At 39.9% G+C, this 255,206-nt stretch overlaps 1 protein-coding gene across 2 annotated transcripts; it reads right to left on the bottom strand.

The window, feature by feature from the left end:
- Positions 1-11,795: 11,795 nt before the first annotated feature.
- Positions 11,796-142,343, bottom strand: MDFIC2 (MyoD family inhibitor domain containing 2). 2 transcript variants are annotated; one of them, XM_036266113.1, is made up of 6 exons: positions 142,256-142,343; positions 113,874-113,887; positions 93,257-93,272; positions 35,481-35,489; positions 19,441-19,662; positions 11,796-12,055 (listed from the first exon to the last, which is right to left on the bottom strand). In XM_036266113.1, the coding sequence occupies exons 1-6, from the start codon at positions 142,341-142,343 to the stop codon at positions 11,796-11,798; spliced, it is 609 nt and encodes a 202-aa protein (XP_036122006.1). The 2 variants fall into 2 exon arrangements, with proteins under 2 accessions (XP_036122006.1, XP_036122007.1); XM_036266114.1 differs by lacking the exons at positions 35,481-35,489; positions 93,257-93,272; positions 113,874-113,887.
- Positions 142,344-255,206: the final 112,863 nt, after the last annotated feature.

Genomic DNA, 255,206 nt, shown 5'->3' with positions numbered 1-255,206 from the left:
AATATAGGAGCACCTAAATATAATTTTAAAATGTTGGTGGACTTTAAGGGAGAGATCAACAGCAATACAGTCACAATAGGGGAACTTAACACCCTACTGTCATCAATGGATAGATTTTTCAGAGGGAAAAAAATCAACAAACAGTGACCATAAATGACAAACACATAACAGTTCATCCCAAAACTGTAGAATGCACATTCTTCTCAAGAACACATGGAAAATTCTGAAAGACAGATCACAGGTTAGGACACAAAATAAGTCTAAACAAATTCAAGAAGATTGAAATCATATCAAGCATCTTCTTGGATCACAATGGCATGAAACTAGAAATCAATCATGATAAAAAAAGCTCAAAATTATTCAAACACATGGAGGCAAAATAGCATGCTATTAAACAATAAATGGGTTATCAATGAGATCAAGGAAAAAAAATTACCTGGAAAAAATAAAAATGAACATGAAACAACCCACAATCTATGGGACACAGCAAAAGCAGTCCTGAGAAGAAAGTTCATAGCACTACAGGCCTACCTCAAAAATCAAGAAAAATCTCTAGTAAACAATCTAATCCTACACCTAAAAGAATTGGAAAAAGTATAGCAGGAAAAGCCCAGGGTAGAAGTAAATGACAATAGAGCCAATACCAACTAATGAAATCAAAGCAGTAATCAAAAAACTGCCAGCAAACAAAAGTCCTGGACAAGCTGGCTTCACAGGTGAATTTTACCAAACATTCAAAGAACTTACATCTATCCCCTGCAGACTGTTCAAAAAAATTTAAGAGGAGGCAAAATTCTAACCTCTTTTTATGATGCTAACTTTATCCTAATACCAAAACCAGATAAAGACACAACAAAGAAAGAAAATTATAGGTCAATATCCCCAATGAACATAGATGCTAAAATCCTCAACTGAATATTAGCAAATCTGATCCAGCAATACATTAAAAATAATCATTCACCATAATCAAGTGGGATTCATTCCAGGAATGCAATGTTGGTACAATATTTGCAAAGCAATAAATGTGATATATCACATAAACAAAATGAAAGATAAAAATCACATGATCATATCAATAGATACAGAAAAATAAATACAGCATTCTATAAAATCCAGCACACATTTCTGATAAAAAGTCTCAGCAAAGTGGGAATAGAGGGATTATACCTTAACATAAAAAAGGCCATATATGAAAAACGTACAGTCAACATCATATTCAATAGACAAAAACTAGAAGCCTTTTCCTAAGATCAGGAACAAGACAAGAATGTTTGCTTTCACCACTCTTATTTAACACAGTGCTGGAAGTTCTAACCATAGTGATCAGATAAGGAGAAGAAATAAAAAGCATCCAAATTGGAAACGAGTAAGTAAAACTGTCATTATTTGCAGATGACATGCTATTGTATATAGAAAACCCCAAAGACTCCATCAAAAATTCATAAAATTAGCTAGAATTCAGAAAAGTGGCTGGATACAAAATCAATATCTAGAATTTTCTTTTTTTATCCTCACCTGAGGACATTTTATTGATATTTTGTTCAGATAGAGTGGGAAGGAGAGAGAGAGAGAGAGAGAGAGAGAGAAACATCGACGTGAAAGGGACACATAGAGTGGTTGCCACCCACACGACCCAACCAGGGCCAGGGACAAACTGCAACCGAGGTACGTGCCCTTAGTGGGAACCGAACCTGGATCTCTCCTGACCGCAGGCCAACGCTCCAACTGCTGAGCCAAACCGGCCAGGGCAATATATCCAGAAACTGATGGCATTTTTTTTTTTAATCCTCACCCAAGGATATTTTTCCATTTTTTGTACAGATAGAGAGGGAGGGAGAGAGAGGAAGGGAGAGAGAGAGAGAAACATCGACGTGGAGGGACACATCGAGTGGCTGCCACCCACACGACCAACCAGGGCCGGGGACAAACTGCAACCGAAGTCCGTGCCCTTAGCGGGAACCGAACCCGGGTCTCTCCGGACCGCAGGCCGACGCTCTAACCACTGAGCCAAACCGGCCAGGGCTGATGGCATTTTTATACACCAATACTGACCTGTCAGAAAAAGAATCTAAGGAGACAATCCCATTTACTATTGCAACAACAACAAAAATAAGGTACCTAGGGATAAATTTAACCACAGTGGTAAAAGATCTGTACTCAGAGAACTATAGGACATTGAAGAAAGAAATTAAGGAAGATACAAATAAGTGGAAGCATATACTATATTCATGGATTAGAAGAAATATCATCATTAAAATGTCCATACTACCCAAAGCAATATATAGAGTCAACACAATTCCTATTAAAATACCAATAACATATTTCACAGATATAAAAAAAAATACAAAAGTTCATATGGAATAAAAAAAGACCTCGAATAGTTACAGCAATCTTGAAAAAGAAGAACAAAGTTGGAAGTATCACAATACCAGATACTAAACTATACTAAACTATACTATAAGGCCATTGTAATAAAAACAACCTGGTATGGGCACATAAACCAATGGAACAGAACAGAGAGCCCAGAAATGAACCCACACCTATATGGTCAATTAATATTTGACAAAGGAGACAAGAGCATACAATGGAGTAAAGACAGTCTCTTCAATAAATGATGTTGGAAAAATTGGACAGCTACATGCCAAAGAAAGAAACTAGACCACCAACTTACACCTACACAAGAATATACTCTAAATGGATAAAAGACTTAAATGTAAGTCACGAAACCATTAAGATCCTAGAAGAAAATTGGCAGTAAAATCTCAGACATCCTTCACAGCAATGTTTTTGCTAATATGTTTCCAAGGGCAAGGGAAACTCAGAAAAAGATAAAAATTGGGGTCATGCAGGAGGCGGCCAGTCAATGTTCTCTCTCTCATTGATGCTTCTCTCTCTCTCTCCCTCTCCTTTCCTCTCTCTCTCTAATATCAATAAAGAAAAAAAAATTAAAAAAGAAAGCATCAGCAAAATGAAGAGAACCCACTGTATGGAAGAACATATTCTCCAATGATACATATGATAAGGGGCTAATTCCCAAAATATATAAGATGTTACGGAGGGACTTCAAGAGTATTATGCTAAGAAAAATAAGCCAATCAGAGAAAGACAAATACCACATGATCTCACTTATTTGTGGAATATAATGAACAAGGTGGGCTGATGAATAAAATAGACCCAGAGACATAGAAAGGAGTATGGTTCAGACTGATAAACCTCAGAGGAGGGGGACAGGAGGGATGGATGAGATGAACCAAAGAACTTATACGCATGTGTGCATAACCAATGGCCATAAACAACAATGCTGGGTGGGGGGGTGACTGGGGGGGGGGGAGAGAAACATCTGTAACAAAAATAAATTAATAAAAATTGAAAAAAAAAAGAACTTATAAAAACACCAAAACAAACCCCAAACAATCCAATTTAAAAAAATAGACAAAGGACCTGAATAGACACTTCTTCAAAGAGGACATAAAGATTGCCAACAGATAGGAAAAATGCTCAAGGTCACTTGTCATCAAAGAGATGCAAATTAAAACAATAATGAGGTATCACCTCACACCTGTCAGAATGTTTAGTATCAATAAATTAACAAACAACAAGTGTTGGCGAGGGTGTGGAGAAAAGGGGACTCTAGTATACTGCTGGTGGGAATGCAGACTGGTGCAGCCACTATGGAAAACAGTATGGAGTTTCCCCAAAAAATTAAAAATAGAACTGCTGTTTGACCTAGAGATTCCACTTCTGGGATTATATCCTAAGAAGCCTGAAACATCAATCAGAAAGAATATATGCACCCCTGTGTTCATAGCAGCACTGTTTACAACAGTCAGGGCCTGGAAACAGCCTAAGTGCCCATAAACAGATGAGTGGATACAGAAGCCATGCTACATTTACACAGTGGAATACTACACAGCTGTAAAAAAAGAAGGAACTCTTACCTTTTGTGACAGCATAGATGGACTTGGAAAGTATGTTAAGTGAAATAAGCCAGTCAGAGAAAAATACCACATGATCTCACTAATATGTGGAATCGAATGGACAAAACAAACTGACAAACCAAATGGAACCAGAAGCATGGATGCATAGAACGGACTGGCTGTTGCCCAAGGGGAGGGTGGTGGGGGTGACTAGATAAAGAAGGTGAAGGAATTCGCATACCCTATGAACATGGACAATAGGTGGGTAAAGTCTGAGGGTGGGGAAGTCGGGGTTGGTAAAGGTGTTCAAAGGAGGGGGAAAGGAAGGATACTTGCAATAATGTCAACATTAAAATTTTTAGTAAAAAGAAAAGGAGATATGGGAATTAGAGGTGCTCATTTTCTGGAAGAGTAACCAAGGAATGATGAAAAGGCAGGTGTATAGATAAGTCTCAGAAACAGGTAGATGGAGTACTGCAGAAATAAAGCATGGACATCTCTCATGAGTTGTGGAAACAAATGCGCTGGGCAGTTATAGCCATTATAATTACACCTGCAATTTAACGAGTGTAGAGAATGTACTAAACCTATTAATGGCTTTGCTGAATTATCTTTTATTCCTCATAATAGGGTAGGTGTTATTAACCACATTTTATTGATGAGGAATCTGAGACTCAGAGGAATGTAGTTAGTTACTAACTCAATGCATTTAGCTAGTAAGTCATGGAGGCGGGATTTGAACTTATGTCTGTCTTTAGACCTCAACCTTCTTATCTACTATCACATGGCAAACATAAAGCCTGTTCATGGGATATACTTGCATTATAACAGAGCAGGAGTCTCCTAATTGCCCAAACACCTCAAAGACTAGCAGGGAGGGTGTTTGTGACTATGAACCTTTGGAATGCTCCCCGAATTCAGAGTGCTTCGGTAACATTCTGCCCCCACCACAGAGAAGTGTAAGCCCTCTAAGACAGCTTTGAACAAAGGATACCCTTGTTCTGCACCTTCCTCAGCCTCAAGGAGGAATCTTGAGTTACTAAGAATTGGTGTTTGCACAGATCAAACCAGAAAGATTGACAGGTATCCCTGTATAAATGGTATTAGTTATAAAATGTCTGCTCACTTGGGGTTTCCGAGAGCACCCTGTTTATGACATCGCCGTCTCCCTCATGCAGAAAGCCTCCACAAGAGCAGGGAGAAGTAAATCTCAGGCAGGACCAATAATATATCCACTGGGTTCTAAGCCAATGTAAATGTGCGGCAAGTTCATCAGATGAGTTTTCACTGATTATTCCTACAGGACCAATCCAGCTATTGAGAAGTCAGTTTCCATTATTCTTCTCCAAGCAGCCGAACTTGCCAGGAGCCTGGAATACGATTTAGGCTATAGTCAGATGGGATTTGCACTTCGTCCAGCTCTGCAAGTTCACTCCTTGGCTATTATTTTTCACTCTGTTGTAAATAGCAAGAGGCAGATGAAAAGGTAAAAAATATGTTGGTTGGAAGAGACTTATTCTCGCCTACCTAGGGTAATCAAGGAGAGACATCGGCGCCAGATTTGGTAAGTAATAATTCACATTTGACTTTAATACACTGTGATAAACTTTGAGGAATATATCTTTTAAAGCATAAATTCTTTACCTCTGATTTAAAGTTTGGGGGATTGGTCCTGCTCTGTAGGCAGGTTAGATTTAGCATCTCTGGAAATTCCAGAGCAATTTTAAACTACTCTTTCTGATCACTTGCTGCAGCTCCAGCTTTCAAAGAGAATGATATGTTTTGGGAATGAATTGTGATGGACTTGTATGAAAATTTATATGACCAAGAATTGGATTTGTTCCCCTGGAATATTATAGATTATGTTTTATGTTGGAATTACATCAGTGTGCAGAGCAGCAGGAGGCTGGCTTAATGTAGCTAAAACTATACTTTGACTTTCCACTTGGAATAGAACTCCCCTCTCCTCAACCTGTCTCTTCCCTAATGAAAATAATGGCTTCATGACTCACATATGTGATAGACAGAGGGAATATTGGAATCTTAAATAGAAAGAGTTTGAGAAAGGACAAATAGTCCTTTTCTACTTTCTTTCCCATCCATCTCTTCCCTTCTGTTCTCCCTGCCACCATCCTACCCGGGCCTCCACCACGCATGCCTCACTTCCACTGTTCCCTTGTGGGTCTGTGGTCTTAATGTGTCCTGGACTCTGCTGTGTGGCTAGTCTGGCTCCCACGCCACTTTAATCATGTAATCTCCTGCTGTTCCTCAGGGGCTTCTCATCTGCTCCTAAATACATTGCTAACTGGCATTCAAGGCCCTTTCTAGACATCGCTCTTGCCCCCTTTCCCCCCCCATAACCACCCATTTCACAACCACCGCCTTAGTCCACGCTTCTACTGGGTCTGACCCGGAATCTGGCAGTGACCTACTAACTGGTCACCTGATTGCTCTCATTTTGCTTTCATTTAATCTAGTGTTTCCAAGTAGATTATGCAAGTACCATTGATGGCAGGCGGTATGATTTTGGATGCTGCACAGACACTTTTATTCTCAAAGTTATTCCTAATACATTGCTAACATGTTATTGTAAAACTGTTACTAGTAGATCCAAACTATGAATTTATGCTTAGAATGTGAGTCATCAAAAAAAGTGAGCTAAAGGATAACTTCATGAGTCCGTAGGTGTGTTGAGGCCCTTCACTCTCTGAGAACCCCATGTTCGCTCACCTCCCTGGGCCGCTGCACCGTCACCCGGACGAGGTGGCCCACAGCCGTGCCCCCTGGCAGCCGTTGGATCGCAGCAGCGGTGCGGCGATGGCCCGGTCCGCCTCGGGCCCCTGCCCCGACTTGTGCTGAAAGCTACGCAGCCGTGAATTGAAGCAATGACGCAGCTTTCTGAAGAGCCCAATTAAACATGAGGAGTAGCTTAGCTACTGGGGGCAACTTGTTCGATATCTGATTTAATTTTTTTTTTTTTTTTAATTTACGGGAACTTGGTATTGAGCGAGGGCCCGCAGGCACAAAGTGCTGAGAAAGGACGCAGAGGGGATGTCAGAGTGCCGAGCCAGTGGGAGCTCTGCACCCCGAACTCCGCCGCGGCTCTGCGGCTTCCCTGAGCACATCTGAGGGGCAATGAACCGTAGAGAGGTGGCCGTGACCTTGGTTTCCGCATAGCTTTCGAGATAAAAGGTCTAAGTATCAGAGTGCATTTGCTGGACTACAGCGTTGTTGACTGACTGAAACAATCGTGCCCCCAGACCTCCTGTGGGATGCTGATTGGGCTGGCGGGTGCCCTGTGCAGAGTGGGTGCTGGGCGCACCTCTCCAGAAGGGTCTTTCTGGCCAAAACGGATTTAGAAAACGTGGTTTAGATCTCAAGGCTTAAGTGAGAATCGTTGCTTCCTATGCCTCCAATCAAGACAGCCGGTGGCGGAGGCGCCCCTCAGTGGCCAGCAGAGGTGTGAAGCGAGAAGGGGGCGTGGCCAGCGCGGCTGGAGGCCGCAGGCCCTGTGCGAACCCGGGCAGAAGGGAAGACGAGTGCCCTGCTTTGGAGCTGGTCTTCCAGCAAGCCTGCCCTATCCCACCTGTGAAATGTGGCGCAGTGAATGTCTGGCCTCTGGCCAGAGGGGTAGACAGCTCCTCTGTCTCAGAGCCAGGGAGGGAACTGAGCATCCTCACTTCCGTAGATCCCTTGCAAAATGTGGAGGCTTTAAACCAGAGCTGCTGGATTTAATAAACAGAAATATAGGACACGCAGCTAAACTTGAATTTCAGATAGGTCAGGAATCATTTTTATAATAATGTCACATGTAATATTTGGGACATGATTATACTAAAATATTATTTGTTGCTTATTTAAAATTCAAAAATAACAAATGAACTGGGCATTCTGTATTTTATCTGGAAACCCTATTTCCAGCAGTTTTTTAAGATGAGTTTCGTGATAGTTCATTGAGACTCATAGAATGGGTTTTGCAGTCTTGGCCTTACCACACCATGGGCTGGCTGCTTCCTGGATGCAGAGGTTATCCCTGTGTTGAGAGATAGTTTGTTGCATTCCTGGCTTCCACTCACTGCATGCCCAAAGCACCTGTCCTCTCTCTACTGTGACAACCAAATATGTTTTAGGACATGTCCCCAGGGTAAGGCAAAATCCCCTCTCATTGGCAAGCACGGCTTTAGAGGTAGTGGCAAAAGCAGGACTGTGAAGCCTGTCGTGATGGTAGACCAGAAGGTGGCCCTCTTATCCAAATGTAACACAGGTCCTGGGCCACCTGCTTTCCCACCTCTGCACCTTCTGGTTCCTTCCCGGTAATGTCAGGAGCTGTCTAGACCTATGTAGAGGAGCCCAATAACACAATTTTAATCCCATGTGGATTATAATCACTGGAGAGTCATTTCTCTTTTCACTTTGCCTTCCTAAAGAGCTCACATGAGGCAACTGTTCATATGTAACTCAGACATTTTCTGCAAAGAACACCCAACATACTATTCAACCAAGTACTTGCTTTCATCAGAGGTCATCCGTGTCAGTAACCTGGGTGAATTTAGCATGCAATGGGCAAAACTCCCCTGGTCAAACCACCTTACTAAAGTATACATGTTGTCCTTTTGCTCCATTTTGCAGAGGAGAAACTAGGAGGCACTGGATAATGAATTCTTTTCTTCTAGCATTGCACCTACACAGTTATCCTTGAAAAAATGCCAACACGCCTGTATGTGGTATTTCCTGTTTGAAAAGTTTCTCTGCCTCAATATGTTTCTGTACTCCCTTGGAGAAAACTAATGTGGCTTTTGCTTTATTAACCTTGATTGTCGGCATCGATAATTAGTTCTGTAGGCCGATCAGCTTATGTGGTGGGAACATTTTATTAGCAACTTAAATGTAACCAGTTTCTTCACTTCACTCCATATTTTGTAGGCTTTTAGAAAAGCAACGGTTTTATCAAAATCCATTGAGCAAAGCAAAGACAATGTACCTATCTGGTTATATTGCTGTGGGAAAAATCTCTGTTCTCAGTTCTCTATAAAGATTGTGTCTTCTCAAATCTCTCTTATCTAGTGTTCGTCCTTAAATAGGAACACTCTTTCCCTAAGAAACCCACCTTAAAGAATAGCATTATCTTTATTTGGAATCACAGGCCTTCATCATTGCGGAAGAACTCTGATCCTTCTCAGACTCTGATATTTTACTTAATCAATAACCACATTTCCTTTTCATCTGTCTGTCTTACCTCTGCAATCGCGTTTTCCCAGCCGCGTATATTTTATTGTGTAAGAATTCAATTGAAAGAGCCATTCATGTTTGCAAAACGGATGATGTTTTATTATTGGTTATAAAGAAAAGAAATTTCACACTTTGTATAACCAGCCCTTTCTATATAGCACGGTGAATTCTGAAACTGGGGAACAAGTTAACAGACCATGGAAAGAGGCCGCAGAAAGATCTGGTAGTAGTCTGACCACGCCATAAAATAAGACCTGGTGATTTTTATGTCTCTAATTGACAAGCGCTTAATTCACATTTGAAATGCATAAGCTCTGTACAATTTGAGGGTATGTAGGCTAGAAAGAATAAGGAGACGATGGTCAAAATATTTAACAACAATGTGGCATGACCTGATCGAAGTCTCCAAGGAACATATTATTGGGGCAGGATCCCAAAGGCCTCCTGCAGGTCCAAGTGTTCTGCTTCTAATGACTAGACTATGGGGTGCTTGCAGAGGGATCAGGGGGGCGGGGGGCATGGGGCAAGCACTAAGGAGGTTTAGGGTAGCAACTGTTTATGAGCCAGTCTGGTGGTATTTTACTATTGGAACAATTGGAACAGCTGGGCCACGGTGTGCAAGCTAGCTGAAAAGTGAGCATCGCGGGGCAGAGTGTGGAGCTGGAAAATCAGGCTCCCAGCCACGTTCCGGACACTGCCATGTACCCACTGCATGGTCTTGGCTGCGTTATTTCTTTGGATCTCTCTTTTCTCTTATGAAAAATGAGAATATCGGATAAGAATGACCTTAGGTTCCCTTCCTGTTCTAAGAATCTGCTCCTCCCCTGCAATGATTTGCAAGTTCTAAGCATAGAGTATAGAATTGTTTCTGAGCTTCTGAAAAGCAGAGAGAGCGGTGTCGGGGGAGTGCAAGGCAGACCCTGCCCCGTGCTCTGTGAAGCCATGCCAGTCCCCCAGGACGGGAGCAGTGCCAACCCCCTGACTGTGCCGTCAGAAGCAAGACCAGAGCAGCTAAGTCGCTTTGTGCAGGCAGCCTGAATGTATCTTTTAGAGATTAATAGTTTTCAGTGTTTGGAGGAATGTACCACAGAGTAGAAAATATATTACTTTACTACAGAAACCAAATAAATGTTGCTTTTGCTTGAAATTACCTAAGTCAAGCAAAAGCAGGTACTTTGAAATTTTTTGCTGTTTGCCTAGATTGCAAAAAGTTCCCTCAACTCTCTACTTCACCGTTTTGTTCTTTGCTTGGTAATTGGTATATATTGTGCTTTTTTATATTCAACGAGTGAGTTGCAGTATCTCCATGGGAACATATAAGCACACATTAATGAGCAATGTCATTGCCTACAGAAAGTAAGAAGAGTCCAACATAACTTCAACCTAGATGTGTTTTCCATCCAAATTGTTTGTTTTAATTTGGTTAAGTGGAAAATTAACTTCTAATTTATATAAAAGTTTTTTTAAATATTTTTATTGAGAGAGAGAGAGAAGCATCAATGTGAGAGGGAGACATCCCCTTTCTGCCTCCTACACGCTCCCTACAGGGGATCAAACCCACAACAGTTGCACGTGCCCTGACCAGGAATCAAACCAGCTACCTTTCGGTGCACAGGACGACACCCAACCAACTGAGCCACACTGACCAGGGCTAGATAAAATCTTTTTAAAAAATGTATAGGTATGAGGAAGTGCCCAACATAATTATTTATTCCTCTAATTGCAGAAGAACATACGGTGGCTCCTAAGGCACATGCTACGTCAGGAAAGCAGGGCTGAACAGGAACCCGAGCACGCATTCCGTGGCGTGAGGCCACCAGTGACGGTTCAGCAGAGTTGATTCTGTTTTAATATCCTGTGGCTTATTGTACCTGACACACAGAAACGAGGAAAGTGAAGAATTGATTATTGGGCTTGTTTTCTTGAAACTTGCCTGTAATTCCCATTTATGCTCGTTCGAGAAGGAAGACCCTTTCCACAACACACTGAGAATATGCACAACCTGTTACGACAATGTCATAGACATACAGTGACATGGTGCAGTTATAGTATTCCCTCAAAGTACATCATACTCAAAATTCACTGGAGATATCTTAAAGACATCTGTTGTAATTATAGGAACATGCTTTCTAATGTATTTAATTCCCTTTCCTACCTAAATTGTATATATAAGTGAATTTTAAGAGACTGTATAAATAAATTTTTAATTACAAAATGATGTTATACAATACATTATTAATAATAACCAACAATGCATAATGTTTATGCATGAGTCCATTAGAAAGACAAGCTAATATATGTCAATTATAAAGAATGCACTAATTTGTCCTGAATCTGTGAATGAAGTTGAATTCATGCGGCAAGCCAATGAGTGCAATAACATGGAGTGTACCTATGGAATTTAAGAAGTATTTAGGATTCGTTCATCACATGTGATTGAGATCTTATTTTTCAGCCAGCCATGCGGTTGTGAAATTTGGAATAAGACTACTGAGTGGACAATACTAGCTTTCCCAGACAGGTGCAGAATAAAATAGTCCATAGCATTCAAGAAATGTACACAGTCCTTCCATTCCAGCCCGGGGAAATGTCTTCCTGTGGTGGGAATTCCCTGTGCCGCCACGGCTCTGGGAACAGGGAAAGTTTGTGCTAGCGGTAACAGATTTCTGAAATCTCCATGGCCAGCTCCAGACACTCGCCAGTCTCGTGGCAGGATTCAAAAAGGCTGCAGTCCATGTCACAGTTGCAGTTGCAGTCATTCCGAGAGTGGCTTTCGTCCGAGGCGTGGCGGTACCTGTGAGAGGGGCAGCACAGGTTGGTACACACCGTTTCGCACGTACCAGGGAGCATCAGGAGACAATCCCAAAACTGGCAAAACAGACAGGTGAGGATAAGGGAGGCACACGCCTCTGTTTAAAGAAGAAGAAAGAAAATTAATAGTGCACACATGGCGGCGTCTGTGAAGGGCAGGCACGTGCGGTGTACGGGCTGCTTCACCACCCACTCTGTCCACACGAGGCGCCATGCACACAGGTCCTCCAAGCTCTCCCACCCGGCGCACCTCCTCCACTGAAGTAATGGCTTTATTAACTTCCTGAGCATCTCCTATCGATTCCACATAATCAGGTTATTTAAAGTGCTGTCACTTTCCTAAACTCCTTTATTTACTTGGCCTGCAGAGGCGCCGAAGCCACGCGGCTGCACACTTGCCACTGTAGAAAAAACAGCAGCCCCCGCCCCCGCCCCGCAGGAATTGTTCAGCAGTTAGAGTTGGGATCAAGGAAAGACCACAAGTTTCTGGATTCTCATACACGATTTTCTTATTTGTCTGATGTGGATTCCCATAAATTTGCCACACCCATATTCAAATGCAAGGGAAAAGCACATTTCAAAACCTAACATCTATAATTTTTAACTAATCACAGGTTTTTAATGGTGGTATTCTATTTTTAATCCTTGTCTCCTTTTTACTCCAGTTATATAAAGCGTTGGGTTTATATTCGTGTTAGAAGAATATGTTATTATATTCCAAAAAGGGCATAAATCTGATCAATCCTTTTTAAGAAAATTGGTTTAAAAATTTACTATGCAGACTTGTAAAAATCTGAAAAGTATCTCTAAAGCCTTGAAGGTAATTGGTAATTCTAGCCAAACAGCTGTGATGGGTTATAGATTATTATGTTTTTTGTTTTCATTAAGGGAATTAGTTAGAAGATGTAGCAGTTCTCTTGTTAAAATTATAACTTTTCTTTTTAGTGAAAAGCATCCCCAAAACATGTGAGGGTTTTGTAAAACATACTTCAGTGTGTGCCCGACATCCTCTTAATTAAAATCAGCATCCTGAAAATTGCTGACCGTGGAAAGTAACATGCTAGCATGAATCGGAGAAAGATCTCCCACTCCTGATGGCGCACCAAGCATTCAAGCCAGACTCGCACAGGGTTGGTTCCCAGGAAGAGCGCTCTGGGCGTGTCTCCCAGACCTGGGCTGACCACGCGCGGGCGGGGAGCTGCGAGCCCCTGCCCAGGCCACGCCTTCTTAGAGCCCATCGTTGAATTTTAATACATTTTCCAGAAAAGGTTTCATTTTGTTGTTCATATACTTGTTAATCATTAAGAGAGAAGGAAGAACATGGAAACTTCCTCTGAAAGGAACAAGTTTTAAAGAAAGCCATCACATGTCTTTGAAAAGCACTACAGAAGCTGCCTGAGTGTCTGAGTCGTGCCTGGGGATAAACAGGCCCCTTCCTTCCTGCCTCTGCCCTCTCCCGGCCCGGCCCCTCCGTTCTTCCCGGTGAAGCGCTGGTCAAGCGCCGCGGTGACGTCCATGCGGCTTCAGGTGCCACATGTTGTTGCAGGTGCTGCGGGCATTACTCAGTATTTGCGGTGCGCAGCAGTTTCCATGATACCTCTGTGGTGCGCATTCCCATCTGCCAGACTGGGGTATTTTTATTCACTGAGAGTCAGTTTCCAGCATGTGGCTAACTCACCCATATCTCATAGGTCACCACAAACCACCCACAAAAATTCAGGGGTTAGTCAGTACAGTACATAGACTATTTGCGTATGCATTTCTGAACAGGGCTTGTTGGCGGTCAAAGATCTGGGCATAAAACCTCCAGTTTCACCCATGCCAAGACTGCCTGTACAGCAGCCCCTGGCAAAGAACAGGTGCTCAGCAGAAAATATTCCCAGGCTGCAGGCTCAAGAGCCTTGTTCAGGGCATGACCATGTAAAAGGGACCACTAGGCCCTGTCCTCTGCAGAGGAGACACCCAAAGTTTGGTTTGAGGGAGAGCTGGACTGGGTGCAGGCTGACGTGTCAGGAGAGGAGCGAGTGTTTCCTATCAAAGGATGAAGGCTTGTTTGTGACATGGCCTTATAATTTCCTGAGGGCATGTAACCTGTCTGTTCCATCCCAGGTGCCAAGGTCTCTGCAGGCTGGCGGATGCTGGGGGTTTCTGCTTCCGATGTCTACCATAGATTTTATTTACGAAAAACAAACAAATAGTTTTGCCCAATTTTTTGGCCAAATTTTCATTTGTTTCCTCCCATCTTCTATTCTGCGCTTGGAACCAGAGCCCGTCTGTTCGGAGGCAGTCCTGTTCCCTTGGTACAGAGGCAGGGCCCTCCCCAAATCAGGGCAACATTAATGAATTGAAAACTAATCTTTCCCAGCACTCAAGTGTGTCCCACACTTTCCCTACAAGGCCTATTAAATAATTCTACACAAGCAGGCTAAACTGTTTTGCATACAGTCAATTTTTGGGGGGGGGGAACAAAAGTAACATGAGCAGTTCAGGGGAAATTTTACAACTGTTTGGAAACAACCAGACTTTCCTTTCTCCTGATGGATATATTTTATTTGCTACACTACTCATTGGGGCTTTAATGCTTAATAAGCATGATATTCAAAGTCATAGTCCACGATTATCACCCCTTCTCTCAGCCCATCCAAAGCAGGCTGCTGGGTCGCAGAGGCCTACTTCGCATCTCTTGTGCAGTCTCTTCAAAACATCTCACACTTACCAAGGCCAATCGGCACCACAGGTCGCCCTCTCTGCCAGGCCACAAACCAGTCCCTCCTCCGGGGTTTTCTGGTGCATGGCTCCTGAGCACACAAATGAATTCTCAAGAAACCTGGGACTTCTTTTAGCAACTTTCCTCTTCCTCATCAGATTCTCCCATCAGATTCTTTGCGGAGTCCTGCTGATTCTATCTCAAGTTTTTATTGGAAACCCACAGCCCCAACCCACATGCTCAGTTGTAGCTCCATCAGCTATCATCCCTCCCGGCAACAGCAAGAGCCTCCTGTCAAGGACGCTGCTTCCGCAAGAGCCCGCCGTAAATTCATCAGCTACTACGATATGTTGAGTCATAAGTTAGAACAACTCACTTTCTCTAAGTCCGAAATCCTCGCCTCGTCTGCAAGCCCCTGCGTGACCAGGGTCCCGCCTGTTCCCGTCTCCAGGCCTCCCCTGCTGGCTCGCGCACTTCAGCCCACGGGCTGGGTTCCAGTTCCTGGGATGCAGCTAGCAGGGCCTTTCTCACGCCCTGCCTCTGGCCCCTGTCGCACACTACCCCCTAACTCCCACTCCACCTTTAAGTCTTAGTTTAAAACACCTTCCCTGTAAATCACATCCTTGCTGAAACTCTCAAAGCACCCTGATTTATTTTTTTTTCTTCACAGCATCAACCACAGTGGTATTAAACGAATTGTTTGTTAATTAGTTTCTCCCCCCTTGCGTCCCATGGGGCAGTGGTGGGACGTGGGCAGGCGGGAGAGAGGCCGGCGCGCGGCTCCTCCGCTCTGCGCCGGGCACGGTCCTCCCCGCGGCCTGCTGGGTGCCGCGCGCCCCTCTGCGCTCTGTGACGGCGCGTCCCAGCGCTCTGTGTGGTACCGTAAGCTGCGGGTGGCCCCGAGGGACCCAGGGACAGGAGGCCAAGCTTTCTCGGTGCGAAGGCTGGGTCTTCGGGCCGCCTGGCGCTGCCTTTACCTGGCTTTCTCCTCTCCTAGCGCCACGCCCGCCCTGTCCTCACGTCCCTCCGTGGAACCACCTGGGGTCCTGGCGACGCTCATATCACCGCTGTTCGAGTCCGTCTCGCACCCCTGCTTCCTGCCTTTTCAAACCCGGATTAAAGACGTCTTAAGGAGAATCCAAGGCAGCAGACACACGGCCAATGCTGCTGTTTAGCTGTGAGAAAGGCGCCACGGCACCCTCTTAGGGTTGTGACATTTCCTTTTCCACCCCGAGGGGACCTTCTGAGCACCAGGGTTAGTGGTACCGGAGAGCGGGGGAAGAAGGCTGCCCACACAGTGCCACCCGCAGAGTTGGCACCGGCTAACTGGGGGGAGAGGCGGCCCCCTCACAAGAATCGTGTTTCACGAGAGTGGAAAGGGTCCCAATACAAGGAGTCTCCACCGTGGGCACGTCCTGCCCTCCCAGCTCTCAGCCTGGCACCGCGGACCAGAGGCACCTTTAGCTCCCAGCTGTGCCCCGGCAACTCCACAAAGCACCACTGCTGCTTTGAGGATCATTATCCAAAGTAGCAAGAATGTGCTTCTTCCAGGAGTGATTCCCAGTAAACAACCATCATCCGTCTTCTCCCCCAAAACAAAGTCAGAAAAAAGGCAAGAGAGCCAGGTTCAGATCCCGTGTTCTAACACATTAATAGTTAAGTGTGCTAGCAGAGAGAATGTGGCATGATAATGAGAATGTCAAATTCAACATGACACAATGTCTCTGAGTATTAAAGTTTTTGCACAAAAAGTATAAAAATTGGTTTTCACTCCTCCCAAATGAAATTAGTGTGTGTGTGTGTGTGTGTGTGTGTGTGTTTAATGTCTGTAATGTAGAATGTGAATAAATAAGTATGACTGAATACCTTTTTCTAGCTGGGGTATCATTCTTGATGTTATCAAGTTTAATAGCTACTTAAATATGTCAAGATCTATTTAAGTTCAGACAAGCACAACTAACATTCAAGTCAGTTCTTTAGAACTATAATGACTAGATTTGGGTGATACTTAGTAAATTTGTGCTTATGTTTTTTTCTGAGCAAATGAACTGAAATAATTATAAAATTGAAACATTTTATAAGGTGAGACTATTGCATTTAATTGTCTGAAATTTACTGTGGAGAAAATGTAATCATTTTATTCAGTAGTCCATGGTGTAATTAAGACTATTCTTTTAAGGTATCTTGTATTTATGATTTTCTCTTCCACCTGGATGAGACATCTCAAATTCAAAATTACACATCAATTAGGTGTATTCTCAGGATTCGTTGTGAGGAGCCTGTTTCTAACATGAGCCCTGCTTTGCTTATCCACAGGGACGCTTCTGCAGTCCAAACTAGAAAAGAGGCAGAGACACAGACAGTGGTCTGGACTTTTCCCATTTTATGTGGGAAAAGGGGCCACACAGGTTGAGCCATGATTTAATACCAAGTGATGCGCAGTGAGATCCTCCGAAACCCCATCAGAGCACACACCATGAACTGTGCTAATGGATGGAGCACATGGCACAATACCTGCATGTGTGAGCTGTTCCATCTTGTTTTAAGTGGGCGAGGTATATAAATAATAGATATTAGCAATTAAGCATCCATTCCTATGCACTCACTTATACATTTGAAAATAAATTAACCACAAACTACATGGAAGTGGATGCAATCTTCTTTTCCCTTCTGTTTCCCCGGCTGCTTCTGAAGGATATTTCTGTGTTTATCTCAGTATGACAATGACCCCAGCTCTCAATTTCTACATCCTTAAATTAATTACTAGGAAAAATTCTCTAAATGAAGTGAGTCTGACTTAACACTTGGTTTCCTTGATGTTTGTTCTTTAGGGGAATGGGAGTTTTTTTTTGTTTTGTTTTGTTTTTAAGCACTAGTTTTGTGGACTTTGTCTGGGTTTCTGACCTCGATGAAGGCGTTTTTGCCACGTGGACATTAGCTGTGATCAGCCTGAAACCAGAATGTCCTGGATCACACTGGCTCGAGCCCAGGCCATAAGAAAGCAACCTGGTCAACATCCTCACCATTCTCCTCTATCTTTTAAAGGAGGAGCAGTTGTTTTCCCGCACCAGGGGCCTGTGTGTCAGTTGCTGATTTAATGAAGCACCATCTGGCCCTTCCCTGCAATCATAGGTGTCGGGTACCGCATCGGCCTTCTTATCCTCCCTGACCCTGCTGGAACAGGTCGAGTGGTCTGGGGCTTCGCTGTGTCCCACAGTGTGAGTGTACACAATGGCAAGTTCTGATCTGGGACACACAACCAAGGCCTGTTCTAAGATCCTCGCATCCCTGACACTATCTGATAGAACACTCCGGCGTCACAGAGAACTCTCCTGTATTGCCTGTTTGCTTGTGTGGCACCAAACTCTAAAAAAGCCAGAAACTTGGGCATCACCTTGGATTCACAGGCATAACCTGGCAGTCTGCAGGCCCAGAGCTGTTGGGGGTGTTTGAAGCTTTGTAAAAGAACTCAAACTATTGTCAACACCTACAGTTTTGGAGATTTCACATAACACTCTAAATCTGGCAGCTTGGGGCCTATGTTTCCTCTGGCAACAACTCGTGGGAGCTGAGGGAGGCAGTGTCTCCCCTGGCCCCGGTCCTCACCCAGCCTCCCTTCCTTCCAGCCTCCTCTCACTCACACTACCTCCTGGTGACCATAGGCAGTTTGGTCTGTAGCTTCTGGTCTAAAGCATCCATGATATTTGTACAAGACACTGCATCTATGACACGTGTTAAAAATCTCTTCCCTTACTTTCTAAAACTATGATAACCATAACAGCAAAAACTCAATATATAGCATGTGACCGGTTCTATACTGGTTGCTTTATATATGTTATTTCAGCTGATCTTCAAAAGGCGCTATGGATGTCACTAGAGATTGAGATTCAGAGATGGTAAAAAAACAGTTTTTTACAGTTAATAAATTTCAGAGCCAGGAGTTAAACTGATGTGATTCCAAAGTTCCTCTTACACAGACTTTATTTAAACATCTTTCTTATTTTTAGAAAGTAAATATGCATTTAAATACAAACCAGAAACTATACCCTACTGCATGTTCTCTTCAGAAACTCCTTCTAGCTTTCATTAAACACAAATGTAAATATTGAACACTACCAAATTCTAAAATGGTTTATGTCTCCTGTAAAGGTCACTGCACAGTTATCCTGAGTAAAATGTATGTCTTGGTGCAGGGTCCACGACTTTGAACTTGACTGTGCTGATCATTTAGCTCCACATCAATTTGAAATTGGCTTTGCAAACGGCATGTGCCCTTTTGTCCCACAGAGAGCCAGTTTGGTGCATGTGTGCACCGACAATGCTTAGGAGGTGGCATTACCTACAGGGACCAACCCTTTTTCACAGCTTGCTGATATAAGCATCTTGATATTTTATACAGTCTACTGTATACTTTTCCAGCATTTCAATACCTTTCCACTCTGCCTTCTCCTCTCCACCTAAACAGCCCCAGATCTGAGAAAAGAAAGTTTGCCATTTCCCTACCACTTCACAACCCCACAGCAAGAATGACTGCAGCTCACCCCAGCTCTTCAAAGCTGTTTGCTCGGATCCCCAGCTCCGAGAGCAAACAATCTGCCAAGCACCGCGTAATTGCTAAGTGACCTTGACATGTGTCATTCATCAGGGCTTTCAAATCAAAGCCTTCCTGTTTAATATTCATAAAGCCTTTTCCCCCTAACAGCATATGTGATGATTTTACAGGGGTTGGGGGTTGGGGAGCTTTATTTAGAGATGGGTTGATTCTGAGAAACATACCATCAGTGTCTCTCTGATGAACTGAAGAATCGGTTTGGAGGTAAGAAAATTTCTTTTGACATTCTTCAAGGGAGGACAGCGATGTGGTGGATTCTGACAGGTTTTTCTCCATGGAAGTCTCCTTAGCTGGTCCATCTGTGGCATTGAATTCAGAGACTGAATTTATAACGATAGCATTAATGGGTCTCTCTTCTGCGTGTTTTTCATTTGTGAGTTGCATATCTAGATGAAAAAAGAAAAACACATACAAAAACCCACTGTAGTTGACTCAATCTAGTGATCTGCAGAAAAATCACATTCTAGACTTTTATAAGAATAAAGTGTTTTAAAAAAGAATTGGTAGTTACAAAATAGTCACAGGGATACGAAGTACAGAGTAGGGAACATAGTCAATAACATTGTAATAACTACCTATGTTGCCAAGTGGGTACTGGAGATATTGCGTGACCACTTTGCAAAGTACACGGTTGTTTGACCACTATGCTGTACACCCGAAACTTATATAAATTATATTCAATGTAAACTAGAACTGGAAAAATAAAAACAACAACAAAAAAGAATGAAGCATTTTTGAGCAGGACATTTTTAATAAAAGTACAAATAAAAATAAAGGAGTGCAATAATTATAAGAATTTATACACATTGCAAGTCTTAGCTATCAGTAATTTGTAACACTTTCTCCTACATATATATTTTTAATGATGGGTAGAAAGAACAAGGAATTCATTTATGTGGATCAACGAAAGCTTGCAGTGTGTCATCAGCTTCCTGTCATCACATCCATGGGCCTGAGAAGTAGGCGAAGGGTCTTCAGTGCTGAGCAGCGCTGCTCAGTGATAGCATGTGATCTCAGTTAAGTTGTTTTATTTCTTTGTTTCTGCAAACCCTGTAAGGATAGTGGTTATAAAGCAACAGTCTACAAGCTCGTTTCTACTTCTGCCCTCACACGCGCTGAGTTGTGACCCTTTCCTTTGCTGATTGTCAGGTCCCTGCTCAGGTGTAGTCTACATGGCTAGTTTGTGGGGTCCTTCTTGATATTTCCATGTAATCGCCTGGCACAGTCATTAGAGATGTTCGGAGAACCTTCAGCAAAGTCCTTGATTAAGATTGTGGTTTGCAGAGGCACAGAGAAGGCCGAGAAGGCCCAGGTGCTTCACGAGTTTAAACTCCCTTATTTGTTGCTCATTCCCATATACTGGGTGAGGGTCTGCAATGTAATAATCAGTGGTCTGGGAACTGGGGATACAGTGGTGACTAAGACAGGCTTTCACAAGCATCAGACAAGTTTGAAAAAACAACTGTCTAAGTTACAGTACTGAGGAGAGTATGAGAAAGAAGCGCATCCTGATGCCACATTATAGAGAGAACCAGACCGGGGAGTGGTGCACTTAATTTATTACTCATCTGTACTCATTGAACAGAAGACTCCTGAGATCAAGAAAGGAGTTAACATGATATTCTCCAACATGTGGCCAGGCTGACTCCTGGGGACATCTTGAGAGCTCGGCGAGCACTGGTCCCAGCGATTTGGGAGTATTTGAGGTGTAGTGAAGATGCATTCTGGAGAATCACATTTCCTTGGCTGGCCCAATGCCTGCTTGATTCAGTAATGCTCATTGAGTGACTGAAATAAATCACACAGTTGGCACTTGGGCTTGATTTTACCATGCTCACCAGCTCAGTGAAAGAAATACATGCTTGCCAAGTCCATGTTCATCGTTCTTTCAAAAGCTACTTCTTAGTTTGGGGCAGATGGAATTCACTACTTGGTCCTACCTCCCAGGGCTGTGATTCTCAAACTTGTCTTCAGAGTAAATCACCTGGGAGGCCCTTTAAAAATTTGGAATTTTTTTAAAGCTCAGGCAACCCCCTTCCACCCTCCCCACCCAACAGATTGGATCCCAGTCCCTGGAAGATTTTTGCAGCTCCCCAGGTGATTCCAGGATGCAGACAAGTTTGGGAACTGCTGCCACAGAGGCTCTCTGCCTTTGAGAGTGGGGAAAGGGGAAAGAACACCCATGGGTCCGCGTGAGTGATGCTCAGAAACCGTTATGAGCAAATTGCTCCCAAGGCTCCCGACCGGCACAGCAGCTCCCAGTGTGGTGCACACAATGGTCTGAGGCCATTTTCTGTTGTTTCTGAGCCTCCAAACAGCCTTGGCTTTCAACAATGTTTAATTTTTATTCCCTACCCCTTATGCTGCTGGCTTTATATCTTTTAGTTGCAGTTTGCTTCATCCTAAAAAGGATTGGCAGAAATAAGCGTCCAGAAAAACAACTATTGTTGATAGTAATTACTGTAATATTGAATAGATGGAATTAGCTCAACAGATTGGGAACCTCTTGGCTTCCTCTAGCCCAAGAAAGATTCACCAAATTAAAGATATAATAATGATGATGATAAAAATATATATTTTTTTACCTGGGTACCAAAGTGTCCAGTTACCAGCTAATATCACAAACAGCCATTTAAACTATGCCCTAGAGCACTTAGAGTAGTGTTGATATTTTGGGCCAGGTAACTGTTCATCATGGGGAGACTGTAGGAAGTTCAGCAGCATCGCTGTCCTCTTCCTACTAGATGCCAGTAGCACCCATCACCCTAGACTGTGACAAACAAAATGTCTCTAGATATTGCCAAATTTTCCCTATGGGGAAAATCCCCCAAGTTGAAAACCAAATCACTGCTTACACACACACACACACACACACACACACACAATTGCATGCGTTTACTCCAAGCTCTCTGTTATGATTGATGCAGGGGGGAGCAAAAGTAGGTTTACAGTTGTATATGAAACAGTTTATTCTTATATTGTTATTAATTATTGTATTATTTTCCATACTCACAACTGTAAACCTACTTTTGCTCCACCCTGTATACCTTCCTTAACAAAACCTCTAGGAGGTAGATACTGTCAGCCTCCCCGGACAGATGGGGAATGTATGAACTGGTGTCTTAAGGGATGAATGAGTGTGGCCAAGGCTTAGATGGTTTATAAGTTGCCCAAAGATTCTTCTTTATCAATGGTGGAACTGGGATTTGAACCCAGGTCTGGTGGATTCCAAAAGTTTTGCTCTGATTGGTTTGTGGCTTTTGTCTCTGCTTCCTAGCTGTAAAGGCTGCACATCAGCAAAACCCTCCTGACCCTCCTCCGATGATGTGTCACGGACCCGAATGAAGCCTTGAAGCCGGCCTCACCGCCCCGCCTCTCCGGGAGCAGCCTTAGCAAAGCCAGACCACTTCTCCATCCGGGGCCCTGCCCGGCAGGTGCGGGGCTTTCTGCGGCCGCGCAGCTCAGGAGCTGAGATCAGAAACGATAAGTATGGAGATTGCGGCAGCTCTTTACTTACAGAATTAATTAACAATCAGTTCAAATTATCACGTGTAGTCAGGCTGCATGGAATTCAAATTGCTTTCGCACAAAGTAATTCAGTAACAAAAAAAAGTTGGATAGAGGTTACTGAAATATAAGAACATGCAGAGAATACGATATATAGCCAAGTGGTACATGATTCTCTTTTTAATTTTGTGACAATTTTAAGTATAGCATTTGAATCTGAGTGTGCTACATTAAGCAACCATTTGGAGATACTGGGCTTGTACTGAGAGAATTTTGTGGAGAACTTAAACTGCCATTCATAAAGTTATTTTAATTCTATATCTCTGTTTATATTTTTATTTTTTTCACTCCCTAGTGGGAACTATCTGTTGCTCATTAGAAAATCATCCGACATGCACACGTTTCCGAACCCAGTCTGTTCAGCCCAGAATCCTGACATCTGAAGTGAGTCACAATTTCTGCGTGAATGTCACTGACATCTTCCGTCTTTTTTAGATGAAATGCTACAATAATTTCCCCAGATTTTGTTTTTTTATGATGTTATTTGACATTGTACCCAAAGTATTATAAAGTAGCATAAGCTAAAAGGAGAAACACATAAAAATGTGGTATCACATCTTCTGCAGAAAAAATTATTTTGGATTTAAACAAGGAACATGTGAAACTATATTTGGGATGTTATAGATCGACCTTGAAATTAACATAGGGAAATAATTTTTTTCAACTAAAAAAAACCAAATTTAGGACAAAAATTAGAAGCTCAACTGTACTTCTTAGAGAAAAGAAATGAAGTGTATCTTAAAAGTCAGTGAAGTAGAAAATTCATGTTTGGGCTAGAAGTAATTTCAGAACCAATGGGCATACACTAAAATATCAGAAAAGATAGACAGTTAATTAATTTTTTATTACCATTGAGCAAATGCTGTTAATTTAATTCAATTAACATTTATTGAGTAGGCACATGCAATAGATGAATCAATGTGACAGGAATGATTAATTTATTTACTTTAAGTTATTAAGGAAACATTTTAATGATTTTTAGTTTTTGCTCTCTAAATGTGACTTTTTAATTTTTGCATCCATGTGATCACTGAGTGTATATATCTACACACACACACACACACACACACACACACATTCAAATTCAGACTAAGTAGCATCTCTCTTCCCCAGCTCCTCTGATTCTGTTCTTGTTTGTCCTTCCCTTCCCCTCCCCTTCTCCTCTCTCTCTCTCTCTCTCTCTCTCTCTCTCTCTCTCTCTCAGTTTCATTCTTTGACTAACCTGCCTTGTCTCTGTTATTGATTGTTTTTTTCCCTCCAGCTCTTCAATATATTTATTTCTCAATACTTTGTCTCCTTAGTTTCTTCCTTTGTACCCTACCCTTGAAGATTGTTATTTGTCCACACTCACAACTTAACCATTTCTTTGTAAAGTAGCCGGAGTCTCTGTGCAGTCAGCCGGCTGGTAGCCAGGCCCCATTTGGGGAGCATAATCTGTGCTGGCCCGGTGCTCAGTGCTGAGAATCTGGACAGTAACAATAGGCGTGGTCCTCAGGCCCACAGTCAGGACAGGTTGCAGTCTCAAACTTATAACTGACTATTGCATATTTTATTTGACTTACTAGCCAAACCCTTACAGTGATTATATCTCACTCTACTAAGCCCCTCATGCTTTTTCCCAAACTAAGTAGCTTTCATTTCCTAACCTTAAAAATACTCTTTGATTTGCCTCATCCCTCTCCTGGTATTGTTACTGTCCAGGAATTTACAAATTCTTATTTATCCTTCCCACAAGTCCATCTCTGCTTTTTCATTCCCAAAACTACCATTCAGTTTTAATCAGCTGTGTTCTCAAATCAGCTATGTTCTCAAATCTGGACTGTGTCAGCAGCCACTGACAATCCTCCCCAAGACATCTTATGTACTGTAATCAAAATGATGTTTTCAGCAATATTCTCCTGGTTATATTACTCATTTTAAAAAGCAAAACAAAGCACACACACCATGCACACACAAAGAATGTTAATAGCTCATTATTACCTGAATATTTCCCCATTTTCTTATTCTTAATTAATCTATCCAAGTCTATTGCCTAATTGTCTATTGAAAAAGGTAAGCCCAGGCTGGTGTGGTGCAGTGGGTAGAAGTGTCCTGCCATGTACCAAAAGTTTTAGGGTTCGATCCCTGGTCGGGGAGTGTATGGGAAGCAACCAATTGATGTTTCTCTCTCTCTCTCTCCCTTCCTCCTTTCTTTTCCCTCTCTCTAAAATCAATGAACATATCCTCAGATGAGGATTAAAAAAAGAAGAAGAAGAAAAAGGTAACTTTTTATTATGTTTTTCTTCTGAATGGTAAACTCCTGAAGCCTAAATAGAAAGGATTAGATAAAATGTTTAAGGTTAGTATTTCAAATATATAGGCCATTTTTAGAGCTGAAATGATGGATTATATTTTCTCTTGGATTTCAATTATACTTTGATTTAGAGTTTAACACCGTAACTATCCATGGCTGACATCAGATTAAAGCATATAGGTGACATTTCAAGGAATATGTACCAAATCATTAACTGTAAGTATGGCTAGTAAAAGTAGTTAGGTGAAGGAACACTGTAAGAGGGGAAAAAAAAGGTGTTTTCTTTGTATGTAAAGTTTGTAAGGTTCACACAAATGTCAGAAATAATTTTTGTTGTTGTTATTGTTAAGATACATGGACTGTATTCTCCCCAGCTTGGTAGGTAGCAACACAATCCAAGAAATATAGGGAAGTAGTTGATATGCTGAGTATTACCGGAAAGAGCTGGAGTCACACTTCCTTCATGTGGAGAACACTACTATTCTTCTGTTGTTGTTGTTGTTAATCCTCACCTGAAAATATTTTCCCATTGATTTTTAGATAGAGTGGAAGGGAGGAAGGCGGAGAGAGAGAGAAACATCGTTGTGAGAGAGACACATCAATTGGTTGCCTCCCATATGACCCTGACCGGGGCTGGGGATCGAACCTGCAACCCAGGTAGGTGCCCTTGATTGGGAATGGAACCCCCTTCGGTCTGTGGGCTGAAAACCACTGAGAACCCGGCCAGGGTTAGAACACTACTATTCTTGTACTAAGTAAAACTGAGAAGGGGTCTAAAGACAGAAGGAAGGTAAGAGGGAAGCCTCCTTCAGTCCTGACACACCACACTCAGAGACTGTTTTTAAAAAAACACAAAAAGCCAACATTTTCTTTTTTTTCAAAGCTGAGTGGAATAATTTTCCCAAGCTCTGGGATGAGGTCTTCCTAAAATATTCTTACCTTTTTAGAACGAATAGAAATAACCTAATTCATGAGTGCCCCACTGCTATCGCCTGTTAGTTCAATCAAACAAAATCTGGGGTGCGTGAACTGTGTTTTGGGGGGGAGAAGAGGAAGCTCGTGTGTTGACCCCGTTTCTTCGGTTTCAACGCCAGCCCTGGCGTGAGGATGGCCTGCGGAGGCGGGCACCTTAAAGCAGCAGATGGTCACTGCGCGGACTGTCTTCTGTGCTACGGCCTCACAAACACTGGACGTGCTTATCAGGGGCCACGACAAGAGGGCATTTTAAGCCTTTTCAATCCGCCTTAAATCTCTCCTTTAAGAAAAGAGAGAGAAAGCAAAAGAATATTATTTCTCTGGAAACAGTAGCGTGCGTGTTCAAGGTGGAGAGGATCAAGCCGGGAGACAGAGCCCGGAGGCGGACACGGCCTCTCCCCGTGTCCTGACGCCAGCAAAGCTGCTTCAGGTTTGGGGGCCAGGCCCGTGTTTCCGGCCTAACCCTTCGGGATGAGTCCCTCAGCTGCCTGCTCCCCACCGCATTCCTCCTGCCGACAGACCTAGGCCCGGGAGGTACGGTTCTGGCTCCCTCCGAAGCTGTAACAGCCACTCCGTCCTAGGAGGTGGTTACATCTTTCTTGGACACGACAACAGTTGGCAATTATGAGTCTCCATTTCATTTTTATGCAGTTACCTTCACTTTAATGTTTGTGTAAAGTGTCTCAAGAAATAAAGATCATGTTATCTCAGAAAAAAAACTGGGTAGCTGTTTTTATAGCTTGATGCACTTGGATTAGTAATAGGTTTAGGGCTCTGAAAAAAATAAATGAAGCCCAGCAAGCTATCAACTCATGCATAATTGGTGTTACATACACAGTTGATTTTTTATCTGTCAGTGTTTAAATATAAATGTTACAAACTAAACTATAATTATTCAAAATTTTCTCTATTATGTTAAAACCATGACAATTTATTCATCCCTAGTATTTTAATGTCACTTAAAGTCTCGTGTAGTATCTCATTTGAAGCTCACAATAGTTTTGCAAAGTATTATTATAACTATTATATGAATGAGAAAGTAGATGGAAGGTCAGACATGTTAGTGGTTCGCCCAACATGACCTAGCGGGTAAGGGGCAGAGCCAGTACGTGAACTTAGGTTTAAAATTCACGACCATCAAACTTTACACTCACAAATTGCTTTGTGAAACCAGGCACTCTGATATGAGATCTTTTCTGAAGTAGACTCCTTTGTCCCTTTGACTTTCCTTACTGCAGGCCGATTGATCTTGCTGGTATTTGATTAGGAGGCACTTTACGTGTGTGCTCAAAACCGGAACTCCTACAGATTGCGTGTTCCAAGCTCACCCCTCAAGGTCCAGTGCAAGCGTGGTCTCCTAGGTGACGCCTCCTGCAATGCCCCCCACTCCAGCTGAAGTGAATGCTCTACTTTGGGAGCTCCCAGAGGCTGGTGACTTCCCCATGCGGGCCCACTCCAGTTCACCGTGCTGTGGTATTTGGGGCTGTATTTCTTTTCTCTTTCTGTTCCGAGCTCCTAGAGGAAATGCATGCTCCATTCATCTTTGGTTTCCCAGCACTCTGCACAGTGTCTGGCAGAAAGCAAGTGTTAAATAAATTTTAGGAGACTGAAACTGACTGACAGATTGAACGTGGGGTATCTTGGCTGTTAGCTGACAATCGACTCATCTTCCCTGGGACAGGTTTTCTGAGCACATCTCCCAGGGTCTTCCACCCTCGCTCTCAACACGCCAGTTGGTCCTGGTGAAAGTCTAAAAATTCCCTTTTGTGCTAAAATACATATTGATTTTTATTTTGATTTGAAAGTAACATTTGCATTTGTATCTGTAAAACTGTGAAGAATATAAAAAGACACAAAGAAAATAAAATCCCCTATAATTCTACCATTATTAACATATTATTGTATTTGTTTCACACACACACACAAAATATATATATACACATATATATGTATATATATAAACTGGAATATGTGTATGTATTATGCAAAATTAGGATATATGATATTATTTATACATATAATATATATCATATATAGTATATGATATATATGATATATGCAGTGCTTCCAAGATGTGTCACTCGCTCTTTTATGACTTTGGCATATATGCACTCATTAGCACTCCCAGCAACCCTGCGTGCTAGCTGCTACTTGAGTCATTTCAATTTTGTGGATAAGGACATGAGAGCTCAGGGATGTGAAGTAATATACCCAAGGTCACATAACTAGTAAACAGTGGAGCTGGGATTTTAACTGAAGCAGCCTGGCTCCAGGTTCATGCTCCTAATCATTATACCATAACACTGGTCTAGATAGACATTTAAAAAGAAAAGCAATATTGGGATTTCACTGAATATATTTTATGTTATTATTATATCATAAGCATTTCCTTACATCCTAAAGATTGTTAAAAAACGTACATGGATATCAGTTCAAATTCCACCTTCTCAGGAACTTCCTCTTACAGCACATCGAAAACACTGGTCTTCAGGGCAGATCGAGCCCCACAGAACACTTGGCAATGGCTGGAGACACTTTTATTGTCATGATGTGGGTGGTGCCGTGAAGGAGTAGAGGCCAGGATGCTGCTGAGCGTCCTACAGTGCACAGGAGTCCCTATCCATCGCCACCAAAATGAGGGTTTGGTCACATGTCAACAGTGCCAAGGCTGAGAAGTCCTTATATAAATCCCAAGCTCTCATCATCAGCCACTTCTATCACATCACTGTTTCTTTTTTTAAAATATGTTTTTATTGATTTTTTTTTTTTTTTTTTTTAGAGAAAGAAGTAGGGAGAGAGAGAGAAACATCAACGTGAGAGAGAAACATCAATAGACTGCCTCCTGCACGCCCCCTACTGGGGATCGAGCCCACAACCCAGGCATGTGCCCTGACCAGGAATCTAACTGGGACCTCTCAGTCCATGGGACAATGCTCAACCCACTGAGCCATATCGGCCAGACACATCACTGTTTCATTGTCTTCATACTTCTTTTCAGTATTCTGAAATGTTTTCGTCATGTGTTTGTTTACTTGATTATGGAGTATATGCCTCATCTAACCTTGACTAAAATAATCACCATTATGAAAGCTTTGTCTGTGTGAATTAAGTGCTAAAGAGTGTCTGGACATAGTAGGTACTAAATTAATAAGAAATCAGAGAATGAATAGAATTTCTTGCATGGTGTTAACATAAATTATTTAACAATTCTCCCATTCAATAAAAATGTAGATTGTTTCAAAATTTTGCTATTGTAAAGGCTTTTAAAGATTATTTTTATGAATCTTTGCATATATATATTTGCTTTTTAGGTTGAATTCATAGTGAAGAAGTTAGTGAATTAATGGCCAAATTTCTAAAGCTTTTAATATAATTCCAACTGCCTTCCAGGAAGATGGTGTTGTTTATATCTGAGTCAACAGTGATGGGGAGAAGTTGGTTGCTCTCTGGCCAATTCTAGATTTTACCAATAAAATAATTTATTTTTATCAATTTGAAAAGAGCTTTGATTCAAGTTTCCAATGTTCTGTATCTGAAAAGATAGTCTTTCACTATCATAGAGGTAGAAGGCTTGTTTACTGCCTTTCTCGGGAATTTCTGTTCCACAACTGGATTCATGGATAATTCTGCGATCTCCTGTATTATATAAAATAATGTTAAAGACACTTATTCTGTGTTTATAGCTAAATAAGGTCTTATAGAAAAACATTTATTGGATGATTGACGATTGGATGGAAGTTTTTGTCGCTGGGTTTGCCTTGGTATCATGAGGATGCTGACAGGATCTGGAGGCTCCCTGCCAACTTCTAGGCCTTGGTGAGTGCCATCCACAACATGCCTGTTTAAATGTAGGATGGGATATGATCTATACAGAGGTCCTGGAGATGCCAGACATGAAGACATACTCTAAGGAAGGGCAAGAGGTAACAGGAGGGAGTGTGTGAAGAAGCAAATCACATGACTATTCACAAGTCCTGCTTGCCCAGTGTGTGTGCTCAATGCATTATGGAACCTATCAAGGCCAAATTGGTGGTTTGAGATCTATTTTCCTGGTGTCCCACCTGGTGAGAGTTCAGCCCAATGGCCTTCAAAATGGCATACATACATATATGTAGGGGAGGTACAAGTCTATCTATCTATCTGTTTATCTATCTGATTATCTATCTATATATCTATCTATCTGTCATCTATCATTTATTTATGTCTGTGTTCATGAGTTCTTTCTCTTCTTTTTCTATTTTAGCTTAATCCCTCCACTGCCTAGCCCTCCCCCAAGAGTTGTCTGTCTGCTCTCTATCTATGAGTCTGTCTCTAATTTGCTTGTTAGTTCAGTTTGTTCATTAGGTTCCACATAAGTGAAATCATATGGTGCTTGTCTTTCTCTGACTGTCTTATTTCACTTAGCATAATGCTCTCCAGGTCGATACATGCTGTCTCAAAGAGTAAAATTTTCTTCTTTTTTTATGGCTGAGTAGTATTTCATTGTGTAAATATGCCACAGCTTTTTTATCCACGCATCTACTGATGGACACTTGGGCTGCTTCCAAGTCTTGGCTACTATAAATAACACTGCAATGAACATAGAGGTGCATTTATTTTTTCTAATTAGTGTTTTGAGTTTCTTCAGATAAATTCCCAGAAGTGGAATCACTGGGTCATATGGCAGTTCTATTTTTAATTTATTGAGGTAACTCCATGCTGCTCTCCACGGGGGCTGCAGCAGTCTGCATTCCACCGGCAGTGCACGAGGGCCCCTTTCCCCACATCCTCACTCATATTTGTTGTTTGGCTACATGTCTATTTAATGAACTTAGAGCACCTATTTATAGTTATTCTTTATCACTGTTAATACAGCTATTTTACACTTGTTATAATGTACCTAACAGTTCATACGGCAGCACAGGTGTATGTATGTGTGTATGCATGTGTGTATACAGTCATATAGATGCATAAGGTAGGCTTGCTATTTCCACGCCCCCGCCCCCTTTTTTTTTACTGATGAAAGTTTACAATAAAAACTTTGGGGACCACTGGTCTAAGTAATAGACTGAGGTCAGTCCCTTATGTCCCTCCCACCTGAAGGAAATTCAACTTTCTCACGCTCCTTTTTGGTTCCCAGGGTGTGGTTGCTGGAACATGTCCAGCCACAGCAGCTGCAGTAGTGGCCTGAGTAGACTTTTCCTCTGAATTTCTATAGTGGTAACGGGATTAACAGACTCTATTCTGGAAGCACTTGGGTGGCATAACACCTCCCAGCAGAACTATTCCTGACAAGGATGTGCAGATGGAAATGCATATTTATGTCACTTAAAGCCTACCAGAGACACAAGGATTTGAGCTATAACAATAAATAGAAAAAATTCTCCAGCATTTTTGGTAACCCATGCTCAAGTGCATTGACTGTGCTTGGAGAAAGACCTACAGTTCACTCTTTGTCCAAGCATAAAACATTCAGCATTCAAGCCTGTCAAGGTGGACTGTGCGGAATGTATTTTAGTGTTAAAACAAGCTAGCACAATGTTAGGCTACATCTTCAGGTGTTAAAATAACAGGATCATTCTATGAAGTGTTTGAGCCATTATAAGAAAATAAAGTCTCCTTTTAAAAAGAGTATTTGTTTGTTCCATATGTTAACAATGATAAGTTATATAACATTATTTTCAAAGCCAAGTAGTCGCTGTGGTCAAGGTTTCCATGTTTAAAATAGTCTTTATTGGAATCCTTGATACACTTTCTTCTACTTCCTTCTAAAATACCTCTGACAATGCAGACAAAGAACTATGTTCACAATCAGGACGCATGGGTTTGATAGTCCTGGACAGCCTTACACTCTGCATCAAGCACCAGAACTGGACAGAAGGACCCAATCAGCCGGCACGTGACAACAGCTCCGCTGTAAGGGACATGAGCAACCTGTTCCCTCTGTTTCTGGTTCAGAATCAGTATTTGTGTCAACCAGAAGGCTGGGCTCCAGCTCTTTTGGAGAGGGGTGCTCTTCGATCTGACCCGAGAGAGACAGTTTTGTCACTCTAACCAACAAGATATGACTGTTAAAAAAACAGAAGAAAATTGTCAAAAGTTGTTTGAGGTTTTAATTATGTTGCATGAGGAACTCTGAAGAAAAGAGGGTATACTAAGGAGTGACCCAGTGGAGGTGAACAGCCCACAGGCTGGACCCAAAGGGAGGCAGAGGCAGAGCGATTCTGAAGGAGTCAGAACTGTGGTTACAGCACTAAAATCTGCGTCGGGCAGTAAGACCCACCATGGGCATTGCGGAGAACCCCAGTCACAACAGGGAGAGCAGGTATCAGAAACATCCCCCTGGAAGTCCAGAACAGGGGATTCAAGTGATGGGGTGAAGACGATGCTCGACACAGAGGTCAGAGCACAGATCGCTCCCGAGAGCTGGAGTTACGTGAAGAAACGGAGACGTTTAAGCAGAAGTACGCTTTGTCGAAGGTAGCCCCGACGTACAGGCCCGGGGAGAATGTTCTCGAGGGTGAACCTCACTGTCTAAAGTTTAGTAAGCAGAGACCACAGTCTCGGAAAGTATTTAGAATTATAAGAATAAATATCCTTTCAAGCACCCAGACAAGCAAAACATAACGATGTGAGAAGGAAGGGTCCTGGGTTGGCCTCCGATTCTTCTCGAGCAAAAGTAAGTGCCAGAAAGTGGTTCAACGTTTTCAAAATTTTGAGGGAACAAGAATAGTCCTTGATAATTGTATCTTCCATCAAGTTCTCTGTGAGAAGGTACAATAACATATTGTTATCATACATTGTCAAAAGAAAATATATTACTCATAAAAATGTCCTTTCTTGAAAAAATATTTAAAGATATCTTTTCATTTATTGAAAAAGCAAAACAAAGTAGGAACTGAAGTTTTGACACGCTGTGCCAAGGAAGGAAGAGCTGTCCGGAGGCCGGGTGACTTCCGCTTGCGGACTGACTCCGGTTGGAGGTGGCAGCCGGAAGCCAGGAAGTGTGTGCACATGTCATGTGTCCTTTAAGGACAGCATCTGGGTGTCGGTACGAGGAAACTTTTTCATTATTAATATTTGTTCATTATGTCAATAACCTGGAAAATATGAATAATGAAGATTCTCTGATAAAACCTGCACTCACAAAAAAGCTTTTGGTTTTTCAAATGTTTGTAATGAGCATGAGTTTTCCAAATTTTATGAATCTTTCAGGTATTCTTCCATGAGCATTTCAATGCAAAGGGCCTTCAGAAAGCTAAGTAAAATATCTTTGTTCAAGGAAGAAATATTACTTTTCAAAATGACAAATTAAAACTAAAAATCTTTAACCCTAATGCCATAGAGCCCTCACGCGAGGACACGGATTAGAGAGCCAGACAATACAAATGTTGGTGGCAAAGGTGGTCAGGGTGCCTACATTGATAATTTTATTCTTTGCAAATTATTGTATTTCTTGTTTAATACAAGGATAATGAAGGCAAGTATATGTCTTTATTCTTTAACGATTCTCTAAACTATTTCCAGAAAGAAAGGAGGAAGAGAGACTACAGCATTTTAGAGAAGACCCTGGCGCCCAGAGGCCAGGGCGGGGGTGGGGTCACCAGGATGACAAGCAGTTGTGCAGAGCCTTAGCTCACACCCACCCACCCGTACACAGCGCATCTCCCAGCACTGCGCGTGCACTGCAAGGGCCGTGCCTTCTCCCGGGCGCACACACCGCATCCCCCAGCACTGCGCGTGCACTGCAAGGGCCGTGCCTTCTCCCGGGCGCACACACCGCATCTCCCAGCACTGTGCGTGCACTGCAAGGGCCCTGCCTTCTCCCGGGCGCACACACCGCATCTCCCAGCACTGTGCGTGCACTGCAAGGGCCCTGCCTTCTCCCGGGCGCACACACCGCATCTCCCAGCACTGCACGTGCACTGCAAGGGCCTTCTCCTGGCGTCCCCTCCTGTCTTACGTACTGGACTCCTAACCATCATTCAAGACCTGGCAGAAGCGATACTTCATTTTACAACAAATGTTCGCCATCTGCAAAGTACTGGGAATATGGAGATAAATGAAACCCACTCCCTGTGCTCATGGGCAAGTCAGCTTCTCTGAAGCCTCCCTGTCTGTGAAGGTCACTTCTGTGGGCCGCGGACATGCTGTTGTGGGCGTGTCTTTTCCACTCTGAGGAAAGGGCCGGTGTGATGGGATTCCCAGCCTCGGACAGTGCTTGGCATCAGGCTGACCGAACGCAGATACCGTCCAGCCCTCCCAGGGGTAGGTGAAGACACGTTTCGGGTCTGGTTCTCCAGCTCCTAGTCCTCAGCACTTTCTTCTCTATCACGTCGCATCCCAAACACACAGGTACCCAGCACTGCTGAAATGTTTTCAGGTACGTTTTCCATTACGAACTTCTCTGAGAACTAAATAGAATTATGTATGTCATTTTAGATGTGGAGGAAACCATAGATGTTAGTTTCATCTCCCACACACCAATTCCTCCATTCATTCATTTAGCACCTGCTAGAATAATAAAAATAATGACAGCTAACACGCTCTTCCCACTATGAGAATCTCCGGCTAAGTGCTTTCCAGGAATTCTCATGTAACCCTCACAGTGACCCAGCGAGGAAGTGTGATAAGCTCCGTTTTCCTCGTGGGAACGGCATCTGAGTGGAGCGGCTGTGCTCCGCTCGTGTTGCATTCCTAAACCAGTCAAGGTGGGAGTAAGAATTTGAATTTAGGCATTTGAAGGCTACCGTTCCTTCACTTCACCACTTTAATATATGCAAGAGATACAAAGCTGGGTGAGGTACAGCTGTGCCTTCGGGGATTTTATGTTCTATTGGAGGAGACAAACATGTCACCAGACTGCCCACAGGCATCCCCTCTGTGGATCTGTGACCTGATTTCTCCACTGGTGGAATTCTTAATGACTAATGGCTCAGAATTCCCCAGTAAGGTCAAGGTCAAATGAAGGGCAAGGAAGCCTGGCTGGAGTGGTTCAGTGGGTTGGGTTGAGCATTGTCCCATGTACCAAAGTGTTGCTGGTTTGATTCCTGGTCGGGGCACATGCCTAGGTTTCGAGTTTGATCCCTGGCATCGATGTTTCTCTCTCTCTCTCCCTTCTTCTCTCTAAGTATGTCTTTGGGTGAGGCAGGTGAGGATTAAAAAAGAAAAATGAAGGGACAGGAAGGACAATAAGATGAACCTTATATGATGGAGATAAGTCAGTTTGGCTCTTGCCCACTCTCTGGGACTCTGAGGCATGTGATTATGTCCAGCTTTCAATCATCGTTGAGGTGTTTTTTATTGTTTTTTTGTTTGTATTCACAGGGTATTGCTGAATTAAATGATGAGTGTTTGGTTCACATTCCATCAGTTGGGTAGTTTAGTCACCTGGTTCCCCTTTAAGAGACTCTGTCAATTGGGTTGTCATAGAAAAAGAACAATTGTGCTTGACTGAAATCCTGTGTCTAGTAGGGGAGTGCTCTGGCTGTATCCTGCTTAGTCAATAACCACAGCAATGTTCATATTACTACATTCACCCTTCATGATTTAGGTTTTACAAAGTGCTTTCATATCCCACACACTCTCCCTCCAAGCTTACGGACAGAGAGGTTCTACTGGTCTCTTTTCCTGGATATCTAAGGTCTTTGGTAAGAGAATAGTCAACAACATGGAGAGTCAGAGGTTTGGATAAAACTGAGTTGTTCTTGGCAACTGAAGAGGAAGGCTCATTGAAATTCTAGGTCCTCAGCTTATGGAAATAGTTTTATGTTGCCATGAAGAGAGGACTAGTCATTTTAGCTCATTGTTAAGAGCTCATTGGCATTTGTATTTTTAAAAATGTATTATATAAAACTATGCATTTTAAATCATTTTAAATAATTGATATTTATGGATTTGTTTGTGTCTATGTGCTTATAATTTAGTGCTTCAGATGGTAGGGTTTCAACAATGCACCTCTTCACTACAGGGACATCTGCTTTGGATTAATCTCAATGTAATTGAATGCCAAATACATTTGCGAAAGCTCAAAAGGTTGAAAACAGTGACAGAAACTCCAAAGGAATAATACTTACGATGGAATCACAGGGCCTCCTGGGTTATATGGACCTCCTTACCACTTAGCTAATGGAATATTTAGCCTGAAATGAGCCAGCCACACTCTTTTGAAGTTATCCCTTGGTGATACAAACAAGTATAAATACACCAGGTGATTCCAATTCAATAATGGTGGCAGACTAGAAAGAGTATTTTTCCTCTTTATAGGAGAGTTGCATAAGTCATCAGAATATACTGCTGATGTTATTTGTTTTTAAAAGATTTTTGTATTGATTTGAAGAGAGAGAAAGGGCAAAGGAGAGAGAGAAACATTGATTCTAGAGTGAAACACTGATCGGTTGCCTCCTGCATGCCCCTCACTGGGGACCGAGCCCAAAACCTAGCATGTGCCCTGTCCAGGAATCAAACTGGCATTCCTTTGGTGCATGGGGTGAACCCAGTCTACTGAGCCACACCAGTCAGGGCACTCCTGATGTTTTAAACGAAGTACACCTGCTATTATAAGGTCTCTCTGAGGTACAATGTTACAGGTGATCAGCTCGTTACATCCAACTGGTCCAGTTTATACATCATGTTGGCATGAACCCATGAAAAATTTGTTTTATAATACCTAGGATAGTGGTTCTCAAATGTTAGCATTCATCAGAATCACCTGGAGTGACTGTGAAAACCCAGATTGGTGTGTTATGGTCCCAGAGTTCCCGGTTCTGTAAGTCTGAGTAAAGGCAGGCTTCTAATTTCAAATGCATTGCAGTTGACCTTTGAACAACGAGGGGGTTAGGGATACCAACCCCCACGCTGTCAAAAACCCTATAGCGTAAGTCATCCATCTGCACCCACGGATTCTTATCTGGTGATTGAAAATATGTCCATTAATCAGAGTGATGGAAAACCGGCATATCTGAGGACCACACTTCCGCCATCTGCTTCAAATGATTCTCATCGTTCTATGCTGTCCTTTAGGTCTGACTATTTGTAGCAAGATGGTAACATGTGAAAACAACAGTTTGTTCAGAGTTTTTAATTCATTTTGCACCTATTGTAAGCCGCGAGGCCCCTGGAACTCAGAGGAGAAGCAGCTCTTCCCGGGCCACACAGCAGGACCGAAACGAGCGCACAGCGAGGGGCACTCCGAGCACTGTCCGCCAGGTACTGTGGGTGCACATATGCTTGAAATAAGTTTGAGTTTGAATTAGAAACGATTCCATCTTTTCCTTTCCAAGCAAAAGTGATTTTACTAGATTTCAAGCAAACTGGTGAGTGCCTCAAGTCAGAGAAGGCTGAAGTTCTCTCCCGCCAGAAAACGAGGAATGCACTGGCCATTTCCTGTCCTCAGAGCTGTCATGATGAGTCCTAAGGGCTGGCTCCCGGCGCCGGGGTGAGGTTCAGCCCCCCAACTTAAATCGGAGAAATTACCTTCCGCAGCATGCTCCCACCACGAGGAGCGCTCTGCCGCGGAACCCAACCCACAGCCAGGCTGCGGGCAACCAACTCAGTGCACACGCAGATGAGCCGGCTGTCCGGTTCCTCGTGCTGTTTTCCTCGCGGGGAGTTTCGGACCTACTCCTTGATCCCCTTCTACTGTGCCCTTGCCCTGACACCGCTCGTCGGCTGGCTTCCGTCTGGTGCTCCCCCATCTCTGGTTTCCTTCTTTGCTGTAACCTGATGCCATCTGCACTGGACATCCATCAGCGTGCACTGGCTGCAGGCTTTACGCAATTCCCCATGTGCCTCGGTCTTTATCACCACAGACGCTGCAGAAAACACCAGGTCAGTGTAAAATCAAATCCCCGGGCACCTCTTAATCACTGACAGACAGAGAGGCACTGACAGACAGAGAGGCACAACTGCGGAGGGGACTGCAAGACATAGCCCAGCGGTGTGGTCTCCCAGCGCGCAGCGGGCCTCGGCCTCCCGACTGCCGTGGGGTGAAGGGCCCCCGCCGGCCGCGTCGCCCCTCGCGCTTGTGCGGAACGGACGCCGGCTCGGGCTGGGGCTGCGCCACCGCCTGGCCACGTCCTGGTGCCCGTCTGGACGCCCTTTGGCTGGGCTCCTGCTGTTCCGTAAAAGTGGCCCTTTTATAAAGAAAAACGCGTAGTTTCCTTGTTGCAGCGCTCGATGGGTGTGTTCTCTGGCGATAGCACAGCCCCTGCTGAGGCTGCGTGGGCCTCGGCCCCGCTGTCCTCAGTGCCCACCTTCCCGCCGCGCGGCCCTGTCCAGGCCGCGGCAGTGTCGGGACAGCTCACCGTACCTGTGCTGACCTCCGCGCTCCCCCCGCGGTCCTGGGGCTTTTCAAGTCATTTCAAAGTTCACTCGGCAAATGCCATTCCCCTTCTGTTCTTCACTGAAACCTTGCAGTTGGTCATATCACTATATTTTTTAAAACTTTCCCTTACCCATCCAACAAAGAAAGGAGATGGATATGAATGTATGTTAAATGAAAGCATAATATTATGTCACCTTCTACTTTCACAAAGGGTGTTAAAATAGACTCATTAGTTTTGACTAAAGACAAGGTTTCCGAGGATTTTCGATGCTTGGCATGACAAGGTTGATATGTGCGATCGAGACAATGGAAGTTAAAAACTGTTTTGAAAATATATTTCTCTAATACGTCTTACATGTTGAGAAGTTACAGAATGAATCTATGGTAGATATTTTTCAATGTAAGAAGGGCTCCTCAAGGCAGGATGTCTCCCTGAAACACCTTTTGTGCTGTGAGGAGATAGCCAACAAAAGAATTGGGGGGGGGGGGGGAGGTTAATAAGAGAAAGTAATTTATAACACTGATATGTCAATATGTTTTTCAATAAACTTTTCCCCAGATTTTCTTGAGTCCTCATCAGGGAAAGAATTGTGATGACATGCCTTCCTCCCGCTTGGAATGTGGCACGAGGTGCTCATTTGCGGCTCTGCTGTTCTAGGCATCACCAGAATAGAAATGTCATGACTCAGTTAACAATGCTTTATTATTCACACTGAGCCTTTTTGTAGCGTTCTTTATCTCACAAACATTGTAAATCAGATATCTACCCCCCACTTTTTTGTTCATTTGCAAATTTGTATTATTCTAGTTTAAGAAAGCAAGGTGGTGGAGTCAGAGGAATGGCGCTACGCCCCTGCCTCAGAGCCTTCCTCCCGGGAAGCACCCAAGCCAGGAGCCTGCCTGCTTCCAGCATCTTCTTGCACATTTGTAAGAAAAGTGTGTTTTCATTTTGGATCAAAAGAGGTTTTGTGTTTTTTAAATCCACAAAGATGAAACAATGGGCTGAAAATATAGTTTAGGTGATAAGTGCTTTAGAGTCATGTCTTTTGAAAAGTACCATTTGTGTCTGCCTCAGTTTCTCCCACTTTATGTGGCTTTTACTGCAGTAATGCTGTATTTCAGTGCAAGACATATGGTGATCTTATTGTTGAAATAACTTTGCACTGAGTCCCATTTCGACAAAATGTTAGTGGAAAAGAGTGCTGGCCTCCTAGGACTTAAAAGTCATTGTATCAAATCTTTGTTCTATCATCAACTATCAAATTGTCTTTTGATTTGATGCTTACACTACTTAAAACAACTTAGAAAGAGTGTGAAACAACATATTATTTCTGAACTCATCTCTGCTTGGAAGAGTATATAGCAATCATGTGGATTCACCAACATTCATTTAAAAAGATTCCTCAGAAAACACCATACCATACCCCACCTAAGAGATGAATTTGAAGCAAGACAATAATTAATTTGCTCACTCCGTCAGGGAGCATGAACTCTGTGTACCCAGCAGTATGCTAACTACTGATAGATACACAATCATGAACAACACCTGCCCCTGCCTTCAGCGTTTACTCTTCAGTAGGGTGACAGGCACTCAGACAACTTGAATAGCATGTGATAAATTGATAATAGAGGTGATTCACACAGTTCTGTGGGTGCAAAATTCAGGAATTTCCAATTATGCTTGGTGTGATGCAGGAAGATGTCTAAGAAGAGATAAAACTTTCACAGGATCTCAGATAATTAATATTCAGTTGCCAGGTAGAAATTAAAAGCAAGAATATTCCAGGAAGAAGAAAAAAGTTTGTCAAATGTGAAAGGGAAAAGCAGCACTTAGCGGAGCACGGTAAGAGGTGTTGCGGCCCGGGAGAGCGTGTGCAGGGCCCGGGAGAGCGTGTGCAGGGCCCGGGAGAGCGTGTGCAGGGCCCGGGAGAGCGTGTGCAGGGCCCGGGAGAGCGTGTGCGGGGCCCAGGGGAGCGTGTGCGGGGCCAGGGAAATTATGGTGGGGAACCTGGAAGAGCACGGTGGGTGCGGGGCCCAGGAGAGCCCAGGGGGGCCAGGGAGAGTGTGGTGGGAGACCTGGGAGAGCGTGGTGGGGAGCCCGGGAGAGCGTGTTGGGAGACCCGGGAGAGCGTGGTGGGGGGCCCGGGAGAGCGTGGTGGGGGGCCCGGGAGAGCGTGGTGGGAAACCCGGGAGAGCGTGGTGGGGGGCCCGGGAGAGCGTGGTGGGAGACCTGGGAGAGCGTGGTGGGGGGCCCGGGAGAGCGTGGTGGGGGGCCCGGGAGAGCGTGGTGGGGGGCCCGGGAGAGCACGGTGGCGGGCCCGGGAGAGCACGGTGGGTGCAGGGCCAGGGAGAGCCCATGGGGGCCCAGGGAGAGCCCGGTGCGGGGCCAGGGAGAGCGCGTGGGGGGCCAGGGAGAGCCCGGTGCGGGGCCAGGGAGAGCGCGTGGGGGGGGCAGGGAGAGCCCGGTGCGGGGCTAGGGAAAGCCTGGTGCAGGTCCAGGGAGAGTGTGGTGAGGCCAGATGAGGCTTCGCCTTTCCCCCGGACTGCACCTGCAGCCACTGGAGCACTGGGTCTTCACAAGGAAACACCTGGCTTTTCTCCCTGGAACCAGGACCCACATCAGACATGCCATGCACATGCCCCACCCCAAACACTAAACGATATCCAAATTCCCTGAACTCCTATTTGAGACCCTGAAATAAAGGGTTAAAGTAGGGATAAACTAAGATCCTGCTTCTGTTATGGATTCCAATATGGAGGAGGGATTATAGGGAAAGTCGATGGATTCTAGTCATTCTTCTGCTCGCCTTCAGATTACCCTGCACACCCCTTGCAGCCTTCTGCTTACACGGTTTTGTTTTCCCCCAAGCCTGAGCTGCTATGTTATCACCTTCTCTGATTTGTCTATACTTTTTTTACTCCTTGTCCAAGAGATGAGAACTTTAAAAAATAAAGTGTGTGTGATTAAAAGGATTAAATGCTACAAAGAAGGAAGGCATACTTCAGGATGGGACACAAACCACTGAGCTTGGCAATTCGGTGACATTTTCTGAAACAGTTTCAATAGATGGGTAAGGCCAGGAGACAGATTCAAGTAGGATGAGTGGGAGGAAGCAGCAGTAAGAAAGTCAAGGTGAACTCACATATGCTAGACAGTGTTTTAGAAAACTAATGCAAACATAGCTAATCCAGATCCACATTTTACCCTGTGGACTAAACACTATGATTATCATCCACATTTATGAAAAATATGAGGAGACTGGGGCACAGAAAAGTGATGTAAGTAGTGACTTATAATGACAGATAATGAGTGGCAGCCTGGGATTGAAACCCAGGAAGTCTGGGTTCAGAAAAGAAGATGAGCGTGTAACCACCCTGAGCACTGCCTCTGATAACAGACGCACTAGGTGAAACACTGCGCTCCTGGCGCATGCAGTGCAATAGGTAGTACGAGAGCTCAGGTGCTGTAACAGTAATCTAGTGAGCGATATAAATTATATGCAAAGAGGAAGCTTGAATGATGTCAGTTTGGATTAGCCACCACTATTATTACAATAACATGTGCTAAATATCGCAATATTTTGAACTGGATAAGGTGCTAACAGTCTTGAACACCTCCAAGTTTTAGAAGTTCTGATATGAAGAAAGATATTTTTTCAGGAGTCAGTATCTACAATAATATCTAAAGTATTACAATAATGTAAAAATACTGAATAAAATATAACATATTATGTTGTGCTTTTCAGTGAATGAAAACGTCTTGACAAAAATATCTTTTCTCTAGTCAAAATTGAATTTGAAAGTAATCCATCTTCAGCATGAGTATTCTTTCCTGCCTCTCAGAAGAATCTGTTTGTCTTTTAACTGATGCGAGGCTGCCCCAAACATGCCATCACCATAGAGGCCAGAGGCGGCTGTCCGCAGTGCAGCCCAGCAGGGCGGGCAAGGGGTCCCCGGCATGCTTCCTCCAAGGTGCCCTTTTCCTCTCCCGATCCTGGTAAGTGAGCACACATAGCAACAGAAATGTTTCCAAAGTCAATTTACTGATGAAACAGTCAAGGTTGTTTACCTTTTTAAAGGACGGTGCTAAATGTTGAAAAATTAAAAGTTTTATACTTTTATCATGAAAAATATATATTCCTCCCATTAATTTTTTATGAATCACTTATTCTTTGATAGACAGCACTCAGCTTTCATTCTTATTTCGGTTTCCTTACTGGCTAAGACGTACACCCGCATGCGCCTGGGAGCCCTGACCTCATTCAGTGACGGTGCTGAGCGTCTGCTCTGTGGCAGGTGCTGTGTTAGGTCAGGAGAGACTCAGATCCAAGAAGGAAGTCAGGCTTTGAACAGTCCAGGAGCAGAGTCCAAAGAGGAGACACTGAGCATGTGATGTGACAGGTGCTGTGGCAGCTCGGGGGACAGCAGTGAGGGCACCAGTGTGGGCTCCACCGGCCTTCCCGGAGAAGACCAATCTGGAGCTGAATCGAAAGGAAGAGCAGAAAAGATGCACATTTTCTTTTGTGAAAAGTATGAAACTTTCCGTGAACGTTTTCAGTGATAGCACCCTGGTATGCATGCTAGAAGAGGAGCTGGAGGAGGAGGAGGAACGGTTAGGACGAGGAAGAAAAACCCAAAGACAGCCAAGGAAGGCGAGTGTGCAGAATTCAGTGGTCACCAGTGCCAGTGCATGTGACAGGAACATCCGACATTCGAACAGCTCCTATTGGCACATGGTGGTGTATCCACTGCTTCAAATTTGGCTACAGAAAATACCCTCAATTGCACTATCTTTAGCTCACAAAGATTTATGTTGGTGACAGAGACCGGCTGGGTACATGCTGAGCCAAGCTGACTTCTTTCGGGACCACACATCAGCTGCATCTCCCTCCTCATTGCGTGGCCCGAGGGATGTGGGCTGAAATGTGATGGGCCTCGCTTCTGGATTTGCCACCAAAAATATGCCACATGAGTCTCTTCATGCTGTTCTGTACTTAACCAGCAGCTTAAGCAGAGAATGCAGTAGAAAACTCGGAGGAACTCCCTGCGGGGCAGAGGCGCAGGATGAACGGAAGCCTCCCTGGCCGGGTAGCTTAATTGGCTAGAACATCATCCAGATCTACCAAGGTTACAGATCAAGGTCCCTGGTCAGGGCACATACAAGAATCAACCAATGAATGCCTAAGTAGTGGAACAACAAATCAATGTCTCTCTCAAATAAATAAATAAACAAACAAATAAATAAATAAATACAAACAAGCTGGATCCCTTAGTCACCAGTGGTGGAAAGCAATCCAGAAATATCTATGTGCGTTGAGCTTTGGGTGGCCAAGAATGAACTTCTAGTAAGTTCAGCAGCTACTGTTAATAGATACATTTCACATCTGAAATAACCAATTAATATGATCCAGTATTTATTATAGAAAAATAAGAATATTAATTTATCGAATTCTAGGATTTGTAAAAGTACAATATATTTATTATCTAAATCAATCCTATAAGAAATGCCATGAGGTAGACACTGGTACTGCCATCTCTACTAAAATGGTTAAAAAATTGGGGCTCAGAGAGTTGGAAACATTTACTCAAGATCACAGAATTAACAACAAGGTGGTCAGGATTTGAACTCATGCTGTTAGACATGAGTGCCATCTACTTAACTATAGATACTATAGCATATGTTGAACAACAAATATCTAATATTATTTCTTTCAAAAATGTAAATATAGCTTAACAACACCTGGTATATTTCCCTTTATTATGCAGAAGAATGTCGGAGACCCATTTTCCCCTCAGTATATTACAACAGAGATTTTTATCACCAGTATGTTCTTTCATAAAAATATGTATTTATTTGTGGGCTGGTATCAAACCCTTATTTTTTTACCACTAGAAAGAACTCAGCTGGTTCTCAAAACCTCTATCAACTCATTATTACCAATAGGTAAATAATAGATGACTCATATGTACACACACTTGTTTTTTAAACTCCAGCCAAATAGGTGTTTGAATAACAACAGAAATCTCTCTTGAAATTGGCTGATAAAAGCTGTCCTCTGAAAACAGCAAGCTGTAACTTATGAGTCAAGGATTCTAGTTGTCAGGTGGATACCTCCTCTAAGTGGTGTTTCATCTACGAAACAATGTATCCCATTCCTTCCTCCTCCTTGAAATTTGAAGGGAATGATGAACCTAAGGGCCAGTCTATTTAAATCTGAACACATTTCAAGCCCACCTTACCTGGCTTGTGTCTTCCTCCCAGGGGGGAGGAGGGGACTGAATAAACAAAGGTCTTTACTAAAATGGTGAACACCAATTCTAATAAAAGACTACAGCCTGGTCGCATTTCGCCACCTTTTCCTTCTCACGGGAGCCGGACTGACCCTTCCCGGGGCTGCAGGGCCAGAAGCACAGGGATGGGACACTGGAATGGCGTGTCTTGCCATTGCTGTGCATTCAGAAGAGATACCTTCCTACCATTCCTGACGAAACAGCCTCATTGTTAGTCGGTTGTAACACTGGGGCTTTAAGTAAGGGTATCATGCATGGAAAACAGTACTGCCTGACAGGCTTCAAATTGTCAAGTGAAAGGATTTCATTGAAGGAAACTCAGGACCAAACAGTGATTGGTGCACAGCAAGGCGACTGTTCCTTTAACTGCTCCTGCCCCTGCCTCACACACACCCAGAGGACCTCCTAGACCAGCAGCCTGCCTCTCTCTGGGGTCAAGCCCACAAGGCAGGCTCACACCCTTTCCCTCTGTATGAGTTCAGCTTTACCCCCAGCTCCCAGCACCCCCTGAGTGTAAGCTCTGGAAGGGAACCCTGAAGTGTATCACCACGATGCCCTTGAATACACAAGAGAACCAAACTCCCAAAGCGGGGCTCTGTGACTTGTTAGTGGTGCTGGATAATTAAATACCTTTTAATGGGCTCTGAGAACAGACTGTCGTTTGGATGCTGCTTCACTAACCCTAGCAGAGTCCTTTTCTAGTAAGTCGGGAGTTAAGGTTGATTTGCTTACCCAGTGAAACACACACTGACCAGAGAGACGGAGGTGGGGGTGGAGAAGAGAGGGGTTCCACTATTCTCCCTAGTGGCCATGACACTCCTTGGACCAGAAATCCCAAATATAAACTGTCGTCCTCCCGGGGGACTAAGCAGGCTGCTGTGTCATGTGTGTGCATGTGTGTGTGTCTCTTTACCTTCCAAAGGGATGCTGCCCCAAATAATAGTCCTGTTCTCTAGACAGCTAGTTAGCTCTATGAGATCCCAAAGCCTTACTGTCTGCTCCTCCCTCCCTGCTCCCCTGCCATTAATAAATAAGTTCAACTGGCCAAGGTCACTTTACTATTCTGACATAATGAACTGGGGAATGTGACTTCCAAGTTCCAAGCTGACACTGGCGGGCGATGCTTTCACCTAGCGGTGCCCCAAAGCATCCAGTCAGCACACTGGGAAGAATAAATATTGATCTGCTTTCTGAGGCTGTGCACCATGTGAAATGTTAATGCTTTTAAATGACACCGGACACACAAAGTAGCTATTAGTACCAGTATGATCAGAAGGTGTAAAGTCTCATAGAATACCTCCTCCTCGCCCTTCATCCTCGTGAGGAGAGCACGGGCTGCGTGTCCACGGTGTTCACACCCCACTCATGGGCTGGACTCAGTGATGATGTTCTAAGACAATGACATTGATTTTGCATAGAGATTGTATGCAACAATAATGTGAATACATATTGTTTTGTGGACTTCTAATAATGAATGTTTATTCCCTCATGGGGACCTCGCTTGTTATTGTTGGGTCAGAGATTTTCCGCTTGTCTCCCTGGCTGATTCATTCTCTTGTGCAGAGAGAAAGAAAAAAGCTGACATTTACAATAATAATTGGCTATAAATGTTTAGAACCCTAAAAGGGATGGGACCCTTTACTGGGAAAGTTTGGGTTTTCCCCAAGCCCTGGCATAGGAGATAGACATAGTTAAATTGCTCTACAAGGAAAAGCTGAAATGGTGGTTTGGGTGGTACTGGGCAAGCTTGAGAGAAGTTGGAGTGTAGGAAGAGGGCAGGAAGTGGGAGTGTAGCAAGAGGGCAGGAAGTGGGAGTGTAGCAAGAGGGCAGGAAGTGGGAGTGTAGCAAGAGGGCAGGGAGTGGGAGTGTAGCAAGAGGGCAGGAAGTGGGAGTGTAGCAAGAGGGCAGGAAGTGGGAGTGTAGCAAGAGGGCAGGAAGCTGGGTTGTGGCGGGGGTGTGGCCAATGAGAGTGGCCTACTAACACAGTTAACAATATGGCTATCTAATATATTTTTTAAAGTTTTATTTATTAATTTTCAGAGAGAGAAGAAGGGAAAAGAGAGAAAGATTGATTTGTTGTTCCACTTATTTATGCATTCATTGGTTGATTCTTTTATATGTCCTGACGGGGACTTGAACCCACAAACTTGGCATATCTGGACAGCGCTCTAACCAACTGAGCTACCCCACCAGAGCCACTAATATTTATGTTTAAATCACTTGCTGACTAGTGCCTGGATGGTAAAGTCCTTCTCCCTATTGTTGTTTGAGTTTTGTCAAAGTTTACACAAAGTTTTGTGTGTAAAAATGTATTACATTCAAAATCTATTATTGATGGTATTTTAAAAAAAGAGACTGAAGTCATATCCAATGGAGCCAGCTAAGGCCCCAGACAGATCTAAGTAAGATGTAGAAAAGTATTTGCAATGGATGACTTGGGATCAGGTACGAGACAACGGCTCTTCTCTCAGGGATCCTAGACACCTGAAGAGAGGGCTGGGTAACATATAAATTAGGCATTTGTTTATTTATTAAGTTACTTATTCGACAAATGTTTATTGAGTGTCCACTAATTTTACAAAGTCTTTACCATGGACTTTCATGGGATTGGAAATACAAAAGGTGGCAATACTGATACAACCCCTGCACATTGTACAGTGTGTGGTTGTAAGAAACGGAATGCACGCATATCTATTTTGCAGCATTTGGGGAATTTATAAGCATCCTTTGTGATCTTCCCACAGACTAGCTTTTCTATTTTCTCCCCCACTTCTTCCTTATTTCTTTTGTTGTACTCAAATTAATTTCTTTATTGACTCTTGGTTTTCACATTTTTCCCAAGTTGTTCTCACATGTAATGCCTCCCCATTTTCCCACCTAGTCAATCAAATATTGTCAACTTCTCTGCAAAGCTTGCCTGGGACATCCTCAGCCTAAAGAAACCTGAATATTTTCTTTTCATTTCACCATCCTGGAGCGCAGTCTGAGCACCACAGCATGTAAGAATTGCCGTGGAGGTATGTGGACCACTGGTGTGGATTCTGACATGCAGCCAGGGGGGTATGTGGACCACTGTCCAAAAGGGTACAAATAAAATTTTATTGGTCTAGTTTCCTATGATTGTATTTTATTGCAAAATGTCTCGGTTCCTGTACATTTTCTTTTATTTCCTGTTGGAGGAGAAGGGCTCTCCTTTTAAAGATGAACCTCTGCATCACGAGTGTGCATCCTGCCTGGCCGGTGTGGCTCAGTGGTTGAGCATCGACCCTGCACCAAGAGGTCGCCAGTTTGAATCCCAGTCAGGGCACATGCCCAGGTTGTGGGCCCTGTCCCCAGTGGGAAGCATGCAGGATGTGGCCAATTGATGTTCTCTCTCATTGATGTTTCTCTCTCTCCCTCTCCCTTCCTCTTTCCAAAATCAATAAAGAGAAAAACATTTTTAAAAAATCATTAAAAAAGAAAAAAAGAATTTGCATCCTTATTTCTTTCACCAGCCACAAGGGTGTCTAGCCACCACCATCCTTGCTCCCTGTACTTTCAGTCTTGCTCTATGACTCCTTCCTCCCTCCGCATGCGAGCTGAGGGGTACCATAGCGTAAAATTCTTGTGCGAATTTTTTCATCACCCAATCCTCAGAGGAGTCCGTAACACACACTATTTCATTATTTACCCATTCCTTCATCCTTCACAATGGCTTCTATCCCCACACACAAAAACTGATCTTTCAAAGCTACATAAGTACTACAAAAGAGGTGCTTAATACACATCTGTTGAGTGAATACACAAACGAATACACGGCTTTCTAATCACCAGATCGACGATCTTTCGTCAGTTTCCCACGTTCCTGAGACGTGGCTAGCGGGCCCATGACTGTCCCTGACTGCTCGGTGTTGAGTTCTGTTTTTTCCTGCTATTCTGATGTTTCTTTCCTGACCCCTGACAAGAGCTTCCAGGAGGCAGTGCGGAGATGACAGGGTCCCCGTGAGGCCCTGCCCCGTCACAGCGTGTGGCTCTGTTCTAAAGGTCGGTGTGACACTCAGATGCATGGGGAAGACAGTCAGTGCTCAGGCAGTGTTGCTGGCGCATGCGTTCCAGGGGATAGGAGCTCCCTCTGGGCAGCAACCCATGCTATTTCTTTCTGCTATTCTGTTCTGTCCTCAAAACCTACAAGGGTTGGCTCAGGGGTCTCAGAAAATATTCGTTTTGAAGGAAGGAAGGAAGGAAGGAAGGGAGGAAGGAAGGCAGGCATCTTTTTCCTTCTCTTGGTGGATGATCTCCCACAAGCCTCAGCCTCAGCTCTCCTGACTCTCTTTCTTGAGGACCTCATTTAAGCCCTGATGACCTATGACCTCATTTATTTCCTTAATGATCTCTTTTTATAAAAAACTTTTTTCTTTATTGATTTTTAGAGAGAGGGGAAGGGAGAAGGACAAAAAGATAGAAACATCAATTGGCTGCCTCTTGCATGCCCCCAACTGGGGGTCGGGCCCACAGCCTGGGTGTGTGTCCTGACCGGGAATCGAACTGGTGACCTCTTGGTGCAGGGTTGACGCTCAACCAGTGAGCCACACTGGCCGGGCCTCAGTGATCTTCTTCATGTACATGATCACCAAATCTTAACAGAAATCAGACTCAGCTCTCTGACCTACACATCCAGATTTGCCACCCTTGAGACACTGCTCAAAAGAATGTGTTTATGACATCTCTTTGGTACCTTAAACTCCCCATATTTAAAAAGAAATAGTCTTCTTTCCCTTTCTTAGTATTCATTTATATAAATATCCATTGTATATTCACTTTCATATACTTATATTATATATGTATATTTAGAATAACCTCTTGTGTGAAAAATTTATATATGTTTAATCCATACATTGGTTTATATACATGTACACATGCTTTATATGTGTGTGTGTGTGTGTGTGTGTGTGTGTGTGAGAGAGAAAGAGTGTGTGTTTATTTGTAATAACCTCTAAAGAGTTCTACCTGTCTATTTTTTTTATTGGTTTTAGGTTAATCCCACCTGAAAAGTATTATTCTTCCTAATGCGTAGCTCAAGGTACTAGCTGCCTGCCTCATTGAAAAGCAAAAATAGACCTGGCCAGGCTGACTCAGTGATGAGTGCACCTGCCCACAGATCAGAGCCATGGGTTTTACTCTGGTCAAGGGCAGGTACCTCACTTGCGGTTTGGTCCCCCGCCCTGGGGTTTTGCAGGAGGGGTCATGTAGGAGGCAAACAATCAATGTGTCTCTCACATGATGTCTCTCTCTCTCTCTCTCTCTCTCTCTTTCTCCCCCCCTCCCCCTCCCACTCTATCTGAAGATAAAATGGAAAAATATCCTTGGGTGAAGATTAAAAAGAGAAAGAAAGAGAAAAAAAATAACAACATTAATTTTTAAAAGATCACACCTCTTATCCTGCCAGTAATTTGACTGTTATTTTAATAGAAATCTTCCTTTTATGTAAATAGTCCTTATTTATTAAGAAAGCAACATGTGAATACATTGGTGAGAAAGGACAGCTCAGCCACACAGAAAACACAGAGTGTAGAATTAAGACCAGCCCACTCTGGGCGCCGTCTGCTCCAACTTAATCCTCATGCAGGTAATTTCTGGGGGCATTGGAGTAACTCGTTACCAGACCTCTTACCCATGTGCATGAACACTGTGCATGTTCCGTGTGACTTCATGCCATCCGTGTTCGTTAGCGTGAGCGGCTGTCCTTCTTCAGCCAGCTCTGGGGTGCTGGCGGAGATGCCAGTTTCTGGGGAAGAGCTGTGGGTGCCGCCTGGTACAGAAGCAGCACAGGGCACTGGGCAGACTTTTATTGATGATGCTCAGGAGCCACCTTGCTGTTTATTTCCCACCCCTCGCATGTGTATGATCTTTTAACTACAGGAGAAATATTTCTAACTTGCCTGTTTAGGCTGTTCTTCTGTTCCTTCCAGTGAAACTTCTACTCATCCATCAAAGCCCATCTCAAAAGCTGACTTGTATCTGCGTCCTCTGTGCCAAGTCCAGCTGACAGTGATTTTTCGCACCCCTTACTCTTCCTCTCTAATCCTCTGTGGACAAAGACAGAAGGTTTTGTATGCCACAGAGCTTGGCATAGGCTCCTACATATAGCAAACTGAATCCGCATATTGCATGGAGAAGTACACAATTCTTAACCTTTCTTTACCTAACACGCATGCAACCATTGGCGATAAGCGCCTTCAAGGTGAAAATGTATCCCAGCATGCCCTGGGTAAGGGGGTGTTGAGTGGCTGCCAGCCCGTGCTCTGGTAGCTGTGTTGTGGGCATGGACAAGGGCAGAGCTCTCCCTGGATCGTCCTGCACCAACAGCGCCGTCGTTGATATAGAGCGCAGCCACAAAGCGATAGGAGCATCTACAGGAGCTCCCAGAGCGCTTGGAGTTAAACCTAGAAATCCCCAAATCAGGGAAATTAAGCAGAATTATTTGTGCAGATATTTTCTCTTTCTTTCTTTCTTTCTTTCTTTCTTTCTTTCTTTCTTTCTTTCTTTCTTTCTTTCTTTCTTTCTTTCTTTCTTTCTTTCCTTCCTTCCTTCCTTCCTTCCTTCCTTCCTTCCTTCCTCTCTCTCTTTCTTTTTTGTTTTTCTAGGATCTTCTCCCCCCTTTTTATCAGGAAGAGAACCCCACTTTCCAGTGGAGGACCTCTTCTCTGCAGCTGAAGTGGGGTGCCCTCCCCAGCCCTGCTCCGTGCACAGAGACATGGTATCCTGCGTTGTCCATTCCCCACCCGGGCAGTGCTCAGTAGAAGGGTGATGAGAGCCAGGTGGTGGTCATCAGGTGTTCCCTAAGACTTGAGATTAGCATGCTGTACGAGAGTTCTCTCCTCCTCTGTGAGGTGGAAAGGAGGTATAGGCTATGACTGACAGAAGCCATCTGTCCTGCCATGTGTAAAAAGTCTGAGGACAACATCAAAACAGGACGCCAAACAGCCAAGTGGAGAAGGTAAGGGCGGGGCACTGAATGTATCATTTAGGTGCCTGGATTTACCCACTTCTAAAGCTTGTCTACCCTGGGCATCCTAGATATTGAATCAACAAATTCCCTTTACCTAAGTTAGTTGGGTTTCAATGATCTATAATGGAAGGGGACTCGTAGAATTATATAGGAGGTTTAATATATTTTAAATATTTCTTCTCATTGTGTGTACTCCCATCTCTTCTTAGAGAATGTATGCTGATGAAATTCTCTTAAAAAAAGGAAGAAAGAAAGAAAGATAGAGAGAAAGAAAGAAAGAAAGAAAGAAAGAAAGAAAGAAGAGAAAGAAAGCAGTTCTCTAAATGTAATTGCTTAGTCTCTGGTTTCTGACTCCCAGAATGTTCACAGAGTGGCAGTGTTTGAGCTTGTGATGTTCCGCCAACAACGGTCTACAAAAATGGCTCAAAGTTGGAGGCTGGATCTCAGGCTGAAATGACTGGTAAGCAATAGAAAGCTGAAATGTAATTTTTGCTGACCTGGTCTTTCTTCAATTCTATTTAATTAATATCAGAGAGAAAAAGAAAGAGAAACTTGCATATACTGAGTATCTAGTCAATTGAATCATTTAATGAAATTTATACCTGTCACAGAGATATGGTTATCCTGATGAAAATATTTTTAATAATCTGAGTGATTTCCAGAGATCCATTCTTGCTGAGCATCACCTAGCTGGTTAGGTATAGTAGATTCAAGATTAGAATTCAGTTGGGTCCAAATTCTAAACACTCCTTCTCCACCATCCATAATACTGTGTAATTGAGATGAATATTGACTTTGTGGTCTGTTCTCAACTCTCAATCAACTGTCTTGCCATTCATGGTTTGGTGATTATTGTTTTGGGGGGGAAAAAAAAGCAATTTATTTTATGGGAAGAAGTATATTGCTATTTAGAGACATGAGATTTGAATTTAGAGACATGAACTCTAGTCCAGTAATTTTCTCATGAAAGAGCTCTGCGATCTCCGAGTGAGGCTTTCAAGACCCCGGTTTCCCCTCCGTCAAATGAAAGGCATGAGGACCCATCATCTCTCAAGTCTGCTTCCCCACTCTTCTCTTGGTAAGTAGTGTGCTAGAACCCTCTCCTTCCCTTAGTAGAGTTTACAAGATGCAGTGATGACATATTCAACTTGGTAGATATAATAGCCAACAACAAGCCCACTGACTGGCAAATAGTAGATGATCAATAAATACTGAATGAAGTCTATTCAATTTGGTGTAGGGAATACTATATTTTCATTTTTTTGTTTGTTTCAACTAAATAAAAAACTAATCTTTGAAATTTCTGAAAATACCTCTAACTTTGCAGGTGAACATTAAAAATAGGTTGGTAATAGATTTGGGTACTACTATGTTCTATATTATTAGCATGAATTTTAAAGAAGACTTTTCTTTCATTGAAAGCTTAAGACAAGTAAAGAGTTAACTCAAATTTTAAAAATAGGAGATGTACTTTTAGAGTGTAAAATGGTCATTTTAGGTGGCCATTGTAATTCAGCTTCTAAGGCTGGATAACGGAGCCAGTCCGGTGACCCTTCTGTGTGAAGGAACCTTCCGTGATGGGCTTTCCCATGCCATCCGCCCGGGAGAGGAGCAGCAGCTAAGCCAGAAGCAGGCAGGAAAACAAAAAAGGAGTCTGTGGCCAAAGCAACAGAATTTCATTTTTAAAAATCTTTTCACTTGTGTTTGTGAAGGAGAAGTAAGAAACATAATTTTTTGTCTTTGTTTAGACATTGGACAATACAAATCACAAGAACATATATTTTTGACATACTATTTTTTTGGTGCTCTTTGGAATTTGGACCCTAATTAAAAAATATGTGTTTCCTAGCCCTTCTTCTGTGAAAATCCTTGGCAATATAAACAGATGCACTGGTTGGCTTTTAATTCTGACACCAGACTGTCTGAAATAATAGCTCTAAGAAAGTGTGAATTCTTTCGTTCCTCAAGCTTTAATTGTAAGTACTTAATCTGTTTCTCTTTCTATTGCTGACTCCCGTGCCGATCTGGCTAGACATGGTACACCTTAGAAGACCCTCATTCTGAAATGTTTATTGCCCTTGAAAAGACAGAAACAAGCTAAAATTTTGAGATATTTTCATATTTTATGGCACATTACTGTAATTTAACAATTAAAATATTAAGTGGTATTCTTAAAATTTTAGTAATATGGCCCTATAAGATGACAGAGTTGGGATCTTGATAAACAGTTTGAAAACACTGAGTATTTCTCATATAAGTTGATTCATTATTGAAAAAATGATCCAAGTTAATAGCTAACTAACTCATCTTGACCTTTCACAAAGATATTCTTCATTTTTTGTGTCCACCATTTTTTACACCTCATAACCATTTGCTGCCTCAGCGTTTTTTAAGGTGTGGAACTAACTTCTGTAATTAGATGAGGTACCACATATGGCACTAACCAAAAAAAGTTATCAGTTGCTGGAAGTAGAGATACTTTGGAAGAAGAGCCAGGTCTTAGTGTCCTGAATATTGTCATATTTCCACTCCTAAAATTTCACTAGGTAGAGATGTATTTTTTATTTTCTAAGGGGGAAAAAAATCAAACAAAGACAAATCATTGTGGAACTCATGATAAACATAATGAAGAAAGTTTCATGCTCTGCCTCTAATTGGTGTCTGAAATCTGTCCTGTATGTGCATTTACATGTTGAGAGACTTTCATCAATTATTTTGCAGCCTAACGCTAAAGGTGCTTATATCCCCTTTGTAAATGGAATGGAAAGAGTGACTATGGCTAAAATGTGATGGGCATTATAGTAGGAATTGTTAAGCCCTTTATTTTTATTATACCCATTTTACAGATGGAGAAACTGAAGTCTGATAACGTTACTTGCCTGAGCTCACTCAGTTTGTAAGTAGTGAAGATGGGCTTAGAACTAGGGTCTGCTTGATTCCAATAACCCTGTGCTCAAAAAACAAAACAAAAGGTAACATCTGTTCCGGGCTTTAAGTGGATTACCAAACCTTGTAGACAGCACCAAAAGAAAGATGTTCTCCCAGTTCAATGCTTGAGTAACAATTCCAATGCTGGAAAGACTTTCTGTCAGCGCCGACCACGTGGGTTGCTGCTGCTGACATTTTCACAAGAGTATTGGAAAGGCGACATGACGGATATGCATTCCCAGCAGTGGACGTGGAGCCTGAGGATTGGGCGTACCGATCATCTTCCCAACTCTCTCTCACATAACCATTTAATTAATCTCCCCTAAAATCAAGGTGTCCATGATTACATCTCTTCAGGAGTGGGGGGGGGGGGCACCTGGTGGCACACTCTTGAGCTTTTTGCAAAAAACACCACTACTATTTTTTCTCTTTTATTTTCTGATCAGTAGAAATGTGATTATGTGGAATTAGAAAATCTCAGTGGCCCTTGGGTTCCTTGACCATGCTATGGGACAATAGCTTGGACAGCAATGATAACTCTAAGTTGTTTCCTGTGTGGGGTTTTTTTTTTTTTTTTTTTTTTCATTTTTGGTCTCATTGCAATCCTTGCCAAAGCTCCTCTCCCCTGCTGCATTAGTAATGCAAAATGAAAGTCATTGTGCCCATTATATCTGTTAAATGGTTTCCATTTTAACTTGAGAAAAATGTATTGACGTTCATGTGTTTGGCATGGAAAATGTGTATATCTACGGAAGACAGCAACTTGTCTGTAGGAATTACAGTACATTATGTATAATGCTGATTTTAGCCATGCACGTACATTTTCTGGAATCTTATTGTGTCAGAGATTGGAAAGTTTACACAAGCATTGGTAATCTAATTTTTGTCTGGTGGGTGGCTGTGGAAATGTGGAGTATTTGAAAAAGCAGATGTCTTGGCTATCTGTGCCCGGGAGTGGTTTGGTGGCGGGGGTGTCTAGATTTTACAAATATTGCCCCAGGCCAAAACTAAATATTAATTTCCCAAGAGCAGAAAGATGTAGCAGTTATTGTGACACAGTTTTCAGCACATTTCTGGTTATTGTTTTTAGGAGTTCTAATTGTAAAGTTGCGGAATCGGTTTTATCTTTCAGCTCCCACTTCACGATAATCCTCCTCTAGACTACATTGTTTCCTAGGTCCTTTGTCTTCGGCAGACAGGAGTCTCCGGCTCATGAACATCTTGTTAAGGTCTGTTGAGGATTAGGGGCCGTGACACCATTTTTCTTGCTGAGTTTTTTATAGGGGATTTTTCAGTTCGTTTGTCTTGGAGGTCTTTGAATCGTCTTCTCTCAAGCACTGATTTTTCATTTTTCTTTGTTCTCCTCAAAGTTGGGGCCGTATTTTGCTCTCCTGCGCCTGGGGTGCAGGTTATTTCCAGGCAGGTGTGACCGCGGGCTGCCCGGCGCCCTGCTCGGCTCGGGGTGGCCGGAGCCCTCCCCGCTGCGCCGGCTGCTGCCACGCAGGCTTTGTTTCAGCCCCGAGGGTGTCAGTCGTCCTCCAAAGGGGGCTTCGGAACCTCGGCGCTGTTGGCATTCGGCTGGGTGAACCCTCGCCCAGGGAGGTGTGCTGCGCATTGTGGGGTGTGCACCCTGCCCTGTGCTCACAGATAGCAGGAGCCCCTCCCGCAGTGTCTCTAGTAGGTATTCCTGATGTCCCTGGGGGGGGGGGGGGGCGCCCATGGAGACTCGCTGATCAAAAGCAGGGCGAAAGGGAAGCATCCTGATGTAAAGGGATCTCCGTCAAAGGCGCTGGACGCCAGCACAGCAGCGACAATGCTGAGCGCACGTGTGTCTGGGAGGGTCCGGGGAGAACCCACCCCACACCCCTGGAGAAAACACCGGCATGATTGTCTATAGTTTTTTACACTGAGTAAAAGAGGAGGTAAGGGTCACCTTTTAACTGCTTTGCTTCGGATCTGCTAATTATCTGCTCACCCTGTGATGCCTTTTATCCCCTCTACACAATCCCACTCACGTAAGGAAGATTCTCATTCTTTTCCCATTTTCTATCTTAACTTACTTTCTGCCCTAACCCCCCTGCTCTTCTGTCCCCCGCTGCTTTTCGCTGGCTCAAATGGGAACGTGGTGCCCATTTACTTCTTTAATCCACTTTGCCACCTAATAGTACATTCTCTTCTGGGGCCGAATTTGAACAAGATGCTTTTCTCCTCTGGGACACACTCCAGCAAATAACGGGCGCTCCCGGTGATGAGCACCCTCGGCCCTGCTGCTCAGACACGCACACTTTCTCCTGTTTAACTTTGCAAAACGCCTCTTTAGGCGACTTACTCTATTATATTCAGTGGCAAAAACACAGGCCTATCAAAAAGGCATCTATTTGCTCCTGAAATAGCAATTAAGATAACAGGCAAATGAATGAAGTAATCAAATGTATCTGATGATAATAACAAGATTATTTTTATGTTTTTAAAGGCTGTGAAAGCGGTGGAGGTATGCTAGAAAATCTATTTGATCAATATATGGGATGTAAAAGCAGAGGAGACAAGCTTGACGGATGACTGAGTTGGAACTGACACCAACAGGCTGACAGCCAGCTGTAAGTCTTTAGGGCAAATGCAATTAACTTAGAATAATAGACTCAAATCTGATGGTTGGAAATGCACTTTCATTAACAATCACAGGCTGAGTCATTATGCTGTTATGGATAAAATGGTACTTATATTTTGTGCATGTGTGTGCATGCATATATAAATACATATACATATGTCTCTATAGATATATATCCATGCTTCACTCACATTCCTATGTGCTCTGCTTACAATTTGGGTGGAAAAGTTGATTTCTAGAATAATGTACTTTAAAAAGAAAATTCATTCATAAACTGTCTCCAGGACTATAAATTTTGAATATTCTCCCAAATTACGTATATAAAAATCATGTTACTTATCGGGGCTATTAGACATGAAGTCAGTGAGCCCCGGTCCCAGAACTTCACGCCCTTTGGGGATTTGGAATTGTGATCAGGGATTTACAGATTTCATTTTGAAGAGGAGAAGTCATTACTAGAAACCTAAGCTCATTTCCGCTCCTTTAATAGCTATTTTAAATCATTCATTTAGAAAATACATTAACTATTTAAGGTACTTGCAATGCATTTCTCTTGGCATTGTCTGCATTTTTTAAAGAGTCCCCCCCCCCTAAAATTATTTGAAGAGGAGATGAAAATTAGAAAGAAAAAAAAAGACTAAATGATGTTTTGGTGATATAAAATTACTTTTTGGATAGCATTTTCCTCTCTCATTGCCTAAGAGGGAATGACTTAAACTTTAACAAAATGTTAGAATATTAACAAACTCTTAAAATGCCATAAAGATGAAAGAAAGTGTGACCCTTGCACCATTGCACACTGGACTTTGAATATGATTAAGAAATGACATATGGTCAATGGCCTCTTCAAATAAATTTGTTAATAATTTAAATAGAAAACAGTTGTAATTCTGTCTACTTACTTAATATTGATGCCAACCTTAACTAGTAATTTGGTAATGAATGGAAAAAGGATTATAGTAAAAAGTAAGTAATTTCTACAAAATATTCAGAATATGGAGTCTTGTATAACACTGCAAAGCGCTTTACAGATATTTTTTTTCAAATGCAGAATGGAGCTCCCTGGTTATGTAATTGCTATTCTTCCAAAGGACATGATGAAGGTTGACAATTTAAAATGTACTCTCCCTGTCACCATGCAGTTTTTTAAAATGTCTGCTTATGGTGTTAAAAACAATCTGTGCAGAAGAGGCTGCCATCGCCGTTTAGGACACTGGCTCTGTGATTAGCGTAGGCATGTTAGATCGTCCCCTCTCTTCCCTGCTCTGCTCTTCTGATATGACAAGGAGCTGAGACTGACAACAGCCTACATTTTATAACAATAACTTGCATTGTTAAATATATATGTGTAGATAGACAGATAGAGAGTTCTTTTATTCCCAAAAGATATCAAAGTTCACTACACACCATGAAAAAAAACCCCACAAAAATATGCAGATGCTTCTGGGGTGAACCATGGCAACTACTTAAAAGCATAAAGTATTGACAGCTGCAAGATTCTGGAGCAGTTCATTGTCACTTTTAATTTTTGATATTTTTATGCCTTTAGAAAATTTGTTTTCTTCAGAAGGAAGAAAGGGAAAAGGTCACATTTTGTTACCTGTGCGATACACCAGGAGCAGTTTGGGAACGTAAGCTGGGAACACAGTTGTCTAAGTGTCCGTGCTTGAAAACTAATGCTGATGTCAACACAGGCCAAGCCTGCCCCTTGCCCGGCTCTGTGCCCTCCACTGCACCCATTAACCCGTAGCTAGAGCGCTTGGTGGGGAGTCCGCTATGGGACAAGCACCAATCCAAAGAGGGCTACCAGATTCAGCTAATAAAAACACAGACTGCTCAGTTAAAGCTGAATTTCAGACAAACAGGTAAGTTTCAGTATGAGTATGTCCCACGCAGTATGTGGAGCTACAAAATACCAAAAATGATGCATTAGTAACTGACATTTAAATTTAATGGGGCATCTGTGTTCAGTTGGGCAATCCTAATGACAAAAGCATGGTTTTGTGTACTGTTTAGAAAGTAGATTATAATTGGGATATAGAAAGTTTTTAAAGAAAAAAACATTAGAAATTTAATTTTTGTTATCCTTAAAACAATCTTTTTTCCTCCTCACAGAATAGTAATTCGTATTATATTTAAACACCACTGCTCAAAACTCATGATTATAGGTCCTTAACAGAATGTTCTTGCACAATATAAAGCTCAGGTCATATCATAATAATTGGCGGGTGTCTGTGTGTCTCCCTGACTACCCTTGAAGGACAGGGAATTGTTCAAAGCTTATTTTCCTGAGTGCCAGATTCGGTACCAAGCAGATAGTAGGAACTCAATTCATGTTGCTTGAATGAATTTGTTCTCTGACCATTGAATTTATTTTCTCTTTGTTTTTCTAACTTTTTGTCATTTCACTTATTTTTTAGACATAATGATAATGTTCCCTCTATAGATTCATTTCTATTTCAAGATATTCTTCAGCATGTATAGGGTGAAATTTCACACTATCTTAGCAACAAGGTATAGGCAGTATTCCTCTGGCTGTATTTCTAATAAGAATGGGACTAGATTAAGTCTGGATGGTTGAAGGTGGCTCTCCTCAAGATGGGGAGGAATTAGTAAAGTGTTTTTCTTTAAACCCACCAGGAAAGTTGTTATCGAAACATTTAAATTAAAATATTTAACTATACTCTTGAGCACCTCACATGTATTCTTTGTTTTGTCTGTTTATTTATTTATTTATTTATTTATTTATTTATTTATTTTTTATCCTCACCTGAGGACATTTTTTGATATTTTGTTCAGATAGAGTGGGGAGGGAGAGAGAGAGGGAGAGAGAAACATCGACGTGAAAGGGACACATCGAGTGGCTGCCACCCGCACGACCCAACCAGGGCCGGGGACAAACTGCAACCAAGATACGTGCCCTTAGCGGGAACCGAACCTGGGTCTCTCCAGACCGCAGGCTGATGCTCTAACCGCTGAGCCAAACCGGCCAGGGCTGTTTTGTCTCTTTAAAATTTATTTTCAATTACAGTTGACATTTAATATTATTTTACATTAGTTTCAGGTATACAGCATAGTGGTTAGACATTTATATACTTTACAAAGTGATATCCCCAGTAAGTCTACTACCCATCGGGCACCATACATGGTTATTACAGTCTCAATAACTATTTTCTGCATGCTGTACTTTTATCCCCATGATTATTTTATAACTACCAATTTGTACTTTTTAACTCTTTCACCTTATTCATGCATCTCCCCCAAACCCCTCCTATGGTAACAATCAGTTTGTTCTCTCTATCTATAAGTTTGTTTCTGTTTTGTTTGTTTATTTCTTTGATTGTTTAGATTCCACATATGAGTGAAATCACATGGTATTTGTCTTTCTCTGTCTGACTTATTTTACTCAACACAATGCCCTCTAGGCCCATCCATGTTGCTGCAAACTGTAAGAGTTCATTCTTTTTTTATGGACAAGTAATATTCCATTATGTGTGTGTGTGTATATATATATATACACCATATCTTTATTCAATGTCCATAGATGGGCACTTACATTGCTTCCATATCTCTGGCTATTGTAAATAATGCTGGTTTCATGTGTACTTGAAAAGAATGTATATTCTGATGTTTTAAGGTGACATATTCTAAAAATATCAGTTAAGTCTACCTGGTCTAGTCTTGGTTGGTGTGACTCAGTTGGTTGGAATGCTGTCTAATACACCAAAAAGGGGTGGGTTTAATTCCTGATCAGGGCACATATCCAGGTTGCAAGTTCAATACCAAGTCGGGGTACATGCAGGAGGCAACAGATAGAAGTTTCTCTCTTACATTGATGTTTCTCTCTCTCTCTTTCCCTTCTTCTCTATAAAATCAATATAAAATAAAATAAATAAAAATAAATCTATTGGATCTAATGTGTTATTTAACACCATTGTTTCCATGTTGATTTTCTGTTTGGAAGATCTATCCATTGATGACGATAGGGGATTAGAGTCCCCTACTGTGACTGTATCACTGTAAATCTCTCCCTTTATGTCTGTCAACATTTGCTTTACATATTTAGGTGCTCTTTTGTTTAGTGCATAAATGTTTACAAGAATTATATCCTCTTTTGTGGTTGATTCTTTTATCATTATGAAATATTTTTCACAGAACTAGAACAGATGTTTATAAAAGTTGTATGGAACCACAAAGGACCCCAAATTGCAACAGCAATCTTAAAGAAGAAGAACAAAGTTGGAGGAATCACCCTACCTGATATCAAACTATACTACCAGGCTATTGTAATCAAAATAGCCTGGTACTGACATAAGAACACACATATAGATTAATGGAAAAGAACAAAGATCTCAGAAATCAATCCATATCTATATGGTCAATTAATATTTGACAAAGGAGGAAAGAAGATATAATGGAGTAAAAACAGTCTCTTCAATAAATGGTGTTGAGAAAATTGAGCAGGTACATGCCAAAAAATGAAACTAGACCACCGACTTACATCATAAACAAGAATAAACTCAAAATGGATAAAAGACTTAAACATAAGTCATGAAACCATAAAAACCTGAAAGAAAACAAAAGCAGTAAAATCTTGAACATATCTCATAGCAACATTTTTTTCTGATGTATTTCCTTGGGCAAAGGTGACAAAAGAAAAAATTAACCAATGTGACTACATAAAACTAATGAGTTTTTGCACAGCAAAGGAAGCCATCAACAAAATGAAAAAACATTTCACTGAATGGGAGAATATATTCAGCAGTGATACATCTAATAAGGGGTTAATATCCAAAAATGAGCTGAATAGAAACTTCTTTAAAGAGGGTATACAGATGGCCAGTAGACATATGAAAGTATACTCAATGTCACTAATCATCAGAGATATTAAAATTAAAAGCACAATGAGATATCACCTCATGCGTGTTAGAATGGCTATCATCAATAAATCAACAAACACGTGTTGGTGAGAATGTAAAAAGAGGGAACCCTGGTGCAATGTTGGTAGGAATGCAGATTAATGCAGTCACTGTGGAAAACATTATGGAGTTACCTCAAAAAATCAAAAACAGAACTACATTATGACCCAGTGATTCCTCTTTTGGAAATTTATCTGAAGAAATCAGAAACCCTAATTCAAAAGAATATACGTACCCCTATGTTCATTGCAGAATTATTTACAATAGCCAAAATTTGGAGGCAGCCCAAGTAGCCTTCAGTAGATGAGTGGATAAAAAACTGTGGTACATTTACACAATGGAATATTATTCTGACATAAAAAGGAAAAAAAAACAATTTTACCCTTTGAGACACATGAATAGACCTGGAGAGCATTATACTACGTGAAATAAGCCAGCCAGAGAAAGACAGGTACCAGGTGATTTTACTCATATGTGGAATTTAATGGACAAACTGAACTAACAAGCAAATAGAGACAGACCTATAGATAGAGAGAAGGCAGACAGCTATGGGGGGTGGGGGTTGGGGGGGTGGAGGGATTGAGCAAAAAAGAAAAAAAAGCAAGAGAACTCATGGACAGGGACAACAGTGTAATGATTGTGGGTGGAGGGATGGGTGTTGGTGAAAGGCATAGAGGGAAAAAATGGTGATAAAAAAAATAGAATTAAAAAAAAGAGAGAGAGAGAGGGAAATGTTCTTCTTTGTATTTTATTATAGCCTTTGTTTTAAGCCAATTTTGTCTCATATAAGTATTGCTATCCCAGCTCTTTGTTTGTTCCCATTTGCATGAACTATCTTTTTTAGATGTTTTTACTTTCATTCTACTTTGGTCTTTGGATCTGAAGTGGGTCTCTTATACACAGCATATGCATGGGTCTTATCTGTTCAGCAACCCTGTTTTTTTTTTATTTTATTGGAGCATTTAATCTATTTATAAAGTGATTATTGAAGCAGTAATCAATAAACTGCCAGCAAACAAAAACTCTGGTCTGGATGGCTTCACTGGGGAGTATTACCAAATATTCAAAGAAGAGCTAACATCCATTCTCCTCAAACTATTCCAAAATTTTCAAGAGGAATGAAGACTTCCAAGCCCTTTTAATGATGCCAGCATAATCCTAATCTCAAAACCAGATAAAGACACTACAAAGAAAGAAAATTACAGGGCAATATCCCTGATGAACACAGACGCCAAAACTCTCAACAAAATATTAGTAAATCAGATCAAGCAATATATCAAAAAAATTATTCACCATGACCAAGTGAGATTCATCCCAGGGATGCAAATGTGGTATAATATTTACACATCAATAAATATGATACACCACATAAACAAAATGAAAGATAAAAATCATATGATCATAGAAATAGATGCAGAAAAAGCATTTGACAAAACCCAGCACCCATTTCTGATAAAAACTCTCAGCAAGATGGGAATAGAGGGATTGTAACTCAACATAATAAAGGCTATACATGACAAACCTATAGCCAACATGATACTCAATGGGTAAAAACTGAAAGCATTTCCCTTAAGAAAAGGAACAATACAGGGATGTCCACTTTTGCCACTATTATTCAACATACTGGAAGTCTTAGCCACAGCAATCAGACAAGAAGAAACAACAAAGAGGCATACAAATTGGAAAGGAGGAAGTGAAACAATCATTATTCACAGATGACATGATACTGCACACAGAAAACCATAAAGACTCCACCAAAATACTACTAGACTTAATAAATGAATTCAGCAAAGTAGCAGGATACAAAATTAACATCCAGAAATTGATGACATTTTTGTACAACAATAATAAACTCTCAGAAAGAAAAACTAAAAATATAACCTCATTTACCATAAAAATTCTAGAAGAAAATGTAGGCAGAAAAATTTCAGACATCACACATAACAGAATTTTCAATGATACATCAACTAGGGCAAGAGAAACAAAGGAAAAAAATAATAAATGGGGCTATATTGAACTAAAAATTTATACACAGCAAAAAACAAACAAACAAACAAAATAACCCAAAACAAAAAGCAGCATCAAAATGAAAAGGGGAGCCCTGGCTGGTCTGGCTCAGCGGTTGTAGCATTGGCCCATGGACCAGAGAGTCCTGGGTTCGGTTCCTGCTGGGGGCATGTATCTTGGTTGCAGTTTGTCCCCAGTCTGTGGGGGTGGCAGCCACTTGATGTGTCTCTCTCATGTTGATGTTTCTCTCTCTCTCCCTCCTGCTCTATCTGAAGAAAAATGCAAGAGTGTCCTCAGATGAGGATAAAAAAAAAATGAAAAGAGGACCCACTGTATGGGAAAACATATTGTCAATGATACATCAGATAAGGGGTTAATATCCAAAATATATAAAGTACTCATACAACTCAACAAAAGAAAGATGAATAATCCAATTAAAATGTGCACAGGACCTAAATAAATACTTCTCCAAAGAGGGCATATAAATGGCCAAGAGATATATGAAAAAATGTTCAGTGTCTCTAATCATCAGAGAGATGCAAATTAAAATGACTATGAGGTATCACCTCACACCTGCCAGAATGACTGCCATCAACAAATCATCAAACACGGGCTATCAAGGATGTGGAGAAAAAGGGACTCTATCTAGTACACTACTGGTGGGAATGCAGACTGGTGCTGCCACTGTGGAAAACAATATGGTGTTTCCTCAAAAAATTAAAAATGGAACTCCATTTGACCCAGTGATCCCACTTCTAGGAATATATCCCAAGAAGCCTCAATCACCAATCAACAGCCAGTGTCCATCAGAAGATGAGTGGATAAAAAAGCTGTGGTACATATACACAATGGAATACTATGCAACTCTAAGAAAGAAAGATCTCTTACTCTCTGAGATGACATGGAGGGATCTGGAAAATATTATGCTAAATAAAATAAGCTAGTCAGAGAAATACAAGTATCACATAATCTCACTTATTTGTGGCATATAATGAACAAAGTAAGTTGAGGAACAAAATAGATCCAGAGACATGGAAGTAGGGAACAGACTGATAAACCTCAGAGGGAAGGTGGGTTTGGCGGGTGAGAAGAGATAAACCAAAGAACTTAAATGCATATATGCATAACCAATGGACATAGACAACAGTACAGTGGAGGTAGGGAAGGGGCTGGAGTGGGGAGGAGGGTGTCAATAGGGAACAAAAACCAGGGACATCTGTAATACTTTCAACAATAAAGATAAATTTTTTAAAAATGAAGCAGTTATTTATAGGTATGTAGTTATTGTGATTTTAAAATTCATATTCCTGTTCTTTTTTCCTTCTTAAAAATGTTTCTTTAACATTCCTTGTAATGCTGGTTGGTGGTAATGAGCTCATTTAACTTTTTCTTGTCTGGAAAGCTCTTTATCTCTCTGTCATTTTAAACGATAGCCTTGTTGGGTAGAGTAGTCCTGGCTGTAGGTCCTTGCTTTTTATCATTTTGAGTATTTCATGCCAATCCCTTCTGGCCTGCAAAGCTTCTGCTGAGAAATCAGTTGACAGTCTTATGGGAGCTCCCTCATAAGTAATAACTGCCTTTCTTTTGCTGCTTTTAAGATTCTTTCTTTGTCTTTAAGTTTTGGCATTTTAATGATGATGTATCTAGGTGTACACCTCTTTGGTTTTATCTTGTTTGGGACTCTGTGCTTCCTGGACTTAAATTTCCTTTTTCCATTTCAGGAAGCTTTAGTTATTACTTTTTCAACTAGGTCTCAATCCCTTGCTCTTCCTCTTCTGGTTCTGGTACACCTATGATGCAGATGTTATTATGCTTGATATCATCCCAGAGATCCCTTACACTATCCTCATTTTTTTAAAAAATATTTTTCCTTTATTGATTTTAGAGACAAAGGAAGAGAGAGGGAGAGACAGCTAAAAACATCAATGAGAGAGAACATTGAATGGCTGCCTCCTGCATGCCCCCTCTGGGGATCGGGCCCACAACCTGGGTATGTGCCCTGACTGGGAATCGAACCAGCAATCCCTTAGTGCATGGGTCGACACCTAATCAGTGAGCCACATCGGCCGGGCAAACTATCCTCATTTTAAAAAATTCTTTTTTCTTTTTTCTGTTTTGATTCAGTATTTTCTGCTACCTTTTCTTCCAAATCACTGATTCGATCCTCTGCTTCATCTAATCTATTATTGACTCCTTCTAGTGTATTCTTCATTTTAGTTAATGTACTTTTCATTTCTGACTGATTCTTTGTTATGATTTCTGTCCTTTTTTATGCTTACTATATATTTATTGAAGTTCTCACTAAGTTTTTTGAGCATCCTTATGGCCAGTGTTTTGAACTCTGCATCTGATAGACCGCTTGCTTCTATTTAATTTTGTTCTTTTTCTATAGTTTTGTCCTGTTTTTCATTTGGAGATTTTCTTTGCCCCTCCCTTTGGCTGCCTCTCTGTGTTTATTTCTTTGTATTAGGTAGATTTTCTATGTCTGCCAGTCTTGGCAGGGTGAACTTACATAGCAAGTGACCCGTGGGGCCCAGTGGCACAGTCTCCCTGATTACCTGAGCGGGGTGCTCCAGGAGTGTCCCTTGATCTATGATGCTGTTGGCACATCCATGGGTGGGATTGACCCTCAGGCTGACTAGTAGTGAGGAGAGGCTGTGACCACATCCTATGAGCTGCTGTACAGGGCCTGACCCCACAAAGCTGGATTTTCCCCAGCAGGCTCTGGTGCCTGCTGAGACTACCTTTTGGGTGTGCCACTTGTAAAGCTAATTGAGTGTGCTCTGTTGTGGTCTGAAGCAGGTCACTGGGTGCATTAGTCTAGGTCTTCTTGGGAGGGGCTCCAGTGCAGGACTAGGTCATCAGCTAAGAATGACAGGCCCTGGTCTACCTGGTAGGAGGTACAAAGTGCTCCACAGTTGATGGCTGCCTATGCTGCGCCTGGAGGTTGTGGAAGTGGCCACACTGCGAACTGAGCCTGCCTAACACCAGTACTGGGTCTAGAACCATTCAGCAAAAAAGTACCCTGAGGCCTGCTGCTGGCAGACTCTAAGGTGGTACTAATAGGTGGGGCAAGTGGTATTCATCAGGTTAATGCAGGTTCAGATTTGGCCATGTGGGGCAGGGGTCAACATAGGAACAACAGCAACTGTCCTTCCGGCCCATGCCCTGGATCCCCACAACTCAGTTTCTCCTTGTATGTCTCTGGTCCCCACAACCCAGCTGCTGTTTTCCCACTGGAGCTCAGGGCAAGTGCCTGCAAGTGAGTGAATCCGTGTGGGCTCCTTAAGAGGATGGCTAGGTTCCAGCAGCCCTGTCTCACTCAGACGGGCAGAATCCTGCTGATTTTCACAGCCAGATGTGTGGGGCTCTTCTCCCCAGCATTGGTGCTCTGGGATAGGGGGTCCAGTGTGGGGCTGTTACCCGTGGCCACTCAGGAAGGAACATCTGCAGCTAAGAGATCCCTCCAGATTCTCAACCACCACACGTGGATCTGGGGCCAGCTCATTGCCAGTCTCTGCTGCTCCTACCAGTCTGACGATCTCTTCTGTAAATCATTAGTTATGGGACTACTGTTTAGCTAGTGTTCAGGGTATCCAGGTTGATTGTTCTAAAGTTAGTTGTAATTTTAATGTGGTCATGAAAGGAGGTTACCTACTCCACAATCTTGACCAGAACTCCCACAGGTATTCTTTACTATGTAATGTATGTTATCTATTATATGAATTAGTTAAGAACTTTTTTGGGAGGCTTTAAATATATAAAGTTTTTATCTTAGGTACTATACCAACTTTTGAATGATAGAACCAAACTGCAACTCCACTGTGTCAGAATTTTAATATATAACATTATATATCTCTTAAAACTCAGAATTTTATGGCCCTTTAATACCAAATTGTAAGTCTTTTTATCTCCATCATCATTACATTGGTTTTACTTCTATTGTATGCATTCTATGGGCATTTTCTAAGGAAATATAAAGTGAGATGGGTGTGAGGTGAGAGTAACAGGAAGCAGAGTAATATAGAAGCTTAAGGGATATTTAAGGCTACAAACCACAAAACAGGATTTTGGTAATCAAGAAAACAGAAATCAGAAGTATTCCAAGCACAAAAATAACATCAAATTATTTTTCTACTTAAGTATAAGTGTCTGTGGTAAAGATAGCTTACTCTTATTTTAGATTTTATTGGGCATTACCTTAACAAATAAAATAAAATTTTCAGTTAATATGATCAAAATAAAAGTCTAAACAAATCAATTTCATTCATCTTTTATTATTTGAATGATAGGAAGGAGAGTGGTAAAGGAAATGGGCTAACATTTATTGAGCACCTACTACATTCAGGTACTGTGCCAGTCACTGGGAATACTAAAACATACTCTGCGGTGCCAAGTCTCTGGCTCTCTGACTCCTGGTCTAATAAAAGAAACACACGAGAAAATAATTTATTGCAATGCATTGTAATTAGGTGCTGTGAAGACATAGTATATTGTACTGATATGGTCCTGTGTGAAATGTTATCAACCTTCAAAAGAGAGATTGTAGGAATGTCTTCACTGGGGAGATAATACTTTAGTTGAGTTCTGAAGGAGTTTCTCAACTGGGCAAAAAAATAATTGTATATAAATGGTATAAGAGAGGCCAAAGCGTTGAGTCATGAACAGCATTAGAAGCAGATTGATTTGACCTGAGTGTAGGGTTCAGCCTAAGAAGAATTCCAGGCAATGAGACTTTGGAAATAGAAAACGGAGGCTGCATGCATCACAGACAGGACAACTGAAGGCGAGAACCACCTGGCCAAGTTGAGAAGGAGAATGCTAGCAGCAGATTGGAGGCCAAGATCAGGTTAGCTGAGCAATGTTGGGCTCTTGCAATCAAGCAGGAGTTAATGAAGCCTTAAACAAGATATAAATTTATAATTGGAGATGGACAGGATGAGGCAGATTCAAGAGTTAATGAAGCACAGAGCTGCACCGCTAATGTGTGGGGGGCGGGACCAGCCTGGTGGGCGTACAGCAGGGCGGTGTTGAGTAGCCGCTACTGCAGTGTCTGCTCGCAGTGGCCTGAGACGCAGATGAAAGGAAATCAAGAAAAGGGAAGTGAATTAACTTTGCTGATGGTAAATCTACTTACAAGGAAATGGGCTGGGGAGCTTTACACACATTATTCCAGCTGACAACTTACCGCCATCTTTTCCTTAGGGAGTTTTATCCCATTTGGCTGAAGCGGAAACTCAGAGATGTTAAATGTAATGTAAGTTCACAGAGCTGGGAAATGATGGCATAATGGTCCCAGTGAAGTCTATCTGACCACAGAGTCCCTGATTTTTCTTCGGAATTGCGTAGCCTCCGGTCGGTGTCCCTCTGTGGGAGATCGGAGCGTGGACCAGGAGCCAGCTCCGCACCGGGAGCCCTTGAAGCAGTGTATCCAGGCCGCGAAATAGGTTTCAGTAGCCTTTTGCCTTTAGTATTTTCTAACCAGTTTGAGGGGACAGAAGCAGAATGTTAATTCATTCACTAGAGATTTATTTAATAGCCTCTTTCTCATTTTAGTCATAATTTGGAGCTGTCTCAGGATGGAGCTTGCCAGGGCGGCCAATGTGAAGGTGGGTGTCAGTGCAGTCCGGCCGCCTTGTGACCACCATGTCCCAGGAGGAAAAACATAGAAAAATAATAATTACATTTTATTTCCCCCTTCCATCTTTCTTTCTTCAAAAAAAAGATCATCCTTTTTCCTTCCTCCCTCCTGTCTGTCCGAGGACTCTGAATTTCTTCCTGATGTGCGTGCCTGCAGGTGGCCCCGCTGGGCACGGGGAGCCAGGGCACGTCTGGGTCACGGAGCCCGCGCCAGCATCCCACGGACCGTCCTTTGCGCCCCCCCACCCCCAGACGTCCATGCGATGCTGCGTGGCACGGACCATCCTCTGCGCCCCACCCCTGACGTCCATGTGATGCTGCGGGGCACGGACCATCCTCTGCGCCCCACCCCCGACGTCCATGTGATGCTGCGTGGCACGGACCATCCTCTGCGCCCCACCCCCGACGTCCATGTGATGCTGCGGGGCACGGACCATCCTCTGCGCCCCACCCCCGACGTCCATGTGATGCTGCGTGGCACGGACCATCCTCTGCGTCCTCCCCCCCCCCCGCCCTCGCCCCAGACGTCCGTGTGATGCTGCGTGGCATGGAGCCCATTCGGTCCTTGCTGGATTTATTTTGTTAAGATTAGAGTTGCTAAGATACGGTAGTTATTTCAAATTGTAACCGCTGATGCCAGTGGTCATAAAAGAAAAACTAAAATTCCTTTATTTGCTAACTCTAATAAAAAACATTCTTGAGGGGGCCGGGGAGATTTCTGGCAAAAAAAAGCGAGTAGTACACCGAGTGGCCTATGTTCTAGCACATAATTAGATCCACCGGTGCAGCCTCGCTGGGCTGTTCAGGTTGAAAATCAAGGCAGAGTTTCTGGCTTTGCGTTGTTTATTAAATGATTGTTTTTAAACAAAGGGTATGGTCAGGTTGTACAAATTTTATATCCTCTCTTCTACTCAGTGGTTTAAGCCAAGGGGATTTCTTTCTCAATCTGTTGCTCGTTATTTTTGTCTGTTTAATAAATACTTTGAAGAATTTGGAGTTTTAACACTTTCACACCACTTCTTGAGTTGTGCCTCTTGGTTCTTCCATCTCATGTAGCCAGAGCCATAAATCTCCCCCATTGTATTTATTAATTCTACCCTTAGTGCATCATTTATAAATTACTTATAACTTTATTGTTGTCAATGACATTTTTTAGGTAATTGAGAAGGGGTCACATTTTATGTTGCAGATTTTATTGTCAGTGACAAGAAAATAGTCTGTATTTTACTTCGTAATGAATCATTTCTTAAAACTCAGAATGTTTCCAAGCAAATTTTAATCAACTCCAGGACATTCCTTTGAGCTTGTAGGTAAATATTTTCAACCAATACTTAAAAGAAAAGCTATTAAACTATTTAGGCGGAAAAATAATCTCTGAGCAGCCAGTTTGGCAAAGGTTTGTTCTATGAATGTGTGTAATTTGAAATTACTGTATGTTTTTATTTCACAAAAATTTCCAGCTTCCCCAGCACACTTGAAATACTAGTATCCAGAGTTTCCACTGGCAACCCTTTGTTTGTCCTGGAAGAAGCTTTCAATTTGGGACCAAGAAAATATTGTGTTCCCTTTGGATTTATAGACATAAACATATGTATTTCTTCAGCACACTGTTCTCTTTAGTGGAAGCCAGGTTTAATGGGCAGTTTGTCAAATAATAAGAAAACTTCATCTAAACTATACAGCACATTTGGCTTAAAAATGATCTTTGATAAAATTTCATCTTTTTAAAGAAAAACGATAAAATGATGATATATACCAATGTGATTTGATTAAAAGTAATGTTTTGTGAAATCGCCATTTAAATACCTTTCCAGAGAGACTTAGAGAATATGCCGTACACTACTGAATTGTTCTCATTAAGCCAAACTGGCAATACCCAGTGGAGCCTTATTCCACAACAAGCCTGTGGTTAATTGTAATTCCATTAGAGAAATTGCAGAAAGGTGGTTTCTGCCCACATCTTTGGAGACAAAGTGACTCCTCCAGCTCTGTGGTTACTGCTGTCTCAAGCTTTTGAGATGCCAGTATTTGTAGTTTCAGTTCTAACATCCAAGTTCTTAGAGCCTCCTGTCCAGAGGGTGAAGAGCTCCACCCAGTCTTCACTCTTCATGGTCTATGTTGGTAGTTCATCTTTGCCATAACCAGGTGTCATCTGAATTGTTTTATCTGACCATGCTTACTGCGTCCTAAGTTCGCAGATAACAGATCTCAGTGGATATTCACCAGATTGATGTATTGATCTGAAACTCTTAAGTTCATAAATACCGTTTCACCTGCACGTCCTTGCTCTGGCTCAGGGTGGGTGAGTGTACATCCCTGCTTCTTTTTGGAGAGTTTAGTGATGTGACTTAACCAAGATAAAGACTATTAGGAGAACAATGTACTTTACAATATGGTCATCTGAATTTTGCATTCAGAATAATATGCCTAAACAGTTGCTGGTTCAAGACAGAGGAGAGACATGGAGGGCAGGCCTGGACGTACCCTGCACTTTTGAGCTAAGCCCTGCTGGACCCCCTAAATGACCCAAACTGCAGCTAACTCATAGATATGTAAGCAGGAAATAAATGCTCATTGTCACTTGCCACTGAAATTTAAGGTAATCTTTTATAAAATATTATTATGGCAATACAGTGTGCCCAGTTCTGGTGCCTTAACCTGTGTCTTCAGAACAACAGTCTGCACAGGTAATGAGGTGCTGACCCAAAGCACAGTGTCTCCTCTGTTTTTGATGAACTCTTTGAACCTGCAGCTTCAGTTCATATCAATTTAAAAGAGTCAATAAAGTTATGTTATGTGTAATTGATCAATGCCCTAACCTGTTACATGGTGAAATAGAACAAAATAGAAGGTTTTTGCAAACTTAAAATAAGTTTGAAATGGAGATACACTTGGTTTGGGTGGAATTCTTACCCTATGTATAATTTAGGCTTAAAATACATAGATTGTATGCTGTGATTTCCCCTTGGGGTATGGTGGAGTATACCAGCGACCAGAAACCTCTCACAGATGCTACTTCATTTGCATCAGTGTATGACCTTCTTTTAATGGGTGGTGGTGGGAGTCACGAGTCTTAACTGACAACATAAGCTTACAGTATAGTAACACCTGTCAAATGGACTATTGATCTAAGTGTTCCACTTAAGGTACGTTAGAAAGTAATACATTGGAAGCGTGATTCAAGGGTTACAATCTCAAAAGTAAAGCAAAGCCAGTCAGAGAACATAAATCAATGAAGTGGGCCAGGTAATAGGAATGAGGCATTCACTGTAAATTAGGGAACATGTGCCCCACTTACAGGAGGTAGCTATTTGGCTCCAACTGGTTTTGTGATTCAGTCACTGCATTACGTTTATTTACTTAAAAATATTTGAACACATACTACATAGTAGGAACTGTTCTAGTTTCTGTAGATACAACAGTAAGCAAAACAGACACATCTTCATGAAATTAATATTCTAGTTCATGAGACAGACCATAAAAACCTACAAGTATAATGAAAAGTGTTGTAGATTATAATGAGAAGAGCTAAGGAGGAAAAGAAATTCCCCCCAGAAAATCAAGATAACAGAAGACATTCAACAAGACCATGACCCATTTAGAGAAGTTTGAAATTCTTGCATCAATAACCCTAAGGGAAAAAATTCTGTTCCAGGAGATAAAAATATTTAACCATATTAAGACCATACCATCATATCTAAAATAAAACTAAACCAAATCTATAAGCTTTTTCTATTATGGTCATTGGTATAATATAGCTAGCTCAGTGGAATTTTTTAAAAGGGTTAACAAATACAAAGATAAGATTAATTATAAATCTGTATAGTTTGATTCAAATAACAGGTACTTAGTAGGCATATTATATTTTTAATATTCTTGTCTGAACATTAATTTTTTTGGTAATTGTACATAACAAAACCTAATTTCTATTATAAAATAAATGCTAAATAGTGATGATAAAACATTAGTGTCGATTTTATGACTTTAACAGCCATAAAGTCTGTACTTGAATTCTGTTGAATGTAATGGATATATTAAAGTCATTTTAAGACCACCTAAAATAATAATACTCTTTTAAGTTTAACCTGAAACATTCTAAAATTGCTTCTTTTTATTCAATTGTGCAATTACTGTCAATTATTGTTTTATATAAACTTTACATTACAAACAGATAAGAGTACAAACTGAGATAACATGATCCATCTTAGATACAAAGGATGTAAAAGCAAAAATGGACGTTTGTCATGCTTCACTTCCACTAAACATTAAAGATATTAATTTTTACTTGGAAGGCTTTGGAACAATAAATACAAGTCTATTTTCCAAAATGGAGAGTTGTCAGGGATAGTTGCACTTAGAAACCAAAAGTTTTTCCTTATGAAGTCAGGATTATCAAGAAGTTCAAAGGATCCCTAAAGCAACAGTGGTCTTGAGAAAGAACAGAGTTGAAGGAATCAAGCTATCTGACATCAAACTATACTACAAGGTCATAGTAATCAAAACAGCATGGTATTGGCATAAAAACAGACATATAGATCAATGGAACAGAGTAGAGAGCCCAGAAATAAATGAATGCCTTTATAGTCAATCAATAGTTGATGAAGGGGGCTAAAACATGCAATGGAGTAAAGACAGTTTCTTCAATAAATGATGTTGGGAGAATTGGACACATACATGCAAAAAAATAAATAAAATTAAACCACCTTCTTACACTATACACAAGAATACACTCAAAATAGATTAAAGACTTAAATGTAATATTCAAAACCATAAAATTCCTAGAACAAAACACAGGCAGTAAAATCTCAGACATTTCTTGTAGCAATATTTTTTTCTGATATATCTCCTTGTGCAAGAGAAACAAAAGAAAAAAATGCACAAATGGAACTACATCAAACTAAAGAGTTTTTGCACAGCAAAGGAAACTATCAGCAAAACGAAAAGACAACCCACTGAATGGGGGAACATGTTTGCAATGATACATCTGATAAGGGGTTAATATCCAACATTTATAAAGAACTTATAAAACTCAACACCAAAACAACCAAACAATACAATTAAAAAGTGGACCAAAGACCTAAATAGACACTTCTCCATAGAAGACATACAAATGACCAATAGACATATGAAAAAATGCTCAACATCACAAATCATCAGAGAGATGCAAATTAAAACCAATCACCTCACACCAGTCAGAATGGCTATCATTGATAAATCAACAAACAACCGGTGTTGGTGAGGCTGTGGAGAAAAGGGAACACTAGTACACTGTTGGTAGGGATGCAGACCGGTGCAATCACTGTGAAAAACAGTATGGAGTTTCCTCAAAAAATCAAAAATGGAACTGCCTTATGACCTTGCTTTTCCACTTCTGGGAGTTTATCTAAAGAAATGTGAAACACTAATTTGAAATAATATATACACTCCTATGTTCATTGCAGCATTATTTACAATAGCCATGATTTGGAAGCAGCTCATGTCCATCAGTAGAAGAGTGGATGAAAAAGCTGTGGTACATTTATAAATGGAATACTACTCTGCCATAAAAGGAAGATGGACCTGGAGAACATTATGCTAAGTGAAATAAGCCATTCACAGAAAGACAAGTCCCATAAAATTTCACTCCTGTGTGCAATTTAATGAACAAATTGAACTACCAAATAAAACAGAAACCAACTCTTAGATGGAGAGCAGGCAGGCAGCTCTGGTCAGGTGGGGTGGGGGTTGTGGGTGTGAAGGGATTGAGCAAAAAAGAAAAAAATAGAGAGAGAATTATTCATGGACATTAAAAAAAAGTAGTCCATTACTTAAGTTTATCAAGTGATAGAAAAAGTTAGTCTTTTTATTGAGATTATAAAGTGAAAATAACAAGTCCTATCATTACTCACACACTCTACCTCAATGTATGTGTCCAATAACCTCTCCAGAGTAGTTATGTTTTGGGTGGCTTCTTGTGTATTCTTCTATACCTGATTTATGCATAGATAGCATCCCCATTTTTATTTAAAAAGTGAGAGCTTATTATATGCAATGGTCTTTATTTTATTCCACTTTAACATCTCTCTTCAGTGCTTTTATAATAAATACCTTTATGCATTTGACCAGTAATAATGTGATGGGTTAAGAGAGTTTCCTGTAATTTTATAATAATTTTTGCAATGAGTGGGGGTCCAGCCGGAGGAAGAAAGAAAAGCAGGTGAAAGTTACAGACCAATTAAAAGTGCATTGTTCGCCCTGGCCAGTTTGGATCAGCGGTTGGAGGGTCGGCTTGTGGTCCAGAGAGACCTGGGTTCGGTTCCTGCTAAGGGCACGTACCTCGGGTGCGGTTTGTCCCTGGCCCTGGTTGGTCGTGCGGGTGGCAGCCACTCGATGTGTCCCTTCACTCTCTCTCTCTCCCTCCCACTCTATCTGATCAAAATATGAAAAAATGTCCTCAGGTGAGGATTAAAAAAAAAAGTGCATTGTTCACTTAATGAAAGCAGTAAACAAAGATCTTTAATAAGGCCAATCCTTTGGTATCAAGGACATTATTTTGGGATATTGTCCTTTGTTATTAAAACAAATGTAAAGGGAATTGAAAATACTAGTAAACTACAGGGTAAAAAGTAAATTTTACTAATAAATGATAAATTCTTTTTTAAGATAAGACTACTATGAAAAACATTTCATAATTTTATAGACATTGTGAGTACATACACAAATAAAAGGGCCACTACATATCTGGTTCATAAGAAGCAGACAAGCAAAGAGCATACTGGCTCTGTGGCTCAGGAGTGTATAAGCAGGCCTCTTCCTCCACTACGCCTTATACCCTCTGGACATTGGGAACTGGGGAGCAATGCACACCAATTGGTAGAAGCTTCTGTTACTTTGGACAATGCTTTAATTCCTTGGTTATGTGTGAATTGTGGATCCTGAACATTTTATGAATGGAATCAATTTACAGGTGTAATTATACCACCTACTCCTTTGTTTAAAAAAATAGTAATAATACTGAGAATTCATGGTTGTAGGTGATGGAATAGGAACCAACAAGGTAAAAAATAATTTTACCTATTAGTGTCCCTATGGTAAGAAACAAAACTCCTTAAGATGGATTCTTTTAAGAAAACAACACCATTTTCTTATATATGGAAAACAAAAAGATTTAAAAATCATCAATATTTTGAACAAAGTCATAATAATAATTATCCTCAGTTCATTTAGTCCCATATAATCAATTTTTGTTTATCCTGATTATTTGCCAGTATTTCCATCAATCCAGTTATTCACTGGAGTTCTATAAATCTTAATCTATTTCAAAATCTAACCTGCTGAGAAACTATAATTTAGAATAAGTCAGAGTCCTTTTCATGGATTTTTTAAAAAAGATGTAATGTATTTGCAAGTAATATTGAAGGTTCTATATTTTTCTCTCTACCCAATCCCTCCAGAATTTGGTAACTCTTAATGAGTGAATATTATTATTTTCATGAACCCAGTTAGAATCTGTTCTCTTTATAATAGGACACAGGAACCAGTTTCCAGTTGTGGTTTTACTAATCAAGACCTCGACTGGAATGTCTTGATCGGGAGAGACAGGCCTGGACTCCGGATGTCACCAGAAAGCTTTAAGGAATGAAGACTGACTTTGAGGTCAATGAGAGCCCCTTGGAGAAATGGCCTGGCACCTGGCTTATCCATGTGGTTCATGGCAGTCTTTCTAGGTAAGGAACAAAGGTTGCTTTCCTGGGAGATGGCAAAGAAAGAACCTCAAGACATTTGGGGGACCTTGAGAACTGGAGGTCGTCATGAAATCTGTGTTGATGCAGGCAAAGCCTGATGACAACTCTGTGGCTTGGCCTCTTTGTCCTGTGGGGCTAATCAAAGCCGAGTCTGGAGACTCCTTGTGAGGTTCTAGCAAAGCAGATTTAAAAGAGTCCATGTGATCAATTACAATTCTTCTGTTTATGCAAATAATCAGACCAAATTGAAACTGACTTAATGCAGTAAATAGTCTTGATTTGGCTCTTTGGTAAAAATGAGGGTGATTTTAGGGGGAGAAATTGTGTTTCAATACATTCTATAATACACAGTTATGAATATTGGACACTAGTTAAAGTTTTATTTTTCAAATTGGATTGGATCCTGAATTTTTCTAGTTTTCTTCCAAAATAATGTTTTATTTTTCTGCCATTCTTTGACTTGGATTTATTGAGAACTACTGATGCAGGGTAAACCATGCACAATTTACCTGAGCATCTGATGGCGCCACCAGACATATTTAAACTGCGGACAAAGTGGATCTTCTATATTGTCACTGCTTGCTTTCATTCCAGCAAAAGAAACTGTCTTACATCTAAAAATCTTCTCAACTGACAGGCTTGCATACTCAGAAATTAGTTTATCATTTGCTCTGGTCATTAACCTTTTCTTCATTTAATCTGTTATTAAATACCTGCATCCTTGTTTACACAATATTGGTCTCACTTTGGGAGCTCATCCACATTTCCATCTCCTGAAATAAGACTCAACAACTCTGCTGAACTGACTTATTTCCAGAGCTAAATAATTAAGTCAACAAAATAGGAAGCAATCCACCAACTTACTTCTGGAGTGATACAACAATTTCAAGGCCAGACGATGTTTCTTCAAAGATATCAGCCTATCCCTACTTTGAAAGAATCTGCTAACAGCCTCTCTGTTCCAGTCCTGGATCGCTCTCCCTTGTCTCCCGTAGATCAAGCAGAGAGAGACTCCCATACCGTATTTAGGACCACAGATATTGTCAGCAGAAAGCAGCTGCTGAAGACAGACCGTTCCTCCTTATCACCCCTAAAATATTTCAGGGACGGAAGTCTCTGAAGGGAAATGAGACAGGCCAATAAGCCAGAAATAGGGAAACTGAGACAGAGCTGAACAAACTGGCTGAACAATTTACAGCAGACACAGAAGGTCACCTCCCCAGAGACAGCATCTAAGCCTTAGTTGTATTTTAGCCCCAGGCCCAGAAAAGTGGCAAAACCCTGTGGGTGGGCAATGCCAGGACCAGTTGCAATGACTAATGAACCCCGCCCTTGTGCCCACCAATCTGTGGATACCACAGCCCTGAAAAGAAACACCTGGAAAAGCTGATGAATATTCTATTGAATGCCTCCACTAAGACCACCCCTAAAATCCCAGCCTTTAAAGCCCTCAAAACAAAGGTCTCATGTATGCTCTCCCTCCTGGGAGCATTACCACACATTTCCCTCCCCCGCTTTTTCTCCCATAGTAGTGCATCTTTCAAAACTCGAAGGGACCCCACAAGACTGGCAACCAGGGGAGCAATGGGCAGTGGCAACTCATCCCAGGGTTACCCGCAGACCTGTCTCCAAGGCCCCCTCTTCGCCAGTTCCGAGTGAGCTAAAGCAGCCCAAGCTCAGCTCCTTCCTTCTTTCCCATAGCACTTCCAGAGAGCCAGTGCAGCCCGCCTCGTCTCTCCTGCTGCTGCTTCTGTCCTAGGCCCTCCCTTGTTCTCTGTCCCAGCTTCAATAAGCAAACCCTCACAAATATCAACAACATGGATCCTTTTCATTCAGATAGAAATGTTAAAATCTTAATTATATTATGAGCTTTTTGTTGCTAGTAAAAATGAAGCCATTTTTCTGGGAATGTGTATCTATGTTATAGGTTCTCTGAATTCTAGAGAGAGAGAGAGAGAGAGAGAGAGAGAAACACACTTGTTATTTAAAAGACATAGTTTGGTCTTTTAACCAACCCTCATTGGGATGATCCATTATATGAACTAATCTCTAAGTTTTCTTTAAGATGCAATGCTGACTGTAAAGTATAACTAATACAACTTATGATCCCAATTCTAATTAAGAGAGGTATATTAACTCTTTGGGAGTCTCAGGACCCAACAGTTCAATTAATTGTTCTAAGTGTTGTATATTGAAACCCTAGAGACTTTAAAGGAAATAATATAATGTTGGAAAGCCTATTTTCTGTTCCAGCAGTAAAATAAATAATGCATTATATAGGAAAACATAGTCATGAGACATGTCCCTTTTTTTCTAGAATTATGAAGAGCATTGCTAAGGGTCAAACTATAATATTTGTCTTCTAGTTTATTCTGATTGTGAGAAACTCCACTATTAATAATTTCCTTGTAAGTTAAGAGCTTTCTAACCATGCTTAGCATACTAACACTGTAATTCAAAGTAGATAGGCTATTTCCCTTATGTTGGCAACTAGAAGCTTAAACAAACTTCTTTAGATGGGTGCCTGGGATTTTAGCAAATGATTTCAATTCCCTGGGGTAAGGATTAAAATTAATCTTCACTGTGATGCCTAAGAAAAGCCAGACTTTGTGAGCTAAGCAAATGCGAGGAGGGCAAGACCAACAGTGGGGAGATATCCAGTAGTTATTATAAATATTCAGAAATTTTATGGTGAAAATCAACATTTAGAGCACAGTTTATATAACAGGAAAGAGGATATTTGCACAGTGTATGAAATGGTCAAATCAGCACAACTTTTATAGAAAGTAATTTGATAATATATGTTATGAGTATTGTAGAGGACTTGGTTAACTATGCTTTTTTGTCTTCCCAGTACCATTCCTTAGTATTTGGAAAGGGCTTCTTTGGCAAACTCTTCCCAATTCCTTAATACCTGATATATCTGGTCACTCAAGGCAGTTCAAGGATAGACTTCTCCGGGAATTTCTTGGTGGAGCTAACAGGAAGTAATTTTTTCCTTTTAGATCATGACCTTTAAAAATTAGGCTTAAGAATGTCATTGGCCATCTTTCCTCTTGGAGACAAACTGTGGCAGGAGAGAATATGGCCAAGAATTTAAAAAAAAAAAAGATCATAGATAAGCAGAACTTTAAGGAGAGGAAGAGAACTGGAAAATAAATTTGAAGAAAATACCATTTATAATAGCACAAAAAACCATGAGATACTGAGGAATAAATTTAAATATGTGTAAGACTTGTGCACTAAAGTGTACAAAACACTGCTGAGATAAATTGAAGATGACCTAAATAGAGGATTGGAAGACTCAATACTGTTATAATGGCAGTGCTCTGCAAATGGACCTATGCAGTCAGTGCAATCCACAGCAAAGCACCAAGAGCAGGCATTTGTAGAAATGCCACAGACCTAAAAAGACCAAACAATTTTGAAACAGAACACAGTTGGAAAACTTTTACTATCTGACTTCAAGGTTTACAAGAAATTTATAGTAATCATGATAGTGTGGTATTGGTGTAAGGATAGATATGTAGATCAATGGAACACAATAAATACCCCAGTGATAAATGTGCATATATATGGTCAATTGATTTTTGACAAAAGTACCAGAGTAATTCAATGGGAAAGTGGATATTTGGTACTAGAACATCTAGATATTCAATGGGAAAATTAAATAAATTCCAACTTTCATCTAACATTATACAAAAAAATATTAACTTGAAATGGATCACATATCTACTGTAAATGCAAAAGTAACATGTCCTGGAATAAATCATAAGAGAAATTCTTTCAACTTGAATCTTAGGATAGGCAAAGATTTCTTTAGACATCAAAAGCACAAACTATAAAAAATTTAATAATTTAAGCTTATCAACCTTAAAAATGTTTGCTCTTTGAAAGATACCATTAAGAAAATAAAAAGGTAGATCATCTATAGAGAAAATATCTACAAGGGAATTTAATTAATTTTTTTTATCCTCACCTGAGGACATTTTTCCTTTTTTTTTTTGATTTGGATAGAGTGGGAGGGAGAGAGGAAGAGAAAGAGAGAGAGAAACATCAACATAAAAGGGACATATCGAGTGGCTGCCACCCGCACAACCCAACCAGGGCCAGGGACAAACTGCAACGGAGGTATGTGCCCTTAGCGGGAACTGAACCTGGGTCTCTCCGGACTGCGGGCCAAACTGCAGGGCACAAGGAAATTTAATTAAGAATACACACACACACACACACACACACACACACACACATAAACTCTGGATGCCACAATAAATAAGGGTAGATCAATCCCTAGACTGTCCAGGCACAAGAGCCAGTAAAGTATCATTTTTTAAGTTAGCACAATCTGAATTTCTATTAATTACAGATGGAGAGTGCTCATTGGCACAAGCTTTAAAAATATACATTTGCTCTAACCCAGCTCTCACATTACTAGAAATTTATGGAAAATTAGAAGAAACTATGCAGTCAAAGATTTATGTAAAAGAGAGTACATTGAAGCATGTTTAAATAATGAAAACTTTAATATTATGTAAGTAGTTATCAAAGGTAATGGAACCTTACAATAAATTGGTATTTATTCAATAAAATTTAAGACTGGAAGGAAACACACAAAAAATGCAAAGAGTGGGTGATGGTTATAGTTGATTTTTTTTTTCTTTAAACAATTTTTAGGCTTATTCTAACATTGAACCTGTTGTTTTATAATTAAAATTTAAATGCAAAATTGGGAACAACTAAAACGGTAAAGAAAGCTGCAAGAGAGATAACAGGGAAAGACCCTGAAGTTAGTGCTAACTAGATCCAGATAATGTACTTGTTGGGTGAATCCCCACATAAGAGTATCCAGCGGCCCCTAGTAGTCCTCAGTTTACATTCTAAGTGTCCAGGAGGGCAGACAAGGCCCTTTTTGACGTGGTGCTTCGTGCAGGTCTACAGCTCAGCTCGAGTCAGTTCCCCAGATGCACTCTGTTCGTGATCAGTGCTGGGAACCTGAAGGAGAGTTAGGGTTGGAACTCCACGTTGTCCTTCAAGAAAACCAAGTTATCAGTCTAAAGAAAGTAAGCAATTAAGTATTTCACTCAGGTCTGGGTAGTGTTGGAAGTGGTACAGAAGCCCTTGAAGGGAAGAGCTTTCTCAGGTACCCCTCAGCTAGTTATTTATATTTGCCTCTCCAGATTCCCTTTCTCCTCTTTTGAACCATGTCTGCACCATGACGTCAGACGCGTAAGGCCTGCATCAGGGAGCTCTATACCCGTTTCCTATGGCTGCCAATGCCACAGACTAGGTGGCAAAACATAACAAAAATCAACTGTCTTCTAGTTTGGGAGGCTGGAAGGCCAAAACCAAGGTGGTGGCAGGGCCACACTCCCTCAGGAACATGCAGGGGACTGCTTTCTTGCTTCTAGTGCCTCGCGACCTTTGGCATGCTTGGCTGGGGACTGCATGACACTAACATCTGCCCTCATCACCCCTTGTTCTCCCAGTGTGTCTCAGTGTTGTCACATGGCCCTGTTCCTATGAGGTGCCAGGAAGGTTGGATTTAGGGACCTACCCTACTCCTGTACAACGTCCTTTTAACAAATCATATCTGCATGCGCCTATCTTCAAATGAGGTCACACTCTGAGATGCGGGGAACAAAGACCTCAGCATACCTTTGAGGGCACACGAGTGAAGTCAGGTCCTTTGCCTTTCTCCCCCTTGTTATGTTAAAGCCATGGCGAGGAGTCCCTATCACAGTAGCAGGGGCCAGAGAGGACAGTTGGGTGTTCTGGTTAATCTCAGCCTTCTTCCTTTCAAGGTCGCTGGGCTGCATCCCTCATGGAAGGTTCCAGATGCCGTTAGTCCACCTCTCTGTGCAGCTGCCTCCCCGTTCAGCACCGGGGGTGCTCACAGCTCGCTCCTCCCCTCACTTCCTATGGCTGCTAGCTCTGACGAACATGTGCACTTGGTGTCCCGACCTCTGCCCCACACTTGAAAGTACTGCTTGTATGGACTCTCCTCCAGCTAGAGGACGTGTCGTCTCCTGTGGGAACCCTGCCTTGTGTACTCCCGTTTGGCAGTAAACCAAGTCCAGAGAGGCGAAGAGATTTTCTCAAGGTTAAAAAATGAATAGAACTCATGAACCCCAGATCTCTTGAAAATTTCTCAGAGGCACCAAACAAACCTTGCAGGAGTTACTCAAACAGTAAGGATATAAGCACTTTAGAGTTGCATTTAAAATGCATTTCAATTCATTCTTATAATGGCACAAAAATCAGATATCTATGAGCAGAAAATATGATATTTTAGTTCAGTTCTCTTTTGCAATGTTTGAAATTTACTCAAAACTTGGGTGGTCAAAACTTTGAATCATTCAGAAGAGTCAGTCCTAATTCTGAGAATCAAAACCATGATCACTGTGGCTCTCTCCCACCTGCTCTGCGGACTCTTCTCTGGTCATCACACTCTAACACCACACTTCGAACCCGTGCATGCGCCCCACGCAGGTCTGCGGCGCCTTCCCCCTCACTCTCCAGCAGCTGTGTCCTGTCAGGATCTCAGCAGTAACTTTCCTGGATGGTTGCGACGACATTTTTACTGGTTCATTCTCTACCTCCTGACTGTTTGTGTAGATTTGAATCCTATTCTTTGGTGGTGGACCCACCATCACCTCCAAGGTTTCGTGATTACTACACTCAAGCACCTGGAACGTATAGAGGCTGGAGAAGACAGTGATTAAAGGCATGGGCATTGGAGTCAGACAAATGTAAGTTTGAGCCCTGTGACTTTGGAAAGTATCTACCCTTTCAAAGGCATCATTTTCCTCCTGTGGACGACAGAAATAAGGCCACTTATGGTGCTGCCGTGATGATTAATGAGACGCTGCACCCAGCCCTCAGAACAGCCTTCGTGCGTAGAGGTCAGTAAACGCTGTTTACATAAAGTGGTATTAAATGAGCTTTCTTTACTTTTAACACTTTCTACTTTCAATGGAATCATCAAATAAAAATGAGAGAATAAGAGCTGTATCAGGAAATGAAGGGAGTGGATAATAGTTGTACCAGTAACTTTAGACTGAAAGTAAGTGCTGGGGTTTAGAGGAAAAAAAAAAAGTTTTTAAGATTCTTAAATTAATTTTTAGAAATAGAGAAAGAGAGAGAGAGAGAAACATCTATGTGAGAACAAGACATTGATTGGCTGCCTCCCTCATGGTCCCCAAACCTGGGCACGTGCCCTGAGCAGAATCAAACCAACAACCGTCCGGTGAATGGGACGACACCCACCAACCGAGCCACGTGGCAGGGGCTGGAGAAATGTTTAATTCTTAGATTCCTGGAAGTCAAAGCAAAATGGAAAATGATGCATTGTTAAGACATTATCTGATTAAATAAATTGTGAGGAGGTAAAAATATCTAAGTGGAAATCAAGTAGACATTTATATTTAGGTTATTGAAAAGCATAATGGACAATGACTTCAATAAAAGCTGTTTAAAAGATATAGGAACATGTTTAAGTCTCTCTGTAGAGAGGAGAAAACACCACCTTCAGTGAAAGCAAAGGAGTTTGCCATGGAAGATGACAAAAGGGACTGAAAGGCCTTGTCCTGTGTGCTTTATTTACTGTCAGAACAAAATAATTGCAAAGGCATCTGAGTAAGTTTCTATGTAAATATGCAGACATGTGCTGCCAGGTTAGCAACAAGAAGCCTTCGCCCTGCCGTTTCCCACACGGGCACAGCCCGGAACCTGATGGCTGTGCATGGCCTGTGTTCATCCTCTGTGGGTTACTGGAGATTCATGGATCTGTGACTTCATACTTTTATCAAATTTGGAAACTCTTTAGTCATTGCTTATTCCAATACGTTTTCTAGCTCCCGTTTCTCTCTTCTCCTTTGTAACTCTAATTGCACTTATGTAAGACTGCTTGATATTGTTCTACAGGTCAATGAGGCTATTTTCTTTTTCAATATTTTTTCTCTGGGCTTTGCTTTAGACAATTTCCGTTGCTATGTCTTCAAGTTCACTGCTCTTTTCATCTCCAGTGTCTAATCTGCTGTATTCCCACCATGAAAATTTTATTTTAGGTATTTTATTTTTCCTTTGATTTATGTTTATGTAATTCAGGTCTCTCTTAATTACATTTGTGTTTTTATTTACATTTTTGGACATATGGATCAAATTTATAATAATGTTTAGCACCCTTGACTGCAAATTGTATCATATTTGTCATTTATAATTCTGTTATTAACCAAGTGATTTTTCCCCTGTGTTTATACATTACATTTTTCTACTTCTTTGTATATCAAGTAATTTTTAGTTTATGACAGACATTGTAAATTTTATGTTTTTGAGTACTGTATACTTTTATATTTCTTTAAGTGTGTTAGATTTGTCCTACTGGTAATTATAAAATTGTGATCAGCATAATTCTTTTACTTTTATGCTCTTTTAGTGTAGGCCTATATTGATATTTATGTAGGGCTAATTTAGCCCTCCTTCTAAGTTGTGACCCTTCTGAGCTCTCTCTTGAATGTCCATGTAATTACAGAATTTTCTGCATTCTGGTTGGTGGGAGCTTAAGTAATTCTCAGCCTTAAATAATCTCTGGGAAATATTTGGCTTAAAAATCTCTGGTAGTTGTTGCTTCCAAGAGAGCTTGTCATGCTTAGCCTACAGGGGTTTAATCCTACACATACAGATGATATTCAGCCAAAGCCTCAAGAGATTTCCAGGCAAATTTCTCTAATATTTCTCTACAGAGCTTCCTTCCCTTAGGCTCTCTGCCCTGAAAATTCTGTTCCTTCTTGGCCTCCCAATCTCCAACCTCTATTTCCTCAACTCAGGGACATTGCCTGACTTCATTTGGGTTCCTCCTTCATATATCAGAGTTCAGAAATTACTTCTAGGCAGAAGGTCTGGGTGATGGTAGGATTCACCTCTTTTGTTTCCTTTCTCTCGAGATTCACAGCCCTGCAAGTCTTGTAATCCAATATCTAGAATAGTTATTTCCCGTATTCTTTTTCAGTTTTCTAGTTTTTAATGTGAGGTGGAAGGATGATTCAGATCCTATGCCCAGATGCCTGGCAATAGTAAGTTTACATTGAAGTATTGTTACTTTTCATATTCTATAATTATCTTGTCATAAACACAACTATTTTGCATTTTATCCTTTTTTTTTTTTGCAAAAAAACAAAACAAAAACATTACTTTGAAAATGATTAAATATAAATATTTAAAATATAGCATAGCACTGGCTGGTTTGGCTCAGCGGTTAGAGCGTCAGCCTGTGGTCCAGAGAGACCCGGGTTCCGTTCCTGCTAAGGGCGTGTAACTCAGTTGCATTTTGTCCCCAGCCCTGGTTGGGTTGTGCGGGTGGCAGCCACTCGATGTGTCCCTTTCACATCAATGTTTCTCTCTCTCTTTCTCTCCCACTCTCCCTCCCACTTTATCTGAACAAAAAATGTCCTCAGGTGAGAATAAATTAATAATAAAATATAGCATAGATTTTGCAATAAGGTCTTGGTATTACTTCATTTTATAAAATAATATACAGCTTGCCTCAGAAAAATGTCTCAAGATCACCTGAGCTCCCTGGACCTCTGAAAGGCCTTGGTATTGTCAGAGAAATACTAGTTGTCTCCTTAATTGAGCTTATTTTGGCAATTTTCCACAGTGCAGAACTTCATCATCTTTACATTCTTAAAATCTTCTTTTGTTTAACCTTTTAAGGGTGGATTTATTTTTCAGGCACCAACTCACAGCACCCAGGTTTATGAAGTAGACGCCTGAGAACTGAATACCACTTTGTTAATTTGCAGAACGGCCACAGGGATCACAGTGCCTGAGTCCATAGAGCAGGGCTCCCTCGCTGTAGGAGACACCACCTGAAGACTCATCGGTGAGCACAGACTTTAACAACGTGAGTTAGGTGAATCAAGTAGTTGCTAGCATCAGGCCATACATTCTGCCATTCACCTATGTAACAGATGTTTCCTGGGCACCGATAATGTGCCATGTGCTTGGTTAAAAACTCACTTGTTAAACGCAGTGCACAAGACAAATGCAGTCCCGTGCCATTAGAGTCCATGGGCAAACAGCAAGCAGGAGTAATAGCAGTGTGATGAATCTTGTGACAAAGAAAATAAAAGGAGCTGTGGAGCTCTTGGGGGCTGTGTATTGAGGGATAAGGTAAAGTGGGCTAGGATTCAGGTAAGGCTCTCTGGGAAAGTCATATTTAAGTTGAGATACACAGGATTAATAAAAATTTCCATATGCGAAATCAGGAAAACTAATCTTGTAAAGTATTCCCCCAAATGTGATATTCTTTTCACTGATAGCAGGCAAGACAAAGTAAGGTGTAGGTTTTAGAGCAGATTGAAGGAAGGAATGAAGAGGAATCAGGGCAGCTCTTTGGATTTGGGAACTTTGACGAACACCCCCACATGCACCCCAGCCTGCCTCATGCGGTTCCATCTCAACCTGCGCAGCCACACGAGCGCACAGCTCAGGTCCAGCCTCCCCAATCTTGTGCCTTGGGGTGGGGCTGGCTAGCAACAGGGGACAGAGCCCTTGGCCAGGTGACTCAGTTGGTTGGAGCATCAGCCCGTGCACGAAAAGTTGTGGGTTTGATTCTGGTCAGGGCACATACCTAGGTTGTGGGTTCAATCCTGGGTCATGTATGGGAGGCAAGTGATGGATGTTTGTCTCTCACACTGATGCCTTTCTGTCTCCTCCTTTCTCTCTAAAATCAATAAAAACATATCCTCGGGTGAGGATAAAAAAAAGTGGACAGAGTTGGAAACAGCAGTTACTGGATCCCTGTACCTCAGAAGGCCCTTAAGTATGTATAGTCAAGCCTCTGGTTCAGAGGCTTGGGAAGACTCCAGAGGAACCGTAGCTATGACATGTGATCACCTGAGGGCAGTAGTGAAGATCATAGCTCTGGAGTTAAAATAATCTTCATGTGTTACATGTCCTTAGGGAAATCTTGGACTCAGTTTACTGAAGTATAGAGTGGGAATAATAATGGTACTTTTCTCCTACCATTATAGTGAGATTTAAATGAGATGATGTAGCCCAGCCAGTGTGGTTCAGTGGTTAAGCATCAGCCCTGCACCCAGAGGTTGCTGGTTCGATTCTGGGTCAGGGCACATGCCCAGGTTGTGGGCCCGATCTCCTGGTGGCCAATTGATGTTCTCTCTCATTGATGTTTCTATCTCTCTCTACCTTTCCCTTCCTCTCTCTCTAAAAACCAATGAAGAAAAATAAATAAATAAATGAGATGCTTGAAATGAGGTGTGTTTAAACACAGTTCTTTATATCTAATGGGTGTCTGGTACATAATAGCATTATTACTTTTTCATCCTGCATCAGGGGCAGTACCCAAGAGACCTGAAAGAAACTACATTAAATTCATCCATCCATTAACCAATCGGTAAATATCAAAAGCTTTTTCCCTTTTCTGAACAGCCTCGTTCCAGACCCATCTGATGAGCTCCATGGAGATATTTGGCACATTAAGTGGAGACACTGGAAAGACATGATCAAGATGTTTCACTGATATTTTTTCCCAAACTGAATGGCAACATTAAGTGGATTAGAAATATTTCCATCATGTCCTTTGGACCTTCTAAATGAAGAGGATTTTTTTAGAAGAAAAAAGAATGTGAGATCTCTGTGTTTTGAAACAAAAGTTTATTGAAACAAAGTTTCTATTATTTTGGTCTTTATATATATATTTTTCAATTAAGTAATCTTAAAGAGAATGTCTCTTTATCACAAAGTATTTATAAATTGTTCTTTTTGTTGAGGAAGTCATGTTTAGCTATATATTTTTGTAAATTCTAACTTTTATTATTTATATTTAATTCTTTATACTTACTGTCAAATTCTTAATTTGTAAGGTGGAATGACATTTTGTTGCAACTGTAATTATTTTTTAATCTAAACATTTCATGGCAACTATAACTGCAGTTTCACTGATCTTAGAGACACAGAGTTTTTTACAAAATACATTTAGTTAATTTTTGAAACATCAATCAGTTTTCAAGAAAGTTAGTAAATATCAGTTCAGATGGTACATGAATATGTCACAAATCATCCATGTAGAAGTGGAGAACATTGAGCCCTGCAAACACCCTCGCGCGAGGCGCCGTCTGGCAATGGGGTAAGATTACTGGAGTTTTCCTGGATCAGGCCCCTGCACATGCAGACATTCTGGGTGGGCACTGCCAGGCGCTGCCTCTGTTTTCCCTGTTCACACTCCATGGTGAGCTGTTCAGCTTCCTTCTGATCATCTGTGTCCACAAATTAAGTTGGGCTGACCCCCAAAATTGCTGGCTGGGGGAGTGGACAGTAGAGAAGGAGTGTTAAGCTTCTATTTGTATGAATGTTTTCGGATAAACCATACAATGATGTTCTACTTAAATTTTCCTCATTTCTCAGACAGGGAAGGAAGCTTCATTTTTATCAGAGGTGGAAGGAAAACTAAGACATGCTGGATATGTCTAAGTATCCTGAGGGTATTTCCATCGTATTCTGAAAGAATGTATTCTGACTTAATAGGACTGTGGCCTTTACTCTCTAATACAGATTTTTTATAAAAAATAATATTTTTATGACAGCTGTATAGCAGACAATTTAAGATAAAAACACTCCCCAGGTGAAAGCTAAGTTGTTTTTTAGGAAATGAGTTTTGTTAAGTAAAAATGGGAATCTGACATGAGTACTGATCTAGTCAAAGGATTAGCTCACCTTCTGAAAGTAGACTTGGGAATTTGGGTATTAGCTCTAAAACTGGAGCATTCTTTTTCAAAATATTAAATTCTCAGTATCCCCCCTCCCACTTTTTAATTTTCAGCTGATGAATAAAAGCTACAGATGCTGGCTACTCCTTTAGAGAAATCCCTCCATAGTATCCACTTTAATGGGATTATTTGCCTCAAAAATACTTTTCTTCATTTATAAAAGAACTTACACTGTTACTACCAAGTATTTAGTAATAATAGTATGATAAACTCTAATTTATGAGAATTATTTTTTTCTGAAGCACATATTGTGTATGCCCACAATTCATAGTTAACAGTAGAAGCCATGGAAATATAGTCCTGTCCTGTGAACAAGAATGAGGCTTCAGCTCTTTGAAGATCAAGTATAAAGAGAAACTGAGAAAACACTGTTTGGTAAAAGATATCTTTATATCCCTCTATCAAGTTGTCAAATGTTTTTAAATACATATATTTATAAAGAAAGAAACAAAGATTAGAATAACAAAACCAACAGGCAGAATTACATCAGAAAAAAATTAAACATCTATGGAATATGTATTTGAAATATCCACATTCAATAGTTACAGAAATTAAACATTAATTATAACATGCTAGGTCACAAGAAAATACCAACAAATTCCAGAAAGTAGAAAATGTACAGGTCCATATATTACTCTGGTGACATAAACTTAGAAATTAATGATTTTAGAGATTCCAAAATAGCGACAGAGTGAATGGAAGCTACACAGAAAACCTCCCAGGACCAAACTGGAATTACAACTAAAATAAAGACAAATCATCAGGAAAAGGAAGCAGAAAAGGACCTGGAGAGACCATATAACCAGAGACACTGAATTGAGCCTGGTAGGTCTGCAGAGGCACGAGAAGGGCATCTGGGAGCCCATGGATAACAGTGGTTTTAGCTGTGAGCAGCTCCCTCTGGGTTAAAATCCCAAGCCAGTTCCACAGTGCAGAGGGTTGGGACAGAGCACTAAATAAGCTACAGCCACTCACCTTGCACTCTGGCAGAGGGAGGGAGGACTGGACTGGAACTGTGTGGGGACACCCGGGATTCAGAGGGTGTTCCAAGTTTTTGCTGAGTTGTTGCCACACAGGATGGTGGCCATCTTGCTTCTTCCAAGAGCTCTGGGGAGAAGCAGCAGCCCTTCCCTTAGAGATTTAACACCACTCAGCTGGGACAAAGAAATGCAAACTGAGGTTCATTAACAACCAGAATCTGCCGCACACTCTGGAAATCCACTTACACTGAACACCTGAGGTGAGTTTTTCATTCAGCTGAGGGCTACAACCCAAACCTCATCAAGTAACTGAGACTAATAGCTTCCAGGCAAAAAACTAGAGGTTAACTGAATCTTTTCTGGGCTCGCAAATCTACCCAAGAAAGTAAGACTTGACGGTGATGTCTAACGTGGGTCCTCCCTCACTCATCCAAACCCAGTGGAGGGAGCCACAAACAGCAGAACACCAGCACCCACAGGAAAAATTTGGCAGGTTCCAAAACCCACTGAGATAGCCAAAATGGTGAAACAAGGAAACAAATCCCAAATGCAAGAACAAGAGAACTCTACTGAAGATGAGATAAATGAAATGCAGTTAAGCAAGTTATCAGAGGTGGAGTTCAAAACCATGATCTTGAGAAAGCTCAATAACATGAGTAAGGACCTCAAAACCATGAGTAAAGATATAGAAACATTGAAAACCAAACAAGTGGAAATGAAGAATGACATAGCAGAAATAAAGAACACATTGGAAGGAATATGAGCAGAGTAGACAAAGCTGAGGACTGGATCAGTGAATTAGAAGACAGGGTAGAAAAAAATCAACCAATCAGAAAACCAAACAGAAAAAAACAATTTAAAAACAGAAAGACAGCCTAAGAGAACTGTGGGAAAACTAGAAACAATAATATTTGCATCATGGGATTCCCCAAAGAAGAAGAAAATGAGCAAGGGTTAGAGAATATATTTGAAGAAATATTGACAGAAAACTTCCCTAATTTGGTGAAGGAAGAAGGCATTCAAGTTCAAGTAGCACAGAGAGCCCCAAGTAAGAAGAACCCAAACAGGCCCACACCAAGACACATAGTAATCAAAGTGCCAAAACTTAAAGACAAAGAGAATTGTAGAGGCAGCAAGAGATAAGCAACAGGTTACCTACAAAGGAAACCCCATAAGGCTCTCAGCTGACTTCTCAACAGAAACACTACAGGCCAGAAGGGAATGGCATGAAGTAGTCAAGGTAATGAAAAACAAGGATCTGAATCCAAGACTACTCTACCCAGCAAGGCTCTCATTCAAAATAAAAGGTGAAATAAAGATCTTCCAAGGCAAAAAAAAAAAAAAAAAAGCCTAAGGGAATACATTAACACCAAACCAGCACTGCAAGAAATGTTAAAAGGACTGCTGTAATAAGTAGAAGAAATAGGAAAAAAAAAATAACCACATTAAACAAAAATGGCAATAAATAAGTACATATCAATAATCACCTTAAATGTAAATGGATTAAATGCTCAGATAAAAAGACAGAGTTGCTGATTGGATGAGAAACTATGACTCATATATGTTGTTTACAAGAGACCAACCTCATAACAATAGACTCACATAGGTTGAAAGTGAAGGGACAGAAAAAAATCTTCTAAGCAAACAGAAATAAAAATAAAGCTGTGGTAGCAATACTCATATTTGATATAATAGATTTCAAAATGAAGGCCATAACTGGAGAAAAAGAAGGTCAGTACATAATATTGAAAGACTCTACCCAACAGGAAGATATAACCTTGGTAAACATATATGCACCCAATATAGGAGCACCAAAATATATTTAAAATCTTCTGGAGGACTTCAAAGGAGAAAGCGACAGCAACACAATCATAGCAGGGGACTTCAACACCCCGATGACATCACTGGATAGATCCTCTAGACAAAAAATTAACAAGGAAACAGAGACTCTAAACAAAGCACTAGACCAAATGGATTTAATAGCTATCTACAGAGAATTACTCCCTAAAACTACACAATTCACATTCTTTTCAAGTGCACATGGGACATTCTCAAAGATAGACCATATGTTAGGACACAAACTAAATCTCTACAAGTTCAAGAAGACTGAAATCATATGAAGCATCTTCTCAGATCACAATGGCATGAAACTAGAAATCAATTGCAACAAGAACATACAAAGACATTTGAATACATGGAGGCTAAATAGCATGTTATTAAACAATGAATAGGTTATTGAGGAGATCAAGGAAGAGATTAAAAACTTCTTGGAAACCAATGAAAATGAACACACGACAACACAAAATCTATGGGATGCAGCGAAAGCAGTTCTGAGAGAGAAGTTCATAGCACTGCAGGCCTACCTCAGAAAACAAAACAAAAAAATCTTAATTAATTATCTAACTTCACAACTAAAGAACTAGAAAGAAAACCCCAGAGCAAGTAGAAGGAAGGAAATAGTAAAGATCAGAGCAGAAATAAATGACATGGAGACCAAAAAAACAATTCAAAGGATGAATGAAACAAAGAGCTGGTTCTTTGAAAAGATAAACAAGATTGATGGACCCTTAGCTAGACTCACCTAGAAACAAAGAGAGAGAACCCAAATACATCAAATCAGAAATAAAAGAGGAGCAGTGATAACTGACACCACAGAAATACAAAGGATTATTAACAAATACTATGAACAATTATACAACGACAAATTTGACAATCTAAGCAAAATGGACAAATTTCTTGAAACACGTAGTCTCTTAATACTGAACCAGGAAGAGATAAAAAACTTGAACAGACCAATAACAACTAAGGAAATTGAAGAGGTAATCAAGATTCTCCCAGCAAACAAAAGCCCAGGCCCGGACGGCTTTGTGGGTGAGCTTTACCGAACATTCAAAGACCAATGAACACCATTCTTCTCAAACTATTCCAAAAAATTCAAAAAGAAGGAAGACTTCCAAACTCGTTGTATGAGGCCAGCATAATTCTAATTCCAAAACCAGAAAAAGACACTCAAAGTAAGAAAACTACAGACCAATATCCTTGATGAACATAGATGCCAAAACCCTGAACAGAATACTAGCAAATCGAATCCAGGAATATATCAAAAAAAATTATTCACTATGACCAAGTGGGATTCATCCCAGGGATGCAAGGCTGGTATAATATTCGCAAATCAATAACTATGATACACCGCATAAACAAAATGAAAGATATAAACCATATGATCATATCAATAGATGCTGAAAAAGCATTTAACAAAATCCAGCACTCATTTCTGATAAAAATGCTCAGCAATCTGGGAATAAAGAGATCATATCTTGACATAATAAAGGCCATGTATGAAAGACCTACAGCCAACATCATACTCAATGGGCAAAAACTAAAAGCATTTCCTTAAGAACAGGAACAAGACAGGGATGCTCATTTGCACCACTCTCATTTAACATAGTACTGGAACACTTAGCCACAGCAATCAGACATAAAGAAAAAATAAAGGTGATCCAAACTGGAAAGGAGGAAGCAAAACTGTCATTATTCGCAAATTACATGATATTAAATATAGAAAACCCTAAAGACTTCATCAAAATTCTACTAGACTTAATAAATGAATTTGGCAAAGTAGGAGGATACAAAATTAATGTCAAGAAATCAACAGCCTTAACTCAAAAGCTTCTGCACAGCAAAAGATACAATCATCAAAACGGAAAGGCTACCCACTGTATGGGAGAGCATAATTGCCAATGATATATCAGATAAGGGGTTAATTTCCAATACATATAGAGTGCTCATACAACTCCACAAAAGGAAGACAAAGAATCCAATTAAAAAATGGGCAGAGGAACTAAATAGACACCTCTCCAAACAGGACATACAAATGGCTAAGAGACATATGAAGAAATGTTCATCATCACTAATCATCAGAGAGATGCAAATCAAAACAACAATGAGGTATCACCTCACACCTGTCAGAATGGCCGCCATCAACAAATCATCAAACAACAAGTGTTGGCGAGGGTGTGGAGAAAAGGGGACTCTAGTACACTGTTGGCGGGAATGCAGACTGGTGCAGCCACTATGGAAAACAATATGGTGTCACCTCAAAAAATTAAAAATTGATCTCCCATTTGACCCAGTGATCCCACTTCTAGGAATATACCCTACGAAGCATAAAACACCAATCAGAAAGAATATATGTACCCCCATCTTTGTAGCAGCACTATTTACAATCGCTAAGATCTGGAAACAGCCCAAGTGCCCATCCGTAGACGAATGGATTAAAAAGCTGTGGTACATATACACAATGGAGTACTATGCAGCGGTAAGAAAGAAAGATCTCTTATCCTTTGAGACTACATGGAGGGACCTGGAAAGTATCATCCTAAGTGAAACAAGCCAAACAGAGAAAGACAAATTTCATATGATCTCACTGATTTGTGGAATATAATGAACATAACAGTTTGAGGACAATCCCCTAAGGAGTGGGGAGGTGAGAGAGGGATGAACCACAGAACTTATATGCATGTATGCATGAACAGTGGACATGGACAACAATCTGGGGAAGGGGCAGGGAGGGAAGGGGGAGGGGGGAATCAGTGGGGGAAAAAAGGAGAATCATTTGTAACAAAAATTAATCAATAAAAAAACAAACAAACAAACAAAAAAAAACCTAAAGGACAAAATAAACAAAGAAAACAGAAAAAAAAAAAAAAGAAATCAACAGCCTTCTTATACACCAATGATGAACTCACAGAAGGAGAAACTAAAAAGACAATCCCATTTACCATCACAGCAAAAAAAAATTAAGATACCTAGGAATAAACTTAACCAAAGAAGTAAAGGACCTATTTGCAGAAAAGTACAGGACATTGAAATAAGAAATAGAGGAAGACATAAAAAAGTGGAAGCACAAACCTTGTTTATGGATTAAAGGAATTAACATCATTAAAATGTCCATATTGCCCAAAGCAATTTATAGATTCAGTGCAATCCCCATCAAAATACCAACGACATATTTCACAGAACTAGAACAAATACATCAAAAGTTCATATGGAACCAAAAAAGACCCTGAATAGCCACAGCAATCTTGAAAAAGAAGGAAAAAGTAGGTGGGATCACAATACCAGATTTCAGGTTATACTACAAAGCTACTGTAATCAAAACAGCCTGGTACTGGCACAAGAGAAGGCGTATAGATCAGTTGAATAGAACAGAGAACCCAGAAAAAGACCCAAAACATTATGCTCAATTAATATTCAACAAAGGTGGCAAAAGCATACAATGGAGTAATAAATGGTGTTGGGAAACTGGACAGCTACATGCAAAAAAAATAAACAAATAAAACCAGACTATCAACTTTCACCATACACAGGAATAAACTCAAAATAGATAAAAGACTTAAATGCGATTCGTGAATCCATAAAAATCCTAGAAGAAAATGTAGACAACAAAATTTTGGACATCATACGCAGCAGAATTTTCACTGATACATCACCTAAGGCAACAGAAACAAAGGAGAAAATGAACACATGGGACTACATCAAACTCAAAAGCTTCTGCACAGCAAAAGAGACAATCATCGAAATGGAAAGGAAATCCACTGTATGGGAGAGCATAATTGCCAATGATATATCAGATAAGCGATTAATTCCCAAAATATAAAGAGTGCTCATACAACTCAACAAAAGGAAAACAAAGAACCCAATTAAAAAATGGGTAGAGGAGCTAAATAGACTCCTCTCCAAACAGGACATACAAATGGCCAAGAGACATTATGAAGAAATGCTCAACATCACTAATCATCAGAGAGATGCAAATTAAAACAATGATGAGGTTTCACCCCACAGCAGCCAGAACGGCTGACATCAACAAATCATCAAACAATAAATGCTGGTGAGGGTGTGGAGAAAAGGGGACTCTAGTACACTGCTGGTGGGAATGCAGACTGGTGCAGCCACTGTGAAAAACACTATCCTTAAAGATTTAAATATTGAACTGCCATCTGACCCAGTGATTTCACTTCTAGGAATATATCCTACGAAGCCTGAAACACCAATCAGAAAGACTACATGTATTTCTATGTTCATAGCAGCACTATTTATAATGGCCAAGATCTAAAAACAGCCCAAATGTTCATCAATAGATGAGTGGAAAGAAAAGCTTTGGTACATGTAAACAATGGAATACTATGCAGCTATACAAAAGAATGATCTTTTATCTTTTGAGACAATGTGGAGGGATCTGGAGTATATTATGCTAAGCAAAATAAGCCCATCAGAGAAAGACAACTATCACATGATCTCACTTATTTGTGGAATATAATGAACAAGGTGGGTGATGAACAAAATAGACCCGGAGACACAGAAAGGAGTACGGTTCAGGCTGACAAACCTCAGAGGAGGGGGTGGGGGGGATGGAAGAGATGAACCAAAGAACTTATATGCATGTATGTATAACCAATGGACATAGACAACAATGTTAGGGGGGTGGGAGGGGCAGGATGGGGAGTAGGGGGTCTAGGGAGGAAAAAAGGAGAAACATCTGTAACAAAAATAAATTAATAGAAAAATTTAAAAAATATATTAATAATGATTTTATAAAGAAATGCCCAGTGAATTGAAAATCTAAATATTATTTTCTAAAGTTCTATTAGGACAAATAAATAAATAAAGTTCTATTAGGATGAAGAAGAAACCAAACCAAAATTATCCTGTAGTTAGAAAACAAAGACTGTGGTACTAAAATATCTAAACTTACAACATGAGTCAAATGCAAACTTAGGAAAATTACTATTCTTAAGTGCCAATAAGTGAAATAAATATTCAACTCAAGAAAATTGAAAAAGAAAATGATCTTAAGAAAAAGAGAAGTAAAAATAGGTTAAAGCAGAAATAAGAATTAAACAAGAATACAAAGATAAATAAATCCAAGAGTTTATTTTTTTCTCTGGGAAAGGAAAATTACTAAGAATAGAGACAAAGTTCTCAGAAATAAAATAATGAAAACTGCAGAATTATGCAAATAAGTTAGAAATTTTAGATTATATTTAATTTTGGACTACAAGAAGAATCAGAATACAATAACAACTTTGAAAAAATAAATTAAAGTCTTAATTACCAAGCTGATTGTATCTGAGTCCTTTCAAGTTTCTAAGGTAGAGCTAATTCCAACTTTTTATGACATATTTTAAAGTATGGAAACTAACAAGCTTCCAAAGTGATTGCCTAGATAACCTATAATCCTGAACCCAAACTGATAACCAAGAAAAGGAGAGCTCAGAGCCGTCACAGGTGAGTACAGATCTGTGAAGGGCTGAGTTGTGTTTCACTCCTGTGTGGTCAGTGGCTGGCTGTCATAGGCTCCGTCTGGGTCACTTTAATCACTGAAGCTTTCTCTAAGGCAGGTGTGACTGCTTCCCTAGTCCTGATCCAGTCTTTGAAAAAGGCTGGCTGTAGTCTCACAGTTTACCAGTGCTTTCTCTGCATATATATACGAGAAAGTACTTCGCAGGACTGATTTTTAGTGCATAAAAATTTCATTCCTAATGAGATCATAGGTCATTTATCAAAGCTGGAAATTGATTTACATCTTGAGGATCCAAGTTGCTGATCATCAAAGTTGCTTACGGTTTCCAAATTGAAAATGACCATGGACTAGACAGGTATGGACTCGCTGAAAGCGCCTGGCGGGAAGCAAGGTGAACTGCAGAGTAGTTCGCATGAACACGAGGGCTGTGGCTCATCGGTTCCAGCTAATTGATGCCATTTGGGATGCAGACTAAATATCAACAGATGTTTGCTTTTCAAGAGACGTTAGAAGTTAGGCGTTTCTATGAAAATTTTCTGGTTTTTAAATATTGGTCATAAAACCTTCTGGTCAAGATGGTGGCATGGGTAAATGTGGTATCGCTTCCTCTTACAACCACATCAAAATTGCAACTAAACTACAGAACGACCATCATCCAGAACCACCTGAAATTTAGCTGGATCAAAGTCCTACAACCAAGGATGTAAAGGAGCAGCCACATTTAGACTTATGGGAGGGAGGAAGATGCAGGCTGGGTGGGTCCCACACCCACCCTTGGCAGATGAAAGTCAGGAAGGATATCTTGGCTTGGCTGCAGAGGCCCCCTGAGGAGTGCCACACCGGGCCCAGCCCACAGTTTCAGTGCCAGGAAGAGAAGCACCTATAACTTCTGGCTGTAAAAAACAGCAGGGACTGTGGCTGAGGGAGGCTGAGGCCTGTGGAGTCCCAAAGAGTTTGCTTTCTACTTTGTCTTAATAGGACTTTAGAGAATAATATTTAAATTTTTAATTGGTTGGGCATTTCTTTTTAAAGTAATCATTAATTTCTGACTTTATGTCACCATAGTAATACATGACCTGTACATTTTCTGCTTTTTGGAATACATTGGTATTTCCTTGTGACCTACTGGGTTATAATTAATTTTTGTAAATATTGAATGTAAATATTTTGAATAAATATTCTATAGATGTTTAATTTTTTTTGATATAATGCTGCCTCTTGGTTTTGTTATTCTAATCTTTATTTCTTTATTTAACATTTGACAGCTTGATAAAGGGATGTCAAGGTATCTTCTACCAAACAGTGTTTTCTCCACATCTCTTTATATTTGATCTTTGTAATATAGAGAGCTGAAGCCTCGTTCTGGGTCAAAGGACAGGACTATATTTCCATGGCTTCCATTGTTAGCTACTGATCATGGGAATACACAATATGTGCTTCAGAAAAGTAATTCTTATAAATTGAGAGTTTGTAATACTATTGATGCTAAATACTTGGTAATAATAATTTAAATTCTTATAATCCCATTAAAGTGGATACTATACGAGGTGCTTCTCTAAAGGAGTAGCCAGAATCTACAGATTTATTCATCAGCTGAAAAAAAAAAGGGAGAGAGGGGGATACGGAGAATTTAATATTTTGAAAAAGAATGCCCAGAGGTTACAGCGTGGATTCCCTGTCTGTGAGCTCTAGCACTGGGCAGCAGCTCAGCAGGGGCCAGGGACAGACACAGGGCGGCCGCAGGAGCAGCTTTCTCCAAGCGGAAGTGCTGGCAGAGGCCAGTGCTCCTCTTCTGGGCCCTTCCCTGACAGAGCCAGCTAACACTGTTCACCATGCCTGGCGATGCCCTGAGACTCCACCCCACCCAATTTGAACGTTCGCCCCAGCTCTTTCCAGTGGCTTTTCCATATGAATGGCCTGTCTTGGCTCCTGCTTCAGACTTTCCTAAAATCTCTCAGACAAGCCATATCTGGCCTCAGCATGCCCCATACCTCTCGTTAAGTGCCCCCAGCCTGGCACTAGCAGCAGCTGGCCTTGGTTCACAGCCTGGCCTCTCCTGGGCACCTCTAAGCCCAGCACTAGTAGCAGCCATCTGCAGATCACTCTGTAGCTGATGCTGGGTGACTCAGAGCAGAACACAGGTGGTGGCTGACCATGTCTTACAACTCCCAGGAGGCCTCAGGGCCAAGCACAGCAAATGAACTACTTCAGATCACGTCAAAGCACCACCCAACCACCTCTACAAGCATCACATTCACAGGGCAGATTCAGCAGGCACCAGGGCCTCAGTGAAGTAAACCCTGCTCCATCAGGCGGGCCCCTGCACAGCTGATACTCCAGGGTGGTCGAAGCCATTCCTTGGACCAACTGGCCTTGAGGTAAATCCCGCCCCTTGAGGTGCCAACAGCAATCAAGGCTCAACTACAACAGGAGGGTGCAAACAGCCACACAGTGAGGGCACCCAGAGTGCCAGCTTGGGTAAACAGGGAGGTTGTGCCCTGGACCCCACACGACACCTGCTACACTGAGCCACTCTACCAAGCCAGGGAGATGTGGCAGCTCTACCTAACACATAGAAACAAACACACGGAGGCTGCCAGAATGAGGAGACAAAGGATCATGTCTCAAATGAAAAGACAGAACAAAACTCCAGGTAAAGAACTACACAAAATGGAGACAAGCAGTCTACTAGATGCAGAGTTCAAAACACTGGTCATGAGGATGCTCAATGAATTTCGAGGAAGAGTAGTTGAACTTAGAGAGAACTACAACAGCATAAAAATGACATGGAAACCATAAAAAAAAAAAAAAAAAAACAGTCAGAAATGAAGGATAGACTAACCGAAATGAAGAACAATTGACAGGGAATCAATAGTTGAGTAGATAAATCTGAGATTCAAATCAGAAATTTGGAATATAAAAAAGCAAAAAAAAAAAACAAAAACAAAAACAAAACAAAAAAACACCCAATCAGAACAACAATAAAGAATTAAAAAAGAAAAGAAGAGGATAGTAAGGAGCCTCTGGGACAACATTAAGCACACCAACATTCACATGATGGGGGTGCCAGAAGGAGAAGAGAGAGAGTGTAAGAAATTAAAAACCTATTTGAAAAAATAATGATGGAAAACTTTTCTAACCTGGTGAACAAAATAAACATACATGTCCAGGAAGCTCAGAGATTCCCAAAGAAGATAAACCCAAAGAGACTCACACCAAGACACAGCACAATTACAACGCAAAAGGTTAAAGACAAAGATAGAATCTTAAAAGCAACAAGAGAAAAGCAGTTAGTTACCTACAAGGGAGCTTCCATAACTGATTTCTCAACAGAAACTTGCAGGCCAGAATGGATTGGCAAAAAACATTCAAAGTGATGAAAAGCAAGGAGCTACAACCAAGATTATGCTACCCAGCAAAGCTATACGTCCTTTAGACTTGAAGGACATATAAAGAGCTTCTCAGAAAAGAAAAACTAAATGAGTTCATCACCACAAAACCAATATTATATGAAATATTAAAGGGTCTTCTTGAAGAAGAAGAAGAAGAAGAAGAAGAAGAAGAAGAAGAAGAAGAAGAAGAAAGGTAAAAAGTAAACAATAAAATGGCAATAAATACATATCTATCAACAATTGAGTCTAAAAAGCAAAATAAGCAGAACAGAAACATACTCATAGATACAGACACCATTTTGACGGATGCCATATGGGAGGGGTATTGAGGGGATGGGTGAAAAAGGTGAGGGGCTTACGAAGTATGAATTGGTAATTACAGAAGTCCCATATGGGGACTATAGTCAATAATATTCCAATTAAGTATGTATAGTGTCAGATGGGTATAAGATTTATTGGGATGACCACTTAGTAAGTTATATTGTGTCTAATCACTGGAGTGTACACCTGAAACTAATATATTACATGTCAACTTTAATTGAAAAATTAAAAAATGATTTAAAAAGTATATCGGTAATTCATTTAAATATTTAACAAGTATTGCATGAATTATGATGTATTGGACTTTCAAATGTTGACAAATGTGATCCACAGGCTACTAGTTTGCAAATTCAGGCCTGACCCATTACCTTCATTTTATAGCTGAGAAAAGTGAAGAGATTAAAAAGTACAAATTGGCAGTTACAAAATAGTCACTGGGATGCAAAGTACAGCATAAAGAATATAGTCAATAATATTGTAATAATTATGTATGGTGTTAGGGGGTAGTAGATTTATCAAGGATCCCTTTATAAGTTATATAAATGTCTAACCACAATGCTAGATACCTGAAACTAACATAATATTGACTATCAACTGTAATTAAAAATAGCCCTGGCCAGTTTGGCTCACCGGTTAGAGCGTCGGCCTGCGGTCCGGAGAGACCCAGGTTCGGTTCCCGCTAAGGGCACGTACTTCGGTTGCAGTTTGTCCCCGGCCCTGGTTGGTCGTGCGGGTGGCAGCCACTCGATGTGTTCCTTCACGTCGATGTTTCTCTCTCTCTCTCCCTTCCTCTCTCTCCCTCCTACTCTATCTGTACAAAAAATGGAAAAATATCCTCGGGTGAGGATAAAAATAAATAAATAAATACATACATACATACATAAATTTTTCAGAAGACTAATGACAATCCCCACCACAAGCCAATGGTTACTCAACACATTTATTTGGTCAACTTTTTTTTTTTTTTTCAGATAGAGTAGGAGGGAGAGAGGGGAAGAGAGAGAGAAACATCGATGTGAAAGGGACACATTGTGCGGCTGCCACCCGCACAACCCAACCAGAGCTGGGGACAAACTGCAACCAAGGTATGTGCCCTTAGCGGGAACCGAACCCGGGTCTCTCTGGACCGCAGGCCGACGCTCTAACCGCTAAGCCAAACCAGCCAGGGCTGGTCAACTTTTTTGAAGTATAATTTACATACAATAAAATGTACCTATTCTAAATGTATAGTGGAGTCTTGGCCAATGCAAACACTACCATGACCAAGATGTAGAACATTTCCATCTCCCCAAAAGGTACCTCCTGCCTCTCAACAGTCCCTATACCCCTCACCAGCCAGTGCAGAGAACCACTGATCTGCTTTCTGTCTCTATAGATTATATTTGTCTTTTCTTGAATTTTGTGTAAATGGAGCCATCCGTTGTGTTCTCTTCTGTGTCTGCTTCCTTTCATTCAGCATAATGTTTCTGAGTTCCATCCACATTGTTGAGTTCATTCATGTGTAGTGCTGAGGAGTAAGCCATTGTATGAACAAACCACAATTTGTTTATCTCTTTCCTTCTGATGAAAATGTGAATGTTTTCTGCTTGGGGCTAATATGAAGAAATCTACTATGAACATTCATGTGCAGAACCTTCTGTGGACATACGTCTTTATTCTCTTGGGTAAATACCTGGGGGGTATAATTGCTCAGTCAGATATGGTAAGTGCTCAGCAAATTTTAAATTGTGAGTTTAGGTAGAATATATAACATTACTGGAATGCAGAAACCCCATTATCTTTCCTCTCAATTTTTCCATGCTTTCCTCCAAGTTCTCATTGAAAAGCATAAATTAATATCCCCTGTGTCACTGAAATAGGGTTTTCTTTCAGCAAGATTTTGGGAAGAAAATGAAATGAAAGAGCAGAGAAAATCATGGAAATAAATACTGAAGAGACAACTAGCAAGTAACATTCTGCAGAAACCTGCAGGGTCCTTTATGGCCACGTGCTTTCTAACTGGTGCCTTGGAGGCCTCGGTCCAGGCCACACTGTCTTCTCCCTCATTCCACCTCCTAATATTCTCACACTCCTGCCTACCCGTTGCCAAAGGAAGTCTCTCAGAAACTCGAATTTCGACTGAGAAAGGCTGTCTGTACGAGGAAGATGAATCAGGTCCTAAGAGGATTGCCACATCTCACAATTACCCCAGTGATCGGTGAGACATGAAAGGTGTGCGGGAGGCTTCCTGCTTGTCCCAGAAGTAGAATCACAAGTGTGCTAAGCCCAGCTCGTTCATTAAAGCTTCCTCGACTCAACAATTTCTCTGAAGATTACTCTAAAGAAAATATGTGTTTATATAGTACTTATCACCTCTTTTTTTCCCTTCAAAATGAGATGCTAAGACCTTTAATCCGAAGGGAAGTCTTAGAAGCTTCAGGATGAGATCACAGAATTGCTTCTCTCCAGGAGTATTTTAGGATGATAGTCATCACCTGGGAGATGCTCCAGACAAATCTCCCATAAAACAGTAAACTGCACATAATTCAGTAATACCTTTAAACGGGAAGAAGTCAGTCTTTGTGTAATGTCTGAGTTATGATAATATTTTTTTAAAAGAAGTGCACGGTCTTGTTTTGGGTTTATATGAGCATTTTGAATGTGTCAGAGGGGAGAAGATGGCTGCGGGCAGGACTGGAGGGAGGGTGAGTGTGAGAGAGTGAGCGAGTGTGTGAGACAGTGTGAGTGGATGTGAAGGTGGACGACCAAACCTGAGCAGTGCAGAACCCGGAGCAGAAGGTCCCTGTGCTGTGGACAGAGCAGTCGGCTACCGCGGTAAGCGGCCCTTCGCCGGGAGGTCCCACCACTTTGGGAGATCCCGGGTCTTCCCTGGGAGGAGGCAGTGGGAGCGGCTAGGGCCCAGCAACCTGAGCCCACCAGTGCACCTGGCACCATAGGACTAGTGGACACTCTGTGTCAACACAGACCGGCGCACAGTAGCGGAGCTCCCAAGGTGCTGGTCGAGGAACCCACAGACAGCTGGGAGCCCTGCACCATCCCCCACAGTAGCAGCCTGATCAGAGTCCAGATATACCCCCAGCAACAGAGGCTGGGGAACAGACATCCATCCCCAGGCTACAGAAGCAGACCAGCAGCTGAGACCCATCCCCCACAACTACAGCAAAAGCTGAGCAGGAGTTGAGCCCCACGGGGCAGCAGCACTCCCCAGCCACCAGCAGCGGGACCTGGGGCTCCACAGAGGCCTGTGTGGTCCAGCAGCTCACAAGAGCAGTGGGAAGCATGAGCCAGAGAGAGACTGGTGAGAGCCAGCTGCCCGCCCTTGGGAACTGCAGGGTGCGAGGGCACCAGAGAGGCCTGTGCGACCCAGCAGAGATGGTGCCATCTAGTTGCCCGTGGGACCTGGGGGGTGCTAAACCACCAGAGAGGCCTGTGTCACCCGGCAGAGACTGTGTGATCTAGTTACCCCCAGGACCTGCGGGATGCTGAAGCACCAGAGAGGCCTGCGCCACCCAGTAGCTCATAACATAGGCATATGGACTTTGCATATCCAGTTACCCGTGGGACCTGCAGGGTGCGGGGGAACCAGGAAAGCCTGTGTGACTCAGCTGCACATAAGATAGGCTTAGAGGATGTGAAAATGGAGGCAGAGTGAGTAGAAGCTACACAGAAGATCTCCCAGGACCAAACGGGAATTACAACTAAAATAAAGACAAATCCTCTGAAAAAATAGACAGAAGAGCAGCAGGACAGGACGATATAACCAGGGACACTGATAGGATGTGCGGAGGTGCTAGAGGGTGGTGGGCAGGGAGCCCAAGGACAGCAGTAGTCTTAGCTGTGAGCAGTGCCCTTGGGGAATAAAGACCAAGCCCGCTCCATAGTGCAGAGAGCCTGGACAGAGCGCTAAAATAGCCACAGCCACTCACCTGGGGGCTATGGCAGAGGGAGGGCAGACTGGGCTGGAACTCTTTGGGGCCCCCCGGGACTTGGAGGGCACTTAGAGTTTTAGCTGAGTTGCGGCCACAAAGGGCGGTGACCAGTGTGCTCCTTCTCCAAGCTGTGGGGAAAAGCAGCACCCCCACGCCCCTCCCCCAAGATTCAGCCTTTCCCAGGTGAAGAAAAAAAATACAAATTGAGGCTCATTAATAACCAGCATCTATCCCACCCTCTGGAAATCCTGTTATGCAGAGCACCAGGGCTATATTCCAAGGCACTGAGTAACTGAGACTACTAGCCACCAGGAAAAAGCTAGAGGATAAATGAACCTTTCCTGGGCTTGCAAATCTACCCAGGAAAGTAAGACTTGACAGTGGTGTTTCACATAGGCCCACCAGGCACATCCAAACCAAGTAGAGGGAGCCACAAACAGCAGAACACCAGCACCCACAGGGAAAATTTGGCAGGATCGAAAATGCACTGAGATAGCCAAAATGGTGAAACAAAGAAACAAATCCCAAATGAAAGAACAAGAGAACTTTATCAAAGATGAGATCAATAAAATGCAGCTAAGCAAATTATCAGAGGTAGAGTTCAGAGCCATTATCTTAAGGAATCTCAACAGCATGAGTAAGGATATCAGCACCATGAGCAAAGATATAGAAACATTGAAAACCAACCAAGTGGAAATGAAGAATGATATAGCAGAAATTAAGAACACATTGGAAGGACTAACTAGCAGATTAGAGGAAGCTGAGGACCAGATCAGTGAATTAGAAGACAGGGTAGAAAAATCTACCAATCAGAAAATCAAAAGGAAAAAACAATTAAAAAAACAGGAGGACACCTTAAGAGAACTGTGGGACAACTGGAAATGTAATAACATTCACATCCTAGAAGTCCCCTAAAAAGAAGAAAATGGGCAAGGGTTAGAGAATATATTTGCAGAAATAGTGATAGAAAACTTTCCTAACATGGTGAAGGAAGAAGGCATTCAAGTTCAAGAAGCATAGAGTGCACCAAGTAAGAAGAACCCAAACAGACCCACACCAAGACACATAGTAATTAAAATGCCAAACATTAAAGACAAAGAGAGAATCCTAAAGGCAGCAAGAGATAAGCAACAGATTACCTACAAAGGAAACCCCACAAGGCTCTCAGCTACCTTCTCAACAGAAACACCACAGGCCACTAGGGAATGGCATGAAGTAATCAAGGTCATGAAAAACAAGGATCTGAATCCAAGACAACTCTACCCAGAAAGGCTATCATTCAAAATAAAAGGTCAAATAAAGAGCTTTCAAGAAAGAAAAAAAAAAGGCTAAGGGAATATATTAACACCAAACCAGTACTGCAAGATATGCTAAAAGGACTACTGTAATTAGTAGAAGAAATAGCAAGAAAAACAGAACCACAATAAACAAAAATGGCAATAAATAAGTACATATCAATAATCACCTTAAATGTGAATGGTTTGAAGCTCTGAAAAAAAGACACAGGGTAGCTGACTGCATAAGAAAGCGTGACTCATATATATGTTTCTTACAAGAGACGCACCTCACAGCAAAACACTCACTTAGGTTGAAAGTGAAGGCATGGAAAAAAATCTTTCAAGCAAATGGAAAGCAAAAAAAAGTAGGGTAACAATACACATATCTGATAAAAATAGATTTCAAAATGAAGGCCATAACTAGAGACAAAGAAGACCACTACATAATATTGAAAGGATCTATCCAACAGGAAGATATAACCTTGGTAAACCTATATGCAACCAATATAGGAGCACCAACATATATTAAAAATCTTTTGGAGGACTTCAAAGGAGAAATCAACAGCAATACAATCATAGCAGGGGACTTCAACACCCCGCTGACATCACTGGATAGATCCTCTAGACAAAAAATTAGCAAGGAAATAGAAACTCTAAAAGAAGTACTACACCAAATGGATTAAATAGATCTCTACAGAGAATTACACCCAAATACCACAGAATACACATTTTTCTCAAGCTTACATGGGACATTCTCAAAGATAGACCACATGTTAGAGCACAAACTAAATCGCTACAAGATCAAGAAGATTGAAGTCATATTAAGCATCTTCTCAGATCACAATGGCATACAACAAGAACATGCAAAGACATGTGAAAACATGGAGGCTAAATAGCATGTTACTAAACAGTGAATGGGTTGCCATGGAGATCAAGGAAGAAATTAAAACTTCCTGGAAACCAATGAAAATGAACACACAACAACACAAAATCTATGGGATGTAGTGAAAGCAGTTCTGAGCAGGAAGTCAGTAGCACTACAGGCCTACCTCCAAAAGCAATAAAAATTTCTAAGAGACGATCTAACCTCACAACATTAAGATCTAAAAAGTAAACAAAAAGTAATCCCCAGAGCAAGTAGAAATAAGGAAATAGTAAAGATCAGAGCAGAAATAAATGACATGGAGACCAAAAAAACAATTCAAAGGATCAATGAAACAAAGAGCTGGTTCTTTGAAAAGATAAACAAGATAGATGGACCCTTAGCTAGACTCACCAAGAAACAAAGAGAGAAAACCCAAATACACAAAATCAGGAATAAAAGAGGAGAAATAATAACTGACACCATAGAAATACAAAGAATTATTAACAAATATTATGAACAATTATATGACAACAAAATTGAAAATCTAAGCAAAATGGATAAATTTCTAGAAACACATAGTCTCCCAAAACTGAACCGGGAAGAGATAGAAAACTTGAACAGACCAATAACAACAACAAAAAAAATTGAAGATGTAACAAAGACTCTCCCAGCAAACAAAAGCCCAGGCCCAGAAGGCTTCATGGGGGGAATTTTACTGAACATTCAAAGAAGAACTAATAATACCCATTCTCCTCAAACTCTTTCAAAAAATTCAAGAAGAAAGAAGACTTCCAAACTTGTTTTATGAGACCAGCATAATTCTAATTCCAAAACCAGAAAAAGACACTACAATGAAAGAAAACTACAGACCAATATCCCTGATGAACATAGATGCCAAAATCCTGAACAAAATACTAGCAAATTGAATTCAGCAGTACATCCAAAAAAATTATTCACAATGACCAAGTGGGATTCATCCCAGACATGCAAGGCTGGTACAATATTCACAAATCAAGAAATGTGATACACCACATAAACAAAATGAAAGATAAAAATCATATGATCATATCAATAGATGCTGAAAAAGCATTCGACAAAATCCAGCACCCATTTCTGATAAAAACGCTCAGTTATCTGGGAATAGAGGGATCATATCTCAACATAATAAAGGCCATATATGAAAGACCTACAGACAACATCATACTCAATGGGCAAAAATTAAAAGCATTTTCCTTAAGAACAGGGATAACACAAGGATGCTCACTTTCACCACTCTTATTTCATATAGTATGGAAGTCTTAGCCACAGCAATCAGACAGGAAGAAAATATAAAAGCGATCCAAATTAGAAAGAAGAAAGTAAAACTGTCATTTTTTACAGTTGACATGATACTATACGTGGAAAACCCCAAAGACTCCATTAAAAATTTACTAGACTTAATAAATGAATTTGGCAAAGTAGCATTCTTATACTCCAATGATGAATTCACAAAAAGAGAAACTAAAAAAAAATCTCATTTACCATCGCAGCAAAAAAGTTAAGATACCTAGGAATAAACTTAACCAAAGAAGTAAAGGACCTATTTGCAGAACACTACAGTCATTGAAAAAAAAAAAAAAAAATAGAGGATGATATAAAAAAGTGGAAGAACACACCTTGTTTATGGATTAAAAGAATTAACATCATTAAAATGTCCATACTACCCAAAGCAATCTGTAGATTCAATGCAATCTCCATCAAAATACCAATGACATACTTCACAGAACTAGAACAAATACTTCAAAAGTTCACATAGAACCAAAAAAGACCTCGAATAGCCACATCAATCTTGAAAAAGAAGAACAAAATAGGAGGGATTACATTACCAGATTTCAGGTTATACTACAAAGCCACTGTAATCAAAACAGCCTGGTACTGGCACAAGAACAGGCATATAGACCAGTGGAACAGAACAGAGAACCCAGAAATGGACCCAAGGCAATATGCTCAAATAGTATTTGACAAAAGTGGCAAGAGCATACAGTGAAGTAAAAACAGCCTGTTTAATAAATGGTGTTGGGAAAATTGGACAACTACATGCAAAAAAATAAAACTAGACCATCAACTTACACCATACGCAAGAATAAACTCAAAATAGATAAAAGACTTAAATGTGACTCATGAATCCATAAAAATCCTAGAAGAAACTCTAGGCAACAAAAGTTCAGACATCATACGCAGCAGAATTTTCACTGACACATCACCTTTGTTTCTAAGAAACAAAGGAGAAAATGAACACATGGGACTATATCAAACTCAAAAGCTTCTGCGCAACAAAAGATACAATCATCAAAATGGAAAGGCTACCCACTGTATGGGAGCATATAATTGCCAATGATATATCAGATAAGGGCTTAATTTTCAATATATATAAAGGGCTCATACAACTCAACAAAAAGAAAACAAAGAACCCAATTACAAAATGGGCAGAGGAACTAAATAGACACCTCTCCAAACAGGACATACAAATGGCTAAGAGACATGTGAAGAAATACTCAAAATCACTAATCATCAGAGAGATGCAAATTAAAACAACAATGAGGTATCACCTCACACCTGTCAGAATGGCTGCCATCAACAAATCATCAAACAATAAGTGTTAGTGAGGGTGTGGAGAAAAGGGGACTGTAGTACACTGCTGGTGGGAATGCAGACTGGTGTAGCCTCTATGGAAAAAAATATGGTGTTACCTCAAAAAATTAAAAATTGAACTGCCATTTGACCCAGTGACCCCACTTCTAGGAATATACCCTAAGAAGCCTGAAACACCAATCAGAAAGAATATGTGTACCCCCATGTTTATAGCATCACTATTTACAAATAGCTAAGATCTGGAAACAGCCCAAGTGTCCATCAGTAGATGAATGTATAACAAAGCAGTGGTACGTATACACAGTGGAGTACTATGCAGCTGTAAGAAATAAAGACTCTTATCCTTTGAGACGACATGGAGGGACCTGGAGAGTATTATCCTAAGTGAAACAAGCCAAGCAGAGAAAGACAAGTATCATATGATCTCACTTATTTGTGGAATATAATGAACTTAACAGTCTGAGGAATGGGGTAGTCCCAGAGACATGGAAGTGGGGTACAGACTGACAATCCTCAGAAGAGGGGGTGGTGCGGGAGAGATAAACCACAGAATTTATATGCATGTATGTATGAACAGTGGACATGGACAACAAAGCTGGGGACAGGGCAGGGAGGGATGAGAAGGGTGGAATCAGTGGTGGAAAAAGGAGAAACATCTGTAACAAAAATAAATTAATTAATAAATTAAAAATATATAAAAAAAACACTAATTCAAAAAGATATATTAAAAATAAAGTGTCAGAGGGGAAAAGGCAAGATGTAGAAATACCAGGCACACAGACCTGTCATTCCCTATGGACTGTGCCAATGGCAGGTATGCTAATGGAATACAGTTTTTAAAGGGTAACTTTTCACTGTGGGCCAGAGTTTGCTTTTGATACCAAATGTATTGGCGACTGGAAAGAGAGAGAGAGAGAGAGAGAGAGAGAGAGCGCGAGCACTGATTTACTTTACTCTCAGAGTTTAATTAGGCAATTCAAAATTATAATATTTTGGTGCTTTTAATTACAGATAAATTATGATTGTGATTTCACTTTAAAACCTAAATTTCTTACTATTTTCTCTGAAAGATCTGCATTATTTTTGTTAAAGGCTTTTACCAGCTTTGCAAAATGAGTTAAATAAAAAGGGAGAATAAAATATATTACCATTTGAAACTACTCATCTGTAAGAGTAAAAATGCTCAGCCCCTAGTCTCCCAAAGCGAAGTGCGCAAGGAGGCTGGCCCTGCAGGAGGACGTCCGCCCGTCACTCGTAAACCCCAAACAGAACCCCATGGTATCAGAAATGCCCTCTGATCTTTTATAAATGCTAGATATTTTCACTTGCAAAAATGTTCATATTAACAAATTATTATCTGTTTTTTATATTGGGTTTCCAAATAGTACTCAGGGTGATTGAAAAATATGAGCCCTGGAACTGTACAGCCTGGGTTTAAATCCTGGCCTTTCCATTGGTTAGCTTTGGGGCCTCAGGCAAGTTGCTTACCCACCCTCCTTACCTCAGTTTCCTCATCTGTGAACCAGGGATAATAACACTTACCTCATAGGGTTGGTACAGGATTAGTAAGTTAATATCTGTGAAGTATTTAGAGCAGTGTCTAGCATATATATTTGTGCATATATATTGTGATATTAGCATATATATTGTGATATATATATATCATATCACACAAATGATATATATATCATATCACACAAATGATATATATATCATATCACACAAATATATATGTATGATAAACATATGATATAAGTGCTATTTGAAAACCTGATAAATAATACAAATTTCATTCAAAATGAAAACTCTTCTGTTAAAAGATTCTAAAACTTGTATTTTAACCTGTGAGTATTTATTTAGACAATAATTACTTAAAATTAGATTAATCATTATTGATGCAATTCATGTTAACCAATCAGCTTTAATATTCTTCATTAAAATGACATAAATTTACCCATGATTTCATTCCCCCACAATAAATTCAAAAATATTTTGATGAAGAACACTTCAAACTTAAAAAAAATTTTGTATATGGTACTCTTTTAAACAAAAATGCCATAATACTTATTTAAGATAGTGGGTATAAACTATGGACAGGACTTTTGCCAGGTCCTGCTGTGTTTCAGTGTGCAGGATTGGTGTTTGTATGTAGTAGGTGTTCAATAAATATTTGTTCAATGAAAAATTCTTGTTCCTAATAAAAATTTTACTTAATACATTTGAAGATATTTTAAGTGTTAAATATTATTCTTCTAACATTGCATAGTATCATTTTTAATGTCATTAACATTCCATCTTATGAATATACACGTTCTTCATCCACTCTCCTATTGTTGAGCATTTATGCTACTTACATTGTCTTACTTTTATAAACAAATATTGTGACAAGTACTCACCAAAAAAATTTGCATTTACCTCTGATTATTTTCTTAGGATAAAGCCTAGAGGTGTCTGGGTAATTAATTACATGAAATTTTAAGGAATATGATTCATTCACTATTTATTTGGTAAAGACAGGGGTGGTGTGTGTAGGTTTACAGTAAAACACAGAGTCTATTCTTGTATAAATATTGATTAATTACTGTAGTATTTTCCATTCGAACACTGTAAAGTTAGTACCCCACCCTGTATTTGCCAAATACCTCTCCCGTGCCCCAGGGGTACCAGAAGGGCGAAAGCAGGCACTGTCCTGTCAAGCGGATCTGTGTACCGCAGAGGCTGGTAAGCGACAGCCATGGTCAAACACAGCTAAGTGCCTTTTACTGACTTTCAGTGAATGGAGTTTTACCGGAGCACCGTCACACTTACTAGTTTCGTTTTGCCTGCAAACCCCCCGCCGGCAATGGCAGAGCTGGATGGTGGTGACAGAGACTGTAAGGCCTGCAAAGCCCAGGATACTCATCAGCTGGCTCATTACAGGAAAAGTTCACCAACCCCTGACCTAGGAGCTTGTCATTTTATCAAATTTCCCTCCAGGAACTTTCTGTTCTCACTGTAACCCAGAAGACGTCTTCACATTAGCAGGGCAAGCATGATTGGATTTCACTGGGTTCCTTTATTTATGTTCTTAAGAAACTTTGTACAAAACAAGTCATCCTGAGCATGGCATGCATGAGCAACCACCAAATCTGAAACTAGTGGAATGAAAATTATTGAAATTCACGTTAAGTGAGACATGAGAACTGGTAGCTGAGGCGGTGTGACCCCTCAGCGGTGTGACCCAGCTGTCCTGTGTGTTCCGGAGGCTCAGAAGCCTGGAGTAACTGAGTTGCTCATGTCTTCTGCTGCCCGGAAATAAGACTTTAAAAATGCTGGCATTGTTGAAAGCAATTGTGTATCATTTTATCTATGAATCCATTTTGTTTATTCTGAAACTTACCAACATTACCTTAATGACTCACATAAATGAAAATAGCTGTTATTTGACTTTTTTTTCTCCCAGCACTGGCCTCATATAGGCATAGTAATAAGTATTTGTCAAAGTCACACTGTTTGCTTACAAGGTATGAAGGCTTTTAGACACTATAATGATGGCTCTTAATTCATTTTTTCATATTTAAAATAAGCCATAAAAGCCCATCTCTGAAGAAACAGACCACTTTCATTGGCTTTTAGTGATATTACTGCTGTCATAAGTGGAAAATTGGCCTAATTCAAGTGATACTGCCGTGCCCTACTACAAACTGCCACTTGGCTTAATGGTTTACTTCTTCCAATGAACGTGGGGCCAGGTATGGGGATGGTCCTACTGTCTTCCTGAGGGGCAGAACCTGACGCCACCACAGTCTGTGGTTCACTTGAGGAACAGGAAGAGATGCACTTAAAGATGGGTGGAAACTTGCTTAAATGTCTTAGGCAAGTGCTCATTTGTCACATAAACACAGCTTGTGTCCTACTATGTGCCCAGTACAAGGGGACACAAGGGTGAGGAGTTTGATTAAGCTGGAACTCAGCTTTAACCAGAGGATGGCAAGTGAGTGTCTATCGGCCAGATATTATTGGCTCCCTAATATTTTAAATTTCTATTGAGATATAACTTATGTAGAATAAAGTACACAAATCCTAAGTGTACACATTGATTTAATTTTTTGTGTACACCCACGGAACCACTACCCAGCAAGATATAAAAGCTTTCAGCACCCAGACAGCTCCGTTGTGCCTCACAGGGCCTCCCAGAACCTTTGCCCCAAGAATACTATTCTAACTTCTATTTCTATAGATTACTTTTGCCTGTTCTTCATATAAATAGAATCATGCAATGTATATTTTTTATATCTAACTTTGTTTGCTCAACATCTTGTCTGTAAGATTTATTCATGTTTTTATAGTACCAGTAAGTAATTCATACTTTTCTTTTTTTAATTGCTGTGTTATATTCCATTGCAGGACACAATTTCTTTACTCATTTTATTGTTGTGGGATATTGAGATTGTTTCAATGGCTGACCACTTTGAGGAAAGCTGTTTTGAATACTGTTGTGCATGTTTTGTACAAGAGACATACACACTCATTTCTATTGGGCATAAACCTAGAGATAGTTTCTGGGTGGTAGAATGGGTATATTTTTAGCTTTAGTCAGATACTGTTCATTACTTTTCCAAAATCACTCCCATCTGTACATCCATTTATCAGCATATGAGATTCCAGTTGCTCTGTGTTGTTGTCAGTACTTGATATCGTCCATTTAATATCATTTTAATAAATGCTTTTATATGCTGCATGTACAAAAAAATCCAAGAATAACATACTTGTGTTTGAAATATGTTTTCTATGGTGGCTTGAAACAACATAAATTTATTCTCTCCCGGTTCTTAACGTGGGCAGTGAAATCAGTGTCATTGGAGCAATGTCGAGGTGTCGGCCGGGCTGACTCCGTCAGAGGCTCTAGGGGAGCATCCGCCTCTTGCGTCTTCCAGCTGCTGTTGGCTCCAGCATCCTCAGCCTGTGATGCTTCACTCCCATCCCTGTCTCCATGGTCACAACACCTTCTCCTCTTCTGCGTGTCACCTCTTCCTCTGCCTCTCTCTTATAAGGACACTTATGATTGAGTTTAGGGCCCACCTAGGTAATCCAAGTCCATCTCCACAGCTAATAATATCCTTAACTTAATCACATCTGCAAAGCCCTTCTTTCACACAAGGTGACATTCACAGGTGCCAGGGATTGGGACCTGGTATCTTCGGGTGGCTACTGTTCGGCCAGTTCCGCTGACCTCATCTCTCCTCCTCACTACTCTAGGTATGCATGCCTCAACTCTCACCGCTGCCTGGAGCTCTGCTTTCAGAGGGGCTGGGTGAAGGCACGCCTTCCTCTCTGCGTCACTGCTTCCTCCGTACGTTCTTTCGGTCAGAGGTCACGCGCCCAAACTCACATCGGGTGTGTCACTGCCTTGTATAAGCTTCTCCGAGGAATCACCGCTCCCCCATAGACGTGTGGACATTCACACTCTTTGGCTTCTAGGAAGGCATCAAGCGCCTCCAGCTCTGCCCTGCTGTCTTTCAGCCCTCATCACTGGACTCTGCTCAGTCTAAGGGTTAAGATCACAAGATTCAGGGTTAAAACACATTTGTTCGATTTCTGCCTTTACTGTTTACTAGCCGAGGAATCTTGGATAGGCCACATTTTTGTGCTGTTGTAGTTTTCTCTAAGTTCAACTACTCCCTTGGAGTCTCCCTCCTGGTAAATGGGGAGACGAAGTGAGACCACGTGTGTGCCTGGCACTGGGTAGAAGTTCAGAAGAAAAGCTGCTCCGGTTATGTCACATCAAATACAGGAATCCACACGCTGGATGATATTTTATGTCTCTAGGCATTTATCCTCAATGGTTCCTCTCCCTGAGGGATCCTCACAACACTGGTCTCCGTCCAAGTTAACTCCTTCTTGTCTTCGAACTCAGTCCCACAATCTCTGCAGAGCCTGCCCTGGCTCTGGTAGTCACTCAGACCCTGCATATGCAAGTTGTCATACGCACCTGTTTGAAACACATATTCTTTAGCCCAAATCACAAAAATCCTGGCTCTTCATATCTTAGGGGGGGGGTCTCATTAAATATTTAGTTACAAAAAGATTTTGGGGCGATTCCAGTGTGAGTGGCTCCTCAGTCTCCTTTAGCGCCCTGTGCACGGCACACGGCCAGCGCGGCTTGGCACGGAGCCCTCCTGGGGAGAGCATCGCTCAAGAAGCTGTGTTCTCCCACCAAGTTCCCAAATGGCCACATCTCCCATCCATGCAACCTCAATTTTGTAAATTATATCATGTTACTTACACAAGCTAATTATTTTCCATTCCTCTATAACTTACATTTAAAACCTTCTATGGTCTAGACTCTGAACCTCTTTGGACTCAGCTCTTAGCACCCAGACTGGCTCATTCTGCCTCACTGGGCTTGAACATGGCAAGCATCCTTGTGATTCAGACTTTGCAACTGCTATTTCCCGGGTGGAAATTCTCTCCCTCTGAATATAAACAAGGCTTTTGCCCTCATTTCATTCTCCTACCTGCTGGGGTATTGCCCAATCAAAGAGGCCGTCCTTGAGCGCCCTATTTCCACCCCGCTACCCTCTAGCACTTTCATCACCAGACATACTAGATACTTATTTGCTTGCCTCTTGCCTGCTATTCTCCACTAAAATACAAATGCCATGACTATTTTGTTTTTTCCTTCCACAGTGCCTAGACTAATGCCTGGAAAAGAGCTGGGTTTAGTAAATATTTGTAGAGTAAATGAATCTACCACATGGTCTCAGAAATATAAAATTTACAAATGAGAGGAAAAGATGAATCTTATAACCATTGGGTGTGCGAGAGGGCTTCTCACCAAGATTAACTCTGATAACAAGACAAAATGGAGGAGGAAGCTGAAGAAGCAGTAAATAAGTATATACCAATCATCGAAGATTTTTAGACTAATGGCATGGGAACCTCCGACGGATTCTCTCCACCCACAGCTTTTGGGGATGATTAATAATTAAACCATAGACTACATTGTCTTGACACTGACCCGGCTCCGGGTGGCTGGCGGCTTAAGCTGTGCTGTGGTGGGAGATGCCTGTGAATGAGCTTTATCAGGAAGGAAGACACAGGAGTAGATGCAGAAGCCTTGTAAAACCAAGCAGTGCTCTGATTGGTCACTTTCAGTTGGTTTGTGTTTTCAATGCACTGTGCCTGGCAGATAGTAAATGCTCAATAATAAAAAAATGAATAGAACCTACATTCGACAGAAGCTGAGACTGGACATTTACTCTTGAGACTGAGGGATGTCATTATTCTTCCTGGATACTATAGACATATGCAAAGAAGAAGGGCCTTGAAGTCAGAAAGAGCTGAGCTGAAATCCCACATGACTCTTATAGTCTCTCCTAGTCCCTGCTACCTCAATGGCACAACTGTGTCACCACCTTAGTGCTGTTTGGCAGATGACAGGGATTGATGCTTGACTCAGCTCTTTGTAGCTATGATCATAATAAGAGCTGGGGTTTGGATGTCTAAGTTTCAAGGGGATTTCAAGTTAAAATCTGGGTTGCATATAGTGAAAGAGAGAATAAAGACTATGTGATATTAATTTTTTAAAAAAGAAAAGGGATTTTAGGCAAATCTGTTATATCTGGGTAGGGAGTAAATACTATATTTTTTAAATGTGTAAAATTTTAAAAATCAAGTGATTAATTTATATGCTATCAATAATCTTACAAGACTGTATCAACTCTACTTCTGATCTCAGATCTCTAGTCTTTCTGTCATCCCATCCTCAAACAAAAGGACATCCATTACACGTCTTTGTGTGACAAAGACACTAGCTAATGGCTTTTTAAAATCCTGACAAAAACTTGGTTTTAAAGCCCAATTAGACTGTTTATTTTTTTCTTTCATAAATACAACGCTTGAAACGGTTACCATGTTCTAGTGAAAGTTCCATAAAAGTAAGGGTCATGTTGTGTTTAATTTATAGTTTTTGTCTCATTAAACAGACATAATGAGCATTAACTATCAGGAACAGTGAAAGGCCAGGATATTTGTACTTGTTAATTGTTATGATTTATTTCTGTAATTCTGCCCTGCAATTATTTACAGAGTGAAGTTAACCCAATTCCAAGCTGTAAACTATCAAAATTTGTATTTGACTCTATATATTTCCTGCCAAACTTGAACTTTCATGAAAACAAAAGCAAAAATAAAAACAAAATTTGAAGAATGACAAACATCAAGAAGAAAGTGGAATTGTTACAGCTGACACACGTTTTGAAATTTCATTGATAATACTGTATTATGTGAATTAAACTTAAATCACAGTGCTTCCAAATTACTTGTTTTTCACTAAGGAAAAGAACATCCCTGAAGTAATTTTACTTATCTCTGTAAGAAACACACCCACTGCAAAAAAGTATGTCTTCCACATATTTTAATAGGTAACATCTAGGGATCTAAGGTGTGCACCCCACTCCCCACCCACCACGCATTGATCTTGGACAAGCTACTTTATCTGAAGCTCGGTTTGCTCTGCGAAGTGGGGATACTAATAGCAGCCATCTTGTGGATTTTGAGAAAATGCAGTGAATTAAAACATGTAAGAGCTAAGGACAGTGCTGGGAAAATTGTAAACATGCAATATATGTACACTTTTACTGTTATCATCATAACTAATACGTGGAGTTACTAATTCCTTCAAACAGCATTATCTCGCTTCTCTGGACTGACATAAAACCCTGAACATAGTCTGTTCCTGTACTTGCCACAGTGTAGCATGCTCTTTCTGTTTCTTTGGCCTTAGCCTTGACTACACTCTGAGACTCTCCTGAGAAGGAACACACCCTTAGTACAGAGCTGGGAACATCAGGGCCAAGAATGGCCAACCTTTGGCAAACATGCCGCCACCCCTCTGGCACTCGTGATGGTGTTTCTACACTCACCCTACGCAGAATCCTCTTTGCCACAACACTCCCAAGAGCCACTGAGAACAGATTACAACCAAACAGTTCGAGATGCAGTTATAAAACAAATAAGTCACGAGGAGATACAGCATAGGGAATATAGTCAATAAATAATGTTAAAATAACTCTATGGTGACAGATGCTAACTAGACATGGTGGGGACTGTTTTGCAATGTATATATCTATCATTATGATGTGCACTTCAAACTAAGAGGACATTGTATGTCAATTACATGTCAATGAAATATATAAAAATCCCTGAGTTGTACACTTTAAATGGATTCATTGTAAGGTATGTGAATTATATCTCAATAAAGTATTATATTTAAAAAGATGCAATGTATTTGTTACCTATACAGTAGATCCTCATCAAATATTGAATAATATATAATATTTTTCTTGTCTTTATTATTTATTATTTAAAAATTTAAAGACAATTTTTTTAGAGCAGATCTCGGTTTACAACATTATTGAGAGGGAGGTACAGAGGTTTCCATCCTATCCCCAACCTCCCCCCACACAGCCTTTTCTTTATGAACATCACTCAACAAAATGGGAATTTTTTTAAACCAAGAATGAACCTAATCCTCTTCCAAGGTGGGTAGTCTGCAGGTCTTGTCTTTGGTTTCCTGGCAGAATGTAAGAATATAATACTTTCTGTTCTCCCATTCTTCATCTCTTACTTACATTTTGTCTGATGTTTTATTTTTTTTTGAGTCATTCATCTGTTGAGTTTTACCTATCATATACAAGACAATTTTTTTAAAGATCAATCAACATAATGTTGCCTCTTTTCTCCAGAAGGTCAATTTTTATGTATAAAATGCTGTTACTTTATGATTAATTTTGCATGTTTTAAACTCTCCTTTTAGGCTGGTAGCACTCGGTGACCCCCTTCTGACAAGAGGCACATGATTCTACATCTCTGAAATCAAGTTTTGTTTTGTTTACAAAATGAGGATAATAATACCTGTCTCATAGAGCTGTTGTAAGAATTGAGATAATACGCCCTACGAATTTCTTTCATGATACTGAAAACAATTGTACTTACTTATCAAATCTTGGTGGTATGTAATATCTACCACACTAAACTGGAGCCTCTGAGTGCTGTTATTCTGCTAGCATTGCCCCTCTGACAGGAGAGCTTCGAACACTGCGCCAGACACACAGTGAGCTCGATGACTGTAACTTACTGTCAATCACTATTAACAACAGGAAGGGTCAGTCTGGAAGCTGTTGCAAGATGGAGTCAAGCTCTTTGTGTCTGCATCCTTTAGCTTGAGAAACATTGAGAAAAAAAGTTCACAAACTTGTGATTTTTTAATTGTGAGAATATTTTGTTTCTATATGTATTTTTATTTTTTTGTAAAAGCAGTTTGTATTGGGATACATTTTTTTCCTGAAGCAATAACCCTTTAAAGCATCTAAAAATTTGACAAAAAATTATTTCCAGTATAATAGCCTATAAAATGTTCTCTTTAATAATGTAGAAATGTTTAAAACTATGTGTTTGATGATATATGTATATATTACATATATATCTCTATATCTATCATCTGTCTATCTATAATTTTTTAAATAAAAGAAAGAATACCTGTCCATGGTTTCACAATGGAATTCAAATTTTTTCATAGCACTTTGTTTTATTTTTTTTAGGCTAGAATTACCCTGGTGGATATAAATCCTATATAATCAACTTTTTCAAAATAAGCTTGGAATATTTATGATCACATTGCCAGGTATAAAAATGTTAAATCATTGTATTACATATGTAAAACTAACATAATATTGTATACCACCTATACTTAAATTTTAAAAGATTCAAAGTGGTCTAACAAGAAAAACACATACAATTGATTACTAAAAATTTAAGCATTCATTTTTTTTTTTTTTTTGAAACAAATAAAGGCTGCTTTTGGTAGTGCAATCACAGGACTTTAATCTTCATGTTTGACATGAAATAAGTAACTACTATATGATGGTGGGCAGATGCTCAGTGGTAGCCAACCCTGGCCCTTGCCCTTGCTTTGTTGATTTCTGGGAGAGTTCAGCTCATTTGCATGATTCCTTTAGTTCAAGGGTCCTTAATTTTATTTTATTTTTTTTTTATTTTTGCCAAGGAACCTGGTGAAGCCTGTGGACCTCTTCTCAAAATAACATTTGAAATGCATGAAATTAAATTTACAGGAGCATAAGGAAACCAATTACATATATTTATCAAAATACTTTTTAAATGTTGTTATAATATATGTTCATCTTTAGCAACAAATTAAGTAAGATCTAGATATTAAATAACAAATGATGAGGTAAGAATAAGCAATATTTTGAGATATCAGTAATGATCATAATGTGATATGAAAATAATCATGATATCTGTTATTCACAAAAGCACAGTTGTTTTCAAAACTACTATTTGTGATATTAGTTAGAGATTAGTGAAAACAAAACACTTCTTCAGATTAGCTTTGTTTTTGTCCCCAGATAAGACTTTTTTTTAGGTTTCTTCTTTTTCTTCCCAGTTTCTTTTTTCAACACAACACTCAACTTTACAGTAACAGGAATCTTTTATATAGCATTCATTTAGAGATGAATATACTATTGATGAATATAATATTCATCCAGAGAATCTTAAGCGAAAAATAAAAAAGATGAATAAATATCTGGCCTTACTGAAAAGAAATTAAAAAATACCTTTGTACGAGCTTGGTTACATTCTCTAATTGGCAAAAATTCTTACTTCATCACTTGGTTTACTTTCATGTGATACATTGAGCCCTAAAGAGACTTTGAGCCAGAGGAAGAGCAAGACTATGTACTGAAAGAGGGAGATGCAAACCTGAAGGCTCAAGCTCCCGCTCAGAAATATGCTGGTAAGTTTAAGGAAGGTTACTTTAGTCAATAGTTGAATGAATTTTTAATATTTATCAACTTTTATTAAGGACAGAGCTTGATCTTACAAAGACATTGTCATGTTTTACGGTTTTTTTGTTTTGTTTTGTTTTTTGTTTTTACCTTAGTTTCTTTTTCTTAGTGCCTTAACATGTCAGTTGTTGAAAATAATATCACCTTAGCATTTAAAACTCAGTTCACGGAAATATGTTTTTTTTCTTTAAAATGAAAAATATATAATTCCTTAGAATAAAAATTACATTGATTTTGCTCATACTGTTCTTTATAAAACATTCTTTCTAATGCTAATGAAATCTGGTCACTCTAGCTTATCAATAGACTTTATAGTACATGAGGAGGCTTAGATTCAATTTTGTTTCTATTTGATGATGTTCATAAGCACTTACTGTTGACAGGTACTACTGTAGGTATATAGAAAAATACAGAAAGAAATAAGAAACCACACATTTCCTGATGGTTTCAAATGGTCAGGTAAAGAGAGGAAAAAAACTATGAGAAAAAAGGTAAGTTAATAATAGTAGTAGTAGTAGGTATTCAGTGCTTTTCACTTATTATTGCTCATTCTGAAAATTAGCTTATGGTCACAAATAACAGAATTCCAAACTGGCTTAAAAATAAAGTAATTTATTTCTCATATGTTAATTTCAGAGGTAGGATAGCTACAGGATTGATTAAGTCAATGGCTCAACAACACTTACAAGAACACACATTTTTTTCCTGTGTTGTTCTAGGTTAGGTGTGTGGCTTTGTTATAAGTCTGCTTCCCTTTGTGATAATCAGATGGCTTCTTCACTTTCAGAATCACATAAAGACTTGACAGTGTCCAAAAGAGGAAATAAGACTTTCTTGTGAACTCCCTTAGAGGCCAAAATACAAAAACAGAAACCACACACACACACACACACACACACACACACACACACACACACAAGCAACCAACCAACTTACCTTCCCCAAACAAAATAAAACAAAACAAAAACCTTTACCGAAAACCCCCAGCAGACAACCCCTCTGTCACATTGTCATGAATTATTTCATAAACTATTGTTAAATTGATCACTGGCAATGGCAATGGGACTGCTAGAATTGAGTTAAATCAATCAAAATTCTTCCCACTCAGAGACTGATGATGGAGCCAGCCTTCCTGTAAATGCACGGTTGCCCTGAAATAAATGGGTTTCTGATGAAAATTGAGATTCGTTACGAAGAAAAGGAGAATAGACGATGGGTAGGCAATCAACTGTGTCTGCTCAGCAGCCTTTATTATTTTTGATTTGTAACTTTGGTAATCAGACTTCAATGATATTAAGTGATTTGAAAAAGACCAAATTTAATTAGTAGCAAATCCAGATTTAAATACAGATCAATGTGGTTCCAAAGACATTGTTCTTGACTGCAATATTCTCAATGGCATAAACACAGCAATAAAAGTATTTAAAGTGCTATATCTTTTAATCCACAATGAATATGTTGCATTTTGCTATCCCTGATGAACAAAGATGCAAAAATCCTCAGCAAAATATTAGCAAACCAAATTCAGCAATATATTAAAAAGATCATACACCATGATCAAGTAGGATTTATTCATGGAATGTAAGGCTGGTTCAATACCCACAAATCAATTAGTGTGATGCAACACATAAACAAAATAAAGGTTAAAAATCATATAATCATATCAATAGATGTAGAAAACACATTTGACATAATCCAGCACTCATTTATGATAAAAACTCACAGAAAACTGGGAATAGAGGAAACACACCTCAACATTATAAAGACAATATATGACAACCCACAGCTAAGATAATACTCGATGGGCAAAAACTAGAAGTGTTTCCCTTAAGATCAGGAACAAGATGGGAATGTTCCTGTTTTTACCATTCTTATTCAATATGGTATTGGAAGTTCTAGCCACAGCAATCAAACAACAAAAAGAAATAAAAGATATCTGAAAATAATGATGTTGGTATTTCTTCCTTTCCAATTTGGATTTCTTTAATTTCTTCTTCTTGTCTGATTGCTGTAGCTAGGATACCTCAAGATTTTACCCAAAAACATTAGAACTGACTAATGAATTCAGTAAAGTAGCAGGATACAAAATTAATATTCAGAAATTTGGTTGTATTTTTTTTTATCCTCACCTGAAGACATTTTTTGATATTTTGTTCAGATAGAGTGGAAGGGAGAGAGAGAGAGAGAGAGAAACATCGATGTGAAAGGGACACATCGAGTGATTGCCACCCACACGATCCAACCAGGGCCGGGGACAAACTGCAGTTGAGGTACGTGCCCTTAGTGGGAACCAAACCCAGGTCTCTCCAGACCGCAGGCCGACACTCTAACTGCTGAGCCAAACCGGCCAGGGCTTGGTTGCATTTTTATACACAAATAGCAAACAGTCAGAAAGAGAAAGTACAATAAACATTTTTAATTAAAATTGCATTAAAAATACCTAGGCATAAATTTAACCAAGAAGATAAAAGATGTGTACTTGGAAAGTTATAAGACATTGAGGAAAGAAATGAAGATACAAATAAATGGAAACATATACCATGCTCATGCATAGGAAGAATTAACATCATTAAAATGTCCACACTACTCAAAGCAATCTACAGATTCAATGCAATCCCTATTAAAATAGCAATGAGATTTTTTTATACAGAACTAGAACAAATAATTCTAAAATTTATATGGAACCACAAAAGACCCCAAATAGTGAAAGAAATTTTGAGAAAGAAGAACAAAATTGGAGGTATCATGCTTCCTGATATCAAACTAAACTATAAGATTATAGTACTCAAAAGAGCATGGTACTGGCATAAAAACAGACACATTTGATCAATGGAACAGAATAGAGAGCCCAGAAATAAACCCACTTCAATATGGTTAATTAATCTATTACAAAGGAGGCAAGAACATGCAATGGGGTAAAGACAGTCTATTTAATACATGATATTAGGAAAGCTAGATAGATATATGCAAAAAAATAAAAAGAAACTAGACCACATTTTTACACCATATACAAAACTAAACTAAAAATAGATTAAAGACTTAAATCCAAGACCTCAAACCATAAAAGTTCCAGAAAAATACCTAGACAGAAAACTCTCTGACATTAACTTTTAGTAATATTTTTTCCTGATATATCTCCTTAGGCAAGGAAAACAAAACAAAACAAACAAATAGGACTACATCAAACTAAAAAGGTTTTGAACAGAAAATAAAGCCACTAACCAAACACAAAGACAATCTACTGATTGGAAGAGGATATTCACCAACAATATATCAGATAAGGAGTTCACATTCAAAATTGATAAAAAAAAAAAAAAAAAAAAAACTCCTACAACTTAACACTAAAAAAACAAAACAAAACAAAACTTCAAACAATCAATTAAAAAATGGGCAGAGGACCTGAGTAGATATTTCTTCAAAGAGGACATACAGATGGCCAATACACATATAAAAAAATGCCAAGCATCACTAATAATCAGAGTAATACAAATTAAAACCACAATGATGTATCACCTCACACTTGTCAGAACAGCTATTATCAATAAACAACAACTGTTGATGAGGATGTAGAGAAAAGGGAACCCTCATACACTGTTGATGGGATTGCAAATTGGTGCAGTCACTATAAAAGTTCCTCAAAAAAATTAAAAATAGAACTATGACCCTGCAATCCCACTTTTGAATATTTAACAAAATCCAAAACAACATTAATTCAAAAAGATATATGCACCCCTACATTAATTGCAGCATTATTTACAACAGCCAAGATATGGTAGCAACCTCAGATGATTGGATAAAGAAATGTAGTACATATATACAATGGAATATTACTTGGTCATAAAAAAGAATGAAATCTTACCATTCTCAACAGCATGGATGGATCTAGAGGGTTTTATGCTAAGTCAAAGAAGTCAGACAGGGAAAGACAAATACCATAGGATTTCACTTACACGTGGAATCTAAAAAACAAAATGAATAAACAAAACAGAAACAAACTCATAGACCAGAGAACAACCTGATGGTTGCCAGATGAGTGTGGGGTTGGACGAGTTGGGTGAACAGTGTGAAGGGATTACGAAGTACAGATTGGTAGTTACAGAACAGTCACGGGGATGGAAAGCACAGCTTAGGGAATACATTCAGTAATATTGTAATAACTATGTGTGGTGCCAGGTGTGCACTAGGCTTATCAGGGATTATTTCATAAGTTATAAAAATGTCTAACTACTATGCTATACACCTGAAAGTAATATAACATTGCATGTAAACTGTAATTGAAAAATACATGTAAAAAATGTATACATATATACTCAGCCTACAAAACAATAAAATTTTGCCATTTGCAACAACATGGATGGATCTAGAGAATATTATGTTAAGTGAAGTCAGACAGAGAAAGACAAATACCATATGATTTCACTTATGTGTGGAATCTAAAAAAGGAAATAAGTAAATAAAACAGAGACAAACTCACAGATTCAGAGAACAAATTTATAGTTGTCAGGTAGGAGGGGAGGGGAAGAGGGGTGAAAAAGATGAAAGGAATGAGAGTACAAATTGCCAGTTTCAAGAACGGCCACGGGGCAGAGGTCAAGTCCATGCAGCACAGGTAATGTGGTCAGTGACACTGTGACGCCTACGCGTGGCATCAGGGGCGACCACCTCACTGTGTAAGGTGCACACATGTCTACTCACTGTGCTGTAAACCTAAAACTAATAAAATATTATGTCAACTGGAACTGAAAAATAAATGAACATTTTAAAAAGAAGCATATACAAAAAATGTTTCATTTTGTTGGCAATATAAGGCCTTATTTTATAAAATAAAATATGATTTAATAAAAATACACGCCCTCTACTTTATTTTCTCCCTGTTCATTATTTCCCTCATCTTCCTGGGAATGACAAAGCTCAGCTGCGTGTGAACAGGAGCAACGTGGCTGGAGAGCTGCCGGCCCCTGGGACACCACCGCAGACCGCGTCCACTGTGCGTGCAGCTTTGGAAGGCACCAGCGGAATGCCAAATGTGCTACATCTTGTCATGCGTTCAGGGCAGCGGCGCTTCTGCCGATGGGAAAGATGAAAGCTTTTCTCCACTTTATAAAGTAGTGACGATAAAACCAGGGAGGTTTACACCTATCACTAAGCTTAGATTTCCTCTTCCCATAAGCCTCCCAATAAGTTGTAGTTTAAAACATGAGATGCCATGAAATGTAATTTAAAAGCTATGCCTCATTTTCCTCCCCAAATCTTCAGCTGATTTTCTCCCTGAGATGCTGAAACAAACTCTAAACGTGACACTTTCTCCCTCTTAACTATTGCTTCCAGAGCCTACCATAAAACATGGACCTCATTTTCGTTAACCGAAGTCCAATACTCAGCTCCAATTTCTAGAACCTATCACTTCTAACACCATGACATTAGTTCACATACTTTTCTAAATAAGTTAATTTTAGAAAATCATTTAGTTATTTAACTCATACCAGGTGGAGTATGCAGTTTAATACCCGTGTTTTCAGCTGAGTAAAGAGCTTAACCATTTACCCAGCAGGCTGGATGCTGCCTTTGAAGTCTGTCTCCTTCATCGCCTAAAGATAGAACAGGAAGTCTTGACAATTCTAATTTTCAACGAATCTCAAGATTTATCTTCTCATTCACATTGTCATCCCCTTAAGTCTTACTTCAGCAATTGCCAGCCCCCACCTGCTTCCCTCCAGCCCACTTTAGCTCCTCTCCAATCCACACCATGGCCAGAGTGTTCTTTTTAAAAGCCATGTCCTAAAAGTGCTTAATGCCATGTAACATTTTCCCATTGCCCTTAGAGTGACTTCTTCCACAAGCTGGTCAGTACTGGGTGATCCGTCTAGCCTATTGCCAGGACCCAGTACGTGCTGTGTATTACGGCTTTACTACTATTGGTAGATTGACTAACAGAATATATATTATTTAGTATCAAAAGGCTTTTCTGAAATGATACAAACCTATTTATATCTGAGTCTTGTTTACTTTAAAAAAGAAAACAAACTAAATTAATATTTAAACATAACTACCTGCTTGTTGAATTATATATTGAACAATTTTAATAATTGTCCAAATTATTTTGCCTGGCTCTGGGTAATTAGTTATTGTAAATTGAATACTTACAAAAACAAAGCAAAGGAATCAAAGAGCCTACTTGTTTACTGAAATATGCGAGGGAAAGTTGAAGTCGAGGGTGTAAGCTAATTGCTGCAGACCACAAGAAACTGGAGGTCTTAGTGAACGTCAACGGTGTAGATATTTGATATTTGAACCACTAGAAAGCGGTAATTAGACTATACCTCTGTTTAACTCCAAAGTTATTTATTTAGTTTCTCTTATTACTAATGCCAAATTCATATAATCTCTACAGTTTCAATTGGTGAGACAGAAATATGAATGCTTATTATTCCAGATGTCTGGATGCCTTGTGGAACAATAATCAGAATGTATTGAGTTGCACTAAATTTCTTATTGGAGTTTGGAAAAATATTTGACCTCATTTTTTAAACTTCTTCCTTAAGTATTTTTTTTTTTTTATTGTTACTTTCCTTTTGAGGAGTAGATGTTAAGAAGTCAGGTAATTTGTAAAGCATAATTTCATTCCTTAAATATCACTTGATAAGTTTAATTTAAAACATTATTGTAAACTCACAGTCTTCTGATCACCAAAGTATAACTGATTTGAATTCATGACTGAAAAATACAGTGGATGCAATATTGATAGTGGCTACATGGAAGACATTGTTTCTGGCTTTAAAAAAGGTTTAACAGAGTGTCTTTATTTTCTGCTAAATCCTACTATTTAAAGATTTAAGGGGACAAAATTTTTGAAATTCTTAATATAACAAGGACAATCAAGGTCACATCTAAGGTTGATGGTGGGGTGCTACTTGGAAAGCTAGTCTGTGTGTAATGTAATTTTCTTGCTGGAGAGATGGTATGACCAGATAGGGACATTGGAAAATTAAACTTAGTGTTGGCATCCAAATACCCTTAGGTTTGCAGGTTTTTGATCTGTTTATTAGCCATGCAAAAATACATTGCTCTTTCTTAATCTGATCATAGTCCACTCTGCAGCCGGAATTATTCCCACACACACTTTGATATGATATGTTTTATTTCCGAGGGCTTGTTTCACAAAGATCAGCAAACAAAATAACATTTCCACTCCCCCCTCCACCAGCCTTGTTTTTTGTTAGTTAGCCAACTTCAATGGGAAGATATTAAAATGATTGATCCTTATAACTCGCTGTGCCTTAAAGGACTAGATATCATGGGCACTGACTCCAACTTTTATCTCTTGAATATGAATGCAGTAATATTACAGAGTTGTAATTCATTCTGACTCTTTGATCACTACAATCTGTAGATAAATTGGCTTTGAGTCTTCTCCTGATGTCATAACTCTGTCTTCCTTCCCATTCAGCTCACCACGACGACACTGTAAATGCTGTTTAGAGAATCCAACTAAATGAATGCAGGTTTCAAGAGGCACCCTTCGCAGGGCTGCTCCGGACTGTATCAGTCTCTTTTCATTTTAATTATCGAAATGAATGCAGATTAGGGCTATTGGTTATCTACCGAAGCAGAGTCTATGATACAAACCCTGCATTTCGGATCAGCATACTCGCCTTGAACATGGCCCTATTGTCTAGTATCCATTGACTCGGACCAAATATTTAAACTTCCCTGGGCTTCACTTTTCTCCTCTGTAGTACAGGCATGACAAGGCTTCCTGCACTTGACTTTTATGAAACCAGACTGAGGTACTGATGTGCGCACATTGTAAACTGTCCCCCGGAAGCCAGAGGCAAGGTGTGAGGACGCCCCCCGGTGCGGGGATTCGTCCGCTGATCAGGAAGCCCAGCAGTTTGTAGTGCATTTCTGAGATTTAGAAGCAAAAACTGTGAAACAACCTGAATATTCAAAAAAGGGAGTGGATTGCATATACTTTTTTACTTTAATAGTGAAATACTATGTGTCCAACAATCGGAATAATGCTATAAACCTATATTTATTAACCAGGAAAGTATTTGCATTCATTTATGAATACAGAAAGCACATCATTAAATATATCACATAAAGAGATTTTGTTAAAATTAGTAAGTCATGAGTATGTGTACGCAAATACACATACACACACTGATACTCAAGCATGTAAGAAAACATGTACTGTGGCTGTCTCCAGGTATGGGAGTTTGGAGTGATTTTTCTATCTGCATTTTTACATTTTTCTAAAGTACACAGGTAACTTAAATAAGGATGGACACACACATACACATGAACTTAATGTTTCAATACAGAGGCTTTTTCTATAATCTCTGACAACTCCTTCTCTCTCTTGCCCCTTAATATCCAGTCCATGGTCAAGGCCCTGGGGTCAGCACTGTCTTGGGCAACAGCCTCTTGGATTCCATTGCCCTGGCAACCATTATCTCAGTTCAGAATCATTCTTTCCCATTGGTGGATGCAAAAAGCTTCCCACTAGTCACTCTATTTACCCCTTCTCCTGGATTTTACCTTCCAGGTCATCTTCATGAAGATTCTCAAATCACACATGTTTGCTGAAGCACAGGGGTGACTGTTATCTGTCTACCCAAACCTGACGTGTCTGATGGCTTCCCTCTATCCTGGGACAGTTGGTTAATGTTCTGTGGCCTGATACTAAAAGCCATTTACAACGTAGCCAAGGTTTGTTTCCTACTCCCTAGCCAAACAAAAGTTCTGTCCTCTGGCTCCTCTGGCTCCCCAGACCTCTGCATCTCCACGTGATCATCACGTTTCACCGGGTTGCATGCCACCGCCATTGAAACTCTGCTCATGATTCATAGCCCGGCTACAGTTCCAGTGTTTCTGAATTCTAGGTGTGCTGTCCCCTGCCTCTGCGAGTCATAGTGTCCTCAGTACTTCTGCACTCACTCAGTTATTTATATCATTTCTGAGAATCTGCTGTGTTCCAGAGGCTATCCATATACTCAAAACTATGGAGGTAAACAAGCCAGGTACCCCCTTGCCCTTAAACAATTAGCAATCTAAAACTTGCCATCTCTTTTTTTTAAACCTATTGATTTATGGTAAGCTTTCCTCAACTCCCCACCCCCAACCCTAGCATCACACATTACTGATTGCAGGCAGCCCGAGTGTTATGTGTAATTCTTTTGTAGAAACTGTTATCTTACAGATAGGAGATAGTCAGTAAATGTGTGGTATTTTTGGAAGGCCAGAGAGAAAGATGGAATAAAATATTTTGTTCCAGCAACATAGTCACATATATAAAATATGTATTTATTTTATATATGTCTTATTAACCATGTGACTTTTTCCTGCTCTGTGTTTTTGAAAATTAAAATTGATTCCTAATTAGCTGTATTAGTTCGGCCTCCAAAATGATGAGAACAAGTTATTTTTGCTCATTATATCCAAGAGAGACCGAAATGAGATTAATTTCCTTCAGTAACACTGAGGCGAAAAGTTCATCCTTCTATTAGAGAAGATGCTGGAGAACCCAGACCTGAGTATTTCACCTCGGATTCAGTGGCCAGAGTGACTTCCTAATGAACAGGGACTGACCTACAGACTTTAAAGTTTTAACATTATACTGAATTTGGACACTCCAAAGTATTCATGAACTATAAATACACCAGGCCCCCAAGTTTTGTTACTTTTTGTTTGTCTTTAGTGCAAAATTTTCTCTCTCTACTAAGTAAATTTTTCACTTAAAAATTTCCCTGGAAAAGTGAAGTCCCTTACTATCTACTAAGAATCTCTATCTTTTTATGGAATAGTTCTTTCTGATTTTAAAATGAAGACACTATTTGTCCCCCCCCCCTTTTTTTAAGAAAAAAAAAGAGGCTGAGTAATAAATTAAAGAATATTTACACAAAGGTCTTTTAAGATATGTAAGAAATCTAAGTTGATATTTTTAAGTGAATCCTGCTGTTTCCAAGTGCCTCTTCAGCATGGTAGTTTTAGCCCAAATCTGCTAAATTCATTAAAAACACAACAGACCAACAAGCTCTGTTTTAATCTTAAGAGGAATCTGCACCCATCAAAAGGTTGGGGTGTACCCCTGCGGCTGGTGTAAGATTTGATGCTGGAAACAGTTCCATCTGAACTGGTTGTGCACATTCTCCTGGATTCCACATAAAGGGGAAGAGCTCGGGCTCGTCGGACCGCGTGGCAAGCAGGGTGCGTCGCTGTTCTTCTGTCTCCCTGCTGAGTTATGAGTTCCTTGGCACAGGAGTCACAGAATATTATTTGTGTAACTCTTGCCTTGTGAGAAATCCAAACTTTTTTATTTGGTTTACTTAATTTTATATTATTTTCTAAAACAAATTCTTCCTGTGTTATGAATGGTTTACAATATCAATTTGAAATTTATGTATTAGTCCAAAAAATTAGTGGAATCTTTTCTTTTGTATTAATCGTGGTCTGACTATAACTGTTGATGTGCTTTTAATTCTCTAGAAGAGTACATTTATGTAAACTTTTTATATTTTTATTAAAACTCTATTCAAGATGTTTTAGTATTCACGTATATCTTTTGGTCACTCTAGTAGAAATTTGATTTCCTATCCATAATGCTAAATATCCTAAATATAAAACAGAAAATACAATTTGTAAGTGGAAGAACTAAAATGCAGATTTTCCTTTCCTATTGTCTGTTGTTTGAGATTAGACCTCACGGAGCATCTTTCTTACCTTCTGTAACGTAGCTATTTCTTTTCAAATCCCTGTTGGCATGAACATGTAACTCACGAGGGAACATTGCCTGATGTCTTATTTAATACTGTGTCTCTGAGCTATTCTCTCATATTTTTCTTGAAGTTACACACTGGCAAACTACTGTCATTGCCCTTGCTTTTGTCTTTGCTGTACATTTGCTTTTCGACAGGCTTAAATAATGGCTAAAATGGTTGAAATGATTTATGCCTGCAGAGTGATGTCTTCATTTGCTCTATTCACATTCCTTTTTTTAACTAATGGTCTGGTGAACACCTAGTGTAGGTGCATTTTATTAGAGAGTATATTCCCTCTAAATGCTGTTCCTAAGCTGGAAGAAATGGGCCATATTCATATAAAAATAAAGTATCTCTTTGTAGAATTTACAGGAAATGGGATGTCCTTGTTCTGAGGCATAAGCCAGAGGGACTATTTCTCTCACTGTAAGGCGGCTCTTTAACGAATGTCCACTCAGTGGATCGCATCAGCAGCTGTGGCGCCGTGCAGGCAACGGACGCGTGGAAAATCTCAGTTAGAAGGAGTTTCTAGTTCTCTGCAGTTTTCCTCTCCCGGTGAGACAGGAGAAACTGGTTCCCAGTTTCTACATTTTGCTTCACTCTGAGTTCATAAAAGTGCAATTAATAATGGTGAGCTAAGACCATTCTGGATTTGATGTACTGCTCTATCATCATTGAAAGAGAGTCTTTAAATCTGCTGTTTAACAACTTGTAGGGACTTCGCACTGATTAATTCCTCTGGCCGTAGTCTCAAGGCTGACATGGCATCTTCTAGGCCTTCCATTCCATTGGGATCAATGTCATAATTTTATAAGAAATGAACTTACTACTTTATAGGCTTAGTTGGAAAGAAATTTCAACTGTCAGCTGTCGGCCGGTCCACTGGGGTTTAATTTGTTGACCTATGAGAACACAGATAATCTCATATTTTACTGAACTTTCTAAACATTAAATAAGGTTATCAGAGAATCATGATGATTCTGACATTTGACCTTCGGTGAAAGGGCAATCCATTTAAAGTAAGGGCTCTCTTTCCTGAGATGCTCAGCACTCCGTCAACAACGTACGTCAAGTTCTTAAGAAAATATCCCCTATGGAGAAAGGCACTGAAAATTGGGCCATGGGTACTGGCTTTCAGGTTAGACATTACTTGGGGGCCACACAACACCTGTTCTCACTGTGCTCTGGTGCTAGAGACCTGAATCCATGCGGAAGGAGCATCTCCCGTCCTTCATGGAGCTTTGTGGTGCCATCAGCTGAGGTTCCCAGGACCCTTGGAATGGGACAAATGGCCCAAACTATTAAGTTTTATTCTCTGGGGTTTAGAGTCTTGACTACAGGGGATGAGAGAGCAGAAAAGTATGTGGAAGGAATCTGTTCTAGGAGCGGTGACCTGGATGTGTGCTGTCCTGCTGCTTGGAGCGCCGGGGCCAGGCTAGTTCTGCACCTCTGCACCTGGATTTGTCTTCTGACCTGTGAGCCACCGCCAAGCCTCCCAGTACATTCCTCTTCTCATCGATTTAGCTAGAATCATGCCTGTTACTTTCCTCTCAAGAACTATGTGAAGATTAATTTTGTGTCAACTTGACTCGACCAAGGGATACCCAGATAGCGGATAAAAACTTTATTTCTGACTGTGTCCGTGGTGGTGTTTCAGGAATAGACCAGCGTTAGAATTGCTAGTCTGACTTTCAAAAATCACTCCCACCTGTGTGGGTGGGCACTCTCCAGCCCGTTAGGGGCTAAACAGAACAAAAAGGCAGAGGATGGACACATATGCTCTCTCCCTGAGCTGGGACATCCACCTTCTGCCCTTGGGCATCAGACCCCTGGTTTTTTTCAATGTCTCACTTGAAGCAAGACTTATAGCATTAGCTCTCAGAACTTGGGGCTTGAACTGGAGCTAGACCACTGGCTTTCTTGAACCTCCAGCTTGCAGACAGCAGATTGTGGGACTTCTCAGCTTCCAAAAATGTGTCAGCCAGTTGTTCATAATAAATCTTCTCTCTTTCTGTCTATCTGTTTATCTATTCATCTATTGATTCTGCTCCTCAGAACCTAATACAAACTTAAAGCTTTGTTTTATAATTATTAAATTTTGATAGTCCTTAACCTTATGTTCTTTTGAGAATAAATGTAGTAGGATATGTTTTACTGCAATGTGAAGTACATCTTCAGCAGGCATTTCCAGGGTAAGAGTTTATTGGAATCCAAAATGCTGACTCGCTCTATGAACGGCTCCTGGCTCGGCAGCTGGCTGACTCCCACCCTCTGTGAATGCTAACCTTCCTTTGGGTCAAGGTGCTCCGTCCTCTCTCATTTTCATTCACCTTGTGAAATGTGACATATTTTTTCCTGCCCCATTCCTTCTATTTGAAACATTACATTGCCTTTCCTCTCTCCATCAACAAACGCCATTTCAATCCTCAGGTCTAAGCAAAACCTCGAGCAGACTTTTCTTGTCAATCACTGATCTCATATATCCTATTGCTTACTTGATAATCTTCACCTGGGCTGCCTCACAGGCATTGCGCACTTAGCCTGACTCACCCCGACCTGATTGTCTCGTCCCCGCCAGGTTTTCTCCTTCTGCTCCATCCAGCATCCTGGCCATTCAGTGCCTCAAGCCAGGAGTCAGCCTCAACTCATTTCTTTCTGTTGCCCCAAACCACTGCACCAGCCAGTTCAGCGGCCTCTACTCTAAAACAGATCCCAAATCCTACTTCCTCTCTTTCGCTTTCACAATTTTATCCTATTTCAGTTACCATCTTTTGCTTAGTCAACTGCAATGTCTTCTGTTTAATTTCTGTGTACTCTTTACCGCATACAAAGTGATTGCTCAAATTCTCTTGCTTAGAATCTCCAGTGGCTTCTATCCTCAAGTAGAAACAAAGATCCAAATTCCTGATAGAGGCCAGCAAGTAGTCCAACAGTATTTCCGACTTGAGTACCTTCCTTTCCCTTCCTCCCTTGCTCCCTTTCTCCGCCATTTCTCTTCTCCTTCTCCCTCCCTTCTTCTCTTCCTTCCTTTTTTTCCATCCTGCCCTTCTGAATCCTGAGCCACTCTGTCCCTGCACAAGGTCTTTTCCATCGGAAAGACTACCAGTTTGCACAGCTGGCTTCTTCTTGTAACTGAAGTCTCCACTCAGCTCTGCCTCTCTGAACGCCCTGACCACTATTCAAAAGGAGAGTTACCCAGGCCATCTCTATCCCACCATCTGGTTGCAAAGCTTCCCAACAGCTACTCCTGTAACTGTATCTTGTTCTTGTACTTGTTTTACTTATTTCTATGATTTGCAAAGGCATATTTTCCTATCAAAGCTCTCCTTTCAACTATGTTTAAACAGAAAACAACAAACAACAATCTATTAGGCTGTTACTTTCTCCTCGCCTGCATTTTGGTTATTATTAGGCAACACATTTCACAAGTTCATGAAGACTCATGAAATAAGAGCTAATTATTCTGTTTCCTGTGTGTACATAAAGCAGGAGTCTCAACAAGATATGCTATTTGTGGAAATTAACAATTTAAAATAGGCATCAGTGTGGCTTAATTTTTAAGCTACTCAGAAAATGATCCCATTTAAAAATGAGAAGTATCTGAGTGTAAGAATGAGCATGGATTAATATGAAGTCATTATTATAAATAGATGAGTTCCGTGGGGGCAGAAACTGCATTTTCACTGTCTGCCATCTTTGTTTCTTTGCCCAACATGCTGTCTATGAGTTCTAGAGCAGCCTCATCAAATGGTTGCGAAATTGAATAAAATACATATTTTGGAATTGTTTTAATGCTTATAGTATGGAATTATGTTTAAGCAAATGAAGGACATTTTGTTCATTTCGAATTAAGAAAAGTTCAGTGAATTTATGAATGTCAGTAGAAATTGCTCACTTTCTCCTTCTCATTTGCAAATAATGGTCCAGAATGAGATGAGATTCTTGTAGTATGGATTTGAAGTTCTGCATATTATTAAGAAGATAATTTTTCAAATATGGCTTTTGGAACCTCTAGGCTATTTTTGAATATCATGTATCTTAATTTCTAATATTTATTTATTCTGATTAAATGAAAACCAATGTATTCAAGATGCCAAGTCATTGGTGACAACTTCTCCATGTTAATACTAAATACATTTAGAGAGTTTCCTCCAAAATATATTTAATTAACAACTTTGAAATCACCAAGGTCTGTAGTCACTGTGTGACTGCTTATACTTAGTTAAAAATGACTACACATTTCTCAACATCCAAGCTTTTTTCTTCCTGGCATTTTTGGAGGTGAGAGAAAACTTGTTCCCAGCCCTCTTCTCATTTTTAAAAAAATCATACCTCTTGCCTGCGTATGAATTTTCCCACCCCCAATTCAGCAGTCACTGGACAGAATCAACACTGCTAAGACAATTATAAACACTGAGGCACACCTGCAGCTTGGGATTGTTCTTCCCTGTTCTTTATGACGTAAGAGAATGCTTCCCTGAAACAGGGAGCCACAGGTCGGCCAGTTTCATTCCAGTGGCCTTAACTTCACCTTTTTAAAATGAAATAATTGACTTGATTTTGCACATACATATAAATGTGTGTATGTGTACGCCGACGAAGCAATTTTTATGGAAAACTGGTTTTGGGGGAAACTGTAATAGGCTTGTTTAGGGACACCAGGTATTAGAACAGAAGCTACCAACTGGTAGCCTGCGGGCTGAGACAGTCACAGAACTTGGTTCTATTTTTTCTGCATGGAGCTTGATCGTTGCTGTTATCATTACTTAACCTTTAGCAATGAGGAGATTTCACGTGGAAATCAGGTTTCCAGCTTCCCCTGAACCCCCGGGCGCGGCTGTAGGAAACTGCAGTTAGGCCCTGGTGCCGCTGTGATTCCAAGTACACAGGCCGCGCCTGGCCCGCCCCCCTCCGCCGCCGCTCTTCCCGCGTGGGAGGTGCGAGCGGGAAGCCCTGGGCGCCTTCCCAGAGTGCTCCGGCTTAACGGGGTATCACTTGCCGTCTTATTCCACCTGTGATTTCCCCCGATTTCTCTGTTACATCAGTTTTCCCTTCATAAAGCTCCTCACATTTGGGCCTATTTTCCTCCTCTCCTTGTTATGATTTTTATCCAGGATGTGTTTTCTCGCTCAGGGTTACTGAACTGTTTCTGTCTTGCCTACCCCTCCCTCCTCCTGCCCCTGCCACTCTCAAACTAGTCGTGAATGTATGTGCCCCAAGCATGCTTCACTCCCTTGGTCCCTGCCCCAGCCCTCCAGGTCCTGTGCCCTCATTCTGTCAGACCACACACAGCTGGCCAGCTGGCCAGGCACCTGCTGGCTCTGACCACTGCTCCCAGTGTCTCCTCCTGTCCACCTGTGCAGATGGACGGTGACCGCCTTGAAGACTGGCCTGTCTGACTGCCGCGGTCCCCCATTGCACAGCACACTCGTCTCGCCTGGTACATATTTCGACACCATTTTCTGTTTCGCTGATCGTCTTAAAACAGGGTTTCTCCGAGTCTGATCCCTGGATGTCTTCCTTCAGAAGTACCTGTCTTACTCTTAGGCATTTATTCCTGGGCTCCACCCATGTCCTCCTGAGTTCCTTAGATTGGGACCTAGGAATGCGACAGATCTGAAGTCTGACATGTGTGGAATTTAAAGGCAACAGGGTTGCCTGCTGGTTTGAGAGGCGATACAGTAAGATTCAATTAAGTTTACAATGAGTGCATTTCAGATCTGTAGTGTGTTCCTCAAACACTGTGTACCCTAATTGTTGGTAATAGCTGTGGGTGTGGCTACAGCTGTGGGCTGAGACCATCAGGCCCTGATCCCCTGGAGGGAAAGTGGAGGGAATAAGGGCTTCACCTTTCAGGCAAAAGCAAGCAAGTAAGATAATAAACCTCTTGAGTGCAGGACTGTGTTTCTTTAAAAAAAAATTTTTTTTTGCTTCTCTCATGCCTTATCTCCATGGTTAATAATTGTGGAATCGCATTGGACAAACTGAATGAATGTTTGAAGATGAAAATGAGAACATGAGCACTCAGGTGGGCAGTGATGCTGGCAAGTCATCGGTCGTATGCGCACTCTGAGGTCAGGCACTGTGCTCGGCGCTCCATGGAGATTGCTCAGGGAGTGCGTTTGCTTCAACCCTAATAAGTAAGGCATTGTGATTCTCTACATTTCAACAGTGGGGAGCATTCTGCTGGAGTTGCAGAGGGAGGAGACATTGTGATATGAGAAGCAATTACTTTTGTTATTCATGAAAGAAATTTGAACAAATTTAACCATCTATTTTATTTTCTAAAGGCGGGTGTGGATTAATAACCATTGGAAACATCACTGTGATAAAGAGGTTTAAGGCAAAGAATAAAATTTGGAACTGGCAAACCTGGATTCAGCTCTGCAAATTTGAGCAAGATCCAGTCTATCTGAACCTCAGCCTTTTAGTCTAGAAAATGGGACAATGCCACTGTGTATCAAGTAGCTGTAGGGATCAAATGATAGAATTTGTATAATACACTATAAAAACATAGAGTGTTCTTACTATTAGCAACTGTTCAAAAGGTGAATGAGGACCTAAAAAAATATCTACATTATTTTGAATCATGCTTTAAAGAGGGGGAACACACAGAGATAATGAAATGCCATGACCGTAATCACATAAAGCAGGTGTAAGGTCCCTGCTGAGGACTCTGAGGCCCAGGGAGGTTGAACACTAGCCAGAGCCACAACGCAGCTAGGAAACCTGAGCTGAGATTTAACATTGCACCCAACCAACTTCGAACGCTCTGCCTTTCGATGCGCCAGTTTGTCTTTAAACAAATAAATGAACCAACACATATTTTTTCTTTACACAAATAAAAGAGATTTCTGTCTGAAAACTAACTCATTCCGATAATTCCCTATTAAGATGTTTCTACCTAGAATCTGGCTCAGTTTCCTGTTATGAAATATAGTAAATGTAATTTGAGTCTAGCTTAACTGAAGTGTCCAAATGGAATGAAGCAGGTGACCTGCAAATCTGATTTTATAGATGACAAGAATTTAATGCCTAAACTGTACTTAATGGACACAATTAAAAAAAAAAATACTTCAGTAAACAATCGACTGGTCCATCAATCTCATCATTGTTTCTATATGAGGCAGTAGAATGGAACAGTTATAGCAAAAATAAGTAATCTAAACATCACTATAAGCAATAGCAAAGAACATATTCATCTGCATGGATTTGGAATTAACAAGAAATACAAAGGGAAATCTTTGACCCAAGTTCAGTATTTTACTTCACAGTGTTTTTTAAAATGTTCTATTTAAAAATCTTTTAATAAAGAGAAGTTAGAGAATTTTTTTCCCTGTAGTTTTTTGAAGGAACTGATTCTGAGAATACTTAATGTCTGCACCAACTTTTATCCTGAAATGGACTCTCTAGTAGAAATGAGCTCCAGCTATTAATTTTGATTACTAGGGCATGGGGTAGAAGGAATGATCTAAAAAAAAAAAAGGTAAACATTAAAAAAAATAAAGGTAGAGGCAGGCCAGGACAGAGAAGAGTGGGTGGGGGGTGTATTTGAAGGCAGAATGTGTATTTAAATACCAGAGGAAAACTTTTGAGCACAGATCATATACCCTGACAAGTAATTTAACATCTTTCCTTTGAAACACTGTATAAAGGTTGAATTCATATGCTGTGGAGTCACACATTCTGGGATCAAATCCCAGCTCTGCCACTCTTCCTAATATTGTCGTTTTAGGCCATTTATTTCAACCCTTTGTGACTCTGTTTTCTCATCTGAAAATTAGGGACGATTCCTGTAGCACAGGTTGCTACGATGATTCAGCATAATCAACACACTTTGTCAGTGCGGTCGATGTCATAACTATTAGTCTGGGTGTTGTAGAATTTACTTGACATACACAGAGAAGTCTCCCATGACCCGATAGTACGATTCTGAGGAATGGCAGCTACGTATGAGCTGTTTCTTTGCAACATAATAAATTAATGAAATAGTGTAAAAGATACACCTATTTCTATAAAATAGCAAGTCAGTTTACTTTAAGAAACATTAAGATGTTCATACAATGAAAAGATTTTAGAAACAAACCTTCTAGTAAATAATCACGAGCTTATACATATTTTTAAAAGTGCACAAATTTGTACTCCTCATAGGAGAACGTATCGATTTGTGTGTGTATTTCAAGCAACTGCCTTCCACGAGCCTGTGGCTGAGCGATCCCCCGGGCAGGTGGCTTCTCTAATTGCAGTGAATGGGGATTCTATTTGCAGACATTGCTTCCTACAGCCTTCCTTTCTGGGACTTATTTGAAAAAGATTTGTCCTCAAATTATTTAGTCTCCTTGGCTAAAGGAGAACATTCTACAGCACAAGAAGCTCATAGATAATATGTCTGAGTTGAAAATGTATATTCTCTCCCAGCAAAACAATCTGTGTTAATGGCCACAGAGGGATACAAAGAGCTTTTCACTGCGAATGATCTCCAAACTACCCCTCAGGCCGAGGGAAGAAATTTTTAAAAATCAGAAGAACTAATAATATTTAAATTGCTGGGATATTTTTCCAACTCCCACCCTATCTCTTGCTTATACACAAAATCATTATTTTCACATTGATAGAAAATTGAAAGCAAAAGAGCTTACCTTCCTTCAACCAAGAAATGTTATTTTTATCATTTTCAAAATGCTCAGCTGTTCTTACTTTTATCTTTTCCAGCTCAGTTTCTGACATCTAAGTGGAAACAAATTTGTGATATAAAAAATTCATTAAGAAACCAAATTGGTTGCACCAGCTTTGTATTTAGAGACTGCTGCCATATTATAGGAAAATGTGTTCTCTGTGCTGTTACAGTTCACTGTCTAATATTTTCTACATTGTATCCATTTGTAGTACTTTAAAACACTAATATTGAAAACCAAACTTTATATAACATTTTATTTTCAGCAGTAAAGAGTGCTGTAAGTTTTTCTAGTTTATAAATATGAAAGAAACAGATTAATAACTAGCCACAGATTTGTAAAAAGCGAACATTCTATTGCTGTTTTAATGTTTTTTAATAGTCTATAGAAAAGCATGTTGCAAAGTGATATACAAAGATATACATAATAATAAAACATAAAGGACCTTTTCAGCAATTTCTGGGATCAAATGAGAACCCATGGCCCGAGACAGGCCCAGCTGAGCTCCGGAAGTTGAGATCTGTCATGCACCTTCACTCCTTGCACTTGACCTTCATGGCCTCTCGCGAGCGAGGGCCCTGCACTTGACCCAGCACCTCACAGCACTTACCTGTGTGTTCCAGAAGGAGAGGGCCCACGGCGGGACGGGGGAGCAGCGTGGATGCGCTGGGCAGCCTTCCTTGTTGCCTCTCGATGTCCAGCATCCCTCTCCCTGCCAGAAATGAGCAAGGAAGCAAACACACTCCCTGCCGGGTGGTGCTATGTCTGTAATGCTGCCAAAAGCATCCAACTTGTGGCTGAGAGCTTTTTTAAGGTAATATAAAGCCTGTGGTTCAAAACAATGAAAACCTTCTCCAGGCCAGCACTTACTTAAAATGACATTCTGCAAAATTGGGTAAACATAATGAACTGTTTCCAAATTCACAGAATTTCTTCAGTCCCCTTCCTTCCACACCCACCATTCATCACTTAGGGTTAATATTCAAGGATGATGAAAAATATATTGAAAAATGTACATAGACTATTTGGGTTAAAAGGAAAGGAAAGGAAACCTCTACGCTTTATTTTCTAGAAGTTCATCCTGCAGCAGACATTTTGAAAACCAAGTTTTTCTAACATTTATAGGAAACAAAAAACAGAGCAGTTTCTTTTGAGAATCTGCAGATGTTCCAAAAAGGATTTGAAATAACATTTCAAAGAGATTTGTCATTAGATTCTCATTCAAAGCTAATACTGTTTTAACAGAAGCTTACAACAAAAAGCATAACCCTTAGGTATGCATGATGATAAGTAGTCCAACATCTCTAAATGTTGCCGTGGAATAGAATCTGTATTTTTTATTTTTGTATGTGCCCCTAGCAAGAACTGAACCCAGGACTCTCTGGTCCGCAGGCCAACGCTCCAACCACTGAGCCAAACCGGCCAGGGCACAATCTGTATTTTTTGACCCAAAGTGGTTTGCCTTCTCCACTGTCTTCATCTGAACAACTTGTCTGTTGTCTGATTACCTTGCAATCATTTCACCTTGTGTTCAACTTCATTTCTCATACTTTGCTCCCAGTTTTTGTCTTTAAAAACTACCTTGATCTTCCAATTTTCATACTAAGACAACTTTCAGTTTATCTTATTATCACTAAGATAAATTTCAGAGTCCTTAAACAGCTAAGGAAATTCTCCATCACAGAATTCTCCATCTGGGTGATGGAGTTTGCTTTAGGCTGGGATTTTAGCCTCTTGAGCTGGACTGGGACTTGGAATGAATGAGATAAACCGCAGCTCGTGGTAAGTAAAGAGAAACCTAGTCTGATGAACCCCAGGCGGAGCAGACGGGGAAGCAATAGGTGGTCCAAAATGAAGCTCAAAAGTCACAGGCCAGCCTCAGAAGTCAGGCTGGTCTGATTAGAAGCCAAGGAGAATAACACATTTTCAAAAGAATCCTGTCAATTATGTTCATTGTATCCATTTAAACAATGAGCTAAATAATGCACCCAGGAATGTGATCTCAAGGCTCAGATTTCTTGATAAATTCTATTTTTGTTTTCTTGTCTAAATGAAGGTAGTTTGAATATACTCTCATTTCATAATTCTATTTCTTTTATTTTTACTAATGCATCAGTACATTTAGTTCCTAATCAAAATCTGGTCCAGAGACACATTTCTAAGGTAAACTATTCAGGGGAAGGCAATCGTTGTCAACAGAAAAACCTGCAAGGTCATCATAGGTTTCATGTTCTCATTTCCATTAAAATGAAATTGAGCCTGGCTGGTGTGGATCAGTAGTTGAGCATCGACCCATGCACCAAGTGGTTACCAGTTTGATTCCTGGTCAGGACACATGTCCAGGTTGTGGGCGGCCCGATCCCCAGTGTGTGTGTGGCGGTGGGCATGTAGGAGACAATCAGTCAATGTTCTCTCTCATCAGTGTTTCTATCTCCCTCCCTCTCCCTTCCTCTCTCTCTAAAAATCAATAAATAAAAATAATTAAAATAAAATTGAATAATTGAAGCTAGAGATTTCTTCAAGAAACAAATAATTATGTGCTATCATATTAGTTGTTTTTTTCTTATTTTCTTTAAAATCACCACATTGTCACTTGCATTGATTGTGAAACAATGAAATTATATGTATAATGCAACAATATGATATTAATCAATGTGTAGAGAGTCACCAACTCAGATTGTTAGATTTGAGGACTATACTTTGTAGAGTAGGAGCTATCTGAAGGATAGTGGATTGGATCCAAATGGCAAGGGTATAGGAAGGTATACTACTCCTTTGAAAGTGTGTTTTCTGCTACAGAATCTCTATATTATTTAGTATAGTTAATTAATTATTCTAGCTAATTATTCTAATGACCAACATATGCCATCAAATATTTTACATTTAAAATATCCTTTTTGGGATTTTGTGGCCTTGATACAAAAATACATGTGGATCTCAGCTGGTGTGGCTCAGTAGATTGAGCATCATCCCATGAACCAAGATTTGATTCCTGGTCAGGACACATGTCCTTGCTGTGGACTTGATCCCCATTAGGGGCATGCAGGAGGCAGCCGATCGATGTTTCTCTCTCACATAGATGTCTCTCTCTCTCTCTAAAAAAATCAATAAAAATATATATTTATTGATATATATATATAAACAAAAATCATGTGGAATAAATAAACGTTGGCCCAAAGTATCAAAGGCAAAGGTAAACACAACGAATCACACAGCTTTCCCGGGGGAAGATCACAGTCAACCCTACAAGACATATAATTAAAGATTTTATTAGGTGTTAGAACTCATCAAATATTTAGTTTTAAGAAATAATATTCAAGGATATAACATGAATTAAGGTTTATAAGTGTTACATGCCAGATAATTAAGAAAAAGTTGTTTACCTTCCAATTATTTTTATACTTTAAAAACCTGCTTTTACTGACGTAGACCTGGTGGCATTGAATAAAGACATCAGAATAGACACATGAATGGCACTTGCTAGTAGGCTTATTATGAAGATTCTTGGTTCCTCGGGATTACAGTGTGCACTATTAACTAGGTGTAAATATTGTTATGTTCATGTGAAATATAATAACTTTACAACTGTATAATTCCGTTTATACATTCTCTTCTTTCTACTATTATTTTTAAATGTACATCTACAAATGTTATATTCTGTCAGGCAGTGTGTGTGTGTGTGTGTGTGTGTTTAAATAGCAGTTGTCTTTTAAAGTAATTAGGATAAGAAAAAAATGATAATTAAAAAAAATGTTTACCCCTATACTTGCTATTTCTGCGTCTCTTCAATTCCTTTACTAGACCTGGATTTTCATTTGATTTTGTTCTTTTTCAGCCTGAACAAATTTCTTCACAAAAGTTTAGGTTTGCTAGTTACAACCTCTTCCAGCTTTTGTTTATTTCAAAATGTCTTTAGTCACTCTCATTTGTAAAGGATATTTATGCTGAATATAGACTTCTTGATTGACAGCTTCCTACCTTCCTTCTTACCTTCGTTTTTTATTTTGTCATTATTTCTACTATGTTCCACCTATATCTAATATGCATCCACCCCTGTTTGGTCACTTTAGTTTTTCCCCTTTGGTTTTTAGCAACTTAATGATAATGTGTTTAGGGGTAGTTTTATTTGCATTTTTCTGCTTAGGTTTTTATGGGAGTATAGGTTCTGTGATTGAAGTTTTTCACCTAATTTGGAACCTTTGAGTTCATGATTTCTTCTAATAATTTTCTGCCCCCTTCTCTCTCCTCTCTCGCTCGAGCCTTCCGATCATACATAGGTTAACCCCTTGAGATTCACACAGGTCACAGAGGCTCTGCATATTTTTTCCCAGCCTCTTCTCTTTTCTGCAGATTAAATAATTTCTGTAGATTTACCTTCAAGGTCAGACACTAACCCTTCATCTGTAGTCCCAGCATACTATTAGGGCAATCTTTTCTATGTTTCATTTTAGGTATACTTCCAGTTCCAGATTTTACATTGCATTTGGTTTCTTCTAGTAGTTCCTACTTCTTTGCAGATAATGCCCATCTCTCATTTATTATCACCATCTTTCCCTTTATTTTCTTGATTATATTTTTTATAGCCAGTTTAAAGTCATTGTCCAACAGTCCAACATCTGAGTCTTCTACTGACTGTTGTTTTCTTGGTTGGCTTACATTGTCTTGATTCTTCAAATATTTAATAACTTTTTATTGTATACTTATAATTTTGGACAGTATATTGTAGAGTCTGAAGTATGTTTTAAAGGTGTTTATTTCTAACAAACAGTTAAATTACTGATATATCCTTTGGATCCTGTCAGTCTTGGTTTTGTTGTGTTGTGGCTGAGTCAGTTTTGTTTTTTCTCTTAGTCTTATGATGTAGCTCATGCTAAAGGACTTGGATAGTACGGACAATGGACAAGGCCTAGTCTTCCGTAGGTCTCAACTATATGCCCAAGGTGCTCATTGATAAATCTCCACTCTAGTTAGACCAGGAACTTAGTGCATTATTGTTTTAGATAATCCTGGAAAGATTGGGAGAATAAGGTTCCCAGATAATCTGGGGAACAGTGGAGAAAAACAGATCTTTGCCCATTTTTTCTGTAAGTACCTCAGTGGTTTTCAAGATTTAGAGATAATCTCTGCATCCAACATGATATCTAAGTATCAACAGCAGATGAAAAGACTAGGTGAAAAGTCATATTTGCATAACACACTGTATTCTGAGGACACCTTGAAAGAATCCCAAACTTCTCTATGTTTGAGAGAAGGGCTGAGGGCCAGCAAACAAGAGCAAGACTCTTGGTCACAAAAAGAGATGCCATTGGTGGATGCTGCGTAGACAACGCACTAGACCCATGGAGGGGCCCTGACTTTGGGAGAAGAGAGCGGGGAGGAGACGATCCCCAAAGCTAGCAGGGAGCGAAGTCCTAGTGAAGACCAGCAATGACAGGGTTATCACACACTAGATTTTATACTCGGGGGAACAGGAGGGGGTCATATAGCTTGAAACCTCTCTTTGAGGTGGAGAGAGATTGAGTTAACTTAAATTTGTAAGTTTATTTTCTATCATCAGCAGATGAGTAGGCTCAAATTATAAGTTAGTATCAGTTATGGAGAAATAAAAACATTATGTATTTTGTTGATCTGCACTCATGGCCTTTTTTTACACTTTGATTCCTTCAGTTCTCCTGGGATCCATAACATGAGTTCAGTGCTGTCACCACTGTGGAAGTCCTATTTAGAACTGCTTCCCTTTTAGATAATGACAGCCAGCACTCAGAGGGCTGCTTCCAGCACCACTTGGTGACCCTGGTCCTCGGCCGTAACAGATTGTATCGGAAATAGATGATTTAAGCTGGCCAATCCAACACTCTCCCCAAATTTTTAATTGAGGTCCAATGATTAGGATTTATCAGTTTAAGTCAGCTAGGGTTGTCTAAGTCATCTAGTGTGGAATATTTAAGTTGTGAAAAGTGGAGAAATTGGGCATTTAGGGCACAGCAATGTGAGCAATTTATTTCTTCTGGTTTTCTCAACTACAAGTAGAGATAATAATAATAGTATCTACTTTGGAGCTGTTGAGCATGGGGGTGGGTTAAAGGATAAGGTAAAGGGTTTGGAAAGAGCCTGAGCACATAATAAACACTCAGTAAAAGACTTAACAATTATGTTTGTTATGAGAGATTTGTTTTCAAATTTATTGAAGTATAGCTGAGATACATCAACTGACACATATTTAGAGCATAGAATTTGATCAGCTTTGATGCATGTAACTCTTACTGTAGTCAAGGTAACAAACACCTCCACAACCACAAAAGTTTCTCATCCCTTTGTAACCCAACCTTCCTCCACCCTCGGCTCCAGAAAAACACCATCTTATTGTTATTCCCTATAGATTAGTTTGCATTTTTTAGAATTAAATATAAATGGAATTATGTAGTACGCTTTCTTTCTGTTAAATTCTTTTATTCAGCATAGTAATGTTGCAATTTATCCATATTGTTGTGTCAATAATTTATGTATCTTTTTGCATTATGTTGTATATGCATACTGTAAAAAATAGTAAGTGGCACCCCTTTGAAACGGAGCTGGGGCTGCTGAGCCAGAGGAACTGCCTTGCACGTCTTATACCCCAAAACTTTGGATGTTAAAATGGGGCAAAATAACCTTTGGACTGGGCCTAAAGCAACATTGTGTCCCAAAGAATTGTTTGCAAAATAACAAGCAAGCAGATATTATGACTACCAGACTAATGACTACTGGACTGAAAATTAAAAACATTATTTAAAATTAGCGTCACCATGTAAGGTTTTCTGTGCCAATAGAAATGCCTTCCTTCTATTGATGTAATTGTCCCCCTTCCCATTCTCATAAATATTCTTTGCCTTTGTCTCCTAATTGGAACATTATTGGGCTTCTGCTGGAATCAATGTGTCCTGAGCAGCTGCTCTCTGACGCAGGTTGATGCTGGCTGCTCCTGCGCAAGGCCTTTGATGCTTAGGGTACCGGCACCGCAGCCCTTTCTCCAGACACGTTGGTGGGAATTTGAGCGGTTTCCCATTATGGCTATTATAAATAAAGCTACTATGAACACTTGTGTACAAGTTCAAGATTTTACTTTTTTGTGGTTTCAGCATTCATCAAATTAAAAAATGTAAGGTGAAAATGAGAAAAACTTTAAATTAAATAAAACTGTGATTAGGAAATACAATTTTAAAAATAGTATCCATTAGCTTGCAAAATTAATCTTATCCTAGAATATACAACTTTACCTTTATGGACTAGTTGGCATCAAGACGGTTTCCAATGGTCTGGTCTTTATATTTGACTACTATGAAGTCTTTGCTTAACTAAAACTCACTGGAAAACCCTATAAAGGGGTAAAGATGGCTTATAAAATTCCAAATAACATACTCCCCCATAACCTCTCAAAACTGGGTGGCTGACATGAAGAGGCATACTGTGTCCTGCAAATCTGGGCTTTTTTTTTTTTTTAAAGATATTTAACTTTTAGTACATTTGAAGTTCAATTACTTTATTTTAAAAACAAATTACAGAAATAGCAGCCTTGCTTTCTCACTCGAAACCTAGATATTATGAACTATTAGGACAATAGCGATTTTAACAATATAGAATGTTTACTGTGTTTGTATTAAATTTACTTTAAAATTATTTATTAATAAGAAGGTATTGATTTATTGAATTCTTACAGTGCAGTACATTTCACTAAATCCTTAATATTCTTTAAATAATTATGTAAATTAATAGATTTTATTGATGGAGGTATCATCATGCTCAAAACAAAATCCTCTTTAATCAATAAACTATGGCAGTAAATTTACCCTAAATATTAACATCTGGAAATGTCTCTCTCTTGGGGGAGTGGTATTTTTTTTTTTTTTTACTATATGCTGTTATTTTCCTCCTGTTTTAGTCTCCTAATTGTCAAGTTCTTTGTCATCTTCTTGGCTATGTTTTTGCTTTTATAGTTCCAAGATCTTCTCTGCCAAGTAGGACAGAAAACCACAATTCCTATAATACTTGGTCTTCTACTGACATCAATCAGAATACTTAAAAAAAAAAAAAAAATCCCAGGAGAGGAAAAAAAGAAATATGTTATCTTGATCAGTGTTTCCCCTAGACCACCTCTCATGGGTCAGTCCTAAATCAGGACATTTAAATAAATTGAACTTCAAATACAATTTCAGTTTAACAGGACTTTTGGATACAAAGAGAAACTCTAACATTTGATCAGCTATTCACAAATGATGTCCTTGTATCCTTTAAAGAACTATAAAGCAAATAAAAAATTGTAAGCTGCTTTATTTGATGTTATCTGAGATAAAATAATTCTTTGAAGAGCCATAGAGACTAATTGGAAAAGAATATCAGTATATTCCTAAATTATAAAATTAATAAAGTTAAAATCACACAGGCCCCGCATAGGTAAGGCCATGGTGATCTAAGAGAACACAATTATTAGTGTTATAAAATTCTACAGGAAAAGCGGGTTTTCTAAGAGGAGATGAGAAAATCTTAGTGGGTAGAGCTTAAACAATGAATGACTGAACATGAGAAAGGGAGACGGTGAAGATAATACAAGGGGAGAGTCCTCCTTCCACAAATGAGATTGAAAACGTCGTTTTCTTTGTCATTTTGATAAATAAAAAGTGCCAGATTATTTTCTTGAATTTTAAATCTCCTCTAAGTTGCACGGTACATAAGAAAAAGAAAAAAGAAAAGCTGTCTTTTCTCTCATAAGTCGTCTCAGGTGTTGTTACTGAGAAACAGCAGACCTATCCCTGTGCTTGTCTCGTGCTGGCGGCAGGCTGGGGCCTCGGGCGAGCTGACCCCTGCCAGTCTGTGACGTGGCGCACTGGGCCACGCTCAGCACAGGGGAGTGTCACAGGGAGCTGGGTTCGCGCTGCGGGGGCCACACGCGGCTGTGGGCATCACACGCTGCAGAACTGCAGGTGCTTGAGTGCGTCGGGAAACGACACCTGCCAGTCCCTTTCCTTCCATGTTTCCAGTTAGGAGTGCCACACGAGATGTTTTTGTGGGAGCCTAGAAGGACATAGGTGTAGCAGCAGTCACACTGTTTCTACACCAGAAAGGTTGAGGTTCCTTCTCGCTGGGCCTCCCCTGCCGGCGGCCTTCTCCACGTGGGCAGCACGGGCATGCCACCTGCCACCTGCCACCCGGCCCTGCACCCTCTCAGCTTCTCCCCTCCGAGTCTGGCAGCGTGCTCTGTTCCATGATGAAGGGCCCAGCTGCTCCTGCAGGACCCACGGCAGGGTTGGAGGAAGCGAGAACCACAGGCTCCAGTCCACAGGTTCGGGTCCAGCTCTGCCAACTGGAAGCACCAGTGTCTGAAGCAAAACAACAGCTGTGCAGGAGCCAGCCAGCTCCCCGCGTTGTGGAGGTTAGATCTCTGTGACAGAGCCCTAGAAAATCCACCGCTAGGTTCCGCTCTTCCCATTGAACTTGGGCTCAGAGAGAGGACCATTCATGTGGCCCATATCAATGTCACCGTCCCTACAGTCTTGCAGTGTGGTGCCTGAGGGCCGAGTCAGCCACCCTGCAAGTCTGCATTCCCGTAGCTCGAGTGGCGTGAAGTCAAGAACTCAGCAGAAGGCAGCAATGGGAGAATTAGCAAAGATCACCAACAGCAACGATATGTCACTAGAGACCAAGATTATGATAATCTATGGCTTCATATCCCCAATTACTGGGTATGGGTGGTAAAGCTGGATAGGGAAGAAGGCTAATAAAACAAACAAACAAACAAACAAACAATGATTCATTTGAAATGATGGTGTTGAAGGAGAGATCTACGGATACCCTGGGCCCCAGGGAGATCAACAGGTGGGTCCTGGACAGTAAGCCTCAAACATTGCTGGGGGCAAAAATGACAAAATTGAAGCTGTCCTTCCTCAGGCACATCACCAGAAGGCAGGTTCTTTGGAAAAGACAAGAATTCTGGGAAAAAATAGAAGGCAGCAGAAAAAGAGGCAGATCTTCAACGTAAGATGAACTGACTCCGCAGAAGAAGCCATCGATGTGAGTCTACAGGAACCGAGCAGGGCCGTTGAGGACAGGACACTACGGACATCATTGTCACTCCTACACAGGGTCGCCAGCAGTCGGCCCCAACGCAAGGACTCTTAACACATAAGTGGCGTGAAGACTAGAATCATTGGTTTCTTGTTTATTGCTCTAGTAAGTGGTGGGAACGTTGACCCCATGGACAAACATTGAGGAAACACTAGCTTTCCCCACGCAGAGCATTCCCCACGCGGCACTGGACCCCGGCGCACGCACCCAGGAGGGCTCTGCAGAGCTGGCCCCCAGGCGCTGGCCCAGCATCACCACGCATGCTGCCCGCTGACGCATCTCTAGGCACTGCCCGTTAACACAGCCTGGGGACCAGAGGTTTACAAAACACACTTTGAAAAACACTGCAATACTTTCTGATAAGCTCAGTCATTTAATGTTTGACTCTCATCATTTCTAAATACTATCCAAGTACAAAGCTAATGTAACTTAAAAACCATTTAGACAGTCAAAATTAAATGCAACCAGGGGATGCAATAATAAGACTGCAATGAAGAAAAATGTTTGTGGATGTGCAGTGTAATTTATCCCAGCACCTTTCAGAGAACCTTAAACTATAAGAGAAAGAATTGTTACGAAAGCCCCGTGTATTGTATCACGACAATGAGGTGATAAAGGACATGTTCTTTCTCCTCTCTCCATTCCTTTTTCCTCTTAGTTGTAAGTCAGAAGGTGAATATGTGAATGGCAAAGAAGGGAACACAATCAGGAAGAAAGGCATTGGATACTGGGTGGCGAGAACTAGCTTAGCCTTGAAAATCAGGCTCAGAGCAGAACACGAATTTCATTTGCATCTTAACTCAGGAGTTCACATGTAGATCAGCGCGTCCGAGCATGCTGGCTGCTGCAGGGCCAGCCCAGAAATAATGATGATAATGTTAACTTTTGATACTGATTTTCTCTTGGTGAAGCAAGAAGTGGTCCTCCAAAGGGCTTCTGGGTTGCCGCAAGGACGGGAGACAGCACTGCACTGAGAACAGGATCCCGGACACTCTGCAGCCTGCTGTGAAGGCGTGCCCCGCACAGCAAAGAACCCCCTGCCCAAAGGTGTTGCCACTGCTGAGACACCGAGTGTACTTCGTCTGGTTCCATGTGTGCCCTTTGAAGTCCAGTCGTCTCACCACGTGCGCTGTGTGTCTGTCCAAGGTGTGGATCTGATTAACCAACAGAAGTTGCTGCAGAAAGATTCAATAGGCTCCATTTTCAAGTGTTCATTTACACTTCAAAAGAAGAGGAAACAGTCAACTCCAAAGAGTAACTAATTGATGAGATGAAAAAATTTACACTGAATTGGTTTAAAACACATTAAAATTGAAGAAGAAAAGATTGGTGACTCTGAAGACATACCGAGAGAAATAATTCAAAATAAAACACAGAGAGAAAGAACTAACTGGGGAAGGAGAGAACAGGGCGTCAGTGAGCTCATGAAAACTTTACTCAGCATAATCTACGTATAACCGAGTCTCAGGAAAAGATGGACAAGTGAGAAAGCAGAAAAATATCCTTAAAAAATATGGCTGGAAATCCAATATTTTGGAAACAAAATTTTCAAATTTGATGAAAATTATGCACCCAGGTTGAAGAAGATGAATAAGTCTCAAGCACAAGAAACAGTAAAGAAAACCAGAGCTCACCGAATTATTTAAGCTAGTGTTAAAAGAAAGTCGGAAAGGTTTCTAGGAGGAAAGGACACACTACAAATAGAGTAAAACAGATAAATGACAGAAGATAATAGATGGCTCATCAGAAATAGGTAGAAACCAGCAGTGCCACTCAATTAAACAAAGGGGAAGAAATCAACCTCAAACTTTATTCCTAGCAAAAAGTGTTTTAATAAATAAAGATGAAATAAAGACTTTTTTAGACATCCAGAAACAGAGAGCGTTTTTCTCCAGCAGACGGTCATGACAAATATGCAAGACAGCACCATGCTAAGTGTTCTGTGTGTGTTTCTTCATCTAATCCATTCCTAACCCTCACATTACAGGGGAGGGAATTAAGGTTGTGAGATCTCAAACACACATGTCTTGGGCAACCGACTGCAGGGTTTGCACTTGTAGATCTCAAACAATTTGAAAAGAGAAGGTAAAAAGATCAGTGATAGCCGGGGGTAGGGTGTAGAGATCAGTAAGTGGAGCACAGAGACCTTTTAGTGCAGTGAAAATACTCTGTGTACTACTCTAATGACAGCTATGTTTATAAACTTTGTTCGAACTCGTCTAATGTAGGATACCAACAGTGGACACTATGGTTAGCTGTGGTCTCCGGCTGACGGTGGCGGGTCAGCATGGTTCAGCAGTTGTGACAAATGTGCCAGTCAGTGGGGGCTGTGGATGGTGGGGTTGGCTGTGCCTGGGTAAGGCAGGAAAATCTCTGTACCTTGATCTCAAGCTTTCTGTAAATTTGAGACTGCTCTAAAAAATTGTCTGAATTATTTTGAAAGTCCGCTATCCTTACTTTTGTTCTGCTAGTCTGGAGCCTAATTGACAGGCAGGGACCAGTGTGTCTGGGCATTTGACAAGAGGTAGGTCATCTCAGTCAAACAGGGTTCAACAAAGTCTTTGACAGTTAAGCTGTTAATGTTATCATTTTAAAGAGTTACTATACTTACTAATGACACGTTACAAAATATTTAATTACTTAGTTATATTTTAGACCGAAATTCAGTGCAAACTTTAGGTAACAACATTTTAGACAATCGGTTACTTCACATAGTCAGTCACAGTCATTCATCTTATTAAAATGATAATAAGAGTAAACTTTCTGAAGTATTTAGAATTAAAGAAAAAATGACTCCATAAAACTCCTTAATCTTTTCAGCAGTAACTTCCTGAATGAAAGTAAAGGATTAACCTTATATCTTTGATAAGTTATTAGATTTTATTGTTTTAAAATTTTTTAAAATCTTTTGAGAGAGAGAAAGGGAGAGAGAGATGGAAACATCAATGAGAGAGAATGTTGACTGGCTGCCTCCAGCATGCCCCCCCCCCCCAACTGGGGATCAGGTCCACAACCTGGGCATGTGCCCTGACTGGGAATTGAATTGGCGGCCTCTTGGTGCAGGGTCAACGCTCAACCACGGAGCCACACCGGCCTGGCAAGTTATTAGATTTTAAAAGTTCTGTTAATACTTGCATTTACTTTTTCATTCAAAAACCTCTAAAAATGGCCCTGTCTGGTTTGGCTCAGCAGTTGGAGCGTCAGTCTGTGGACCAGAGAGTCCCGGGTTCGGTTCCATCTAGGGGCACGTACCAAAAAAAACAAAAAAAACAAACAAAAAAAACCTCTAAAAATGCCATGAGTGAGCTACTTAACATTTAAGCTGTTTGAATGTTACTTTACTCGATTTTTCTTAACACTATTGAATTGGGAACACTGTAAGAGTGTTTTGTAACTCAGTTTATGTCTGGTTGCATTAATCAATTAATAGTAACTTGATCCTACATACTGAACCTCAGTAAGATTTTGTGCAAACTTATTGTTAAACTATTGCATCAAAGAGAAATCTGTGATTTCAGTGGGCTTACACAAAACATGCTCTGTTTCAATAAAAGATTAGTGATCCTGATGTGCTGGAAAACTGGAAACCTTGCCTCCGAGGGAAATGATGACATGGATTCAGCACATCTCATACAGCTAACTGGTCTCATACAGCTAACTGGTCTCATACAGCTTACTGGTCTCATACAGCTTACTGGTCTCATACAACTTACTGGTAGACACGTCATTTGGGATTAAAGAAAATCATGTTAAAAGATTTTTAAAATTTTACTTTATTTTAATTTTGATAGATCAAATAAAATCGTTTGTCTCACGGTTTGCTTACTTAATGTTTCTCAAATGTCACTGAAATAAAGGATTAACTGAATGATAAAAAATATTTTTAGTACAGACTTCCATCTTTGTGCTTTGTAATTATCAAAAACACCTAGATATAATCCATATGCCAATCAAGTATTGGTAAAACCTGAAATAATTTGATATGCAATAAAAGTGACATTTAAATTTTAAAATTCAGGAAAATAGCATAATCTAAGTCTACATAAAAATGAAGCTATATTACTTTATTCTAATGTGAAAAAGGATTACTAACTCAGTCTTGAAAAAGAAAATGAATAATCTGTAAATAAGTATATAAATACCCTAATCTATATTAACTGACCCAAGCCTAATTCAGAAAAAATATATAAACTTTAAGAGCAACTTCAAAAATTATAAAATAACTAACTAATAATATTAATATGTATAAATATTTTTTACACTTTTAAAGTCAAATCATTTTTTAAAATTCATTTATATATTTATTTTTGGTATGTGCTCCTAGCGGGAACGAACCCGGGACTTTCTGATCTGCAGGCCAACGCTTTAACCACTGAGCCAAACCGGCCAGAGCAAGTCAAAACATTTTAAAATCATAATGATGAGCTGACAGTTGATCTGAATCTTCTGAATCCCACATTCCTTTTTCTATACTTAGTTATAAAACTTTGAGAACACATCAGCATCCGATGTACATGAAAAGTGAAATGAGCAATTAACATTAAATGGCAGAGTCAGACAATCTGCCGTTGTCTTTGTAATGTATCCATATTTGTCTTTATATAATGCCATGGAATATAGCATGTAGGTTTCCTGAAATCTTTTATAGGTAAGAAGAAATAATCAAAGGAGGAGAAAATCAATAGTCATTGTTTTCCTGCATTACAGCATTTGTTTATTTATCTGTTCAATTTTTCTTTCATTTGTGATGTCTTCATACCACTTAAAAATAGTTGTTTATATGCTGTGCTTGATAATTATGTGCTATAATATTATGCTTTTTAAGTCAGTGATGTCTGTTTAAAACTAAGCCATTTGTAAGGAAGAAAATGTTTTGGGTTTTCCACTAAATACAAAAATAGTAGTGAATAAAGCGAATGGTTCATTGAATCCTGTAACTCCTCACATCTCAATAAACATTCCAAATAGAATCTAAACAAATCATTTTAGTTTGTATAAAAGATACTACAAAAAGACATTTATTGTGCAGTGTCTGAATTATTGGAGTGATTAAAAATGAATTATAGGCAATTCACTGCATATAATTTTATGTACTTATGAGTGAAAACAAAGCATCATTTCTTTTAAATTAGGACGAGTTAGAGTTTTACATATCCTAATCTAGTTTATTTCTGTTGATAACAACATGCATAACTGTCGTACGGTGATATGAAACTGGGGAGAAGTAAGATGCAGACGCTGAAACGTCCCCCAGAACGGAGCAGACCCCCGGAGCAGGACAGCTGCGGGGCCCGCCCGCGCCAGGGAGCTGGTCCTGAAGGTGAGCTGGGAGCCTTCTGTGATCCGCGGCCCTCGGCGCCCTCTCCGCGCACGGTCCCGGCAGCTGGCAGCCTCCTTGGCCCAGCCACACGTGGGCCGGGAAGTAATTGGTCCTGGTGGCTAATCTGACACGGCGGGCGCCGGAGCCTCGCGCGGCTTATCACACGTGGGACTCCGGGGGAGAAATGTGTGTTTTCTGTTTCCTTCTTATCAGAACAAGACTGGGAGCCTCCTGATATCAGACCTTAGATTTTACCTCCTGCACAAATCCAATTTATCCAGTCTATTTTCGACGTGGGCACTGCAGCGCGCTCCACACCTCGCTGTGCTCGGGCAGATAAGGTGGGGAACACCGAGAATACCGCTTCTGCACACGCACAAGCTGCCAGAGACGTGCACTCCGCCGCTTGAAACAGAATTCACTGACCACACTTCCCTCGGCAGCGTGTTTAGAGGGGGGATAGAATGAAACGGGGTTTGTCTCTGCAGGGCACCGGAGCCTCGGGGACACGGTCGCTGCTGCTGCTCCCAGAGGGCCGTCATGTTCGGATACGGGCACATTCAGCATTGATCGAGGCCGGGAGATTATAAAAATTAATGGAACAAAATGGTGTTAGTGTGAGATTTGGGGGAAATCTCACGAGCTCCGGTTCAGTAAATTCACAATTAGATTTCTTTGTCCCCACCGGATGTGCAAAGGGACCTGGGCACTGTGGATCCGGTGCTGGTAGATCTCACGAAGGACCTAGGAATGAAAAACTCCACATTTCACGGTACAAACGCGCAGTGAGGAACACAGCGATGGAAGCCAACCCAGCAGACATTTTCAGGTGGCTTCTTTCATTCAAAGCGCACTGTTTAGAATAAAAAGCATGAGTCTGGGGACACTAATGCTACCACCAGAAGCTCACTTCAGATTTGTGTTTTGTTTTCTCTTCAGTAAAGCTCTCCCACAGATAGCCTGACTTGCAGAATGTACTCATGATGTGGAAATGACTGTTTCCCTCCTTGGCACTGAAGCCAGGCTAAGCCCTTCTGAATGACCCTAGGTACCCCCTTCTGGCCCTCATCCTTACTGCAGCTGCAGCTCTTGTCCTCACTCTCCTAGTGGGTGTCCAGGTGTCATCTCAGACTTAATGTCCCCAAAGTGAACTCATTACCTCCTGCAGGGAGAAGTTACTTGAGATACATCATCAAAAGACAAGAGTGGAAATTAAATGAGACAGTGTGGGTCTTAGCACAGTAACTGCCACTGCGTAATTTCTTAGTACTTGTCAAGTGATGCTATTGTGATTGATAATACTGGATATAGTGCGCCTTCCTGAGTTATCTGCTGTATCCACGTTATTCTATTTCCTTCACCATTCAGCTTGAAAAATGTGACGTCCTTTTCATTCCTTTGTCATCCTCACTTAGCCTGTCCTACTTGGCCACAAATTCCTCTACAAGAGGGGAAATAGGAATTTGTCCCCTCTTGTAACTGTGACTATCGTCCTGTAACTTCTTGCTCAGATATTGCCTAACCAACCACCAGTTCCCACTCCTCCTCCCTATTTAGAGACCGAAATGCCATATATTTACATTCCCAGCCTCCTTTGCACTCAACAGAGTCATGTGACCCCATCTGCCAATAACATATGAGGGAAACTTCTAGGAAAGCTGTTATTTTCTTTAAAAGATAAATTTAAAAATAAATAATAATAAAATAATTTAAAATACCTATACAATAAAAAAAACTACATAGAAAACAATTATATGTGAAAAACTATTTTTAAAAGAGTTATATGGAAAACATCCACTATTTTCATCATTGGAAATTGTCACATGTCATCACATGTCACCCTGGACAGGTGACTGAGGGACAGATGGAAGCCACTGGGCCTTGATTTTCTTTTATTCCTTTAAAACTTTGCATACAAATTTTTATATAGAACCAAGGTCTAAGTTGGTCTTCTAACTGGTCTTCTTGTTTATTCTTCACCCTTGCAAACTACCCTACACATTACTGCTAAATAGCACTCTGGAGAACCCTCTTCATGATGCCTCAGGTGTAATAAAACACCTTTCACAGTCTGAAGTTTTCATGGAGTATCTCCGAATGGGATGGATGGGCAGAGGAACCAGTGGAGCCTGGGAGGGAACTATCAGAAATTATGTACAAATCAGAGAAACTAAACTTTGCTAATATTTTCTACATTGATGGACAATGGTCACAGATCACACATGGTGGGACATCTATGCTGGGGATTTCCAGACAAAGCACCCCAGGGGTTCAGTGCTTTCAGAATACTTGGAGATAAGAAGCCACCTGAGCTTGGCTATGTGGATTTACACATCATACAAATTGATTTTTTACTCTAACTGTAAACAGTGGCTTAGACAGATGGCTAGTCCTCGAGGACAGAGTAGTCGGGCAAGCATCCTTCTGCTCTCAGGACATGGGCTCTGTCAGCCTCACCGTGGGACACACACACCATCCACCTAATCATATTCAACACAGACCAGCAGGGACAGATTCATAATTGTCAAGAAGACAATTTAAAATGTGGATTAATATTCACTATTATGAATGATGGCCCTACCTCTTGGGAATAGAATGTCTTGTGATATAGGTTGAGACAGATATATATGGATGGAACATATAAGTAAATATGTGCACATTGGGAGTCTAAGCTCAAGGTAGTGAGCTACTAACCCAGATTTCAATGAAAGTGAACGGGACTGCGGGTCTTCCTTCTGCTGCTTAGCAAATCCTGCTCCTCCTTCAATATTACAGAGAGATCGTGGACAAGTTCTCACACTTACTGAATGTGTAATTATATGCCTAGCATGGTGCTAAGCCTTACTCATGACAACTTTATTTTATTTGGTATCCCACGTAAGCAACCTTGTAAACCAAATATTGTTCTCCCAGTTATAGACAACGGAACTGGGGTGGAAAAGCTTCCCCAGAGCTTCCTGCCAATAAGTCAAGGAACGGGTCGCAGCCTGGACCTCTTTATCTTAACTCGCATGTCCTCCAGGAGCGGGGGCAAACAACCAACGAAACTAACTAAATAAAACTAAGCATATGCTACGTAGTAAAGAGCAGACGGAGTGTGTTAAACAGTTTCTAATCCAACTCCTCCACTGACCAGGAGCCAGCCCCCATTCTCCCATTCACTTCTCGTTGAAGAGACAACAACGCCTTCTATCCACCGGAATCGTTCCTTCTTCTGAAATTTTTGCACATCTACCATTTTTCTTGTCACATAGTTGTATCCCTTCTTGTGACATGAATTTAGGACAACAAGTCCTCAGATAGCATCATTTCATTGAAAGTCGTTTATTATAACGTGGATGGAAACGCCGTTCCCAGTGGGGTTGAGGAGGTACCGTCTGTGCAGAGTTCCCACATTCTTCCCATGTTTGTTTGTTTTTTCAAAATAATTTCCATCTATTTTTTCTTTTTTTTAGAGAGAGAGATGGGATCATCGATGTGAGAGAGAAATATTGGTCAGTTGCCTCTCATACGTGCCCTAACCAAGAATCGAACCCACAACATTTTGGTGTCCAGGAAGACACTCCAACCGGCCACGCCACACTGGCCAGGGCTCTCTCCATGTTTTCCGAAGAGACTCGGGCTCCCCCTACAGCCCACAGCTGTGCTGTAGGTGACAGTGTGCCTCCCCTGCCCACCAGGGAGTGTGACCGAGTGTGGCCCTGACTGAGGGGCTCTGTCCTCGTGGGCGCCGCCTGGGCCCCGAGCTGCTGGGACAGGCTCCGGCCACCCGCAACCCTGAGCTGGAATAAGCGGATTGGAACATAATTATCTTACTTGTTTTTATACATTTTTACAATGTTTAATATTAGATGTCTTTGAGGTCTTTATTTAAAATTTTGGTGATGTTTTTGTGACCAGAAATATGCCATAAAAACCCAACTTTTGTTTATATCAATTAGCCTAGGGTGAAATTGGTTTTGTTAGATGTCATTTTGCTTCAGGTCACAGCTTCTAAGAACCTACCGATGACATTACATGAGGACTAAACTGCACCTGGTTTTACTCACCCGAGCCCATGTAATTTATGCAGGAAAGCAGATTTGGTTTCCATTGACCTGGAATCCAGTCTCAGCGCTTCAGCCACACATAAGTCATTCTGGGTAAGAAATCACAGTTTACTCATATGTAGAGTAAACACCGAGACATTGTTCAGGTAGGAAAATAGCTATCACAGTGAAAACACGTGTTCAGTGAATGCTATCTTCTCACCGATGCATATACCTCATCTCCAACTAGGCTGCGAGTTCCTTGAGACGACAGTGTGAACGTGTTAGCACTGTTTCAGTCACAACACTCTGCGCAGAGTACATGCCCAGCACCTTTTGGTGGCTAGCTCCTGGACTCCTGCAATCTCTAACCACTGTTTTGCTTTGCTTGGACTGGTTGTGAAGCAGAACAAAACATTTATGCTCAGCTATTGTCTCTTTGGCCAGCATGTGATTATGTTTAAGGTTTTCATCAAAATTTTATTCAAGTATTTTTTTTTTTTTTTTGATACCACACAGTATTTCTGAGAGAAAGAGCTCACTTAGCATGGACCATTCTGAGACTGAGTAACTCAGTCTTCAAAGTCCTCAAATGACAGATTTGAAAAATGCTGTAAGTCTTAAATTGATCTTTCCCATTATGTTATTATAGTTGTATCAAAATAGGGAGGTCTGTCTTGGAAAACAAAAGAGAATTCAGTGACTAGAGGGTACCATAGACTATGCATTCTTCTAGAATAATCGCAGTTTCAGGCTGATGTTAGAAACTGACATTATCAGCAAAACTGAAAGGTCCTCCTAAGAAGGGAGCCTCGAATGTGAAAGTAATAGACCCTCTGAATCAAGGTCCTTTATATTGAAAAGAATCACTATAGAAAATTGCACTGAGCACCCAGAAAATATGAGCGTGCACATCTTCCAATCTTGTTATTTTATTAATTGATAGGTATATAGCATGGCTTTAACTTGAAAGTTGTGATCAACTGCTTTGAATATCTAACAACTACATGATAAATTATATATAAGATAAAAATAAATAAAGTCTGAGTTTTTTAAAGCAAAACCAATTTGATGGCTTTCCACAGTTTTATTATAGGTTCTTTGGAAACTGAGTACCTCCTAGGTACTCTTATGCTGACAGTTGTGAGATAAAAATAACTAGTATAGGGTGGTATCTCTGAAGTTAAAACAAGAACTTCCTTCCTTCTGGAGTTTTTTATGTTATTCAAATTTCCCTCTCCCACCCAAAGACATATCTGTCAATCACAGAGATTTGTGAGAGCCAGAAGAAGTTAAGCTTCAGGAAACTAACATTCTCTGATTTGGTTTTTATTGGCATGGGCATCTACTCATGAGAGCTTTTGCTCTTCATCGGTCTTATAAAACAGGAATGAACCACAACAGTGTGATGCTCCAGGTGGGGCCTGGTAGGAGAATTCAGAAGTTGAGTTTATGAGCAACATTTTATTTTCTTCAATGCTCACACCTAACAAATTCTTTCTCTAGACTCTCTGACACTCTAACCGTTAGAGTGTCAGCCCGTGGACCAATAAGACCCTGGTGCGATTCCAACTGAGGGCACGAACCTCTGCTTGGGTCCTCCCCGGTTTTGGTTGGGTCACGTGGGAGGCAACCAACTGATGTGTCCCGCTCACAACCATGTTTCTCTCTCTCTCTTTTCCTCCCTCTATCTGAGATAAATGGACAAATATCTTCGGGTGAGGACTGAAAAAAAAAAAAAAAAAGGGAATTCTGCTCCTCATATACTAAACGAAAATTTATACAAATAAAATTCGAAACAGTAATATTTACCATTTATTTAGCAATTACTTTTGTTTTTATGTTTTTTCTCGGTATATCACATGGCATAATATAGTTTTACATTTTATTTTACTTTTCTAGTTCTTTTGAGATGTATTAACTTATAGATACCAAAACTTATAAAGTATAAAATCCTTTTGCTTGTATACTTCCCAATATGTAAGCATTACATTCATGTATTTTTATTAATCAAACTTTGTAACATATATTATTTTATTTTTATTTTCTAGTTTATTTTTGTTATAGATATTTCTCCTTTTTTACCCCATTGACATCCTCCTCCCCATCCCCGCCACCCTGTTCCCGGCTTTGTTGTTCCTGTCCATTGCTTATGCAAACATGCATATAAGTTCTGTGGTTTATCTCTTCCCTCCCCCCCACCACCCCCTCTTCTGTGGGTTGTCAGTCTGTACCCTACTTCCACGTCTCTGGGTCTACCCTATTCCTCAGACTGTTATGTTCATTATATTCCACATATAAGTGAGATCATGTGGTATTTGTCTTTTTCTGCTCGGCTTGTTTTGCTTAGGATAATACTTTCCAGGTCTCTCCTGTTTGGAGAGGTGTAGTCTTAAAGAATAAGAGAGCTTTCTTTCTTACAGCTGCATAGTACTCCATTGTGTATATGTACCACAGCTTTGTTATCCACTCATCTACTGATGGACACTTGGACTGTTTCCAGATCTTAGCTATTGTAAATAGTGATGCTATGAACATGGGGGTACACATATTCTTTCTCATTGGTGTTTCAGGTTTCTTGGGGTATATTCCTAGAAGGGGGACCACTGGGTCAAAAGGGAGTTCAATTTTTAATTTTTTGAGGTAACAGCATATTGTTTTCCATAGTGACTGCACCAGTCTGCATTCCCACCAGCAGTGTACTAGAGTCCCCTTTTCTCCACACCCTCACCAACACTTGTTGTTTGATGATATGTTGATGGCGGCCATTTTGACAGGTGTGAGGTGATACCTCATTGTTGTTTTAATTTGCATCTCTCTGATGATTAGTGATGTTGAGCATTTCTTCATATGTCTCTTGGCCATTTGTATGTCCTGTTTGGAGAGGAATCTATTCAGCTCCTCTACCCATTTTTCAATTGGGTTCTTTGTCTTCCTTTTGTTGAGTTGTATAAGTACTCTATATATTTTGGAAACTAACCTCTTATCTGATGTATCATTGGCAATTATATACTCCCATACACTGGGTTGCCTTTCCATTATGATGGTTGTTTCTTTTGCTGTGCAGAAGCTTTTTAGTTTGATGTAATCCCATGTGTTCATTTTTTCCTTTATTTCTGTTGCCTTAAGTGATGTATCAGTGAAAATTCTGCTGCGTATAGTATCTAAAATTTTGCTGCCTACAGTTTCTTCTAGGATTTTTATGGATTCATGAGTAACATTTAAGTCTTTTATTCATTTTGAGTTTATTTTTGTGCATGGTGTAAGTTGATGGTCTAGTTTCATTTTTTGCATGTAGCTGTCCAATGTTCGCAATACCATTTATTAAATAGGCTGTCTTTACTCCATTGTATGCTCTTGCCTCCTTTGTCAAATATTAATTGAGCATAATATCTTGGGTCCATTTCTGGGTTCTCTGTTCTGTTCCACTAGTCTATATGCCTGTTCTTGTGCCAGTACCAGGCTGTTTTGATTACAGTAGTTTGTAGTATAACCTGATATCTGGTATTGTGATCCCACCTACTTTGTCCTTCTTTTTCAAGATTGCTGTGGCTCTTCAGGGTCTTTTTTGGTTCCATATGAACTTTTGAAGTATTTGTTCTAGTTCTGTGAAATATGTCGTGGTATTTTGATGGGGATTGCATTGAATGTATAGATTGCTTTGAGTAATATGGACATTTTAATGATGTTAATTTTTCCAATCCATGAACAAGCTATGTGCTTCCACTTTTTTATGTCTTCCTCTATTTCTTTTTTCAATGTCCTGTAGTTTTCTGCAAATAGGTCCTTTACTTCTTTGGTTAAGTATATTCCTAGGTATCTTAATTTTTTTGCCGTGATGGTAAATGGGATTGTTTTTTCAGTTTCTCTTTCTGTGAGTTCATCATTGGTGTATAAGAATGCTGTCGATTTCTTTATGTTAACTTTGTATTCTGCTTCTTTGAAAAATTCATTTATTAAGTCTAGTAGATTTTTCATGGACTCTTTAGGGTTTTCTATGTATAATTATCATGTCATCTGCAAATAATGACAGTTTCACTTTCTCCTTTCCAATTTGGATGCCTTTTGTTTTTTCTTCCTGTCTGATTGCTGTGGCTAAGACTTTCAGTACTATGTTAAATTAGAGTGGCGAGAGTGGGCATCCCTGTCTCGTTCCTGTTCTTAAGGGAAATACTTTTAATTTCTGCCCATTGAATATGATGTTGGCTGTAGGTCTTTCATATATGGCCTTTATTATGTTGAGATATGATCCCTCTATTCCCATATTCCTGAGCGTTTTTAACAGAAATGGATGCTGGATTTTGTTGAATACTTTTCAGCATCTATGGATATGATCATGTGGTTTTTATTCTTCATTTTATTTATGTGGTGCATCACATTTATTGATTTGAGAATATTGTACCAGCCTTGAATTCCTGGGATGAATCCCACTTGGTCATGGTGAATAATTTTTTTGATGTATTGGTGGATCCAATTTACTAGTATTTTGTTCAGGATTTTGGCATCTATGTTCATCAGGGATATTGACCTGTAGTTTTCTTTCTTTGTAGTGACTTTTTCGGGTTTTGGAATTAGAATTATGCTGGCCTCATAGAATGAGTTTGGAAGTCTTCCTTCTTCTTGAATTTTTTGAAATAGTTTGAGGAGAATGGGTGTTAGTTCTTTTTTGAATGTTTGGTAAAACTCCCCTGTGAAGCCATCTGGGTCTGGGCTTTTGTTTGCTGGGAGAGTCTTGATTACCTCTTCAATTTCCTTAGTTATTCGTCTGTTCAAGTTTTCTATCTCTTCCCAGTCCAGTTTTGGGAGACTATGTGTTTCTAGAAATCTGTCCATTTCACTTAGATTGTCAAATTTGTTTCCATATAATTGTTCATAGTAGTTGTTAACGATTTTTAGTATTTCTGTGGTATCAGTTGTTACCTCTCCCTCTTTCATTTCTGATTTTGTGTATTTGGGTTCTCTCTCTTTCTTTCTTTGTGAGTCTAGCTCAGGGTCTATCAATCTTGTTTATCTATTGTAAAAACAAGCTGTTTGTTTCATTGATCCTTAAATTGTTTTTGTTTTTGTTTTTGTTTTTTAAGTGGGGGGTCTCTATGTTATTTATTTCTGCTCTGATCGTTACTACTTCCTTCTTTCTACTTGCTCTGGGGTTTTCTTTTTGTTTGATTTCTAGTTCTTTAAGTTGTGAAGTTAGTCTATTAGAAATTTTTCTTGTTTCTTGAGGTAGGCCTGTAGTGCTATAAACTTCCCTCTCAGAGCTGCTTTCGCTGCATCCCATAGATTTTGTGTTATTGTGTGTTCATTTTCATTGGTTTCCAGGAAGTTTTTAATTTCTTCCTTGATCTCCTTGGAACCCATTCATTGTTTAATAATATGCTATTTAGCCTCCATGTGTTCAAATGTCTTTGTATGTTCTTGTTATAATTTATTTCTAGTTTCATGCCATTATGATCTGAGAAGATGCTTGATATAATTTCAATCTTCTTGAACTTGTAGAGATGTGATTTGTGTCCTAACATGTGGTCTATCTTTGAGAATTTCCCATGTGCACTTGAGAAGAATGTGAAGTCTGCACTTTTGGGGTGTACTTCTCTATAGATATCTATTAAATACAATTAGTGTAGTACTTCTTTAAGAGTCTCTGTTTCCTTGCTAATTTTTTGTCTAGAGGATCTATCCAGTGATGTCAGCAGGGTGTTGAAGTCCTTTGCTATGATTGTATTGCTGTCGATTTCTCCTTTGAAGTCCTCCAGAAAATTTTTAATATATTTTGGTACTCCTATATTGGGTGCATATATGTTTATCAAGGTTATATCTTCCTGTTGGATAGATCCTTTCAATATTATGTAGTGGCCTTCTTTGTCTCTAGTTATGGCCTTCATTTTGAAATCTATTTTATCAGATATGAGTATTGCTACCCCAGCTTTTTTTCCTTTCTGTTTGCTTGGAAGATTTTTTTCCATCTCTCCACTTTCAACCTATGAGTGTCTTTTGTTGTGAGGTGGGTCTCCTATAAACAACATATAGATGGGTCATGCTTTCTTATCCAATCAGCTACTCTGTGTCTTTGTATAGGAGCATTCAATCTATTTACATTTAAGGTGATTATTGGGGTGTACTTATTTATTGCCATTTTTGTTTGGTTTGGTTATATTTTTCTTTCTATTTTTTCTACTAATTACAGCAGTCCTTTTAACATTTCTTGCAGTGCTGGTTTGGTGCTAATGTATTCCCTTAGCCTTTTTTTTTTTTGACTGGGAATCTTTTTATTTGACCTTCTATTTTGAATGATAGCCTTGCTGGGTAGAGTAGTCTTGGATTCAGATCCTTGTTTTTATGACCTTGATTACTTCATGCCACTCCCTTCTGGCCTGTAGTGTTTCTGTTGAGAAGTCAGCTGAGAGCCTTGTGGGGTTTCCTTTGTAGGTAACCTGTTGCTTATATCTTGCTGCCTTTCGGATTCTCTCTTTGTCTTTAATGTTTGGCATTTTAATTACTATATGTCTTGGTGTGGGTCTGTTTGAGTTCTTCTTACTTGGGGCTCTCTGTGCTTCTTGAACTTAAATGCCTTCTTCCTTCACCAAATTAGGGAAGATTTCTGTCACTATTTCTGCAAATACATTCTCTAAGCCTTGCTCAATTTCTTCTTCTTCGGGGACTCCTATGATGTGAATATTTTTATGTTTCCAGTTGTCCCACAGTTCTCTTAAGCTGTCTTCCTGTTTTTTAATTGTTTTTTCCTTTTGGTTTTCTGATTGGTTGATTTTTTTTTTACCCTGTCTTCTAATTCACTGATCCAGTCCTCAGCTTCCTCTAGTCTGCTGTTTAGACCTTCCAATGTGTTCTTTATTTCTGCTATGTCATTCTTTATTTCTTCTTGGTGGTTTTTAATTTTCAATTGGTTGATTTTCAATGTTTCTATGTCTTTACTCATGGTGTTGATGTCCTTACTCATGCTGTTGAGCTTCCTCAAAATCATGGCTCTGAATTCTAGCTCTGTTAACTTGTTTAACTGTTCCTCATTTATCTCATCTTTGGTAGATGACTCTTGTTCTTTCATTTGACATTTGTTTTTTTGTATCACCATTTTGGCTATCACAGTGGTTTTGGAGCCTGCCAAATTTTCTCTGTGTGTGTTGGTGTTTTGCTGTTTGTGGCTCCCTCTCCTGGGTTTGGATGAGTGAGGGATAACCCACGTTAAACACCACTGTCAAGTCTTAATTTCTTGGTTAGAGTTGCTAGCCAAGAAATGGTTCCATTATCCTCTAGCTTTTTGCCTGGAGGCTATCGGTTGTGGTTACCTGAAGAGCTTTGGCTTCTCAGTTGAATGAAAAACTCCCTCAGGTGCTCCATGTAAGGGGATTTTCCGAGGGTGGGGCAGATGCTGGTTGTTAATGAGCCTCAATTTGCATTTCAATGGCCCACCTGGGTGGGGTTGAATCTCCGAGGGAGAGGCCCCTGGCTCTCCCCAGAGCCCTGGGAAGGAGAAAGATGGCCACTGTCCTGTGTGGCTACAACTCAGCAAAAGCTCTGAGTGCCCTCCAAATCCTGCGTGTCCCCACACAGTTCCAGTCCAGTCCGCCCTTCCTCTGCCAGAGTCCCAGGTGAGTCGCTGTGGCTATTTTAGTGTCTGTCCCAGCTCTGTGCTGTGGAGCTGCTTGGAAGTGTAACCCGAGGGTGCTGCTCACAGCTAAGGCCACTGCTATCCATGGGCTCCCAGCCCCCCTCTTGTGCCTCTGCAATCCTACCAGGATTGAGCAGCTTTCCTGGTTATATGGTCCTCGCAAGCTGCTTTTCTGTTGCTTTTTCCCCATGATTTGTCTTTATTTTAGTTGTAATTCCAGTTTCGTCCTGGGAGATGGTCTGCGTAGCTTCCATTCACTCCGCCACCATTTTGGAAATCCTTGTAACATATTTTAAATGTATTATGAAATGATCAATTTCCTAAAGCAGTGTGTTAATGGAGGAAATTCTGCTTTATCTGAGCAGGTGAAGGTGACAGTCCCAGCTCTGTGGCTCCCTCACAAAGATTATTTTTTGAACTTGGGCAGCTATAAGGAACTCTGTGATCCCCTACCTCCTCATAGTCATGATTAGATACAGATATTTCTATATGTACTCTTTCTCTTTCCAATGTTATACATGCCCTTTATTGTATTTGAAAAGAAAAGGAGGGCCGATGGGGTTGGGACTGGGAAGGCCAAGGGGAGGCCAGGTTGAGGACACTGCGCGCTGACTGCGGGGGAAGAGCTGAAGGCAGGCGGGCCGCGGGCTGCTGGGGCTGGGAAGCCCTGCTGGGCCTTAGACGCGTGTGTGGGAACTTGGATCTGGGGAGGCCTCCCACTGCCCTTCCTGATGAGAGTGTCTGGCTGTGCTGCTCAGAGGTATGCCCGGCCTGCCTGAGGCCACAGCCTTTCCTCACTGCATTCTTTCCTGCCGAGAACGTGCACGGGGTGACCCGAGGCACAGTGCCATTTTGTGTCCACGAGGACACCAGCCAGCAGTCAGGGTGTCAGGATGACAAAAAGAACTTGCCTTTAAGGGCATCATGGAGTGTCACAATGTGTCCTTACTGAGACACAGTGCCAGACAATATTTACAGTATATCAGTGATACGCGAAGCCACTGATAGAGAGCCCCATGAACTGATCAAGGTGCCAAGTCCAAATCGCACATTTGCAGACATGCTTACTGGAAACTTGATGTAAAGCTGTCCTTGTTCTAAGTCCCAAAACAGACTTTTTTGGTGAATTATCAAAACGGAAACAAACACTTTTAGAGCCATAGCAACAAAGTATATTCTGAAATATACCCTTTAATAAAAATGCTTTATTCTGTTTACACAATTTCTGGTTATAAAATACTATTACCATTGGGTGTTTGGGGTCAGTTTGTTTGGGGAAGATATAGTGACAACAGAAAGCACTTTTTTTTCTTTGCAAAAACTGACGAGAAGAGCATATGTCTATAATAAGGAACTTCAGGTGACTCACTTCAACTAACATCTTCAGTAGTGGCAGTAAACACCTGCTGTCATGTTAGACACTGCTTGTTATTAAGTGGAAATTTTTAAAAATGTCTCAGCATAACCGCTTAGCTAGCTCAGAATTTGTGGATAATGGGTGGCAACTCTGAGCTGAGATACAGCTCTGGTGCACCCAGGCGTGGCTGGCTTGACTCTGTCCTCTTTCCCGTGTCTGTCTGAGTCCGATTACCTTCCGAGGAGCCCAGCACCACCTCTCTTTCACTAAATTAACTGATGAACGGATACACGCAGCTACGTTTTCCAAAGGAATCCAGATGTCCTGTGGGCTTTTAAGAACTCTGCTGAACAAGATTGCAGGGAGCTGATGAGACGTGTATCTCTAGGTCTGGATATACAGCCAATGGCTGAGGCCAGTGAGCCATTGCATGGGCCCTGTTGCCAACCCTCCCACTTCTGACATAAATGTACTGGAGTTCCTTTTCTCTCTTCCATCTTCAAAGGTTTCTTCCTTTCCCTTGTGCTTTGGCCCATGTTTGAGCATCGAGGCACTAAGGAGTAAAGAGGTGGCTTATTCCTGTTACGCTATAGTTCAGACTATTCAGCATTTGGCAAACATGAGCAGTAGTCACTGAAGTTAGCAGTGGGTGTAAGATGCTCTGAAGCGTTACAAGTGCCAAGCAAGAAAGAACTGGATATGAAACTCTTTTAAGAAAAACAACTTGTACCTGAAGCCAATTACTTTTAAAATATTTTTTATTTTAGAATAGTATTAGATTTTTTTAAAAAGGGGGTGAGGGTGGGGGAACAGTATTAAAGTTCCCAGCTGCCTCAGACTCAGTTTCCTCTGCTTGTGACACCTGTATTAGCATGGCATTCATTGTTGTCGCAGTCGAGGAACCCACGTCAGTACATTATTATTAACTAAAGTTCATACTTACACAGATTTCTTAGTTTTTACCCAATGTCCTTTTCAGTGCTCCAGGATTCCACCCAGGACGCCTCTTTGCATTTAGTAGTCATGTCTCCTTCGGGTCCACTTGGCTGGGACTGTTTCTCAAACATTTTTTGCTTTTGATGACCTTGACAAGTTCAAGGAGCTCTGGTTAGGTACACTGCAAGGTGTCCCTCAACTGAGATTTCTCTGATGTAAGTAGACTGAGGCTGTGGGTTTGGGGGAGGAAGGCCAGAGATGCAGTGTGATTCTCATCACATGACATCAAGGGTACACTCTCTCTAAATGGCTCATCATGTTTACGCTAACCTTCGTTACCTGATGTAGGTAATGTTTGTCAACTTTCCACTGTAGAGTTATTCTTTTTACCTGCCTTTCCTTAATGTAGACTCTGAAAGGAGGCACTACACCCAGCTCACACTTAAAGAGTAGAAATACTCCACATCCCACATGTGGATTTATCTCTTCTCCACATCCTTTTATGTATGTATTTGCACCCATGTATAGTTATTGAATTTTTTAGCTCATAAGCCAGTATTACTTTATTTTGTTGCTCAGATTGTCCTGAAGTGGGCTACAAGGAGCTTTCATCTGGCTCCTGTGTCCCTCTGACACACCTGTGTCACCATGGAGTTGAGCACCTGCTTGCTTCCTGGCCCTGCAACACGCCCAGGCTCCTCTGTCATATTCGCTCACCCAGCCCTAGAATGAGCCACTTTTCAAGGTTCTCTGGGCCCTTTTATCAGAGAATGGTACCAGAAATCAAGACCTGGGTGCTGGGTGGGCATGTTATTGCTGGGGCGTCATTGCTTCCCGGCCCTCTCAGCAGACATGGCGAGGAAATGTGTGTATATGCCAGCGCTTGTGTGTCTATCCGTGTTTCTGCAGGTGGCAACCTACATCTCCATTAAGTTAAAGTGCACTTCCTGCTCATGTCTCCAACTGCAACCCGTCATCTCACTGGTCATATTCACCTTCTCCCCTTGCTTCTCTGTGACCTTCCATGGCAACCGTGAGAACTCTGGCTCCCAGCGTCCGCCACCCCGTTTTACTTAGTGGTTTACTTGGGAACACAGTGCAGTGGCTTTCAAAGCAATCATCTGTGATTCCCGAAGGAAACAATGTTACCAGGTGAGGTGCAGGGCTCGCGTGCGGTTCTTTCACCCCCGGTCTTCCAGACTGCAGTGATTTCTCACGTCACTTCGGTCAGCAACCTTATTCCTGACCCTTTCCGTGAAACTGTTTCGTCACATGTAACGCAGTCAGATGGCTTTGTCACATTTGCATTTCTTTCTTTGACTCTCTAAACTCCTCATTTTTAAAATTTTCATACATTAAAATGTATTCTTTGTGCTATAAATTTCTTAGATTTTGACAAATATCTGGTGTCATGCACCCACCACTGCAGTACCACAGAGAACAGTCTCATTGCTCTAAAAGTCACCCATATCTCACCTGTGTGATTGCCCTCCCCTCTGCTTTAGAACCCTGGCCGCCGCTGAGCAGCTCACCTCCTCAACAGTTTGGCTGTCGTGGGATGTTGTATTGGAATCCTGCAGCATGGAGCCTTTCAGACTGGCTTCCTGCAATGAGTGATCGCATTACTGCTCACCCCCATCTTTGCCTGGCTCGATAGTTCATTTCTTTTTACAGCCATTGCTATTCCATTGAATGGGTGTACTGCAGTTTGATTATCCACTCACTGATTGAAAGACATCTTGTTTTGGTGATTATGACTAAAACTTCCCTAAATATTGCAAGATTTTGTTGCCTGAGTTTATGTAGGCATCCATTTCGAATCAGCTCGATAAATACCAAGGAGCACAGTTACTGGGCCATGTGACAAAACTTTGTTCAGCTTCTGATTAAACTGCCAAACTGTCATCAGGCATGGTTGGACCATTCTGCATTCTCATCAGCAATAATGTAGAGTCTGCTGGGTCTGCACCCTCACAAGCAATTGGTATTGTCCGTTTCTTAGGCTTCAGCCATTCTAATAGGTGTGAGGCTTCTTACTGTTGTTTTAATTTGTATATCCATAATAAAAATGATGTGCATATCTTTATATGCTTGTTTTCCATGTGTATACTTTCTGTGGTGAGGTATATCTTCAGATCATTTGCTCATTTTCAAATAGGGTTTTTAGCTTTTGAGGTTGTATATAAAAATTCATTATCAAACCCAGGGCAACAGATTTCCTCCCAGATGTTTTCTATTTTTACATTTTACACTAAACTTTATAATACATTTTCAGTTAATTATTGTTCAGGACTGTGCCTAGATTTATTTGTTTGCATATGGATGTCCAGTTTCCCCAAGGCCAAGTGCTGAGAAGACCATTTTTTCTCATTGAATTGTTTTTGCCCCTTTGTCTATTAACTGTATTTGTGTGAGTCTACTTCTGGGTTTTCTATTCTGTTCCATTGGTCTAAGTGTCTGTTCTTTCACCAACACCGCCATGTCTTGATTATTGTCCTTTTACACTGTTTTGAAATTGGATAGTGTGAATCCTCCCATTTTGTTCTTCTTCAATGTTGTGTTAGCTATTGTAAGTGTTTGCCTTTCCATATGAATGTTAGAGTTAGTGTCAGTAACTACAAATTATCTTGTTGTCACTACCAATTAATTATAATTTTGACTGGAATTATATTGAATTTTCACATCAAGTTGAAAGAATTAACATTGTGTCTCCTAATCAATGACATAAAATGTCTTTTAATTTATTTAGATCTTTGATTTCTTTCATTGTAATTTTCCACATATAGAGGGCTGTACATATTGCTATTTTAAGCATTTTAATTTTAGTGCTATTATAAATATAAATTTTAGTGTTTTAATCATTTTTAATTTCTATTTTTGAAAACTATTCATTTTTTTAGAAAAGCAACTGATTTTTATATATTAATCTTGTATTCTACAACCTGGGATATGCACTTATTTATTCCAAAAGTGTTGGTATAATCTTTGGGATTTTCTAAATAGGTAGTCATTTCGTCTGTGAATAAAAATAAATTTATTTCTTCCCTTTATGATTTTTTAACATCAGAAAATCAAAAAGTCCTAGAACATGATAGAAAAACACAAAGATCTTTTTAAAATTCTCTCTTATGTTTTCTCTGGAGACTTTTTTTTGTTAAAAAATTATTAGCACAGCCCTGGCTGGTTTGGCTCAGCGGTTGGAGCGTCGGCCTGTGGTACAGAGAGACCCGGGTTCAGTTCCCGCTAAGGGCACGTACCTCGGTTGCAGTTTGTCCCCGGCCCTGGTTGGTCGTGCGGGTGGCAGCCACTCGATGTGTCCCTTTCACATCGATGTTTCTCTCTCTCTCTCTCTTCCTCTCTCTCCCTCCCGCTCTATCTGAACAAAAAATGGAGAAATGTCCTCAGTTGAGGATTAAAAAAAAAAAAATTATTAGCACAACTACATTCAAACTTTTCTCTGTACAAGACACATTGCAGAAAGAGGAAAAGGTGTCTTATATGTTTATTTAAAGAAAAAATTCTCCAACAAGAATTTCTAAGGAGAAAGTGATTTGATTCAATATTCCAAGTTCTCCTTTTTGACGAACTAGGTAACAGCCATCTATTGATAATATAATTTTTAATTCTAAAATTCTTACACATTATGTATTACAGTCTTGGTTTTCAGAAAAAGTCGGCATTATGATGTACTGCCGGTGTTTGGGGAAAGGGGTCCAGCTGTGGACAAGCCCTTTCCCAGGTGGAATGACAGCCTCTGATGTGTCGTGCTGTGGTGTGGAGTTGCTGGCTCCTTTTCGGATCGCAGATTTCACAGGGAATTAATTCATAACCATTACACAAAGACATGTGCTGATCACACATTGATATATATTGATTACAGATCTAAGCAGAACAGAAATAGAAGACACCACCCAAAACATGAATTGGACCATTAGGTGGATTGCCACACACTAAAATAAAGTCCACAAACACTGAACTGTAATGTACAGAAATTAACTTGATAGAAAACAAGAATGAAATAACACAGGGAAGTAAATACATTATCAGTCTGAATTTGTAACTGGAAGCAATGGCAATGCAAGACTTTATATGGAGCAAATAGCTTAGCAGGTTAGAAGTCATTTAAGCAAAGTTGCATTTTTCATTTAACATAAACATGGACATTATATACAAGGCATTGTGACAAGACAAGAAAGGGTGGTTAAAAGAAACACATATGTGACCTTGGCTTTTGCCTTTTTTTTTTCTTTATTGACGTTAGAGAGAGAGAAGAAGAGGGAGAGAGAGATAGAAACATCAATGAGAGAGAACATCAATTTGTTGCCTCCTGCATGCCCCCTGCTGGGAATTGAGCCCACAACCTGGGCATGTGTCCTGACCAGGAATTGAACTAGTGACCTCTTGGTGCATGGGTTGACACCCCACTACTGAGCCATACCTGCTGGCCTTTGCCTTCTTTTTTTTTTTTTTGCATTATGGGGAGGGAGAGAGGAGAAACATCAATGTGAGAGAGACACATCGACTAGGGTCGGCGACAAAATGCAATGAAGGTATGTGCCCTTAGTGAGAACTGAACCCAGGACCTTCTGGTCCAGGGGCCAACGTTCTAACCGCTGAGCCAAACTGGCTGGGGTGCCTTTGCCTTCTTAAATGTGTTCATTACACTTGTAAGTCAAGCCATAGTCACTTTATTGGAACTGACAAAAATAGAGAAAGAAATGTACTTCACAGGCATGTCTCACAGGAGAGTAAGGTGACGGAGAGCCTCAGGGGGAGCCTGTTCTGGGACACCAGGGGTGTCAGTCTCTTCCTCCACCGGTCATCTCTGACTCTGCTCCTGCACCACACTTTGTGCTCGTCTTTGGCCTCAGAGCGGCCTTTCCTGCTCCCCGTGCACATGCTGGAGAAGAGTTGCCCATCTGCTCATCCGCGAAGACTGATTGCGTGCCCATCACTGCAAGCGTCGTTCGAGGTGTGGAATACGGACAGCAGTGAAGCAGCGACAAACGCCCGTACCCTTGAATATGCAGATGACGATAAACAACAAAGATCAGAGTGAGACAGAAGACACACGTCGCGGTGCTGGTTTCCGCGGCGCACACTCCAGTCGGAACGCAGCGGAGGTCAGCGAGGCCCCCGCTGAGCGCGACGCAAGTCCCTGAAGCGTTCCATAGTTCTTTTAAAAACAGAAAAATATTAGAAATGATTAGTGCTAAAGGTAAAATGATTGGGATAGGCTGAGGGGATTGAGCCTGCTGGGAAAAGGGGAGGGATGTTGCAATTTTAGACAGAATGTCACAACAGGTCTCACCGGGAGGATGACACTGCAGATGGACTGGAAGAAGCGGGGCTCTGGCCATGCAGATGTCGGGGAGGTGTCGTGGGCAGAGGGCAGGTTCTGAGGTGCGGTGTGCCAAGGGGTCAGGGAACAGCGTGACGGGGCGGGGCGGGGGGGGGGGGGGTTCCCTGAGGATTGGAAGCACCAGGGCCTCGGGTCATAGAGAGCTTTGGAGACCCTAAGGCCTGTTTTTCCTTCTAAAGAAAATGGGAACAAGGTTTTCAGGTGATAAATAGTATTATTCAACTTTAAGGTGCGATCTGACCGAGATGTCGAGACGGATTAGTGAGGCAGTCAGTCCCCCGACTCCTTGTCAGTCTGCCACAGAGGGGAATGCCCACCCCAGGCCAGTCGCCTCCCCAGAGGCTGTCGCTTGGCACCTAATGGCCAAAACATGTTTTATTTGCTTCCTCGGGAATATTGTGCTGAGAGACGGAGGAGTGACAGGGGACAGCCGTTTTCAGAAAGCAGGGTGCAGTTGGCGCAAAAGTGTAAGGAGGGACAGTTACAACATAACAGAATGAAATGTGGTTATAAATATTTCCTCACCCATGGTATCCCTGGAACGAGACGGGTCTGGGAAAGCCAGAGGGGAGGTTGGATCAGTACGGACAGGAGCCTGAAGGACAGTTTGGATTTGGCCGTAAGGACTGCGGGGGGCGGGGGGTGGGAGAAGAGTCGTTTAACGTGGAACAGCAGAGCTGCTCCACCGCAGGACCTGACCGCGTAGCAAGCGCACCCTCCTTCCACGTGTGCGCCCCAACAAACACTACAAGGAAAACATATCAAGAATAAACGTCAGCCAGCCCTGTGGCTCAGTGGTTGAGCGTCGACCCTGCACCAAGAGGTCACTGGTTCAATTCCGTCAGGGCACATCCCAGGTTGTGGGCCCGATCCCCAGTGGGGGGCATGCAGGAGGCGGCCATTCAGTGTTCTCTCTCGTCGATGTTTCTCTTTCTCTCCCTTCCTCTCTCTCTAAAATCAATAAAGAAACAAAAAAATTTTTTAAACATCAATGCAAAACATTATTTTAATGAACATACTGGCATTGAGCCGTTGCACAGCACTTTTATTGGAAACTCTATAAACTCACTGGTTAAAGAATAAGGAGAATTTCCACTTAAACTTCTTCCCTTTGGATGTTGGTACCAGTAATGCACTGTGGTTCACATCCCTAAAAAGACAACAGAGGCACTTACAGACTTATCTATTTTAAGCCAAAGAGGAGTCCTCTGAGTAATTAAAATCTCTAGAATGTTAAACTTGTCTCCCAAAGTTATTATAAAATACAGTTCTATTTACTTGTTCTAACTTTTTTTTTTTTTTTACCTCCCAAAGATTCTTCACTAAAGCTACCTTTTTCTTTTGGTGGGCTAAAAAAATAATTAATTTTGTGTAGGTACATTGAAATTCTAAAGAACAATTTTCTCTTTTAGTCCATCTACTTTGAACACAATATGTAAAAAGTTCTACTTCAGAATTTGCTGTCAAAATTATGCAGGGACTTTTCTGCTTCTCTCTCTTTTAAAAAAAATAGTATTGGTTTCTAAGACCTGAATGTTTTTTAATGTATATTTAACATATTGGAAATATCATGAACTCATTATGGTAGAGTCAGCTAAGGACTATTCACAAAAGACAATCCAATATATAATATTTTCTCATCTAAATCCAAATTTCAAAACTAATTATAGATTTAAAAAATAATTTATGTGTCATAATAGCTATCCATTCTTTCATTCAAATGAAAAGTTTCTTCTTCATTAAACTTATGTTCTAGAAAGAGAAGATACAAAAAATAAATATAAAATACGTAAATAAATTAACAAGGTTACTATGTAGGATAATGGAATCAGGAATACTGTGCAATGAATCAGTCTAATTTAGGTTGCATGGCCAGAAAACAAGGAAAAAATATATTAAATGATGCCCTGGCCAGAGTGACTCAGTTGGTTAGGCATCCTCCCATGCACCAAAAGGTTGCTGGTTCAATTCCCAGTCAGGACACATGCCCTGGTGGCAGGTTTGATGATTCCAGTAGAGGGCATGCAGGAGGCAGATTGGTGTTTCACTCTAACATCCATGTTTCTTTCTCTCCCTCCCTCTCCCTTCCTCTCTCTCTAAAAATTAATAAAAATATTTCCTCTAAAAAAAGATATTGAGCCCTGGTTGGTTTTGCTAAGTTGTAGAGCATCGGCCTGCAGACCAATGAGTCGTGGGTTTAATTCTGGCCAAGGTCACGTACCTCGGTTGCGGTTTGTCCCCAGCCCTGGTTGGGCCATGCAGGAGGCAACAAGTCAATGTGTCCCCCTCATGTTGATGTTTCTCTCTTTCTCTCCCTCTCACTCTATCTGAAGATAAATAGAAAAATATCCTCAGGTGAGGATTAAAAAATAAATAAATAAAATAAAAAGATATATTGAAATGAACAAATGGAAAAAGCCTACCGGAGTGCATACAGATAAAGTAAGAACAAGGAAAAAAATAGAATTCACAAAGACATATATGACATTACTTCCATAAAACGGGGATACTATTTTTAAAATGAATAATTACATCCTTTGTCAAGTTTATTCTAAGCATTTTATTCTTTTTGTTGAAATTACAAAAGGAATTACTTTTTTACTTCTTTTTCTGAAATTTCATTGTTAGAATATAGGAATACAGTAGATTGCTGTACATTGCTTTTGCATCTGCAACTTTACTGTATTTGTTTAATGCTTCTAATAGTTTTATGGTGGAGTCTTTAGAGTTTTCTATACAGTCAAACCTCGGTCTTCAAAATTCTCCCATCTCAAACAATCTGCTTCTCAACCTGACAACCCTTTCATGCTGACACCTGTGTGATCAGTCACGCGTCTCTTAGGCAACAAACCAAAGAGAGAATTAGAGTACGAATCAATGTACTGCTAAGCCTCGCCTTCTTAGCACCTCAGGACATTGTGCTGTAAAAATTTTTGTGCTTTTTTTGCTGTTTATTATTATTAACTTTTTATTTTTTACTGTATATTTCATATCCTTTTTGTTAAATTTACATTTTATGTCATTTATGTTTTTAAAGTGTTTATTTATAGACTACACAGTACATTAGACATGTACTGTATATCAAAAAGGGTAATACAGGAAATCATTGGAGGTCTGAAATGGATTAATCAAATTCACATTATTTCTGAAAGGAAAAAATGATTTAGTTTTGAACCCCTTCTGGAACAAATTAAGTTTGAGAACTGAGGTTCTACTGTATAAAAAATTATGTTAGGACCTATCTACTGAAAACTACAAAGCATATTAAAAGAGATTGAAAAAGACACTATGAAATGGCAAAATATGCTGTGTTCATGAATTGGAAGAATTAACATAGTTAAAATATACCTATTACCCAAAGTAATATAAAGATTTAATACAATCCCCATCAAAATCTCAATGGCATTTTTAAAGAAATAGAATAAAAAATAATCAGATTTGTATGGAACCATAAATGACCCCACATAGCCAGAGCAATCCTGAAAAAGAAAGAATGAAGCCAAAAGTATCACACTCCATGAGTTCAAATTATAATAACAAAGTGACAATAATCAAAACAGCATGGTATTGGCAGAAGAAAAAGACACATAGACCAATGAACAGAACCGAGAGCCCAGAAATAAACCCACATGTATATGGGCAAATAATTTTTAACAAAGTAGCCAAAGACATATAATGGGGGGAAAAAGCTTCTTCAATAAATGGTGCTGGGAAAATTGGAAATCCATGTGCAAAAGAATGAAATGACTACAGTTTTCCCCCACATGTATAAAAATTAATTCAAAACAGATCAAATACCTAAGAATAAGATCTGAAACAATAAATTATTTTGAAGAAAACATAGGTCCTAAACTTACGGACCTTGGACTTACAGAAGATTTCACGAGCTTCATCCCAATGCAAGGAAAATAAAGGCAAGAATAAATAAATAGGACTATATCAAACTAAAAAGCTTCTGCACAGCAAAAGAAACTGCCAATTAAACAAAAAGGCAACCAAAAGAATGGGAGAAGATATTTTCAAACAACCACTCTGACAAGGGGTCAATATTGAAAATATATAAAGAACTCATACAGCTCAACACCAAACAAACAATCCAGTTTAAAAATGGGCGGAGAACCTGAACAAACACTTCTCCCAAGAAGACATACAAATGGCCAATCGATACATGAAAAGGTGCTTAATTTCACTAGCTATTAGGAAAAGTCAAATCAAAACTATAATGAGATACCACTTCACACCTGTTAGAATGACTATTATCAATAAGACAAGTAATAACAAGTGTTGGAGAGGTTGTGGAGAAAAGGGAACCTTCATTTACTGCTTGTGGGAATGTATACTGATACAGCCATTATGAAAAACAGCATGGAGTTTCCTCAAAAATACTAAGAATAGAGCTCTAAATGACCCAGTAATTCCTCTTCTCGGTATCTACCTGCAAAATTTTGAAAACATTTATTTGCAAAGATATATGTACCCCTGTGTTCATTGCAGCATTTTTCATGATGGCCAAGACATGGAAACAACCAAAGTGTCTTTGGATAAATGATTGGATAAAGATGTGATACATATATGAAATGGGACACTGCTCAGCCATAAGAAAAGATGAAATACTGCCATTTGTGACATGGGTGGACATTGAAAACATCATGAGCAAAATAACAGACACAGAAAAAGTTAAGAACCATATGATTTCACTCATGCATGAGATATAAAACTAAAACAACAAATGAACGAGCAAGAAAAACAAATGAACTCAGAGACACAGATAACAGTTAACAGAGTGATGAGGGGGGTAGAGGGTAGAAAAGGGGGATCAAATATACGGTGATGGGATGGTTTGACTTTGAGTGGTGGGCACACAATAAAATATATAGAAAATGTATCACAGAATTTTACATTTAAAACCTATATAATCTTATTAATAAGTGTCACCCTAATAATTTTATTAAGAAAGAAAAAAATAAATAAAATAAGATAACTAGAGATTAAAAGAAAGCTCTTGGAAACTAAACAAGAATTACTGCAAAAAAAAAATTTAAATTGGAAGAATTTATGGATATTTTCTAGAAAGTAGAACAAAAGAAGGAATAAAATGAAAAAGTGAGAAAAAAATCTTAGGATTGATATAAAATTATCTCTAAAAGAGAAAATAGAGAAAGAAAATGAAGATAAAAATCATAAAATAAATAATATAATTTTCTAGAATCAATATGCACACTACAAATTAACAGTGCCCACTGAGTGCTCCGCATATCAACTGACGGGGAAAGGGAGTGGTGAACACCAGTTTCCATCACTTTGAGTATTTGCTGCCACTCCCTCTGGCCTATTTTCTATTGAGAAATCAGTTGACAGCCTTATGGGAGCTTCCACGTAGGTAACTAACTGCCTTCTCTTGCTGCTTTTAAGATTCTTTTTTTTTTTTTTTTGTCTTTAACCTTTTGCATTTTAATTATGGTGTGTGTTGATGCAGAACTCTTCATTCTGTTTGGGACTCTGTGCTTCCTGGACTTATTTGTCTGTTTCCTTGCCAGGTTAAGGAAGATTTTAGTCATTATTTCTTCAAGTAGGTTCTTAATCCCTTACTCTTTCTCTTCTTATCAAGCAAATACATATTTTTTATTATTCTTTTATTTTTCTGTTCAGATTGAGTATTTTCTGCCATCCAGTCTTCCAAATTGATGATTTCATCCTCTGCTTAATCTAATCAACTGTTGATTTATTTATTTATTTATTTTTAATTTTTTTCTTTTTTTTTTTTTAGTGTGTTCTTTATTTCAGTTATTGTAATCTTCATTTCTGACTGGTTTGTTTCTAGTTTCTTTGCCCGTTTTTATGCTTACTATCTCTTGTAGTTTTCACTGAGTTCATCTATTCCTTTCCTAAGTTCATTGAGCATCCTTATAACCAGTGTTTTGAACTCTGTGTGTGTTAGATTGCTTGCCTCCATTTTGATTAGTTCCTTTTTGGGAGTTTTCTCCTGTTCTTTCATTTGGGACATTTTCCTTTGTCTCCACATTTTGTCTGCCTTTCTGTGTTTGTTTGAATGTATTAGGTAGATCCTACATGTCTCCCAGTCTTTGCAGGTGATCTTATGTAGTAGGTGTCCTGTGGAGTCCATTGGTACATTCAACTTGCTCACCTGAGTCAGGGGCTTCATGAGTGCCCCTTATATGAGTTGTGTGTACCTTCCTGCTGTAGTAGAGCCTTGATTGCTGTTGACACATTAGTTGGTGGGGTTCACCCTCCAGCTGACTGGCTGTGAGTTTTGACTATAACTATAATATATGACTTGCTGGGCAGGACCTGACCCCATGAAGGGGGTTCAGCCTGTTAGGCTCTGATTCCTGCCAAGACCACCCTTTGGATGTGCCGCTTGAGGAGCTAATTGGGCAGTGCTCTGTGGTATTTTGGAGCCAGCCACTAGGTATGTTGGTTCTGGATCCCTTTGGGAAAGGTTCCAGTGTGGGCAAATGTCAGCTACTGCCTTTGACTGACCTGTGGTAACCAACAGGAGCTACAAAACAGTATGCGGTTGGTGGCTGCCTGTGCTGGGCCTGGAGACATGTGGGAGAGGTGATGCTGTGAACTGAGGCTGGCAACCACCTGTCCAGGCCTAGAACAGGTCAGCAAAAGGCACTGGGTACAACCTGTAAGCTGCCTACAAAGTTCAGCCACTAAAAGAGCCTTGGGTAGGTTGGGTAAGTTGGGATCTCAGAGTCTTCATGGTGGGACAAACGGTGTTCATCGGGGTAATGAAGATTCAGCTTGGGTGCCTGCCTGCCCCTGCAGGTTGCTTGAGAGGAGAGCTCAACACAGGAAAGACGGCACCCTGTCCCTGCTGTGTGGAAGAAGGGCTCCGCACGGGGACAAGGGCATCTGTCCCTACAGCTCTCACCCTGAAGCCACAAAACTCAGTTTCTCTCTGCACATCTCTGATGTACCCTGAGGGGTAGTCCCTTCTCCAGAGCCCAGTATGAGTGCCTATGGGTGAGTAAGTCTGTACATGGGCTCTTTAAGAGGGCTCCTGGTTTGCCTGCAACCTTCCATGTCACCTGGATGCATGCAATCCCGATTGACTTCCTCAGCCAGGTGTTGTGGGGCTGCTCTTCCAGGTCCAAACAGTGGGGCTGGGACCCTCACTCTGCAGCTGAACTATCCCTCCCAATTCTCCCATTTCCACACATGGGTGTGAGGCCAGCCAGTTCTGCACCTCTGCCCTTCCTGCCAGTCTGGATGTGGCTGCTTCTTTACATCCGTATCCGCAGGGCTTCAGTTCAGCTGGCCTTCAGGTGGTTGTCCAGGTGGATTCTTCTTAATTGGGGGGAAGCGAGCACAGCATTTGCCTACTCCTTTATCTTGACTAAAACTATGTTATTTATTTTTACTTTTTAGCTCAATGATGTGATTTGGGCATTTCTAGACATTACTAAAGCTAGATAAAATATTATTGACACCTCACTTATATAAGGAGCTTTATCTCACAATATCTTGTATTTAGAACACAGTCACAAACTCAAATATTAAAATGGGAGACTTTTAGAACTAAGCCAAATCTGATAGCACTGATAACTGGCAATGTTTTGTGATTGTGTTTATAAATCACACCCACGGCACAATCTTACTCGATCCTTCAACAATCTTGTGAGTTCTGTAATCCAGATCTTCTTATTACATTTGATTCACAATTTTTTACATGTTCTATGTAAATCTGAAAAGTACTTGGCAAAGAATGACAAAAATATATAAATTTGTTATAATCATAAAAAGAAGTTTAATTCAATAGTCCTCAATGGGAATAGTTCTGAAATGATGTGTTCCTTAGATTTACATGAATATGGGTTACTAACACTTGATTGACAATCTAACAATAATGATTGTATCAATGACATTGATGGAAGCAGATGTAATTTTGATCAAAAGTTTCCGAACTGAAGTTTTTCTCTTAAAAAATTTGTTTACGCCTGGCCGCTTTGGCTCAGTGGTTGGAGCATCTGCCTGCAGACCAGAGAGTTCCAGGTTCGGTTCCCACTAGGGGCATGTACAAAAAAAAAAAAAAAAAAATTAAAAATTTGTTTACTATACACATTGTTTTTGTGGAGCACTAAAAAGCACATGTTCTTTTTAGAAAATTTTGAAATTATCACACACACACACACACAAAAAAAAACACAAAAAGCACTCATACTCTCAAATCTACAAATAAATATTAAAATTTTAATGTATAATTTTCCAATTGTTTTTAGTGTACAAAACAAGATCATCAAATTATATATGTATATATATATATACATATACAAACTTTAATAAATTTAAACATGTTAATAAGATTTCCAAAAAGTGCTATACACCAGCCTACTAAATAAAGATTATTGAATATACTGTCAACTTCCCTTGATATCTCTGAGTCCTGGTCACAGTCCCAGTCGTTCAATGACATTCTCGAGATCGCTGAGAGACAACAGCTCCGTGCTGTAGTGCCCCACAGTTCCTCACTAGTCTGGTTTTAAAACCTGTTCGTGATTCTGTTTGTTTTTAAATTGGGCTGTTTATTTGTGAATGACAATCAATTAACCAGTATTTCTTTGAGCCCTAAACATACTAATCCTGGACAGTGTCTGTTTCTGATCACTTGGGTTTAATTTGCTGTGGACTGGAAAAGCGCATAGCTAAACTTACTGAAAATCTCAACTCCGCCCAGAGCAGTAAGTAGCTGTCATTTTTTGCATATTTAATTTCATCACAAGCAAGTGCTTTTAAACTTTATTATAACTGAGTGGGAAATTCCGGATGGGCAAAGATTAAATAATTTGTCCAAATTACACAAAGACACTGGTTTTCAAAGCAGAATTGAAAGAGCCTGAAATCTGGAGAAGAAAAATTATATCCTAGTGGGATGGTTATGCTTTTTAGAACTAAGAATATGCACCCCTAGCGGAAGAAAAAAGTTTTAGGGTACATTTTACAGGATTCTGTGTGCAAGGATGTGAACATTGAATTACGTAGTGAGGTTAATTCAGCTTCATTTTCTTCATTTTGTCAAGAAGCAAGTCTCAATGAGTACTAATATGTTTTGAAAACCTGATTAAAACTTGCTGGAATACCTTTTTGACAAAAAAAAAAAAAAAAAAAGAAAGAAAGGAAAGGAAAAAGAACAGGCCTCCGGTGTAAATACTAAGTGGCAGTATTTAGCTAGACTTTACTAACAATTTGCTTTCATCATTTATTTGTAGGGTAAAGGTCTATTTATAAACATGATAATGATTTTCCTTTAGGGATGTAATGTTTTCCTTTTTAAATGAAAATATTTAAATGTTATAAGATGAGTTGATTTATTGAGTTAAGTAACAGTAGATGCTGACAAATGTGGCAGAAAAACCCTGAAGGTGGCATATAAATTATTAAATACGAAAATATGTATCTAGTAAGAGAAAAACTAAATTTTAGAGTCTGATCCATCAAGGGGATGGGATTTCCATGCCTAAAGAACTTGCGTGTAAGGAATGATAAAAGTCTCTAAATGAAAAGGACACAGATGCCCACTCCTGACGGCCATATGTCCCTTGTCCGCTCAGCGCCGAGAAGGAAGGTCTGGTGCATTCACACTGCGCTGGTGTCCGTTCAGCCCAGCTCAAGAGCTGCTTGTTAAAATTTCAGCAGTTTTGTGAGCCAGTTGTTAAACATAGCCATTATTAAAAATTAAATTATACAAAGCTACAATTAATATATTATATTACAGACAAAGGTAATAAATATTCAAAACTCATCACTTCCCAATTACTTTACTGCATTTGCTCTTGAGGTTATTTGTGTCTATGGCATCTCTGGTTTGGAAGTATGGTCTAATGGTGTGCTACTGTGCATCTCTGCCAGGCTCTCTGTCCAGTGATTTCACGTTGGTAGTTTGAAATCAGGTGGCAGTATTTACACTATGGAAATTGGCAAAACTACAAATTCGAGCTTTTTCCTCCTAGAGAGGTAGTTGTTAAACATTTACCAGCAAACCACTGCACATAAGAGTAAAAGCAGCTGCACTTCCATATCTCTGCCACGCGAGTCCTGGTGCAATGCTGCCAGTTGGTAGTGGAAGGGCTCCTAGCAAAGGAAGAGACGGGAAGCAATTGGGAATGCATTGGCAGGGACGCCAGGTAGGAGTTGTTTGTTGATCGTGTTACAACTGAGCATTTTGTGGATGAGAAATTCCCCTTCCTCTCTCCTAAATAGGGATAGAGACTATATCTTCTCTCTTTTTTTTTTCTTGTGAAAAATGAAGCCAACTTATTTTTGCTTCTATTATTATTTTTTAATTAAATGTGTTATTTCCATAATTTCTTGGGAAGAGATAGCATTCTTCAAAAGTTTGATTACTTTTCTCAATGATGTGAACTTATTCTTAAATCCATAAAATGTAAAAGAAGCCAAAGTAGAGTGATAAAAATGTCAGTTGTTGTAACAGAATTTATGGCTTTGGTTTTATTACTAGGAGTGTTTTGAAAATATCTCGTCTCTTATCTTGTGCACACAGTGGCTCTTATTCAGCCGAGAAAGAGGTTAAGTGAGAAATGAGTTGGCTCACCAAGGATACATTTGTTCCACCCGCCTCCAGCCCCCAACACACATATTCACTTACACACATACACTGATGTTAATTTGATTTGAAAAAATATCAGGAAACATCATCATCAATTTCTCCTCTTGCTAAAGTGATTATTCTTGCTTGACTGCCCTCTGCTGGAATTCCTGAAATATACACTTAGTCTCTACTACAAGTTGTAGGCGGTATGTAACTTAATAATGTGTGCAATTTTTTTTCAAGGCAAATTTTGTGCAGAAGCCCAGGTATGCAAGATTAGAAATAAAACCAAGTTAAGCATTAAATGCAGTGGTCAAGTGTTGATGTAATTAGCCGTGGAAAATAGCTGAGTTTGAATGGATCAAAGAAAACAATTATACATAATGGGTGAACTGAAAACAATTGACTATTACTGAAAGAGAGGAATGCTTTAATTAAATGAAAAGATATACCTAATGTTAAATTAGGTGGCTACAAAATCTCCACAAATAAAGCTGCTTAATTGCTGAGAGTGACATGAGAGACCAGAAAAGTGTCTAAATGTACCTAATAAAAAAAAATGCAACCTTGTTAAAATTATATGGCTATTATTTAAAACTACAGTAAGCCTTTTCATTGTTCTGTAAGCTAAACCACCACATTTAAAAATATTCATTCAATTGTTTAAAATATGTAGGTTTCTCACTTATTGTTAATTCTGATACAAAGATATTGCTTTTGTGTACTTAATAAGAATGTATTTCTTGGGATGTTGAGAGGACATTACTTTAGAGAGAATAATGATTGCATGTATCAGACCTTATATGTACTTGTTTAGCATAAACCTATCTGTATACTTGTAAGGCTGTCCAGGGCTAGGGGAAGAGAGGTCAGTGTCGAACAGGTTGAGCTGTGGTGAGTTGGCACCATGAGACTCACACATGAACATTATTTCCATGGAATATTTTTACTCTAAAAATCAAATTCTTCATCTGAGGAATTTGAGCTAGTAAGTGGAACGTACACTTGCTGTGGAAAGTCTGAGCCTTTATTTCCTTCCCCATACTTCTTTATGTCTTTGTCCACACAGGAAACGAACAGGGGTTAGAGGCGGAGAGAACCGAGGACGAAAGGTCAAAGGATGAACAGAACGAAGACGTGAAGAACACCCTTTCTCTTCCCACCACTTTCGTGTCATTCTTGTCCCTTGTCTGGATTAGATTCTGTGACATTAGGCTTGTAAAAAGCCAAGTTTTCCAAATTCAAGCATGGATTCTGCATCACTGAGCATTACGACTTACATACACAATAAGGAGAAGACCTTTTTGGAAACAATGCTGATCAAGTTGATATGGATGTTGGTTCTTTTGCAGTAAAAGTTAATAACTATATAAGTAACTCATTTTTCCTACTGTAAAAAATGACAGTTATGTGCTTTAAACGGAGGGCGCAGAGGAAAATAAAGAGATTATGGGAACTTCATTTCACAAAGCTAAACGCACTCTACCCCTCCGCTCTCACCAGCAATCACACGTTGAGCACATTTTTGATGCTGATTTGAAAAGAAAACATGAAGGCAGATAGGATGGAGACATGGAATTCAATTTAACTTTTGAATGTCATAAGATTAACTCGTAATCATTGAATTTTGAATGGGTTAAACCATCTGGGACTCCTCAGAATAAGATATGATAAAACTTCATAATATAAATATGGGGAAAATGCAGATTTTGGGGAAAGTTGGTGTGCACTAAGGTTTTTGGAATTAAAATATATTTAGTCTAATTTTATTCTAAATGAAGAGGTCAACCTTATTTTATTCAAAGGACAAATATTAGTAGAGTATAAATATAAGGAATAGTTCCAATGCGTTGCATTTGAACATGCTTTATCACTGTGCCGAACATTTTACCAGCATTATATTATTTGATTCTAAAACACTCCACTATGAGGTGGGAACTTAATCATTCCTGTGTTAAAGATTAAAATAAATAAATAAATAACAAAGCAAAACAGCGTGGAGCCCTGGCAGCTGTGGGTCAGTGGTTAGAGCACTGGCCCAGGCAGGGAATGGTCCTGCGTTTGATTCCCAGTCAAGGGCACGTACCTGGGTTGCAGGTTTGAGTCAGGGGCCATGTAAGAGGCAACAGTTGATGTGTTTCTCACATCTATGTCTCTCTCTCTCTCTCTCTCTATCTATCTTTCTCTATCTCTTCCTCTCCTTCCCTCCCTGCCTCCCTTCATTCCACAGTCTCTAAAAATCAATGGAGAAATATCCTCAGGTGAGGATTAACAGAAAAGCAACAACCTGGACTCGGAGGCCCAGGGTCACAGAGACACCAAGTGCTAACATCTGGACTATGATTGCTCACTCTCAGGACAAAGCACTCCAACACACACAGCATCAGCGACATCATCGTCCTTCTCAGTCCCCAGGAGCCGATGTCCTGACCCAGACAAGGAACAAGCCCAGTGCCAGGTCTTTACGTACTCGGCTCATGAGGGTGCTTGGGTTCTCTTAACTGAAATCTACTGTGTATGACATTTCTAGATGACCGATTTTCAAAGAATTTTACGAAATTATACACGATACTGAAACACTATGGGACAACATTTTCATTCCCCTTGGATAAATTCCGTTGTCCATATCTCCAGGGCCCTGTTCCGGGGAAATGATCTGACAGACAGACAGACAGACAGGCTCCCAGTGCAGCACACCCCTCCCACATGTCTCTCTGCAGCATCTGCCCTGGGTATGAGCCCGGATCCATACTCACGAGACATATGTAGACACTTTTCCCTTTCTTGGCAAAGGCATAAATAGAATCCTAACGTCTACATGTAGGTACTATATAAATACAAAGTAGTGCAAATTCTGTGCATGTCATGCATCATTTATCCGTGTATTTTTAGCGTCACCAACACATTTACATACGCTGTCACGTTTCAAGCCGCACAATAGAGTGCCCTTTCAACATGAACCCAACAGCAAGCAGCGCTATTCTCAAGTTTTCACCACAAATGAAGATCAAAAAGCAAGAAAATAAGTCCAAAAATAGAAGACAAACTTAAAATGGGCATCATTTTCCCGATATGTTCTGAAGACACGATAGAATTATCTGGAGCAGAGGACAGTATTTAGCTCTATAATTAGATCCGTGCAATCATTTTAATGTCCCTATTATGCCAGGATTTCTCGAGATGAATGATTGCACCTTGGCCGTTGCCTAGAGGAGGTACAGACATGTAAACCACCGTTTGTGATATATGTTAAATGCCTGTTACGTATAGGAGCCAAAGGGGTAGGATTCTTTAAACTAACTAAAGAAATCAGATGGTCTTCGCTTGGGGATATAATATTTGGAGTGACTCTTGGAGGATAAGTAGAGATTTGGATTTTCTTTTGTATTAAACATTAGAAAAGGTAGAGGTAGTTGACCTTACAGATAAAGTCCAAGATCAAATATTAGAAATTAATTAATTTAACACATAAAGTTCAGGATGTTTGGATTTCTCAACAGAGAGCAATCTTGAAGTTTAAAAAACTGTAAGTAGGCAGACAACTTGGCTCCCTTTCCTTACTGAGTCTCGAACATGTCTTTCTTTGGCCTGACATTTTCGTATACTGTGGGTGTGGAAGAGCAGTCGAAGAGTCATGGTAGCACTGACCAACTTTTTTAAACCTTTTCTTTGGGATGCAGAAATTTTTATTAAATAGAATATTTCATGGAATACCAAGTGAGAAGCAGATAAAAGCAGAAAAACAAGTCTGGTCAAAGTGAGGGAGAGGGAAAATAGACCACTTACCTGGTAATGTTCAAAAATTTCTGGACTTGGTACAAAGTGTGTGTGTGTGTGTGTGTGTGTGTGTGTGTGTGTGTATGATTTCTCTGAGTTCCTGCATTGCTTTGTTTTTTACCCACAGGCTATCCCTGACGGACTTTGTATCTAACTCAATGTGCTTACCCTGGTCCACAGAGCAAAACTGGAGATGGGGACCCAGGAAAGACCTGTTCTCTCTGTCCTTAATCTCTTTCTTCCAATGGCTACTTCAAGTAGCAAGCGTCACGTGTTAGGTTCAACAGTCATTCTCAAAGTGCAGCACGAGCAATAATCATGCAGTAAACATGTTAGATGCGAATTCCTGGACCATCTCTGATGAAATGGATACCAATAGGTGTGGACAGAGACCAGGTGTCTCTGTGGGTGCCATTGCACTCCAGGTAGCTCACGCAGTGGTCAACAGGTGCACGGACTAAAGGCTAGACCGCACGGGAGACAGACAGGATTGAAAGAATAAAACAGTAAATGGAAAGAAAAGAAAGAGTAGAAAAGAGAGGAAGGAGAGCATATGTTAAGTGCAGAATGCCAACAGAAGAATGCCACCTGGGGAAGTTGATGCCAGTCTGCTACCTCTGCTTTAGAAAAGTAATTCAGAGAAACCTAGAAAGGTTCTGAGGTATGTTTTTCAAATTACAAGCATGTAGTCAACCTGTATGCATCTCTCTTTCTCTCTCCCTCTCCCTTACTATATTACACACACACACGCACACACACCCACACACCCTGCCACGCTCACACACACACACACCCTGCCACGCTCTCACACACACACACACACACACATATTTATATTTGAAAGTATTGCAGATGTCCCTCCTTTTTTCTCCATTGACACCCTCCTCCCTGCTCCTGCCCCTCACCCCACCTTCACCACACTGTTGTCTGTGTTCATTGGCTCATTGTACATAAGGTCTTTGGTTTATCTCTTCTCACCACCACCCCCTTCCCTCCATTATTGGAGTTTTATAAAGAAGACTCTGCAAGGTTTTTGGTAAATATATTGCAGAGTTAGTACCAAATGGTCCTTTGTTGGATGTTTTTATGTAGCAGCAATCATAGACTGTATCTGTCTACGTTTGCTATATTCTGCTTTGTCTCTTACATCTTTTCATAAGCATTTCTTTCTGTTATGTATCTTTTTATAGTACTTATTATAGCACTGTAGAGGAATGATAATTAAAACATTTAGTAAAACTCAATAGAATGAATGGCACACGGTATTCAATAAATTATAGCATTCTTATATGTCTTTTCCAGGTTGGAATTATCTTTTTATAGATGCCCAGAAGAGGAGTTACTGGTCTATGTGTATAAACAGGTTTTTTTTTTTTTTTTTTTTTTGTATGAACATTTGAAGGTCTCAGTACAAGTTTTTTTTTTTTTTCTTTTTATTTGCTACATCGCTTTGCAAAGAGTCATTTTAATTTGCAATGCTGTGTGCACTGTCTGAGAGTATCCATTTCATTGACCCTCATTAGCATGTATAATTTATCATTTTTAAAAAGCTGTATATTTCATTGCATTATTGCAATGTGTGCTTGTGTATGGATGGAGGGATTGCCTGTCTGTGTCCTAGTCCTACATATTTGTTGAAATTTTAGTATTTTTTTACCCTGGTGCACTGTTTGTGGGAATGCAGACTAGTGCAGTCACTGTGGAAAGCAGTATGGAGTTTCCTCAAAAATTAAAAATGGAACTGTCTTATAACCCAGTGATTCTGCTTCTGGGTATATATCTGAAGAATCCCCAAACACTAATTCAATAGACTATGTTCATAGCAGCACTATTTACTATAGCCAATATCTGGAAACAGCCTAAGTATCCATCAGTAGATGAGTGGATGAAAAAGCTGTGGTACATTTACACAGAAAATACCACACGGCTGTACAAAAGAAGGAGCTCTTGCCCTCTGGGACAGCATGGAGGGACCTGGAGAGTACTAAGCTAAGTAAAATAAGCTAGTCAGAGGAAGACAAGTACCGTGTGATTTCACTTCTAGGTGGAGTCTAATGAACAAAGTAGACAGACTCACAGATACAGAGGACACACTGACAGCTGTCAGAGGGGAGGGTGGGGCTGAGTGAGGAAGGTGAGGATCAGGAGAAAAACCCTCATAGGCACAGACAGCAGTGTGGATCACCGGAGGTAGATGGGGGCGGGGCGCGCAGCAGAGGGCAAGGGGGATAAGTGGTGCTGGAGGAGACTTGACTCTGGGTGCTGAACACACAATGCAATATACAGATAAGTATTATAAAATTGTACCCCTGAAACCTATATAATTTCTAACCAATGTCACCCCAATAAATTCAATTAAAATAAAAACATTTAATACATCATGAGCTGCAAACATATTTCTAGCTTTTTACTTGTTTAGTGTATAAATATTTTTTATTTTCTTGAGGTTCTATCTGTTGATAACCTCAATCCTCCCTTTCCTTCCTGTATCTGTTATTTCTTCCTATGGCTGTTATTTCTATCATAACAGAACATGTAACTTTCATGTTTAACTCCTGCATTCATTCTCACTTCGCTTAGGCTGTTAACCTGAGTCAGTCCCCAGTACTATCTTTATACTATAATTTTCACAATTATCTCTTTATTAGAGGAAGTTTGTCCTCTGGTAGTTTCATCAATAAGGGTTCATGGGAAAAATCATCTCTGAGTTCTCCAGTGTTCAAAACTGTATGTATATGTGTGTATTGCTTTGACATCCTTATTCTTAAGGGACGCTGTTCAACCCTCTTCTGATGTTAAATATATTCGATGTGAAGACATTTGAGGCCTCTTTTATTTCTTCCCCCTTTACCAAATGGCTTGACCTTTTCATCTTACTGCCCCAAAGATTCTTTTCTTTTTAAATTCCATCTTTAACGTTTTAAAAGTCTTCAAAGATGGTCTTGGCGTCTGTGTCGGCCGGTTTCTGCGTCTGTGGTTCTCGTTCTGGGCAGTCGAGGCTTGTCCGTCCAGGGTGTCTTACTGCAGCCAGCCTCCAACTGCATCGACTTCTAAGTTCTGACCTTCTTTGGGGACTCTAGAAATAGAGCTGCAGCCCTTTTTCCCACATTCTACACCTATTATTTTTCAGCCTAAGCTCCATTTTCCTTAGTTTTGCCTGTTTTCTCTCTCTCCTCCATGTGTCTTACCATGTTTTTCACAGTGGCTGTCTCCCTTGAAATCCTTCCAACTTTATATCTATTTCTCTTGTAATTGTGTGTGTGTTGGGGGGTGGTATTAATCTAAACCTTTCTTTTGAGGTAATTGTAGATTCACATGCAGCTTTAAGACATAAGACAGAGAGCCCGTGTTCCCTTTACCTAGTCCCCCATGAGGAAGCCTTGCAGACTATCCCACAACAGCACGGTCAGGAAGTGGGCACCGATGCAGTGAAGACACCCATGTTTCCATCACCTCAGGGATCCTTCCGGTGACCCTCTTGCAGCCACACCCACCTCGGTCTTGACCCACATTCACTCTGTCAGCCTTGACCCTGGCAATCAGTAATCTAGTATGCCCTCCATAATTTTGTCATTAGTAGAATTTGTCATTATATAAATGAAATTATATGGTATGTAACCTATTAAAATTGGCTTTTTTGCCTCAGCACAATTCTTTGGGAAGTCATTCAGTTGTCGCATGAATCAATGTGTTCTTTTCTACTCCTTAGTAGCACTTAGTGATATAGATATACCACAGCTCATTTAACCATTCACCTGCTGAAGGACATCTGAGTTGTTTCCTGTTCTTAACTGTTATAAATAAAGCTGTTAAAAACATTCACATACAGTTTTTGTGTGAACATTAAATTTAATTTCTCCCAGATAAATAAATGCCCAGAAGTGCAATTGCTGGGCCTTATGGTAATTGCATGTTTAGTTTTTTAATAAGCTACCGAACTATTTTCAGACTGGCTGTACCATTTTATAATCCCTTTAGCAATATATAAGTGGCCCAGTTTCTCTGGATCCTCACTAGCACTGAGTGTTGTCAATAGTTTTTATCTTAACCATTCTGATAAGAATGTAGTTCTATTGCATTTTGGATTTATTTTGCATTTCCCAAATAGATAAAATTGCCAATCTTTTATTTGCTTATTTGCCATTTATATATCCTCTTCGGTGTAATGTCTATTTATGTCTTTTGTCCATTTAAAAAATGTCTATCGTTTATTTTTCCTTTGCAATAATTTTTAGATAAAGTTTTATTTTAGAACAGTTTTAAATTTATGTAAAAATTACAAAGATATTACAGAAAGTTTCCAGATACCCCACACTAAGTTTTCCCCATTGTTAGTATCATGCATTAGTCTGATACATTTGTCACAATGAATGAACAAATTTGATACATTATTATTAACTTAAGTGCACCCTTTACTAAGATCTCTTTGGCTTCTATGTCATGTTCCTGATATTTCAGGATTTGATCCAAGATGCCATGTTTAGTCTTGGTATGTCCTTAGGCATGTCTTGAGCATGACAATTTCTTAGACTTTTTCATTTTTAATAACTCCAATAGTTTTAAGGAGTATTGGTAAAGTATTTTATAGAATGTTCCACAGTTGAAATCTGTCTGATAATTTTCTCCTGCCTAGACTAGGGTTGCAAGTTTGGGGAGGACGATTACAGAGGTAAAGTGCCATGTTTATTACCTCTGTCGTGGGTACATGGGATCAACAGACTGATGTTGAATTGCTCAGCGGGCTAAGGCAGCGACTGTGAGTTTTTTCCACGGTGAAGGTCCTCCTCCTTACTCCGTGTCATACTGTACTCTTAGCTCTTCCCCTCATTTATGCATTTATTTACTTATTGAATGATTTACTTATGACAGCGTGAACTCAAGAATATTTCTTTTATATTTTGAGCTACAACCCAGTATGACTAATGTTGTTGCTTTGGCCATTGGGAGTTCTTTCAATTGGCCCCTGTGTCCCTTTGACATCCCCTCCATCAATGTGGGGTTCTGTTCTGTTTTGTTCTTTTAGCACTTTTTTATTTTCTAACATTACAAGATGCTCCAGGTTGTATTTTTGTATATTTACCATCCGAATTCTGGAATCAGCTATTCCTCCCAGGGTTCCTGGTTCCTTTCATTGGAGAACAGTATGAAAACCAAGATCTGGGTGCTAGTTGTGGTCGTGCTACTGGAGCATTGTTTTATATGTGTGTATACTAACACCTGTATGTGTATACTAACACCTGTATGTGTATACTAACACCTGAAATATTTCTACTGTGACAACCTGTACCTTTGTTAGACGAACATAAATGAGTACTAATATGTACAACTCTATTCATTACCTCGTGTGTCATTACAGCCTCCTCCACTTCCTTATCTCTAAAATCTCCTTTCAACAGAAAGAGAGAGTACGGGAGAGGGAGAGAGAGATAGAAACATCGAAGAGAGAGAACATCAATTGGCTGCCTCCTGCATGCCTCCAACTGGGGATTTGAACCACAACTTGGGCATGTGCCCCGATCAGGAACTGAACTGGTGACCTCTTCTTGGTTCATGGGTCAATGCTCAACCACTGAGCCACACCAGCCAGGCTGTGTTGCTCATTTTTAAATTAAGTTTCTTGTTGAGAATTAAGAGATCTTTGTATATTTTGACATACATATTAATCAGACATGTTTTCTGTAAATATATCTTCATGTTTTAACTTACTACTTAATTTTCTTTTCTTTTTTTTTGTCCCTCTCCCTTCTGAGATCTGTCAGTCTGTTCCCTGTTTCCATGTCTCTGGACCTATTTGGTTGATCTGTTTTTGTTCAGTAGATTCCACATATAAGTGAGATCATGTGGTATGTGTCTTTCTCTGACTGGCTAATTTGGCTTAGCATAATCTCCAGGCCGCTCATGCTCTCTCAAAGGGTAAGATATCTTTTTTTTATAGCTGCGTAGTACTCCATTGTATATATGTACCACAGCTTTTTACCCACTCATCTACTGATGGACACTTGGGCTGTTTCCAAATCTTAGCAATTGTAAGTAGTGCTGCTATAAACATAGGGGTGCATACATTCCTTCTGATTGGTGTTTCAGGCTTCTTAGGATATATTCCTAGAAGGGGGATCACTGGCTGATAAGACAATTCCATTTTTCATTTATTGAGGAAACACTATACTGTTTTCCATAGTGGCTGCACCAGTCTGCACTCCCACCAGCAGTGTATAGAGTCCCCTTTCTCCACACCCTCTTCACTTGTTTGTTGATTTATTGATGGCAGCTATTCTGGCAGGTGTGAGGTGATTCCTCATAGTCATTTTAGTTTTCATCTCTCTGATGACTGGTGACATTGAACATTTTTTTATGTGTTTCTTGGTTATCTCTATGTCCTCTTTGGAGAAGTGTCTATTCAGGTCCTTTGCCTATTTTTTAATTGGATGGTTATATTCTTGGTGTTGAATTGTATAAATTATTTGTATATTTTGGAAATTAATCCCTTATCAGATGTATCTTTGGTGAATATATTTTCCCATACATTGGGTTTCCTTTTCATTTTGTTGATGGTTTATTTTGCTGTGCAGAAGCTTTTTAGTTTGATGTTGTCCCACTTGTTAATATTTTCCTTTGTTTCTCTTGCTCTAAGATATGTATTGGTGAAAATACTGCTACATAAGATGTCTGGGATTTTACTGCCTATGTTTTCTTCTAGAATTTTTTTGGTTTTGACACTTACATTTAAGCATTTTATTCATTTTGAGTTTATTCTTGTGTATGTTGTAAGTTGGTGGTCTAGTTTCATTCCTTTTGCATGAACCTATCCATTTTTCTCAATATCATTTATTAAAGAGACTGTCTTTACTCCATTGTATTCTCTTGCCTCCTTTGTAAAATATTAATTGACCATAATGGCATGGGTTGATTTCTGGAGTTTCTGTTCTGTTCTACTGATCTAATGCCTGTTCTTATGCCAGTACCAGGCTGTTTTTATTACAATGGTCTTGTAGTATAGTTCAAGATCCGGTATTGTGATCCCTCCAACTTTGTTCTTTCTCAAGATTGCTAAAGCTATTTGGGGTATTTTTTGGTTCCATATTAATTTTTGAAATGCTTGTTCTAGATCTGTAAAACATGCCATTGGTATTTAAATAAGGATTGCATTGAATCTATAGATTGCTATGGGTAGTATAGACATATATTTTGTTAATTTTTTTCTACTTTTATTTATTTTAGAGAGAGAGAAAGTGAGAGGGAGAGAGAGATAGAAACATTGATGAGAGAGAACATCGATTGGCCTCCTCCTCCATGTCCCCTCCTGGGGATCGGACCCACAATGTGGGCATGTATGCTGGCCAGGAATCAAACCGGCGACCTCTTGGTGCATGGGTCGACACTCAACCACTAAGCCACACCAGCCAGACTAGTATGGACATTTTTTTTTTATCCTCACCCTAGGTCAGTTTTTGATATTTTATTCAGATAGAGTGGGAGGGAGAGAGAGAGAGAGAGAGAGAGAGAGAGAGAGAGAGAGAGAGAAATATTGATGTGAAAGGGACACATTGAGTGGCTGCCACCCACACAACCCAACCAAGGCCGGGGATAAACTGCAGCCGAGGTACGTGCTCTTAGCGAGAACCAAACCCCGGTCTCTTCGGACCACAGGCCATTGCTCTAACCGCTGAGCAAAACCGGTCAGGGCAATATGGACATTTTAATGATGTTAATCCTTCCAATCAGTGAATATGGTATATGTTTACACTTGTTTATATCTTCCTCTATATACTTTTTCAATATCCTATAGTTTTCTGAGTTTGGGTCTTTTACCTCTTTGTTTAAGTTTATTTCTAGGTATCTTTTTTTATTGTTGCAATGTTAAATGGGTTGTTTTTTGTTTTTTTAGTTTCTCTTTCTAAGAGTTCATTATCGGTTTATAAAAATGTCACTGTTTTCTGGATGTTAATTTTGTATCCTGTTATGTTGCTGAATCGTGTATTAAATCTAGCAGGTTTTGGGTGGAGTCTTCAGCATTTTCTATGTACAATATCATGTTATCTGCAAATAATAACAGTTTTATTTCCTCCTTTCCAATTTTTCTCCTTTTATTTATTAATTTTTGTTGGTGATCACTGTGTCTAGGACTTCCTGTACCATGTTGAGTAAGAGTGGTGACAGCAGACATCCCTGTCTTGTTCCTGCTCTTAAGAGAAATGCTTTTAGTTTTTGCCTGTTGAGTATGATATTGGCTGTAGATTTGTCATATGAGGTATGTTCCCTCTATTGCCACTTTGCTGAGAGTTTTTATCATAAATGGGTGTTGGATTTTGTTGAATGCTTTTTTCTGCATCTATTGATGTGAACATGTGATTTTATCCTTCATTTTGTTTATGTGACGTATCACATTTATTGATTTGTGAATATTATACTAGACTTTCATCCCCAGAATAAGTCCCAGTTGGTCATGGTGTATGATCTTTTTAATGCATTTCTGAGTCCAATTTTCCAATGTTTTGTTAAGGATTTTAGCATCTATGTTCATCAGGGATATTGGCCTGTAATTCTCTTTCTCTGTAGTATCTTTATCTGGTTTTGGAATTAGATTAATGCTGGTCTTGTTAAAAGAACTTGGAAGTTTTCCTTCTTCTTGAATGTTTTGGAATAGTTTGGTTTGAGGAGGATGGGTGTTAGTTCTCTGAATGTTTGGTAAAACTCCTCTGTGAAGCCATTAAGTCCAGGAGTTTTGTTTCCTGGGATTTTTTATTTTATTTTATCACTGATCCAATTTCATTAGTTTCTACTGGTCTATTCAGGTTTTCTAATTATTCCTGATTGAAGTTTTGGAAATTTGTATGTTTCTACGAATTTGTGTATTTCATAAAGGTTGTCCAATTTGTTGGTATATATTTGTTCATAGTGTTTTCTTACAATTCTATGTATTTCTGTGATGTCAGTTGTTACTTTTCCTCTTTCATTTCTAATTTAATTTATTTGGGTCCTCTCTCTTTGTTTCTTGATGAGTCTAGTTAAAGGTGCATCAATCTTGTTTATCATTTCAAGAAATCAGTTCTTGGTTTCATTGATCTTTTACATTTTTTTTTTTAGTCTTTATGTCATTTATTTTTACTCTAATCTTTATTATTTTCTTCCTTTTTCTTACTCTGGGCTTTTCTTGTTGTTCTTTTCCTAATTATTTTAATTGTGGCGTTAGATTTTTCATTTGAGATTTTTCTTGTTTCTTGAGGTGGACCTGTAATGCTTTGAACTTTTCCCTCTGGACTGTTTTCACTGTGTTCCATAGATTTGGGGTTGTTGTGTGTTCATTTTTATTTGTTTCTAAAAAGTTTTTGACTTCTTCCTTGATCACATTGGTGACCCACTCACTGTTTAATAACATGCTGTTTAGCCTTCATGTATTTGAATGCTTTTTGTTTTGTTTTTTTTTGTTCCTCACCTGAAGATATTTTTCCACTGATCTTTTTCAGATAGAGTGGGAGGGGGAGAGAGAGAGAAATATTAATGTGAGAGATACACATTCATTAACTGCCCTCTGCATGACCCCCACCAGGGCCAGGGATCAAACTCACAACCCTTGACTAGGAATCAAACCTGTTATTCTTGGGTATGCAGGCCAATGCTCTAACTGCTAAGCCAAGCCAGCCAGGGCTTGAATGTTTTTGAATGTTTTTATTGTAGTTGATTTTTAGTTTCATGCCATTGTAATTGTAGAATATGCTTGATATGATTTCAATCTTTTTATACTTGTTAAGAATTACTTTGTGTCCTAACATGTGTTCTCTCTTTGAGAATGTTCCATGTGCCCTTGTAAAGAATGTATATTCTACTGCTGGGATAAAATGTTCTATAAATATCCATTATAACCATCTGATCCAATGTGCCATATAAGGTCACTGTTTGCTTGTTTATTTTTTGTCTGGAAGATCTACCCAGTGATTTCAATAGAATGTTAAAGTTCCCTACTATGATTATATTGCTGTTGACCTCGTCTTTAAGTCCTCCTGAGAATTAAAAAAAATATATTTAGGTGCTCCCATATTGGGCGCATATATGTTTATCAGAATTAATTAGGGTCTGTTTCTTTGTTTTTCCATTTTTGCTGTTTCTTTGTGTTTGTTTCTATGTATTGGTTAAGACTGCTGTGACTCCCACTCTTGGTGGGTGGCTTTCTGTAGTGTGTATGTCTTATGGGATCCAGTGGTGTGGTCTCCTTAATCTTCGGATCTGGGTGCTCTGGGAATGTTCCTTGTGTGAGATATGTGGGTCCTCCTGATGTATTTGAATCTTGATTGCTATTTTCCCTTTCATGGGGGGCTCAGTCCTTGGACTGACTGACTGTGAGGTTTAATGTCCACATTATGCCAACTGTTATACAGGTGCTGATAGAAGAAAACAAGGCGAACAAGACCAAACCAAAAACAACATGAAAAACACAAACCAATAACATCAAGAAAAATAAGAACAACAAAAAAGAGTAAAAATAAAAGAATATGAAAAGTCAAGAGATCTGAACAATTACAGACTATTTTAAAAAATGAAAATATGAAAGAAAAGGAGAAAGAGAAAATAAAAGTGTAAGAATAAAAAATAAAAAAACAAAATGATACATGAAATAATAATAATAATTTTTAAGTAACAACAATGAATAAAATCATAGGGAAAAAAAAGAGAAAGAAAACAAACAAATAAATAAAATTTAAAGAAACAAAAGAGAAAGAAAAAACAGTATTAAAAGAAAGAAAGAAATAAAAGATATGAAAGAAAAAAAGAGAAGAAAACAATACCTTTGAATCTGCTACTAGTGGGGCTCACAATATTTTGCTCTGATGTCTGAATCTGACCACTTGGTGTGTCTGTCTCAGGCCTCCTGGGAGGTTCTCTGATGCAAGCAATGTCAGTAGCTGCTCCTGCCTGGCCCTCAGCCACCTCCCATTTAATTTTTTTAACAGTGTTTTCTTCTGAACAGAAGTTTCTAATTTTAATAATATTAGCGTCTAGCTTATCAAATTTTTTCTTTATGGATTGTGCTTTTAGTGTTGTCTCAAAACAACTTATCACCAATCCCAAGGACACATAAATTTTTTCCAACGATTTCTAGAAGTTCAATAGTTTTGAATTTTACATTTATGTTTTTTAGACATTTTGATTTTTGTGTAAAGTTAAATTGTGTATCTATCTTCATTATCATTATTACTATTATTTGCATATGGACCTCCATTTCTCTAATATCATTTGTTGAAAACATTATTTTTCTGCATTGCGTTGACTTTGAACCTTTGTCAAATATCAGTTGGCTATACTGGTGTGGGTCATTGTTCTTTCACTGTCTTGAGCATTGGAGCTTTACATTCAGAATTAACATTGGGTAGTGTTAGTTCATCACCTTTGTTATTTCTCAATGTTTTATTGGGTTTTATAGGATTTGTTTTGTCTTTTCATATAAACTTTAGAATCAGTTTGTCAATACCTACAAAGTGCATTACTGGAATTTTTACTGTAGTTGTATTAAAACTGTAAATCAAGATGGGGAGAATGACATCTTAACAATTTTGAGTCTTGTGATCTATGAATACAAAATATCACTTCTTTTATTTAGGATTTCTTGGATCTCCTTCATTACAATTTTATAATTTTTCAAATATAGATCTTTTACTTATGTTTTTAGATTTATAACTGTCTTATTTTTTGTGCTTTAGTAATTTTTTAAAAATTTATACCCCAGTTATTTATTTCTAGTACAGGAAAACTATTGCCTTTTGTATATTAACTTTGCATCCTACAACCTTACTGTTCTCTCTTGTTAGTTCCAAGAGGGCATTTTTGTTGATGATGATGATTCATTGGATTTCCTGTACAGATAATCATGTCATCTGCTAACACAAAGTTTTATCTCTTCCTTCTTAATTGATATACTATAGGTTAGCTGTAGGTTTTTTGTTGTTGTTGATGATGTCCTGTATTAAGTTGAAGAAGTTCCATTTTATTCCTAGTTTGCTGAGAGTTTTTTGTGTTGTTTTATCATGCATTGGGGTTAAATTTTGTCAAATGAGTGTAATTTTACTTTCTAAGAGTTTTAAAATGTTTTATTATCTATTATTTATTTCTATTTTGATTCTGTTTTAGCATAAAACATACTACGCATGATTTACATTCTTTTAGATTTGTTAACATTTGCTTCATGACCAAGGATATGGTCTATTCGGTATATGTATTTGTTTGATTGGTACTTGAAAAACCTATGTATTCTGTTATTATTAGATTGACTGTTTAATAAATGTCAATTCGTTGTTTTAGCTGAAATGTTGTTGATTACTTCAATAAACTTGCTAATTTTCTGTCTTGTTCTATAAGTAGTTGAGAGAAAGAAAGAGATGATGAAATTTCAAACTATAATTTTAGATATGTCTATTTCTTCTTTCAATTCTATTAATTTTTTCCTCGCACATTTTGCAGCCCTGGTATTTGTTGCATCTATCTTTGGGGTTTCCCCTTCCTTCCTAAGGATATTTTCATTGGCTGTTTTTTATAGAATTCTGGGTCACTGGTCTTCTTATTTCAGTTCTTAAAAATGCTGTGCCACATCTTTGTGGTTCCCATAGTTTCTGGTGATAAACTCACTGTTGTTTGAATTGTTGTTCTCCTGTAGGTAAGATAGCGTTTCTTTTCTGCTGCTTTCAATTTTTAATTTATTTTTTAATTTTTATAAGTTTGATGATAAAACACTGGTTGGGAAAGTGTCTTGTTACTGTCCATGTAGCCTCAGCTGACACCACACATAGGAAGGAGCCTCCCTGTTAGATAGAGGATGGAAGTCCTGCCACCGCCGCGGGACGTTTTGCTGCCGTGGGTGGGAGTCTGGGCTTCTCCCTGGGCTGTTGCTCCCATGATGAGGGCCAGGGCAACACTTTTCTTTCTGTTATTTGGCTGAAGAATATTGGTCCCTTTTTCTCATCCTTTGACAACAGAGAGCGGGCCTTTGTTGGGTCTTATTTTCTGGTACTCTTTGGCATATCTGAGTTGCTGGCTTCTTCAATATTTAGTCTGATTTTTATGAGGCCAAAAAAAAAAAAAACAAGCCCAAAACAAAACAAACAAACAAACAATGCTACAACACAACAAAACAAAATAAAAACAACCTGGGAACTCCCCACTGTGTTATTCCTTGGGTCCTTAGCTCCTTGATGAGTCTATGAGTCTACCTTGTTCTCTCCAGTTTTCAGTATTCCTATGAATATATATATATATTCCATAGGTTTTACTGGTACTTAGTGGGAGAAATAGTAAAAAGTACATGTACTTCATAAGTGGAAGTCGCTCCCAAACTTTCATTTTTACTTCCTACTTCTATCTGTGTTCCATCCATGCACATCATCTTTTATACCCTCTTTTTATCTCTCAGGCTCTCCCTAATTCTTGCATTTATGCTTTGCATAATGTGCTCTTATTATGCAGGTGTTCTTGTGTTTTGTCTGTAGTCTTCTCAGAAGTAATTGCTACTTCATATATTCAGAACATGCAGTGATATATATTTTTTCTGCTCAGTGGTTAGAGCATCAGCCCGCAGACCAGAGTGATATTTTCAGTGGTATTTTTTTCTCCTTCATGGTGATAGTTTATGGTAAACCTTTTTAATCTATTGAAGAGTTTGCTGTCCTCTAGCTCAGCTTTTGTGTTATATCTTTGTGTGATGTTGTTCTAGAATCTTTCTTATTACTCACCATTGAGCTAGTCAGCTCTTTGCATGAGCTTTGTTTTGGTGAGGGAGTGCAGAACAGGAACGCACCCCGGGAGTCCTCCAGGCTCACACCTGAGAGGTCCCCCGTTCCCTGCTACCACAGGGACACAGACATGGATTCTACAAACATGGCACATCGATGAGATAGTATGTGTAGGCCCACCTCATCTGCGTCTCTGATCCAGACCAGGTCAAAGAGTCTTTCTGATGCCAGCCTGTCTGCTTCACGCTGTGCCCCCGCTGCTGAGACGGGATATCATTCTTTCCCCGCCAGGCGGCTCTCGCCTTCGGCGAGGATGGTATGCTCACTCTGATAGCCACTCTGGGGAAGTCCTCTCAAAAATATCTTTAAAAATTCTCCTAACCTTCCCCCAATCAAAGCTGTTTTAGGCAGACCATATACATGTCCCTGGGTTATATCTATACCTTATATTCATTGTAAATGGAGTTTTCAGGGGTTTTATTTTATTCTTTTTGTTGTTATATGATTTCTAAGAGGAGAAGGTGAAAAAATGCTGAGTTAGGGAGACATTTTTATAGTGAAAATGTTTAGTCTGGATTTATTGAGTACCTAATGGTTCAATCTTTTATTTTCATACTTCAAATGAATCAAAAGAAGACATATATCGGAAGATGAGACAACAAAGAACATGTTGATAAGGTTTGTTCAGGCGTAAAAATTTTCAATTGGTAATTTAGTCTTCATTAAAATACTTTTCTATTTTTTTCTCTCCTTTCAAAGACCATTTTCTCTTTTTTTTATAAGTGGAAATCAAATTTCTTTTTTAAATTTCTTTATTTAATTAATTTTTGTTACAAATGTTTCTCCTTTTTCCCCCATTGACACCCTCCTCCCTCCCCCCCCCCCCCCCAGCATTATTGTCTATGTCCATTGGTTATGTATGTATGCATATAAGTTCTTTGGTTAAATCTTCCCTCTCCCCGCCCCTCCTCTGAAGTTTGTCAGTCTAAACCCTACTTCTATGTCAGAGAAAGACAAGTATCACATGATCTTACTTATTTGTGGAATATAATGAACAAAATAAGGTGGTGAACAAACAGACCCAGAGTCATTAGAATACTTTCTAAGGAAGTCACAAAAGTTCCCATTGAGTTGATGGAGCGTTGTCTCCAGTTCATTCTTTGACTAGTTAGTGATTTTGGGTAAAGTGCTTTCAGAATTTCTCTGTGAAGCATTTATTATATGTTGGAATGAAGTTATAAATGCCCTATAGACTAATTGCTATTACTTCCCATGAACCACAACATGCTGTTTATGTTGGAAGACTGAACTAGTGTGCTTATTTTAGAGTTTCTGCTCTAGAAGGAAAAGAAAATTCCACACATATAATGGTGCTATGTTATTTGACTGAATCCGTCAGACACCTTGTTATAGAAGGCTTTTATAGGTCTTTCTGTGACAGAATGGGACTTTGGCACACAGCAAGAGGTGCCTCTTATTTTTCACTATTGATTCTCGGAGTCCCGCTGCACGACTTCTTTCAGTGGGCAAAACACCAGACTTTGTGTGCGTTCTTCAGCCACAGCTGTGCTCCAGGTCCAGCCCACTCTTAACAATTTGAAAACTATAGAAAAAATTATACATAAAGATCATCTACAAATTTTCTACTCAGACATGTCACATTATTAATGTTTTAAAATACTTCCTGTGAGTCTTTTTCTGTGCATTTTAACTTGATTGGCATCATGGTGTCCATGTAGTTTTACTTATTTGCTTTTATTTGGTTTAATTAACTGTTATTCAATGTCATTAAAAATCCTCACAAATATTCTAATCATTGTATATTCTTATTCAATCATGTTCAAGTGCATAAAAGTAAACCAAAGAAAGCAAAAGCATAGCACTCTTGGATAGCAAGATGTATCATAAAAGTCTCAATCATCCAAAATTTAATGGATTAATACATAAGTAAAGCACAATCCCGGAAGTCCAAGCTTTCTTTTAAACTAGTTTGGAAAGAGTGGAAGGAAAAGATGAAATGATCTTAATATCCATGCGGAGGAATAAAAGTTCCAAATATCTAAAAATTATATAAAGAGAAAAATTGCATGAGGTGACTAATTTCTAGAAATTAAAACCTACTGTAATTTCATAGTAGATAACTTATTGATCAGATCGGGGAGGCATTAGTACAGGAACAGACAACTCTGTCTGGGTATACTCAGAACAGTAACGTAGTGAAGCCCCGGTGGAGAAGAGTGTCTTGCTCACCAAATGCCCTCTCACGCCTGGTTGTCCATCAGAAACAGCCCTCCTGAACCCCATGCCGCACAACAAACAAAACAAACTTCATGTGGATAAAAAGGTTACATTTTTTTCATAAAACACCTGATAAGAATGATAAGAAAATGTAGGAAAATGTTTTTATAACTTTAGGATAAAGAGAAGCAATTTAAACAAGACAGAAAACAGCCATAAAAGTAAAGAGACATTTAAATCTATGAAAATAGTTCTGTATGTTAAAGTACACCAAAAACAAAGTGCTGCACCACATATAATAGAAAAAGAATATTGGCCATAATATTATAAAATATATTCTAACATATTATACCTACAATTATGTAGGCAAAAAGCAAGTGCCCCAGTGAACACATGTTTATAGAATATGAATAAACAATTGATAGAGGAGGAACTTCAAAGGCCAATAAACATATGAAAGAATGCTCTATTCTGTTAGTAACAATGAGATACTAGTTTATACCCTGAGACTGACAAAGGTTTAACAAAGCACTCGTGAGTACAGTGGGGAGGGTGCCCTCCTACACTGCAGGTGGGAATATGTCTGTTGGTATAGACCTTAGGAAAATAACATGGAAATATGTATTTCAAATTTAAAAGTATATCCCCTTTACTTAAACTCCAGGAGGTTTAGTTTGACATAGAGGGGCAAAATAAACCCCCAAAATTGTGACTACCTTGAATGCCAATAAATAAGAGAATGGTAAAAATATAGTATGTTTTACTTATATTAGGAAATATCTTTAGTCAATATAAAGGAATGATTTAGAATTGCATCTGGTGATTCACAGTGTTGTTCATGATGTATGCTATTGAGTAAGAAAAACCATTTATTAAGAAATGTCTATAGAACGATCACATTTATATAAAAATAGGCAGTAAGCCCTGGCCAGTTTGGCTCAGCAGTTAGAGTGTCGGCCCGCAGACCAAAGAGTCATGGGTTTGATTCACAGTCAAGGGCACGTACCCTGGTTTTGGGTTTAATACCTAGCACTGGTCGGGGTTGTATGGAGGCAACCAATGGATGTGTCTCTCTCACATTTATGTTTCTCTCTCTCTTCCTCTTCTCCCTCCTTCCCACTCCATCTAAAAAAAAAAAAAAAAAGTCAATGGAAAAATATCCTCGGGTGAGGATTTAAATAAATAAATAAATAAATAAAAGCAATGATCAAACATCCTCTTATTTATATGCATATAACTTATATGAACATGGGGAAGGTGAGGAAGGATACAAAGCCATCTTTAAATCGGCTAATCCTAGTGGTAAGAATGAGGTAGACAATACCAAGGCAGTAGCAACATGGACACACTCTGCTGATATGTTGGGTAAAATGTAGACTATCAAATTGCACATACATGCAGAAGGACTGAAGGATTTGGGTATAAATAGAAAGATGAATTGGTGATGAAATTCCAGAGATTTTCCTCTGGGTTGTCAGTTACTTTGATAGCAGGTTTGAATAAAGTTATCAAAAATAACGTTCATTCTTATAACTAACTGCATGGTATTTTGTACTAAGTGCCTCAAGTTTGGGCTGTGGACAACTTTGTATATAAATCTCTATATTTCTGAGTATTTACTTAGAAAAGCTTTCAAAGCCTAGGTATAAGACTAAAATACCCAAATTTTCAAAGTTCCTAATATCTGTTGCCAAATGCATTTTACAAATTATTCAGGTTTTTAGAGAATAATTCTTCTAAACTCTGTTTGCTTCTACTCTCCATTAATTTTTACTTTGATCATGCTATTTCTTTCTCTCTTTTTTTGAAAACTTTCTCATTTTTAAAATTCAAACTACAGTGTATACACACTTAAAAACAACTGTCATAATTTTAAATTTGCAATATATTTTTTAAAATAAAGCAAGACAAGCTGTAGTAAGATTAATCTGTAACCTCCTGATCCAGAAAAGGCATCGTTAACATCTGGTCTCTGTCTTTTCCATCACCCTGTCCTAACGCCATCCTTACCAAGGGAAACGGGCAATATCTAACAAGACCACCTGTGCATCTGCTTTACTCTGGCAATCCCGTTTCTAAGAACGTACCCCAAGTACATCGGTACACGTATGAAATGATATTTGCATAAGGTGAGTCACTGTGACACTGTATGCAGTGGCAAAACATTTAAATAACCCAACTATCTACCTGTAGATTCTCATAATAAGCAGCAAAGAGAAATGAAGAAAATATATATATATACAAATGCAGAGTGATCAGTTGTATATCTTGTTAAGTGAATGTTATATCTTTAGGATAAATATAAGTATATTCTAAAATAAATATTGTGAGGCACATATTAAACTTAAAATATATTCAGTGTTCATTTGAAATTCAAATTTAGCTGGGCATCCTGAATTTTATTTGCTAGCTCTGATGGCCTTGTTTGGGAATAGGATTCTGAGATGGAAATTAATATGGAAGATGTTTATAGCAATGCCCCTGCTATCAACACCCATTATTGCAGGAAAAGAAATAGGCAGAGAGAGAAGTCATACTGGAAGGAAAAACCAAATGACAGCCTTAGGTAATCCCACAAGGATCTCTAGAGCTAAGATGTCCTATCAGAGTGTCCTCCATTGGGCCTAAATGACAGGGCTTTTATACCTTCTTCCTCAGTCAGTCATTGAATAGGAACAAGGCGGCTCTCTGTAGCTGAAGCAACTCTGAGGGGGCTAAGAGCTGAACACTCTCTGTTAATACCATTCCTAGCAGCAGAGAAAAGCATCCTTTCTGAAGGGGAATCTGGGTGACTGATTTCTATACATACCCCTTTCAATGAAGAAAGCAAAGTGCCAAACGTGTATAATATATTCTACCTTTGATTTTCAAGTGCATAAAACACAATATATGATGTACTTGCCTATATTTGTAAAAGCAAAGTGTAAATATAAATTAAAGTTAATAAAAATAACTAAGGACCAAAAGAAGGAATAGGGCAATGGAAGTGAGATATCTCTGAATATACTTTGTTCAATAGTTTTGACTTTGGATGTAAGTTTCTTGTATTACCTAACAAATAACAATAATAATAATAATGCCAAAATGAAAAGAAAAAAAAAGCCCTACAAAGTTAAACTGAAATCAGTAAATCCATATCAAAAGTTGATGATGTAACAACTAAAAAAAAAAAGAAATATCACACAATGCTAGAACAGGATTTTAACCATGAAATATTTTCAACTTTATTATTACTGATATTGTTTTGAGACTATAGTATGTATATGTAGGATAAATAAATAATTATGCTAATATTATTGAAAATCTGAATTTTCAATGTAACAAAATAGAGATACAAATATAAAAATCAAAGAATTTAAGTAAAAATTCTGCAACATTTTATTTAAAATGGAAATATCAGAATGACTCATTCAAAAAATATATATTTTCCGGCTTTGTGCACTAGAAAGCACCATAAACAATGGCAGCCCACCTGTCATGAGCACTAACTGCTCATATTATGGTCTCTAATTACCATTCTTTCTTAAAAGGAATTGAAGAATCTGTTGTATGAGAAAGCAAGGCACTCTCAAAACCGAAAGTGGCCCTGGCTGTTTTGGCTCAACGGTTAGAGCGCCGGCCTGCGGTCCAGAGAGACCCGGGTTCGGTTCCCGCCAGGGGCACATATCTCCGTTGCAGTTTGTCCCGGCGCTGGTTGGGTTATGCAGGTGGTGGCCATTCGATGTGTACCTTTCATGTCGATGTTTCTCTCTCTCTCTCTTCCTCTCTCTCCCTTCCACTCCATCTGAACAAAAAATGGAAGGGTGTCCTCCAGTGAGGATCAAAAAACAAAACAAAACAAAACAAACCCGAATGTGGTTGTGTAAGAGAGTGTAGAGGGGAAATTCTTACTCTGAATACATGAGGATAAAGCATTTATCTGCCTTTCCCAATGAACTGGATTTCAAGGTAACTAAATAAAGACTGGTTAATGAAAAAAAGTTCTTAGAAAAGAATTCCAGCTAATAAATATAGGGCGGATGGTGCAATTTTTTAAAAAGCACCACTTGGCAATCCTTAATGAAGTAACCCAGGCAAGGTTATCAACAGATCCGAAAACCATGAGGTGAAAGGTGGCTACGGTCGGGTTGTCCGCAGGCTGCCGCAGAACCCACTGAAAACTGTATGGGGCAAAGGCAACTTCACAGTGGAGCACAGCGTGGTCGCCACGTGAGCCCAGGTGTACGCACTAGTGAATCTCGGTATTACTAAGGACAGCCACATTTTGTATCCTCCGTAGGGGCAGCAATATGCAGTACGTAATGTACATCAACTAAGTCGAAACTGAATCTAACCAAGTATCTGAATGGAAGGGACAGACTGCAGAAACTACGAGGAGAAAGAAACAATTTAAATGTCTCCACAAAAAAGAAATCAGACAAATCTTGACTGTGGAACACTCTGAAGAAACAGGAAGAAACAGATCCAGTTTCTTCAACAAATCAATCGCATGTGGAGGGTGAAAAGGGGAGATTTTAAAGATATTAACAACTAAACCAATTAATTTATATTGTTTGGCTCCTGAATCAAATGAAACAAGTTTATAAAAAGACATGCTTAATTTATAGTGAACCAATCTTTAAAATTTTCATAATACATATTCAAGTACAATTTAAATACACAGCTCTTGGTCTAAATTATATAGATTTTCTTTGCAAGCTTTGAAAAGGATTCATTTGAGAAAAAAATAATTTGAAGGAAAAGAGGATTCCAGTCATTTTCTAATTCAGAAGATGAAGGTTGTTGTTTGTTTTTTGGTCTTTACTTCTGAGGCAATGAATACTGTTTCTTCCCACCTTTTCATATTCTGTTCGCCCTCAGCCCCTTCTAGAGGAGTCGCATCTGGGGAGTCCCAACCTTTCGTCTCTGTTATGTTTTTAAATAGTTTTCATTTATATTTTCTCCATTTAATTTTTATACTTCTTTGAAAATCATAAATTGACAAAATGATGACTTACATGTAAACAGACATGTGTGTCCACCAGTGCCCACAGGACCCCGTCCACATTTCCCGTGTCTGTTGTCTGTCGGCCCGGAGAAAAGTACAGACATATTTTTATCATTGTTTTCCCTTTAAAAACATTAACTTAGGTCCTCTTAAGCCTAACAGGTCAAGTCAAGAAGTCACACCGGAAGAGAGCTGTCATTTTCAGAAAGGCTATAATTAATCATTGGAGGAATAAAACTGGCGGTGATGACCTCATGCCCTTTGAAGTTCCCACACCCACTGTTCGTGTGAATGAGGGTGTTAAGTCCTGGTGTCAGTGCCAATGCTAACTCAGAAATTACATTCTTCCCACTCAGAAATCCCTCCTGGGGTTTCAACAGGAAGGACTGTTCTTCGTTTCCCTCCTGAAAACTGTTGTGTGATGTTGCTGCCCAGAGGATGCTGGTTCCGCCCCAAGGTGGCTGGACCTCGTGCAGGCTGAGGCAGTGTCTATATATAGAGTACAAAAAGCCCTCGGCTAACTGTGGATGAAAAGCACTCTCGATGTGTAAGGTATTATTACTACTGAAGCAATTATTTTCACTTTGCTGCGAGGTTCAGCGAGCCAATCAAACCAGCCCCCCAGCACCGCAGCAAGGCCTGCTCTGAGCTCCCAGCTCCGTGCCTCTAACAATGTCTCTCTTGTTCCAACACTACCTGTCAATTTTTAATAAGCAAAGTAATTTCAGGAATTTTGAATTTTTTTACCGTAGATGTCCATGGTGGGAAGTGAAATGACCAACGAAGCCCTTGGTTAAAGCTACATATTTAAGTACCACCGAAAAGGGAGCAGAAAGCGAGCCTTGCCCATGGATTAAAAAAAAAGGAAAAAATAATCTACTCCAGTCACACTGAGCCTTAAACACAATTCAGTTGCAACCTGCTGATTTAATCAATCCTTTTCAGTTAAAAAATAGAAATTGGAGAGTAATATGCATGATGAAAAATTTTAATAAAACACATTGGGATTCTTTTTTCTTAATGGGAAATGAAAACGATCCGAAGGCATCCAGTGTACCTTTCAAAACCTCCTGAAAAAAAAAGAAAAGCAAATGGTATAAATGCATCCAGCCTGCTTGCAGTTCTGTACATTTATCATTACATGGAAATTTCTGGTGCTTGCCTCCTTGGAATCAGAGAGAGGGATATGGGTCAACGTGATGACCTGAGCTTAGCTCTTTAGCTGAGGCATTTAGATCTCTTTTGTTCTCTTTTGAACACAAAACCAGTCAGCTCCCTCTCGGATTGGAAGTAGGAGCAAAGTAAAGGGCTTGAGCACGAGCCACTGGGAAGCGCTGGCCACCACCACGGGCAGGGAGAAGTGCCCGTGCCCCTGAGGAAACGGGGCTGGCAATGAACAGCACCTACACACGGCACACGGCATCTCAACCGTGGGTCGGATGACAGGTGTCCCATTCCCTGTCAGGATACAGAAAACGCTTATTATAAAGCTCCTTTCTCTCATCTAGAGGTGGTAGAATTCAGATTCTCTAATGAGTCCTAGAAAATAAGGAATTCTTTCTTCTAGGCAAGGGTAGCCCACAGAACCTCCCATGATGGTGGCCATGTTCTACATCTGTGCAGTCCAATAAGGCAGTCACTAGCCACACGGGGCTACTGAGCCCTTCTGAAATTAATGTTATGTCATTTCAATAGCCCCATGTGGCAGCGGCCAGCATACGGGATAGCACCATGCAGACCTCGGGGGACTGAGTTAACCGCAAGGGTAGGCATCTCCCCCCAGCATGCACGTCCCCCTCTCCAGGAAAGCTGGGCCCATCCACTCCGACGGGCAAGACATAGAAGGAAGAACAGAGGGATGGAGTCTGAGGATCAGGGTCCTAGTCCTGGCATGCTGCCCTTTGGATAACTTTTTCTTTAAAGCTGAACTTCTGTAAAATATGAGTAAAAATACTTTGTTAATTTGTTGTGAAGGTTAATGGGAAAAAAATGTTCTTAGGATAACCAGCAAAAGACCTTCCATGTAAGAGGTGCTCATCAAATGTTAATTCTTCCTCAGAATTATTAAAAATATGTTGATAATTGAAGACCTAGGCCTAAATTGGACACAGCCAGTAGCAAAGAACATAATTATTGTGGGTTTGGATTTATTCCATTCACTCGTTCCATATTTATTTATTTTTATTTATTTATTTTTTCTTTATCGATTTTAGAGAGAGAGGAAGGGAGAAGGAGAGAGAGATAGAAACACCAGTGAGAGAGATCATCGATTGGCCGCCTCCTGCATGCCCCCCACTGGGGATCGGGCCCACCACCTGGGCATGTGTCCTGACCGGGAATCCAACCGGCGACCTCTTGGTGCATGTGTTGATGTTCAACCACTGAGCCACACCGGCCAGGCTTTTTTTTTCTTTTTTTTCTTTGTCCCATATTTGTTTTCATGACAGTCTGCACACAGGGCTCTGCCAGGTGCTGTCTGTGATGAGGAGACATGGGGAGTCCGCCAGCTCCTGAGTGCTCAGGGTCCTAGTCCAGGGCAGTCTGTGACCACCTGAGCTGGGAGACTGCAGCGATGGCTTGTCAACAGCGACGGTTTTGACTAATGCCATGGCCTACACAGTGGCGTGTGTCAAAAACAGAGCCACTTGACCAGTGCAGTGACCCAGCATAGCTCTTCGTCCTTCAGTCCTGCTCGTTACTGATTGCGGCCCCTACCGGACAGATGTGTTGTCTTCACTTGACCTCCACAGTGGCAGGGCCCACGTCTGTCTTCAAGAGATTCCTCTGGGTGATGGCAAAGATGAACAAGTGTCAAACAATGTCTGAAGAGCACTCCGAATAGTCTCCCTTCGGCACGGTTTTCCCAGCATTCATTTTGAAGCAGCAGTATAAAGCCAGGACAAATGAGGTAAGCTTTTGAACGCATATCCAAAGTCAGGGTCACACAGCTGGGGGCCGCGGGCCTCGGCTGGCTGCTTGCCTGTGCCCGGGGAGTGGGGCGCCGCACCCCGCCAGAGGGGCCTGCAGCCCGCCGCCTGGCAAACCGAACGAAATCTCAGCCTGTGCTAACAGGTCAGCAGTTAAATTCAAGCCAAACGTCCAATGGCAGAAGTGTCACCGGTTGTGCAGGTGGCTGGCGCGCCCTCATCTCCCAGCTCCCAGCCGGCAGCCCCCGGGCTGCTGGTTTCGAGGGAAGTTGGTTGGCGGCCACTTCACTCCCCAGCTGGCTTACTTCCGGCACTGGACACAGAAAACGAGTCGTCCAGATTATATTCTGCTCGCAAAAGGATTTAACTTAAGTGTATAAAATGAGTACATTAAATCCACTTGAACTTTAATTCATAGAATATTTGCTAAGTGAAGAACACAGCAATGAAATAGAGACGGTACACTGTCCTCCGGTATCAACGGCTTTCACTAGAAGTGCTGCAACAGTCTCAGGTTAAGTTTTTGGCAGATGGCGGATTTGAAGGTGTCAGTGAAGCCCAACGTAATCACAAACTTCGTTCTTAAATTTGGAATAGCAATGGCTATTAATTGATGCAGATGCTAAATTCTCATACGAAGCCCTGGAAAGTTTCCAGATGCTTGAGCAAAGTTTCACACACTAGATCTTTTCCTCTACCTCTCAACAGATATAACGTGGTAAAGGAGGTGCCTTGGAAGAAAATGCCCAAAAGAGTTTTATAGTTAATGAAAAAAATTGACACACAGAAAAATCCAGGCAGGAGGCATTTGATTTCTCAGTTGGGATGTATCTCAGGAAAAGATGGCAGCGTGCCTTCCCCATCGGGGCTTGGTAATCATTCCACTATTCATGAACAGATGCCTTGGTCAGATCCCCAAGTGCAAGTGAGTTCATTAAAAGATCCAGGGAATTGGGATATTAATTCTAAATCATTACATATTATAGATTTTCTGGAAACAAGTAGGGAGACATGGCAAGGAGACCGAATAGTAGAGATTGTCCCTAACTCTGGGCCAGAAGTTGGTCTCAGGAGATCACCAAAAGAGCTCTTTTTAGCATAAGAATTAAACTCTTTTTAAAAAAGATTTAAGCAGTTATTGTCACAGTGTTAGAAGGTTGACATAAGACAAAGTAGATACATGAACGACTCATGCCGTATATGCAAATCCCTGGAACTGCTCTTTTGGACAGAGGAGAGCACACAAATCATCTCTGCATCCTTTCACAAAGAACCTTTCTGAAATAAGCTTTGAAAAGGAGACTGTTCTATAGAATTGTGCTTGTAAGAGTAAATAGTGCTCTAAATACATTGTGGCATATTTTTGAATTTAGGCCTGGTTTCTCTCTTTCCAGATTTTTATATGTTCACTCAGACCATTTGGCACTGATTGATCTGTGGGCGGACAGATTTGCTCACCTGAACAATCAACTGGAAGTTATTTTTTAAATCATTTTCATTTTCAGCTATTATGATGTTACCATACTCAGGGAAAATGCTCTTGAGTTTAAGAGATTCTGAATGCCTATGGGCAACATGTAACAATCAGTTCACATGAAGAACTTCAAAATAGCCATCGAAATTGTTTTTGTCAAGGACAAAGTTTTTGAGTACATAATCCGTACAGATAAGCTCCTTCCCGGGTCATGGCTGTTTGTAGCGCCTGTCATGGTTCTGCAGGGGTGTTTTAAATGCTGCTGTCTGCCTCTCAGATGACTTAATATCATTAAGATATAGGAGTTACTTGGAGTCATTATAGGAAATTTTGTTGTAGAACATGACAGAAATGTATTATTAAAATAAAATATATTTTATTTCTGTGATGAAACCCTGACAACATTCACTGCATTTGAGCTTTGACTTATTTATTTTGTTATTGCCTGTTAGTTTCCTATTCACAGAAGCAAAGAAATGATGAATGCTTTGTTTTAGCGTGTTGGTCACGAATAGAAAGCGTGGTTCTTAGTGACAGTGCAAACCATTTAAGTAGAGAATTCGGACTCTGAGAATATACATGGATTGAACATATGTTTGTTCAAATTATCATTCTAACGCAGGGGTGAGCACTCCATGACCCACGGGTCAGATCTGGCCCACTGCTTGTTTTGTAATAAAGTTTTATGGGAACATAATCAGGCCCAGTTGGTTACATTCTATGCCTGCTTCTGCACCACGATGGCAGAGTCGGGCAATTTCAGCAGAGATATTTACTATTTAATTCTTTACAGAAGAAGTTTTCCAACTCATGCTACAGAAGATAATCTTTTTTCTATCAAATGTAGTAATCACCATAGATTCACAAATACAAAAGCCAGTCTAACTCTCTTTTCAACTTCTATCTCTAAAATATGATCTGGGGAAATCTACATACTTTCCGACTGCCTTTGTAGTAAAAGGCGGCTGATTGACTGGTCCTTGTCCTTGAAGCCTGAGGTTTGATCTGAAGGTGGCTGTGGGATTGAGAAGCAGCACGACGAGCATGCTCACCTTCTTGCCTTGAACACGGACACAAAGCCTTGCGCTGGGCAGTGACGTTGATCGTGGGGGAAAACCCAAGGAAACAGCCGAAGTACCAGTCCTGAGATCTTTGATTCTTGTTCATCACGATCATAAGTGAGCCTATCTAATATAAAATAGTACATTGAAAACTTATACATCTCAACTTGGGGAAGGACAAGAAATAAAATCCAGAAGGAGAGTTGCCACAAATTCAACCTAAAATAAAAATAGGTGGTTTGAATTATAAACATATGGTACTAAGTTATGACTGGTCTCTCTCGATGGAACATAGTTCCTTTTATCTCCTCCTATCCCCTTTCTTCATCCCTTCATCCACCTCTTTAACTTTTTTTTTCCCTTTCTTTGCGCTCTATGCTGTAGTCTCCAAAGACAGCTGCCAACGATTCCCCCCCTCTTTGGGCATCCAGTGTGGAGTCTATGTTCCTGCTTCTTGAATCTAGATCGTCACTTTCGACTTTCCATGACAAATTATATACTGCAGAGCTGGCCTGTAAGGCCCAGGTCTTAAGAGAGCTGGCAGATTTTTCTGGAAGCCCAGAGCAAAAAGTGATTAAAGGAGAAAGGAGTAATCAGCTGTGTCAGATCCTGCTGATAATTCACATAGGATGTGGACCAGACACTGATCACGATACAGTCAGGTGGATGTGAGTGATGACCTGGGTCACAGCAATCTCCATGGAGTATTGGGAACAAAGTCCTGATTAAATTGTACTCAAGAAAAAATGGGAAGTAACGACTCTTTCATCTCTTCCTGAGAATCTAAGAGCAACTGAAGGAGGGATGGTGACATATGGCCAGAGCAGTATTTAGAGATAGAAGAAACTATGTTCTCTTACCTAAGTGCAAAATACAGTTCTTAAGGTTATCCTGTGCATAGTATCTTGGCGAATTCTCTTTCTTATATTTCAGTCTTCATTTGTAACATGAATAAAAGTGATTATTTTATAGAATAATTGCCCTGATAAAATTTCATCATTTGTGGTTTGAAGTGTGATCATTATTGTTCCAGATTGTTCTATTTGAATTTCGTAGTCAATTTAAAAAATAATATTAATTTAATAACTAAGATTTTTTTCTCCATATAATGGAATAAGATACCAAATTTAAAAATTATTTATTCTATGATTTCCCCAAATTTTGGAGAAATATATGTTAAAATATTGGAGGAATGTATGTGGGAGATGAAAATATAAACAAAAATGAAAGTATTTACTGCTTATCATATTCTAGCAAGACAGTTTGCTAACAAATTTATATTGAGTTGATCCTATTGTGTCATTACAATTTGTAAAAAAAAATATGTTAATATATTTTATCATGGCGAGGCCATATTTGGGGTAGAATGACTGGTAGTAATTTACACTAGAAAAGCTAACATCCGTCATGAAAGAATCTCCTTACCTCTACAGTCGAAATTATATATCCTGGGAATTTCATGTATATATGCTGTTTCTATTTGGTTTGAGATTGCCTCTAAAAACAGTAGTTTAGAAAAATAAATCCCCATTACTCTTTTGACAAAAATGTAATTAAAATTAAAACAGGAATGCATAAATGCGTAGAATGTTTTGAACTTAAATTATTCAAATTAACTAAATAAGTTATCTATAATCATTTTGATGCATTCTTTAGAATTATACTCTTTTTGGCATAATATTTTATAATATTTTGGTACAGTTTCAGGTTCATTTTATGTTGGCACCTGTTTTCTGGGTTCTTAATGACATAACATGTGTTTTAGGCTAGGACCAGGCATGTTTTCATATGATGTCTTTCATGATGTTTGTAGGGAAAATCTTGTAATGGCAAGGTGGGCGTCAGTGATAACTGTCAGTATCCATAGTAGCCACAATTTGATTGTCAGCAATACTGAGTGTTATGTTTGGGTTCCCTTTTATTTTAATAATTAATTACATTTCCTTCTAAAAAAGGGGATTTGGAATGAAGTTTCAAGTTTAATTTCTTTCAATTCATGTTCACTTCTTTCAATTCCCTGGTGTTAAGGTTAAATATATCCCATTAAAAGAATGGGACTTATAATCAATTAAAATTTCTCTTTGTGTTTGTTACACAAAGGCCACCTTATCCATCATGGCAAATATCTATGGCAAGAATTTGCTAAATTTTGTATAAAATAACAATGTTATTTCACTTTGGGATAGATCTATAAAACAATATTTACAAGATTTAATGGTTAGTTCTTAGTATGTTCCAAATATTCTACTGTTGCATGGGAACCCTACTACTATCTCCATGATGATAAGCTCATCTCTCTGGCTTCCTCTCACCACCTAGGTTACTGGCCCTAAAACATCGGAAGTCAATAAGATTTTGCCTTTGAAACGTTCTTTCTTCTTTCTGAAAAGTTAAATAGAGGACTAAAAAATGTTGACGAACTTAATCATAATAATTGCTCTGGTATTCTGAACACTAACCTGTGACAAACACCATACAAAGTGTTTTTCAGCCCTGGTCGGTTTGGCTCAGCGGTTAGAGTGTTGGCCTGCAGTCCAGAGAGACCCGGATTTGTTCCCGCTAAGGGCACGTACCTCAGTTGCAGTTTGTCCCCAGACCTGGTTGGTCGTGCGGGTGGCAGCCACTCGATGTGTCCCGTTCACATCGATGTTTCTCTCTCCCTCTCTGTTCCTTTCTCTCCCTCCCACTCTATCTGAACAAAAAATGGGAAAATGTCCTCGAGTGAGGATTAAAAAAAAAAAAGTGTTTTTCAGTCCGGCCAGTGTGGCTCAGTAGTTGAAGGAGGACCCATGCACCAAGAGGTCACCGGTTTAATTCCTGGTCAGGACACATGCCCAGGTTGTTGGCCCCATGCCCAGTAGAGGTCATGCAGGAGGCAGCCAATGGATGTTCTCTCATCAATGTTTCTATCTTTCTCACCCTCTCACTTCCTCTCTCTAAAACCAATAAAGGGAAAAATCATTTTTTTAAGTGTGTTTCCTTCTTTATCTCACTCAGTTTTACCAGTCCATATAGGGGCAGGTACTACTCTGTCTCCATGAATTTGGAGCTCAGAGAGGTTACGTAACTCAGCCAGGGTCACACATGTGGGAAGTGGCAGAGGGTGCAAGCCTAGGTTTGCTTGACCTTGAAGCCCGCCAGGCCGGTGACTGCAAAGGCCTCCGTTGAGAAAGGGTTCACTGATGGCACAGACACGGGGACTTTGCAGCCCGCCAGCTGCCCGGGCCCTGCGTCCTCCGAGCGCGCAGCTCTGCTCTGAGGCGGTCCAGAGCCTCCGAAGAAGGTTGAAGGCAGGCCAGGGGCCCCAAGTGGGCGCTCGGGCGCAGTCACGGCTGTTTGAATGTTGCATCTGCCACCAGCTTCATGACCCTGACTACGAGGCTTGACTCCTATAGCCCCATCTGCAGAGTGGAAATAATGTCCATCTTTATACCTCATGGGTAGTTGGGGGACGGAATAAGATCAAACGTGATCATTTTGACTAGGCCAGGTGGTGATGAGTCCATACCAGGGGAAGGCAAAATTTAACTAATTGAGGATTCAAATAGCAGAAGCCAGGGACGCACGGGATGGTGGGGAAATCCAGGCACACCCGAGACGGTGCGGCTGGATTCCAGACACCGGTGCGGCCGTCTCGGGAGAGCCAGCCTGCCGGTTCTGGGCGGAGGGTCTCGGTTCGCGGGCGAACGCACCGTGGGCAGCGCAGTGAGCGAGGCCGGGAGGCAGGTGTGCGCCCGGCTTCCCAGCGCAGGTTCTAATTCTCATCACAAAACGACTTTTGCACATTTCTGTATCTTCAAGATTGTGCTTAGGAAAGGCCATTCCTATCTCTTTCTGAAGAAATAGTTTCAAGCAGGAATGGGGTAGGGACTGACCAGAATGTTTTTGATAAAAGGCTTGAATATCTGGATATTATTTTGACATTCTTCAGTAGTTTGCCATTTTATGACCTGCACTACTAATATCTGAGTTAAATGTTGATGTTCACTCTCTATTGACGTGTTCTCTGGGTTCTTAACTGTTAGACCAGTGTTTTGTTTTTTTAATATGTTTTTATTGATTTTTTAGAGACAGAGGAAGGGAGAGAGAGAGAAACATCCAGAAGAGAGAAACATCCATCGGCTGCGTCCTGCAGGCCCCGACTGGGAAGAGCCGACAACCCAGGCATGTGCCCTGACCGGGAAACCAACCAGGACCTCTGAGTCCACGGGAGGTCGTTCCATCCACTGGCAGGGCAGACCAGTTTTTAATTCCCACCATGAAATCCATAAAATGCTATGAGCCACCGTTTTCTCACATTAGATCGGGACATTCATATGAGATGGCATATGGGAAGTTCACTGGGCAATGCTTAGCACTCAGTTGATTGCAACAAATGATGGCTGTTTGACAGTTTTTCACAAAAGACTATCACTTGTTCATTCATTCATTCAAATTGTTTGGGTACCCACTGCAGGCCATAAGCAACCCTAAGGCTGGGAGACAGTGGTCCCTGAAGTAGTCGTGCTTGCTGTCTAGAGGTAGACACAGATAACTACATAATCCAATAAGTAGAATGATATTATTGCAGGTTTGGGCAAGAGCTTCTTTAAAAAATAATTCATGAAAGAATAACTCAGTGCTCTTCTCTGAAGAGATGAGACTTAGGCTGAAGCTCGAAGGATGAGAAGGAGTGAGCCAGGCCGAGAGCAGAGGAACAGCAAGCGCCCGGGCTCGAGGCGGAAACACGCTGCAGGGGTCTGCGCGGAGGGTGCGGAAACAGGCAGGGGAGGGGCTGAGCTCGGAGGGTGGACTGGGCCAGGCAGCGCAAGGGTTGCTGCCAGCCGGACATACTCTACAAGTGTAGCATCGTCACCTGTGCGTTTTAAGCTGGTAAGTGGCACAATCCAACATTTTTTAAAGATGATTTTGGGCCTGGCTGGTGTGGCTCAGTGGTTGAGCGTCGACCCATGCACCAAGAGGTTGCCGGTTCGATTCCGGGTCAGGACACATGCCCACTCTGTGGGCCCAATCAATCCTCAGTGGGGGGCTTGCAGAGGTGCCCAATTGATGTTCTCTCTCATCGATGTTTCTACCTCTATCCCTCTCCCTTCCTCTCTCTAACATCAATAAAGAAAAGAAATGAAAAATAAACATAAAAAAAGAGGACTTTGGTGCCTATGTGAAGAATGGAATAGAGGGGTGGTGTGCGCAAGCGCTGAGACAGGGAACGTTTGCAAGTGAGCGCAGGCAAAGGGTGCTGATGCCCTTGAGAGTCTCTGGACGCTGAACCCACAGGGTGTTTGAGAGAAGGAGCAGCAGATGGTGAATTAATGATCACAAGACTCATTTTTAATCATAGGTTTTGCTACCTATAGAAGAGATGGTTATGTATTATCATGTGATAAATGTCTAAATTTAAAGTATACTAAATTAGGTTGAATGTGTGAATATTGGGGGTTATTTGGTTAATTTATTTGGATGAACTCTGACATTTTTCTAGTATTGTCGAGAGTACTCTAAGTAATAGCAACTAGAAGTGATGGGTGCAAAGAAAAGCAGTTTATAGCCTGCGATTTCCCTTTGCAGTGCCCTGATAAGACAACTGGAGCCCCAAAGAAAAGTGTTTGCCCTTCATACACTTATCAAAGTATCATCTTATATTTTGAACAAAGTAGAGAAAATTAATAAGAGCTCTATAATCAAACTTTACATGCAGTTGCTAGAGCCTGGCAGAAGGGAAGAATGGACAGTCAACGTCTAACAGGCACGAAGCTTAGGTTTGGGGAGATGAAAACATTCTGGAGATGGATAGTGGTGATAGTAGTACAAGAATGTGAATGCATTTAATGCCACTGAACAAAACACTTAAAATTTGTTCAGCCCAGCTGGTGTGACTCACTGGATTGAGCACCGTCCCATTGACTGAGAGGTCCTGGTTCCATTCCCGGTGAGGGCACATGCCTGGGGTTTCGGGCCTCATCCCCAGTAGGGGGCACGCAGGAGGCAGCTGATTAATGTTTCTCTCTCTCTCAAAAAAATATCTATATCTATATCTATATCTATATCTATATCTATATCTATATCATCTATATCTACATCTACATCTACATCTACATCTATCTGTATCTATATCTATATCTATATCTATATCTATATCTATATCTATATCTATATCTATAATTATTTTTAAAGTGGTTCAAATGCATCCTGGCTGGTGTGGCTCAGAGGTTGAATGTCATGCACCAAGAGGTCACTAGTTCAATTCCCAGTCAGGGCCCATGCCCAGGTTGTGGGCCCAATCCCCAGTGGGGGCATGCAGGAGGCAGCCAATTGATGATCTCTCTCATTGATGTTTCTATCTCTCTCTCCCGCTCCTTCTCTCTAAAAAAAAATCAATAAGGAAAAAAAAAAAAAGCAGAGGTTATCAACTGGAGGCAATTTTTAAAAAATGGTTCAAATGGTAAATTTTATGTTATATATATTCGCGACACTTTTTTAAAAATTTCTAATAAAGCTTTGTGTTGCCAACAGTTTCAAATTCCGATGCCAACCCTTACAAAGCCACTCATCAGAGGGCACGGAGGCTGTTGGAGCCCAGGGACCACCTTGAAAGTGATGGTTCCCGCTGCTCAGTAATGTCACAAGATGAAGTGCTCAGTCTCTCTGACCCCATCTTATTCAAGCCTGTTGTTCCTGGGCCTTCAGACCAATAGCTCCTGCGTTAGACATGCTAATCTCTAGATTCTGATTGGGGCTTGAGCTGTTACAATAACAGCCCCTCCCATTTTTCCTTCCTTTGACATAAAAGAAGCCTGAACTCTGTACTTTCTTAAGATGATTTTGAGGATTAGAACCTTCATCTTTTGTGTTGGCACCTTCTTAATCATAACCCTTTTCTTACTCCAAAGTCTGATGTTTTGAGTTTTGGTTGTTCAGAGCATTGGGCACACAGACTTTTAACCAGTAATAATAATGCAGGGTTGCAAAACAAACAGCTAACAACAGCCAGTCTTTAGTTAATATTTTGATATTTTGTTCATCATTGGTTTCTGCATTCATTTAGATTTTTTGAGATCATATATGAAAATATTATTTGAGTATTGGATGTGTTTGGTATTCCCTTAACTACTGTGTCCAAGGCCATGACCTTGTTCATCTCTGTTTATGCTGTAAGTACTATCATCCAACTGCTTAGCTGTCTTGAGTGGACTAAGTGTTTCTTAGATGCATACTGTTTTTCAGGTTCACCCTGGAGAACCAGACACATTGTTCCCTGTTGCTATGAAGCCTTCCTGGTCCTGTCAAGGATGCCTGTCATTACCCCTCCATTCCACTCTTCCTCTCTCTCCAGGACACAGCCAAGGCGGGAGAAGGAGGACCCCATTGCTTACATACAAGTTCTTTCCCTGCCCTCTCTTCCTTTTGCCGCTGTCCACTTCTGTACCACTGATGCCTAGGATGTTTATCTCTTACCTAGGTGGTAGGGAAGTGACTTCATATCATTAGCCTACAGTCTATAGTTTGAATTCTATACTCTGGGACCTCTAAAATTGTGGTATTCAAACCAAGCTTTTGGAATGCAAGCAAAATTTATTTATTTTCTCCATAATGTGCCTACTTATGCATATTAAAAGCACTTTGGCATTAAGGTTATTACATCTGCTATAGTTTCACAAAATCCATAAATAAATGCATTTGATGGCTTTATGTCGCCTCCCCTGAATCAACTGAAGTGCTAAGAAACCATAATGGGTTCAAGGTACCTGGAATGGCAGAGATAGCCAAACATCATCCCACTGAGGAAGATTAAATAAGTTCACGGAGTCAAGGGTCTGGTGTCCGGCTGTGACCAGCCCAGGAAGGGCCAGTTTCCTCACTAGGACATTGCCTTGCATGCTGTTTAAAGGCATGAGCTTGGGAATCAGATGATCTGGGTCTGAACCTCAGCTCGTGCAACCCCTCCTAGGAGACACAGGGGTATTACTTCATCTCCCCAGGCCTGTGTTCTTTCTTTATACTTCCTACTAATTACAACCCCCAGGTTACAAGGCTCCTAGCTCACAGGGACACCAAGTTCATCCAAGACCATTTCCTCATCTTTGAACATGACCATACATGCAAAGCACCAGGCATGGTACCGGCATATAGTAGGTGTTTAATAAATGACAGCTATTATAATTTTCTCCATTTATGACAGAAAAAAGAATATTGTCCCTGGCTGATTCATAATTTGTTGAAAAACTGAAGTGATGTCATAAATAGGAAGACATGGCGTTATATATTATAAAGGGTTAGGCCAATATAAGGGATTCTTTTGCAGTGATTTCCAAGTAGCATTTGATGACTAATAACCATAATTGTAGAGTATTCAGTCATCAAATCTTTTACTGATCCTTGGCCATGTTGAGTTGCTCTGTGACTACTACAGAAGCCCTCGAGCCCACTGGGCAATAAATCCTATGGTAATTTCCATTTCACAAGCATTTACCAGGTACGAGGCATAGTCTGGCATTACTCTAGAAATATGGTCCAGTGAACAAACCAAATACAGAATATTTTAGGCATTGGATACAGTGACTATGGAAAGCTCATAGATGTTCAAATTAGAATTCCAAGTGGACAGCTTGGACATAGAGGTTCTAGAGTTGTAGAAAGAAGGAAGTCTAACTTGGAGATATAAGTTTAGAAATAATCAGAGTATATATGTTATGCAAAGTCACACTAGGCATCATCTTAGAGTTTAATTCTAGCCCCAGGTCCAAAAAATTGATGGTTTTTTCTCTTGAAACATAAAAATAAAGAGATCATCTCCTATTTTGTTCTTATCCTTTAATGTTGGGAGAGTGAGAGTTTGAGGATGAAAAAAATAAGTCACTCAAGAGGACTCAAGAAGATAATCTAATTAAAGGGAAAAGATATTATTCACTTACCTTTCTGAATTTTAATTGGGCTTTGAGTGGAAAAGCAAATTTTATTGGGTTAGCTAATGTTTAATGAGTCCTTTAGTTGAACTATGGTCCATTTACATAAAAATATAAAACAACAAAAAATATTGTAAATTGTTATGTAGATACTCTTTTATAGATAATTATGATAAAGAAAACAGTAATAACCCTAAATCCCATCACTGACAGACCCAAAGCTAAAAGACCCCATCACTGAAAGACCGCCACTCCAACATTGCTATATGCTCTATTGTTTCTTTTCCATAAGCAATATTTATCATTTTAATCAAGATCTGAGTATTGTTATATATTAAGTTTAATATTCTATTTTCAACTTACTGTTCTAACAGAAGATCCTTTAATTTTCAGCATTTGTACTCTAATGATCTTTAGAAAAATTTTTAATGTTTGGTAAATATTTGACTTTTTATTAATAATAGTATGTAAATATATATGTATATATAAATAAATATGTGACTATCAAATTTTTATAGAAAACTATCTTAAAAGTAAAATTACTGGATCAAGGTGTAAAAATGTTAATGTCGCCATCTAACCCCACGTTTGAGTTCGCTGACACGGTCTGCTCTCTGCACCGGAGAGGAGAGCACTCAGCAGTCTCAGGGCGCGTGGCCACTGCCTGCCGAGGCAGGAGACACAACACTTCGTCATGAACTTCTCTTTGCACTTTTTTATTATAAATAATATTGAGTGTTAATTCTGATTTTCTTAGCTTTTCTAATATCTTAGCAGATATTTATAATTTTTTCTCCTCATTTCTTATAGTTATAACCATGTTAATTAACAATGGTTGCTCTGCCCAGTTAGGCTAAGCAGTCAGAGAGTCGGCCCATGGACTGAAGGGTCTTGGGTTTGATTCCTGCTCAAGGGCACATGCCTGGTTTGCAAGTATGATCCCCAGCCCCAGGGGTCATACAGGAGGCAACCAATCCATGTGTCCCTCTCACATCAGTGTTTCTCTCTGACTCTCTCTCCTCCGCACTCCCCCCTCCCCTCCCTTCTACAGTGATACCTCGGTTCTCGAACATAATTCGTTCCAGGAGGACGGTCGAGAACCGAATTGTTCGAGAACCGAAGCAATGAAACCAATAGGAAAGCAGACTCCACAAAGCGTGACTCTCTCTCTGCACTCACACTGATGATGCGAGCAAGGCGCGCTGGGCCGAATGAACGCCATTCGGCTCAACTCGGCTCATCTCGGAAGTTCGAGTTCCAAATATTTGTTCGGATTCCGAGACAAAAGTTTCTCGAATCTCCTGGTCGAATACCGATTTGGTCGAAATCCGAGGCGTTTGAGAACCGAGGTATCACTGGTATATGGTACATAATAATTATAACAGGGCAATTTGGGGGAAAATTACATGATTTGTAGGGTAGATGTTAAAAGGAAAATATAAAATTATACGTTTTGGGGTGGTTTGAATATGTTCATCATTTGAAAAGAAAGGGAGATATTTACTCATATTAGTTTTTTCCCGAAATCATTTTACTGATCTTAGTATAGAATGAATAAGGTTTTCTGTATATTTTGGACTAAGTAAGTCAAATTAGAGTCTTTTCAAAATAAATTCAAAACCATTTTGTAGCTCTTATCTTAACATGCCTTTCCATAAATTATAAAAGCTGGCTTCTTTAACAAATCAGCAGAGTAATTTCTAAAGAAATATATTATTTTTAAACAATTCAAATAAACACAGCACATTCTTATTACTAATTTCCTTCTCAACAGCGCACACCTGTGATCCTAAACTAAACTGTTTGACCAGTTTAAGTAGACAAGATATTTCTGAAGCATTTATTTCCGTATTCAAAGAATACATTATGAAATAGCTTTTAGTGACCTGCAGTTATTATTCATGATTTTTGGAATCCTAAAGATGTCCTGTCAATTTTTGACTCGTCCCTTCAACTTTGACTTTTCACTTCAACAACAACATAGGGCGTATGTGGTAGAAAATGTAAATGCTCAATGCTCCTCCGAGACACTTAAAGAGAGATTTGTTGGAATTACTGCAACTGTCCTGTCAGCTTCATGGCTTTTGGAGCCAAAATTCTCTAATTCCAAAATTGAGCACGTGACAAACTCTGATTGATTTTGCTCTGTGAAAGGAGGGTCTCCATATACGCATGTTGATGGACTGAAGAAATGACAAAGGAGGAGGGCACCTTAGTTCATCACTCAGGGATCATTTGCAATCGTGAGTCTTAGACTCATTCTGTTTCGGAGCTACAAGCATCTGAAAGACAGAATACCATCTGAGGCTTTAGTCTCAGAGAAATTTACAATGGAAACGGAGGCAGAAATGTTATTTTTGTTTTTTTTTAATCCTCACCAGAGAACATTCTTCCATTTTCTCTTCAGATAGAGTGGGAAGGGGGGACAGAGAGAGAGAGAGAGAGAGAGAGAGAGAAACATCGACGTGAAAGTGACACATCAAGTGGCTGCCACCCGCACAACCAACCAGGGCCGGGGACAAACTGCAACCGAGGTACATGCCCTTAGCGGGAACCGAACCCGGGTCTCCCTGGACCGCAGGCCGATGCTCTAACTGCTGAGCCAAAACGGCCAGGGCTGAAATGTTTTTGTTTGGAGTAAGGTCCAGCCACTCTCACTGCCTTTCGTCTCGTCTCCTTTGCTGGTCGGCAGTCCCACCGCTCAGCGTACAAGCATCCTCCTTGCTCTAGTTTTCGGAGGGAGGCTTTGCCATGGGACAGACCAGCCGGAAGGGTCCAGCTCTATACTCCTAAGCGAACTTCTTCAGTTCTCTGAAACCAAGGGGGGTGGTAACAGAAGTACTAGTCATTGAGTATCATGTGAATAAACTGCATTCACAGCAAGAGCCTGATATAATGCCAGTAAGTCTGACAGTAGTTAATAAAAGAAGTCAACTTCTTTTCTATTAGATTCCCCCTAGGATCAACTAAGGTCCATGCATTTAAAAGAAAGCCCCCAAAATATACCTTATCTATGGATATCATTTTAGCACAATGTTTACAATTGTAAAAACATTTTCATGGGTATCAGTTTTTTTTACTAATGTGAAGTAAACATTTCAAATATAGGGTAGTTTTTCTTTAAATTTAGGTAAGCAGAGTATATGATATTTTATGTGATATAGTTATACAATTTTTTAAAATACTGTCTTTATCTTGGCTCCTGTGGCTTAGTGGTTGAGCACTGACCCGTGCACCAAGAGGTCGCTGGTTCGATTCTTGGTCAGGGCACATGCCCAGGTTGTGGGCCTGATCTCTAGTGGGGGGGTGTGCAGGAGGTAGCCAATCGATGTCCTCTCTCATCGATGTTTCTATCTCTCCTTCTCCCTTTCTCTCTAACATGAATAAATAAAAAAAGTAAAAATAATAATAAATACTGTTTTATTTTAATATGTATTCAAAATACTGAAACACCAAATCCTTGATTTCATGGTGATATTAAGTTTTCTTTTTAAATGCATTTAATCAGAAAAAATAAGCTTGATCAAAATCAATCAGTAAGTAACAGTAGACATTGCATACAGACAGACATGGCAAGAATTATGAATTTGGTACATGAGTATCTGTGATGGGAAACATTAACCTAGGTGACTATTGATGAGAATTACACATGATTGTCACTGAGACTCTCAAAAGGGAATATATAATCATTTTATGTTATAGTTAAGGATTAATGTCAAAATGTAGTCCACCAGTATATTAAACTGTTTTTTTAGTCTTCATTCTTTTTTGTTTAACTCTTTTGTTTCCTTTATTCTTTTTTAAAAATATTTTTTATTAATTAATTTATTTTTATTACAGATGTTTCTCTTTTTTTCCCAAGGACACCCTCCTCTCCATCTCGCACCCACCTCAGCATTGTTGTCTATGACCAGTGGTTGTGCACACATACATGTAAGTTCTGGGGTTGATGTCTTCCCTCCCCCCGCCCCTCTCCTCTGAAGTTTGTCAGTCTGAACCATACTCCTTTCTGTATCTCTGGGTTTGTTTTATTCTTCAGCTTTTTTGTTCATTATATTCCACAAATAAGTGAGATCGTGTGATATCTGTCTTTCTCTGATTGGCTTGTTTTGCTAAGGATGATACTCTCCAGGTCTCTCCATGTCGTCTCAAAGGATAACTGATCTTTCTTTCTTTTCCTTTTAATCCTCATCTGATGACATTTTTTACATTAATCTTCAGATAGAACTGAAGGGAGAGAGGGAGGAAGAGTGAGCGAGAGAGAAACATGGATATGAGAGAGACGCATCGATTGGTCGCCACCTGCACAACCCCAACAGGGGCCGGACGAACCTCAACCGAGGTACGGGCCCTTCGCAGGAACCGAACCAGGGTCTCTCTGGTCCGTGGGCAAAGCTCTTACTGTGAGCCAAACCAGCCAGGGCAGGTCTTTCTTTCTTTCTTACAGCTGCATAGTACTCCATTGTGTATATGTACCACAGCTTTTTTATCCACTCATCTACTGATGGACAGTTTGGCTGCTTTCAGATCTTAGCTATTGTAAATAGTGCTACTATGAACATAGGGATACATATATTCTTTCTGATTGGTGTTTCAGGCTTCTTAGGGTATATTCCTAGAAGTGGGATCACTGAGTCAAATGGCAATTCAATTTTTAATTTTTTGAGAAAACTCCATATTTTTTTCCACAGTGGCTGCACCAGTCTGCATTCCCACCAGCAGTGTACTAGAGTCCCCTTTTCTCTACACCTTCGCCAACACTTGTTGTTTGATGATTTGTTGATGGCGGCCATTCTGGCAGGTGTGAGGTGATACCTCATTGTTGTTTTAATTTGCATCTCTCTGATGATTAGTGATGTTGAGCATTTCTTCATATGTCTCTTGGCCATTTGTATGTACTGTTTGGAGAGGTATCTATTTAGTTCCTCTGCTTGTTTTTTAATTGGGTTCTTTGTCTTGCTTTTGTTGAGTTGTATGAGCACTCTATATATTTTGGAAATCAACTCCTTATCTGATATATCATTGGCAATTGTGCTCTCCCATATAGTGGGTTCCCTTTCCATTTTGATACTTGTTTCTTTTGCTGTGCATAAGCTTTTTAGTTTGATGTAGTCCCATGTGTTCATTTTTTCCTTTCTTTGTCTTGCCTTAGGTGATGGATCAGTGAAAATTTTGCTGCGTGTGATGTCTGAAATTTTGTTGCCTACAGTTTCTTCTAGGATTTTTATAGATTCACAAGTCACATTTAAGTCTTTTATCTATTTGGAGTTTATTCTTGTGTATGGTGTAAGTTGTTTTCTATATTCTTAAAGCCAATTATTTTTTCTTGTTCATACTGGTAAGTTATATAATAGATGTTTGTTTTCTCCCCATGGGCAAAAGATTTATCTCCCATTACAAATCAGTAGAGAACAAATGAATAAAGATTTTTCTGGGTAGTCTTCATGTCATCATCTCATCCAAGGTTCGAACCTTGGAATGAAAAGCTAAAACTCATTTTCCATATCAGGCAACAATGTGGGAAAATTCTCCACTTCGCACAAGAACAATTGCAGACACTCCCAGGATGCCAGCCTCGGGTCAGGCCTGTGCCCTGCCCTCGTGAGGCAGCCTCCGGTGCTCCGGGCTCCAACGCTCACATCATGTCCTTCTCATAACAGATCATCTCTGGTCGTTTGAATAAAATAACTCAATTACCAGTGTATTATTTATTGTTTCCTCAAAATAATACAAAAATGAAATGTAAATACAAATCAGTTTACTAATTCTCAGTTCTAATTTTTTAATAAATTTTTCTAGTATTTTCTGAAAATTTTTTTCTATTTATTTTCACTTCTTGCAACTCAAAAATATTATTGAAAATGTGGTTAAGATTTAGTCTGAGAATCTGTGTCTTGCTGAAAGAAATATATCTTTTTAACTTAAGTTTCCTTTTTCAAAAGGCTCAAAGCAAATTTTTGGCCAAAAACTAAGGCAAAGATGAGTGAAATTATGCCATATGAAAGAGATTATTAAATATTTTATTTTCCTTTTTTGCGAGCCATGAGCAAACATTTACAAGATTCTTCTTTATACTGAAATTTATTTTTATAAACCTTTGTTAGAGCATTTCTTGTCCCCTCTTCTTAATCATACTTCTTTAGTATGTCTTTAATGCTTAAAGTGCAACAGATAATTAGCCACCCTCATTTTCCCAGGTTACATAAAAGTCTGACCCTGTACACTCTGCTAAAATTTTGCTCTATTCTGTCCATGTCTTTCAATATTACGCATCAGCTCAGATCTGTTCTGTGGGGTACACTCCTTCCTCAGGAGCATGTGCTACTGGCAGAGTCTGGTCCCTTTATAATTTTAGTTGTTATTTATTCTGGAGTAATAGAACTAAGTTTGAGGAATAATAAAACACGTATTTCTTACTGAAACATCATCTGAAATATACATATCTTCTCATCAGCTGATTTGGTTCAGCTGGTATTTTTTTCTGTTTGATATGTTACAGTGAAGAATCAGTGTCCAAATGCCTACCAGTGGCCACACTGCCATGGCGTTTTACATATGTTCTTCGAATTAAAATATCACAACAGCTCAATGTTGTTTTATGAAGTGCATCATGCATAGATTAAGTTGGCATATTTTTCTGAAAGTTTTTAAAAATACTTTTAACAAAATTGGTGGGTTCTAGAATATATTCTCTTGGGAGAATTTATTTAAAAAGTAAAAACTATGTGTATGATGAACACTTTTCATTAATCACATGGTATTAGCCAAGACTTCTGATTTATAGGCGCAGGTACTTAGTTCATAAATCATTTCAGTTTTGCTACTGAAGTTAGTATAGGGAGGTACAGAAAAAAGAGATGGTTTGAATAATGTTATTCTGCATAATGATCTGTGAAATTCAAATGATGGTCTTAAGAGTTCACATGCCCACTCTTCACTTTGCCCTGGTTTGGGACCTAAATGCAAAATCATGTTTGACTACCCTTCCTCAAGCAGTCCAAAGCAGAAGAAGCCAGGGATAAGAAGTCCAGTGAATTTGATTTCCTAGAGAATTACCTAAAGCCAGGAGTGGGGGCCAGAAGTGAAGATGGAAGGAAGCACATTGGATTGGAATGAGAACGGCTAGAAAAGTGGCTGGCTGTTCTAGCCCCGAGTGTCACCCATACCCTGTTGTTGGAACACGGAGGAGATGAGCACACAAGTTGGACTGTCTTACTGGTCCAAGGCTGACTCTAGAGACTGCATCTTCCTTCAACTGGCATTAGGACTTCGGTTATCTCTCATGTAGGTCACAGACGCAAACAATGACTCACAGGCCAAATCTGGTTTCCCAGCTTCCTAGAATACAGCCACACCCATCGACTGACTCCTTTTCTGTGCTGCCTTCATGCCACAGTGGCAGAGCTGAGCACTTGCAATAGACTGTGGCCCACAAAGTTTAAAATATTCATGATAGAGTTCTTTACATACAATGTTTGCTGACTCCTGCTGTAAAGGCATCTTGTAAAAGGGTACCACATGTCCTCAGCTCGCTCTTCTGATTATAGACATAGACATATAGGTAGATGTTCACATACATAGACATAACGCATGTACGTGTGTGTGTGTGTGTGTGTGTGTGTGTGTGTGTGTGTTTTGGTAGAAGCTCCCTTATATTTGCTAAAAATTCTCCTTGATAAAAAAAGACAGATGTGATGCTTTTTATAAAATTTCACTTTTAGGATCCATATAAAATTTCCATATTTTGACATATAGCTTATGGCTATCAATATACAAGGTAATTATTTGGAAGAAGTCTGAGATTATTTTTTCAACAATATTTAAAATAGTAATTATGTTGAAACATTCAAATGAGTTGTGAATAAATTTTGGTTCTATCTTAAATATCGAGTGATTAAAACTTTTTACTGCTATGACATGTAAGCTAATTTAGTATGCAATCATCATGAATATTATTATACGATTTCTTATTTTCCTGATATCAATACTGTCATCACAATGTTTGCTTATATTTTGGGGGCAATTTGTTGATATTTAAAGTCATGCAATTGAGAAATAATTCATTATCTATGACTTTGAGACCAAGGAATGTTATGCATGACATTTAACCCATATAAGACATGAATGAACCTTATATTGACCTGGACCCATGTAGATAGCCTTCCATATGGCAGTTTTGATCTTGTCAAGATTCAGAGATACCCGGTAGACGCAGAAGACCAGATGGGAAGGAGCTAAACTGACTAGATATAATTAATCTTCTTGGGATTCAAGCATAAGAATGCAAATCATAGTAAGGATTGTATAGTTTGAGTTAGTTTAGATGTTCCCGTTTTAAATATGTATGACTCTCTTGGGCTTCTGTGTGTGATGGAGTGGTGGGACCAGATTTGCACTCCTGTCATAAACAACCAGAATCTGAACAAAATACAAGAAATGAAATTAGATAAAATTCAGCGCAAGACTGTGATCCCTAAGAGAAAGGAAACAAAGAAGCAAACTCTGAGTGCCTGAGATTTCCGTGGGTGGGGGGGGAACCTAAGCACAGCACAACGGTCTCGGAAGTTTGGGAGTTCAGAGTTGGGTGAACTGAAGCAGCTGGAGTTTGATGGGCAGATTACAGAAGAAAAGGGGACTATGCTGGGAAAGAGTCCCAGAAACTGTGAAGGTCACCTTGAGTCTTTGGCACAGGACTTGGCTGTGCGTGTGGAGGGGGAGGACCCACAGGCAGCACAGAGCAAACGACGGGAGGAGGAGCAGCCAGAGGGCCGGCTGTGAGTGGGACAACGCCCAGAGTCTCCGAAGGCTGCGGGCGGTTAAGTTTCAACCAGCTAACGTGACACAGTCTCAATAAACAAGAGGGCATTTGGTAGATATCAAAGAAGGGTCACATGATACTGGAGGTAAGCTAAACAAGTCCTAAATTAAAAGCTATCCTAGACCTGCCCTAGCAAAATTTTAGAACAAGACTCAAAGGATAAAACTTAACTGCTAGCCAGAAAAGAAGTTTAAAATTCTTGACATTTAAAAAAATATATATTTGCTCTACAATATTTAAAATGATCAAAAATCCAATAAAAATTATTACACATACATAGTGTAGTAGTGGAGAAAGAAAATGTGATCCATGACCAGAAGAAAACTTATTTAATAAAAACAGAGCCAAAAATGATAGGATTTAGAGATAGCTGTTATGAATATGTTAAATGATTTCCAGGAAAACATGAACATAAAAGTAGATAAATGGAATTTATGAAAGGACAACCAAATGTAACTTCTAGAGATGAAAATACAATAACTAGTATAAAAAAATTTACTGGATGTATTTAATTGCAGATTAGACCATGAAAAAGAAAACAATTAAGTTTGAATACATAGCAATACAATAGAAACTATCCAAACTTAAGAACAAAGAAAAAACATAATAAGTGGAGACTTAGTGATTTGTAAAACAATATCAAGCAATCTAACATGCATATAATGGAGTCCAAAAGAAAGGGAAGAAGAGCCTGGCCAGTGTGGCTCAGTGGTTGAACATCAACCCCTGAACCAAGAGGTCATCAGTTCGATTTTCCATCAGGGCACATGCCCAGGTGTGGGCCCAATTCCCAGTGGGGGGCATGCAGGAGGCGGCCAATCAATGTTCTCTCTCATCGATGTTTCTATCTCTCTCTCTTCCTCTTCCTTCCTCTCTCTTTAAAATCAAAAGAAAAAAAGAAAAAGAATGGGGGAAAGGAAAAGCAGAAAAATACTTGAAGAAATAATGGCCAAAACATTTCTTCATTTAATGAGAAGTATAAACCCAAATTGTATAGAAGCTCAACAAACCACAGGCAGGATTAACATAAAGAAAACTGTACCATGGCAAATCATAGTCAAATTTTAGGAACCAGTAATACAAGTGAAAATCTTAAAAGCAGCCAGAGGAAAAGGCACATGAAATACAGGGGAGCAAAGGCGGAATTTCTAACTTCTCCTCCCCAGCAGCAATTCTAACCAGCAGACAATGCAACGACATCATTGAAGTGCCGGCAGAACAAATATACAGCTAACCTAGAATTCTACACCCAGTGACAATATTTTAAAAAAATAAAAGTACTGTAATCTTTAGAAGGATGAAATCTGAGAGTATTTGCTGCCACCAGACTTATACTTCAAGAAATGTTAATGGAACTCCTTGGTGGTATTCCTGTGGAGCAAATTTAAAAGACTTTCTTGGTTTTTAAAATGTCTTGAAAATTAATTGCTTAAAGTAAAAATAACAATAATGCATTGAGAGGTTTATAACATATGGAGAAGTCAAATTTATGACAACAAAGAGCACACAAGCTGGCAGGAGAGAAATGGGAGGTGTCACGCCGTGTGCGACCTGACGCAGCGCTCCAGCCCGTCCCGCCCGCAAGCGGAGCCCCGCGGACCCTTGCGAGTGGAACCCGCGCAACGCAAAGGTGATAGCTGTTTCCTTCTGCCTCTTCGCTTTCCCCGAGACCTACATCTGCGGTGCTTGATTTTGCTAACTGAAAAATCCAAAGAGGGTTTCCCCTTTCATGAAAATAGCCATTACCTGTGTGTGAAGGTAGCTGGTGAGAAGTTCAAGATGTACCTGTAACTGTAGGCCAACCACTAAGTACAGCTGAAAAGGCCAACAGGCTGACTGAGAAGCTTAACTACAATTTTAAGAAGATAAACTCAATCTAAAAGAAGGCAGGAAAAGAAAAACAGAACAAAAGACAGATACAACAAAATAATGTAAGATGACAAACTAAGAGCAACATTGTAACAGCGAATACAATGATCCTATAGTAACTGAGATGCTTGAGGCAAGCCTGTATTCTGATGAGGAAACACAATTGTTGGTACCAAACATTAGTTTCTTTTGTGACATTTCCCCCAAAATATATTTTATTGTATTAAACAAATGGTAATACATAAGGACACAATAATTTGGGAATGAAGTTTTAATTTCTTGAAGATTAATTTCATGAACTATGATTAACTTTTTAAAATCACTGCACATAAAATTTACTACACACAAAACAAAAATCATGAAAGAGAGAGTAAAGGTTTCCAAAGGCTAAGATTCTTTTCCTATACGAAACAAATTAAAGAAAAATTTAAACATGTAAGTGCTGATCATGGAATGTGGAGTCATGTGCTCCGTTCCAGCACTGTCCCCAAGTAACTGTGTGATTTTGGCCATGTCATTTAAACTCTGTGACATTTGGTTTCCTCTTCTGTAAAATGAAGAGGTGGTTTATATCATTAATGTACGTTGGGACCAAAGATCAAGTTAATGCACAGTTAATATATCAGTAATTATCTAATTTTTAAAATGGATTTCTGCTTTATTATTTTTAGCTTCAGGAATTAGAAAAGTAAAGTCTGACAGAGTGAATTGAGATATATGTAACCATGGTGTCGTTATGTCCTTCAGAGACTTGACTTTTGATACTCAAGCATCACACTTATGAATTAAAAAATCTTTCGTCCCTGAACTAGCCTCTACCTGATTTTCAAATGTCTTTTTATGTCTCCTTTTGCCCTGTGCTATTTGCAACCATGTTTGACCTGCTTACTAGATCCTGCTTGGTGTCTGTTCCACAGCCTGCCTTCCCCCAAGCTAAACATGCATCTGGTAAACCAGGTAATCTGTTCTTAGCTGCCAAAAGGAGGAGAATGTCATCTTTGGTCCTGATGCTTTGACTGTCACTCACCCCTACTCCCTAATTATTCTCCTGGGCTTCTCATTCACGAGGATAGTTTTTTAAAAACAGGTTCAAAACATTGACCGTCAACACTAGGAACAAAGCAAATGTCTCATCTGTTTTCTAAAATGTGCTTTGAACATGACTCGCAGGAAGTCTAAATATAAGGTACTTAAGAGGAAAAAAGGAGCAAACAAGTTGGAGAGACACTGGGGTAATTAAGGCAAACAGATTTCTTGACTGCAGGACTTTTTAGAACCTTTTCATATGGTAATTAGAATTGTGAAGGGGCAATAAAATGATTTTATTTTATAATTTGTTACTATCATTTCAGTTTGCTGAAACAGTAGCTTAAAACAAAGCAACAAATTGCATGTATGCAATTATAATTAACCCTGTCCACACTGCCAGAAAAAGAAATGAAAAGTAGTTACCACGAAATCACTGTTGCAAATTATAACAAGGGCTTCTTTATAGAAGGCCAAGGCCTAAGAATGACTTTCCATAATAGTGTCCCATTCCTCAGAAGCTCCAGAGAAATGTGCACCTTTCATTTTCTGCCTTAAATCTCTTTGTATTGTGACCACTCATTGGGCTGTGCACTTCCTGAGGACCAGAACACTGTCTCATTCACTCGCACATCTGAGAAGCCAGGACCACGGAAATTATTTATCACCAGGGAACTTCCCTCTGCTCTACCTCCTAATTGGATTCCATTCCTTTGAAGGCGGTAGCGGTTGATCTACCTAGAAGTAGCACAAGACCAGACCAGAAGGTGATACAGGTGTAGCACTTGAAAACCAATAGGGCCAGAATATTGCAGAATGTTTTAGGCCAGGCAGATTTATTGAGATTAAGGCTCCATTTTCAAATGAGAGTTTTACATTTTGTTTGTCAAATTCAATATGTTTTAGATGACTTAGATCTGAGTCTTTGTAGATGTAAGGACTTTAAGTGAACTAGTTCTTGATTTGTGGACAGAAATTCATTTTATAGAAGAATCTTTTGTTTGGGGGGATTTTTTGTTTGTTTTTGTTTCTGTTCTTTGTTTTTTAAAGAAGAGTCTTTGGAATATTTCTTGTCAGAGCTTTCGTACAGTAACATTATTAGATAAACACCATTCAGCATGCTCATTGCAACAGAATCAATAACTGTGTTCTTCATTGTTTATTTCTAGACATTTCAATTTTTGCTTCTTGTGCTAAGAGGATGGGCAGTTTTTGTACAGTGATGAGAATGATTCTATGTGTGCTTTATAATGGTGGAAAATGTATGTACCCATGAAATATGTACCAAAAAGTACTTTGAATGTTTGGAAGCAAAAAGGACATTTCCTCCTGGTTTTGAATAATTTTAATGATCTCACAACCCATTCTATTCACTTTTCCTTTCAATTTCCTTTCACGTTAATGAGGGGAAGCTTTTAAAAGACTAATTCAACACTGAAGCAATTAAAAGAAGTAGTTAAACTTCATGAATTGCATATGTAAAAACATATTAACTATTCTGGACTTATCTTACCAAAGCAATCAGACAGATTTCTCTGACTGTGGTGTAATTAGGAGTCAAGCCCGCATTCGATCATACGCCCAGCCCAGATCAATTGTATGGGACAACCTTCCTGCAATTATATGTTAAATATTTTCTTAATACATGGTATATTTAACAAAACATTTTATCATTAAGGTAGTTTTAAAACAAACACAAAAGAGAAATGCTTAGATGCTTACTTTTTTTAACTTTGAAAAAAGTTTTGATTTGTGTAAAGTGATAGAGGCAAAAAAACATTCAAATGTATAAAGTGTTGGTCGTCTGCTAAGTGGTCACTGTGGTCACACAGTAAGAAGGTGCAGCACCCTCCCCTGCACCAGGAGATGGCTGGTTCCATTTCCAGGTGGGGCACGTGCCCGGGCTGCAGACTGGATCCCCAGTAGGGGGTGTGCAAGAGGCAGCATGGACGTTTCTCTCGCTCTCTCCCTCCTCCTCCCTCTCCCTCTAAAGCAATAAAGAAAACAAACTTTTTTTAAAATAAAAAAGAATGGTACCGCACTGTTTGCCGTAAGATCATGTACAGGGAGTTATGCTTGCGGGGTTCGGAGAAGCCTGGAGCGGTGCGGACCACCCGCGTGGTCAGGGTGTCACACAGCATCTGGTCCGCCTGCGCGGCGTCCGAGGGGCACTGCACCTGGCACAGGTCGAACCGAATCGAGCTGGTAGGTCTGCGTCTTCTGAGGAGCCCAAGGGGCCTCATTCATGCGCCCAGGACTGCCCGTTGGTGACATCCTGAATGAAATAAGGAATTAACTACTATGCTGAATAAAGGTGTTCATAACATATCATCAATATTCCAGTGTCTCGCTGCTCCTGGAAGTAGGGGGCGGAGGGCACTTAGTGTGACCAACCACAAGATAAGCTATTTCAAGTAAAAACTGAAGCCTGGGAAGCCACCTTTGGGAATGACAACATGTTCAACTTGACAGGTTATTAGTATTCTTTTAAACACAGAATCTGCAATTCTTAAGAAAATATCCTTAAAACAAGTCCCTTAAAACCTATTTTTCATTACTTAAGAAAACGGGCAAACACACAATGAACGCATCAAACAAACGACGATGCAAATCTGTGGCGTGTGACACTGCTGCCCTGGGCACCTCTGTGAGTGCTGCCCACCTGCCCACCTGCCCACCTGCCCACCTGCCACCACGGGGCAGGTGCTCCCGCCCGCCGGCTGGGCCTCGGGCCGCAGGCCCCTTCCTCGGCCGAGCTCCCTCCTGCGGGCTCCACCAACAGCCTGGTGCGGGCTGCCTGCGGGCCGTGTCCGGTCCTGCCGCAGCCCAATTAACTGTAGGAGCGGAAAGTGTTAGCAGAGTAATCAAAATACAACATCAAATATATGAAAATTACATACAAAGAAATGGAAAGCTGGAATACCCCCAAGGGGGCACGCTACAAATTTGTCCTCCAGACATTCCTGAGACAAAAGGGACCCAAATACTTCTTACAAAAACATTTTGTGGGGATTCTGCTTGCCGTGCAAATTCTGTATATTTTCAGAAAGTGTGTGTATAAATAGCATGTCAAAAGAGGGCACTATTTAGGGAAAATAATAGGCATTAATTAAAATATGGACAATAGAGAATGAAAGTTCTTCAGTTTCTAAAATTAGAGGAAGATGATTCCCTGAGAAGTGGCTCTGCCGTTATTAGTTTCCGGGCTTCTGTTAATTGTTCCTTTTGTTACCTTGCCGGCGCCCAAACCCGCGCTTGACGCCCACATTGTTTGCAGCGGGCTTTGCGGGGCCTGCGCCGAGCTTATCAGGGGCAGAAAGAGCGAGAGCAGGGAAATCCCAGCCTTTTGCAGAACGGAGCTTGATAAATAGAACACCAGGCTAATTTTTGATATCGGTCCCATATTTGTCTTAGATAATTTTGTTCTCTTGAGAGCTCTCTGAACATCTCTGGTTCCTGATCATTAGACAATTTGTAAAGTCTTGTGTGAGGGGCATACATTTTGACAAGTTGAAAAATGATTTGCTCTGGTCTGTAACATGTAAAAGCCGGTTATCGTGGGCCGTTCGAGCTCATCCCATGACATGGCGTTGAGGAACAACCCCTAGGTCTGTGTCACTGAACTCAGAGGTCACAGATACAACGAGATGAGGGTCTTTATCACAGTGATTCCTTTACTGATTTTTGAATGAGAGGGAAATTACTGAAAATGAAAGTAACAACACTAATATTACGTATAAAATGGGAATGTGTATGTTTATAAATAACCTACCGGTTATGCATCACTCTAGCACCTGGGCTTCAGGTAGTCCTGCAGTCGGCCAGACTTGCTGCGTGATCCTGGGGATTGATCATGTTCTCTGAGCTGAGCCTGCATTTCCTTATCTATAAAGCGGTGATAACTAATACCTGGTTTTCCCGTGGGGTTTTGAGAGCATCAAAATTAGAAAGAAAAATACAACTGAAAGCAGTTGGCTAAATCGTGTCAGAAACCGTGCCAATAAAGGTGGTGTTGAATGTCGCCGCCATTAAGCCACATACCTTACTGGGTCTCAGTTTTCTTACTTATAACAGGAGCAGAGCACTAGATAAACCTAGAAAACTTTTAGTGCTAAGAAATAAATTTATTTAAATGGAATTCTATGAAAAGAAGTATTTTCCAAAAAGAGAAATTAACAAATGTAAACATGATTTTTATCAGAGAGTATTTCAAATGAGTTGAGAAATGTGTGGGCCCAGCGGCAGGGACCAGACAACGGCACCCTGACAGCAGAGGAGAAGGCAGAGGGGACACGATCCGTGAATACAGAGCAGCCATGAAGAGAAGGGGTTGGGGGAGACACTATAACAATTACTGTCACTCTGAGTGGGGAGGCTCACCGGGGGAGGCAGGAAATTACACCTCTGGTGACTCCTGCCAGCACAGCCCCTTCCACTCGATGCAACAAAGGTGAGTGAGGCATGGCTGATAATATTTAAGATACTCTGAATTCATTTCGTAGACAAAATTTAGACTGAGAACGAGGACTCATCTGTCATCATCGCATCTTCTGTCAAGTGCATGTTGCCCTTGGCAATGGGTCTGCTGTTACTAATTTCGTTTTGTTTAGAAGCTTGCTTTTTCTCCTTGGTTCTCAGAGTTGTTGTGATTTTTTAAAAAATAACTCACAAAAGAAATATGTCTTTGATTGATTTCTGATGGTGGCTCTGACACTATTGTACTTAATGTCGGTGCCAACCTGATTGTTTGATGTTTATAACAGGGGTGAGTGGGAGGAGCACCCCCCCCTTTTTTGGTGGCTGCTATTGTTATAAGACTGGATGTGGTTTTTAGTTATATCTGGCAGAAAAAAAGCAGTAGTTATTAGCCTGTGACAATTGGAAAGACCCAGTTTTGTGCTCAGCCTTTCAATATGGTAATATTTTCTAAAAATTGTCAGGAAAGGTCATTGTCCTAATCGAATTTCAGCTGTCTTTAGTCCTGAAAAAAATTTAGGTGCTCCTTCTAAGACATGGCACATTATCCTCTGAAGAGTAACCATAGAGCACCTGGGGTCCTGCCTGGGACCCTTCGAGCTAAACTCTGCGTGTCCCCAACAGCAACCCTGCTCGTAGGTGTCGGGCTCCGAGCTGCCTTTTCATATACACTCTCCCCAATGGCCTTTCAAAGCACTCTTCCTGTACATAGTTCACAATTTTTGCTGTTGAGTTTGGATTCTGTGTACAGCAAAGTGTCTATCTCATTCTCCTATCTATCATTATTTTGCTGTAAAGACAGCAGATCTATTTTAAATTATTCATAAGCTTTAGATAGAAACCTAAGCAAATTAAAATGTAGGCCAATATAGAGGAAAATGATAATGGGCATATAAGTATTTGTAGCTACTGTAGCTTCCATTGGGACAATCATAAAATTAATTTCATACCTTGCACAGTAATTTCAATGGGAACCATTTCTTAGTTCGTGGTCGAACTTGTTTCCCACACTGATGGAGATGAGCACTAGAGAAAGTATTGAATTTTCTTCCTAATTAGCTTTTTCTTATGAAATAGCTTCTTAATAATTTCCCTTCGTGTCCAGTACATAAAGGTATCTATTCCTTTTAAACTGTATGTGAATTTAATTTATATGCCAATGATGTTTAATGCATTGTCTTGTCTGCATCTCATTACTGTCATTTATAAGCACTGGAGTACATCTAGTTACAAGGTTAATTGGGACAAATCTGGACTCCTTTTTCCCTCTGTAAATATGCTATATATAGCAGTGTGTGCCGCACAAACGGGTGCTAGAAGTTATGGTATTTCACACTACGTTTCCCTCCTCTCGTCATCCAAATCAAGCTGAATGCAGGATGAGGTGATTTTTCTGCATGTATTGTGCAGACCTGAATCAGTTTTGTTGTGTTTTTATTATTTTTTAAACCAACCACATCATTTTCTGGTAGATTTAAATAGATTTGCTATTCATCTTCCTCACTCCACACCCCTGACCCTCATTTTACTGCCGAAAGGGCTGAGTAGCACAAGAACCCACTCCTCAGTAAAATTCACAATAATGTTGTGCGAGGAAGTTAAACAAACCAAGGACTGGTTCTTTCCGTGGTAATGCCAGCCTGCGACTGGCCGATAAAGGGATACACGCCGGAGCCCTCTCCTGGACCGGACCAGCTGGAAGGACCTCCTGCACTCGCGATCTCAGAAGCTGGGACCTGCTGCAGCCCCCCGGCCACCCGGCCCAGGCCTGCTCCCCTGCCCTTTAAGGTGTGTGTCTCAGCAGTGACCCCAGCACCCCTCAGCAGGCACCTCTCTGTGAGAGTCCGTTTCCAGGGAATCCAATACAAGGCCTGCTTGGATTTTTCAGCACATTCTTTGATGTTCACCATACAGTTTTGTAACATAACACATTTCTGGTCTCTTACATGGCAAGGCTCTTAAAAGTCAAAAATATCCTTTTTCTTTTGAACATCGTAAAACGATGACAGAGCTCACAGCCCAAGAGTTGGATTCTGTTTTCTTTGGTCAATTTAACTTCTCCATTGAGTCAATGAGGTAACGCATGAAGCTAAACCTCACTTAAGACCTGCACATTTTATCCTACTATACAGTTACTGCCCCCAAATGGCTCCGTTTCTGTTTGCTCTGTCCTTGGGACAGCACTGTGCTAGACGTTTCTGTATTTGCCGATCTGATGCTGATTGAAAGGCGGGTTAAGAGCGTCAGTTCCAGGACACAGGCTGCGGAGGAAAACAGATTCCCCAACAGGTAGAAACCCAACCACAATTTTTCTTTCTATAAAACTTTATTATACATATGTAGAGCTTGCTCTATAGACTTGGTTCATTGCGATGGTCCTTGTTAAAGAAAGGGACCAGCCCTGGCCAGGTGGCTCAGTTGGCTAGATCACCCTCCTGTACTGCAAATGTTGCCGGCTGATCCCCAGTCAGGGCACACACCTAGGCTGTGGGTTTGATCCCCAGTCAGGGCACACACCTAGGCTGTGGGTTTGATCCCCAGTCAGGGCACACACCTAGGCTGTGGGTTTGATCCCCAGTCAGGGCACACACCTAGGCTGTGGGTTTGACCCCCAGTCAGGGCACACACTTAGGCTGTGGGTTTGATCCCCAGTCAGGGCACACACCTAGGCTGTGGGTTTGATCCCCAGTCAGGGTGCATACCTGAGGCAACTGATAGATGTTTCTTTTTCTCATCAATGTTTCTCTCTCTCTCTCTCAAATCAGTAAAAACATATCCTCAGATAAGGATTGAAAAGAAAGGGACTAACAATTTTCCAAAAATTCAGTGGGAGAGAAGCCAGAGAGACCGAGGGGAGGCACATGCCCAGAAGGAAGGGCTTACCGCCCTCGGGCTGCATAGTTCCCCATCCATGTCCCAGGTAACGAAGGCCAGCTGCTTGTAATAAGCAGGTAAGAGGACAGTAAGGTGGCCTCACATGTCCTCGTACGTACCCAGTGGCTTTGGTTGTGCTTTCGCAGCTATTTCTACTGTAACAGACTTCATTACAATAGCCCAAACCAGGAAAGACACGGTGGAGACATGTCTGTACTCACCACAAAGTCAAAGCAGTTCCCAGGAGGCTCTTAGAAGAAGAACCCTTGTTTCCAGCAGTGAGCTGGTGCCCTGTGGTGCCCTGACCCAGCCAAAGGGAAGGTGGCTGTCTTAGTGACGCTTTCCGCCAATCACTGTGCTCGTAGTTATCATTAACAACAAGTAAAGTTGGATGACACAGTTATTTCCATTGACATATGATCATAGCGATTAATACGGAAAAACAATTTTTCTAAAGTCTATTTGAGTATCTCTAATGCAGTAGTATTATAGTCAAATATCTTGTGCTTTTTATTTTTAAAAATATGTGAATACATTTTGATATTATCAAAATATTAAATTAATACAAATCAGATTCTTACTGTGTAAAAAGAAATTATCCTGAAATGTTCTATCTCTATTTCCAAGGAGACTCTTGTTGGTTTGTTTTTCTCATTGAGGAAAGGTACTAACATTTTCCAAAAGTGTGTGAGCTGGACACAGGCAAGCAGAGCGCCACAGAGCCGGGGGCGTGGTCTGCACAGCGAGCGCCCAGGGCGGCCTTGAAGGTAACTCAAGTGTGAGCAGGGCTGTATATAACAATTTATTTTATTTTATTTTATTTTATTCTCTGCAAGCCAGATTATTGTTGTCTGAAATAGTAAAAATATTTAAATATTTAGAATAATAATAATTACAATGGAAATTTATGTCTAAAATAACTCCAGGTTGTTTTTAAATATTCATATTTATCTTCTTTAGTGTATTCGATCTTCCCTCCCCAAAGCAAGGAAAGATCTTACAAAGAAATGAGTAAAGTAACTTGCTCGTTTAGTTAGTAAAGGCAATTTTCCTGTAATGTGTCTTTTTTATGCGAGCTGACTCTGGGCATAGGAAAAACAATAAAAGCCGAAATGCTGCATATGCTGAAATTAAAGAGAAATGTATTCATCTGAGAAACAGCTTCAGATCTTGAAATACATTTTTATGAGTAACTTACACATAGGATATAATTATTTGGTAATTAATGCTCCCAAATTAATCCCTTTCCTAAAGAACCTCTGGTGGTTCTTCTGCTCCGGTTGACATGGAAAAGCTAGATCTGGGAGGATTTCCTTCCAGACGCAGAGAATGCTCACCCATGCAAGTTTCCAGAGGCCTGCGAATAAAATCTAATCAGGTCTGAAAGCAATCAGGTTCAGCCAATGAGAAATCGAGCTGTGGGGCAGAAAATCAGAATTTAAATAAAAGTTGCAATTAGAACCCACAGAACTGGCATGCCACCCGTTTGAGTTCTCAGAGCTGAGACCGCATGGAAATGATTTCCACAGCAGGAATGAGAAGGGCTGGTGAAGAGTTTTGCCTCTTGATAGAATATTGAAAATTATCTTCATCAGTGGGTTAATTGCTTAATTTTCCTTCAGATGGTAACTTTCAAATGCTTGGTCTTAATTAGCATGGGTAAATGAGAAATGTAGGTGATTCACACTTTTCAGTTTTCTTGTTCTCTAGAGATTTTCATTCCTTTCCCTTAAGATATTTGAAATGGCTGAGGGCTACATTGATTAAAATAAATTATGCTGGTATTTTACACCAGAAAAAAATGTAGATGGAATTGACTCATGCCTCCTCTGGGTTCCTTAAAAAATGCAACCCACAAACATCATAAAGGAGAAAGTCAGTGTGAGCTACTTAAGATAAACCTTGTATTTAATATGCTAAAACTTACAAAGCTGTAATTTTTCAAAATTGTGTTAGACGAGGTATGAAGTTCAGCTGAGAAAGTTAAAAAATCAGAAGCAGTCTGTGTATTCAATAAAGTGTATATAAGGGGAAACATACCATAAAGGAGGGCAGGGGAATAAAATGAGAAAATTTTTGTTTGTTATTCTTGGGTTATTTTCTTCAACTCTCATTTGCTTCACCCCTCACCCCCCACCTTCAGGTTTACTTCTAACAAAGAGACAATCAGCACCAAATATTATGCTTCTAAAATCTGAGAGTAGATTTTTATCTTCATTCACTTCAACACATGATATAATTTCTTTCCTTTTTTATATTAATCAATATTTTATGATGAAGAACATATTATTTAGAGAACTAGGGTGTAGAACAATCTTTCAGATATTGGATTTTGAACTAAAAGGACAATTTCAGTTATTCGGCACAAATTTGTGTGATACCATCTGAGTTCAGAAAATTACATACTATCACATTGTACTGTGTAGCTTATGCAACAATTTCTGTCAATTATCTAACCAATGTAGGACCTTCTCATTCCACTCCTGTTAGAATCACCTATGAAAACTCTAACAAGGGTGATAATGAACCCAGTGACTTATTTCAGAAAGTTTACAGCAAAAATGATGTTTGAAATTTGATTAATACAATATGTATTTTTCCTTCTATTGGTACTTATCTGAATAAACAATAGTTAAAATATAAAAATTATCCACATTTTTATTTCATAGATTCCAAAATTAGACATAAAATAAGCAATGATAATTATTTATTAATTTTATAATACATTTGTTTTATTTATTTATAATAAAATCCACATACCCATTTAAAAAGGCGTGCAACAATGTTTAAGGATATGGGAAGGACACATATCATTACATGACCAAACAAGTTACTAAAAATTGTGTATTGATATAAACAAACTATTTAAACAAATAAATATACATATAAAAAGAGGATAAACAGTGGACTGAGAAAGAGAGGAAGACAGAGATAAATGGTATGAGAGAGAGAAACAGGAAAGAAACGTAAACTAACAGTAACAATGTTCACCTGTGGGTCTGAGGATTAAAGAAATATATTGTGTTCTTTGTACTCTTCCGTATCTTACGAATTTGGGGGAACAAATGTGTTTCTCTTTTAATCAGGTAATATGTTATAAGAACGGTCCCTGTCTTTGCCTTTCCTTGGAGAAATGGGACCAACATGGCTTCATCACGTAGGCCTTTCTGGAAACAGCCGCACCCTCCAGGTCGGCTGCGGAACACTCGCCATGACGATCACATTCGCCCTTCTGCCTGAAGCATCTCGGCTTCCAGATTGCTCCCCAAATAAAAACAAGCACTGAACTTCCAATCAGTGATGATAATTTAATTTTCCGCTCAGCTGTAAGTACCAGAAAACAGCCAGGCAATCAGGGAGGAAATCGTGTTCTCCTGGTTTATTTTTACATTAGGTGATTAACATTTTCCTTTCTAACTGCAAAGTGAGGTCTAAACAGTATGGGCTCAGCTGACCTACCTGTTCGGGACTTCTTAGCAACGGAGCTCCTTGTGTGCTGGGGGCTAGGTGGGCAGAACGGAGGCGTGAGAAATGGAATGGACTGGACTCTGATAAGGTTCTTAGTATTAGAGAAACCTTAGGAAAGGCCACGTCAGAGGAAGCTGCTAATACTTGGAAATGGGCAAAGAGACTAGTAGGCATCTTTGAGTGGAGTGCTGGGCATTGCTTAACCAACCTTTCTGGCCTAGGATTATAGAGGGGGTATGTACCTTTGATGGTCTATTAGCTAAGCTATTTTACAAGTCTTCTGGGATAGAGGTTATGTCGCAAAAAAATTTGTTCATAAGAAAGTAAATTAATATTGTTTAGTAGAGATTTAATTAATTTCCATCCCTTTAAAGGATGACCCAAATGTTACATTTTATTGCCCTATAGAACAGTATCAAGCTTAACCCTGTCAACATTCCTGTGTGTGTGTGTGTGTGTGTGTGTGTGTGTGCGTGCGCGCGCGCTCGCTTGTTACTCATAATCTCTTCTGTACCGGTTTTAATGTTTTGCTCATTCCCTCATTAATTGATAAAATAATTTTTGACACATGTTAATTTTATATTTGTATCAAATTATCCATTTAACTTTTTGAAAAATCATATCTTAATACCTGAAATATATTATTTTGGGGTTATAACAAATATATCAGAGCAAAAGGTAGTCCATAGAACTCTGGTGCTCTGCAGAGGTAATCTCTGGTGTTTGATTTGGATTTCACTTTTAAACACAGTTTTACATTTTTTTCCAATAATAAAAAACAACCAATGTACTAAAATGTGTTAAATACCAACTGGCCTTCACTGACACATTAACTTCGGTTTTCATTGAATGATTTTGTCTTATGTAAAAATTATGAATTTGAGCTTATAAAATAAACTACTTCTTTTATTGCATATGGAGTTATATACATATTACATCATAATGAATATAAAAGATTCTACTTAAAAGAAACTATTCTAGATTATACCCAACTTTAATAACTGAGAATGTAACTAGAACAGGCTTTATGGATGTCAGCCCTGTGGGGATTCTCAGTTGTGAGAAGCTGTGTCGTACCCTGTAGGATGCTCCTCGGTATTCCGGACTCCACCTGCTCCATGCCAGTTATAACCAGAAAAGGTCTCCAAACATTGCCCTTGAGGAACAGAGTTGCCCCAGTCAAGAAACACTGAACTGAAGGAACAAGAAGAAAAAGGAGGAGGAGGAGAAAGAGAGGAAGAACAAAGCATGTTTGCAGGAGGCAGGTTGATGTGTAAGCGCTGGACCATGTGTCTAGTGCTCAGTGTTCTAATCACTGCCCTGTTGGGAATAAGCAATGACAATATGGTCACATAAATTTAATTTCCTCGGCTCTCAGCTTCTTCCTTTGTCAAATAAAAACACTCACTGAATGAGTCACAGCTTCACCTTTAGCACTGGCTTTCTCTATTAGGAGCACAAAAGAAATTGAACCAAGCAGCCCCCCGACATATTTTCAAATTTTGTTAACATACTCTCCTAACAAGTCGACGGTGGCTACTTCCAGTTGTCAACTTCCTATACTAATGGGTGAAAACATCGAGGACTGCAATCTAGCCCCTGTGAACATGTGACAATGATCCCCTCTTCTCTGAGGCCGATGTGAGGACTCTGGTGAAGAACCCTAAAACACAGTTGCACATTATTTGCATGAAAACATTTCTAATACTATTAAAGTTAGTTAAGTTCAAAAGAGATCAATGTTTTTGAAGTTATTTTTGTACCAGCTGCTGCCAGGGCTCTTTAAATTTAGTGACATTGTCAAGAACCTAGGTTGGTCTAAATTTATAGTTCCTGTTGAAAATTTAACAGAAGAAATACTGATTGGAAGGAACGGCTCAGAAATGTAGCATCTGGGATGTGTTGTTGTTGTTTGGTGACTGCTTGTTTAAACCCTCGTACGTCACTTCCTAAGTCAGCAGCAGGGACTTGGCAGGCTTGCTGTCCGACGCCCTCCAACGGCGCTCAGGGCTGGCTGGGAGGACTGCCTGACAATGAGGAGACCGAATGTGACAGCTCGGACGCAGTTCCTGTCCCCAGATTCCTTAAACTCACAGAGCAGATCTTTATTAGATACAACAGTGTGTTGCAAGCAAGCGATGTGGGTACTGACTGAAGCAGATTCTGAAGTGAACTGAAGCCCTAAACCACTGTGAGGAGGAAACCTACCCTGATCAAGAGGTTCTCCTGTGGGAAATATACTTGAAAACCTGCAAGGATTCCTGGGTTGAGGCTTCTGATTCTATTGAGTTTAGACACAAACTGAAAAGGCAGGGATTTTGTTAAAAACCTTCCCCTTCTTCTGCAAGAGTGGCAAGAAATGATGTGAATTCCTCTCTCCCTAACAATCTTCCTGTATCAGATTCACGTCCTTGCCAGTAGACAGCTGTTAGCCATCCCCAGACTGAAGTTCTCGTAAGAAGGTGGAGCTATTTCTATGCCCCGACACACACATCCATTGTTTTGGATTCTTGGCCGCTTTGGGAGCTCAAATGCAGAAGGGATGAATGTGAAACTTTGAAGAGAAAAACTGAGACGAAGTGGCAGAAGCATCCAGAAGAACACACATTAACTGAGTGAGAATCTCACATCCCATCACCTTCACATTCAAAACTTCCTAAATAGCGTATATTTGGAATGTCCAAGAAAATTATGGAATAAATTTATATTATCACTTATAAAGTATATATGATAAAGACATTAAAGTTTGTGGACAGTTCATATTCTTCAGAAAGTTTCTCCACAGTCACTCTGTCTGTACTCAGTTTAAGACAAACACAGTCATGTGACTCATTTTGTTGATCATAAAATGTGATCAGCCGGATGTTAGGAATGCTTCTTAAACCACTGCGATGGCAAAGCACGTCCTGTAGTGGCGGGCAGCTCAGAATGTTCTATATTCAGAGTCAGCCTTTCAAGCAGTCATCCATTCATTCATTTGTTCAAAAGTGTCTACTAATTGGTATTTATATAAAGTTTTGAAGTTTAAATATGTGCATTTGTTATTAGTGTTTACTAATTGGTATTTATATAAAGTTTTAAAGTTTAAATGTGTACCCCTTTTATATTTTCTCACTTAGGAAAAAGCATTGAACAAAATGTTATATTGATACAAGTGTGGTAAAACCTAAAAATTAATTATCATAAAAATGTCCCGATCATCTCTATGATTTGTGCAAATTGTAAAGTCCTGGCTATGGAAATACTGTGGAATGTCTTGATTTTATGTTAACTTCAAAGACATCATTATCAATCAATGTAGAACTTTTCTTTTTTCCCAAGGTGGAAGAATATAATATCAAAAATTTAAATAAATTGTGCTTCTAAATACTAGCAATGAACAATCAGAAAATAAAATTTAAAATAAAAAATTTATACTGTTTCCAGTACTATAAATATATGAAATACTCAACCCGGCTGGTAGGGCTCAGTGGTCGACCATCGATCCATGCACAGGGAGGTTGCTGGTTCGATTCCCTTTTGGGGCACATACCCAGGTTGTGGGCAGGGCCCCCAGTGGGGGGTATGCAGGAGGCAGCCAGTTGATGTTCTCTCTCATCGATGTTTCTATCTCTCTCTCCCTCTCCCTTCCTCTCTAAAATCAATGAAGAAAAAAAAATTTTGAAGAAAAAAATATATGAAATACTCAGGGATAAGTCTGACAAAATCTATGACAATTCATCACATTGGGTGCTATAAAATTAATTGATGAAGAAAATTAAAGAAAACCTAAGAGAATGGAGATATATCCTTTTTTTATGTGTAAAAGAGTCAATATTGTCATGATCACGTATCCTTAATTTATCTATAGATTATATACAATTTATTCAAAATGTTAGCGGACTTGTGTATAAATTGATAGTTGATTCTAAACTTCATATGAAAATGCACAGGGCCTAGAAAAACCAACAACATTTTGAGGAAGAAAAAGTTAAAAGCTTAAAACTATGTGGCTTTAAGAATCAGTAATTAAAATAGTATAAAATTAGCTTCAAGGCAGATAAATAAGTCAATGGAAAACAATCAAGTTTAGAAGTAAACCCACACATAGGTACACCACTGACTTTTCACAAAAATGCAAAGATAATGCAGGGGGAAAGCTTTTAACAAATGGCACTGGGACAATAAGACACCTATGTCACACACACACTTAGAATTCAATGGTTATTGACAGTGGGGATATTATAATCTAAAAATGTGATTTCTCTTTTCTTACTTGGGTATCTGATTTAAGCACTAGTGGAGGATTTTGTAAAGGCTTTATATAAGTCTTCCTCCTTTCTTCCCATAATTCATTTACTCAACAACTATTTATTAATTTTACAATGCTAGAGTTTGGGCTATAGTGGTGAATAAGATATGCAGAATTCTTGCTCTTGTGGAACTTTAGACATAGAAACTGGTGGAGACACAATAAATAAGTCATCACAATGTTAGTTATGTAATTAAAATTATAAGTTCAATTGAAAATTATAAGCTTTGATGAGAGCATGTGACTTGAGATCAACCTAGTAGAAAGAGTTGGGAGAGCAATTTAGGAAAGGTCTCTTAGAAGAGAGACAATGAGCTTGAAATCTGAATGGGGGTCACCAGGCAAAGAGCACACAGAAGACCATAACAGAAATCCTTGAGTTGAGAGAAGCAAAGGAGTAACACAAGTCTTAAAATATAAACATCTTACATTGAAATCATTAGAATAAAACCATTATTTTTATTCTTCATAGCAGCACCAATGGCTATCCATTAGGCACATCTCAGAAAAGACAAGGTTCTAAAAGTGTCCTTTGGCTCATCAAATTCACTAGGAATTTGGTTGACATACACTTTGGAATATAGTTTTACATTTGTGCATTTTCACAACATACTTATAGTTTCCAATCAATTTTATTTTGTCATTACATTTTAGTTTTGAGACAGTTCCACCAGAAATTTGAATAAAAAAGCTACTTGATTTAAGTCAATAGTTGGGCTCTCACTCCATTTTTCACTTGAGAAATTAAACATTTCAATTGTTCAGTGGTTGGATACGAATGAATGATCACTGAATTTTTATTCGAGCTTCTTGTTTCTTAGAAAATAGTTTGGACATTCTTTTGTGTTGTTTGTTGAAAATAGCAGAAACTCAAAAAAGCTCAAATGAGAAGAACAAAAATACTTACAAAAATATGTGAAGTACTCAGAAAAGCTCAAAATGCTTTAAATTTTTAAGAACTTTCTCTTGTCAGTGAAATAAAGTCCTCACTAAACTCTTAATTTTTATGAGTTTCCAATTTCAAATGTTAAGATTTATTGGTCAGAAATATGACATCACTACTTACAAAGTCCATCAGTTTGTCTACTTTGGGGTGAAACACAGTCTGTGAGACACCTCAATAGATACAACGCATGCTTGTCTCTGACACTTCCGAGCACCAAAAGTTTGTATTACAGTCAAAGGTGTATATTGTATACACCCATATAATAATCACCCCAAAAAGATACAGCATTTTTTCAGAAAATTCTCTCATGCTTCTTTCTAGGCAATTCCCCTCATGACTGTGACCTCATTTCTATCCCAGTGGATTTGTTTTATTTGTATTTGGCTTTCATATGATGTATCATGTGATATATGTCTTTCAGGTTCTGGCTTCTTTTACTAAATAGAACGTTTTCGATATTTTTTGCATGTATAAGTAGGTAATTCGACCTTTCTTGCTAGGTGGGATACATTGTATAGATAGACCAGTATGTATTCCACTTTTTCACTGTTTTGAATAATGCTGCTAACAAGAGTCAGATGTAGGTCTCTATGTGAACATCATTATTTCTTTGCATGAATACCAAAGAGCAGAATTACTTGGTCATGGGAGTCATGAAGTGAACATGTTTAGAAGAAGCAGCCAAAAATCAGTTTGCCAATTAGGTTGCATTGTTGTACATTCCTACGGCAATGTTTGAGGGTTTCAGTTTCTACATATTCTTA

This window comes from Molossus molossus, unplaced genomic scaffold (genome assembly GCF_014108415.1).
Source record: "Molossus molossus isolate mMolMol1 unplaced genomic scaffold, mMolMol1.p scaffold_m16_p_18, whole genome shotgun sequence".
Taxonomy (NCBI): domain Eukaryota; kingdom Metazoa; phylum Chordata; class Mammalia; order Chiroptera; family Molossidae; genus Molossus; species Molossus molossus.
This window is presented reverse-complemented; position numbering and strand designations above follow the sequence as displayed.

Coding starts and splice junctions, on each gene's coding strand:
- MDFIC2 (XM_036266113.1), bottom strand. CDS start 142,343: ATGTCAGAAACTGAGCTGGAAAAGATAAAAGTAAGAACAGCTGAGCAT. Junction 12,056..19,440: donor TCATCAGAGAGACACTGATG/GTATGTTTCTCA, acceptor TTCTTTAAACAG/AGGCGTGTGCCTCCCTTATC.